General features: G+C 54.4%; 2 protein-coding genes across 2 annotated transcripts; both read right to left on the reverse strand.

Moving 5' to 3' along the window:
• Positions 1-55163: 55163 nt before the first annotated feature.
• ADGRB2 (adhesion G protein-coupled receptor B2) lies at positions 55164-155808 on the reverse strand. The gene is made up of 31 exons (XM_030539187.1): positions 155503-155808; positions 112549-112632; positions 108024-108188; positions 102034-102198; positions 98591-98755; positions 93922-94086; positions 92580-92681; positions 91689-91795; positions 90393-90587; positions 89728-89796; positions 88684-88792; positions 88244-88390; positions 87008-87083; positions 85401-85503; positions 84744-84787; positions 79679-79805; positions 77160-77263; positions 74890-74992; positions 72012-72162; positions 71267-71336; positions 71001-71067; positions 70564-70649; positions 69475-69573; positions 64948-65119; positions 62868-62963; positions 62372-62411; positions 61362-62014; positions 59559-59594; positions 58689-58793; positions 57927-57980; positions 55164-56033 (listed from the first exon to the last, which is right to left on the reverse strand). Exons 2-31 carry the CDS (start codon positions 112559-112561, stop codon positions 55857-55859), a joined length of 3765 nt encoding a protein of 1254 aa, XP_030395047.1. The 5' UTR covers positions 112562-112632; positions 155503-155808; the 3' UTR covers positions 55164-55856.
• On the reverse strand, positions 127319-154342 carry LOC115637775 (adhesion G protein-coupled receptor B2-like). The gene is made up of 3 exons (XM_030539370.1): positions 154175-154342; positions 128697-129502; positions 127319-127410 (listed from the first exon to the last, which is right to left on the reverse strand). Exons 2-3 carry the CDS (start codon positions 129232-129234, stop codon positions 127319-127321), a joined length of 630 nt encoding a protein of 209 aa, XP_030395230.1. The 5' UTR covers positions 129235-129502; positions 154175-154342.
• Positions 155809-286816: the final 131008 nt, after the last annotated feature.

The raw sequence follows: 286816 nt of genomic DNA on the forward strand, positions 1-286816 counted from the left end.
ATAATAAAGAACAGAACATTAAAAGGACAGGAAAATTACCCCTCCTGCCCCACACCTAACAATTTAACATGGAAATTAAAAGGCAAGCTCATCTTCCAAGAAACCAAAGCTCCAGCAGCCAAGAACCACAAATCAAAGCTGAGCCTTTCAGTTGCTGGGCTTGTGACATTCAGGTTCTGAGACAAAATGTGGTGGAAAGGCAGTTTGCGGTGGGATATTTATCTCCCTGCTTCCCCCGCAAAAAGCTCTGTGCAGAGAATTAGATTCATTTCCCTGGAACAGAGGCAGAGGCCTGGCTTGGGGGTTAATGTTCCATCTGGTGCCTGGTGGAAGGGCTCCCAGCAGACCGCGTTTGTTTACACGTAATTAGATGCTGATGGAGAGAAGACACAAGGAGAGGCAGAGAACGAGGGTGTTGTGGAGAGTAGCAAAAGCAAGGCCCAGAAAGACAGGCACAACCCAGCTTACAGACTGAGAGTGCCCTGGTGCAGCTGTCCAGCTGCTTTTACACACACACACACACACACACACACACACACACACACCCTTACTCCCCTCCCCCACACCCTTGCCTACACACACACTTACCCCTCCACACACACACAGCCCCTTGCCTACACACACACACCCTTACCCCCCCACCCTCTTACCCCCCATACACTCAAACACAGATCCCAACCCACACACCCTTACTCCCCTCCCCCACACCCTTGCCTACACACACACACACACCCTTACCCCCTACATATACTCACACACAGATCCCCTTAGACGCGCACACACACACACACACCCTTACTTCCCTCCCCCACACCCTTGCCTACACACACACACACACACACACTCTGATCCCTCACATACACAGGGACACAAACACTCATGCATACACACACATGCCATGATCACTGTCCCCTGCATGCGCGCGCACACACACACACACCCCTCCCCACTGGCACACAACCTCAGATGAATTGAGGCCCACATACTGCAGCTGTGGGGAGGACAGAAATTCCATCTCCTAAAGGATTTTGAGATTTTGATGTTGGTCTTCGTTCCAATTTGGAACAAGACCGAAGCTTTTCCAAGTTCTCTGCATAAGACAATTCCAGAAAAAGACACTCGTTTTGGGCCCATCGCAACGCATAGTTTTGACAAAACTGAACCATCAGTTTCACCTTTCGGAAATCTAGGATGATACGACACAATCGCAAATTTAAAAATGAAAAGTCCTTTTAAAATCCAAACGGTCACACTTCAATGTTGCTGGAACCCATCCTCCCTCCTCCCCCTTCCCATTTCTTCTCCAAAACAAAATTTCAGCAAAGCCAATGTGGTTTCAGGAAGCATTTAGACTTTGACAGATTCGAATTTTCCCATGGAAAATGGGCCCATCAGAGCTTTTCTGACTTGCTCTCACACACTCTAACCCAGCGGCTGCTTGTCACTTAGGGGTTGGAGGGCTGGGGCGACAGGATGAGCCACCCCTGGGTGACAGCAGGGTGACCACCCTAGAAAGAGCAGCAGGAGGCTGCAATGAAGGGGGGACACTCAGGGAAGGGTGGAGCAACTGCAGAGCATGTTGGAAGGCATGACAGAGAGGAGCTGCAGTGAGCCAGAGTCTCCTGCTAGAGACCCCGACTGGGAGAAGGGCTTGGGGGCCTGGTAGCCAGAGAGCTGAGCTCCAGCCAGGTCCAGGCGTCGCTCACGGGGGTTAAACATCCACTCCTGAGCCGCACAGCGAAGCCAACCTAAACCCCGGTGTAGACAGCGCGAGGTCAGCGGCAGAATTCTTCCATTGATCTAGCTGCCCCCTCTCCGGGAGCTAGCTTACCTATGCCACAGGGCAAATCCCTCCCGCTGGCGTAGTGTCCACACTGACCCACACAAGCGGTCGTTTTAAGGGGAAACAAGTAAATGAGACCCTGGCACGGGAATGTTTTAATTACCTGTGAGTGTGAGTAATGAAGGGCCTGGAAGAGGTGAGAAATTGGTAGCGGGGAACCAGAGTGACCTCTGGCTACCAGGAGGCGCTCAGTCAGCAGCCACCCTGCCGCACACACTATGATCCCTCATACACACACGCCCCTCACGCACAAACACTGACACACGCGTGTGCTAACTCACCATGACCCTCCCTTCTCATCAGCAAACAGCCCCTTCCACACTGATACCCTCCGTGTAGGAAGCCACGGCCCCTCCCATGCTCACAAATTCGCCCGAGCACACAAAGTTCTTCGGGATCCTCCAAGACAAGGTGCCACCGCAGTGCCAGAGACCCGCTCACGCCCAGGCTCGCTCTGCCGGCTGCCTGTGGAGCTCAGCTCCTGGCAAAGTCGCCTTTCTTTCTGTCAGGCTCCAGAGCAGAGGCATCTTGTGCTGACTAGCCGGCCACCAGGGTCCCATCCGACACGGGGTTTGCTTCAACCTTTGCTGTAGCGCTGGGGAGGATCGCTACAGGACTCTGGAGCAGCAGGACATGGGCAGGTGCCTGGCTGTCCTGGAGAACCCGCTGGGCCCGCATGACAACGCTTTGTGCCAGGCACGTGGCTCGCACCTCCCCGGCTCCGGTGCAGCTGGCCCGCCGGGCCCTCCTGGCAGCAGCAAGGGATTTGAGATACTGGCCCCACTGTGTTGTGGGACATGGAAGAGCTCAGCGGAGCTGGTTGCTTCACATCCCTGCTGGGGAGAACTCTCCTGGGTTACTCCATTTCAACTGGGCCTGATCTAAAGGCCCTGTCCCTGGCATCACAACCAACCACCAGACCCAGTGCTGGTCAGATGCCTGGCCTGGTCGCGGGGTATGGACATGGGGTGCTGTATGGGCCAGTCTGTTCCAAGCAACACAGGGTAGCTAGGGCCTGGAGGGGCTTGTAGGAGAACATGTGTAGATGGACAAACTCTCCCGATCACCCCCGGGGGCACTGTTATTGTCCCCAGTACCACAAACACACACACTCCTATCACCCGGTCCAAGAACAGCCTCCGTCTCTCTTCCCTAACCAGGCTAGGAGCCGCTGAGCCCAAGCCCTCCTGGCTGCCCCCAGCCAGGCGCTGACCCACTGCGGCTCGCCGAACTGCCCGCTGCTTTTCCATCCGCTCTCCGACCATGGGGAAATGGCTATAAATCCCCGGATCCCTCCTCCCCGCGGGCGCCACGGCCTCGCCACATATGGAGTCGCTGGGAGGGAATAAAGGCTGTTAATTACCAACAGATGCCCTGGGAAATCTGTGAGCCGCAGCTTCCTTTCCACTGAGCCTGCAGCGAGGGGACCGGGTGTGCGTGGAGGCCCAGGGACAGTGAACCCCAGCAAGACGGTGTCCACCCCGGGACGCAGAGTCCCAGGGGACCCCCAGCGCTCAATGGCTGGAAGCAAGGGGAGGCTCGGGGCACTGTCATGGAGATGGTGATGGGGGCGATGCAATGTCCCAGGAGTGCCTGGCAGGAAAGGGCAGCAAGGGGGCTTCCCTGTTCTCAGCTACAGCTGGGAGCACCCGGACCCAAATGCAGCATGACTAAGGGGTGGCCTCAGAGGGTATAAGCAGCTAGTGGCCCCACTGCTCTCTGCTAACCTCAGCAGAATCCACCTGCCTGTGTGAGCAGGGGAAGGGCAGTGGGCAGACGACAGGGAACTCCCTCCCCAGCACCCTGTGCTGCCGGCAGTACTGGGCGAGGGTTGCCAACCCTCCAGGAATTAAAAATCCAACTTCAATTAAAGAAGACGTCATGCGGTGAAACCTCCAGGAATGCGTCCAACCAAACGGGGCCATCCTAATGGGGTTGCAGGCCTGGAGCAGGGGCTGGGCCAAGAGAGGCCAGACAGACAGACAGACAGACAAAGGCAAAGCCTCCCACGCAGGACATCAAAGAGAGGAGACGTGAACTGGAGCGAGATAATGCAGTGACTGTTCTTAGAAGAATCAGCCACAGGCCCAGAACAGCCAGTGGTTCCAGCCAAGGCTGCTTCTTTCTGGGCTGGGGAGAGACCGGCTCCACGCTGGGCCGCGGTCTGACCTGTCAGACAAGCACCGCTCTCATCGGCAGCCGGGCTCCAGCGGGCTCCCCGAGATGGGCAGCACGTGGCCAGGGACACAGGCGGCCCCCGCTTGCTGTGGCAGCGGGATGGGGCGCTGCCGCGACGGCCCCACACACCCAGGACTTAATTTGTAATGAAAGAGGTGCCAGGCTCAAGCATGGTTTTTACTTTGACAACTGACATGGCAAACCCAAGGGCGCTGGGGCCCTGAACTGCCAGGTCCAGGGGTGGCACAAATTAAGCATTGCATGCACCTCACTTTGCAATATACAAACCAGCATGCACCACCCTACCTCCAACACCCTCAGAGGGCCCCACACCTCCCTCTTGCCCCCACAGTGCTTCCCCACCCCAGCACGCCGCCTCCCTCTGGACCCACATGCACATGACCCGCTCGTGCCAGACCCCCCTGAACATATACCATCATCTCTGCTACCCACCCACCTACACTGACGCCTCTCAGCTGCCTCCCTCCCCCATCTCAGACACCTTTCCCCACCCCCCAAAGCCACCTCTGTGCCTGCTTCTGTCAGCATGTGGGATCCCCCGCTGGGCTCTCGGCACCCCCAGCCCAGCCCAGAAGGCAGCACTCAAGGGGAACACTGCTGAGTCCCCCGATGTCCCAGTGCTACCTTCACCCACAAATGTGCCATGGGGTGAGATTCTTTTAACGGCTGCTGCCTGTTTTTCCCCCGCCCGTGCCATGTACGCCAGCGGATTCAGTCCCTTAGGGACGGAGCTTGGGCCTCAGCATTTGTATCCCCAGAGTGCTGCTCCCCACAGAGTTCATGTCACAGGTTCACCAGCTTACCCCTCTATTCGCCTGCTAAACCTAGGGCTGTGAGTTCAATCCTTGAGGAGGCCATTTGGGGAACTAGAGTAAAAAAAAAAATCTGGGGATTGGTCCTGCTTTGAGCGGGGGTTGGACTAGATGACCTCCTGAGGTCCCTTCCAACCCTGATATTCTATGATTCTATGATTAAGCCCTCAGGAGCCTAACCCGCTGTGGGCCCCAGGGCTGACTGAGGTGCCCCCAGTGCCCACGCTCCCTGCAATGGCAGGGAACTGACTGAGGGCAACATGCCCATGGGGTCCCAGCAGGCAATCTCCACCCCATGCTGCAGAGGAAGGGCGTCCCTGCCAATCCCTGCTGGGGGCCAGTCCTTCCCAGCCCCAAATCTGGCCATCACTTTGACCCTGAGCGTGTGAGCAAGACCTGGGGCCCCAGGCCAGCAGTTATTGATAGCCGAGCCAGTGCCGGATGCTCCGCTAGCCCAAACTGGCTCCACTCCAACGGCTCTGGCTGCAGCCCCCGGCATCGCCGAGATCCCAACCCAGAAGGGGTCTTGGCTCAGTTGCCATGGAGTCCCCGGGCAATGCTCTGGAACTGCTCCCCACAAAGCCAGGCAGGACTTTGGGGAGCCTCCTCTCCCTTGGATCAGACTGTCTCCAGGGCAAGAAGCTCACACGGCTTCCACCTTCCTGGGTCTCTCTTTGGAGCACTCAGCATATGCCCCTCCGTGTGCTTCCCACAGCGAGTCCACCCAGGCAGGGTCCTGGGGAAGCCAGAGGGTCCTGCACCCCCACATCGCAGTCAGATGTGACTCTCAGCCAGCCAGTAAAACAGAGGTTTATTTAGATGACAGGAACACAGTCCAAAACAGGCCTTGTCGGTACCCTTTAGTTAGGTCCATTCGGGGTCCCCAGGGAGGCCACAGTCCCTCAGGAAGCTCAAGCCCCGTCAGGGCGCCCCTCTCCATTTCCCAGCCAGCTCCAAACTGCAAAACTCCCCCCAGCTTCTCACTCAGCCTCCCCCTGGCTCCTCCCCCAGCCTTTGCGTCCTTTGTTCAGTGTCCCAGGCAGAGGTGTCACCTGGCCTCCAACCCCCCTCCTGGGTTCTCAAGTTACATACTCAGGTGTGCTCCCTTCCCCAGTGCAGGCCATCCCAGCACAACTACCCTGCAACCTTCCCAGATCAATACTCCCCACTCAGCATTCACAGAACACAGCAAGAACATTCCCACTTTGTCATACCCCCGGCATCACCGAGATCCCAACCCAGAGGGGGTCTTGGTTCCCCGCAGGCCCTGGAGACTTGCGTCAGGAATGGGTCGATTTTCTCGCTGCTCCGAGGCTTGACATTTAACAAGCCGGTTATTTACACTCGCCTTGATTTGTGGCAGGCCCTAACTCAGCCGCTGGCGCTGAGCTGGTCCCTACCACTGTCGAGCCTCCCCCACAACTGTGAGAGTCATCCTTCCCCCCCAGCGGTGTCTCTGCCAATTTCCTGCAGTCTGGGCTAAGCGCTAAGCCAAAGGGACAGGCTCCACTCTAGGGTGACCAGACAGCAAATGTGAAAAGTCGGGACAGAGACTGGGGGGCAATAGGAGCCTATATAAGAAAAAGACCCAAAAATCGGGACATCTGGTCACCCTATCCACCTCGCTCATCTCTCCCCTCCAGCTTTTGGTCGCTCCCCTCACTGCCCTGGTGCTCCGACACTTCTGTCCTGCCCAACAAGCAGTTAAACGTGGCAGCCACAGCCCCAAGCCAGGGGGGAGGAGGGGAGAATGTGGAACAGACAGCAGGACCCTCTGCAAGGGCCCCGAGTTGCACCCACCACAGGGGGTGCTCTCCCTGGGTGAAGTTATAGGGTTAGTATTCTTTGGAGCAGCTGGCCTGGCTGAACGTTCAGGAGCCGTTCTGGGGGTTTTGTCAGAAAAGTGACAGAAGAAATCCCCTCGCCACCCTGCTCCCGGCACCCAAAGGCAGGCAGAGCACACGTCTGAAAGTGGTGGAACAGGGTACGGTGCAGGTGCCGTGCCCTTGAGCCACTGGGGGAGCGCAGGAAAAGGGGCAGTAAGATGCTGGTCCATTCTGCGGCAGGGGCTGGGACCAAGAGGCCAGCAATAGAGTCCTGCTGCCCACGTGCTGGCTGGAGTGGAGACAAGGCCCAGTCTTGACCCTGCTCAGTCCAACCTGGAAGGCACCAGAGCCGTGCTGGCTGAGGAGCCGTTGTGCTGCTCTGTGAATGAGTTTCTCCTCCTGGCAGGGGCTTCCCCCTTCCCTCTCCTTGTGCGGGGATCGGGGAGCCCACGCGGGCAAGTGGGTTTCACTTGGAGCTGGAGTCGAGTGTGGAGGGACTTACTCCTCTTCACAGGCCAAAAGGACTTTGAAGTTAAGTGTCCCTCCCCACCACCAGCTCCGTAGGGCCGTGCCCAACCCAGCCGCCTTCCTCGCAGGATGATCCCACCACGAGGACTGAAGCCTCCGTTCCAGCCATTTATCTTTGCCAAGTGATTGCATGAGTCGCTCTAAACCCAAACCAGATGATGTTGGGAACGGCTGGGTTACGTAATTAGCACTTGGGTCTTAAAGGGGCAGCATAGGGGGCAAGAGATAACTCAGGAGGACTTCAGCCTGGATGCATTGCCAGACATGAGGCCCCATCCTCCTCCTCCGTGCTGACCCTGTCCATCTCCCTAGGTGGGAATCTGCTGGACTACAAGGTCAGGCCCCCTTAATACTGCTCCTATTCTCAATGCAGGGCGAGCACATCTGCTGATCCGGCTCAGCTCCCTGGCTCAGATATGCCCAGTCCCACTAGACCGGAACTGCATGGAAAGGGCAAGCCAGCCACTCAGCTTGGCCTCTTTTCCATCAGGAGATGGGGGAGCTGAATCTTCCTTGAATCGTTCAGCTCCTCAGTCAGCCGCGGTTGGCGGTGCCAGTGGCGGCCGGGTGATTTGGCGCTAGAGATAAATGGGAAGGAAGGAATCAGAGAGGATTGTGGGAGCAGAGGGGAGAATCCTCAGCATCAGCCCCATCTGGCCCTCACCCTGGTCATGCCAGGATGCAACGCGGGTGCAGGGACTCGGGCCCCAATAGCAGATCTGGGGAGCCAGGGAACTCAATGCCGAGTGGGGGGGGGTACGCAAGGCACTTGGAGCCCTGGCTCTGAACAGCCCAACTGATCTCACCATGCAGCAAAACAGCAAGAAGGGCCCAGGGCTGAGCCAAGGGTGGGTGCTCAAACCGCAATTGCTGGGAGGGTCAGAGAGGAGGCAGTGTCAGCTAGGGGCACACGAGAGAAATGCACGTCAAAGGGAGATGGGACAGCCAGGCCTCTGGCTGCATCCCACCACACCAGTGAGCTAGGGAGAGAGATCAGAGACCCATTCCGTCTCCCCACCCGAGGAGCACCCCAAACCTCCAGACGAGCTGCATGGGTTGGTGCTGCAGCACTTCCTTGGGAGCTGAAACATCCTCCCAGCCAGCCTCAGCCACGCCACGCTCCAGCGTGCTGGGTCCCAAAGCTCTCAGGGGCTTCAGGAGGGGGCCAGCCAGCCATGAACCCAACCGACCAAGGAGGATGGGGGCAACTTCTAGAAACAAAAGCCAGACCCAGCCAATCTCCCAACAAGACAGCTTGCATCAGCACCAGGTGCAGCTCACCTTGTTCCCAGCTCCCTGTCACCCGGCTGGGTCCCCCCGGCCCTCCGAGGCAGCGCCATGCTGCTGCGTCCAGACAGGAACATGGCCCTAGCCGAGTCCCCACGGCGTCTTCACACTGCACAGCTCATTCTCTCTCATGCACAAAAATTCCACTCACTGTGGCAGTGTCTTTCTGGGATCGAAATCAGCCCGGACCGAGAGGGGCAGAAAACAACAAGGACCCACTGCAGAAATTAGCTCCCAGTTTATCAGCTCATCAAATTAATGCTGCTCCCTGTTCAAGGGGGTGTGGGGACGGGGAGGGGAAACAAGGGCTTTCAGCGGCCATTTAGCCAACAGAGAACGGAGACTCAGAGAGCAGGTGATTCACCCAGGGTTACGGTTAGGCAGAGTAGGGGTCTGAACCTTGGCCTCCTGCATCCCAGCCCCATGCCTGGACCAGAAGGGGAATCATGGGCTGCTAAAGCAAATTCCCCTTCTCCCACTTTCTGGTGCCCTGGCTGGCAGCGCTGCCCTGCCCTGGCTCGTCCCCAGAGGGGACACTCCATTTCCTTCCCCCCAGCTTGACTGACAGGGCCGAGTCTCCCACAAAATGAGGCCAAAAAAGCAGCACGCACCAGAACTTATTTGCAGTCCTGCTGACCCCATCAGACTCTGTTTGCTGCTGCTGGGGACAGGGGGGGGACCCTGCCCAGGAGAAAGGAAACGGAGACTGCCCTGTGCTGCTAGCCCAATGGCGGTGGAGAAGGGGGAGGCAGCTGCCTAGGGGCAGGAAGGAGGGGGACTTGATAGCCGGACATCCTGGCTTCACCTAGCCACCCAGTACCTAGAAGGAGCTCCCCAGCTCCTCCTTAGCGTGACGGGCTTTGCAGCAGAACTGGATTCTCTGCCAGTCACCACTGGGCTCTGGAACACCAGCCGGGACTGTCTGTTGTGACGGGGGCATGTTCTCAACCCAGCACCACTGGGGGCTGGGATTTGGGAGGAGAGCAGCTTCCAGTAGCTCTGGAAACAGTCACACACTGTGTCCTGCCCCCACAGTGGACATGGCAGCCTGTACACCCAGGGACCCCACAGCAGCTCCTACACCCGCAGACATCAAGCTGAGGGAGCGACTCCCTTTGACTGAGTAGCAGGTTGTCATCATCACCAGGACTGGCCACTAGAGGGAGACAAAATCTTATGCACGAAACCCTCGAATCGCACCTGGCTGGCTTGTGGGGCTGCCCGTGCCCCAGAACTCCCCCTGCAGGGAGATCCCAGCAGGCAGCAATCTCCTTCCAGCCCTAGGATTGCCTAGGGAAACCTGGCAGGGGGGACAACGGGGGTCACGGCCCTCTCGCAAACAGTGGGGCCTTCCGAAAGGCGAGAACAAGGCGACAGTCCCGCATAATGAGCTGCAGACAAGTGAAGCAAGTGACAACATGGAACATGAAGAACTGGGAGGAAGGGCGGAGCAGCGCGGCTAGCAATGAGGCCAAATACCTCATCAGTGAGACGGTCTAAAATCAAAGCCAGCCGAGGCCCATCATACCATGAGTGCGTCCTCTCATATCAACGAAAATAGCCCGCCTTGCGCATACAACAGTTGCCTGCTGGGAGAGGAGTGGAGAAACAACAGAGCCTGGACTCCTGGGTTCCACTCCTGGCTCTGCCACTGGCTCACTAGGCAACTGCTGCATGCCTCAGTTTCCCCAGCTGTATGGCAGAGAAAGTAAATCCTTGCTGGCCTTAGGCAGGACGGCACTTAATTCATTAGGGTCTGAACTCCAGAGATCCTCCAAGGACAGCATAGTCTTTGTTCCCTGTTGGTCCAGGACAGTGTGTGTCCCAGGAAGAGGGCCATCTCACGAGGCAGCCATTTGGAGGATGCATCTTGCAAACAGCTCATGGCGGAAGTGGGAACAGAAGGCAGCCAGGAAGCCACGTTTCTGCCCCAGAAAGAGAGACAGCACAGGCCAGAGGCTGGAAGGCATGTTTGCACCTGTGTGCGTGCACTGGTACGCTCCTTAGAAACCCGAACCCTAGGGTGGGAAGCCCTACCCAGAGGAACCCTAACCCTAGCTCCAAGGGCCCTACCCAGAGGAACCCTAACCCTAGGGTGGGAATCCCTACCCAGAGGAACCCTAACCCTAGCTCCACGTGCCCTACCCAGAGGAACCCTAACCCTAGCTCCAAGGGCCCTACCCTTACGTATTACAGGGCTGCTAACAAAGACAGGAAGCTGCAAGCACCGGCAAAGTAGGAATAGGTCCAAGCTCCCCGAGAGGCTGACTCCTCCAGTCCTTGCACCAACCTCTCTGGGCCGTTAGCCTGAGCCGCCCGCCCCGCCCTCCAGAAGGTACAGGACAGACCCGCCAGCGAGCTGCGCAGCTCATCTAATGCAGCCAGTTCTTGTGGCACCATCTAGTGGAGATCTGCAACCCACATTGCAGGCCCCACAGGCAGAAGGCAGAACAGAACGGGGTCCAGGCACAGCCCCCGCTGCCAGGGGTGCAGCTCTGTTCAGGTCAGGGGGGTGACAGCTGCTTGCCCCAGGGCTGAGTCTGGCCTGCACCTCCCTACCCAGTAACCCCAGTGAGTTCAGCCAGAGGACGGGCTGTGCCCACCTGGCTGACTGCACAGCGTGGGGATCGGCACAGTCTGCGCTGCCAGCTGAGGGCAAATACAGGGGTCTGCTTTGCACCAAGAAGGGGCCACGTAGCTGCCTGGGTTGCAGGGGGAATGCACGGGTTTCTGTTCCCCCCCAGATCCTCTATCACATAAGCTGCACACCCCCCATCGCAGCTGGGGCCTGGACGATGGGGAATGTGATACGGCTGTTAAAAAAGCAAATGCGATTTTAGGATGCATCAGGCGAGGTATTTCCAGCAAGGATAAGGAGGTGTTAGTACCGTTATATAAGGCGCTGGTGAGACCCCATCTGGAATACTGTGTGCAGTTCTGGTGTCCCATGTTCAAGAAGGATGAATTCAAACTGGAACAGGTCCAGAGACGGGCTACTAGGATGAACCGAGGAATGGAAAACCTGCCTTATGAAAGGAGACTCAAAGAGCTTGGCTTGTTTAGCCTGGCCAAAAGAAGGCTGCGGGAGGATATGCTTGCTCTATATAAATATATCAGGGGGGTTAACGTTAGGGAGGGAGAGGAATTATTTAAGTTTAGTACTAATGTAGGCACGAGGACGAATGGGTACAAACTGGATATTAGGAGGTTTAGACTTGAAATTAGATGAAGGTTTCTAACCATTAGGGTAGTGAAATTCTGGAACAGCCTTCCGAGGGAAGTAGTGGGGGCAAAAGACTTATCTAGCTTTAAGACTAAGCTTGATAAGTATATGGAGGGGATGTTATGATAGGATAGTTTAATTTGGGCAATTGATCTTGGATTATCACCAGATAAGTCAGCTCAATGGTCTGCGGGGAGATGTTGGATGGGATGGGAACTGAGTTACTGCAGAGAATTCCTTCTTGGGTGCTGGCTGGTGAGTCTTGCCCACATGCTCAGGGTTTAGCTGATCGCCATATTTGGGGTCGGGAAGGAATTTTCCTCAAGGGCGGATTGGCAGGGGCCCTGGAGATTTTTCGCCTTCCCCTGCAGCGTGGGGCATGGGTCGCTTGCTGGTGGATTCTCTGCAGCTTGAGGTCTTCAAACCAATTTTGAGGATTTCAATAACTCAGTCATGGGTTAGGGGTTGTTATAAAAGTGGACGGGTAGGGTTCTGTGGCCTGCCTTGTGCAGGAGGTCAGACTAGATGATCATATTGGTCCCTTCTGACCTATGAGTCTATGAGTAATCTTGGGAGCTGCCCCTGCAAATCCAGCCCCTTCCGCTCCCTTCTTTGCTTGCAGGGCGGGGAAGCTGCAGGGAAAAAACCACGGGCAGCAGAAGGATGAAGCAAAGCCAGGCTGTGCAAACCTGTTTCCAAGCCACGAATCAGATGCAAAGGGGCTATTCATATCCCTGAGCCACCTGGGCACAGGCTGCGGAGACCCTGCCTCCCCAGCGCTGACAGAGCACGGCGGAGAGGCAGCGACCACCGGTTCGGAGGAAAGGCCTGGCTGTCCCTTCTCATCTTCCAGGGGGGGCACCACGGCCCAAAGGGGCAGCTCCCCTCCGGGTGTAAACGGAGGCAGCTCCATTTGCTTCAGTGTCCGCTCAATGGAACGATGCTCATTTACACCACTCGGCTTGACAGTCGCTGCACCAGAAGGGGAAGTACTGAAGGGTAAATGCAGGACCAGGCTGGGATCCCTACAACCCCTGTGGGACAGAGACAGAAGCACACAGACCCCCCTGCCCCGGCCAGTCAGCCTCCCTCTCCTCCTTGCTGTTCCCGGGTACCCAGTCCTGGATCACGTCTAACACAGGCCATGCCACGGGTGCCTAGCTGGGACCAGGATGCAGGGATGCCCCATGTGGTGACTGTAGCTCTGCAGGCTGCAGCTGCTGTCAGGCGGGGTTGGATGGCGCCCGTGCCCCCAGCCGGGACCCGTACACACGTCCGTCACAGCACGTTCACCAAAGTCGGAGCTAGGATCTGCACTGAGCCATTGCATGTGTATCCCTGAGTTGGCACCAGGGAGGGCTAGTGCCCACTATGCCAGGCTGCAGCTGTGCCCTGCTCCCTACACCTGGGGCCAGGCAGGGGCTGGGCAAACTTAGCCCTCTTTCTTTAGTGACCCCACCCTTGAACAGATGGGAGTTTCGCCCACATGGGTGCTTGGCACGGAGCTGCTGCAAACCCCCGTCAGCCAGGGATTAGCGTGCCAGCGAGTCACCAAGCCCATCCATCAGGGTGTGATCCGGGAGGATGCACAAGGCAGCACAGGGGCCTAGGGCCCAGGAAGAACTCCAGGGTGGGTGGGTGCGTGTGTCCAGCAACCTCCCCAGAGAGCCCCCTGGACATTCATCACAGCCAGGCCCTGTCTCCTGGGGCTGCGCCATCCCTGCTTGGGCGACCGATGGCCTTGACGATGGGCCTCTGCCCAAACGGAGCCTCATGTGGCCATGCAGCGAACACGCCACTGCCAGCTCCAAGCCTGGCCTTCGCTCACTGCCCCCATTCGCGTGAACCCCACTGGGCAGCCGCGAGTGCCCATGAAAGAAAAAAATCACCCTCCCTTGGAAACATGGCTGGGGGGGTTGTGATGTTCTGACTCGTCCCACCCGATTAGCCACTAGGCGGCTCTAGCTGCCTGCTGTTGCTATCCGGGGGCGGGGAGGGGGAAGGGAAGGGAAGGGAAGGGATGGGGTGGGGGGGGGACACTGACAAGCCAGGACCCACTGCTGGAGAGTGGCAAGGCTGCTCAGTTCCCGCAGTCTAGTCCACATGGACCTCCCCTCTGCTACCGCTCATTCCTCTGCGTCCTGCCTGCTCTGCAGCCCGGGACTGATTCCTTGCAGCATCCTGAAGGCTGATCGCATCTCCCGAGGTTTCCCTTCGCCAATGGAAGCCGGGGCAGTGTGGGGTTGTGGGTTAGGCACAGCATGGGGGACTTGGCACTTGTGAAATCTACCCCCGGCTCTGCTGTGGGGCAGCTGTGTGATGCTGCGCAAGTCACTGCCCCATGCCATGCCTCAGTTTCCCCCGTAAAACAGGAAGAACAAGCCTTATCTTTGGTTTTGTAAAGTCCCTCGAGAGTCTCAGATCGAAAGTGCTACAGGTGCAGAGCGTTAGTAGAAATTAGCATGATCTGTTATATCCTGGCTTCTGCCTGGCAGAGGAGATGGCGGCTCGGGGGTACCCTGGGCCTCCAGCCTTTAAACAGCATCAGGCAGGTGCTGCCTGGGTCTGCCCCAGAGCTCTGGATTCATGCTACCCGCAGCCAGGGTCATCCCCAACCACAGGACTCCCCACTCCCCTGGAAGCTGGGATAAGCCTCCTGGAGCTCTCATCAGTGTCCACACATGGCAAGTGCTACGCTTCGCTCTCATCTCATTACACCGGTAAGCGAATTTCATGCTCAGGCAGCGACTGGCACTGGGGAGAGTTGCAGTATGGGGAGGCACCTCGCTTCCCAGCTCACCTCCGCTCTGCCAACAGCACTGGGCCCACGGCACAGCTCTGCCCACGCACCTCAGCCCTCCGTTACTCCTGCCCGTTTCCCCCCCTACAACTCTACCAATGCACCTCCACCCACTCCTCCTCCGACACCCATTTGTCATTTCCAGCCTGATCCTCTCTTAAGCACGAGCAGCAGCCATTAGCCACGTGCCGTGGTTCCAAACTGGGCACAAATGAAGGGTTCAAAGTAAGGCCACCAAGTCTATATTGCTCTTCTGACCCGAGAGGGATCTGTAATAACCGGGCCCCCAGAGAGGCAACAGCCTCACTCACCCAGCTGCTGGATTCATCATCTCCCTGTGCTGGTCAGGGGGAGGGTCGGCTGCCATTGCTCGTAAGAACGTGCCATCCCTTATTAAGCACACGTGCCCCATAAATTGTTAAAACAGTGTCAATATCTGATTATATGCTTTGTAACAGCCTGCCAAGGCCTCATCAGGGAATAATTTACAGCCAATGCATTTTGTAAGATGCACTATAATAAGTTATTAGAGAAAGTGGCTGCGTTTCATAATCTTTCCTTAAATATTAATAAAGCATTCGTCAGTGGAGCTGCCATTTCTAGCGTCACCACCGAATCCATGCCCTCTCTCTCTCCTCTGCCCCACAAGGAGTGCTCTCAAAAGGGCCCAGGCTGGGCTGCAGAGGCGGGTCCCTAAATATCAGACCTCAGAAGCAGTGTCCAGCCTTTGTCCTAATTGCAGCCAACTAGTTTTGGCTCCACTCATCTTCAGCTCAAGAGCATGGCCAGTGGAGACTGCGTTTCCCAGAATGCACACTGGAGGTACTGCCACAATGCATGCTGGGAGGCAGCAGGTAGTCTGCACTGGCCACACCCCCATATAAAAGAGAAGGGGCATGACTGGAGATTTCTGCTTAGTACCCCCTGGGCTGCAACTGGTACAGGGCATTCAGGTGATCAGTGAGACAGGTGCCCCCTAGGGCGATGTCTTGCCTGCGTCCCGTTGCCCTTTATGTCCCATACCCGGATCCTGGTTTTGGTTTGGTTCTTGGTTCATTAATGCAGTTTGTTCATGGACTGAGTGTTCATGAAAGTCATGGACTAATTACACTGGGCCAGAGCCAAGAGCAATGCAGGCAAGTGCTGGGTGTCTTTCCCTGCACACAGCTCTGCCAGTTCACCTTGCTCCTGCCCCACAGCTGCCCTCCAACTCCAAACCTAGACTCTCCACGCACAGCTCTGCTGGTGCCCCTTACTCCTGACCTGCACCCCCCCCCAACTTATTCTAGGTCCCAGCCTCACTCGCATCCCTTCTGATGCCTTTCGCTCCAAACTGCCCCTCCACTCCCACTGCTACTCCAGGCCACGCTCTTTTGGGAGCCCCACGTCTCTTACTAGGCCAGCAATGCTCGATTTCTCTGGCCAGGACAGGAGTTGTGAGAAAAGGCAAATCACCTCCAATGTCCCTCCCCCCTTGGGAGCTCAGGATCCCCACAAAGAGCCAGGCTGGCCACCAGGAGCCCTGCAGCAGCCCAAGACTGCTGGACCAGATCCCCAGCTGGTGTCCCACAGTGTCGCTCCACCAGAGCCACAGCAGGTGTAAATGGGGGTAGCTCATTGGAGTCAATGGCACAGACCCCAGCTGGCATAAACCCGCGCAGCTCCAGTGATGTTAACAGAAGCACGCCCGTTTTGAGCAGCTGGGGATCTGGCCCCTTGACCCTAACATGACTCTCGTGAGAACAGGGGTGGAGAGGCAGGCACGTTTTCACTGCAAGGGCCTGATCCTGTGAAAGGCTGGTCCCCAAGTCACCCTGCTGCTGACCCTGGGTTGGGCCAAACCCTGAAGGGCCTCTGGGTCTCTCAGCTGGACCGAAGATGCCACCCCTCCCTCCCCTCGCTGTGCTGTGTCAGCCTGTTCTCTAGCAGGAAAGAGTTTATGCCAGTGACTCCCCTGCTGGAAGCACTGGGCTCGGGAGGCTAAGGAGCCAAGGGCAGCGCAGGTCTGTGCAGAGCTGAGGGAGCCTGCAAACAGCCACCTACAGGCTGCAGCTCGTGCATGTGAAGGATGGGGGATGAGATGCAAGGAGCTGGGAGGCTGAAAGGCATCCCATCGACTCCCCACCCCACCCACACGCGCTCCCCTGGCCCTGCAGGAGAGGCCTGACAGCAAAAGCAGAGAGATCCGCGGAGCTCAGGAGAGGCTTAAGCCAAGGCCACTGGCCTTTCTCGCTGGGCTCGGGTGCTGGCTGAGATCCCACAAGGAAGGAGTCAGCACTGGAGCTGTCTGGGGAGGCAGGGCTGGTATAGCTGGGGCTGTGGCGGAGCTGCTGGTTTGATGGGGTGCATTGGAGTAGCAGAGGGTGCTGCAGATGAGGCCAGAGGCATACAGAGGAGGGAGCCCAGGACTGGAGCAGCAGATGGATCGTGGGGAAGGAGTGAGAGGTCTCATCAGAGCTGTGTGCACGTCAGGCTAGGACAGGGATAGCAGGGGGGCTGCAGGCTGGAACTGAGGTGCATCGGCCGAGCTGGGCACACGCAAAAATCTCTGCTGGACTTGCCCACGGTATGGGCAGCTCTCTCTGCCGTGAAACGCGAGCCACCAAATTCACCCCCATGCGCCTGCTGCAGAAAAACAGCTACTGGCATGCATGGCTGGAGAGAAATGGGCCAAAGCAACATCCATCAGCAAAACTTCCTTTGTCTCCTACTGCGCAAGGAGAACCGGGCGCTCCCACCATTAACCAAAGACGTGCCCGGCTCGGAGCTGTTCGGCGGGGGTTTGTTGTTCGGGGTGCTACTACGCTTCCTCAAGTCATGGCCACCACCCACCGAGGGTCAAGGAGTAATTAAAAAAAACCCAAGGGAAAGGTCCAGCTGTCACACGAAAGGCAGCGCGCCCGAGAACGCGGCACTAATTGCAGCCAAATGCAAAAGGAGGGGCCAGAGAACGGCAAGTGCAAATGCCACTTGTTGGCATTAAAGATCCCCCGCGCTCGTCTGTGAGCGGAGGAGATGAGACAAGGGATGTTTGCACCAGAGCCTGCGCAGCAGCTAATGAGCAAAGAGCCAGCGAACATGTCACCTCAAGGGACACACGTCCCCGTGCATTAGTCGCGTTAATTCACTTCCGTCATTTGTCAAGCCCTTGATGAAGCCGAGAACGGCACAACCCTCCCTCCGGCTCCCCGATAATTCCAAAGCGGGTTGTTTTAAATTCTGAGCCACAGGGGAAAGTCACGCTGGCCCATTAAAATCCCCACACTATTCAATGAACTTCGCCCAGCTAGAATTTTAACAGGCTGGGATCTCAGACCCTCATGCCAACCTGCTGTGTCCCTCCCACCTTGACCTGGAGCCAGGGGCAGCAGGTATCAAAGGCAAGGGGAGGTTAAGCCAGGTGTGGCCCTGTCCACACTCCATCTCACAGCCCCTCAGGGGCTGAGGCTAGGGTGGGCCAGGACTTGAAGCAGCTGGGGCCAGTGCTTCAGGGCTGGGGGGTGGCAGCCTGGGCTGCTCAGGACTCAGGGCGACTGGGGTAGGGTCCTCGGGGCTCTGGCAGGGGAGAGGGAAGAAGGAGTGGGGCCTCAGGCAGAAGGGGTAGGGCTAGCCTCCCTGAATGGGGGTTCACCCGCTGCCCATGCCTGGAGCCATGGTGTCACAATCCAGCATGCATTTCGCAGCTCTCTGGGGAGCTGCTTTGTTGGGAGAGACTTATGAAAACATGGCATCTTGTGGGGCATCAGAGCAGCATGGGGGCCGTGAAGGAGCCTAGTACTATTGTCTTTCCCCAGTCAGAGGTTGGCGTTAATGACCATGCTGCTGCTAACAGGGCCATGACTTTGGAAGAAGTTCCACTGCAGGAACCTACCATATGATCAAAAGCGCCTTGCAATGTATGAGCCCATCCCCAGATCAGAGGCTGCAGGGAAGAACGTATCCAGCTGGAGGTCTACATCCCCTAGTAGGAAGCTGACCAGCCAGAAGACAAGCTCTGCCTGGTGCACCAAAGAACACATCCTGGTCTGACCTGCCCAAGTGCTGCTTGAAGTGCCACAAGCACAGTGATCTAGTCCCCGTGGCAGATCCTACTGACACCCAACTGGAAGGAGCAACCTGTTGTGTCGATGTCCCAAAGTGCACCAACTTCCAGAACTGCATCAGCTGGACCCTCCCGAGCTCCAGGTGTTTGCAAACTACCAGCCCCAATGGGGGTTGAAGGCCGGATTCTATGGTCTCCACAGGATGCTGCTGGTAAAAGAGGCACCTCCAGAGCCCTGGGGTGCCAACATGGCGGTGGCATGATGGAGTCGTCCTTTCCACTCCGACGACCACGCCAAGGAAGAGCTGTCGGCTGCCAAAGGAGGATTGATCGGATTTGACACATCACCTTTCTTAAGCACATCAAACCGGGATGGGAGAACGCAACAGCCTTTCACGAAAGCTGACAGGAGTCTAATTAATGAGGGGAACAGCTGACAGCTGAGAAAGCTAGGATGGAAATAACCTCAGTTGGGTTCTGTTTGTCCAGCTCCAATCAGCACAACAGAAGGAAAGGCAGTTTCTCGTGGCCACAGAGTGCTCATTTATTTGGCCAGTGAGGCAGGATTCTGGGGAGCCGGGGGGTCCACAAGGCAAGGAAGCTTTAAGCCAGGGAAGCTTTAAGTATTAAATGAAGCAATAATAAAACTATCGGCAGCTGTGAAACGAGGCCTAGAGAGGGGGAAATGACTTGTCTAATCTCAGAGTATTAGTTGCCCAGTCGGAGGAGAAAACAGAAATTTGCAGTGGGGAGGGGGCTGGGGGGTGGTCCCTTCTGCCTTGGTTCCAAACACTGGTTAAACACCACAGCGGGTAGCAGACAAATGGGCAACCTAAGGGTATGTTTGCATGGCAGCTGGGCGTGAGCCTCCCAGCCAGTGAAGACAGACTCGCTCAAGCAGAGTTCAAGCTAGTGCACCAAAAACAGTGTGGACACTGCAGCTTAGGCTGTCAAGCCTAGGGGGCGGGTGGGCTCGAGCCCCCCAGCCCCAATGCAGACTCACTCCCAGCAGCGACATCCCCAGTGAGGCTACGCTGCAAACTCTGCAGCTTGGCCCCCTCAGCCCCTTCTGCAGGGATCCTCGCTCCCGGCGCACTCTTCTGACATTGGAGACTGTCGATATCCGTCTCAGGACACGCCAATCCCAGCCACGGCCACGCTTTTCTGAGCACAGGGATCCAATCCAAAGCCCAGGGGAGGCCAATGGAAAGTCTCCCCTTGACAGGAGCGGACTGGGGATCAGACTGTGAGCATCTGGAGATAGGCCTGAGCCACAATATAGCCATTGAGATTTGTGCCATTCTCCCATCCCTCCAGTGTCTGGGTCAAGGTCAGAACCATAAGGGGGCTGGGACCTGTGTCTGGGTTGGAACTTTCCCCCCAGCTGCTGCATACAGAGGTTCCTAAGATCAGCCAGCTAGTCCCAGAAAGCCCTGACTTGCAACTAAGCATGCCTTGATGTCTCTAGCGTGTGCATGATATTAGCATGAGGCACAACCTGGGTGGCTGCTAGGAAGAGAAGTGGCTGCAGCTACCACTGGGGAATTTTAGCAGTCCGTTCCCATTTGCTCCCCAATAAATCTTCATTCATTTGTATTTGTATAACACCCTCCAGGCTAGCTGGAGAAAACCCACTCCGGAACGGCAGAGGAATCCCAGCTGCTTTCCTCTCCCACGTCCAGGGAGCTGTGTAAAATATTGGTATCCCCAGCAAAGCCAGCGCGGAGAGGCAGGGCAGGGAGGAAGAAATCAGTTTGATAGTTTCTAGAAAAATGGAACGTATCCCAGAGTTTCCCCTTGTGTTTTGGCTCCTTCCACAAAAAGGGGATTTTTTTTCCCGCAGGTGGAAAAAGAAACAAGCCCAGGCCGAGGTGATGAAAACGGTGTAGAGGAGGCAGGATGCTGTGCTGGTGTGTTCCCGGGTGGCCTGCCATTGGTGTGCCTGCAAACTGCTGCTTACGAACAGAAAAGGGGAACTGTTCCCCATGGTGATGGCTGCGGTTTTGCACTGGGGGCCCTCTCAGGAGTAGAGGCTTGTTAAGTGCACACAGAGTCTGGCCCATTCTGGGGGCGTCTAGCACTGCAGTAAGACACCCGTGGCTGGCTCGGGCCGGCTGACTCAGACTGACGGGGCTTGAACTGTGGGGCTCTCCCATTGCAGGGTAAAGGCTCAGACTGGAGCCTGGGCTCGGAGACCCTGCAAGACTCCAGCTCAAGCCTGACATCTGGAGATGTACAGCTGGGAGATTTCAGTGCCAATCTCCCCAATCCTACTGTTGGGGCAGGCTGGGTAGCCCCCCCGGCACTGAGACGGGCAGACACTCTCCTCTTTAGACAGGCCCCAGCCTGTCTGGTTGTGTCCAACAGCAACTGCCTGTAAATCCAACTTGCCTTAACAAGGACGTCTCCATCATTAGCAGCGCAGAGGCGCTCCAGGGTGAGATCACTGGCATGCTCTGACAGCGGCTGCTTGAGGATCACACTGACCCGGCTACATCTCTCCAGCTCATTAGCTGCATGAACCCCCTCTTCTTTTAGCAGCCCGCTGCGCGGACAGGTTAACCCTTTCATGCCTCGAGTTTTCCTCGGCAGGAGGGAAGCAGGGCAAGCTGAGAACTAGAAAGCACAGCCTAGTGTCACAAAGATGAGTCCCCCTCCACCGCCACCCCATACTAGGCACATAACTCCACCGCTGTGTCCTCTGCTTGCCACTCCCCCCCACCCTCCATCCTTCCACCAGCAAACGCCACATCCCCACCCGCTGTCAGATCACACGCCAGCAAGAGCCGGGCAGGATCGATGCTATTTAATACGCTGGCAGAAATTAAATATTGACTTGCTTTTTGTTGGGCCGAGGCAGAACTTTGCATTGATCTGCCGTGGAGCTCTGCTTCCCTCGCTGGCAGCATTAGCAGGGAGCGGCGCGCCGGCTACCCACGGAGGAGCCCCATGCTAAGTTGGGGTCGGAGGGGAGACATGCTGAACCGCTCGGTCCCCCTCTAGGAAAGGAAAATGCAGACAGGTCCTGGCCCATCCCTGCTCCCCTGCCCATGCACCCTTGGTCCATCCTTGCTCTCCCATCCTGCCCATGTCTCCTTTCCAATCCTAGATGTCTCAGGCCATTTGCACAGTGCACCCCACTCTTCAGACTGCATCCCCGCCGATCAGACCTGCCGACCTGCATCTTAGTGTCTCAATACACCATGGACCTCTCACTAGGTCCCTCTTGCCCCCAGTATCCCCCTTCCAGGCTCAGCCCCACGGTGCTGAGCACACAAGAGGGGCAGTGACAATTGCCCTGAGAAGCGTCCACACTCAGCATAATGAGTGACCATGAACCAGCGTGTTGCCCCTGGCAAGCCGACACCCGGACTCCGCACAAGAGCTGGAGGGAGGAGATGGTTTTCCCATCCTGCAAACATTTCTCAGGGTTTTTTCCACTGTGGGACAAAACTGAGACTGGTCCGAATTTTTCATGAAAAACTAGATGATGGAGGAGCACCCCAGAACAGCCTGGGGTTAGGGCATTCACCTGGGATGTGGGAGACACAGGCGCAAGGCCCTGCTCTACCTGTTCAGTCGGGTGAGTCCCTAACCAGGGGGCTATTGGTTATTTTGGGTGAGTCTCTGTCTGGTTTTGACCAGAAGTTCCACCCTGCACCTGAGAAAATAGCCTAACATTGAGCCAAAAAAATCCCCCCTCCCCTCAGCTCTGTTCACAAACTGCTGGGTTTCTATGGGGATCTCTTCACCCGGGTGGCTCTGGGGAGGAGGCTGGTAGCTCCTTTTACCAGCTTGCCGCAACACAGCGGCCGCAGAGGATCAGGGCCTCCAGCGGAAGCAGTGGACTTTAGGATGGTTGAATGTCACTACTCTGATGGAAGTGGGTCAGGATGTGTCATCACCCCTCCTCCCCCCCCACCACCACACCTGACTTGCAGAAAGCGCCGGGGGTTGCTCAGCGACTGCAACGTGGTCTGGTTTAACCGCCGGCGAGTCCAGCTGCACAGAGCGCCCCGACGCGTGCGCTGGGACAGCCAGCAAGGTGGGAGTGTGTCCGGAGCAGGCTCATTTCACAGAGGTCACTCACAGGCCGGCAGCCATTTGTTCTAGCTGCAGTTACCTGGGGTTGGATTTTAACTGGTGCTGAAAGCACCCACGACCCCTTTACCAAGCCCCTCAGCCATCCCCAGCTGCAAACAAGCCTGGAAATGAAAGGGGATTTCACCAGAACAACAGGGCATTGCCTCTTACAAAAAGAGCCCAGGATGTAGAACAGACCAGCAGGGCCCCAGACTCTGGTCACCTCCCCTGATTTGTGGCACCAGCTGCACCACTGCCATATCACAGGACCAGCTCCTCCAGCAAGTACGGGCCTTACCAGTCTCCCATGCAAGTACTGAACAGGTCTGAGCCTGCTTAGCTTGGAAGAGCTGACAAGGAATCAGCAGAGCAAACACCTTCCTTGGGCTCAGACCCAGCCTACCGAGAAGCTGGGCTATGGGGCGCTTGACCTCTGGATCCCCATTCCCTAGCTGGGCCCATCGCAGCTCCAGGCATTTCAAAGGGTGACTCAGGCCCACACAATCAGGAGAGTCACTTTTTTTTTTTTTAAAGTGAGATTTGGGGGCTCTCTCTTTCCAGCTGGCTTTTGACCCAGTGGGGAGGGGGAATCTCAGGTCACATTTACCAGCTTGTTTCAGCACCTGTGAGATAAAGAAACTTACCTAAAAAACAAATAGGAAGCTGAGATTCTCCCATAATCCCATGACTCCAGGAGCTGTGACTTACACTAACTGTTGAATATCGTAAGAATGGAGGCAGGTGGGAGAAGAAAGCGTGATCCCAGAGCAGAGAGGCGGAGTCGGCAGAGTGAACACCAAGCCATCGGGGTTCAGGGCACAGCCATTTGCTGCATCCACAAACCCATCCCTCCAGCCTCAAGTAAGCGGAAACGTCAGCAGGGCTCGGGCGAGGAACCCCGCCTCGCATCCCAACACGGGCAGCTGGAGCTGCAGCACGCTGACTTGATTGGAAGTGGCAGGGCTGCTAAAAGGCAGCTGTTACCAGTTGGAAAGGACAAGTGTTAAGGGCCTGGCCTGCCATCCCCTTGCCTGCACTGGCACGAGGCTGATGAGTTTATTACACACCGGCCAGCGGATCTCAATGGAGAAAGTGACCATCGGGGTGCATGGGCATGGGGGGGGGTCTTCTCTATAACCCCAATGAGTGGGGACCTAGTGCTGCATTCTACCCCTTCTGCAGGGGGGAATTTGCTATGGGGTACTGGAGGCAGTTGCCTCCCCCTCCCCCCAGACCTTTCATAGGTCTGTACACTCCACTTCCTCCACTCTGCCTTTGCACAGTATAATCTAATCGCATTTCATGGCACAACTTCACCCCTGCCCACCCGAATGTTTCCTGCCTTGCTGTATAACTCTCATGGCCCAGCTCATCAGACCAAGCCAGCTGCGATTCCTACCTGCCTGGGAGCATGGCCCACACCCCTCTCAGCCAGAGCGAGCTCCACACGGGCCGAGGGGCTGCCAGGGGGCGGAGGGAAGAAGAGGGCATTAAGGGCATGGTGCTGGCAGAATGAGACCCAGCGGGGGTTACAGAGCAGGATCGGCATCTCAGCTCCCTCTAGCTTCTCCCTGCAAAACCACACGAGCAACAGGGGACACGTCAGCTGGGGGGCGCAGCTCATCTTCAAAGGCCCGTCTGCGCCATGCCAGAGAGGTGGCTGCTGCTCTGCGTGCAAAAGATGCCGCCTACGCTGCCTCCTCCTGCCCGAGTCACCCCTTGATCTCAGCCCCACACGGTCTGTGCGCGGTGCCATGACTCGGCTCTGTGATCTCCCGTGGCCTTTCACAGAGAAATGTTTGCATGTGCAATTAGCTCCTGAGCCTACGCTGTGTCTCGCAGGCAGGGGCCGTGTGCAAAGGGCAGGGCTCTCCCACATCCCGTCAAGACATCACACCCCTTGGCCCAGCGCTCTTGACCTCTGCCTGAGTTAATCTGTTCTGCGCCCACTTAGCCAGTGCACAAGTGGCCCACTGGGATTTCTTGTTCCCATTCCAACAGCTGCTTAACTAAGGCAGGAAACGCCAATTAGCCAGGCACCAGTCTCGCCCTAATTACCAGGGGATGTTCATGTCTGGGTTAGTTGGGGAAGGGTTTCACAGTTCGCAGATCGATCCCCATAGCAACCACTCAGGCCTGCAAGAGCTGGGAGGGACAGAGGTTGCTGGGTGCACCCTTGAAGGAATCACACGTGAAAAGAGGCGCAGAGGTCCAGGCAGCGGCCTGCGTTCCAGCCTCCCCCATCTCCAGGCACTGGCAGCAAAGATGGAGGCCCTCGCAGGCAACACTGCTGGAGCCAGCTGCTGCTCTGGGCTAAGGTCCTGGGGCTGGTCATTCAGGAGATCAGAGGTCAATACTCAGTCTTGCCTCTTTGTGTGAGCTGGGCCAAGTCACCACGTGTCTTGGGGGGGTGGGATCACATCTCCCTCTGCGCGTGGCTGCTGACTGGGCTTTGGACATGACCATGATACAAACGATCACCAGCCCGCAGGCCAGGCAGGGGGCTATAGGCACCGGTAGAGACATGCAGCAGAGGGCTGCCATGGGGCAGGTGTGGAATGAAGCCAGTCAGGGCTCTGCTTAGGGGCAGCTGCTAAGCAGCCTGTAGCAGGATCCACCCAGGGCTAAAGGAAACAGACAGCAACTAGGACTGCCTTCCTCAGCAGCACGAGACAGCAGCCTTCTCCACCTGAGGCTGTGCCGGGGTCTCTCACAAACGATCCTCCTCCTTTTCTCCATCCAGGTGCTCCGGCATCTCCCCCCAGTCTCTTCCTTCCACTCCCACCCCCTGCCTGCAGCGATCACAGAGCGCCTGGCTTCTCTGCTCTCGCAGTGCAGGAAGGACCCAGGCTGGGTGGCTTCCCCCTGCCTTCAGCTACAGGTTCTTCCAGCGAAGGGAGATTTAGGGTGACCAGATGTCCTGATTTTGGGGACTTTTTCTTATATATGTGCCTATTACCCCCACCCCCTCCTGATTTTTCACATTTGCTGGCTGGTCACTCTAGGGAGATTGCAATGCAGAGGCGCATAGGATGACTTGTAACGTGCATGGCAGTACATGTTGCAACGCCCTGAGGGAGGCCGTGCTGTGGGCACCTCGGCCCTGTCCTGCCACCAGGCAGCATTCAGAGCCTTCCCCAGAGGGATGGGCAAGGGGGTTTCCCTGCCATGCTGAGCTGCTGCTGCATTGGCTGTGAAGGGCCCTTAGAGGCTCTGCCTAGCCCTGGGCCCCCGAGAGGGAGCCTGTTGTCCCTCTGTATTGCAGGGTGGGGATTTTACCCTGCTCCTAGGAGCTGATTCACAGTCTACTTCTGCTGCCAGCGAATGGACTTCGCCACGTAGCACTGGCTTTTAGCTCTGCACGGGCCTGCTCTTAAGGCCCACCGCCAGCCCCGGCAGGGGCTTTTCCATGTGTGTCTCCTCTGCATTACAGTCACCCTCCCCTCACAGAGCCCTGCAGGGCGCCTGGTGTAATGGAGTCACCGGGCGATGCTCTGGAACTGCTCCCCACCAAGCCAGTCAGGACTTTGGGGAGCCTCCTCTCCCTTGGAGCAGACTTGTTCAGGGCAAGAAGCTCACACAGCTTCACCTCCTGGGTCTCTCCTTGGAGCATTCAGCATCCTCTGCCCCTCCGTGGCTTCCCACAGCGAGTCCACCCCAGCGGGGTCCTGGGGAAGCCACCGGGTTCTGCACCCCCACTTTGCAGTCAGACGTGACTCTCAGCCAGCCAGTAAAACAGAGGTTTATTCGATGACAGGAACAGGGTCTAAAACAGAGCTTGTAGATACAGCGAACCGGACCCCTCGGCTGGGTCCATTCTGGGGGGCAGTGAGCCAGACCCCCAGGTCTGCCCTCCACCCTTGACCCCAGCCAGCTCCAGACTAACAACCCCTCCCAGCCCCTCCTCTCTGCTCAGCCCCTTTCCCGGGCCAGGAGGTCACCTGATCCCTTTGTCTCCAACACCTTCAGCTGGCACCTTTGCAGGGGAGGGGCCCAGGCCATCAGTTTCTAGGAGACAGAGTGTCAGGCATTTAGGTGCACTGGCCCTTTGCTCTGCCAGATACTTAAGAACTGCCATGGGGACACTGAGGCACCAATACAGTATTCAGAGAAAACATTAAGAACTTTCCCAGTTCATCCCACCTGGCACCGCTCCAACCCACCTCACCCTGCAAGTCAGAGACCCCCCAACCCATCCCGAGAGCATGTCCCTGGGAGCCAAGCAACAACCCTGTTCATCCCGGCTCCTCCATTGTCTCTGTGGTCCCAGGCACATCCCCCAGCCCCGCCTGACAGAGCTTTTGTCTCCAGCGGCGTTAGTGGCTGCCTCTCCCTCACTCTTAGGGAAGTTTGAAGTTAATAATGCTCCGTTATCATTTCTCATTCCGTGCCTATTCTTGTAATCCTTGTACGTGTCCCCAGCTCCCCACTGAGTAGGACTAATTAACGCCAAGGCGGGAGGAACTGCAGCTGGCTGGGTCACCGGGTTGCTGGCATGCTCATTAGAGAGGCAAGCAAATGCACAGGGACACCACCATTCTTAACACCCACCGTCGCAGAGCAGCAAGGCGGGCCAGGTGGAACTATACCTCCGGCATGAAAAATCCTTCCTTTGCAGTGAGGACGGGCCCTGAGAACTGCTAGGAGCAGAGGGGTCAAGCAGAAGAGACAGGGAACAAATCCAGTACTCTAGATTCTGTTCCCAGCTCTGGAAGGGGAGTTTTGTCCAGTCATTGAGGCAGGGAGAGAGGGTGTCAGGATGTGACAAAGTGGGAATGTTCTTAATGTTTTGTCTGAATGCTGTGTAGGTGCCTCAGTTTCCCCTATGCATTTCTTAGGTATCTAGGTGAAGGGGATCAGGGTGTATGATTGTTGTAGAGCCCAAGAATGCCCCTGTGATACTGTCTGCAGAGACAATGGCCAACCCTCTGTCTCCTGGCAACTAATGGCCTGGGCCCTTCCTCTACAAAGGTGCCAACTGAAGGTCTTGGAGAACAAAGAGAATAGGTGGCCTGCTGGCCCAGGAAAGAGACAAAGGCCAGAGAGGAGGGGCTGGAGAGGATCAATTTAAAGCTGTCTGGAGGAAATGGAGGGGAGCCCATACGGGGCTCTGGCCTCTCTGGGCCCGCCCCCCGCAAGATGGACCTGAGGGGGTCCTGTTGTCTGTACCTGCAAGACCTGTCTTCAACTGTGTTCCTGTCATCTAAATAAACCTTCTGTTTTACTGGCTAGCTGAGAGTCCTGGTGAACTGCAGGAAGCCAGGGGTGCAGGGCCTTGTCTCCCCCACACTCCGTGACACAGGACACCTGGGTTCTATTCTCGACTCTAGGAGGAGAGTGATGCCCACTGGTTTGAGCAGGGCGCTGGGAGTCCAGACTCCTGGGTTCTCCTGGAGGATCTGTTCAGCTAAGATGAGTTATCTACCCTCTGTCCCCCAGTGAACGCAAACTCAGAAAGAAATGGGACACCTGTGGAGTCTAGACAAGCCCATAGGTGCCCCTTTTCTGTCAGACTTTGAGCTGGTTTCACTGAGGGTAAATAACTCACATATGGTTGAGCAGACCCTGAAACAGAACCCAGGAAGCCAGACTACCCACACCTTGCTCGAACCACAAGACCACATTCCTTCCCGGAGTCAAGACTAGAGCCCAGGGGCCCTAGCACCAGTTCGCTGAACAATCTATGACCAATGGAGGATTGGTGTGGATGACAACCCAAGAATTCAGCGCCCACTGCAGCCTTGCTAGGCTGACCTCTGTGACAGGGGGAGCGGGGCTGGTCAGCGTAGAGAAGGAAAGACTTCTCCTTGCGCCCCCTCCCTTCTTTCACCGTGTGTCTTTCAGCTGCTGCACACTGAGTGTTCACTTTCAGAAACAGCCCCTGGCTGGGATGCTTCTTGTGGGTCGGTACTGAAGGTATCAAGGAGGAGGAGCTCTGTGGGCTCATTTCATTTGTCCCCTCTTCATCCTGGATGTCAGGCCAGCCGGCAAAGTCTTATTTGTTCTGTGTCTGTACAGCGCCTAGCGCGAAGGAGGCCTGGTCCAGGACTGTGGCTCCTAGGTGCCACAGCGATACAAATTACTCTCCTCTCAACGGATTACACGGTTCCTCACTCCCTGTCCCAAAGGAGCTGGCAGGGTTGCTCAGCACCGCTGCACAGAGGTGGCTGCATTTCAGAGGTGAACGCAATGGCTGGGTAGACTGGAGTGGAGCTTGGAGATGAACAGGTGTCATTGTGTGTACACGGCCTACACCATCCCTGCTCGTGGAGGAGTGGAACCGAGACAAGGTTGGGAGCCAGAAAGGCTGGAGCGGCTGTGGTGGTCCTGGGCCAGAGAACAGGCTGGAATTCCTGGGACCCTCCTTCCTAGCCTGGAGCCGGCTGCTTCCCCCACAAGGCTCAGTAGCTCCCCTCCCTCTCTCTCCACTCCCCCATTCACAGGGAGCTTCCACCTGCCTGGTTCTCCCCCTATCTGATGTGGGGAGGGGGTTTTATCTGCTCCCTGTTCAGCACACCCCTGGCAATTGATGCAAGCCCCACCCACTTCTGAAATCCACTAATTAAATCCAATGGTCACTGAAACAACACCTCCCACTGCAGAAATGTGTCAGACTCGTCAATTTCACTCTTCTGCCCCAGCAGACAGTACCAAGGGGCAGGTTTTCAAAGACATTTGGGGTCTCAAGAGGCAGATAGGCACCTCATGGGATGCTGAAAGCACCTAGAAAGCTATGGGAGTTCGGTGTATCTGACAATCCCATTGCCTATTGACATCAGCGGGCATAGGGGCTGGAGCACCCACAGAAATTGGTGCAAGAAAAAGAGCAGCCAAGGAGCTTAACCCTAACCCCTGATTGGCCAGGCAAGATGTGACTTCTAGCTTCAACTGCTAGAAGACACAGGATAGCTGCCTAAGAACTGCGGGTTTTGCACGTTTTCACTCTTGACTCCTGCAGATAAAGTTATCAGAGAGAGGAAATCAGGAGCTCTCTTCTTCTGCAGAGACACAGTATAAATATTTATACTGACATAAGGAGGGGATGAGGTGTGGAGAACAAGACTAGACTTTAATTAAAGATATTAAAAGTCTGGCCTTTACTGCTTCAAGAAGGGTGGGTTTTAAATGTTACTTTTAATAATGCTTTGCATGCCTAATAAGCCTCTTTTTGAGGCTCTCACAATGACTCTCACACTCCGAGCTTTTCGGTCAGAGTTCACAAAACACTTTCCCATGGCGGGTCAATATAATTATCCCCATTTTACAGATGGTGAATCAGGAGCACCGTCATACCCCAATTCTATTTACTGTTTAGTGACATAATATCCAGCTGGGGGTGGGGGGGTGGAGGTGGTGAGAGCTGTTGTCCCATTGGTTAGGTTTACTTGTTTGAATGTTAAGAACAATAGTTTACGGTTTTTCTACTGTTGGTATGAGGCTAAGTTCCAAGGTTAGATCCAGCCCAACTCAGGGCCCCATCTTTACAAGCTGCTCTCATTGCTATTCATATTAAAAGAATCTACGTACCACGCCCGGGCCTCCGGCTTTCACCAGAGCTGCCCCAGCATTTCTCAAGCTCCCATGAAATCCAAACAATCCTCAACCCAAACTTTGCCCAGGCAGTCAGACAGCAGCACCAGGAAATATTGCCTGAAGGTTAAAATGGTTTGACATTGTGCACCATTGCCAGGAGGAGTCAATGAAACAATCGAAGGAACTGTTTGACTGACTGCTGTGTCTCAGTGCTATTATTGTAGGCCCTGGTCAATATTTGTACAAGAGAAACTCATGCACCTGCAGAAAACTGAAATCCTGAACTCCATTAACGTCACCGGGGCTGGACTTTCATTTACACCACACTTACACACTTCCCAGCTGAATAACTATTCCCACCAGGCACTTCCAGACAGCTAGGCTTATTTCCAAGTATTCAGCAGATACTAGCCCTGCAGCATCAGCAGAATGCTGCTTTCAGAGAAAGAAGGGTGGGTCTGTTCACACAGGCACCGCTTGGCTAGATCTGAACTGCCTCGAGCTGAACCGTGCTCGAGCCAGTACCACGTGTGCCCTACCGAACAGCAGAGATGCACAGATGCACGGGAGGGGAAGGAAGATGAAGGTTAGTTTACTGGAGGGATCCGGAAAGCTGCCATCGAGCCAACTTGCCGGGCCAATGAATCATGACTGCAATTTTTTTTTTTAGTGTTCTGCTGGTTCAGAGTTGCCAGGAGTAAATTAAATCTGCCACTCTGTTATTGTTGTTGCTCTTGATGTTAATTATAGGGAAGTCGAATTCTGTGCAGGCCACGTGGCCAGACGGGTACAGATACATCTCTATTCTGCCAGGCATATATTAAAGGATATTGACTGGCACAGAAACAAGCTCATGCGGCAAAGCACATATTAAAGGCTATTGATCGACACAGTTACTTAGCTAATCCCCTCCCCCATGAAACTGGCATTGGCCACCATCCCATTGTTCACTCTGTGGGTGTTATATTCCCTCCCCCGCCTTGTGCATTTAGATTGTGAACTGTCAGGGCAGGGACCATCTACACCACCTAGCCCCAGAGGGGCCTGTTCTCAGAAGTCCCCTGAGCAGCACCATAACAAAGATGATTATGAATAATAATAAATAAATAATAATAATAATACAAACTTGTGTTGAAAGGCCCCTTTTGAAGGATACTGACCAGCACAGACACACTGCCATGTTCCATGGTTGCTCATGCCACCTCAAGGGTTCGAATCCTGTGCGGTGGGGAAGCCTGGAGAGCATTCTAAGTTCTTGGCTAGATTTTTAACAAGAGCAGGAAAAGCTTGTGCCAGGGCCTCTCCCTCACAACAGGCACCCAGCTCCTGATGGAAGCCAGGGGCTTCTCTTCGGCCTCAGATGTTAAGGCAGCAGGGCATGCAATATCTCTGGGGAAGCCCAGAGTCTAGCCTCACTGGTATTGCTCCTCTCAGTGTGTGAGAAGCATTGATGGTCTCCAGAAGACTCCGGGAGAGCAGGACAGGAGGTTTTCACTGGGGTGGAAGGGAGGGAATGGTGGGGGGGGTCTCCAATTCCTGGCGTTACCCCAGGGATAACAGGGGACAATGTGGGAAGAGGACACAAAGTTTCCTGGCAGGGAGGGCACCTGTTTGAATGTAGCCTGGATCAACAGGACAGTGGCCGCTGTGATGCTTATAAGGAATGAGCCGAGGGGCGCAGGAGAATCCTATGAAGAGGCACCGAGGGCCCGATGGACTCAGGCTGACTCATCCCTGCTGAGCCGCATGTGGGGGCCAGGGCAGCTGCTGTCAGTGCCGTGTCTGTTCTCACCTGGATCCTGCAAGCTGCTGAGTGCAGTCAATAGGAAATCGAGGGGCTTCACCCCTTGCAGGACCAGAGCTCTCTGGGCACGGGTGGAGGACGTTGGTCACCCTGGAAGGCTGTATCTGACTCTAGCGCCACTGCAGGCAGGGCAGTCCAGGGATTTCAGGGCCATTAACCAGCTCCCATTGCATGGGGCATGCCAAGATTTAACCCCGTGGTGGGGGAGTTAGCCGGGGTGCTCTCTCCGCTCCCCTGATTGGCACTCCTAACGCTCACACCGCGAGGTCAGGACAGAGAGAAAGAGCATAGCGCCCTGTGTCAGCGTCGCTCCAGGGATTGCCATCTGTCCCAGGGCGGGCTGGCCCAAGGGCATTGGGCTCCATCTTGCATCTGCGCGTTAGCTACTTCCCAGGGGGTGAGTTCTGGGGCTGGCAAAAGTTCCCCAAATCCTCTAGTCAGGATTTAAAGTTCCAGAGAATCCCCAGAGCCGTCCCAGCAGCAGAGTCGTGCAGGGCCAAAGGTGCCTCAACCAGACAGTTTGTAGCATCACCCTCAAGTCCAGGCCGGGCTGGACAGAAATGTAGTTGCTATGGTGACAAGACAGCGCACCACAGGCGCCTCCCCGTGATAACGAAAAGGCATCACAAGCCAGGGGCAGCTCCAGGCAAAGGGCAGCAAAGCCCATGGACTCTGCTCCCCATAGGTCTAGGGCTTGTTTTGTGCAAAGGGGGCTGGATGTGGGGGCGGGGGGGGGAGAATTGCACAGCACCATCTTGTGGACTTTGTGGGTCTCTCTCAGGACGTAGGCGAGAGAGCGACATGGAGGCAGACGAAACGGCAGCACATTCTGCATGTGCGTCTTTTGTGCAGAAACAACACAGGCTCAGTTAGGTCCCAAATGACCATATTTCCAAACTCTGCCAAAAGATGCCGGGGCTGGCTATAGACATGGCTCCTCTGGCTGCTTCCAAAACACAGAGCCCAGGGAGTGCCGCTAGAGAGCTCGCTGACTATTTAGAGAGAGACCACCCGGCTCCTCCCATCACACGCACCCTGTGCATCCATTTATGCTGCAGACACAATTGCTAAACTGAAGCACGAAACCCCCTGCTTCCTGGAGGAGGCGATGGGGGGTGGGGGGCCATATTCAGCTTGGGTGGAAGGAGAACGGAATAAGAGAAAAAAAACATGAACAGGGCTTGGCTTGCAGCTGTTCCATATTTTAATACTGATCGGATCCGAATGCCTCCACACACTACCAGAGCGGCAGCGTTTATTTAACACACTGTAACTGACCTGGTAAACCCAAAGAGAGCAGCAGTTTTGCTGACTGTTAAATGTGTGTTTAACAAGGCTCCCAGGAGAGCCAAACGGCAGGTGCTCTAGAGGGTTGTGCTTCTGGGAGGGGAAGGCTGAGCATCTCCCCACCTGCCCCAGAACATTCAAGGTAATGCCGACAGGGCCCCGAGGAAAGGTTACTGTGGGGCAGGACTGGTGAAGTACTTTTGGAAATGCTGACAGACCGGGAAAGTACTCAGAGATCAGCACTAGGGTGAGGACGAGCGGGAATAGATTCAATTAGCTAATGCAGGCTGAGCCGCAGCAGCCATTAAGGGAAAGGATGCACGTGGTTTTACTGGTGTGCTCAGTTCATTCAGCTAGGCCCTTAGCATGGAGCTCACTTTAAGCTCACGAGGAATCCTACCAAAGTTAAGGCCTCTCTCTGTGCTTTGTTAAGGGGCTGGGCTTGGCACAGATGAGCCATCGGGCTTGGCTGCTGAGCTCCCACAAGGGAAACGCGAGTGAGGATGGATGCTAAGACCAGGCCCATGACTTTCCGCTAGAACAGAGTCGCTCAGCTGGTTGGGTTGGGTGTGTAAAGGGATCCTGAGGCTTTGAGAACGTTATTACAATCTAAAGCAAAGAAAATCTTGGTCCTTCGCCTCCCCACACATCCACTCCTTCACTGCAGGCTCCAACAATCCCCGTCAACCTCTCACACGCAAATACATGCTAGCTGCTTAGCAGTGCACTCGTCTCTCCACTGCTGACTCTGGCCGCTACAGTACATATAACAGGATCGGGAATATTTGTGGCCTTGAAGAAGGGGCTGTGGAGCTGAGGAGGTCACAAGAACTGCCTATGGCGCAGGTGTGATCTCATCCCCGGGGTGAAATCCTTGGTGTTTAAGTCCTGAAAATATTGAGGCTGTGCAGAGGGGGGGCGGGGAGTCTGCTCCATTTCTCTCCTCCCTTCCTAAGTCTGGCAGTTTCTGTTATTTTGGTAAGTAATATTCCAGCAGCCGCAAAGAAATGAAATTCTCTGACTTCACTGCACCTGAATCCTTAGGGAAGCATTATCAAGCACACAGCACCTTGTCAGACATCATCTTTCGTGCCTCTAGCAGCAATCTCTATGTTAAATGCCAGGCAATGGGAACACATTATACCATCAAATCCAGGTTAAAGAAAAGGGCTCCACTAGAAGAAAGCCACATGGGAAGGGAAGGCTGTGTGTGCAAAAACCTGGCACTCCACCCCAGAAAGATGCTAGGATCAAGCAGGAAAATAGATTACTGTAAACCTCCTACGCTACAGACTGGGCACAGATTTCAGTTCTATGTGTGCACGTACACCCTTCCCTTTGTGAACAGCAGTCAGCAAACAGACAGACGGGGAGTGAGCCATCAGGCAACACTGGTGCGATGTCCCTGCCATAGTGTGTCATGTTGTACGTGCGCTGGGCGGAATGGGAAGGAGCCTGGGCCTGTTACTTCACTAGCCCTCTGAGGCAGGCAGGGCAGGAGTGCAAGGCCGACCCCCACGGCCTCTGAAAGCCTCATGTGCTCTTGTAGATGGCTAAGCCGCATGCTCCTATGAGAATGGGACACCCCCCCATGCGGCCCCTGAGATGAGGCAGCGGCTGTGGTGCACCATTCCCACCAGCTCTCCCAGCGCTGGCTGACCAGCCACCAGGCCATTTTCAAAAGGGGAAACGAAGGCCCAGAGAGGTTAAGGTTCCTAGTGACTAGTGTTAGATGCCTTGATTTCAAGGTGCTCTCCTGAGCTGTGCGAACGAGGCCCAATCTTCGGGAAGTGCCAAGTGCCCACACTGGGGGGATTAATCCCATTTCAAGTTGCTTAGGCCTGGGGCACCCAAAATCCCTTCTGGAAAGCTTGGCCTGCAGGACGTGCCCAAAGCCACAAAGGAAGCCTCGGACAGAGGCTTGGAACCCAGGCATCCTGATGTCCAGGCCTCGGCTTCTGCCGCTACCCCACCTTGCCTCAGAGCAAGTGGGTGAGGGAGAGTCATTTCCTGCTGAGATGTCTCTTCCTGAGTAGGGTGCTGTTGCTTGGCAGCCCCTTCTGAGCAGCTTCGGCTGCATGTCAAAGGTTGTGAAAGGAAGAACCCATCTTACTGAACAGGAAGCTGCAGCTTTTCCCTCTCCAGGGCTTCTCTCCTCTTTAGTACTTAACAGATCCCTTCAGAAGTGCTGGATCCATTACCATGGCAGGGGCCAGGCCACTTCCCACCCAAGACGGGTGGTGATTTAGCTAGGTGATAACGGGAACTTTGTGCTGCTTTGCAGGAATCAAGTCACTGAGCAGATAGAGCCAAGCGGCCGGGGGTTATCCTGATAGCAGCAGCAGGGTACTGCTAATCAATGCGTTGCAGGCATGCCCCTGTCCCCGTGAGCTGCAAGCTGCCGAGTGCTAGAGCGTATGCCGCATAAGCTTAACATTTAACCAACGGGCAGGAGGGAGGTTGCCACAGTCCAGGTCCCAGGGATCCCTGCAGACTGGTGAGGGAATTTGGCTAGAATGGCACTATTCAGAGGGCACTGGGTCAGGGAGCCCTAACCCCAAATGCCAAGTGTTTTGGGAAGAGGGAGGGGATGTTGTAATATTTGGTAGGTGAAGGCTCAGCACCACAGACCCTGGACAGTGACAGCAGGGCCTGGCCGTTGTCATGGGCACAAGCTGGGATTCAGCCCCATGGCCAATGCCACAGATGCCCAGGCTGGAGGTATTTATGCCATGTTATGGGCAGGGATAAATCCGCCGACCCAAATCACTTCCCCATCTTCACTGCTGTGGCCACTGGTCAGAAGGCGCAGAGCAGGACTGACAATGCAGGTGGGGGTGTCCCCATGATGCTCTGAGCTGGATCAGAACAGGATGGGCCAATGTCAGGTCAGCCCGTTTCTGAAGAGATGTACATCCCAGCTTCCCAGGCTGAGGCCTGGGTAAGCACCTAGCCCCACCCTCCCGAGCAAGCTTCCATCACTCACAGGTAGGGTGGCTCCGGGCCCCAGCACGCCAAGCTCGTGCTTGGGGCAGCATGTCGCGGGGGGTGCTCTGCCGGTCACTGAGAGGGCGGCAGGCGGCTCCGGTGGACCTCCCGCAGGTGTGCCTACGGAGGGTCTGCTGGTCCTGCGGCTTTGGTGGAGCATCCGCAGGCACGCTTGCAGGAGGTCCACTGGAGCCGCGGGACCGGCGACTGGCAGAGTGCCACCCACGGCGTGCCACCGTGCTTGGGATAGCGAAATGGCTAGAGCCGCCCCTGCTCCCAGAGACTCAAAGGTGGGTGCATTTCCCCAGTGCTACCCCCATGTACTAGTCAGAGGCACCCTGCTCTCTAGCAGCAATGGCCCAGCATCTCCAACCCAGCTAGCAAATCACAAAGCCTCGGCAGCCAGCCAGCCACATGGGGGCTCAAGGCCCCGGCTCTGGGAAAGGCTGGATCAGGCCTTTCCAGGCAGTGAAGATAACAAGCTGCTCAGACACACAGCTTAATTAAACCATGTACAGCAGAGAAATGCCTTTCCGAGGTGAGTGCAGAGGTGCTCCCCTTCCCTGGCTTGGACAGGAAAGGCTCAGCTCAGATCCCATCCCCACATGTACCGCAGAGAGGATTCTGCATCATGTCGGCACCCAGGCTGCATCTGTCTTCATTAACATGTATTTATTTAAACAACCCATCGAAACCTGGGTAATGAAGACAGGGGCTGTGTGCCACCTGGCTCCCTGGTTATAAGTGGCCCACAACATTAAATCACACACGCTCCTTTCCTGTAATGGGCTCATTAGCACAACACAAATGAGCACACCCGGGAACACCATGGCTCATTCAAGGAGACACGCCTTGCAGCACAGCCACTACTCCCAGGGCAGGGCTGAATCCTGCTGCCGAGGATGCAGATCCCCATCTTCCCTTGGAAATGCCCAGTTCCATTCACTTGCTATCCACAGCCAGTCCCCCCCACAGAAAGCCTAGAGACCACTGAATCCCAGAAAATTCTCCAGCCTGTTGGCTACATTTGGGAGCTACATTTGCTCCTGACCCCTTATTTGCTGGAAGTGGCTCATACCCTGAAGCAGGAGGGTTTCGATCTCTTCCCAAACACTTGGTTATTCCCCCGCCCCCACTTCAACATTTACTGTCTAGATTCTTTTTATCCATAGAAATGTCTATTTGTTTTGAACCCTGCAAAGCTCTGATTGCTAGAATGTATCACGGAGGCTGACTCCCACAGGCTCATTCGGCATTGTGCAGAAAAAGTATTTCCTTTGGACACACCGAGCTGTCCACTCAGACTCGCGTACCTCAAAAGGGTCAATCAGAATTTCGGGGGAAGGCTGGGGTCAGCTCCCAGCCCTAACAGAGTCCTGGCTCGCTGGGCCATGCGAGGGCAGAGGTGCTGCTAACACAACCCAACACAGCAGAGCCCTGGGATTACAAACAGCCCCTCAGCGTGCCATCCCTCAGAGCTAGGAAGCTTTCTGTTCCATTAGTAAATGGCTTCTTCTGCTCTGCACAAACTGCTCCCCAATCCCCCGGGCTCTACCTCCAAGTCTTATTTATAAATCAAACTCCAGCCAAAAAACCCCACTATGTCAGGACCAATCAGTCCCTGGGAGCTGTGAATGGTACTTTACTGACCCAGAATTAATCATAACAGAAAGAGCTTAATGGAAAATTTCCTAAGTGCTCGTTTATTAAACATATTTATGCACCTTGACTAGTTTAGGGGCCAGAGAGGGAAAAAAAGCGTTGTTGCTTTTTCCTTTTCTTTATAAGTTTCTTCTTTCCATAGGGAGAGCCCTGGGAAATTCTAAACACACATTGGTGAGAGACAGGTTGCTCCATGGCACTGATCCAGGAAATCACCACCATGACTTGCCAGGCCTTCCTGAATTCTGATGGCCAACTGCCCAGCTGGACTCTTGAGTCCTTTCTGATTCTAGGGGTCTGATTTAAGACACCTTAAAGGGACCTGGCTACTGGTGATGGTTGCACACCCAGCCTCAGAGATGCAGGCTGCTTTTAAGGCATCTCCAGTTGGGTGCCCAAAAATGCAGATACCCATAATCTGTAAGGAAAAGTGTAGCTGTCTTGCCACTCATCAGCCCCAGCATTCCTGACAGGTGGCTCTATATGATTTTATGAAAATATGCTAATGGGTGTGAATATAATGTAACTGGAATATGCTTCATGCAAAAGGTCTCTTGTAAGGCATCATTACAAAACTTATCTGCTGAGTGTGTTGATCCTATTTGTATAAATGTATCATTCTTGTATCTAAAGCTAGACATATGAAATACAACTCTGAGGGCCTATTGTAATTATGCAAAGCGTGGGCCATTAATGGTGGTTTGGAATCTTAATGGCTCCCATTAACCAGGACAACGGACTGTCGATGGCTCTGTTTTACTTGCAAGTCTTCCTGTAGACGTGTGTGCTGCCAAGTGGGTAATGAAGTCTTCCAGTGACACGTGATCATGTCTCCTGAACTGGAATCCATCTTTAACCTGGTGCTTTTCCATTTAGAAGGGGAGGGGGACCCAGAGACACAAAAGATTCCTGCCTTGTGCCAAAGCTATATAATGGAGTGGAACAGAATGAAGGAGGCTGCAATCATTAAGAAAAATCTTACCATCACCTGAGCTGGAACATGGGCTGAACCAGGGGAAAGGCTTGTGCCCAGACGAGGAAGGCATCCAGTCTGTGAGAGAAGCTTATTGAAACACCTCTGAGGGTGAGATTTCATCTGTATTCCGTTTTCTTACTGGATTAGGCTCAGTTTTGCATGTTTTATTTTATTTTGCTTGATAATTCACTTTGTTCTGTTTGTTACTACTTAGAACCACTTAAATCTTCAGCCACCCCCGACAAGGAGGCCGTGCTGCTTGCACCGTGTCAATGAAACAAGGCCCCAGTCCTGGCTCTGCACAGACTTAGCTTTAAAGCATTGCCCTGTGCGGCGGCTTTCCATCCCCTCTGGATACAGGCCCCACCTGGCCTTTGGCTGGGCTCACCAGGAATTCCCAGGGTCCTCTCCCAGCAGGGACCCTGCTCAGCCGAGGGGTGAGCTGGTATCTCCTGGCAGACTCACCCCCCTGCCTTCCAGCAGATCCATTTCCTCCTGTGCCCCACAGACACAAGAGTCATAGGGGCCACTAGCCATCAAAAGCAAAACCAAACCCAGGCGAACGACCGCTGATCGGGGCAGGGTTCTCTTCCTTCAGAGAGTCACTGGTGGGCCGTAGCCCAGCGTGGTGCCCACAGACACACCTCTGGTAGTAGCCCCAAAGCAACAGCCTGGTGCTGGGCCCCCTCTTCTCCCAGAGGGGTCTCGGCAGGCAGCGATCGCCCAGGCAACTGTGGCCTTCATCTGCCGAGGACTGAGGTTTGCTCTTCTCCCAGGCTGCCACCATCTGAGCTGGGGCTCTCCCTTTTACATCTTCCCTCCCGGCCTGACTCTCCTGCTTGAGCCCAGAGCAGCGCATTAACCCTCGGGGGGGCTAGCGTGGGTTATACACCCCGTCACCAGGCTGCCGGGGGCTGCCTTGCTCCTCGCCCCCGGGATGGGCCCTCGGTGAGCGTCTCCAGAGCCAGGGGCTGAGAACGTAGACCCTCTCCCTGCTGGGGAGGACACGGGCACCAGCAGCCTATGTGCAATGAAAGGAAACTCTGCCTCCCCCTGCTCCTGCCTGTTACAACAGCCTAACTGAAGAGAGCCCCAAGCCAACCCCTTCAAGCCAGACAGCCCTGCGCCTGGGCTGGGGCATTTGAGAACCTCTTCTCCGATCCAGGGCCAAGTCTCCAAATGGACCAAAAAAAAAAAAAAAAAAGAAAGAAATCAAGATTTCCACCGAAGGTCTCCCATCCAAGGGCCAAAAAGAGCCAGCACTGCTTAGCTCAGGAAGGGCTGGCTAGAGACGAACCCAGCTGGTACCCTCTGAGATATAGGGCTGCATGCACAGCAGAGGGCCGAGGGTGTTCAAAGCTCAGGCAGTACGGACATGGGAGAAGGAGGCTGGGTCCATGCCCATTGATACTGAGAGCATTGGACACCAGCTGATGGGGTAGGGGGGGCAGGCCAGGGGAGTAGGGGCTCTGTGCCAACTTGCACTCGAAGCAATTGTGTTCGAGGAGCAGGCAGGCTGCCAGCCCAATGAGGGATGTGAAGAAGCGTAATAGGAAGGTAATGAGCCTGCGGAAGACGGAGGGGCCCTGGCGCATGTGTCTGTAACACTCTCCTTGTGCCACACACCCAGCGTATACATAGTCCCCCATGTCTGCCGCGTCCCTGCCCGCCCTACACATAGAGCCTCGCCAGCTGGGGACAGAGGGGGGAGCGGGTGTCGGGCCACCTGGTGCAGCCTAGCGTGCCTCTCATACAGGGTCAGCACAAGCCCTCCTGGCCCCGCTGTGAGAGAGAGGTACTAATCCCTGTCACCAAAGAGGGGAAACTGAGGCACAGACACTGAGAGGCTTCCACCACAGGTCATACAGTGCCCAAGGAATAGGTCCCCCGAGTCCTGACTCCTAGGCCCCTGCTCTGAACCAACAAACCCCACTTCCTGCCTAGAGCCAGACATAGAACCCAGGAGTCCTGACCCCCAGTTTCCTGCTCTGACCAGTTGACCTCACTCCACTCCCTTTATCCCAGCCCAGGAAATTCTCACACACTCCGCAGGGGAGGCTCCTGGAGGGAAGGGGCAGGCCATGTTCCCCAGCCCCCTAAAAACTCCCCTGCAGCTCTGTCTTCACCAGATGACAATGTCCTTGCATGAGACACCTGCCTGCTTCTCATTCCACCCCCACGGCCCCTCCCTGAGCAGCCAGTCACTCTCCCCAGCTCCGGGATGGGACATTGATGGCGGGTGGAGCATGGAGCCACAGGGATGTGAATCCCACAGCTATGGCTAGGATGCTGGCAGCACAGTGGGAGGATGCCAGAGCCATCTGGGGATCAGGGAAGGGAGGCTGCAGCCAGCCCTTGGATCAAGGCAGAATTGGAGGGGGCAGAGCTCCCTCAGGGCCAGGTGGTGGCAAGGCCTGGCTTCCCCTGGTCCATTTCTGCCCCCCCACCAGGTTTCTCCATCCCCAGCCCCACAGAGGATTAAAGGACACCCTGAAAGTGGGAGGTTCTGTTTCTGCAGCAGCCACTGGGCCCAGACCTCACGCGCCCACCAGGCTGGCTGAGACACCAAATGACTTCACACCTCCGGCTGGCACTGGCATGGCCTACTTTCCTCAGGCGTTTCCTCGCTAGCGCAAACTCTGGGTGCAGAGGGCTTGGTCTCAGCCGGCGACACCCCTTCAAAGCGTTCCATGATTTTAACAACCCTCCCCGGACTCGCTCCGGCCAACCACACAGACCAGCTCGTGTCTCTGATCCCTGGTGGCGAGAGCACCTTCTCCCCTGCAGCTCCTGCCATCTGAAACAGCCCCATTCCAAAGCCCCGTCTCTTCCTTACCTCGCTTGTATCTCAATTTCTGATCCCTATGGCTGAACATTTCCACGGGCGGGTCTCAGGTCTCCAAGAGCAGGTGGCACTGGCAGCCCACCTCCCAAACGACCTGTGATTCCCTGGGAGGAGAGGACAGAATCGCTGGCCTGTGTCCCAGCCAGCAGCTAGAGATACCCCAGGGGCTGCCAAGCCAGGCACCATACTCCTGCATGTGTCTGCAGATTATAAAGAAACTGCATCTGATGTCACTAATTTGCTCATAGATTAATTACCATGTGATCTGCAGTGTTTAGCTCCTGTGAAAAGGCGGAAATAACCAGTGAGTGTCTCCTTGCCATTTGCACAGCCTTGGCCCTTGGATCCTTTGCCGCAGCCTGGGAAGCGAAGGGGAGCCGGGCAGAGAGGGCTGAGTCCACTGCCGGCATTCACTTAAATGCAGCTGTGACAGGCACAGGGCCAGATGCCCTGCTGGGGTCACTCTGCGCTGCTCTGTTGAAGGCCGTGGAGCTGTGCCCTTTCCACCCGCAGGAAGCAGCGCGCTCCCGGATCATTACCCCAGGCTGCAGAAGGATAATGCAGCACTGATATGGATCCTGCTACCTATCTGAACTCCAGGCATCCCTAGAGCCAAACCCCAACCCAGCGCAGGGATTTCCCATCCTGCAAATCCAATGGGAGTCTCCAAAGACTTCCAAGGCCAAGAGCCAGAACCCATTGGGAATCCACCCATCACCTTCTGGAGCGACAGGCCAGGTTCTCTAATGGGTTGTGTTCCCCGTCCCCCCATGTCATCAAGAGATCCATCACCTGCACCCTTCCCCTCACTAACTCAGGACCCCAAGCTCCCCCTCATCACCAGGAACCCCGTCCCCACCCAAGCCTCTGCTCCCTCCAACATTATCTGGGGGAGGGCCCAGTTCCAGCCACACAGCTCCTTGAGCCTGTCTCCTGAGTCTCCCTGTTCCACCCGCCTTCCCCTCTCATCAGCTCTGGCCTCAGCATCCTCTCTCCCCATTATTCTCCTTCAGTGCCAGCTTATTCATCGCAGCCCCATTACGGAGCTGAAAGCCAACGCGGCTGCACCACCTGACTGCAAATTGGCTCCTTTTTTCAGTCCAGATGCTAATCTAATTGCTCTTCGGCAAAGAAACTTTAATGCAAAGGGGATGAGTTTTGAATGCAGGAGGAGGGAGCTGTGGGTGGATCGTGTTTTCTGAGAGCTCAAGCTCTGCTCTGTACAGGGGGGAAGAGCCAGCCAGCCACTCCTGCAAGCCAGAGACAAGTCTGTGCATTTGGGGGGGTCCCAAAATGCCTGGTGCTCTGAGCTGCCCCCAGTTGCAGAGAGCCCTGCAGAGGCCAGATGAGCAGTGTGCAATGTCGGGGGAGGGGGGACACAGGAGGGGAAGGGAAATAACTGGCTGCTGCAGCAGAGCTGCCAGGGGCTCATGTCAGAGATGAACATCCATTGTCCAAATCTGACAGTAAGGAGCGGCTATTCCCAAGGGGCACCATCCTGCATTCACTCATGTCTACAGGGGCCACATGTCCAGCAGAGGGTGGGGGGAAAGAGGGGCTTGTGATCAAGGCACTGGAAGGATCTCAGGTGAACCTGGGCTCTGGGGCCAGCTTGGCCACAGATTTCCTGAGGCTCTGGGCCTCAGCTCCCCCTCGAGGATCTCAGGCCAGTCCTTCCTTCAGCTTTAGACTGTAACCACTTTGCAGCGGGGCCCCTCTGGCTGGCTGGGGCCTCCAGTCACAACTGCAGTACACACACCTAGTGCCCCAAGATACAAGGGAATTTGTAACTAGGGCTGCAGAGGGGGGACCTCTGCCCTAATTAAACTAAACTAGGAATTAGGCTCTTCCCCTAAACTTCAGCGTCAAGGGAAATTCCAAGACGGGGGCTCTCTAAGGCCATGTCTACACAGCTGTGCCGGAGCAGACACGCTTCCTACGGCACAGGAAAAGAGGGGGAGATCCCCCTCCCTGCAGAAACTTCACCTCTCCAAGGATGGTAGCCACAGGGGCAGGCATTCTTCCCCCAGCCCAGCTGCCTCTACCCTGGGTGGGGAGCGGCGTAGCGAGGGTGCAAGAGTTTTGGAATTTGCACACCTCTGACGGCCACAGCTAAGCCAACCTCACCTATAAGCAGAAAGCACCAGGGCTACTTGTAGGACAGCCATTAAAGGGGAGAACCAGACAGACCTGTGGGGCCATCACAGGGACCTTCCATCAGCGGATGGGACAAAGCCCTAGAACCAAGAGCGGATGGAAGGGCCTGGAGCTGGCCAGAGAGAGCTCGGGCCTCGCTGGTTTTGGAGCTCTGATACCCGTGGGGAATAACTTGGTGCACAGCCTTGTGCTGTCCGCTAACCCCAGGGGTCCCTTTGGAACTGCTCAGGATTTCCTACAGCACTTCGAGTCTAAGCCGAGACAGAGAACGCAACAGGGCAGCAGCTTTATACCGATACAGGGAGGTGCAGCTCTGTCCACACAAGGCTCCCGTGCTAATCTCAGCTCTTCCGTTTCGGCCTGCCATGTACATTTAGGTGACAGCTATAAGCTGCAGCAGAAGTGTGTTGTTGGGGTGAACGTGCAGGCTATGGATTCTGTATGCCAGCTCCATGTAGTGCATGACGTGCTCCAAGGGAAGGACACCAGTTTACGACATGAGAGACAGGGGTTCGATTCCTTGCTCTGCCACTTCCTGTGTGACCTTGGGCAAGTCACTTAGCCTCTGTTCCCATGGTGATGTGCTCAGACATTACCGTGATGGGGACCAGCTATTGACATCTCTGCAGTAAATGGCAGCTGCTGTAGAGTGAGTTTGTGCAGGCAGCCTCGGACGGGTATTCAGCATGGCATCATCCTGTGCCTGGCCCAAGCCCCACTGCACCCACCAGGAGCAGGCAGTTCCAGGAGCTTTGGACCAGGTGGCAGAGGCTTGCCAAGATGAGCCATTATCCAGGCTGGAGCTGGCCTTGCAGCAGGCAGACACCTTCTCCCCCCAGCTCTGAAGTAAAATCCCTTCCCTTTCTTTAAAAGAAACAGCCCAACAAAAGCAACACGGTTCCAGGCCTCTTGTCCCTTTCTATTCCAGAACCCTCTGAAATATTCAACAATGCAATTATATCTCAAGGCGCAAAATGCACTTATGTTTCTTTAGATAACGAGCCGGGACAAGCCCCTCAGCCGACCTGTCCATTACTGCTGAGTTCGAGCTGCTGGCTCCTCTGCCATTTGAGAGGGGTCAGCGCTTTCCCTGGGCAATGACCTGCAACTGCATTTCCCAGCAACGCGCTCAGCCTGGCTCTGTAGTTGGACAGGGACCCGCCAGCCCTGCAAGGGCCCCCCGGGGTGAGGGGAGACGGGGGCCAGGGATGGAAAGTTAAAGTGCTAGGGAGGAAAAAAGAAATGGAGGGGGGGCATGGGGAAACTTGCTGAGGGGCTGATCCTGTGGAGATGTTAGCCTGACTGTGCAACAGGGACTGCAACCTCAGAGCGCACTGGCTTGAGCTCTTCCCCGTCTCTGGGCTAAACCCTGTGCAGGTCACTCTCCCAATCCGCATAGGGGCTACTGCAGTTGAGCTGGGGACCCTCCTGAGAGCTTTGCACCTGGATAAGAACCGGGTCCCCTTGGGGTGGGCTTGTCTATATGGCAGAGGGGAGCTTGGAGCTGAGCCCTGCAGAGGCGGGAGCCAGGCATGCTCTGGGGCAGACAGCAGGTGAGGGGGAAATGCAGAGGGGGTCAGCACTTCAGCTGCACACCTAGAAACAGGCTCCTGAGGAGCTGCCAAGCTGCTCTGGAGACCGCCTGAGGGCAGGCACCATTCAGGAGCTTGCCACAGCATCCAGCTTGAGGCCAGGCCGCAGACGCTGCCAGGGTGGGCTGGTCGGTGCTTTGGCCCCTGCACAGAGCTAGGGAAGTGCAAGGGAGAGGGAGGAAATGGAAAATGCTGACGTGCCCCAGCCCTCAACGTGGTAAGCAGAGTTCAGGTCAAAGGCCCGGGTCAGTTCTTGAGACATCCAGGCCCATCTCCTCCAGGCAAGGTCCCATGCGACTCCTGTCGGCATCAGAGCTGGAGATCAGAGCTAGACCCCCGGGTCCAAACACCCCCAAAGTTTGGCTCTGCCTCTGGATATGGCTACCTGCTCTAGCCACAGCCAGCAGAGGCATGGCTGGAGCTGGCAGCACCTACCAAGCACAGCCAGCTCATGAGACCAACATAGACTCCCCTCAGTGGGTCTCAGCCCCTTCCCCAGTGGGGCAGATGTCCCCCTAAAATGCCACAGCCACAACTGGCCCCATTTGGCAGCCTGAGAAGGGGAGCTAGGGACTATACCGGCCATGGGGACAGGCTGACTGACACCTCAGGGAGGGGCTGGGCAGCCTATGGGGAGGCTCACGTTGGTGCTGAGCTCTGCTCTGTGGCTAGACAAGGAGCCTGCTGCCTCCAGAGGTGCCAGCCTGGCCTGGAGAGCTCCAGCTGGTGGCGTTGGTGACTAGAGGGTGCACGTCCTTCTGTATCTGTATCAGCCCGTGCTTAGGAACAAGGAGACTGGAGAATCAGGGGCCCCTTGACTCTGCCCTGGCACCTAACAGGGCCCCCTGCACATTCCCCTCCTGAGCAGGTGGTCTCCCCAGCTGGCATATGGTCTGTCCCGTGGCCTTACATCCAGGACCAGGGCTGTGTCCAGATCACAGCGCTCACTGGGGTTGTTATTGGCCTCCCAGGGCTTGGGGAGCAGAACGACACCAGGAAATTAGATCCACTTAGCTGTGTCTCCATGGAGACAGCGCTAGGGCAAGGGAAGAATTCTTCCGGCAGCCTAGCTCCCACCTCCGGGGGAGGCGGATTAACTCCAGCCTGGGAGAGCCTCTCCCAGCTCTGTAGTGAGCGTCTATAGAAGCACTAGAGTGGCACAGCTACAGTACCACAGTTGGGCCACTGTACCTAGCCTACATTAGAGCAGCCCTGAGGCGGTTCTAAGTGACACTGGGGGCTGTGCAGGGCCCTGCAATGTAGAGAGCACAGAAGTGGTTTAAACAATTTATTCCCCTGCCCCCAATCCCTGCCCTAAGTGCTGGGACAGAGTTGCTGGCAAAGGACAGAGGGGCCACCCAGCAAACCCTGCTCACGTTGGGGGCTGCTTCCCACCCCCTTTCTCAAATGTCCCGATTGGGCAGCAGTATCACTGCCAACTTCCTTAAAGGAAATATTCCCCTTCCGTCTCCATGGTGCTGTGGGCAATTTCCCCTGGCTCGCTGCCAGGATCAGAGCCGGGAGTGAATTGGCCAAGGCCTTTTCATGCACCTGGCCGCTCGCTTCTGGCTCCATGTCCATCTCCATCTAGCCATCGGCAGTGGAGCCAACCCCCTCCCCGGCCCAGCCCTATTTAACATTCATAAATGATCTGGGGAAAAGGGGTAAATAGTGAGGCGGCAAAATTTGCAGATGATACAAAACTATTCAAGATAGTTAAGTCCCAGGCAAACTGCAAAGATCTACAAAAGGATCTCACAAACCTGGGTGACTAGGCAACAAAATGGCAGATGAAATACAATGTTGATAAATGCAAAGTAATGCACATTGGAAAACATGATTCCCAACTATGCCTACAAAATGAAGTGGTTTTAAATTAGCTGTTACCACTCAAGGAGGAGATCCTGGAGTCACTGTGGATAGTTCTCTGAAAACACCCACTCAGTGTGCAATGGCAGTCAAAAAAGCAAACAGAATGCTGGGAATCCTTAGGAAAGGGAGAGATAAGACAGAAAATATCATATTGCTTCTACACTAGATCAATTGAACTTGGAAAAGGTTCAGAAAAGAGCAACAAAAATGATTGGGGGATGGAACAGCTGCCATATGAAGAGAGATTAAGATTGCTTTTCCAAGCTGAAAAGTCCCAATCTAATGGGGGACATGATAGAGGTCTATAAAATCATGACTGGTGTGGAAAAAAAGATAACTAAGGATGTGTCATTCACTCCTTCTCATAACCCAAGAACTAGGGGTCACCAAATGAAATAGGCAGGTTTAAAACAAACAAAAGGAAGTATTTTTTCTATATAACACAGTCAACCTGTAGAATTCCTTGCTAGAGGATGTTGTGAAGGCCAAGACTATAACAGGAATCAAAAAAGAACTAGATAAGTTCCTGAAGGATAGGTCCATCAATGGCTACTAGCTAGGCTGGGCAGGGATGGTGTCCCTAGCCTGGGAATTGGCAACAGGAGATGGATTCCCTGTTCTGATCATTCCCTCTGGAGCACCTCGTATTGGCAGATCAGAAGACAGGATACTGGGCTGGAGGGACCTTTGGTCTGACCCAGTCTGGCTGTTCTGTTCTCACAGCTCACCAATCCATGGGTGCAATAAGGCAGCTGGAGACCTGCAGCTTCCCTGAACACTTGCAAGCTAAGGAAGGCTAACAGGGCACTGAGGGTACAATGACAACCCAACAGAGGCTGAGAAATTGTAACAGCTGGATTGGAGCCTGAACTGGGACATTTTCAGTCAGGGAGTTTCCACACCTTAATGTGTCCCCTGCCTTAATTTCACTCACCACTGACACAGCAGCATGGCAGTCAGGGGTGAGTGTGCCATCGGATTAGGAGCGTGGCCTCTGCGGTTTGGAGGAGGAGCTGCTGGGCTTTGATGGGATGCAGCTTGATCTCTGTCCCTGCAGCTAGTAAGACAGACACTAAGCGGTGGGGTAGATCAGCATGAGCAGCTGGCCCAATGTGTTACCATGTACGTACAGCTCAGTGCCCTGGATGCAAACAGAGAAGGAATTTAGACTGTGAACTCCGTGGCTGGGAGCTCTCTAGGTTGAGCGGAGCCCAAACCCCAGCTGGGAATGCACCAGAACTTGGGGCCCACTTGTAACTGCTGTGGGATGCAGTGCTCCATACCAGGGCGTGCTCCCTCAGACCCTGGCTCGCTCCCGATGAAACTGAAGGGTTTGGACAAACATAAGCCGCTGCAAAGATTTGCTGTGTGTGAAATCAAACATCCGGCAATGGCTGGTCACAGAGCAGGGCAGATCCCAGTGCAAGTTGGCAGCTGGGGATGGGCACCGTCATGCAAAGTTGAGATGCCAATGCAGTCCAAGGCTGCGCTCCCTCTCCTCCCTGGTTTGTAGATGATCTTATACAGCAGGTGCCCAGATTTCTGCCCAAGGGAGGACGCCAGCTCTGCATTGCAGTGCTCAGATTGGCACCCATGTGCTCACTGAAAGCGCCTACCTGACAATCTGAAGAAGGGAGGGATGAGGCAGGGCTCCGTATCCCCTCCCCTACGGAGCCTCCCTTGGGTACAGCGTTAAGAGACAGTAACTGAGCACGCACAGAGGAGCAGGGGACAGCACCGTAGGAACAAAGGGAATCGCCCTTGGCTCTGCTTATCGCCCATTTCAGCCCTGCATGGTGGAGGGAGCGATCGCTGTCTGCTTTGAAGCTCGCTGCTCCCATGGGGATACGTGCGGGGCGCTCTCAAAAAGCATCACAGAGCAGAGGAAACCAGGCAACCCAGCCTAGGGCCTCGTGGGCATCTGGCTTGGTCTGTCTTTCACCTCTCTGCTCGGACTGCCATCCACGGGCAAGCGACAGGGGAAAATCATCTACCAGAAACGGACTGAGCAAGGACCAGCTCGTTATGGGGGCAGCTAGCAGCCCTGGCACTAATTCGGAGCCATCCTAATGAGCTGGGACCTCTCCATCTCAGCCCGCTGGCTTCAGCACGCAGCCCCAAGTGTTGTGTCACCCCCTGAACTTCACCCCGCTGCCCGCTGAGCTCCTGGCTCCTCTGCTGTGTAGCTGGAGTAAGATCTGGTTGGAGGCCCGCCGGGGCTGGTAGCAAACATGATGTCCTCTGACAGGCCCTAGTGTTTCCTTGGTAATTAGCACTTCCTCATTACTTCCTCTGCCTGGGTTACATCTCCCGGTGCTTCAGGCAGCCAGGCACTGAGAAAGGCCTTTGTCAACACTTTAAGGCCCCGTTTAGCAAACCGAAGCTTATTAACTTGTCAGCACAGGGGTTGGAGTCATGCCCACCCCAACCCTGCTCTTCACTTCATGCTATTTTTGTCTGTGTGGGGGGTAAGGATATTCGTTAGGCTCCTGTTGAACTGGGGGCCAAACGAGCCGAGAAGAGCAGCAGCAGGGCCGGCGGGAAGCTCCTGCATTCAGAGGAGGCGAGATTTGGCTGGCGGCGCCTGGAGTTGGCGAGGGGATTGTGCTGCACACACTGAGCTCCGAGCTCGAGCAGAATCAAGTGCTCAAGCAGACGCTGGGCAAGCGCCAGATTTATACCCGGGGCCACCAGAGCGGAGCCCTGAGAGCTCACGAAAGAGTCCCCCACCCTCCCCCTGCACAGACACCCTTGGAAAAATCATCCACTCCTGCACCATCACCAAGACCCTAGCCCTGCCCCACCAGCCACCTTTCGAGAGTCCCTGGCTGGTGGCAGATCGCCTCCCCAGCACAGCCAGGCAGCCCCAGGGAGCCTTTGTACCTATGGGACCCATCGATGCTGGGAAGAGAAGGGAAGCCAGGGTGAAGTTAATGAGCAGCCAGAGTCCCCAAGAGGTGGGCTCGGGAGCCAGCGTTCACTTGGGCTGGCTGTAGGCAGGGCTGCAATTAGCCCGTCTCCATCCACATCCAGGCCTGGGCTGATCCACCCGTACCCTCTACTCCTGCAGAGGTTGCTGGGGAGAGAGAGACCCGCGGCTCAGGCTCAGCTCTGTGGGGCTGGCCAGCTGGAACGTGACAGTTCAGGCCCCTGAGATGTGGGTCTGCGACATGCAACGCCCTCTCTGTACCCTTCCCTGCTGCACCAAGCCTGCATGGGTAGCACATGGAAAGAGCTAGGGACCCTGCACAGAGACCAGAAGGGACCCCATGGCTTTAGCAGGCCACCAGTTCACATCATGCCTGGCAACCAGGGCCCCCTCCCCCTTGCACCCAGAAAGTAACTTCATGCACCAGCCAGTACTTTCAGGGGGTCACCTCACAACATGGGCATGACAGAACCCTATAGGGGAGGATAAAGCCTTATTATGGCTAGCGGCTGAGGGGGAATCTCCTCTAGCTCAGCTGAAGAGTCCTGCATGGTGAGTTCTCACCAGTTTTGCAGTTGACTTGCCATGCAGTTTTGTTGGGCCACCAAACCCGCCCTCTGTGCCTCAGTTTCCCCATGTGCAAAGAGAGCTTACAGCAGTTGGTGGCATGTTGCTGTGAGGAGCACCTGCAATTCATCATGCTGGAGGGCGAGGAGAGCATTTGTAAGGAGGCCCTGGACCCAAACATCATCTCATCGGGAGGCAACCCCTGCAGACAGATGGAAGACCTGTAGTTTGCCAGCCAGGCCCACGAGTGATGGCTTAGCAGGGCTGCAGGCATCAGCTGCCTCCTGATCCGGCCAGCCAGAGGGAAACAGGCTGAGGGGCTTTGGCCTAGCCGCGTTCCAAAGGGCGAGCGCCAAGGAGGCGTTCGTACTGTTATTTGCAGCTAGGTTAACCCTTGAGCTCCTGGGACGACCTGCTTCATGGGACAGCAGAGTGGATACACCAAGCTGGCCCCCTTGGGAGCCTTCATTTCGCTGGTGAAGGCTGTTGTGCCGGGGAGCTAGGGATCAAGGACAGTTTGGGATGGGTGGATTCAGAGAGGGGAAATAATGATGCTAATTAAGGTGTGGCAGATGCATTGAGATCCTTGGCTATAAATCACTAGACACAATGGAAGGTTTATTTAAGCACCAACCTTACAACTAATGATGGGAAAACCGAGGCACAGACTGGTGAAGTGACTTGGCCAGGGTCACCCAGGAGGTCATAGAGAACTTGGATAGAACCCAGGAGTCCTGGCTCCCAGCTCCCTCCTCTCACCCATCCTCAGATAGCACCGAGGGGTTTCTCTGGGGTGGAGGTACTGCAATCCCAGTCGCTTCAGCTGCCCTCAGGGAATTGTGTAAAGAACACGGGCCGTAGGAAGTGCGGGGAATGGGGGAGGTTGACGGAAGGGATGGTCCAACCTCTCAGCCAGAGCCACGTTTCTGTCACACCCTTCCAGCAGGTCACACGTACACTGCAGCTTGCTCCCACCTACGTCAAGCCAAGATGGGAACAACAAATGGCTTGTTATGAACGCTCCATTTCCCATCAGATTGCCAGCAGCACAGCGCTATTCTAGAACCTTCCATCTGTGCCAAGCTTGGCTGATCGGTTCTCCACAGACACACTCAGCCCCCTCCACACACCGGGGAGGCATTGCTCACTTTTTGCTGATGGGGAAACCGAGGCAGGGGAAGTGACTTGCCCGAGGGCGCAGAAGACATTGACACCAGACCAGGGAGTAGCCCTCAGAGGGGGTCCTGGCACCCAGACCTTGTACTTGATGGCGTTTCTCGGTGTCTAGCACGTGATCCCTTTGGAGCCCTGCATGTGACCAATTCCTAAATTCCAGGGGCCGCTCTGGGAACTGATGAGCTGAAGGGTGTTGATTCGGGGGAGAGGGCAATCAGAAAACCATGGGGGGGCCTACAGGGTCCCCTGCCATCAGATTAGCACAGCCAGTGCTTCATGTGCCTCTGAAACAATTTATAGAGTCACGAATGCCGCCCAGCATAACAATAGCTCTGCTCAGGCTCTCAAGAGTGGAAACCCTGAATGACTAATTTCCTAGGCAAAAATAACTGTGGGGGGGGCAGAGTGGCAAAAGGGGACCCTACTATGGCAGAGGAAGGGGGTGCACAGAGCCCCTGGTATCACAGAGGAAGGGGAGCTATGGAGGGGAGGCACATAGAACCTCTCATGTCGGGGGGGGGGATTTGGGGACACAGGTGTGAGGTTAGCAAGGCATAGGGGTGCAGCAAAGCCCCAGCCATGGGGACACAGCACACAGAACCCGTGAAGAGGTAGAAATGGGGGGGAAAGGACAATGGGGGGGACTGGGGGAGCTGTAGGGAGCCAGGAGGATGGTACCCAGAGAGCTCATTTGAGGAACAGAGGGGTGCAAGGAGCCCAGGCACGTTCAACCAGCTCAGGCAACAGAAGCTACAAAGCCTGCAGCCCTCAAGCCTCACTCCACTGCAGGAGTTACTCTCCTTGTAACTCATCACATGGGACATTTCACCCGCCGTTCCAGCCCAGCCTCTCGCTTACCTGCAGCTTCCACCCAGAGCTGTCTGCTCTGCTGGATCGTCTGCATTTCACCCAGTTTGGGGGTCAAGGCACTTTAAAGAGACCATTTGCTCATCAGCACAGACAGGAAGGACTAGTAGGGAGAGAGAGAGAGAACCTTAACTGCTATCCTTTTATCCAGGCAGCATTGCAAAAGCTCCGCCTATTAGGGTGGAGCTTGGAGCAGGCCATCCAATAGAAAACTAAAACAGGCAGATTCTTTGATCCTATTGGCTAGAAGAGGCAGGGACAGCTACCCACCATGTTTAAAAGACACAGGTGGGGAGAGACTGGGGTATTGACCAGCTACAATGTCATAGGAAGGCAATGGGAGGCTGGCATGGCTGGAAAAATTAGGCCCTGGCTTCCCAGCTGCATAGAGTGCTTGCCCACCGAGGCCTGCGTTGCCTCTCGTGTGACCCAGCTGGCTTCGAGGCAGTTAGTTTTGATTTACACCAGTGTCAATAAGATCAGAATCAGGACCCCAGTCTTTAAAGAGACAGCAGGGCATCAATACTGCTGGGACCGGGGTGTCTCCCTTGTGGATGTATCGCTGGGGGGTTAGTTATTGAAGAGTCTCTGGTCTATTTGGGGGTTTCTATATAAAAAGAGCTCTCATCTCCATTTGGGGAGTGGGTTTCCCATTCCCCCCCCCCCAATTGTGCTGCCCTGTGCCACTGCTGAGCGTCTGTCTGTCTAGCCTATGTAGTCATAGCATGCCCATCATTCTGGTATTAGGCCTGTAAAGTTTGTCAGGCCAATAGAACATCATTGACTGGAGCTGATTACTTAGGCATCTGTCTGTTTGAGGTGCTTATATAGCCTTCATGCTCTGAGCCTCTCACATTTACCCTCACCGTGCCCCTGGGAGCCCGGGCAGTGCTGTTATCCCCACTGTACAGATGGGGAAACTGAGGCATGTAGTAGAGATGTGATTTGCCCAAGGTCACACAGGACATGTGGGGCAGCGTAGGGACTTGAAGCAGAGCCCTAACCACTGGGCCGGTCTTCCTCCACTCAAACACACGACGGCACTGCCAGAGGGATGGAGGGAGTGGGGAAGGGGAGGTTCTGCACCAGCACTGAGAATCCTGAGATGTCAGCCTAGACGGTCAGGACTGACCCCAATGGCCCAGTGCCGTGCTGGAGTGCTGTTGGGGGGGCTCTCCCCTCAGCCAGTGCTGACCCCAATGCCCTCTTGTAGTGCTAGCTGGCACAGTAGCGCAGGTGTGACGGATGATTCAGCAGGAGGCGCCTTCCCCCAGGTCGGTACCAGACCCACTGCTCCAGCATGGCACCGGACGTGCCACCTTGCCCGAAGAGCCGTCTTTCCCGGGAGGCCCTGCCCACTCATGGCAATCCTAGGGACATGGACTATATCTCCAAAGGAAGCAAAGGGCCCACTGAGAGCATTGGTGGAATGCCCGGCTGCTCACTGGTGCCGTCCCCACAATCGGGCTCAGGTGGGGCACTATCAGGGGGGCAGCACCCCTGCGTGGGGGCTGACAACATCCCTCTGTCCCCCGCATGCCTCAGCCACAACCTCCCCAGTCTCAGCTCCAGGCCCCAAGCTGGGAGTTCCCTCGCTCTCCCCTTTGGCAAGATGCCGTTGGGCTCCGCAGGCAGGCAGGGGGTGTCCAGCGTGGTCCCTGCGCCCACCCTCAGCAGCCGTAGGTGGAGCTGGATGCGCCTGGGCCTGCCTGCTGCTGGACAGCCTGGGACTGACCCCAGCAGAGGCAGCTGGAAATGAGTGTGGGCTGCAAGGTGACACGTGCCATGAGCTGTTTCCTGCCAGGCTAAGGCTGCAGAAAGCAGCGCTGCCCTCTCACGTGAGCACCAGGAGGCATCTCCCCTTCCCACGCCAGCCCTTGGGCCTTTACGGGGGGTGGATGCAGAGCAGCCTGTGGAAGCAAAAGGTGGCAGGCCAGCAGCAGGCCACGTGCCCCATGAAGCCCCTGCAGTTGGATTGCAGGCGGGAGCACGTGCAGGTCACCCTCCACCCATGCAGCAGGCCACCCTCCACCCAGCCGGGCAGGGGCTCCCTGAGCAGGGAACCGGGGCTGTGCTCCCCCCCACCCCTGCCTGGCACTGCATGAGGCGGGCGTGTTGCAGGAGGGAAAACAGCCTCAGCAGCAGCACCTGCTCCACCCCGTGCAGTGCCCAACGAACTGGTGCAGGCACCTGCCCCTTCCCCCCAGCACGGCAGATGATGCCCCACAGTGAGCAAAGGAGGCCAGTGCCCCCCAGCAGCAGAGATCCACAGAGAGTGAACTTTTATTTTCAACAAAGACAGTGCCTGCCCCATGAGATAGAAAGGGGAGGAAGGGGACGGGGAGGGAAGGGGCCACCCCCAAGGTGGGCTCCGGAGTCTAGGGGATGGAAAGGGCCCCCTCCCGCCTTGGGGGAGCAGGGTGGGCAGAGGTGTGAAGAGGAAGAACAGTGCCGGGGGCAGCGAGCGGCAGGGTGGGTGCCCCCCGCGGCAGGCAGGAGGTGGGGCTGCGGCGAAGGGCGTGGGCGTCGTTCCCAGGTGCACACGGTGCACTGCGTGAAGAGATGCCCAGCTACAAAAGAGTTCCAAGCCGGCCACCATGACAAGACGCGCTGCACACACGCCGAGAGTGGGGCTGGCGGGAGGCTGGCTGGCGTGCGCATGTCCAGGGGTGCGTGACCCTACATCCGCAGGCATGTGGGGGTGGCTCCAGGGGTGCGTGCGTCCCGGTGGTGACGACATCAGAAGGGAAGAGAAGAAAAGAAAGCCCACAACAAAAGGCGAAAGGAGGGGGTGCGCCAGGGAGGGCACCGGCCCCCCTGGCAGGGGGAGCAGAGTCCGATGGCCGAACGAGGAAAACAAACTCCCCCACAAAAGGGAAACAAAATCTGATTGTCCTTTCGTTTGCTTTTCCCTTCTGCAGCGTGGGGCTGCCTGGGCCAGGCCCAGCTCCCCCCGGCTCACACCTCCGTCTGGAAATCCCCCTCTGACACGTCCAGGTTCATGCATGGGGGCTCCCAGTTGGCGCAGCGCAGCTCCAGCTTCTCCCGCCTCTTGAGGGGCAGGGAGCTGAGCGTCATGGCCTTGAAGGTGCTCCAGTTCTTCTGCTGCTGCTGCTCCTCAGGACTGGTCACTTCCTGCATGGGGTGGAGGAAAGAGACGCATCGGGGATGTATCGGAGCCAAAGCACTGGTCCCGCTGGGGCTCCGCTCCCCCTCTGGGCCTGGGGAGAAAGGGAGCTCCGTTCTCCCACCCTTGGCCTGCTCTCCGCAGGCTGTGATGGCTGCGGGGCTGGGCCAGGCTGTCTCCCTGGGACTTACTGTGCTACAGTCACCTTTACTAATAGTGTGGCTACTCAGCCTGCAGTACCTGCAACAGAGAACTCGGGGGCAGGTCCCCTGTGCCAGCCTGGCAGTGTAAAGGGGCCTTAGGCTGGGTGGGAGCCCAGAGAGCCACCCAGGGCAGGGCAGGGCAGGGCACGGCACAGCACGGCTGGCATAAGGGCTCTGCACTAGCACAGGCCCCCGTGCAGGGTTGCCGTAAGAGTGCACCGCACCACAGCCACAGGGAGCTCTGAGAGGCAGCGTGGCCCTGCGCAGAGAGGGAGTGAAATGCTGCCAGCAGAATGTTTTGCACCCATTTTGCGCAGCTTCGAGGGGACACATAAGGGGCAGGAAGGCGGGGACCCAGGGCTGGGCAAGAGGAGGCTGGAAAGTCCCCCGCTCCCCCAGTGTTCCTGTTCCCTGCGCAAAGACCAGCTAGCAGGCTCAGGGCCAGAGAGCAGATGCTTTGGAAGCCACCTGGAGAGAAGGGCAGGCAGCCGGGGTGCACGGCCAGAGGGCGGGTGGGTGGAAGGCCTGGGCGTAGCCAGAGGGCAGGTGGACAGGCAGCCGGGGTGCGTGGCCAGAAGGTGGGTGGGTGGAAGGCCTGGGCATGGCCAGGGGGCGGTTGGGTGGTCGAGACACACAGAACAGCCAGAGGATGGACAGGAGGCTGGGGTGTGCAGCCAGAGGGTGGGCAGGACAGAGAGTGTAACCAAGGGTAGCTGGGCAGGACGAGGTGCATGCCTGAGGGTGGCTGGGCAAGAAGGGGCACGCAAAGGCAAGCCGACAGGCATGATGAATGGGGTGCATGCCTGAGGCTGGGCGGGCAGGACAAGGCACATGGCCATGAGTGGGTGGGCAGGATGTGCCCGAGGGTGAGCAGGCAGGATGGACGGGGCACATGCCCGAGGGAGAGCGGGCAGGATGGGGCGCATGCCTGAGGGCGAGCGGGCAGGACTGGGCGTGTGCCTGAAGGCGGCCAGGCAGGATGGGGTGTGTGCCTGAGGGTGGGCGGGCAGGACAGGGCGTGTGCCTGATGGTGGGTGGGCAGGATGGACGGGGCACATGCCTGAGGGCAGACATGTAGGACAGGGCGTGTGCCTGAAGGTGGGCGGGCAGGATGGACGGGGCGCGTATCTGAGGCCGAGTGGGCAGGATGGATGGAGCATATGCCTGAGGGCAGGAGGGCAGGATGGATGGGGCACATGCCTGAGGGTGGGCGGGCAGGACGGGGCATGCGCCTGAGGATGGGCGGGCAGTACTGGGCATGTGCCTGAGGGTGGGCGGGGGGCTGGGAGCAAACTGTGGGACAACAGCATGTATCTCTGAGCCTGAGGCACATTAGAACGAGATGAAGATGGAGCCTGGGGAGGGCCCCTGGACAAGAGCCAGGAGGCTGCAGGGGCAGCATGCGAGGGGAGGGGAGGACAGGACACTTACGAGGGGGTGAAGACAGGGTGGGGGGCAAGGAGGATGGACAGAGAAGCTGGGAGGCTTTGCATGAACTACAGGGTCACGCGGGCGGGAGGCCTTCATCCTCCAAGGGACAGCGCGAGGATGAGGTCGAGATGCCGACATGCCAGGATCCCTGCGAGCAGATGTGACGACTCCACGGGGGGCACAGGGCTCCTGAGGGGCAGCAGCTCCACACTAGCCCGCTCACCCCAGGAAACCCTCCTCCCGCGGCTGGGGTGTCCAGGCACTTACGCTGGATGTGCTCTTCTCCCCGCCGCCGGAAGAGACGCTCCACCGCTTCTCTCTCTGGGGGGACGGACAGGAAAGGCAGCGTCAGACACTAAGGTACAGGCCCCCTCATCCCCCAGCTCAGCCCTATGGCACCGGCTATCGGTCGTCACCCATCCAGGTGCCTTATGGGTGGTATGGGCCCCCAGGCAGCCCCTCGGCTTGGGGTGGGGTGGGAGGGCTGTGAAGCACAACAATACTGACCTGTCGATTTGACCATCTGCCTAAGCCCATTGCAAAGGGGTCCCTCGCAGCAGGGGGAGATGAAGGGAACAGGGTGAGGTGCCCCAGGAAGACCCCCCAGCCTCTGCAGTCCCAGCCTTCCCAGAAGGGAATGGCCTGGCAGCACTGGCTGCGGTGAAACGACTCCGGCCAGCAGGAGGCGCTGCGTATGTGCAGTGGATGCAGAGCGGGCTCACAGGTGCCCTAGCCTCCACAATAAATGCAGTGGGGGTGTTTTAAATGCACTAGTTCCGTGAGAGCGCCAAGGTTTCCCCCAGCAGGAGGCGCTGTGCAGCATGGCTAACTGTGCGCCATCAAGGTATGGCTGACCACGGTGCCGTCCGTGCGAGACAGCAAACGCCAGCCGCGGAGCGACAGCCAAGGGCTTCCGCAAAGGACGAGTGGCAGCTGCCTCGGTTGGTAACGCAGCTCTGTGCCCATCCCACTCGCTGCTGTGCAGGGACGTAGGAACAGCTCAGCCCTGCCCAACACTGACAGCCTTACCTTGGCAGCATTGGTAGCAGGTGCCCGGTACCGATCCATCGTGTGGAATTTCTGGTTCAGCTCATGGTAGAGTTCGGAGTGGCGCTTCCTCGTGTGCATGACTTTCTGCAAAGGGATTGGAGCGGAGGGGGGAACATACGTACTTCTAGTCAGTGCCGCTTCACGGACACACAGCATCATCCCCTGCCCCCCGCGGCCTGCTCCTGGGCTATGGGAATAATGGTTGTTACTTGCTACAGCAGGGGGAGCTCACACACTGAATTTCTGTAGGACCCACAAGAAACAGTAGTTATCATTGGTTGGTGTCTGACATTTCTTGGTAACAGAGTGGTGGGAGGGACTCCAGCCCCCCTTCAAAATTTCCTCCGTCACCAGCCCAGTAGATTGAAACAATCACACACGTGCAGCAGGGCAAAATTTAGGGGCTTAAATGACTCGGCGGTTCTCCCTTCCCACCAGCTGAAATGACACTGCCTGTTTGGGAGCATCAGCTCCCGCCATGAACCTGGTGAAAATATTCCCAGCAGCCCTTCGGCATTTTAATCAACTGTGATCGCTCTTTATTCCCTAGTATAAAACTCCTCGGAGCTCAGCTCTGCTTAAATCAGGCCAGGGATGCGGTTGCAGGAGAGAAATAAATAGAGGAAATTTTATTCCCCAAACCCGGACAAGCTCCTTGCAGGGCTCCTCCCCAGCCCCCATCTCTCTGCAGAGACCAAGCACCAGCCACCCTCAATCCCTCTCTGCTTCGGGCCGGGTGGCGCTTACGATACTGCGAGTCCCCTGGAGTCCCCGTCACTGTGCTGGTGCCAAGGCACCAGGAACCACCGCACCAACCGCAGAAGTGGGGAGGGTCTCGGCGGTGCTTACCTCGAAATCCAGATCTGAGTATCGTAACCGCTTCCTCTGGGGGTGAAATATACGCGCCGGCCAAAGAAAACCAAAAAGGGGGAGGGGGAAAAAAGAAAGATCTTTATTGGTTTATCCGGCGAAGAGGGGGAAAAGCACATGCCGCAGTGCTGGGGCGAGGGGCTGGGAGAAGGACACCAAATGAGACCTGACCGAAGTGGGCGCTATTCTCACGGACTTCAGCAGGAGACACCCCAGCCTGCAAAAACTCGATCCCAGGAGCGGAGGGCAGCCAAGCTCCCCCTTTTGGCTGGATTTCCCATAGCTGCTCCCTCTGCGCGATGGCCCCTCTGCACTGTGCTGTCGAGGCTCCTCCCCTGCCCTTATCTGCATATGTTAATTAGCCACAGCCCTGGTAGGCTAGCTGATGCCTGGGCTGCCCAAAGTGTTAGGGGGTGGGTACCACTGCTATGGCAACCGTTACTATAGCACCTAACCATCTTTGAATGCAGTTAGCCTCCCAAGCCCACTCTGATGTGGGTATGTGGGTAACGGCTACTACCTCATTTTAGGGCTGGGGATTGAGTGACTGGCCCCAGGTCACGCCCCTAGTCTGCAGCAGAGCCGGGACGACCCAGCCTGGTGCCCAAAGCACGTGCCCTGTGCTGGGGTGAGGATTACTCGGGGCTTTGTGATTCCTCGTTACTAGCTGGGAGAGACGCTAGGGACCTGGGCAGGCCCCACATTGGACCTGCTTTAAGAGAGAATCCAGCGGGGAAATGTCCTCCAGCCGCACGGCTTCTGTCTCTCTTTGGCATCAGTCACTCTGTCACCAAGAAGTTGAAAGCGATACTAACCCGGTACTCACACCGTGCTGGTGCCTGTCCTTGGTGGAGGTGAAAGCACCAGCCAGGTATTAACCGAACCTCCCCAGCCAGGCCAGGAACATTATCCCCACTTTGCAGCCGGGTAAACCGTGCAGTGAAGTGGCCAGCACAGAAAAATTAGTGGCGGAGCCAGGACTAGAAGCCAGAAGCCCTGACTCCTGCAGACCCCACTCCCAGCAGCAAACAGCCGCCATCATTTTGACGTGTCACACAGAAAAGGGATGTGCAAGCGCCCCCTGGTGCTTTGCGGCCAGCAGTTAATTAACACACACTATTCCCAGAGTGGGCCTTTGTTCGAGGGGGGACACCAGCCATGGGACGGGGGCTTAGCCAGGGAAACGCACTGGCTCCTTCTCCTGCTCAGACATACGTTGGGGAAAAGAAGTGAGCTAAAGGGAAAGTAAATGCAGCAAGAGACAAGCGCTGCATCTGGGCTCCTCCCCAGGGGTGAGACACAGCCCAGAGCTGGCAAGGAAGTGCTTGAAGCCAGGTCACCGCAGGGATGTGTGCTGGGCGGGACAGTCCTGGGTGCAAACGAATCCCAGTGAGAGAAAGAACGAGGCCCCCTGCGCGTCACAGCACTATCAGCCCCCGAGACGCAGCTTCGCACACCCTGCTGTGCACTCGCTCACTCTCACACACACCTTTGCAGGTGGCCTCTCACACGCTCGTGCATGCGGTCAGTCACACGTGCTCACCAACACTCACTATCTCTCTCACATACTCTTTGCTGTCTTGCACATGCAGTTACCACTTGTGCACTTGCACACCTACACCTTCTTTTGCACATACACACGTACTCGCACGCACTTTCTCAAACACACACGCTTGTGCAGCCCCTTGCATGCACACACCCCACTACATGTGCGCACTTTCGCACAGTCCCTGGCCCACCCGCTCCCCCTCAGCCATCCAGGGCAGCGGGCTCTGGGCTCACCTCAAGCGACCCCACTTTCATGGCGGAGCCCGGCACCGTGCGTGGCATGGTGCGGCTTCGCTCCGTGAGCTCCGAGGCCAGGATCTGCCGGACTGTGGGGTGCTGCTTGAACTGAAGGCCGTACGGGTGCTTCACCGTCCCGTAGGGCTGGTTTAAGTTCACATTGATGTGGTCCACTGAGACAAAGCCGGGGTAGGCCTCCGCCTCGGCCCCACAGCGACCCCTGCCCACGTGTGGCACCTCATCCACCTTGATGTTGAGCCTGCCCTCCTCCCTGCCGAAGGGCTTGAGGCTCACAGTCCGGCGGGGCAGCACCATGTAGTCGCTCTCTAGTGCCGGCTCCGGCGCCCGCATCCAGCCGTAGTCGGCCTGCTGCAGGTTGCTGTCCGTGCACAGGTAGACGGGTCCCCGGCTGTCCAGGTTAACGTCCTTCTTGGCGGGCGGGTCGCTGAGTTCGTTCAGGCCCTTGTGCATCAGCGTGGGCACCTGCACCAGGATGCCAGTGGGCGGGATGTTCCCCGGGAGGCTGGAGAAGCCCAGGCTTCCCTCGGAGCCGGGGTGGAGCTTGGGATCCTCGTCGCCATCCAGGGAGATGCGTGACAAGGTGCCCGTGATGGTGGCGGGGTTGCACGCGTTCACCTCCTTGAAGAGGACTGGTCGGGGTGGGGAGAAGAGGAGACGTGGGTCAGAGGTGGACAGTCAATGTGCAGGTATCTCCCAACCTCCAGGGACTCTGGGATGGGGTCAGGCTGGGAAGGGGACTACCTCTGCCCTAAGTGGCGTGAAAACCAGGCTGTTAGCCCCATACGGGGGGATACCCACACCCACAGCGCCCCACTGGTGCTTCCTCACTTAGCTCCTCCCACTTGATGCTAAGCCCCACCCCTTCTGTTAAAAGGATGGCTTGGATCTGTGGTGATTCCTGGCTTGGAGGGGTGGGAGAGGGGACATAGCACTGCCCTCCTGGCCTCCCTCCCAAACCCCCCCAGGGAAGCGGGACCAGGCCTCACCTGTCTGACATGCCAGATCAACGTCCTTTTCAAAGTCTGTCTATAAGAACAGAGAAAGAGGGGGAGAGAGACAAAGGGTGGGGGGAGAGAGGGAGACCCGGAGGGATGAATGTATCACAGGTGGCAAGCAGGGTTAAAGGGGCCACGCAGCAGGGGCCCAGGGGGTCTGGCTACACTGCAGCTGGGAGGGGCGATTCCCAGTGTGGGCTGACAGACACACGCTCGCAGTGTGGATGTCACAGGCCTGGCGGTGGCACGGGCTAGCCATTGAGTCCGAGCCCTCCCGACTCGCTGAGAACAAGCTTGGGTGGCCAGTCTGAGCTACCGCCTAAGCCCGGGTCTCAGGCCGCCCGCTTGCCCCGTACTGCCCCAGCCCGAGCCCCGTGATGCCCGTTCGCTCCGTGCCACCTGCTCGCCCCATGCCGCCCCATCCCGGGCCATCTGCTGGCCTGGTGCTGCCTGCTCGCCCAGTGCCACCTGGCTGACGTTCACTCACCATGATCTGCACCTGTCCGTTCTTGCAGGAGTCGGGAGAGTTCTCGTTTTCGTTGCTCTTGCACACCCCGATCTGGCACTTCACAACATCCTGCACCTGGGCGAGGCAGAGGCTGCGGTTACTGCCCTGGGGGTTGGCAGCGAGGGGGGGGCCCCTGCTGCCCTGCCTCTCACAAATGATTACTGGGGTCCGTAAGCCATCTGGATCTGCCCAGCCAAGCCTCACACCCTGCTGGGATCCAGCCTACCCCCTTCCAATCCTCACACCCTGCCCAGATCCACCGTGCCCCCATCCAATCCCTGCGTCCTGCCGGGATCCACTCCACCAATCCTCACACCCCGCCCAGATCCACCCTGCCCCCATCCAATCCCTGCGTCCTGCCGGGATCCACTCCACCAATCCTCACGCCCCGCCCAGATCCACCCTGCCCCTATCCAATCCCTGCGTCCTGCCGGGATCCACTCCACCAATCCTCACACCCCACCTAGATCCACCCTGCCTCCATCCAATCCCTGCGTCCTGCCAGGATCCATTCCACCAATCCTCACACCCCACCTAGATCCACCCTGCCTCCATCCAATCCCTGCGTCCTGCCGGGATCCACTCCACCAATCCTCACGCCCCGCCCAGATCCACCCTGCCCCCATCCAATCCCTGCGTCCTGCCAGGATCCATTCCACCAATCCTCACGCCCTGCCCCGATCTGCCCATCTGATCCCCTAGCCGGGTGCTGGGCAGTAACTGGGGGCGAGGGCAGGTCAGTCTCCATCTGCTCTTTGAGGCCTTGGACCCTGGCTGGAGCTGACAGCACAGCGTCAGCTCAGGATCCAGGGGCGTGGACACTTGAGCCCCACCCCCTGCAGAGGAGCCAGCGTGAGGGCAGGGCCCCCTTAGCCCCTCTATGCAGAGGGAACTTCACCCCAGGCCACCGCCAAGCCCTCACAGGTCCCTCTCACTCTCCTGCATCTTGTGGGACCTCTGCCCTGGCACTGCCATGAGCATCTTTCCTATGACCTCCTGGCACCTGGGCAGTGCCAGCCGCTGGGCCCCCGCTCTGATGGGAACCTTCAGCCAGCAGCCGGCCACAATCTCTCCCTTCCTAGCTCTGTGCCCATCTGTAACGCTCTAACCAGCGCCTGCCGCCATGTGAGCTGTTACCTCCGAGATATTTATAGACTGGCCCCGTCTCTCCAGAGGCTCCTCTTTACTAGACTCTATAAATCCTACGTCCCTCGGCTTGTCCTCCCGACCCTCCGCTCCGGCCACCCTGCTTGGCATTCCAATGCGAGGCTGCTGTTGCTAACTTTCCCAGGCGGTTGCAAGGACGGAGCCATCGGGCGCTCCCTGGTTTGCGACAGGATGGGCCAGAAGCTCGTAACGATGGACCTTGCATACGCGCTCTGTGTTTATAGAGCTGCCATTCGCAGTGCATCACGCTAAGATAAACGAGCGCCCAAGGGAGCTCCGGAATGCAGAGGGATGGGCTCGGAGGGACGCGGTTCTCTCCAGATGGGTGATGGACAGAACTCCATCCCCTCCCACTCTCCAGGGCTGGGCGACTCCATTAAGATTTAGTGTTCCATCTGGAGTTTAAAGCTGCAATTTGGGCTGGTCTGTGCTAGCCGCCTCCAGCCAGGACCGTGGGCTTTGATTACGAGGTGCATTCGCTTTGCCTACCATCTCCACAACAGCGCGTCGTGCTCTACACGCAAAGGGCCTCCTTTCCACAGTGGGACCCCGTCCCGCCCCTGCATTCCCACCCGCTGTTTTGCACAGGCAGCGAAGTGGGTGTGAAAACCCTCACTCCCTGGCAACAGGGTGTGCAAAGAGCGCAGGGCTACTTGTTCCACCAAGTGTGTAGGGGCAGACCCACTGAGACCCCTTTCTCTGCAGAAAGAGTGGAAACTAGTGCGCAGCCCCTGGCATGTAGAAATCCGGGGGCAGGCTGAGCCACAGACAGCTGGAGGAAGAGAAGGGCAGATGGAACCTCAGCCCTTGGATCAGACCAGCAGCACGGATCAGGGCTGTGCGCGTGAGCTCTGGGGGCAGGGCAGGGCAGGGCAGGAGCGTGGGGCCCCACCTCTCGGCGTAGGAAGCAGTGCACGGTGATGATGACGAAGCCCTGCACCGAGTTGAAGACGGCGAAGAGGACCTGGAAGAGGATGGAGCGCCGGTCGGTCATGGCGAGCACGGCCGACATCCAGGTGAGCGCCAGCAGGGGCAGGACAACGCAGGAGCTCCACAGCGATGCCCTGGGAGGGGAGAGGGAGGGACAAGGGTGAGACAGACGGGCCCCAGAGCCAATCAGGGGGGAGGCTGCTGTTTAAAAGGAACGCTCGCTTGTCCAAGGGAGCTGTGGGAGCCCAGTTGCCAGCGCTCTGGGGTGCTGAGCCAGTGTCCACAGGGCTAGGAAAACAAGCCAGTGCTTTCCGCCTGCCCTCACTGTGGTACTGCTTGTGAGAGCTGAGAGATCCGGCCTGTCGCCTGACAGATCTCCTGCTCGCATACACAGCCCCCCAGAACCGCCCCTTCAGGCACAGCCCGGCCAGTTCCTGGCCTCTCTGCCAAGGCTACCAGACTGCATGATGGGGGCACAGAAGAGAGACCCAGCAAACTCGTTTCAGGTAGGACATCACCACCGTTCTCAGACTGACCTGGATTTGATCCAGGCTCTGAATCCCACTCCCCTGAGCTGTTCAGCACTGCATTCCCAAACTGCATTAAGGCCAGTGCTTTAAAGGTATTTAGGTCTAAATCCTATTGACCGTCAAAGGGATTTTGGCTCCTCAGTGCCTAAATCCCTTCTGAAAAGGAGCCTGAGACTCCTAAATCAATCAGTTAGGTGTTGCAATGCTGAGTGCAGCAATGCTTAAACATCTTTAAAAATCTGGGCCTAAGAGCCCGTCACCTCTGAGGTGAGAAAGACCTGCATCAACTGATGAAGCTTGTAGCTTTGCCTAGCCCACGCCCCAGCTTGTGTGGATGAAGCATGCAAATTCCTGCAGAAGTGAGCCAGGCTGTGCATGCAGAGGAAATGGAGGCAGGGAGAAAGGCTCAGGCACTCGGCTCATTAGATTTAAGGATCTTCTCATTCGAACCTCTCCTCTTGCTGCTCCGTTCAGCAGCTGAAAGCTCATTAAGTGACAGGCAGAAGGCAAAGCCTCCCGAAGATTTAAGGAAGAGAAGTTGCAGAGCTGTGGACGGAGCGCCTGGCCTGCCTTGCCATGATCCGGGTCTCGGCTAGCTCCAGGGCTGCATACGGCCCAAGGTACTCAAATCCTGGGCTTGGATTACAGCTAAAAGGTCCTTCTCCTCCAGTTTTAGGGGGAAGCGGAGCTAGCGGGAGGAGAATGAAACCTGAGGGCCGGGTCTGATCTCAAACGTGCTGGGCTCCAATTCCCAACTGCTCTGCACCTTGGGCCCGATGTGCAAGGAAGCGCTCAGCGCTCGGCGCACGTCAATGAGCTGAGTCATCATTTATACCAGTGCAAAATGGGCACAAAAATGCTGTTTGCGCCAATGCAAAACCATGGGTAAGGTGCAGGGCAGGGCTGTATGAGACCCACTGCATTTACACTGGTGTGGCTACTGGTTTGAGTGGAGTCACTCCTGATTTGCACCAGCATGCGAGAGAATCAGGCCCGCTGGGGAAACCCGCAGGAGCCTCCCTCCCCATTTCGGGTGTAGGGATTCCCCCAAGTGACAGTGACCCCCCCAGATTCACCAAGTACAAAAATCTTTTACGTTCTTATGTTAAAACTTGTAAGCTCCTGTCTGCAGAAAACACTGATTGTATCTGTCCTGTGAAAGATACTCTATTACTATGTAAAACTTACAAACAAGTTAATTGACTTTTTTCTTGAAGTAAACACTATGCTACCACCCCTGCTGTGAGCCTTAAGCTGTAATTGATACAATGTAAACAAACAGACACCCACCCTCTGTGATTACAGGACCGGGAATCTCATAGGAATTAACACACACCCCAAAAGTGGTGGAGACAGTAAATTAAAATATGGTTAAGATAGGGAATGTATGTTGATGAATGTTTGATGTACGTGAATGGTTAGGGCAGTGCCAGCCTGGAAAGGATCCATCCGCCGAATAATGTATCAAGTGGACCACCAGACAACCCCCGGAGGGTAAACTGGAATCCACCCCAATCACCTGGAAGGAATGTGCCACTTCAGACAGTGTGGTGCCACCAGGAATGTGCCATCTGCTAATTGAGCCAACAACAGCAGGATGAAACGGTTCCCATAGACTAACATAGGAATTAATTCCTATAAAAATGGACTCTAAAAACTGAGGACTTTGAGTCCTTGGTTCTGCTGCCAGCCTCCAGGAGCATCAGGTGCATCTGACACAGACTCGGCACCATCCTCATGACCAAGATACCTGGCCAGTAACTTGGCATGAGCAACTTCTAAGCTGGTAACTATAACACCTATACAGAACCTGAATGAATGATTGTGTGAATGAATATATACGTGTGTGTGTGTGTGTGTGTGTGTGTGTGTGTGTGTGTGTGTGTGTGTGTGTGTGTGTGTGTGTAAGGAATAAGTAGTGATAGGAATAAGTAGTAAAACAACGTTGTTTGCATTTATCTTTTGCCTTATAATTCTATTTACAATCAATGTGGCATCTTTGCCTTATCCCTCTTAATAAGATCCTGCTGGTTTTTATTATATTGGTATAACACGGGTGGCTATTGGCCTTTCTTCCACTGAGCTCTGTATTCCTGAGACAACGTTCCAGCCGGAACGCTGATGCCAGATGCTGTTAGCAGAGTGATGCAAGATAAGCCAGGGGCCGGCACAGAGTGGGTGCACGTGCCTCTCTCTCTCGCCGTGAATAGCAGCAGAATAATGAGAAAGGATTCTGGGGGAGGATGCGGGGGAACGAGATGACAGAACGCAGACAGATTAACCACGCGAGCAGCCTCCGACATGGAGATAGCCAGCTAGAAGTTCCCCTGCACCCCAGCCACGCACACGGACTGACGGTCGCAGAGCACCCTCCAGCCCCGCGCGGGGAGTCTCCAGGGGTTCACGTCAGGCCTCTCCTGAAAGGCTGCCAGGGCTGCACTGGGGCTGGGCTGGGATCCCACAAGCACTATGAGGATTTTGGATCAGTGGGTACAGAGAGGAGCCCAATGTGAGAGGGTGACGCATGAGTTAGAACGTGTGTGAGGGGGAGTGTGTGGGGGGCTGCAGGGTGCATGATGCATGGGGAAGTGCAGGGGGCTATGGGAGGTGTATGGGGGCGCACGTGGATGCAATGTAGGTTTGAGAGCCTGAACTCCGCCTGTCCCCGCCAATTCCTGCATTCTCTGCCCAAGCACAAGGATTTTGGTCTTTAAAAAATGGATTTTTAAAATTGTGCTTTTGGGGGATTTTCCCAACGGTGTGGCTGTGCCGCTCCCCAGGGTCTCTGGCTGCTGTCAGCACCATCGTCACCAGCGTTAGGGGTAGTGGCACCAGCAGCCCTGCCCCGGGGCCTGGCTGGGAACATTCTCATCAGCTGCTGGGTTCCACCTCCAGTCACGGAAAGCGAGGGCCCCCTCCCGCTGGGGTGGCTGGAACCAGCCCGCATCCCAGCAGAGCCAGCCTGGACTCAGCTTCCCTGGGTTCCCCACCTGCTGCCCTCCCTCAGAGGGCAGCCAGGCCCCCCATGGGACTTGCCCGCAGCCACCTCTCTGCTGTGATTGCCAAGGACACATCACCCTGGGGATTCTGGTGGCAGGAACCACTCGGCTTCTGGACTGTGACCCACCAATCCCCAGAAACTGACCATCTGCTGCCATGGGCAGGACTCAAAGCAGCAGTGGAGAGGGGAATGGCTCTGTAAGGCACTGCCAGCCCTGCTGAGCCATGGAAAAGGAACTTGCCTAGCCCCCCTTGAACCCCATGTCCTGCTACCACCTGGGGTACAGGTTCCCTGTAGCAAGGACAGAGATGTGCAGAATATCAGTCCCCCCACCCAGCTTTTTAGCTCTTTGCTAACTTCCCAGACTGGCTGCTCTCTTCCACTCGCCCCCAGCTGGTCCTGGCTCCCTGCCCCTGCTCATCTCCTCATCCCCTCTTCCCCCTCACTGATCCCTCTTGCCCCACAATCTGTGCCTTCCTCGGGGCCTGGGATCCCACCCTGCAAAGTCCCAACATACGGAACACAGAGCAACGCAGTCTGGGGAGCTGGCTGCTAATGGCTGCAGAACCAGCGTTCCCCCATTCCCACCCCCACGAGGGACCTGCCCCAGGCAATGTGTTATTTGACGAGCGGCAGTGAACGGGCAGGAGTGACGGGTCTCACACACACACACACACACACACACACGGCCCCACGCCAGCCTGTGCGAGACACAACCCCAGACACAGAGCTGAGCCTGGGAGCGCTGCAGACGCCGGACCCAGAACAGCTCTGAGCACACGGCATTCTCCAGCCCCGGGTAGGGAGTTGAAAGGCTGAGTGCCCATTAGGCAATGCCCCCTTCCTCCTGCTCCCGGTGCCCCGGCCGGCGGGAGAATGCTGCACTCTCAAGTCCTGGGCACCACAGCCACACACGACAGCGCGAGTGAGCACCAAGGGCGCAGGCTGAGAGACTAACATGGCGCTGCTGGTGGTGGCAGAGGTCAGGGCGGTGCTGGACACCACGCCGCATTTGGTGCATTTCAGCAGCAGGCGGCCGCAGGTGGGCTGCTTCCAGCTGAGCACCCCAACCCCCATGGGAGAGCCACACGCCAGCCAGGGTGTGGGGAGGGGCGGGAAGCGAGGGCACGAGGCATAAGACAGGCGGGAGGGTACGGACAGACACAGAAACCAAGCAAATGAGAAAAACAGAGAAAGAGAGAGAGAGAGATTGTTAGTTGCAAGCCGGTACGCTGGGTAGTTAGTGACTAGCATGGGGTCCGACAGCTCTCGCTGGGGGCTGGAGGCTTGGCCCCTTGTCTGGGGGGCTCTGCAGTAGGGCTCTGCAGTAGGATCCCCTCCTTCCCTGTATGACGGGCATGCCCCTCTCTGGTCTGAGTGCAGCTCTGTGACAATGACAATCCCAGCACTGGGCGTGGGGGAGAGGTTCAGGAGCCTGGTTACCCCGCTGGTAATGGGTGCAAGGCCTGGGCAGGGGCCATGGGCACTTCTGGGTAACAATGGGGCACAAGCTTCCCCCTTGCTGCAGAAATCAGCTCAGCACCAACCGCCCATTCTGTTTCCCCAGGCCTCCAGCTAAGCCTGCTGGACGTGGCTGGGGTACAGGGTGCCAACAGGTGGCTGGGGTGTGTCTCATCTGGTGGGGGATGTCTCTCTAGATGGAGGGACGGCTCATCTGCAGGGTGGGGATGGTGTGTTGCTGGAGCTGGGGGCACCCCCGGGAAATCCATACTCCACCACCACTCCCCTCTTAGCTATATGACCTGGGAGCCTGCTGAGGACTGGGCAGACTTCACTTCACTTGTGAATGGCTGGAGCTGAGCCCAGGTGCAGCCGGGGGGTGCATTGACACAGCCAAGGTGAGATTGGGGGGCTCTTAACACCCTGAGCCTGCAGCCTCCTCGAGCCAATGAGACATGGACTGCCTGGCACTGCCACAGCTCCTCCGGACTGCACCTGGGTCGCCAAGGAGCAGAGGGTATTATCTGCCTGCGTATGCCCTCCCGCTCGCCCGCCCCACATGGGGGCAGCCCCAGGGGGCACTTACCCGGCCCGCTGCTTTTTGGACTTATCTGAAATGCCGTCCCGAGACATGAGCTTGTTGAAGACAATGATCCCAATGAGCATGTTCACCTTAGTTGGGAGGGAGAGAGAGAGACAGAGCCCGGGTGAGGGACGGGGTGGTGACCCCACACAGGGGACCCAGCGCTGGGCAGCGCCCTCCCCTCCTGCTCCACCCCCACCCTGGGGGCAGGGAGGGACCGGGCTTTGTGGGGAGTTCAGAGAGATTGTGGGGAGATTGCAGCAGCAGGCTCTGGGCTAGGAACAGGCTGGGGTCAGGGGAGGAGAAACAGGGTTGTGGGGTGCGAGGGGGAGGGGCTCCCCAGGGCCGGGGGGCACCAGGGCCCGAGGGAGAGACGGCAACAGACAGGGGTTGGCCCTTGTCTTCAGCCAAAGACGTGCTCCTGAAGGGCAAACACCTACCAGCACAATGACGGCAGCGGGGCCGACGAAGGCATAGAGCAACCCGCCTTCCAGGGAGAGCCAGCAGCTGCAGAGAGAACACGGCGCCATGAGGGGAGATGGGCAGACGGAATCCCCTCCCTGTCTCCCCACACTGACCATGGCCCATCTCCTACCAGGGAGCCTGGCTCCTCGCCCCGTAGCCCCCAGCCAAGTCTGGTGTGCAGGGGAATCCCTGGGGCCCCAGCCCCCCGTGCACCCCAGCCGGGCTTCATTCCAACACTCACTAGCTGGCTGTTCCGTAGCCTTTGGTCCGAGTGAAGCCGACAGAGACTGCAACCACCAGGGCCGGCAAACCTGGCGGGGGAGACGAGACAATGGCCAGGATCTGCAGAGGGGCTCAGCACCCACCTGCCCCACAGACACCGGGGGGAACCTCCCTCCATTTCCTCCCCACTGACACCAGTGCAGCATCCTTCCCCCGTGGCAAACAACGGAGAGTGCCCGGCTGCCCCCCTGAACAGTAAGAGCTGCTGGGATCGGAGCCCGGGGGAAGAGCTGCCCCTGCCTCCCCACAGGTCAGCAGGGGCCATGTCTATAGACCCAGGGCAGCAGCTGGAGAGCAGAGACACAGCATGCAGTGATTGATGCATCAGCAGGGGGGCCCAAGCCACCGAGCATCACATCTAGACAAGAAACAGTGCAGCGACCCACACGCTTCTGGGTTCCCTCTGCCCTGATGAGAGCGGGGCTCATCACACGGCTCAGGGGCTGGGATGAGGGTCAAAGCAGGGACTCCTGGCTTCTATTCCCAGCTCTGGCACTGAGGCAAGTCACTGTCCTGCTCTGTGCCTCAGTTTTCCCACCTGTGAAATGGGGGTGATAATCCTTAGCTCGCCTGGAGGCGGGGTCTGAGTGTGACCACCATTAACTCACGCATGCAAGGTGCTTCCCTCTGTTCTGACCACTAGACCCTGCCCATTCCTTGAGCTGGACCCACTGCTCACGGGGGAGGCGAGCGAGGCCTCTTACCCCATCCCAGGCACAGGAAGCGCTTCCTGACCAGGCGTGTGCGGATCCTGCCGATCACGGCCAGGTAAGACTGCCAGGCCTCGGTCAGCACCCAGCAGAAGGACGAGAGGAAGAAGAAATGCAGAAATGCGGCTGTCATGGTGCACACGCCCTGCAAGGAGAGAGAGATGGCAATCAACACAGGCGTGCCGCACGGAGGCCTGGGGTGCTTGGCACCTCTCGGGATCGGGCCCTAGCAGAGCCCTCGGGCATCCCACACTCCCTGGCATTGTTAATAAAGGGCCGGATTCCCCCTGAATTAGATGGTGTAAATCAGGAACAACTCCACTGAACCTAATGGGTAGGAGCGGCGTAAGCCAGAGGGGAGCCCAGCCCAGTGCTCTTATGCCTTGGATGCATCGTGCACGTCAATCTCTGGGAAGAGGCATGCCACTGGCAGACGAGGTGCCAGCTCCTGGCAAGGCTCCCATGTCGAACGCTGACAGCTACAGAGCCGGACACCGTCTGGTTCACCTGCGTGTTAGCAGGGCCCAAACAGATATTAGATTGTAAGAAAGCCTGTAAGTCGTTGCCTGAATTAACCTCACTTATAACATCCGTATCCCACGCTATATAAGGTAATTATCTGTATTCTGAGCCTATGAGACTGTGTAAATCACGAGACAGGAGAGAGACATTAACTAGTGTGACATTAATTAGGCCGATCTTCCCGAAAGGGGAGGTCCAGCGATACCAGATGGATCACTGGGGGATGGTGCACCTGGCGTCTCCCTGCCTACCCTCTGCAAGAGAACAGAAGAGTTTTGTTGCTCTGCTCTCCTTCTCCTCCCCAGGAAGATGAGTCATGTTTACAGCTCAGGGCACGTGGCAGGAGGGCGATAAAACCCCCAGACAAAAGGAACTTGGTCTCTCTGTGCTGCTTGGAATCTGGGGACCAAACGTTTCTAGGCACATGCAAGGGATCCCCAGCGACTCGGCCTGGGTTAGCCATAAGGGATGAGCAGAACATGCTCATGATAGAAGCTTTTATTGCCTTTTGAAACTTAAGATTGTAACTCATTTGTGTGTCTGTTTAACCTCGTCAATGCCGCTCTGGTTTCCTTTTCTGAGCTCATAAACCTTTAGCTAGTTTCTTACAGGACTGGCTACAAGCGTCGTCTTTGGCATGAGATCTGGGGTGCAACAGGGATCCTGCGGCAGCTACATCCCAGGCCTGCAAGGGCGTTGTGTTTATGGTGGAGTAGATGGTGCATTCCTAATCCCTGTGGGCCACCTCTTTGGTGATGCCATAAACACACACTGGAGCATTCAGCCACAAGGAAGCGCAGTCCACCCTTTGAGTAGAGACCAGGGGCTGCTCTCTGGCCCCCATCGCGGCAGTGTCTGAGACCCTCATGGATTTATCCTCATACTCCTTGTGCAGGGAAGGATTATCCCCGTTTGGGGAAACTGAGGCATGAAGCAGGGCAGTGATTCAGCCAAGGCCCCACAGCAACCCAGTGGCAGATCTGGGGACAAAAAACAGTTCCTCTGAGTCCCAAACCAGCGATGGGGACCGGGGATGGGTCCTTTCACTTCTCTGCTGCACGTTGTCCCTCTATCCCTCTCTCTGTCCCTGTAAGCAGCAGCCAGATTCGCGCTAACTGTGCTCCCACAGGCGGGGGGCCAGCAAATATCACAATCCCACGAGCAGACACACCACAGTGCGACTCATCCCCACTCCACTGCCGCTTGCTTTCATTGTTCCCAGGAGCACAGCAGGGCACTGCCCCACAGAACGCCGCTACACCTGGCGACCCATGCAGCAGGCACTGCCCAGCTAGTGCAGCCAGCAGAGCTGGGGGATGGGGGACGGGTGGGGGATTGGATCATTCATGCTGCAGGAATTTGGGGCTGGGGCCTCATCTGCCCTTTCCTCAATATTTATATCCATGAATTCACTGATGCAGAGTCACCTGGGGTGGCCAAGCAAGCTACTGTATCCTCTGGGCCACAGGACAACAGAGAGCTCTGTATCTAGAGCCCAGAGGATCCCAGAGCACTTCACCAGCTCTACTGGTCCAGGAGAGACTTCAGTCAGCACTGAAATGCAGCCATCTCTGGGACAGAGCACAGCAGCTGTTCTAACAGCACGCAGCAACACTGCAAAGCAATTCAGAACAGGGAACTGTTCAGCCGAAACAGCAGGATGCATCGATTTAAAGGCCATATCCTGCCATTCCAGGCTGTTCTGCCCACAGCTCTCTGGCTGTAACGTCCCAAGGAAATGTCCATCCGGTGCCTGTCTCTCTCCCGTTCTCCCTGACCTCTTCAAGGAACACAGTGTCACAGAGTCTGGGGGAGTCAGGGCCCTGCACCCCCCACTTCCTGCAATTCACCCTGACTCTCAGCCAGGCAGTAAAACAGAAGGTATATTAGACGACAGGAACACAGTCCCAAGCAGGGCTTGTAGGTACAACCAGGACCCCTCAGTCAGGTCCCTCTAGGGGGCAAGGATCTTAGACTGCAGACGTGGGGTTCCCTGCCTCTTCCCAGCCAGCTCAAAACTGAAACCAAAACCCCCTCCAGCAGGCTCTGCCCCCTCCTCTTCTCCCCCTCTCCCTTTGTCCAGTTTCCTGGGCAAAGGCATGGACTCACCCCCCCACCTGCCTGGCTCAGGTTACAGGCTCAGGTACCGTCCCTCACCTACTAAAGTCATCCCCTGCTCTCCCAACCCCCATGCAGACAGCCCCAGTAAAATTGGACGACATTCCCAGGTCAATCCGCCGTTCCCTACTGTGTCACACCTGGCTTGTCCCCACTGGGTGCCCAGCCGGGCAACGCCCCTTGGCAGCTGTAATGGGGCAGAAGCCCAGGAAGCCCTAGGCCAGATTCTCACCTTACTGAGCATATGGGACTGGCCCACCAGGATCAGCACATTGGAAGCCAGGATGGAGACGCAGAAATTCAGCAGGATGATGGAGCGCTCTGACTTGATGAACCTGCAGGGAGGGCAGAGGGAGGCAGGTTGAAGGGATCCTGGGGCTGGGCCCCGTGCAAACATTCTGGCCTGGTTTCTCTCTAGACCTAAGGTGGAGAATGCAGGAGATGCTATGACACAATAAACTAATGGCCTAATCAGTCTGGTAGCCCGTCTCCAACAGTGGCCAATGGGGCTATGTTAGAGGGCAACACAGACCTTCATATAGTGCATGGAGTGTGTTAGCAGGCAGAGGATGCCTTCCTGACCCCCGGCTGGGGATCAGTTTATGCCCTGAAGCATGAGGATGGAGTTTATTTTATTCCAGAGAGTGTGACTCCAGGGGCTACCCCATTCATATAACAAATACCAACACTGGGATGAAACACCTGCACTTCCACAGCACTTGGGGAACACAACATGCTACACAAATGTGAACTAGTTAGGCCTTCCGACATCCCCGTGAGGTATGTGAGGTAGGTCTCTGCTACAAAGCGAAGGTATGACTGCAGCACAGCTAGGCATACCTGGGCCAGGCTTTAATATAGACAGTGCCTAGGGTCTCTGGTGGGCTTGTACTCCAATTACTAGCCTGTGCCACCCCATCTACACTGCTACAGGCATCCATGCTAGCGAGATTAAAGCTAACATGGGTATGCCTGCCCCTGCTACCACCACAACTTCCCTTTGCAGTGATGACGTACCCTGAGGGATACAGGGACTGCTTCACCTCTGGCAGAACGTGGCAGCCAGGTGAGGGTGCCCACCAACACGGCTCAGAGGCGATTTAGGGAAGCAGCCTATAAAATTTCCCTGAACTGAGATGTAAAACCGTTAAATATTAATTTCAGCTCTTTGACTTGATAGCATCCAGCAGCAAAGAGTCCCACAGGTGAACAATCCATCTTGAGGGGAAGAAACAAATTCCTTTCCCCCCCATTTCAGATGTGTTGAGCCCTTTTACTTTCAATTCCAGGACAGAGCAGCGAACCCCACAGATCTTCTCTGCGCCGGGCGTTGTTTGTTGATAAACCTCCACCCTAACCGTCTCTTCCTCTCTTCCTTCGCAGACCGAGGTGCTCCTCCTGCAGACACTTCCATGCATGCTTCCTGGTGCACCCAGGATCCATCGCATTCCCTAGCAGGGGTGTATGTGTGCGGAGAGGACTGCAGGATTGGGAGCTAACCTGCCCTAGGTGGAGCTTGCAAAGCTGACGAAGGGTTTTGGACTCCTGGTTCCCACTGCAGGGAATGGCATCAGCACTGAAAGCCTCATGCCCGTACAGCTCCTAGCACAACGGGGCCTCGAGCCCTGCCCAAGGTTGTTTGGTGCCACTGTACATTAACAGCCCTCTGATTCTCTCCTTGGGTGAACCCTCCCTCCACATCTCTGATGCATCTCGCCAGGGGATCTCAGACCTTTTCATGCCTCTGCAGCAAGGGAGGGCCTGATTCTGCTGTCCCTCTTGCTGGTGTAAATCGGGAGTGACTCCACTGAGTGGCACTGATGCCAGAGAGGCAGGATCAGGCCTTGCAGAGCCTTCCTGTCTGTGCCTCGTGCTTGTGGCAGCAAGAGGATAGCAGCCCCAGCAGGGCACTACCATGCCCACCATTGTCTTTAATGCTCTAAGAGCTTTGTTCTTTTCCTGGAACAATACAGTCAATCACGCAGCGGCTAAGCTATCGCCTGTTTCCTCCCCACTCCTGACTTCTCTTCCTCCCTCTGCTCTCGGCACACGCTTCCTGGCTGCCCAACCCTGGCCTCTTCCCCTCCTGCTGCACGTGCCTTCCTGCCAGCGCGGCCTCTCTCCCACTGCGCACGCGGGGAGCAAAGAGGAGCCGGCAGCCTGGGACTCACCAGCTGCCCAGGGCCCCGCTCGAGGAGCATGGCCCTGGTCCTTGCTGGCACCCATCTCTGGGCCTTGCTCCGCCCCCAGGATGCCCGTGGTGACGTTTGGATCCACGTCCCGGCAGGTTATGGCTGACTTGGCCACTATAGAAAACCTTGACATGAGCTCAGAGACTGACACTGCTCCGGTGCCCCCAGCTCAGCTGGCATCTACCGAACAAAAAGCTGCCAACCGTTCCCCCCAGCCACCCGGCTGGTGAGGAGGAATGACGCCCTGGCCTCTGGGCTGGTGCCAAAGGGACCGAGGAAGAAGGTGGGTCCGGGGATGGGGCAGACCTACCTCCAGAAAGTGGCGTAGATCACCAGCAGGGTCAGCAGGGCCATACAGGAGACGGCACAGCCGATCATGAGCGGGACGGAGGGAGTGCCGGAGGGGTCCATGGCCTGCCCGAGAGGAGAGAGGTGCTGAAAACGGGTGGAGGGGGGGCTCAGCAGCTGGAAGGAGGGAGCTCCCCCGAGCCACAGGGGGTGTAGCTGGCCAATGGGGGGCAGTGGAGGGAGGGGAGAAGGATGGATTCGTTGCTGCCATTGTCTCAGTGCTGCCCCAGGGCTGTATCACTCACGTGCACAGCCAGTGTCCCTGGGACCCCGGAGGCTGCTCCCTCCCCACCCCAATCCCCGGAAATCCCCCGTGCCCCATCACACACCTCAAAAGCTCCACCCCCAGTGAGCGGGGCAGAGCCCAAGGCCCCCTGGCACCAGGCCTCTCTTCCCTCCCCCCCACCCAGGGGCCCACTGGCCTGCGTGCTGGAGTTTTCGGGAGTGGGGTGGGGGTGGGGGCTTGACTGCAGCCTCTGGGCTGCCAAGGCACGTTCCTGGGGGCACCTCTCCATCGTCCTGCCAACTGGGCACGCTCCCAGAATACCAACGGCCCGGCGCGGCCGCAGGGAGCTGGGTGGCACTCGGCTTCGGGGGGGAGGGAGAACGCCCCGTCTGTGAGCGCTGGCGGGGGGAGCAGGACTCCCAGACATGAGGCAAGATGGCTCCTTTCACATCCCCTCCCACCCCTTCCCTCCTCCTGCCTTGCCGCCTGGAAGATCTGCTAATGAGCCTTATAAATCCCACCAGGCAGCCTGCCCGTGACTGCTGCAGAGCCCTGAGCTCAGCACACACTGCAGTGCGGGGGGGGCTCCAAGGGGAGATGAGAAGAGCGGGGGGGGAAGAGTGGGGCACTTCCCCACTCACTGCACAGCCACCCCTGTGCCGGGGAGGGATCTATTCATGGGGGGAGGGGGCCAGGCTTTGCATGATGGGAAATCTCCAGGCAGCCGGGCATGGGACCCCTTCACCTAGCTGGCCCCCCTCTCGCTACGGCCCTCACCACCACGACAGGGCAATGCTCCTTGGCTTGAATTCCAGTGCCCCAGTGTCCTGCCCCACCCCTGGGCTCGCCCTCTGTGCCAAGGCTCACACTCAGCCGGCAAAGGAGAGATCAACGTTCAGGGCCTCGGCTTGAGAGACAGCACCTGGCCCTAGGGCGAGCAAAGCCATCGGCACAGAGCCAAGAAGGACTCCGTACCCATAACCCCGGGGAGGACAGGAATACAATGGTCTGCCCCCTACCCTGTACCCATAACCCAGGGGAGAACAGGGACACAATGCCCCCCTCCATCCTGTACCCATAACCCCGGGAAGGACAGGGACACAACGCCCCACCCCCTCCCATCCTGTACCCATAACCCAGCAGAGACAGGGACACAATGCCCTGCCCCCCCCCGTACCCATAACCCCGGGGAAGACAGGGACACAATGCCCCCCCATCTTGTACCCATAACCCCGGGGAGGACAGGGACACAATGCCCTGCCCCCTACCCTGTACCCACAATCCAGGGGAGGTCAGGGACACAATGCCCTGCCCCCCGCCATCCTGTACTCGTAACCCCGGAGAGAACAGGGACACAATGCCCCCCCCATCCTGTATCCATAACCCCGGGGAGGGCAGGGACACAATGCCCTGCCCCTGCTACCATTTGCGCATTACCCTAGGAGAAGACAGGGCCAGAATGCACCCACAACCCCTGTACCCATAGCCCTGGGGGGGGGCTGAGCAGCAGCAGGTGCACTTTGTGGGTGCCGCACCCCCACCAATGGGTTCCTGGGTGCCACACAGCTTGGGCCCATCGCTCTCAGCACAGGATCAAGCAGCGCGGGCTGGGGACAGGCGGGGGCCTGCGAGGAGCACCAAGCTCAGTCCCAGATTCTCCACCAGCTCCTGGCACAGGTAGAGAGCCAGAGCTGGGGAATGTGAGAGCCGCAGGGGGAGAGGAGAGGAGAATGGGAAAGCATCAGTGGAGGAGAGGCAGAGAGATGGAGGGGGGGATCTCGGGAGCCCGGCACAAGCAGCAGCTGTCTCCTTCCCAAGCTCTTCCCTCAGGCACGACTCCAACCTGTCATGAGGAACGGGGGAACCCCCATCTCACCCCATCTCCAGCCAGAGCATCAGCTGCCGCCAGAGCCTCCCCCAGGCCCTGGCAGACAGCCCCCTCCCGGCCCCCGCAGCATCAAAAAGCCCACTGGGGTGGGGATGGCTGGTGGAGTTTGTACACGTCCCACCCGCGCTCTCCAAGCAGGGAGGGGTTATTGTTACAGAACCCCAGAGATCAGCGCTGGGTCCCGACTCTCAGCGTGGCCGTGTCCCGTGACGCCTCGGGACCACCCCCATGATCAGGCCCCCTCCAGCTGGCATTCCCCGCCCTGCAATCCCACCTTGCTCCTGCTACTGGTTCCCATTCGGCTCGGGCCCAGCGACAGCCAAAGACAAGAAGGGAAACTGGAGGGCACTGGGCTGGTGCCACCTACCAGTTCCTTGGGCAGCTGAGCGAGCACGGCGTAGGTGGAGAGGTAGCTGCACAGGCATTTGGTGTGAGCCGGGAGGGTCTCCAGCGTTTGGCAGCTCTCGGTGTCCCAGTTTCCAGAGCCCACATCCCTGATTAATGGAATGGGAGAGGAGAGAGAGTGATTTAAAATGATCAAACACAGAGCGCCCCCAGCCCCTCGGCTTCTGTGCCGACTTAACCCTTCGCTGGCGCTGCCCACCCAAAGGCCACATAGGGTCCTCGGGGGGGAGGGTCTGAGCGGCACCGGGGCAGGGTCTGGGCGGCTGCTTTAGCGCGTGACCCAGATGCTGGGGCAGAACCCTGCCCTTCCCCACTCCTTGCCCCAGGCTGCACTGTCGAAAGCCAGCTCAGCTCCATCCCCCCCTACCCTGCTCTCCCTCCCCCAGACACTGATCCCTGGGGGGCTGAACACTGCACACAGTCCTGATTTAATCTGAAGGCTCAGGCTGCTGGCTGGGGTCGGGGGTTAAACTCCAGCGAGGAAGGGAGGGGAGCCTGGTCCCAGGAAGGGTGGATGGAGGCCAGCCAGGGGTCAGAGCCAGCTCTCATCCATGGGCTCTCTACCACTCCACCTGGCTTTGGCCTCTTTTTTGTTCAACCCACATGTACTGAACGCTAACGAGAACCGGGGGGAATTAAATGAGCCAGGCCAGGATCCAGGCAACTGAGCCCTGAGTGATACAGCCCAGGACGGGGAGCACCCGTGCAACAAGGCATTACAGCAACTGCACATGGAACAGCACACCTGCGAGGCTGGGCACGTGTGTGATCCGGGGCACTATTCCCCGCACACGCAGGCTCACGGACACGTGGCTGACTGCATGCCAGGTCAAACAAAGGTGTGTGAAGCTGCCACTCCCAGCCAACCGGGGACACCCCTATACCTCAGATCAGCCCAGAGTTCACCCCTGGAAAACCCAACTGTGGCCTGAGCAAGGCTCACTCATTCTGGTTACCTTAGCCCAGTGGTTCCAAAACTTTAACAACCCGTGAATCCCTTTCATTAAAATGACAAGTCTCGCAAACCCCCTCCTAAAAATGAATATTTCCAGGGATTTTCTCCTTTACCTGAGTATAAATTATAAAAGCAGAGATCTTGGAAATATAAAATTTATTTTTAAGACATGCTTCTTACACACAATTTATTATTAATTATTATTTATCATTACAGTATTTTTATTACATTATGAAAATGGCAACACTCTTCCAAGGTCTCACTTTCGTAGCTTGTGTCACTTTGAATAAGCCTGTTATAAGACAAGGCTCCTATATTTCATCAAGGAGTATCAGATGTGAAACAGCAGGAAGGTATTTAAGAAGCCAACTCAAAGAGTTCCTCCTACACAGGTATTCAGGTCTTGAGCAGTCCAGGCAAACAACGCACGTTACAACAAAGCTTAAACTTGCTCTTCATAATAATTTTAAAAACAAGACTAGCTGCCTATTTAATTTTAAAAACAGCAAAATATATCCACCTCCCTTTTCATTTCTTACAAGGAGTCTTGAAGTTTAATTCTCCTCAGTGTGATAGAGATGCTTGCTTTGATCTGCTTAGCTCTTGGAAGTCCAGGGGCTCCAAGCTGCTGGCCCCAGGCTGCCCAGGGTCCCTAGGACAGCTTTGTCTGCCATTAGGGAATTTTCTTCCGAGAACCCCCTGTAACATTTCACGAACCCCAGTTTGGGAACCACTGTCTTAGCCGATGGCACACCTGGCATTGCCCTCCCGTGGAACTGCAGAGGGTGGGGCACCCTGCGCTGAGTTAGCCAGCCACCAATGCAGCCAGCTGGCCCGGGAGATGCCCTTTCACCCCCCTCCCTTCCTTGCCCCCTGACCTTGCTCTGCTGTTTGGAAAGGAAATGGGAGGGAATGGAGCCAGCTGTACCAGGCCTTTCCCAGCTCTCTGGGCCGAGGAGTCTGCCCACCCTACTCACTTTCCTGCCTTGCATGTGCTGCCAGGGCCAGTCGCAGGCTCAAGAGTGCTGGCGCTATTGAGGGTGGGGCTGTTTCTGGCAGATACATTTTGAATGTACCCTCCTTCCTGCAAGCACTACTCTGCCTGGAGGGGCCATTGCACAGGGTCTCCTGGTGACCAGGCCACGCCTTGGTGCCCAGGCAGAAATGTGCTATAGCATCAGCTTTGAACCACAGGACACCAAGGGCCCGCGGGCCCATGTGTCAGGCGGGTGTGCAAAGCCGTGCATCTGGGCATGCAAAGTCAGCAGTGAGGGGCACTCTGAGCCACACCCTACCATGCCTAGGGCTGGAGCCCCCAGGCTCACCCACTCCCAGAACCCACTGCTGGCATTTGCACAGATGCCAGGTGACCGCAGTGCCCATTCATTTCTACTGACATGGCGGGTGCCTAGCCCCTCCAGGGACCAAGCTCTGTGACAGCAGGCACCACGGACGGGCACCGGGCCTGACTGCCCCTCACGCCGCAGCAAGGCACAGCCACATGGTAACGGGGGGTTCACTGTGGTTCGGGGCTGGGGCAGCTGAATTCAGCTGGGGTAAAATAAAGGCACAGAGCTACCCAGGGCTGCTGGGTTAAGTGGCACCCGGGCACCAAGCACTATCATGGCAATGGCTGGGGAAGATTTTACCCTCCTCCAGCCAGGTATCCCCGCCTGGAAGCCTGTGACAATGGGCCCTTTGTTACTGCTTCCGGACGGGAGTGCAGGCAGCCGGAGCTGTGGGATTTCCTGGCAGCTAGGGCAGGTTCTGGGCTTTCTGAGCTGGTACCAAGGCTCCCACCCCACTGGCAGCCCAGCCCCCCTGCCACGTCAAGGTATTGGCAACTACCCACTCTGGGCATTGGAGAGACCTTCCTGGGTGCTCATTAGCAAAGGTCCTGGCCCATCACTTCAGAGATGCCAGCAATACCCGCTGCTTGGGATGGCGGTGGTTCTGTCTGCGGCTCCCAACGTCAAAGGGCAGGAGCTGCTTACCCAGGGTGTCAATGGAACAGGCTTGCGTCCCCGAGAACTGGCTGTGCCCCACCCTCTTTGCTGCACAGCGCGTGCCAACTCCGAGCCGGGGAGACCGGAACCGAAAGCTCAGCCCCAGATTTTGGTCAAGTCCAGCCTTTGGCCCATCTCGAGTCCCTCCCCAGAAGGGCTGCACGGGAACCAGTAACCCAGAGGGGGAAAGGCTCTGTCACCCACCCCTGAGCTGCATGCCCTCAGGGCCCCGGCAGTGGCCTCAGGGGTGTGTGAGGGGTGTCGGAGCATCACAGCCGACATGGCCTGTCTACAGGGGGCAGCTGGAGTGGGACTGTATATCATGGAAGGTGGGGGAGCGCGAGCCGTGGCTGCTGCAACGTGCCATGGCTAACAGAGCTACAGTGAAGTTGCTCTGGCAACCCGAAGGGAGGCTGCAGGGCCAGGAGGCTGTGCTTGGCTAGATCCGGAGTTTGCAAGGCCAGAAGGGACCACCGGGATCGTCCCGCCCGACCCGCTGTCACGCAGGCCACCGAACTCCCCCCACAACCACTCCAACAGGGAGAGAAAGGAGCAGATAATAATGAGGTGCTAAGGCCAAGAGCACCCCTCACCCCTTGGCACGGCCCTACTGGCCCCCAGCCCAGGCAGCACTGCTGTCAGAGCACACGGCTAGGACCACTGGAGTCCACTGCCCCCCACCCGCGCCTCCCCCACACCACAGCAATCTGCCCCATTTTATCACTCTCCCGCCCGAGCGCTGCATGGCCCTGGCTCTCTGCTCCAGCCCATTGCTAACAACCTGCGTCTGGCAAGCTGCAGGCATCAATCTCCGGCTTCAAGCGGGTGCTAATCAATACCAGTATTAGCAAAATTAACCCACGGCCACAGGGGGCTTGGCCTCGTTCTGGTCTCCTCGCTCTTTAAATGCGGACGTGACCGCCTGGCCAGGGTGGGGAGAGGAGACCATTAGATCTCTCCTTGCTGTATAACAACCCGTGCGCCAAGGATAACGAGATGGGGAGCTTGGCTTGGGGCTCTGCCTGGGATAACGGGAGCTTTCAGCTCAGGGGAGCGGACAGCACCACACAGGGCCCCGCCATCTGGCTCGCTGGCTCCCTCCAGCCAACAGCCAGTCCCCTCCCTGAACACTAGTGAGGCTGCGGCGGGGAAAGCGCCAGAGCAGCAGAGGCATTTACACTCCGTTAACCCTCCCAGTGTGGGGGTGTGGGGGTCCCCTTCTCATCCTCCTCTCTCCCTGTCAAGAAACCACAGGCTTGCCTGGCTCACCCACGACCTCCCTCGCCCGGTCAACCTGTCTCTTTGCATGGGGCCCTGCAGCCAAGGTGGGTGGGTGGGCAGTGCCCGTGGGGCAGCTGGGGGCCTGGGCAGTGTGTGGCGCAGGGGGATCGGGGAAGGTTTGCAGCAGCGGCAGGGAGGCTGGGCACCTGCCCTCTCCATGTCACCAGCCGTTCCACAGCCCAGCTGACACTGCAGGGAGGGGAGGCGGGTGGCTCTCATCACCCCAGAGGTGCATCCATCTCCCATGCTCTGCAGCGGGAGGACAGCATGTAGTGAACGCCCTGCAGAGAGCCCGGCCTCTGCCACAGAGCCCTCAGCTACCCAGGAAAGGCAGGTGGGTGCCAGCTCCAGACCCTGCAGGGGACCAGGCCCAGGTCCTGGTGCATGTGCCTGCCAGAGGCTGGAGAGCAGAGGGGCTGCACCATGGAAAGCAAGGGGATAGTAAACCCCAGGGGTCACCCTGACAGAGCCCAGGGCAGACTGGCATACAGCCCAGCTGGCAGCGGCTGGAGGGGAAGGAACAGCCTGTGCCTCTGCTCTCCATCCCCTGCTGGCTGCAAGGGTGGGCAGGCTCCTGTTTCCAGGCAGAGGGTGCTGCTGCGGGGCAGGCCAGGGATGGGGAGGGCAGCACACCGGGCCCAATGCACCTGCTCCATAGGCCCCAGCTCTGGCGCCAGTGAGCGGCAGGCTCTCCTCCATGGCACTGAGCCGGCCCCCTTCTTTGAGGCCTCACCACTATCCAGGGAGCCCCCCAAGAGACACGCCGGGCCCAGAGCTGCACTCACGCTTTGGAGTAGTCCCAGGTGACGCACTGCGGGTGTGAGGTGCCCTGAAGACAGACAGAACTGGGTTAGTGGACACCCGGGGCAGGGACAGGGACCCTCCTTCTCTCCCTGGCCCCCGCTCTCACCCGCCTCTCTCTGGCTCTGGCCATGGCGGGCAGGAGATGGTCTCCGATCTGAGCATGGCCTGCTGCCCCCGTTAGCCTCATGACTACCTGCCCGCCACAGCACGGGCCCCTAGAAAGTGGCATAAGGGAGGGCACCAGCAGGAGCCGCGGCATCTGGTGTCTCTGCAGCACTGAAGCCAGGCAGACTGGGAACACGTGGCCATGGAAACGTCCCCCGCAGCCCCCAGCCAGGGGAAGCGGCAGCAGCTCTGGGCTGAGCCCCACTCGCCCAAGGTCAAGCCAGCCTCTGTGGGTGGGGACTGAGGGGCACTGAGGACTGGCATAGCAGGGGGTATGGGTTTGGATGGCAGGGCACTTGCACGGCTGTGAGGAAGGGTGGGCACACAGGACTGGGACAGCAGGAAGGCTAGGCATGGAGCAGGGGCCCGCAATAGCAGGGCATGCAGGGGTGGGCGATGGGTGAACATTTCTCTGCCCTCACGACGGGGCCCGGCGGATGTCTGAGACCCCCCTCGAAATGCACAGCACTTACATTGAGCATGTGGGACAGCTCCACTGAGATCAGGGGCTCCGTGGGCTTGGTCGGCGGGCGCACAGTCACGGTGAGCACTCGGGATGTGACAGCCAAGGGGCTCCTGTGGAGACGAGGGAACACGCTGGAGACAGGACGCAGCGCAGGACGTTACAGGTGTCAGGACAGGGCTCTCTGGGTGCTGGCACGTCCTGCTGTTGGTCACAGGCGTGTTGTGTGTGTGTGCGTGAGCGTGTGTGTGCACACAGCGCTGCAGGACTGTCTGCTCACGCATCAGGTTTTATGATCTGAGTGTGCATCCCCTTAACACAGTGTGTATAAATGATAAACAGTGAAGGGACCTGACCTCTGGCATAACTCCGGCCCTGGAACTTCCCCGAATGTAATTCCTGTTTGATCTAGAACGCACGTTTAAGAAAAACTTCCCAGTTTGATTTTAAAATTGCCGAGCACAGAGAATCCACCAGCAGCCTGGTAAGTCGTTAATTACCCTCACTGCTTTCCGGTCGGAATTTGTCTCGCTTCAGCTTCCAGCCATTGGACCTTGTTCGATCTTTGTCTGCTAGACAGAAGGGCCCATTATCAAATTTCTGCTCCCGGCAGAGGTACCTCCCGACGGCGACTGAGTCGCCCCTTCCCATTCTCTTGGTTAGGCCAAACAGGTCAAGGGCCGGGAGTCTACCCTGTAAAGCATGTTTTCCAATCCTCTTGCCATGTTGCTGCATATACACAACTGGAGATGGTTTTGCTTGTGCCTGGGCATTGGGTATGAATGTTTGACCCCTTGACCGCGCACATGTGCGTGGATACACCACCCCTCTCTGTATGTCGGGGGTGGAGAGTGTGCACAGGAGCAGGTTTGTTTGTGCATGGGTGAAGTGTGTCTGTGTATAGGGGTGTGTACACACACACACACACACACACACACACACACACACACGGCCCTCTCAGCTGTCCCACATTTCAGATCTGAACTTTCCCCTTTCCACACAAACCTGCTGCTTCTCCCCCTTTCTCCCTCCTGTTTTCAGCTACTGACAGCAGACACAGGTTGGAGGAACCGTGGTTTGAGTGGCACTGGCTCCCTGCCTTGCATCTCACCCCATTCTCCTGCCTATGCTTGTACAGCAGCAGGCTAAGACATGGGCTGCGGGGAGGCGTTGCCTGGGGATGCTAAGCTACAGAAACCCAGACAGGTGCCTGCTCTCATCTGCTGCCCCCTCGCACCTCCAGCGTCCACCCTCCTCCAGGAACCAAACCTCTGCCCACATAGGGCACCATCTGTGCTGTCTTGTACCCTCCCCCAGCCTGGTCTCCCAGCCCCAATAGGGTCCACTCTCTCCCTTACCCACACTTGATCCTGAATCCAGGAACCAGATCTGCCCAGTGCTCAGTTCCTCCCCTCTCCCCACACACGCTAAGGACATGTAGCAATAACTGCTGCAGGGTCACAGATCAGGGCACACGGCTGTGGATCGCCCCCATGCAGGGCCCAGGCTTGTCTCCTCCCTGCCCCGATGGCTGCATTTCAATGTAACGAGCGACATCATCCCCTGCCCCATTCGGAAGCCCTGGTTACTGCCCCCACGCCCCAGCCAGCCACCCACCTGGGGGGAGGTAAGATGAGCCCCAGTGTGCGGTACAGGATGGCCCCGATCACAAAATACGACGACTCGTCCATTTCTGCAGAGAGAGGGGAAGGGGGCAGAGCAACGGTGAACAGGGGCTGGCATCCGTCCCTGGGGCCCGGCTCCGCTCATACCCCACCCTGGGGATGGGGACACATGGCCCTCCTGGAAAGGGCTGCAAGTCGTTACGTGCCCCCCTCTTCCAATGCGCACCTGCCCCGTAGCCTGGGGATGCAAACAGGCCTCTTCCCCTGCCCTCCCGGAGTTGGGGGTGGCTCCATCCAGAGGAAGAGGTTACATTGGGGGAGTGGAATCTAGGAGTCCTGGGTTCTATTCCCTTCCTGCTGTGACTTGCTGGGGTACGTTGCTGAATGGCTCTGTGCCTCTGTTTCCTCACCTGTAAACGGGGGTTAATGGTGCCGACCCACAGCTGGGAAGGGGAAGGGGAAGGGCTTTGGGAGCCCTGCTAAAGCACCACCATGCAGAGGGAACAGCAGCCGGCCCCAGCGCATGCCAATCCCGCCATGTCTGTGTCCCAGAGTGCACCTGGCTACTCAGCCTGCCTTTCTTCCAGTGGCCCATCTCACAGCCCAGCCAGCAGGGTCTCAAACCCAAGTCCAGCCCGGGGCGTGTCCCCCCATGGAAAGAGAGAGAGGGCCACAGGCGTCCCAGGTCCACGTCCCAGGACGGCCGCAAAGCCCAGGTCGAGGGCAGCCTGCGGTCATCCCCCAGCTGCTGCCACTCAGATTTTTAATCAACATTAACAGCTAATTGAAAGATTAAAACCTTCGCAGGCTCCATGCGCTGGGCTGGGAACCACTGTTTGCACCTCTTTACAGAGCAGCCATGGAGATAACGGCAAATCAACTGCAGCCGCTGGTCTGCATCCACGTTCATCCGCATCCAAACAACCGTCCCAGTGACCAAAACAGCTTGCACGCACACGGACACACACAAATATACACGCGCACACACACAATCACGTGACCATGCACACATGTGCATTTGCTCCCATGAGAACTTTGCAAATGTGCCTTCATAAACATACCCGCACACACATGGAGATGCAGACACACGTGCATTTGCACACCTGCATGCAAACACACACCTCACCCATGTGCATACCCAAACCAACACACGTAATCACATGGAACAGACATGCAGACACAGCCGCCCCTGCTGCTCTCCTCCCCAGGGGTCCCGGCCCCACCTTACCAGAGGAGGAGAGGCTCAGCACCGACTTGGGGATGAAGAGCTTGTCCTCCGAATGGCGGGCCCAGTCCTTCATGCCCCGGCGCCCCTTCATAGGGAAGTTGATGTCACTGGAGACGGCCGAGACGGGCTCTCTCTGGATGCTGATCACTGCCAGGGCGGCAACAGGGACAAAGGGTCACTTTCAGCTCACCCCTGCCTGGGCCCATTGGCCAAGCTCAGGCTGCCCCGGCATTCCTGCCCATGGGCCTCCTGGGAGCCCACCTGGCGCAGCCCTGCAGGGGCCACGTGCCTCCTGCCACTTCCACTCCCCAGGGCTCCCAGCCTCTCTGATGCTGCACTGCTCAGCACTGCACTGGCCTGGGACCCCTCATACCCCCCTCAGAATAAAGCAGCCCCAGGCCATGCCGCCACCGCGGGGCCATCCCAGCCCGGCCACTCACCCAGGTTGTCGGTAACCACGAGGGAGCTCTGGAAGGCCTTCAGCGCGTCCCCCACCAGGTGGATGAAATCTTCCACCACCTTCATGAGGTGCACGGAGCCGGGGGACACCTGCGGGCACAGAGAAGGTGAGAGGCTACCACAGGGCCTCAGGCATGGCAGGGGAAGGGGGCTAAAACAGGGGCCCAGGTGTGGCATGGGGGAGAGTAGCTCCTTGCCACATGCCCCCACTGACAGGGCATGGGGCAGGAAGGACCTGGATGGTTCCAAAGGGTCCCCCCAAGTGATCTTCAGGGGACCCCCCCAAACTTCCCAGAGCATGGGGGAGGGCGGAGAACAAGAGCTAGCGCTGATCCAGGCCATGCTTAGCCTTAGGGGAAGGGGTAGATGCTGTGGGGAGGGGGTTCCATGCTCAGGCACCAGCCCCAACCCTTTCATCCAGAGCCACCTCCCCCTCAGCAGTGCCAGACCTGCCTCCTACTGCTCCCAGCGCACCCCGGTCGCTCTGACCTTCCAGGAGTCTCCAGCCACCCACAGGCAGGGAGCTGGGCTCCCCCAATTCCACGGGGCCACTGAGTCGATACTGGCAGAGACAGCCTACTCCCAATCGCCTCTCCCCCGCGTACAGCTATTCGGAGACCCAGCCCCACGGGCTTCCTCTCTAGCACCAAAGCCTGGACCCCTTTGGTCTGCACGGTCCCGGCTGCGGGGTGATCAATGACCCTGCTGAGCCACGGCTCCCCCTCAGCCTGCCCCACCTCCCCAAGGCCACTCAAGCCAGAGACCCCTCCCCACAGCCCATACCTCCACAGCAGCAGACAAGGTCCCAGAAAAGCTCCAAGACCTCATCTGCTGATGGGGGCTCCTCCTTGTCCCTCTAGCCTGGGCAGGGTACTGGAAAGGCAGCCCCACAAGCTGGGCTGGCAGCATTGGCACCATGCCGCCCCCTGCTCTGTCGAGAGCCTGTCATGGCCACAGTCGCGCTGCGCCAGCCGAGTGCCTGTCTCCTTGGCCGGCTGGCGCTCATCCTGGAGCGGCCGGCTCACCTGCTGGGCGTCCTCCCACTTGTCTCTGTTCTCCGAGTCCACCATGTAGCTGACCACCTGGAAGAAGCGCTGCAGGGAGAGGAGGAGAGGAGAGGAGAGGAGAGGGGGTTTGAAGGGGTGGCTCTGTGACGCACGGGGGGCATGGGACAGGGGGCTTCCCTCAGGCACGTCCGGGAGCCTCGAAATTCCACTGCCCTGAGAGTACCTGCATCTGCACCCAGGAAGCCCTGTCACACACCCACCTAGACAGGACCCCACCACCACCACCCCAGCTCCAGCTGGGATTCTTCCTGGCCCTGCTACGACCACCTTGGTTACTCCCAACCGAGGGTCACCCAACTCCCCTGGTGGAAGCTGAGCATCTACACAGCTCCCCCGGCCACCAGCTCGGATCCAGGCCAGCTTCGGCTGCTGTTTGTTAGCCAGGCAGCACCAGCCTGGGGACAGAGTGACACCCATGCACATGGGTCCAGAGATGGCAGGTGAAACCTCAGAGCCAGACACCAAAGGGGTCGTGCCAAGACACTAGGGCTGAGTCCCACCCCAGCAATGCCAGAGAGAGGGCAGGGAAAGGCAGCCAGCAAAGACCCTTTCCATGGTGCCTCGGCCTCCCTCACAGGACCGTGCGGGGTCCCCAGCTCGTCACAGGGGCTGGCTGGCGGTACCTGCACGTCCTCGGAGGAGGGGACGTAGGTGGCCCTCTTGAAGGTGTCGGTGACGTTGCGCAGGATCTCCACTGAGAAGAGCAGGTCTCCGCTGTAGTACGTCCTGCGGGCCATCAGCTCCAGCAGGCTGCGCACCACCTGTGACATGCCCTCGCCCGCCAGCATGCGCTGCCCCTTGGCCAGGTGCTCCCGCAGCTTTCCGCACAGAGATGGGGTGGGGGTAGGGGAAAGATTACCCAGCAGCAGAGGGTTCCCCAGGTCCCTCTCCCAACCCACCCTGAGGCAGCAACCAGACAGGATTCCTGTCTGGGAATAGCACAAGCATCCACAGGAGCCCCCCACCATGGCCCCCCCGGGGAAATTCCCCATGTCCCATACCATCTCAGGAGCCACCAATGCAGGGCCTAGGGCCTCACTCCTCTTCCCTCAGGCAGGAAGGTGGCATACCCACACCAACCCCTCTCCTGGCCCCACACCATAGCCCCTGAGCCCCCGTGGCCCCCCAAAGGTGGGCTTGGGGTCGGTGGATTACAGTAGGGGTCAAGGAAAGCAGGAACATTGGGTTCTAGTCCAGCTTCACCATTGAGTCGCTGTTCAGGGTGAGACACTCCCCTATCCTGTGCCTCAGTTTCCCCATATGTCATAAGGGGATAACGCTAGTTAAGGCAGCTCCTTGATCTACCTCAGCAGAGCGCTTGGCCTTGCCAGGGAATGGGACAGACAGTGAGAACAGGAAAGATGGCAACACAGAGGGATAATTAGCATCAGCCCCCTCTCCGAACCCAGGGCGGGCGGGGGAAGGAGCCGGGGGCAAGGATGTTAATTAGGTCTCATTGTGAGGAAATACTCATGCAAAGCAGCATTTTAGCTGGTGGCTGGGGGGAGTCATGGGCTGCTTGGCTGCTCTGTACTGAGGGAGCCTGTGCCTGCCAATCCTGAGGGCCACCCGGCTTCAAAGCCCCACCCTCCGCCAGCCACTTCAAACCAGGCCCCCAAACCCCCTGCAGGACAAGCTCCACTGCAAGGCCTGTTAGCCCCCAGCTGGCCAAGAAACCGGAGTCCTCCCAGGAAATGGCCCCTGCACCCGGGTAGAGAGGAGCTGGGGCTGGCACTGGGCACAGAGCTGGCAAGACGGGGGCAAGGGGCTGGCTGGGCTCTGCCCCTGCGCGAGGGACTCTCAAAGCATCACAGCCACCGGCACTGCCAAGGCCGTCGGGGTGAAAGGCAGCGAAGGCGGCGCCGGCGAGAGAGGAGGGGTGGGAGAGAGCGTGTGGGCCCGCTGGAGTGTGCACCTACTGAGAGATGTAAGTATCTGTACTCATGGGAGATGCACCGGGCAAAGCTGGGCACGCCCCAGTACGCCACCCCGTGGGCGTTCAGCAGGCACCGGCGGCTGGCGGATCCTAGACAGAGAGGGGAAAAGAAGCATGGAGCACCCAGCCTGTGCAGCCCGAGCGTCTGCAGCCCCTGCCCCCATGCCGCTCCCCAGCCCCAGCCCCAGCTCCAGCCCCCCAGCCCCAGTGCCCGCAGCCCCCAGGCCCAGCTCCAGCCCCCCAGCCCCAGAGCCCACAGCCCCCAGGCCCAGCTCCAGTGCCTGCAGCCCCAGAGACCGCAGCCCCCAGGCCCAGCTCCAGCCCCCGCAGCCTCCAGGTAGAGCTCCAGCCCAGAAACCACATGCAGTCCTTGGCCCCCAGTGCTCACAGCCCCCAGGCCCAGCTCCAGAACCCACAGCCCCCAGGTAGAGCTCCAGCCCCAGAATCCACATGCAGTCCCTGCCCCCAGTGCCCGCAGCACCCAGGCCCAGCTCCAGCCCCAGTGCCTGCAGCCCCCGCAAGCCAACACCCACAGGTTCCCCCAAGTCCCAGCACCTGCCCCCAGGCTCCGAGCCCCAGCAGCAGCCTGCAGCCACCCAAACCCCACCCAACAAGGTGCCATGGGGAAGCTGGGGTGCAAAGCCGGGCCGGGGAATCAATGCTTCTAAGAAGGCAGCAGAATTACTCGGGGGCCCAGTAGCCTTAACTTAGCTCATCCTGGGGAGTGCGAGGGGGTCCCGGGGAGCAGGCAGGGGCACGACAGAAAAGAGCCTGCTGGCAAGTGAATCCTATAGCCCACATGCCTCGCCGCCCTCCCCGCTTGGCTCTCAGCCCGGGTGGGAGCTGGGGCAGGGACGGTGCCTCGGCCACTCACCAGTGGCATTGGGTGGGCATTTGTTGTAGATGATCTCGCCAGCGGCCGTCTTCTTCCAGGTCATCAGCATGAGGTACTCATCCTTGCACATTTCGTGGTAGGCTGCCAAGGGAATGCGAGGGTGAGACGGGCCCCCAGGTGGCTGCTCTGCATGGATGGGCGGGGAGGGGGGTGCTGGGCGGGACTAGCAGGCGTGTAGCAGGTCAGCCTGGGTGGAGGGAGGACTGGCTTGTGTCAGGCAGACTGGCTTGAGAGAGGAGCTGGATGGATGGCAGGAGAGTGGAAGGACGGAGGGAAGGAATGCAGGAGGGTAGGCGGAATGATGGACAGACAGACAGCAGGCGGGTGGAAGGACAGACGGACAGATGGATGGAAGGACAGCGGGCAGGTGGAAGGACGGATGGACAGACGGAGAGACAGCAGGTGGGTGGAAGGATGGATAGAAGGTGGGTAGGTAGAAGGACAGATGGCTAGAGGGAATGCAGATGGGTGGAAGGACAGACAGACGGAGAGACAGCAGGTGAGTGGAAGGATGGACAGAAGGTGGGTAGGTAGAAGGACAGATGGGCTAAAGGGACAGCAGGTGGATGAAAGGACAGACAGAGAGACAGCAGGTGGGTGGAAGGACGGACAGAAGGTGGGTAGGTAGAAGGACAGATGGGCTAAAGGGACAGCAGGTGGATGAAAGGACAGACGGACAGACGGAGAGACAGCAGGTGGGTGGAAGGACGGACAGAAGGTGGGTAGGTAGAAGGACAGATGGCTAGAGGGAGTGCAGGTGGGTGGAGGGACAGATAGACAGACAGAGAGACAGCAGGTGGGTGGAAGGACAGATGGAGAGACACAGGTGGGTGGAAGGACAGACGGAGAGACAGCGGGTGGGTGGAAGGACAAACGGACAGATGGAGAGACAGCAGGTGGGTGGAAGGACAGATGGACAGACGGAGAGACAGCAGGTGGGTGGAAGGACAGACGGAGAGACAGCGGGTGGGTGGAAGGACAGACGGAGAGACAGCGGGTGGGTGGAAGGACAAACGGACAGATGGAGAGACAGCAGGTGGGTGGAAGGACAGACGGACAGATGGAGAGACAGCAGGTGGGTGGAAGGACAGATGGACAGATGGAGAGACAGCAGGTGGGTGGAAGGACAGATGGATGGCTTGCTGGGTGGGTGTCAGGGCAGGATAGGAGGAGGAGGAGCTGGCTGGACGGAAGGGTATCAAACCCGCTGGCCAGAGAGAGGCAGAGTCCCTGGGTCCCATCGCGGTGACAGGCCGAGGCGGGGGAGCCCGTGTGCTGGCCTGGAGGCTGAGCAGGAGTCGGCAGACTCTCTGCCAAGTACCTGGGCACTTCTTCTCATTGCACGTCTTGACCTCCTCTCCGGAGCCCTCGCACGGGTAGCCTTGCATGCCCGTGCCCTGGCACATCCGGAAACGTCTCTGCCAGCCCGTGTCGCACGTCTTGGAGCATAAGCTCCAGTGGTTCCACGGGCCCCACTTGCCGTCGGCTGCCGGGGGAGCAAGAGACGCATGTTAAGGCCCTGCTCTGGGTGGCGGGGGCAGCAGACAGATAGACGAGTGAGAGGGACTGCCAGAGACCAGGACACGGCTGCGCCAGCCCATAATGACTTTAATCAAATATTCTACAGATTATTAAACCCATTAATCAATCGTTTCAGCCCCATTTCAACCAAACAAGACAAATGTCCCCTCATGTCTCAGGGTGTCCTCGGCTAATTAGAGCCATCCCCGGTATTCCTGTTCTTTCAGCCCCAAAACACCCAGCCACCCCCCAGCCCAGGCCCAGACTCCTGCCCTCTGCCTGCCAATCCAGGGGGGCCCAGACAGAGCCTGCCTGCCCTCCCCAGGACCCCCTCTGTCCACTGCCAGGCCCCTGTGTGCAGGGCTCCAGTCACCTATGCAGATCCCCACCCCCCTGCCTCCCCTCCCAATGCTCCCTTGGTCAGTCCATTTGCTGCACCCTTGCAGGGCTAGGGGGACCCCCACCCCAATGGGTCAGAGTCCGATGCCACCGCAGAGTCCAGGGAGACACCGCTGAGGTTCGAGGCATTGGCCTCCCAGCACTGCACAACGGTGGGTCAGTATCGCTGGGGAAACCAAGCCACGGAGCAGGGAAGTGACGCGCCCCAGGACTCTCAGCAGAGGCGGAGAACAAGCCAGGCTTCCTGCCTGCTAGCTCAGTGCCCCATCCATTGGGTCATGTCACCCAGCCTCGCCACTCGCACCCAGATCCAGGCGGGGGAGCAGGTGCCCTTCGAACTGGCCCAGAGAGTGGCAGGTTTGCAGCACTGCACGCTGATCTCGGACCCTTGGGGGGCTCCGGTCTCTGCAAGGGAGGAGCCCCTCCCCAGATTTTCTCTCCTCTCTCCACTGAGGTGGCACAGCGGCCTGGATGAGCCGCGTGACCTGCCAGGAGCCAGCACCCCCGACCTTTCCAGGCAGCTCACGGCAGCCAAGTGACATTTAAAGGTCAGCAGGCGCGTGACAGCGTCTGCCACTGCTTCGCACTGGGCCGAACACCCGCCCTCTCTCGAGGGCTGTGTGCACAGGGCCTGGCTGGAACCACCCAAGGGGCCAGGACTGACTGGGGATGGGGGAAGGATCAGAAGACCTGTCTGCCCCCATCCCAAGGCTGCCTCGCGCAGACTCGCTTGCCCTGCACTGGCTGTCAGGTGCAGGCCGGCAGGAAAGGACCATCCTTAGCACTGAAGGGCCACCAAGGTTCGGGAAAGGTCCTTGGCTCCCTCCATGTGCATGAGAGTCTATGAGCCAGCTCCACCCTGCGCTAGTGCTCGCTTGTGAACACTCTCGTGCACTTCCCCAGGCTGCATTTGCACGTACTGACTGCACTGAAGCACACGCACACAGACCACGGGCGTGGCAGTGGGAGAGAACCCCGGGTCTTTGGCTCTGCCCGCTGAACTGACAGCAAACCTGCCCTGGCTAGCGGCACGGCTCGGGGTTAAACCTCTGCGTGGGAGCCAGGACGGCATCTCCTTGGATGTGTGCTTGGTCCTGGCAGCAACTGACCAGCCACGGGGCCTCAGCAGGGCATCTGTCCCTGCGTGCGCACACGAGCGGTTCTGAGGGGTTGTGAAGATTCACGCCTACGTGCTCAGTTCCCGATGCTGCCGGGAGTGCTCGTGCATGGACGCATTCCCAGAGCTGCGTCCCAAGTCTGTGCACGTGGGTCGCCTAGCTCCTGGTGCCATCACGAGCGCTTGCACAGATGCTTGTGAACCCCCCTGCCTGAGAGCCATGGCCCCACAACTCCGCCGTGCCCCGGGGCTAGCGCTTGAGCCCAGTGGGGAGCCACAAACGTCACCAAGCACGCAGGCGATGAAGGGCAGCGATTCCCGCACAGGGACCTGCAGCCTTCCCACCATCCTGGGGCACAGATCACGGATGCTCAGACCCTGGGGAAGCACATGTGAACGTGTAGCACCATGGCAGCATGTCTGAGCTCAGCCCACGTGAGCGGGAGCCCCTAGTGCCCAGGAGACAGTGCCCCCAGCTCTGGACGTACCCTGTCCTCCAGCTCCTCTGCTTTCGTTATCCTAAAAGCTGACAGATTAGCTCTATGGCAGGGAGAGGTGACCGGGGCCCATGTCACCGTCGCCTGCTGACGGGCAGGTCTGTCCCCGCTGCTTGGGGATTAGCGTTCCTATGGAGAGCAGCTGGCACCCCAGATGGGTTCACGGGGCCTGTCTGTGGCTCAGTTTAAATGTGTTTACGCTGAGTCTGGGCCCCGGCCCGGAGCCTGCCATGGAGCAGAGATGCCCCCTGCTGCAGTGCCATCAGGCTACGCGGGACAGCCAGAGCTCCTGGATGCAGAGATCCCGAGAGAGCAGCTGAGACTGGGCTCAGAGACCCAGGACCCAGCACAGCAACTGCCACCTGGCTCAGTGAGCAGGACAGAGCCCACTCCATAGCGAGCCCCACACAAAGCTGGAGACAGGGCACGCTGCACAGAAGGGTCAGGCAGCCATGGGCAGCGCCAGCTCCTCTCACTGCACATCAGCTGGGGGCAGCTGCACTGAACAAACCCCCATTCACTAGGCAAACCCGGTCAAGTGCGAGGGCACAGGGACCCCCCCAACCCAGGCATAGCATCACCGCTCACACCCACAGCGACGCACGGGGATCCCCCGACACGGCATCACCGCTCACACCCACAGCGAAGCACGGAGATCCCCCAACACGGCATCACCGCTCACACCCACAGCGAAGCACGGAGATCCCCCAACACGGCATCACCGCTCACATCCACAGCGATGCACGGAGATCCCCCGACACGGCACCACCGCTCACATCCACAGCGACGCACGGGGATCCCCTCGACTCCGGCATAGCATCACAGCTCACACCCACAGCGAAGCACGGGGATCCCCTCGACTCCGGCATAGCATCACAGCTCACACCCACAGCAAAGCACGGAGATCCCCCGACACGGCACCGCCGCTCACACCCACAGCGACGCACGGGGATCCCCTCGACTCCGGCATAGCATCACAGCTCACACCCACAGCGACGCACGGAGATCCCCTCGACTCCGGCATAGCATCACAGCTCACACCCACAGCAAAGCACGGAGATCCCCCGACACGGCACCGCCGCTCACACTCACAGCGACGCACGGAGATCCCCCGACACGGCATCACCGCTCACACCCACAGCGAAGCACGGAGATCCCCCAACACAGCACCGCCGCTCACACTCACAGCGACGCACGGAGATCCCCCGACACGGCATCACTGCTCACACTCACAGCGACGCACGGAGATCCCCCGACACGGCACCGCCGCTCACATCCACAGCGACGCACGGAGATCCCCCGACACGGCACCGCCGCTCACATCCACAGCGACACACGGAGATCCCCCGACACGGCATCACTGCTCACACTCACAGCGACGCACGGAGATCCCCCAACACGGCACCGCCGCTCACATCCACAGCGATGCACGGAGATCCCCCGACACGGCATCACTGCTCACACTCACAGCGACGCACGGAGATCCCCCAACACGGCACCGCCGCTCACATCCACAGCGATGCACGGGGATCCCCGACACGGCATCACCGCTCACACCCACAGCGACGCACGGAGATCCCCCAACACGGCATCACCGCTCACACCCACAGCGACGCACGGAGATCCCCCGACACGGCATCACCGCTCACACCCACAGCGACGCACGGAGATCCCCTGACATGGCATCACCGCTCACACCCACAGTGATGCACAGGGATCCCCCGACACGGCATAGCATTACCACTCACACCCATAGTGACACATGGGGATCCCCCTGACTCCAGCATAGCATCACCGCTCACACTCACAGTGATGTACGGGGATCCCCCGACACGGCACCGCCGCTCACACTCACAGCGATGCACGGGGATCCCCTTGACCCCGGCATAGCATCACCGCTCACACCCATAGTGACACATGGGGATTCCCTCGACCCCGGCATAGCATTACCGCTCACACCCACAGCGATGCATGGGGATCCCCCCGACTCCGGCATAGCATCACCGCTCACACCCATAGTGACACATGGGGATCCCCCCTGACCCCAGCATAGCATCATCGCTCACACCCATAGTGACACATGGGATTCCCCCGACTCCGGCATAGCATCCCTGCTCACACCCAAAGGGACGCACGGGGATCCCCCGATACGGCACCCTTTCTCACACCCACAGGGACGCATGGGGATCCCCCGACACGGCGCCCCTGCTCACACTCATTTACTGCAAGGGGGCATTTACCCTCCCAGAGGTGCTCCTGCTCTCCCGCTAGAGTCCCTGTGCAGGGGTTGGGCCCCAACATGCCAGCACCTGCCACATGTGGCCTAGTCTGTGCCAGAGCAATGCCCAGCACCGTGTCCCCAACCTCTCGGAGCTCTTCACCCTCCCTGTGGCCTCTCCCAGATCCGCCCGAGCCCTCTGCCCCCATACAGCGTAAGAAGCGAGTGTGAGCCTTACTTGGGCAGTCAGGGCTGGTGCACTCCCTGGCGTCGGCGTGGGCTCCTTTGCACTCCGCCCAGCTGTGACCCGAGACACTGCATTTGCGCGTGCGCTGCTGGGTCCCATTGGAACACGACACCGAGCACCGGCTCCACGAGCCCCACTCCAGCCACTGACCTTCCACTGCCAGGGAAAGCACAGGAGAGAAGGTGGTTAGTGCAAACAGGAGCTGGGCAGATGGGGGGGTGGGCAGAGGCCATTACTCTTGGCCCCAGTTTCCAAATCCAGACACGAACCTCGTCCTCCCTTATCCACAGTTATGGGCTTCGGCAACACATTGGCAAAGTGTGCATCATGTCGCCTCTAGTGGCTGGCCGGTTAGAGGGTAACAGCCTACTACTGCTACCAGCTACCAGCTGCACCTAGAGCTGAAACGCTAGCTGCCTGTGTTATGATGCTCAGGGTTCTGGGTTTGCATCCTGCCTCTCCACAGTGGTTACGGCAGTGCCGCCCAGGCAGGTGTCACCAGGACTTGGCCCACTCTGAACAGCAGGGGTGGTGGTTACTGTTCCCCGTGCACCAGTAGTGCTACAGATCTGCACAATGCTACTGGGTAACAGCCTGGCGCTTACGGTGAGAGGGCACCAGGCTCCTCCCAGGCTGCAGCCATGGGGGCACGTGTCGTAGGGGGACTATCTGCCTTAGCTCCATGAGTGGTCCTGCTGCAGAGGCTCAGTGGATAGCAGGTCATGGCACGGTTCAGCCTGCTGCCGGCAGCTTCCTGTACAGGAAACGTGGAGGAGAGGCTGGAATGTAGGGGAGGGGTGTCTGTGGGAATCGGCACAGCTGTGCCTGGGGACCCCGGGCTGAGACAGGTGAGCAGCACCTCAGCTCTGCCGTGCAGCAGGAGAGCGGAAGGATCCTGCCCTGACTATGCCCCCTACACCAGATGAGCAATGAATCCTCCTGCTAGCCCTTAGCAGGGACCTTGCTGGGGATGCACGGCAGCCACCTGCACTGGCATCCCAGTGGCTCCACGAGCTCTGAGCCAGCCTGGATCTTGCCCAGGCCCATCGGGGAGGGAGCGTTAAAGAGCCGCCCTGTGCCATGCAGCACCTGGGAGAGCTCCCAGAGCAGCAGGCTGGCTCTGTAGGAGCACAGGCAGGCTATCTCGCCCCCGTCCGCCTTTGGCTGATGTGAGCAGGAACTAATGTGGGGCTCAGGGATGGCCTCAGAGGACGGGCAGCCGGGGGTTGGATCTGGGAGACAGGCCTGGCTCCTACACGGGGCAGCGTGCAGGCTCAGAAACAAGCAAATATGTTTCCTCCCCTTGATGTACTCCTGGCCCCAGACCCCTGTCGGGATAACACCACTATTCCCCCACCCCACAGGCTGGTAGCAGCCTGTCTGGCCAGTCAGCCGCCCAATGGGGCAGGAAAGAGTCAGCTGGTAACCTGCTGCCGCAGAATCAGTAACTGAATGCGAGAGAGAGCGCGCTCTCGGCCAGATCTGCAGCTGGTGCGGCCATCACCGCTCGACTGCAAGGGGATCCAGCCCACTCACTCCCTTCGACACCAGCTGGGGCAGTTGCTCTCTGCCTCCCCTCATTCCCAATTCCCCTGCAGGCTCCTGGCGGGCACCATGGGGCTCTGGGAGGGTTCTCACCCTGGCACGCCATCCCCCGCCCCGGGTCACTGCCAGCTCTGCCCCAGAGGGAATTGCTTGTTAGCCCTCAACACAAAGCTACTTACAAACGACCTGCCTGCAGCCTGCCTGGTGCCGCTACTTGTCAGTTCCCTCCCAACAGAGCTGGGCGACACCCGCCCATCACGCTGGGTCAAAGACACAGCCCGGAGTGACCCGCTGGCAGCCCAGGTACTGTGGGGTGGCAACCCTCCGCCCCAGGCCTCTGAGCTAGGGAGACACCCAGGAGAAATGACAACGTGCAGGGGGAAGAGCCCCCACGTCCCTGACCTCTCGGGGGAGTTCCCAAGGGCCCATGTCAGGACTCAGCACAGAGGTGGGGTTCCACAGAAAGGGGGAGTCCCTCGTCCTCTGCTCCCCCCGGCCAGCAACGGGGCGGGCTGGAGTCACCGCTGACGGAGCTACTCACTGCCCCTGCTTTAAAGCAGCAGATACAGATGGGGCGGCTGTGGCAATTTCACACCTTGGCTACTCTGCCTGCAGCCCCCGCCCGCTGGGAAGCTCTGGCTGCCAAAAGGGAACTGACAGCAAAGCCCCCTGACGGGACAGGCCCGGCACCTCCCCATGCCTGGCACTGCCCCCAGAGGGGCTCTATTTACAATCTCAGCTGACCCACAGCATGTTCTTGCCCCTATGGGGCCCTTTCTCTGATACCCCACCCCCCACAGCTCCTGTCCCATGCATCCCCCTTACTCTGCCCTATAGTCCCCACTCGCCCCATCCCACAACTCCATTCTTGCCCATGGAGCTCTGCCTACCCACGTCTCGTGCCTCACTACAGACCCATCACATCACCCTCCTTTGCCCCCACAGGTCCCTCCTCCAGCGCCCCAGGGCCCTGTGTGCTCACAATGCGCCACCCAGACGTCACAGTCCTGCCTTCTCCTGTTCCTCCTCCCCAGCCCCCGGGGGCTGGAATCAAGGCTACCCCCTGGGGATGCTCACTGCACATCACGTGCATCCCGCGCGCCCACAGAAATGCCACTTGCTGAGCCCGCCAGGGCCTCGGCCAAGCGGCGACATCTAGTGAGACAGCAGCATTTGCTACCAGCCCCCGGATCACAGGCACCGGCCCAGTCGGGAGCTGGACACAGGCCGTTCAGCCCCAGAGCTGGGGAACCTGGGCTTTAATGTAGGGGGGTGTCTGTCTAAGCTGGACTCATGTACTCCCCCCCAGTCACCCCCGCTGCTCCCTTCTGGCTCACACCTGGGTCACACCCCGCCGGCCTCATTCTGACCAATCTCCCGGCTGAGTCCCCTTCCAACCCGCTCTGCTAGCTCCGGGGAGGGAACAAAGGGGCATGCCTCATCTGCTCCCCAAACCATCCCTCTCCAGCACAACACCTGCATCCCGTGCCACAGCCCCATCAGTCTGCCCCCCACAATCCACCCCCAACACACGCACTGCTCCCTGTGCTCTGAGCCGGCTAGCAGATAGCCAAGGGGGAGCTGGGGGACGGACAATGACCTCCGTATCAGTCTCTCTAGGCTGTTCCTAGGGCTCCCAGCCCTGTGGGAACCTAATGCACAGAACATCAAAATCTTTGCCTTTGGTTTCAGGCAAGCTGGGATCCTAAATACCGTTGAGGATCGGAGCCTAAGTGCCCTGAGACCGCCCAGGGAGGAGGGCTGCCTTTTCTGAGCATGGCGTGGGGCTGCTGCCGAGGGCGAGGCTTCGAGGGACGGCCAGGGAAGGCAGGCAAGCAAGAAAGCCGAGCGGAAAAGCGCGGAGGAGAGCCAAGGCGCGAGTTACTAACCAGGGCAGATTGCGATATTGCAGGGCTTAGTCTGCACCTCGGGGCCCTCGCAGGCCTTCCCGCCGTGCTGCGGGGCTACACACTGCCGCGTTCTCGTCCTGGCCCCTCGCCCGCAGGTCACGGAGCACAGACTCCACGGGGACCACTCCTCCCACAGGCCGTGCACTGCAACACAGCACACAGCAATCATGCCTCCGGCCCAGCCCGGGCCCAGGCCACGCGCAGCATACAGCATGGCGGGGGGGGGGGAAATCGGGGGCGCTCCATCCCAGCAGTGCAGCCCCACACCCAAAGCAGAGGGGAGGGCTGAGCTGCTGCGCAGAAGACCTGGAAGCAAGCATTTGTGATACAGGGCTCAAATCCCACCGCGGCCTGGGAGGCATCACAACCCTCATTCTACGGGTGGGGAAACCGAGGCACAGAGTGGCAAGGTGACTCCTCCAAGGCTACACAGTGGCAGTGCTGGGAACAGAACCCAGGAGTCCTGACTCCCACTTCCCTGCTCTGTCCACTGGACCTCTCCTCCCTCCCCGGGGTGGAGGCTTGCCTAAGTCCCACCCTCCACCCCGAGGCCTCAGCAAGCAAATCAGAAGCCGCCACCTACCATCCCAGCCCCTTGCTGCACCACTCAGCAGATCCAAGGCGGGGAGGGTGTTATTCAGCTCTGCCCCCTATAACAGAGCATCCTCACTTCGGATCTATGGGGCAGGGACAACAGGAGGCAGAAACGTTCTCGAAGATTGAAAGAAAAGTTAAGGTGGCAGGGGGGACACAGAGACAGCAGAGGAGAGAGGATCTGTCTCCCACACAGCCAGGTCCGACTCCCCTCCAGTCCCTAGTCTCACCCTCACCCCTAGCCCCATTACCGGACACCCCCTAGTATAACCTCCTAGCCAGAGCAGGTTAACCAAAGGCAGCCTTATCCTTAGGGCTGATTTCAAAGGGCGTTTTGGCTGCGGTGGCAGCGAGGTGGGGCCAAGCGTGATTAAAAGATACCGACGAACACGCGACATGGTGGGAGAGCAGCAGAACCCAAGGCCCAGGGGATCTTTGGGTGATGGCTGCCACACCAGCGGTTGAACCTCCTGAGCTAACCACACGAGCTACCAAAGCTGAAGTCAGGACTCCTGGGTTCCATTCCCAGCACTGCCACTGACTCGCCATACAACTTGGGAGGAGTCACTTCACCTCTCTGTGCCTCAGTTTCTCTAGCTGAGCCTATAACAGACCCACATTCTCTGGGGACAATGCACAGGGGTGGAGCTGTAAAACGCACCCCACTGGGTTACAATGGGCACCCAACGCCCTTCGGGCCTGTCTACACAAGAAACTAATTTAACCTAAGGTGTGAACCAAAACCAATTTAGTGCAAACCCCTCTGCAGACGCCTTTAGTCCAGTTTCGCGTAAGTCGATTAGGAACAGGTTTAGTTGCACCAGAATAACCTGAAATCAGAACATCCACATGTGGCTTGCTCCAGTTTAACTAAACTGGTTTCAGAACCTATTTAGATGAATAAAGTCTCAGGCTAGAGGGGACCTCTGTGATCCTCTAGTCGGCCCTCCTGTGTAGTACCAGCCAGAGAAGTTCCCTGAAATAAGTCGAGCTAGTGGCACCTTCCCCTGTAGACAAGGCCTTGAAAAACTGCACATGAATGTCCAGCTGCAATCCGATGCATGCGGATGGATCCACGTGGGACCCCAATGGCTACCCCTGCCTGGCTGTGGGAATCCAGCCACAGACTCCGATGGCAGGTCCAGACACTAATCGGGCTACAAGGTCATGGGCCGCTTGGGAATTATAAAAAAAACTGGTTAATTTTCAAAATTCCAATTTCTGATTTTTAAAAAGAATTCAGGTTTGTTAAAAATCAAATAGTCAGTAACGGAACTATTGCACTGGTGGGTGGGGGGTGCTCCTGCTCCTCCACTGATGTTTTTAGGGGTCTTGCCAACCACGGTGAAACTGATGAACCATGGAGGGGAAAACAGCAAAACTGACTAGCTGCAAAGGGCCAAGTTTCCTCTGGCTCAGCACCTGGAGTCAGAGCCAAATTCTCAAAAGCCCTCAGCCCTGTTCATCCCCTCACTCACCATGTCAGTGAGTGCCGGTCCCTTTGGAAAATCTGGCCTGAAGTGCACAGGTTAAACAAGCTGGTCTAAAGAGAGAGATGTCCCCACCCTGCAGCGATCTCCGGTGTTCCCTGGGACTAGCAGGCTCAGCATTTTCAGACAGAAATGGGATTTCTGGGGGGTTGATGCTGTCCCTTCACCACCTTGCCCTCGCCTGAGCCCAGTGCTAATAGAAACACTCCTGCCTCTTCCACCTCTTTGCTCTGAGGAACCAAAAAGTATTTCGGGAAGGTGGACTTCCCAAGGCCCTGAGCGGGGAGTTGGGGAAACCGAGTCACAGCGAGGCAACGTGACTCGCCCAAGGTGGCAGAGGGAGCCAGTGGCAGAGCTGCGAATAGAACCCAGGAGTCCTGGTTCCTGCTCCTGGCAGACGTGGGAAATAAGCACAGCTCTCTCAGCCCGCCGAGCTCTAACTGCGAGGCAACGCTCTCCTAATGCTGCGTGAGCCAAGAAACACGATACCGCGGCGGGGTGCGGGGAGGAGGGCAGCCCTCATGCTTTAAATGTCCTTGGCTCTGCCTGCAATGTCAACATCTCGCCCATCCTCAAGCCTTTGCGAAGCACCTTTAGCCCTGAGGGAAGCCCAGAGCTTTCTGAGGATCAAATGGCCGCTCGGAGGGATAACCCGAAAGCGCCGGGAAGATGAGGAAAAGACGAAGGCGACCGAGCCATCACTGAGATAAAAGCCTTCGGCCTGGAGAAAAATCTCGTCCTGGACTGGGGGAGGCGACACAGCCAGCATCAGCCCGTGGCTGGGGAGTGCAGAGGGGAGTTATGACATCACAAGCAGATTCCTTCTGCCCACGCTGTCATGTTGTGACAGCTGACAAGCTGCACAGAAGCAAAGGCCCCGATCCTGTAATGACCTTGGCTTCCTGAGCCCACCCGCAGCTCGTCCTGGGACCGAGGCCTTGGCATAGGAAGAGGCCAACTCTCATCGCAGCTCCTACCCCTGCCCCCCCGTTGCCTCCGCTTGCTTTTGGGGACTGAGCCTATGACAAGGCTGTTGGGGTTTTTATTTCACTAGCACAGAAAACCTTGCAATGAAATGAAGCCAGGCTTGGCAATCAGACTGGGAAGATCAGGAAGGGCCAGAAGGGGAGAAGAGGGGGAGGCCCCCGCTGGCTATGACCCTGTCTGGCCTAGGATTCAAGGCGCGGTCTTAGCACACATACTAATGCACATGACAATCTAGGGAGGACCATAAAAATAATCCCGAGCCCTTTTCGGCCCTAGCTCCCATCATTATCCCCTCTGTATCGAGGGGGAAACCGAGGCAGAGAGCTGGGAAGTGACTTGCCCAGGGTCACCCAGCAGCAGAGCTGGGAATAAAATGAAGGTCTCCTACATCTCAGCCCAGGGTTCTACCCACTGGGCCGCACGTGCCAGGCCGGCTGAATTAAAGGCCAGGCTCCTCACCCAGTTTAGCACGTGTTAAAGGCCCTCGCTTGTAAGGTCACACCTCAGATGCTGGCCTGGACAAGGCCCCTGGGCAGGCAAGCACCACATCAGCCACAGGGCTGCAGTGGGACCAGAGTGGTGCCTGGGTCTCGTGCTGCCCCCTCACCCCAGCGCGCTTCCCAGCCTTGGAGCCCCAGACCAGCGCCATGCTGGGCCCAATCCCACATGGTGCCCAGCATCCCCAGCTCTCAGCTGACGTCCATGGGAGTGGAAGATGCCCAGGGCCTGGTCTGCCATCCCTGGCAGTTCAAGGGGCTGCCTGCACCGCTGGCCGCTGAGCCCGAACCGAGGGTGAGCACTGAGCTGGCTGGGACAGGGGGCCTGGGTGCATGCCAGGCAAGGAGACTTACCCCCACTCGGGAGCAGTTGCCTATCTCCTGAGCTCTCAAAGACAACAGCACCCCGGGTGGCAGCTGTGCAAGCCCAGTACGTAGCCAGGGGGTCGGGTGGGTCTGTACTCGGACGGCCAGGACACAGCGCAGTTTTTCACACGCTCGCTCAAGTAGAGCATGCCCGGGTACCTCTGCCCAAGCAGGGAGTCACCTTCCAGGCTGCTGTGTAGACATACCCTGAGTGTAACAGCACAATGCACAGCTCCGAGATATCCCCAGCAGCCAGGAAACCTGCTCCCAACAGGCTGGCCATGCACAGCCAGCACTCCAAGCTTAACATGCTGGCTAGCTGAGCTCTAACCATGCAAGCTGGTGCCAGGGACATGGGAACTACAGGCACCGACCTTCCATACTACTGCACACACCATCTCTGGGATCCAGGCAGGTGCTGTCCTCTCCCGATTGAACCCTTCCTTCTACCCAGGCAAACACTCGTTCCTACCCTAAAATGCCTTCCTCCCTGCTGGGAGCCTGAGCGGAGCATTTCCAGCAACAAGAAGAAACAACCTGGCAGGGGACTGCTGAGCGCTTTGGCCGGGTCGCCAGCGCTGGGAGTTTCAGTCTGTGCCCAGGTTCAGCAGGGGAGGATCAGGGCACGCTTGTCCCCTGCCCCACTCCCCACTTGCAGGTTTGGTTCTGCCCTGTAGGTGAAGGGAGCTTGGCCCCATAGCACTGCCTGAGCCTGTGCGCAAGTGTTGCGATGGTTTTTGTGGGTGCCTGTCTCCACTCGGAGCTGGGCTGAGAACCCACCTAACTCATCACACCAATGTCATCATCAGGATCATTGGCTTAGAACAGGGGTCAGCAGCCTGTCAGAAGTGATGTGCCGAGTCTTCATATATTCACTCTAACGTAAGGTTTCGTGTGCCAGTGATGTTTTTAGAAGGTCTCTTTCTATACGTCTATAATATATACCTAAACTATTGTTGTATGGAAAGTAAATAAGGTTTTTAAAATGTTTAAGAGCTTCATTTAAAATTAAATTAAAATGCAGAGCCCCCCGGACCAGTGGCCAGGACCCAGAACGTGTGAGTGCCACTGAAAATCAGCTCGTGTGCCACCTTCGGCACGAGTGCCATAAATTGCCTACCCCTAGCTAAGAATATCAAGATCCCGGCGGGTCAGCATAACATTAGAGATAAATACATCCCACTCACACACATCAGCGCCTCATGCATGAGGCCAACGTTCAATCATACAGAGGTGTCCCCTGGGGGACAGTCTATGGGCTACATCGCACGCCCTGCACATCCCTCACTCAGGCCACAGGATTAACTAATCTGGTGTAAATGAGAAATAACTTCTCCTGATCGCGACAGAGTCACTCCAACATCAGCATGACACAGCTCAAAGCCCAGTTCCGCATCCCTTTTGACAGCTGGATCAGGATCTATCCCCACCCACTCTGCATTGCCCCAGGATAGAATCTCTGCCCCGTGCCAGCACCTCATGAGGGGCCCCAGAGCCGGGGTCCGGTCTCACATGCCCCAGCTCAAGTGGCTGTCCTGGAGCCAGTGGCGTTTCACCCCCTTTCCAGCTGAGACCAGGATCCAGTGGGTGGATCCCAGAGCAGGAAACCAGGCGTAGAAAGGACTGGAGTTTCTCACTTGGCCCTTAGGACGCCCTGCCCCTGCACCCCCAGGGGGGATAGGAACAGCTTACGGGGCGGGTGGGTCCCCACGGGGAGGGAGACAATCACTCCAGCTCAGGAAGAAGGGCAGAGAAGCCTAGGGCCACCCCATCCCTACCACCAATTCATCATCAGGGTCCTGATCCCCACATCTCGCCTGCCGCACAAGCTGGGTGCTCACTGGGAGCCCTGGGGTCACCCTGCAGCCTGGGACGGGCACCTTTGCTCCTCCTAGAAATGCAGCAACTCTGCACCGCCATGGGGCCAGTTTGTGCCCGTGGCACAGCCGGGTGAGGGGTGGGGGCAGGGAACCCTCGTTATGAAATGGAACAAAGCTCCACAACTCCCCCCTCCACACTCTCTGCCCCCCCGTACCTGGGCAGGTGGCAGTGTTATTGCAGATCCGCGTCTCCCGCAGCAGCCCGCTGCACAGCGTCCCGTAGGGAGACGAGACGCAGGAGCGTGTGCGCACCTGGGAGCCCTGCCCACACGTCAGGGAGCAGACGCTCCACTGGGACCACTCCTCCGCGGCGGGGTCTCCTGGGGGAGAGAGGGAGAGACGTGTTGGCCAACCGGCCTCCTTCAAAACGCAGCGCACCCCCCGCCAGACACACACACACGCAATGCACAACTGGCCTGCGGAACTCACTGCTACATGAGGTCACTGAGCTGAGCAGGGTTAAAAATAAAGGGACTGGACACTGATCTGGAGAGCGAGAGGAGCCAGGTTTACACTGGGGAGGCTCAATAAAACACAGAAGCTTTGGGAAGGGCTCAAAGCCCTCCTGCCCCAGGGCTTGACCTAACCTCCAACGGTTCTAAACTAATAGGAATCAGGAGGGAATTTCTCAGGGGGCAGGTTATCCTGTAGCTGCAGGGTTTATTGCACCTTCCTCTGAAGCAGCTGCTGTGGGCCAGTCAGGAGCAGGACACTGGGCCCGGATTGGATCCAGTCTGGTTTGGTTCCTGGGAAAGCTCCATGGGCAGTGGGGGTTGGGCTGGCAGGCCCAGCAGCTGTTTAGCTGTGCGGGCCCAGGGCTCCATCTCTCTTTCTCCCATGAGCAGGTGTGATATTGACATTTACAACAGTCTGGCTCTTATTAAGCTTGATGATCCGTTTGAAGACATTGGATGGGCCAGCTGTAGGGATATCAGTTTCAATTAAGAGGGACGTCTGCAGGAGGCATGGGAAGGGGATTATTATTTGCTGGAGACAGAGAGAGCAGAGATTAGCTGGAACGGGCCCCCCAGCGAGGTGCTCACGTACTTAGTCAAAAATTAAAGGGTGGGATTGAATTCTAGGCAGTTATTACTCATAACAGGCTGGGATCTGCTCTCAGCTCCACCAGTGGAAATCAGAAGTAACGTCACTGAAGCCAGTGGACTCAGCTAGTGAAAATCAGCATAAATACTGACCTCCATGGAGCTGCGCTGATTTACACCAAGTGGGGATCTGGCAACTTACGCCAGCTGGGGATCTGGCCCTCTAAATGCAGGGCAGCATGGGGTCCGGCACACCACCTGTTTTGCTCCATGGTACGTGCACGCTGGCGTATTATCTGGAGTGGTTTATTGTCGTAGGGTTGCTGGCGAACAGTGGGGCTGCGCCCTCAATTTACAACAACTGTTACAATCCATGGCCCCTAGGCAGAATTTTTAATCCATGTATCTCAGGGCCCATCGGGTTGACTTGTTATTGTAAGGTTGCGCATATGAACCACTTCATTGCTATGAAGCTTCTTGGCAGGAGCACTGGGGCCGACCGCAACACTGCAGGGCTGGATGGTTTGTTATCGTAGGGTTGCCAGGGCTGCAAACACTCCTGTAGTGCTGCGGAGGTTCCAGTCCCAAACCGGGAGCTTTCACTTACCCACAGTTCAGTGCATGTTCGCTCAGCATCTGGGTCTGTCCAGGTCTCACAGCCAGCGAGACACCCGGACAGGATAATAAGGGCCCGATCCTGCTCCCAGGAAAGTCACTGAGAGTTTGGCTGCTGTCTTCCCTGGGGACAGGATCCAAAGGGGCCAGGAGGTGTCCGCTATAGGACAGCAGGGCTCAGCTGCGGGCCCAGCCGGTTGGCAGGCATTGATCTCACTGGCAGGGGAGGAGGGCTCGTTAACGCCTGTGATGAACTGGGAACGTTCTTAATGTTTTCTCTGGCCTGGTCCACACTACACAGTTAAATCGATTTAAGCAGCGTTAAATCAATTTAATTCTGTACCCGTCCACACTACAAGGCACTTTAAATCGATTTTAAGGGCTCTTAAAATCGATTTCTGTACTCCTCCCCAATGAGAGGAGAAACCCTAAAATCGATATTACTATATCGATTTAGGGTTAGTGTGGACGGAAATTGAAGTTATTGGTCTCATTCCTTTAATGTAGCTACCCAGAGTGCACTGCTCCGGAAATCGATGGTAGCCTAGGACCATGGACGCACAGCACCGAATTAATGTGCCCTAGTGTGGACGCATAAAATCGATTTTATAATATCTGTTTTATAAAACCGGTTTTAGTAATTTCGATTTTATGCTGTAGTGTAGACGTAGCCTCTGAATATTGTCTTGGTGCCTCAGTGTCACCTAGGCAGTTCTTAAGTATCTGGCAGAGCAAAAGGCCAGTGCACCTAAATGCCTGACCCTCTGTCTCCTAGCAACTGATGGCCTGGGCCCCTCCCCTGCAAAGGTGCCAGCTGAAGGTGTTGGAGACAAAGGGATCAGGTGACCTCCTGGCCCGGGAATGGGGCTGAGCAGAGAGGAGGGGCTGGGAGGGGTTGTTAGTCTGGTGCTGGCTGGGGACGAGGAGTGAAGGGCAGACATGGGGGTCTGGCACACTGCACCCAAGAATGGACCCACCCGAGGGATCCGGTTCACTGTATCTGCAAGCTCTGTTTTAGACCGTTCCTTTCATCGAATAAACCTCTGTGTTACTGACTGGCTGAGAGTCACGTCTGACTGCAAAGTGGGAGTGCAGGACCCTGTGGCTTCCCCAGGACCCCGCTGGGGTGGACTCGCTGTGGGAAGCACACGGAGGGGCAGAGGATGCTGAATGCTCCAAGGAGAGACCCAGGAGGTGAAGCTGTGTGAGCTTCTTGCCCTGAACAAGTCTGCTCCAAGGGAGATGAGGCTCCCCAAAGTCCTGCCTGGCTTGGTGGGGAGCAGTTCCAGAGCATCGCCTGGTGACTCCGTGACAACGCCAACCTGGGTACCAGGAGGACGAGCAGGAGCCGGGACAGAGGAAGTCCTGCAAGGGAAAGCTGATCCTGCTCCCTACCAAAACCAGCTGCAAAACCCCCTTGGATTTCAACAGGAACAGGATCGGACCCCTACACGGGAGCGACCTCCAAGCCAGGGGCATGGCAGTATCCGAGATCCGCAAGCCAGACTCACTGCACTCTGATCACTCCTGCCAATTCAGGCTCCATCCACCTTGCCAGGCACGGAGCAGCTCACAACCCATAAATCAGGGAGTGGGGAGCAAGAGGCTCTCAAATGACTCAATTGAATTAGCTAAATAAATACGTTTGAACTAAACAATTAATAGATTTTTTTTAATCCTCTAAGGAAGGTGCAAAGAAAATACAGACATGGATCAAATTAAGTAGGTGCACGGGCTGGGAACAAAGGACTTCGCTCCATCTCCATCACGGGTGCTGCTGCTCCAGAGACAGCGCAGGGCACGTGTAAATGGAAGCCAGGCAGTTGTTTTTAAACCGTCAGGGTTTTCTTCTTAATTAAAATGCACAGAACTATTATCATCCCTGGGCTGATTTATGGGACAACCCAGTGGAGAACTGGCTTCCCGTCACACGTAGCCTGCTGCAGAGTGCTGCTGAGGCTGGTCTTTTGCTCCTGCTCCACCCCAGAGGTGGCTGCCTTACGACATTTAGCATTCTGAGAGCACCTTAATGTTCAAAGAGCTGTGCAGACATGAGCTAATTATACCTCACCTCAGCCCTGGGAGAGTGGAAGAAAAACAGTATCGCCCCCTGGCTATTTTTTGTTTTTACACATGGGGAACTGAGGCAGAGGGGCAACGGCCCAGATCCCCAAAGGTACTGAGGTGCCTAACTCAGAGTGAAGTGACAAGGCCACATAGTAAGTCAGTGGCAGAGCTGGGATTAGACCTCAGGGCCTCCTGCATTTTTAGAACCACTAGTGGATCCCAATCAACAACAAGGCCCCATTGTGCTGTACCTATTATTATTCATCATGTTTATTGTGGTAGGGCCCTGGGACCATCCAAACTCAGCGTGGTAGGTGCTGTACATACGTACGGTGAGATATGGATAGAACATACAAGAAGCTGACGGGAAACCGAGGTGCAAAGAGATGAGGTGACTTGGCCAGGTCACTCAGGGAGTCAGGGGCAGAAAAGGAACTGAAGCCAGGCCTGCTGGAGCGCAATCCAGTGCCCCAGCACACTGGGGCCCTGGTCTCTGACTGGGACTCCTAGTAATACAAATAAATCATCATCATCAACCCCAACTCCCCCCCGCTATCCCTCGGGGCAGGGTGGGTGGGGCCCTGGCCCTACCGTCTGGCTAGAGAAGTCCCACCGCGCTTGGCTCTGGGCCAAGCCTCTTCCACTCCCAGCAAGCACCACCGGCAGTTGCTGTGTTTGTTCGGGGGCTGGCAGGACTCAGGAAGGGCCGATGATGCTGGAACGTCTTCCCCAGCCTGCAGGTAGATTTGTTGCCTCCAGGGGAGGCTGCAAGTCTATTTACCCCGGATTTCCTGAGGGGAGCACACGCCTGTGTGTGCCCGGCATGATGCCTTACAGGGACTGGCTACCATTGCTTCTCCAGCCAGCATTGGGGAGGGTGTGGTACCTCCCCAAGGAGCTCGCGCCCAAGCTACCCATCCCCGGTTTTAAACACCACCTCACCCACCACCATTACCTGTCTGGGCCATATAAACCCCAGGTTCGTCCGCCGACCTCGGCCACTGAGTTTTTCACCTTCTGGTCTCTTCCACATCGTCGCCTGAAAGGAGGAGAGTGAGACTCTGGTGAGAAAGCGAGGGAGGGTGTCTGTGCCCTGGCCTACAGGAGTCTGGGGCTGCCAGAGGGGTCTGTGAGGGCCACTCATGGCAGCCCTACACTGGGGGAATCCTCCCGCCCCCCGTCACTTGTGGGTCCTTCACGCCATGGGACTGGGGGCCAGAATCATATTATTATCCTCATTTTACAGACGGGACACAGGCACAGAGAGATTTCCACAATTCGTCCATGGTCACAGTGAACTGGGGGCAGGGCTGGGAAGAGAACCCAGGAGTCCTGACTGCCAGGTCTGTGCTCTCACCACTAGACCAAAGCCCCATGTACTTCCCTTAATTGCCCCTACCAGCTCCTCCCTCCCCCAGCACACACACCTCGCACTCAGGGCCAGGCTGGAGAAGGGCAGACAGGCGGGGAGCAGGCTAAGCCACCTCCAGATCTCCAAGGAACGTTCCTGTCCCCAGCCGCAGACATCACAGCTTTTGCCCTGGCCAAGGAATTTCAGTGACGTGTGAGCCTCTAATACACAGCAGCACACTGCGTTCTGCCTCTGACCGAACTGCCTCACTGCAGGGCAGTGCCCACTGCTGCAGCATCACTGCACTCTGCCTCTGACAGAACTGCCTCACTGCAGGGCACTGCCCACTGCTGGAGCGTCACTGCGCTCTGCCTCTGACCAAACTATCCCACTGCAGGGCACTGCCCACTGCTGCTGCGTCACTGTGCTCTGCCTCTGACCAAACTGCTCCACTGCAGGGCACTGCCCCCTGCTGCAGCGTCACTGCGCTCTGCTTCTGACCGAACTGCCGGGCGCTGCCCCCTGTTGCAGCATCACTGCCCTCAGCCTCCGACCTCCCTGTCTCCCTGCAGGGCACTGCCCTCTGCTGCATCGTCACTGCACTCTGCCTCTGACCGAACTATCCCACTGCATGGCACTGCCCCTGCTGCAGCTTCACTGCCCTCAGCTTCCGACCTCACTGCCTCACTGCAGGGCACTTCCCCCTGCTGCAGCGTCACTGCGCTCTGCTTCTGACCGCACTGCCCCATCACAGCATCACTGCACTCTGCTTCTGCCCCACTATTCGAGGCATACAGCCTGCGTCTCAGTACCTCACCCACTGCCTTGTGTTGCCATTGAGCAGCATTCACAGCATCCCAATCCATCAACTCAGTGCAGGATTGCGCCGCGTGCTGCTCACTGGCACCCTCTCGCTCCATCCAGCTCTGAGCTGGCACCACGTCAGGACCAAGCAGCATGAGTTCAGGCCAGACAGGGCTGGGTTAGCGGAACACAAGGGGGATGGGCACAGATGCAGCGACAGAGCTAGAGGTGTGAGGGAGGACGAGGCCCGGAATAGCAGGGGGAGCTGTGGGGCCTGACTGTGATGTATTGGAAGAGTTGGGGGCCAGCACTGCAAGGTGCTGCTACAGGGCAGGTCTGAGATGCACTGACGCAGCCGCACGGGAGGATGCTTACCCAGCCCCTACACCCACCGAGCCTGACTCCGGGCAAGAGCGCTAGTCTCTTGACACTTAGGAGACCCCATGTTAAAATAAACTCTCCAGGAGAAGGCTGATCTTGCCTGTGCAGAGCTGGGCTCCCTTCCCCCATAGGGTGATTCGACCCTTTTGCACCATCTAGTTCGCTGCAAAATCGCTTTGCGGATCCCTGCGATTTCATCTGGTTTGCACGCTTCCCTCTGGAGGCCAGGCAGCCGGCAACGCTCATTGCCCCCACGACCCAGAGCCCCCCGTGCAATGGATCTGAGGTGCTCCCGTAACCACATCCACTCCAGAAAGTGGGTGCACCAAGGTCCGTTCTCCAGGTGCTAACCCCACGGCCAGCCTGCTGCATGCTCGCAGTACTTCACTATGGTAGCACACTGCGCAGCGCAGCGCGGCCCTGGGCCTTCGCCACCCATCCCGGCTGCTCTGCCCAGGCCCCCCATGTGCCACACTGACTTGGTAGCCGAGAAGGGGGCCGCGCCCGCCTGCCGGGGTTTGATTTGATGGCGGTGTTCTTCACTCGCCACCTAACAGATTGCTGCAGCGAGGTGCCACAAATTGATGGCTCGGCTCACCAAAAATAACAAGAGATCCATCAAGGGTGCTTAGCGTGAAATTAACAGGCACGTGGATGTGCTCATCAAAGACACATGCCAGCCATGGGTGGGGGAGGCGCCTTTTACTCCTAGCACCCCCTCCCAGCTCTCCCACCCTCCCCACAACTCATCTTCCTCCCCTCACACCTTCCTCCTCAGTCCACTCCCTCCCCTACCCATAGGACGACAGCAGACATCTTGGGGAAATAATCTCCCCTCTGTGCCACGGCTGGTGGATCCCTGTGCCAGCCTACAGTGGGGGAGCACGCAGACAGGACCACGTTCCCAGTGCAGGACTCCCTTGACCGCAGGCCTCAGTGCCAGGAGCTCTGCTGAGCTGATCCCCTGAGCTACGCGTGTGACGCCACAAGCTGGCAGCGGTAGTAGGCTGTTACATTCCTTTGTGGAGCAGCTGATGAAGAGCGACGTGGCACTCAGCCAGCGTGCAGCATGGTCCTTTCCCAGCAGAGGCCTGCCTGTGTAGCTACTGCCAGATGTAGCACACAGAGCCCCCCAGCTTCTCCCCTGGGTGTTCCCCGAGCAGGATGCTTCCCTCTGTGCAGCCGCAGGGGGGAGGGTGATATTAAAAAGGAGCCCTCCGTGAACACACACACACACGAAGCACATGCAGACACACACGCACAGACATGCCAGGACATGCACTGCTACATGCACTGCTGCATGCACGGACACACACACATGAACACACACACAGACGCTCATACAAATGTGCAGGTCGGCATACTGGCTCTAACAATCTCCTCCACTCCCACCCCGAACAGATGCAAAGCCGTTCCCTGCACTACCCAGCCGGCTAATAGGAATCAGGCAGTGCCTGGAGTTTTTACTCAGTGCATAAAGCGAAGCTAAGCCCTGTCTGTCAAGGGGGGCATGCGGGTTGCTCCGCTCCTGTTATCCCATCTGGCCCAGTGCCGGGTGGTTCGGGGAGGCTCTCCGGCAGTGGCTATTGCTTTCTGCTGTGTGTACCTTCCCATCTGCGGCGCTCCCGGCACACTGCTCTGTCGCTGGCCTGCCGGTGCTTCACACCACAGGAAACAAACAGCAGGGAGTGCCGGCGATGACACTGACTGGCACGGATATCCCGGATAATGGTCCTGGGCAGAGACGCTTGGAAAGTGGAGGAACCCCCCGCTCCAGAACTGTTGGGCTCCCAGCTGCTGCCAGTGACGGCCCCAGGGCCACCACCCTGGAAAAGCTGGTTTCCAGCAGCAAGAGCTTCCCCCTAGCACTGCCCTGGCAAGGCCAGCTGGGAGTGGAGTGGTGCGAGCTTCCTCGCAGCAGTGCCCCAGCAATGGCAGCTGAGATTAGGGTAACGTGAACTTCCTCCCAGCAGTGCCCTGTGAGAACGAGGCAGCAATGGAGGGCAGAACTGGGAGTGAATCCGTTTCAGAGGCCCCACCACTACCACCAAAACTGGACTTGCCAGATGCTCATTCCAGTGCCTGCCCTATACTCACATGAGAGGGACCCTTGGCCTCCCCCACCCTGCCTCCCCGTGGGGCAGATGCTGCCACTAGGTAGATTAGGCACCTGCCCTGACAGTATCTCTGCTGTGCATGAAACACATGCAGTCCACTGACCTGAGCGCTGACTGTGCTGACACTTATTGGTGCTATAAAGGGAACAAAATGTACTGACTTTGGCTTCCGACTCAATCTAATCCGCGCCCGAAGGGCTCCTTGGAGCCGCAGGACACAAGAGTGGGGAGCCCGCGAAGATCTGCCCAGCTCTGGGGAGACTGGAAGGTGGATAAAGCCACCAGCAGAGTGCGGGTCAGACTGGGGGAGTACCGCTGCGCAGAGCCGCCTGCCTCCCCACTCGAAACGCTCAGGAATTATGAACAGCACAGCGAGTGCCCAGAACAAATAATAAATTCACAAGATATACGAAGGCACTTTCCACACTTACGTTCGACTAAGAAACCAAATTAAATTTCCTTCGGAAAGTACTAAATCCCAGGCTGTCGCTCTGCAGAGCCTCCTGCACCAGGAAACCAGCCCAGCCTCTCCCCGCCCTCTCGGGTCCCTCCCCTGCCACATCCTGGCTCTGCTCCCCTTCACTCGGGCTTTTCCCGGCAGAGTCTGTACCTCGAGTCTCTGGCTAATGGCTCTCTGCGGAGCCGCCTCTCTCCTCTGCTGCTCTGCCCTCAGTGCCCCGGGGTTGGGAACTGGGAGTGAAGGAGGGAGCAGTACCGAGGACAGCACTGGAAAGAAAGAAAGAAAGACCGGGATGAGGGAGGAAGACCAAGCAAGATGGACCATGCCTAGAGTCATCTGCTGGGGCCCTAATTTCTTCACCGGGTGTGAGTAACAAGCAGGAAGCTGAAGAGGAGGCCCAGGGGAGCTGGCAGGAGGCCCTGGCACAGGAGCACGTGGCGACCCCACGGCAGAGCCTCGTCCCGTGGGCAGCACAAGGCGAGGAGCAGAAGGGACAAGGTCTCATGGGAGACGATTGGCTCCCAAGTTAGGAAACGGCATCAGATTCCCTCCCCAAATCACGAGCGAAGTGACCCAGCCGCCTCCGCCAGGGCTGGCACCACAGCCTGGGAGCAGGCACCTTGCATCGGGGCCGCCAAGACAGAACTGATTGGCCATAGGAGCCGCCGTGCTCACGAGCCAGAGGAACTACCAGAAACACGGCGGTGGTGGGTCTCCGTCATTTTGATCTAAATAGTTTAACATGCAGGTAAATCACCCCACCCCAATGACCTCGGCTAAGTTCATCCAGCCTCGCAAATCCCTTCTGTGGGCCCCACTGGATATTTGGACTCTTCACATCCTATCCTAAAGCAATGGGACTGTTAAATAGCTACTGCGCTCTGCTCCAGAGGTGGCTGCATTTCAGTGGCGGGAGAAGCCAATAGATTTGGATTTGTCTATAGATTAGAATGGACAGACAGAGGGGAGTTCTAGTATGCTACCCTGAATTGATGGGTGTTGTGGGGTGTATTGCAGGGCAGAAGTTGGCCATGGTGTATAAGGAGCGAGAAAACATCAAGCAGAGGCAAAGGAAGGTAAAACAGTGCAAAGGGGGAGCAATCCCCCAGGACTCTCCAGCCGCGGCGCCCCGAAACAGGGGGCGGAACAAACAAACTGTGACCGTGATTGTCCACATTTGCTTACCGAACCCCGGCCAGGCAAGAGCTGCGAAAACCCTCCCGCCATGAACAGCCAGGGCTGTGATTGGGAGAAACACAATAATGCACCCACAGAGCGCCCCCAACCTCCATGCAGCCTATTAGCCTCCCAAAAACTGTCCCCCAAAGTCCTCCCAGACAGGGGCCCCAGAGCTCCCCCAGACAAGGGCCCCCAATGCACCCTGCAAAACTCCCGACTCCAATTGCCCTGCACACACCCCACACTGAGTGCCAAGCAGCCCGCTCCAGCTGGGCCCACTTGGCTCCCCGCAGGCAGGCCAATTCAGACACCTTTCACACCAGGCCCCCGTGTGAAGTGCTGGAGCCCAGAGGTCTCTGCCTGTCCCCCGTTATCTCATCTGCCCCTCCTGGCTCGCTCAGCCTGGGGCTTTCTTTAGTTCTCAGCCTCCAGGGAAATCCGCTCACTTTTCACCTCTGGCACTAAGGGGTGTGATCACCTGAACGAGCTGCTCCACCGTGCGTGTAGCTGGGAGTACCTCCCCCAGCCCTGCAGACCAGCTCTGGGTGGCTCAAAAGCTGGTCTCTCCCACCCGCAGAAGTGGGTCCAAGAGAAGATCTTGCTTCCCCCACCCATCTCTGCTCAGGGGAAGGCAGAGAAGCACTTAATGCTGACACCAGAGTGATCCCACAGGGAAGAAGGCAAGTCAAACACACACCCTGTGCTCCCCCCACCCTCTCCACTGGCTAATGCTCCCCCAGGAAGAGGGGGACTGTCCTAGGGCAGTCAGAGATATTAAGACCCAGAGGCCCCACCGCTCTGAGCATCTAGCCTGGCTACCCAGGTGACACAGGCCAGAGCATTTCACCCGGTGGCGACTCCTACCACCCAGGCAATGACCCTCTGCAGTGATGTACACGATGGACAGAGACAAGCTCACCCGGCCAGCCTAGCAGGAGATCTGTTTGCTACCTGATCCAGCCTGCTGTGGGGTATCTGAGCCCCTCCTGCCTAGCACTGCAGGTATCCTCACATCCCCTCTGAGACAAGCAGTAGCATTACCTCCTATTTTACTGATGGGGAAACTGAGGCAGACATCGAGCAAAGAACTGTACCCGGTCAACATGTCCCAGCCCACAGCCTTGCCCACATAGCTATTCTTCCACAAGTAACATGGCTCTGGCCACTTCCTGGGGATTGCACCTAGCCCACCCCTCCAGGATACGTCTCCCTTTGGTCCGTTGCGTCTCGATCATCCACCCACTGTGCCCGGCTGCCAACCTGCCCAAATCTCACACGCTTCCCTTTCTTGTTCATCGCCCTGCCGAAGCAGCTCCCCAGCCAGCGCGGCGGTTGCCATGGCTACCCAACAGCTTTCAGCCACCTCTGTTGTATCCTGCTTGGCAGCGCTGCGATCTCCCGCGTGGGGGGTGGTGCTGGGCTTGGGGGCGGGAGGACAATCACAGCCAGCTTCTTCTGCCCAGCAGGATTCACACTCAGCGCTCCGCCCCCCCAGCATGCTGGCCCGCAGGCGCGTGGGGAAGTTTGGTCTCCCGCCGAGACGAAGAGCTTCACGTCTGTGACAAAGTGGGGGCTTTTTTGTGTTTTCCTTGGTTTCCAGTGGGTTGCATGCAGAGGGGTAGGATCAGCGTCTCTGGGTGTTATGGTTTAATGAGGTGAGGGGAGAGGGAGTTTGCTGTTACAGAGGACCGGCACGGGAACTCAGGACCCCAGCCGATGGCCTGGAGGATGGATACCCCAGCGACTGGTGACCTGACGACCCGGGAGACCCAGCTCAGGAGTTGCAGCCAGTTCTGGCCAGAGGGAGGACAATGGCTGTAAAGAGAGGACCTCAGTGACCTAACCAGCTGGTTCCAGCCAGAGGGGCCAGAGGACAGAAGAGAGCAGAGGAGGTCCAGGGACCCAGTTTAGGACCCTGCTTACCTGGAGAGAAGACAATGGACAGAGGCAGAGCTTGGGGCCATTGATATCAGATGCCCAGCTGGGAAGCAGCGGTGCTTGGGGCTGGAGAGGGAGAGCAGGCAGGGCCCACCTGGATGCAGGGAGACTGGGATGTGCTGTGCTGAGGGAGGCCAGGCCTGAGACCCTGAGAGTTTCCTGAGCTGTGTTCAGTGCTCAGTAAACCCTCCTGTTTTACGCTGGCTGGGAGTCACTACGATCTAGAGAACAGGGTTCCATCAAGCCCTTTAGGGGTGGAGACCCTGGGGGGTTCCAGAGCGAGTGGACTCCCTGAGGGGGCCCACAGCAAGAAACAGGTGTGCTAAGGCTCAGAGAGGTGCAGCTCCAGTAGGCGGAGGGCCTGACCCTGGGAGAGAGTGGACCCCCCAGAAGGGCTGTCTCACTGAAAGGGGCACCCCCCACGGACCACACAGGGCCAAGCAGGGCATGATCTGTGAGTCCGTGACAACGTCCCAGGCTGCTGGGAGCACACGGCCCATCTGTGAGCCTGGACCTACAGAGGAGGTAGCTGTGGGGTAGACAAGGCCCGTCGTGGCCATTCACCCTGCCGGGAGCTGCCATGTGGCTCCCACTCCAGCATCCTCTCCATCACACCTCGCCGCCCGCCCCTTCTATGCCTCCAGATCGGTGCCTCCCCATTTCAGCAGCAAGTGAACCCAAAATTCAGAGCAAACTCGAAGCAGAATGTGCCGTGCTCAGCTGGCTCTGACGTGGAGCCGCCAGAAACACACCGATCCATGTGCCTGGGTGGCTTAACTAGATCCTGGCCCAGGCTCGCTCCACGGAGCCCTGGTCCGTGAGCCCTCCAGGATTAGCAAACCCAGCTCCTGTTCTACCTGGGCTCAGCTTCCACCCAGGGAACTGCTGGGCTTCGGTTCCCATGAGGACTTTTCCAGCCCCTGTGCAGCTCTTTGCAGATCGGGGCTGCTGCAGAGGGCAGGGCTGGGGTCCCTTGGCAGCCCCTTCCCCCATGCCCCCCGCATGTGATGCTTCCTTTGCAAGCACCAATGTTTTCTCACCATGGCCCAAGATCCTGACTGTGTTCTGGAGGGAGCCGGCTGTGACAGGCTCCAGGCGTGATCACAGCTAAAATGCCCGCCCCCCCCCCCCACAGCTTCTCCTCCAATCTCCCACTCACACTCGCCCACAGCCTCTGGGATGGCACAGAATTTGCCAGGTTCCTACGGATGATTAAAGCTCCATGCAACGTGGGCAGCGCACGGGGCCGGAAGGAAGCGTGTGTGGTGCGCAGCGCAAGCAGGGTGAGACAGCAGAGTGAGAGAGAGAGAGAGAGGAGAGAGAGAGAGAGAGGTGCGGGCGGGTGGGTGGGGGCGTGCACGCCCCCGTGCAGGGAAGGCTGGCTGAGTGCATGTGCGCGTGTCTTTGTGCTTGCCCAGGAAATGAAGGCCTGCAGCAGATCCTCCACCGAGAGCCTTCTGCCCTGGCACAACAGCCCAGACCTGTCCAGGGACAGGGCACAACCAAGTAACGACGCGACAGGCAAGCTGCACGCTCACCACCAAGCACCACCCCAAAGAGCTCCCTGTACAGATGCTCCAACACCCCTGGGGGCTGGTAGCCAGGGTGATGGGCCTCACAGCTCTTGGAAGCCGGTTTCAACCCCCGGAGGAGCAGGCTTGGTCCCATTGGGAGCATGCAGGAGCGGGCAATGATCCCCCCACAGCCCCAGGAGGAATGTGTGGCTTCAGGTCCCTGGAGGAGGCCTGATGAGATCCCGGCTGGGCGTCTGCCAATGCAGAATCAAAGCCCAGCATTCAGCCTCCCGGCCCAGCCTGCCATGGAGAACTGAAAGACAAACAGGGGGCTTTTCTTAGCGGCGTCTCCATGCAGACAGGACTTGGGGGGATGCCAGGTGTGAGTCCCGGCTGGGGAAGGCTAGCGGTTACAGCCCCCAACCCACCACCCTTCAGCTATACCCCAGCATTCAGGAACATGAACATCCTCTGTCCTCTCGTCTGCCGGGATTGACCGATGCTTCATCAGCCAGGACCAGGCAGGCTTCCCGCTGCAGAGCACTGGAGTGAGGCCGGATCTCTGTCACCAGCCGTGGCCTCACACGCACTGCACACATACTCATTACCACACACACACACACACACACACCCGGCACACACACACCCTTTTCACACGCTTGCTGACACTCTAAAACAAGCTGGAGGTATATCAGCCCTAGCATGTCAGTAGCTCTTCTCTCCCCAGATTAACCCACGTCTCTGTCAGTTCCGGATGTGCTGCCCGCTGCTCTCTGCTTGTGCATAGAGAGACTCCATGCATTTGTGTTTGTGTCCAGCCTCCAGGTGTGCCTAAGTGCACAAAAACGTGCCCAGCCATGAGTTGTCTGAGTGTGCATGAGGACCGTGCACTAGCATACAGCCATGAAAGGAACGTGCAGAAGGCAGAGGAGAAGATGCACAAGCACATGGGAATACAAATACGTGCAGGAGCAAGCCAAAGAACACCCATGGGCAAACTGGAATGTGTGTGACAATGTGCACAAGTGTGCAGCTATGCAAGGTTGAAGAACGTGCACGAGAAGTGAGGGAGCCATAGCACGCACAAGTGTGTAAATGTGAAAATGATGCATTGCATGCAATGTGAGCAAGAGTGAAGGATGTATAAATGTCAGCGTGCCATGCCACGGGCATGTGTACAAATGTAAAAGACAGTGTGAAAGCATGTGAGAATGAAGAGTGCATGTGAGTGTGCAAGAATTGTAAGCACACACACACACACGTGAACGTGCAGGACCATGCGGCGCTCCTAGAAAGGTGGGGAAAGCTGATCTGTCCATGGGATCTGTATAGCAGAGGGGCCTCTGAGCTGCGTGACATGAGAAGACAAGGGTCACAAACAGGGGGCTCAGGACAGGCGTGCGAGGGAGGCAGTGGCACTACATGCCAATGCCCAGCGATATGCCAGTCCAGTCGTTGTCCCAATCCGGCAGCCGATCCCACGAGCAAAGTTGATCGGTCCGGGCACCATGTGCTGGCACCCCAGCTCAGCCCAGGCTGTTGCATGCTCTGTGGTGCGAGCCGTCAATGTGCTCCCAAGGCCCATGGCTGTCTCCAGCAATCCCTGCCAACCCTGCCCGTGATGATCCTGCCAATAAAATGAATTACCCCTGCGACTTCATCTCTACAATAACATTTTACATCCAGGTGCCTTGTGGGTTTAATTGAATGTCAAACATAATTTGGCGAAGGTAACCGAGTTTCAGGCAACTGCCCTTCCAGAACCAATCTCTGCTCGGGCACTCACAGAGACAGGGCGCTGCTCAGAACAGCAGCCTCAGAGATCCCCAGGGGGACGGGAACGGGCGATCGCGCATGCAGCTCTGCCAGGCACCCCTCCCCTCGAGACCCGCCCACCTGCATCTGGCCAAGACAGTGCTGGCTTGCTGGGGAGCTGGCCTGTAGTGGTTTGGAGGGGTCTCTGCTCACATGGCCACACTGCAAAGCCCTTCCCACAACAGGCACAGGCGGCAGCGAGAGACCAAGGACAGCTGCACTGTGGAGACGTCTCACCGAACTCCAGCCTGCCCTGGGACCGGAGAGCTCTGGCCCATTGAACAATGGCCATGCTGCGTAATACCCATTGTATTACAGCAGCAGCTGTAGCCTCAGGACAGAGCAGGACCCCACTGTACCGGGCTCTGCACAACACACCAGAGAGAGACAGCCCCTGCCCTGCTCTCTGATCTACACGGACAACCAAGGGATGGGAGAGAAGGGCATATCGCCCTCCCCAGATGCAGAACCTGAACCCCGAGAGATACAGCGACTTACCCCCTGTCACCCAAGAAGCCTGAACTTTTACTGCCTCTAAGTAATTACTGCCTGACCCACCCCCCCTCCAATGTCCCACAACTGTGAACACTTCTATCCATACACGTGTAAAAACCCCTTCTTACAAATAAACACGGACAGTCTCCATTGAAATTATCAACACATGCAAGCAGAATTCTGCCCAAGTCAGCTACCCAACAGGACAGCCGATAGCTCGCCAGCCTCTTCTCACAGGGAGCCCCAGGGCACCTTTCTGCTGCAAAAAAAACTCATAAACAAACACCGGGCAGCAAGTCTCCGAGCCTGGGGCAGCTGACTCAGGCTTGTGGTACAGGGCCAAAACTAGCAGTGTCGCCGTTCCTGCTTGGTCTGGAGCCTGGACACTGAGACACCCCCACCTTGCCAGCTCTCGGAGCCCAGCAGGAATGTCTACGTCTCTGTTTAGCTCCGTAGCACAAGCCCAAGCCTGGTGATCCAGACTCAGAGACCCACAGGGGTTGTTTTTGGCTGGGGTTTGGGAGGGCTTTTTGCACTGTGGATGTGTCACGGAGTCCCCGGGCAATGCTTTGGAACTGCTCCCCACCAAGCCAGTCAGGACTTTGGGGAGCCTCCTCTCCCTTGGAGCAGACTGTCTTCAGGGCAAGGAGCTCACACAGCTTCCACCTTCCTGGGTCTCTCCTTGGAGCATTCAGCATATGCCCCTCCATGCGCTTCCCCCAGCAAGTCCGCCCAGGTGGGGTCCAGAGGGTGCTGCACCCACCCCCACTTCGCAGTCAGACGTGAATCTGAGCCAGCCAGTAAAACAGGTTTATTAGATGACAGGATCATGGTCTAAAACAGAGCTTGTAGATCCAGAGAACGGGACCCCTCAGCCGGGTCCATTCTGGGGGCAGTGAGCCAGACCCCGACATCTGCCCTCACTTCCCAACCCCCTCCAGCCGCTTCTTCTCTGGCTTTGTCTCTTTCCCAGGCCAGGAGGTCTCTGATCTCTTTGTTCTCCCACAGCTTTAGCCTCCCCTTTCAGGGGGGAAGGGCCCTGGCCATTAGCTGCCACAGAAACAGAGTGTCGGCCAGAAACTGAGGCACCCACCCAGTATTCAGAGGAAACATTAAGAACAGCCCCACTTCGTCACATCTCGTAACCCTAGACAACAGGGCATCAGCGTCCACTCCTGGAACCCCGTACTGTCCCAGGGCAGCCCAAAGCCAACCGCGGCAGAACTGCGCAGACAGCCTACGGTCCCCAGTACTAACACACAGAGGTCAAGGCAGCCTGCTCCAAGGACACACCGGGGGTGCTGGCTCTCCCAAGCCCTGCAGGGACCTGTCCCCTACCTGTGGGCTCTGCAGGGCTCCAAGCGCGGATTCGCTCAGGGAAAGCATCTGCGCCAGGCCACCGGCTCCTAGCCTTCCATCTAAATTTGCATTTGAAAAAAGCACACTGAGATCTCCCTTGGAAGGAAGCAGTTTATAACCACGTGGCTGGAAGAGAGCAGGGATTATTCAGAGGGATTTGCCTAGGAAGACATTTAGCTCCGGATAGAAATGCTGAAGCCCAGGAAAGAGCCAGTAATGCCACAGGCCTGAGCCGATGAGAACAGCAGGAAGCAGAGCCTCAGATAAGGACAGGTCCCTGCCAAACTGCTCTGCTGCCCGCCCAGCTAGCCCCAGCTCCCGTCAGGCTGGGGGAACATCTGCACTGGCCCACGGGACGGCTACTCCTGGCCACAGCTCCCAATTCTGGCACCAATTCGGATCTCGCACGGTTCGATTTACACACTGCTGCTGATCCCCCCAAACACACAGAGCCTTTGTCAGCCCGATGGTTCCTACCCCTTAAAAAGCAAGCACGCAGCTGAGTGCATGAGCCAGTAGGGCCACTGGCCAGAGGGCTCCGGGGCCCAAAGGGTTGATGGACCAGCCACTGAAGAGCTTGGCAGGGGAAACAAGGAGTCAAGAGTCTGAAGAATGTGTGGGTCGGGATCAAGATGCACTAGCAGAGCAGCGGAGAGGCCCAGGGCTGGAAGACCAGGGGGCACTGTGGGTCCAGACCGAGATGCACTGGCAGAGCAGCGGGGGTGGGTGGCCCAGGGCTGGAAGTGCAGGGGGAGCTGTGGGTCCAGACCAAGATGCGCTAGAGGAGCTAGGGGGTGGCCCAGGGCTGGAAGAACAGGGGTGCTGTGGGTCCGGACCAAGATGCGCTAGAGGAGCTAGGGGGTGGCCCAGGGCTGGAAGAACAAGGGGAGCTGTGGGTCCGGACCAAGATGCACTAGAGGAGCTAGGGGGTGGCCCAGGGCTGGAAGAACAGGGGGTGCTGTGGGTCCGGACCAAGATGCGCTAGAGGAGCTAGGGGGTGGCCCAGGGCTGGAAGAACAGGGGGTGCTGTGGGTCCGGACCAAGATGCACTAGAGGAGCTAGGGGGTGGCCCAGGGCTGGAAGAACAAGGGGAGCTGTGGGTCCGGACTGAGATGCACTGGCAGAGCTGGGGGGTGGCCCAGGACTGGAAGTGCAGGGAGGCGCTGTGGGTCCGGACCAAGATGCACTAGAGGAGCTGTGGGGTGGCCCAGGACTGGAAGAGCAGGGGGTGCTGTGGGTCCAGCCTGAGATGCACTGGCGGAGCTGGTTGGGGGTGGCCCAGGGCTGGAAGAGCCGGGGGCGCTGTGGGTCCGGCCCGAGATGCACTGGTGGAGCTGCCCCGCCTGGCTCGAAGGGTGGGGGCCGTGGCAGATGCTGACTGGCCCTGGCAGAGCCGGGCACACGCATCCCCTCACACGTCTCTGCGGAGTGGCTCAAAGCAGCAGGCATCCCACAGCGCGGGCCACCCAGCCCTGCTTTGCCAGGGCCGTGAGAACCAGCCCAGCCATCCAGCAGGGACACTCTGGAGCTTTAATTTCACTTTAGGTTCATGAGATTCTATAACAAGCAAATGGCCTCATTCCTCCTGGTTAATAGCCCGCAGAGCTCTGCCGCACGCCTTTCCAGCCTGGCTGGAATAACAGGCACCTGCCGTGCTGCAGTCAGGGGTAATTTGTCACAGGAACGGGTCATTTTACCTGTCAATTGTTTGCTGCGTCTCCACCAGTGCGGGATGACAGGGCTCCTGCCCAGGTGCTTCACTCATCAGGCAGCCGCGGCAGCAGGAAGGAGCTGGGGAGAAGCCCCAGCCTCAGGAGGGAGGGCAGGGGCTGTGCTAACTGGCTGGGGACGTGGGGCAGGATCAACAGGGAAAGGCTCTAATTTACTTTCCCATTGCCGGGGGGAGGTGAGGAGAAGAAATCTCCATGGCTTGAATTCACCCATCCCAGGGGTAAGTTGGGGAGAGGGCGCAGAATTCTGGGGCCTGACCCAAGCCCTTGGATTCCCATCTTTCCATTGACTCCAGTGAATGATGCAGCTGCCGGCTGGGTGCAGGGTGGATCCCCTCACCCACAGCCTCTCCCCCCCCCCTGTGGCTTTTCCATGCCTTCTCTCGGTGTGCCAGATGATGTCCTGGATCCACCCGCGTGAGGGAGCTCAGAAGAGATGGGCAAAACTCCAGCCCCCTTTAGGGATGCAGCTGCCTCGTGGGGCCTTTCACTCTCTCCTCCTCGCAGCTGAGCACCAGCCTCAAGCCTCCCGCAAAGGCCGCTGGACGGGACTGTTGTGATGAGGGTTCCAAGGCCTGGGATTCAGGAGAGGCTGCTGGGTCTGGACTGGGAGCTCACATCAGCCAGGTGGTGGGATGCAGGTCTCAGCACAGCAGAGACGGATGGGAAATCAGCTGCTGATCACGCCCACCGACGCTCAGCCAGAGAGAAGATGGTGCCAATGAGATCCCCTGCCAATGCCCCCATGCCATGGATTGGGAGGGCGGGGGGTAAATACAGCATGTGAACTGCAAACTCCTCCCCAGCTCTAACCTTGGGCAAGCACCCCAGGGTAACCTGCTCTGGGAGCTCCCCAGCCCTGAAGTCCATTCTGCCCCCTGCTGGATTTCGCACCACACTGCACATGGCCTTCCCCCTTCCACGCCCCCTCCCCCGACCATCCCAGAATCCAGCTGCCAAAGGGGACAGGGGAGCCGCTCCCCCCCCCGCTCTAGAATGGACGGCACCCGGAGCAGCCTGTGCAGCCCGCGCTAGGCACAAGCAGCGCTGGGGAAGGTGCCTGGGGTCTGTTCTAAGCAGCCTTCGGGTCGGTATGTTCGATGCGCCCTGGGGGAAGCGCACGGAGCCATCTGCATCCAAGAGAAGGCCTCAGAGCCAGCCCCAGAGCCAGGAAACCGCAACGGGTGAAGAAAGCTGGCGGAGCACTGCAAACCGACGTGCTCAATGCAGCCCAACCATCAAACCTTTCCCCTTCGCCAGCTTGACGCCAGGCAGCTCCGCACAGCCAGAGCGCAGGGCTGCCGCCAGGGCCGTCTGGGCAGACTCACCATGCCCCAGTGCACCCCAAAGCTGCCGGGTCCCATCACGCTACAACCTCACAACCCAACCAGAGCATCGCAAAGCAACACATCGCACCCGGCTGGCGGTGCAGCGGCTCCCCTGCACACACCCCCTGCACACACACCTGCTCGGGGAGCCGGGGGAGAAGACTGGAATGGGACTTGAGCTGGATTCCTTCCAGGCCAAGCGGCAACATGAACTCGCAGCAAACCAAGGGCAGGATGCTAACAGGCCAAACGCCATTGTGGGCATCCCTCGGGGGGAATGGAGCTGAGCGCTCTGGTTATAAACCAACTCCACTAGCTCCCGTCTCCGCTCAGCACAGACTGGAGCCAGACGGGTCACTTTGCCCCATCCCATGCACTAGCCCAGGGCTGTAATCACTATACATAACGACTAGCGTGCACGAGAGCCGCTGCCCTCTACTGGATGGCGTTAGAATTGCCCGCGCTGGGCAATCTGCGCCCCAGAGTGCTAACAGGGAAAGCAGATTCCCGGAGGCGGAAGGGGCCAAATTCCTTCCCCCTCTCAGCACCCAGTGATCAAATGCAGCCCGTGCCGGCTGTGGCTCTGTTACTCTGAACCCCCTGCCCTTCTCCAGAGCCCGGCGCCCCCTTACCGTATTTAATCTCTGACGCGTATAAATCATTCGCATTCCCAGAATGCAGCTCGGTCACGCAGCACTGGCTGCTGCTCGTGGCGGCCGGGGCGTCGGCAGACGGCAGGGCATTGGAGAGCGTCTCGTTTTGCCGGGGCACCGGCGGGACCTCGGCCTGGCAGCTGCAGCCCGCCTGGGTGAGGCTGCAGCGCCGCGCCCCCCGCTCCCCCAGCCGCAGACACTCCTCGAACCAGCGGCACAGCACCCCACAGGTGAACTGGCTGGAGTTGTTGTTGTTGATGAGCAGCACCTCCACGAAGCGGAACTCCAGGGCGTCGGGGGCCAGCAGCCGGGGCGCGGCCTCGGGCTCGGCGGCCAGGCACAGCTGCACAAAGTTCTTGTCGAAGTGCAGGAAGGTGATGGGGCTGGCACCCTGGCACAGCTCCAGTCGGGCCTCCCCTTCCTCCTCTCTGTCCTCCTGGCCCCGGGGGGGCGGCCCCGCGTCTCCCTGCGGGCCGCAGGTGTAGTTGGCGAGGTAATGGTCAAGTGGCAGCACCATGGGGGAGAAGTGGGTGCACACCTGCTCCTCCCGGTTGAACTTGAGGTACAGGGAGTACTTGGTGGGGTCGGGGTTCTCCAGGGTCCACGAGCAGCCGGTGGCGATGGTGGGGAAGAGGTCCTGGAGCGAGAACGAGCCGTAGAGAACCCCGGAGGCCAGAGCTGAGCAGGCGCTGGGAGCTGGGTCGAAGCCCCACGTTAGCCACAAGAGAGACGATATCACAGACAGTAAGAGGGGGACCAGCAGGGGTCATCCTATGTCATTTGCCCTGCAGGAGGAGAGACAGACAGACAGACAGAGCCTTACTGAGCTGCAGCAGAACAAGGAGCCATTATCGCAGCAGAAGCACCAGCGCTCCGCAGTTAGGGCAGTCTCTTCCAAGTGCTCTAAGATCCATACCTTACCCATATTGCTTTGAAACTTGGGGTGCCTCGTGGGCGCATGCGGTAGGGCTAGTGAACTAAATTTGGGGACATTTGAGCAAGGGATTCCTGAGAAACAGCCCTCCCCAGATATATACATTACAGCAGTCTGAGCCTGGAGCTATGCTCGATGTTGCACAGGCCGGTAACACAGGGGATGGCCTTGCCCAGGGCGCGCAGAATCTGCTCTGCTGGCAGGTAGCGCAGACAGACAGCCTGGGGGAGGACAAAGGAGAATTGGGCAGGGGAGCGGTAGAGCATCCAATCCTGAGCAATGCCAGGCAGCCGCATCTGCGGGCGTCACTGCACCAGTGGGATTGAAGGAGTTAAAGGGGGTGGAGCTTTATGACTCTTGAGGGGGGTGATTCCCATCCAAGGCCCCCCCAAGTCTGTCCATCCCAGTCTCCGTCTCCACCTCCCGCCCAAGTCACACACCCTGCCATCCCCCACCCAAGAATCCAGCAGCTCATGTGGCAGCGGGGGGTGCGAGAGCTGGGGAACAAGGGGATTTCCCACAGCTCCCCCTTCGCCCCAGGCTGGCCAGGGAGCATGGAGCTACGGAGGGCGCCTGGCACTGACAAGAGGTGCCAACTGGGGGCTTCCTAGGGGCTATGGGGCAGGGACTTTGGGTTTGCTCTGTGCAGCACCGAGAATGACCAGGACCTGGGCCGTGGCTGGGGCTGAGGAGTGAGGGCAATACAAATAACAAATCCTGCTCCCACTGGGTTCTAGCCCTGACTCTGCAGGGATGTGGGCGGACACCTGGGTTTCCCGTCTGGGGCCGGTCTCACCGTTTCCCCACCTGCAATGGGGCAGATGCCGCAAGGCGCCTGGGAGGGCAGCTCATGTTTGCCAAGCCCTTGGTTAACCCTTCGCGGGAGGAGGGTGGAGGACAGCCATGCTTTCCTCTGAGAGCAGGAGAACACCGGCCATATTTCCCCAGCGCTAATCCCAAACCACAAACCAAACCGCTGTGGCTTGGCCAGATGCCCGCTGCTGAAGGGCTGGCATTTCCCTGCAGCACCCAGCCCGGCACAACTGACACAGACGGTGACAGACCCCCTTCTCCAGGGCCATAGCCTCTGCCCACCAGCCTTCACAGACCCTGCTTTACCAGCTCACAGATCATCCCATCTGAGCCCTTGCTAAGCACAGGTCAGAGACCCCCAGCCACTTTCAACTCCTCGGTGCCAGCCCCATGGAAGTGTGGGGCTCGCCCTGCTCCAGCAGCTCTTTCTGCTCCTCTGCGGGCAGGGAAACAGAGATAATTCACACTTTATGCCCACTATGGACACGCGTGCCCACATGTTGGCGTGGTTTGTAATGTGGTAGCACCAGGCCTTCGGGAGCCCTGTGGGATCATGGCACTGCTCCAAGGGGGCTAGGAAGCAGAGAGAGATTCTCCATGGCAGAGAGGCTCTGAGATAATCCCAGCAGAAACCCCCGCCAGCACAAGCAGGCAAGGAAGCGTCCTTCATCCAGATTCACACTGGCTTTCCCTGCCCTCCACACCAGATTCCTGGCGCTGCCAATGGCCTTCCTGGGGTGTGAATGCCAATCGCCTGCCCGCAGGCCAAAGGGCAGCTGATGGGAGAGACCAGAGTGTCAGGGACTGGGAAGGATCCCAGTCTGACAGCCCAGCAAACAAAGTGCTCCTGCCCAGAGTGAGTGCTGGTACCTCAGGCTCCCACTGGGTCCCCAGGGCTGTTGTGCCCCTGGCATGGAGGCAGGCAGTGCCAGAGGCCCAGTGTCTTGTTGGAGAGTCTCTGTGAATGACTGGAGCTTCCCCACTCATCTCCCAGAGGGAAAACTTACCCTGGGATCTCTGCTCTGCATCTGCATCTACTGGAGTGTCCCAAGAGAGGTTTTCTATCCACTGGGACATTCACAGTCCTTCCCCACAAATGCAGCTTCCCCAGCCCAGAGGCAGGACCGAATCAGAGGCTGCCCGATGCTCGCCTAACGCAGAACTGCCCAGCCCATGCCATGGCAGAGCCTGATGCAGCTTTCTCCTGCCCCATCACCGATTTAGCTAATGTCATACAGAGTACACTTATTAAGTCTGCAGATGATACCAGGCTGGGAGAGGTTGCAAGTGCTTTGGAGGATCGGATTAAAATTCAAAATGATCTGAACAAACTGGAGAAATGGTCTGAAGTAAATAGGATGAAATTCAATAAGGACAAATGCAAAGTCCTCCATTTAGGAAGGAACGATCAGTTGCACACATACAAAACAGGAACTGACTGCCTAGGCAGGAGAACTGTGGAAAGGGATCTAGGGGTCATGGTGCACCACAAGCTAAATATAAGTCAACAGTGTAACGCTGTTGCAGAAAAAGCGAACATCATTCTGGGCTGTATTAGCAGGAGAGTTGTACCACACAAGAAGTAATTCTTCCGCTCTACTCTGTGCTGATTAGACCTCAACTGCAGTATTGGGTCCAGTTCTGGGCGCCACATTTCAGAAAAGATGTGGACAAATTCAAGAAAGTCCAGAGAAGAGCAACAAAAATGATTAAAGGTCTAGAAAACATGACCTAGGTTGAAAAAATTGGGTTTGTTTAGTCTGGAAAAGAGAAGACCTAGGGGGGAAATGATAAGAGTTTTCAAGTACATAAACAGTTGTTACAAGGAGGATGGAGAAAAATTGTTCTCATTAACCTCTGAGTACAAGACAAGAAGCAATGGGCTTAAATTGCAGCAAGGGAGGTTTATGTTGGACATTAGGAAAAACTTCCTAACTCTCAGGGTGATTAAGCACTGGTATAAATTGCCTAGGGAGGTTGTGGAATCTCCATCACTGGGGATTTTTAAGAGCAGGTTAGACAAACACCTGTCAGGGATGGTCTAGATACGTAGTGCTGCCATGAGTGCAGGGGACTGGACTTGATCACCTCTCAATGTCCCTTTCAGTCCTGTGATTCTATGATCCAGGGGTGCTGTACCGGTGTCAGGGATCGCAGGGATGGTATAATGGCCGTGGGGAGAGGATCCTGATTGGCTGATTTAAGATCTAGTATAAGAGGCAGTGATGACAGCCCTGGAGAATTGGGGGCTTTATGCACATAGTGCCATGCAGGCCGTGACAGCGCTAGCCTATCCCACGTCCCAGTGGGCACTGCCCACACAACAGGCATCAGCTCAGTGCTGGAGGACCCAGCTGTCTCCTCTGCTGAGCTTGGCTAGCACCAGCCAGGCTGCTGGCATCTCTCACGAACCGTGGCCAGCTCTGAACTGGGAGGTTAACAGGCTCCCAAACCACCCAGCGTCATCACCAGAGCCACCTGGCACCAACTATAGCAGCACGGCCCTGGGGGAAAGAAGTGAGAGAGCCAGGCGATCACTGAGAACAGTCCCCCAAAAATCAGAGACCAAAGGCGCGTCCCCCTGCTAAATACAGAACAAAGGAGGCAGCATCTGCTTGGCAGAGGAACAAGCCAGGACCTGGGATGCAGTCCCTCCCCCCCAGATGCAACAGGTACCAGATCAGCAAGACAGTTCTGGGTCAGAATGTCCTTAGCTTCTGGGGCCATGGCAACACACATGGACACCCCCACCCCGTCTGAACACACCCCACCTGCACACACACACACACTGCCCCTGCCTGCAAACACGCTGCATGCACACACCCGCATTCACACACATGGCCATGGACGGACAGCAGAAAGCCCCCTCCCCACAGCCCTGGGACGGACAGCAGAAAGTCCCCTCCCCACAGCCCTGGGACGGACAGCAGAAAGTCCCCTCCCCACAGCCCTTGGTTTGCTCCAAACTGCTGCCCATGACATAATCACCACAGCCTGTTAAATGTTCACAGGGTGGCTTTAGCTGGGGTTTCACTAGCTCTGTCAGATGCTCCCCGGGACAATGCTCAGGAATCAATGCAACACACTGGCTGCATCTCTCCAGCCCCCCTCTGTCCCTTCCACTGACCTTCTGCAAAGATCACAAGTGACAGGTTAATTTGGGGAGAGAAGCAGGTGAGCAAGTGCCCCCACCCCATTCAGCAATGTAATAAACTGGGGCAAGAGCCCTTTTAATTAATAGCTGACATTGGCACAGGGATCAGGGACACCGTGACGAGCCTGTTATCCTGAGCTGCACTTCGCAAGCTGCCATGGCCGTGCAGGAGGAAACGAGTAAACTCGTCCCCCTCGCCATCCCAGCAACCTTGCTGCTGCTAGGTCGCTGGTTCAAATCCAGCCCATGGCAGCCGGGTTGCTGGTGAGCAGCCCACGTGCAATGAGGCTGCTGGGTCTCAGTCCCGTTCACATCACGGTTGGTGCAAATTCCCCGCCTTGATGGACTGGGTGAGCTAGAGAGACCTGAACTCCTGGCAGCGAGGCGCTCAGATACAGCGCTCACAGGGGAGCCAACGGGCTGTCCACAGAGTCTAAGACCCCTCCCCATGGGAGAGCAGGGAGGGGGTTTCAGCTCCTCTCGCTGGAGTGGAGAGGGGGAGAAAATGTAGCCAGTATCCCTACAGGTCTCAAGCAGATAGCCACATGGGGCTTGTGATAAGCTAGGGGGAGAACAGACCGAATGCTACCGACTTTCCCGGCTACTCCCCACGTCCTGTCCCGAGTGAGCACAGCAGGGACTGATGGATCGAAACCTTCTACCAAAGGCATTGGGGCCAAGACGGCGTGGGGGACTCTCTGGAGTCAGGACGACACTTCATCAGAGCGGGACTCTGCGAGGACATGGAGGCTCCTGTGGACACCTGTTGTACATTAACTAGGAACCAACAGATCATTAAAAACATATTTCTTGGGAATGATCCTAGAGCTGCAGCTGCTTCACCTCAAACGGGATTTTAATAACTTATTAATAAAATAACGGATGGCAGCTGCCTTATTAAATCAGGGCAGAAGAGTCACTTTTAAGAGAGGCTTTGCATCTGCCATGTGAGCTGGGCTGACCTCGGAGGCTGCAGCAGGAGCCCACGTGTGATCTGAGATACAGCCAGAGTAGCAGGTAGAACGCTAAAGGTGGGAGATCCGGGAGGGAGGGGATCCGGGAGAGGAGGTCAGGGCAAGGCGGGTGAAAGTCACGCCCGTGTGAGGATGAAGGTTTGCTCTATCTGTGCTAGCGTAGCGCTCTCAGAGCAGAGAACAGGGACCATTTCCAGGATCCGATCACACAAGAACCACCAGCGTGAGCCCCACGTTGCAAAAGAGATGCCAGCTCTCTGGTGGCATGACGCACCTGCCTGTAACATGCAGGACAGGAATGGGGAAGCCAGCATGATTGCTGCAGCATTGTGGTTTGCAGCGCCAAGGGCTCAAAGCTAGCTGGAGTCCAAGGAGCTCTGGTGGGACTGGAAACCGCTGCCAAGCACAGGGCCTGGAGCACAGGACCAAACCCAGCATGCTGGAGTCCTCAGCTTGTGGGTAGATGGGAAGGAGCTGGATCTGACTGGAGGTGGGAGGGAGTGGGAAAGTGCCCTGGAAGGCTGGCTGGTTTGGTGAAGCTTTGCAGAAGGATGTGAGACTTGTGACTTCATGGAAGAACTGGTGGGCAAGATGGGGAGCAAAAACAACAGACGGTTTTGCAGAATCTGGGTAGCTGGGGACTCTTCCTGCAAGGTGCTGGCCCCATCAGCGCCTGGTGATTTCAAAAGGAGAGGGGGCCACATAGCACCATGCAGGATAGGGCTGGGGGGCTGCAAAAACACTAGCAGGGGAGGTCTAGATGTGGGTCCCATGGGATCCAAGGCCCCCTAGAAGAGAGGAAACAGACTTACTGGTTACATGACCCTAGGGAATGCATCTATCAAGGGCTCACCAGCAGCAGCCACATGAATCCCAAAGGAACTCTGCTTTGGAGCCCTAGATTGCGCCTCTCCCCTACATCCTTTGTATTCATGCAGCTCAGCAGCTCCCCCTAAGACAGGGTCCCTGCATGGGGAAAGAGGATCCTGGTCTCCATAGTACACTGGTTGGCATCAGAGTGCTACCAGAGCTCTCGTAACTCACTCATGTCCACAGACCTTCCCGCTGGGCAACAGCATTACCCCAGCTGGACATGTGGAGAAACTGAGGCACAGAGGGGCAATGTGACTCCCCCAAGGTCACAGACAAGCTCAGTGGCAAGAGAACTCAAGAATCCCTTTGAGACATACGTCCGTGCACCCATCCAAACTCAACCCCAGCCGCCACCATTTGAGACTTAAACCCCAGCCAGCGGCTGGCTGCTCACAGGCCTCAGTGAAATGCGCTAACGAGTGCACGGCACAGCAATACTATTATGAATTATTTGTACTGCTGGAGCACGTAGTGGCGCTAGTCACTGGCCAGGAGCCTGCAGTGCTAGACTTTGTACAAACACAGAACACAGATGGTTCCTGCCCCAAAGAGAACAGAACCCAGGAGTCCTGCCCACAGCACCCACCTCTAACCACCCCATAGTAACTTCTAGGGAGAGTCACAGAAACCACAAGTCCTGACTCGCAGCCCGAGATGCCAGCCACTAGATTGAACTGTCTTCCAGAGAGCAACAGAACCCAGCCGTCCTGATGCCCAGCCTCCTACCCACACTCCTGAGGGGCCGGAGGTTCAGCTGTGCACAACGGAGCCCCCATCCGCCTGGCACACGTCCTCGTCAGCCTCCACGCAGCTCTGACTGCAACTTTGCTGCTGTGGTTTCCACAGGAACAAAACCTTTTGTTCTCCGGTGTTGTCCTCGCTGTCTCTGCACCAGCCAGGAATGTGGGGGAGACGGCACCACCTCTAGGGAGCAAATCAACTCCATTCCCTCGCCTGGTCTCCAGAACCACTGCTGGGTGGGCAGATGCCAGCCAGCTCTCGCCAGCTCCTTCTCCCCACCCACCCACCAGGCCTATTTCTTGGCCTCGCAGCCTGTTTGCCCAGGCCAGTCTTCCGCTGGCTCCTCCCTCCCAGCTGGACCCCGGGGAAAGGGACACAGTTGGAGGCAATACCCCTTGCTTGGCCATCGGGATGGGAAAGACACCTCCCTGAGGGAGAAAACACACTGGAATAAAAGCTCCCCGAGCTGCATTATAAGGGTCATTCGCCAGTGCCAGCCATCCCAATGGAGGAGCGAACCTGTCCACGGCTCAGCAGGGCAGTCCCCACCCTCGCCCAAGGGACCCCACCGAAGTGACCTCTGGTTCAGCCAATGACTGGACCCTGTGCGCTGTCAGGGCAGCGCAATACCAGCTGCTGCGGGAAGAGGCTCGGTCCACAGCAGCCTTCGCACTGGGATTGTAACCGATCACTAGTGGCTGCTGCTCCCACCCAGCGCACGGCTGAAACCAGGATGTTCCATCCTGTCACATAGCAGCACGCACACCCCAAGACGAGGGTTCTGGGCCACATGACCCCTGCGTCCATTTGTGTCATGACACGAGGATACTGCATCACGCTACCCCTGCATTGCAGCAGCCGGACGGTGCCCCGCATGACCCTGCATCATGCGACGACGGCATGACCGCTGCTAGTGACAGTGCTCCTGCTTGTGAACGTGACGAGGCATCGCACGACTCATCCCCCTGGCTTCGCAAGACCCTGCCGTGTCACGCAGCTGCATCACGACACAAGGCTGCTGCCTTACGCAGCGCTGCAAGAGGAGACATCGCCATGGTGTGATGCTGGCACACCGGGAGAGGAGAAGGCCACGCCACACAACGCCACGCCCCAATGCACCCATCACATGCCATGTGTTTGCCCCATCAGGCAATGGCCGGGCAGGCCCCTTGCCACCCCGATGGCTGGGGCTTCAGGCAAGAGCAGCTCAGGATAGGCAGAGCCTTGGAGTCTCCTGTCCCAGGTTGTGCAGTAGGCAGAGGGAACCTCCATGCGAGAGCTAACGAGGCAGTGATGTAGCCAGCTCCTCGTCCGACAGGCAGGCCGGCGCTCGGCCCCACGTGCAGGGAGAAAAGTGCTCCCTCAGGGGCATGATTCTCCAGCTTCCCAGCTCTTCGTTTTCATTAGCTCCAGCACAGTGAGCCCTGAACGTTTATTCTTCCTGACATCTCCGTATTGGCACTGCCAGGGCCGATCCTGTAGGCCCGGCGTGAGGCACAGGGTCCCGGTGCAGGAGGCGGTGGGCCCCACCCCCATCACCATGAGGGAGGATGGGCAGAAGGGGGAGCCAGCCATGCTAGAAGAGCTGGGAGGGCGTTCATCAGGATGGCCGCCTGAGAGCAGCAGCTGGAGATCTACCAAGCGCCCCTCCCCAGAGGACCATGTGCACAAGTCCTGGCCCTGTGCACACTCAGCTGCCTGGAGCGGGGACGGGGGTATCACGGAGTCCCTGGGCGATGCTCTGGAACTGCTCCCCACAAAGCCAGGTAGGACTTTGGGGAGCCTCCTTTTCCTTGGAGCAGACTGTCTTCAGGGCAAGAAGCTCACACAGCTTCACCTCCTGGGTCTCTCCTTGGAGCATTCAGCATCCTCTGCCCCTCCGTGTGCCTCCCACAGCGAGCCCGCCCCCTCGGGGTCCTGGGAAAGCCACCGGGTTCTGCACCCCCACTTCGCAGTCAGACGTGACTTTCAGCCAGCCAGTAAAACAGAGGTTTATTTGATTACAGGAACAGGGTCCAAAACAGAGCTTGTAGGTACTGCGAACCGGACCCCTCAGCCGGGTCCATTCTGGGGGCAGTGAGCCAGACCCCCACGTCTGCGTTTCACTCCTCGTCCCCAGCCAGCTCCAGACTAACCACCCCCTCCCTCTCTGCTCAGTTCCTTTCCCGGGCCAGGAGGTCACCTGATCTCTTTGTCTTTAGTTGACACCTTTGCAGGGGAGGGGCCCAGGCCATCAGTTGCTAGGAGACAGAGTGCCAGGCATTTAGGTGCACTGGCCCCTTCCTCTGCAGCAATCACACACCCTTATCCCACCACCTAGATATTAAGAACTGCCATGGGACACTGAGGCACCAACACAGTATTCAGAGAAAACATTAAGTACATTCCCAGTTCGTCACAGGGGGTCAGCAGGGGCGCTCCCCCCTCCGCCCGTGCTGGCCCAATGCAGCGCCGGGGGTGTTCTGCTGCAAGGAGTGGGAAGGGGAGCTCAGCAGGAGGCGCTGTCCCCTTCGAGTTAGTGCTGACCCAATACTCCAGAAGAGCAGTAGGGGGTGCTGTGCTGATGGAGGCGTCATCTACCTGGGAAGCACGCCCAAGCTCTGGGGTCTGCTGGGGCTGTTGGCTCTTCACGGAGCAGCACAACGGCTGCCTCCAGGCTGCATGCGGAGGGGGTGGGCGCTGCAGGCAGAACCCCCAGGAAGGGAGCCAGGCCGGGCGGGCTGGGAGGACACACAGGAGGAGGCAGGAGCAGATATTAAGTGAGCCACTAACGCAAACCTGCCCCCCCCCCCGGTAAGGGGGCTCTGCCAGGAGAGCGCAGCAGTTTTCTCACAGGCAAGCAGCACAAGGCAGCAGCCAGGCCCCTCCTCGATGCCACGGGGCCTGGCGTACCCCGGCCAAGGGTGCTGCACAGAACAAACCACCCGGGAACAAATTCCTCTCCCGCGTCTGGTGTCTCAGCTGGGAAAGCGGCACAAGATGCCCGCAGCGAGCCGGTGCCCCTCCTGCACCAGTTGTGAAGCCTCCCAGCCCTCGCTGCCGTCTGGCAGGACTAGAGACTGGCTGACCATGCTTTGGCCACTGGAGCTGAGATACGGTCCTGGGGGGAGATCACGCTGGCTGCGGCTCAGCCCAGACAAGACAGAGCTGGCCCAGGGGAGACAGGTCTGGGGGGCAGGAAATGAGGCATTCAGGCAGGAGGGCTCCTCCTTGGATTTTATTTCTCTGGAGACCCATGGTGGGCACCTTATAAATCTAAAAATAACCCAGCTATTGAGCAACGGCCTCTCGCTGGCTGGCATCTCTCCTTGTTAGCAGCAACAGGTTTGTGGTTGTCAGCACAAGCACACACATGACACTCTGCAAAGCAGAACAGCTTCCACAGCAGGGATTAGGAGACTGACCCCAGTACAAACAACAGCCTGGGGTCACGTCCCACCTCCAGGGCAGTGATTCGAACCCAAGTCTCCCAAATCCCAGGGAAGAGGCCCAGGCACTGGGCCAACGGTTTTCAGGCAGCGCCTCCTCCTTAGTTTTGCAAATCAAGCCTGGAAAGTTTTTGTTTGGCAATATCCAAATGGTTCATTTTCACAGTTCTGAAATGTTTTCTTTTTTCATTGCGGCCAAAACAGTTTGGTGACATCGACACGAGTTGGTGAAATGGTTCGGCCAAAAACCAATGTGCATTTTGCTGCACAAAAAAAATTAAAGATTTTAGCCAAAAAAAATGTGCCCTGCTCTAGTGAGGAGCCAGTATGAGAAACCATGCAGAACACAACACAACACAACACACACAAATCCAACCACCCTCACACAAACACACATCCTCCCACCCACTACAAACACTAACATAAGCACACTTCTCCACCCCTCCCCACACACCCATGAGCACACACTTCTGTGTGTACTCCAACACATACACCCAGTGCAACACAACCTGGGCAGCCCAATCTACAACTGCAACCAACACAAGTGTGCAGGAAGCGCTCTACCATTACTTCTGGAACATCAGTTCACAGCTGCGCTGGCCACAATGCTTTATTTAAAAGGAAGAATTTACTTTGGCACCTTTTAGGATTTGCCAATTCCCCGTGTTTTAGCAGAAGAAAGCTAATCCTTCCCAGCCCAGTCTGAATCAAAGCTAACAGCGTCCTCATTTGGAAGTACCAAGAAAGGAGAAGCCCATGGAGAGGTGCCAGCCTCATTCGCCAAAACCTCAGCATTTTCTCTCTACACAAGGCTTGCTGGAAGTTGAACCCACAACCACTAGCATGAGGGGCAGGAAGGGCCATGCCCCCAGGCCAACCATGACTAAGGGCTTGGTCACATGATTAATCTTACTAGCATAGCTCTAGTGCAATGAACTATTCTGCGAGAGCTATTCTGGAATATCTCCCCATGTGGACGCTCTACTCCAAAATAATTACAGTACAGCTTAAGTATTAGACAGCCGTTACTTGTAATCCACTAATGGTGATCTCCAAGGAGAGGGGAGGAAAAATCCTTTTGCATTTGATCTCGCTCTACTGTTGACAGCACCTGCGATATCTGGCGTGTTTCTTCAAGCCCCAGCTCCTGGAGCTCCGGGATCGCATCAGAACCTCAACTTAACTTCCATTTACAAGACAAAAACCAACAAAACAAAGTTTGAAATGTGTGTATTTCAAACCGAATAACTCTTTTGGTACCTGCAGCCGACAGCACAGGCTGATGGGGAAACAGGTGGGCAGGACGCTAGTTTTAGATTGTAGACTCTTTGGGGCATTGGCTGTACCATTTACCATATGTCCGTACAGTGGAGCTGAGGGACTGGCACCTCGCAGGTTCCTACAGCCCAGGCTCCAGCCCGAGCCCAGACGTCTACACGTAATGACTCAGCCCCACAGTCCAAGCCCCATGAGCCCAAGTCGGCTGGCGTGGGCCGGCTGTGGGTGTCTAGTTGTGTAGACCTGCCCCAAGCCAGCTGCAATACTCCAATGTTAATAACAACAGTGGGTAGGAAGGAGCCTCAGCAAGATTTGCACATTTTTGCCCACACATGCGCACCCTCCCCACCTGCACCCCCTTCCCCAACGTGCTAAGGAGAGTACAACTGCGAAGGGGGGACCTCACTTTTGTGGGGGAAAGCTGTCCCCGCAATTTAATTGGGTTGCCAAGTCCAGCGCTCGCATCTTCTGCCACCGAGCAGAGGGTGCCAATCAGGTGGCTGGAGATGCGATCCCTTGCATCTGCAATTCAACCCTCAAGATTCAACAGGCACCCCTCCTTCTCAAGTCCCCCACTTCTCTTTAAGCCTCTACCTCTCTGGACCAGACACTAGCAGCAGGCAAGGGAACGGGAGCCCAGCCCGGCATGGCTATGGAAGCGCCAGCTTTATAGCGATAATGGGAAGCGAACTCACAGGGTGGAATGTGGGGCACAGGAGATTCATTTTCTCTTTATATTTTTAAATAATCCATTAAGGACCTGGCAGGATGATTTCCCATCTTCACTCCATGGAGCGGCAGAGAGCCTGAGGACGAGCAAGTCAGACGGGGACACGCTATATACACCTCTAGCTCAATATAACGCGACCCGCTATAACACGAATTCGGATATAATGTGGTAAAGCAGCGCTCCGGGGGGGGGGGGGGGGCTGCACACTCCGGTGGGTCAAAGAAAGTTCAATATAACACGGTTTCACCTATAACGCGGTAGGATTTTTTGGCTCCCAAGGACAGCGTTATATCGAGTTAGAGGTGTACTTCGCAGAGGGCTTCCCTGGCCTCCATACTGCATAGAAGCATTCCTGCATCCTGGCAGGGCAGACCCCCCTTGGCCCCAATGCCCCTTCCCAGAATAATACTGGTGTACAGTCTGAAGCAGCACAGAGCCACTCTCCGAAAGTACCTGACCCTGCCTCGATACAGCCCCTGTCAGTCACTCAGTGCCTTGCAAACTGCACCGGCTGCTCACATGTGCATATGTCACACACTTGCTTCTCCCATCACGGAAATGCAGCGACCTCTGGGGTGGGACGTGGCAGCTCTAACAGCAATGCTACCCACCCATTTAAGGCAGGAAGGGAGAGGAAAACGGTCTCTCTTTGAAATCACGCTAGCAATTTTGACAACCAGGGTGTAGTTATTCAAACCGGCCATCATGGCTCACACAACCTGCTCCTGCCAAGTGCATCAAGGGCTCTTTAAATCATCTTAGCATTACCTTGGGTTTAGGTCCCTCCCAAACTGACAGCACAGTATCTCTGAGCAATGGGCTGGGGCACAGGGTCATAGATTCATAGATTCATAGACTCTAGGACTGGAAGGGACCTCGAGAGGTCATTGAGTCCAGTCCCCTGCCCTCACGGCAGGACCAAATACTGTCTAGACCATCCCTGATAGACATTGATCTAATCTACTCTTAAATATCTCCAGAGATGGAGATTCCACAACCTCCCTATGCAATTTATTCCAGTGTTTAACCACCCTGACAGTTAGGAACTTTTTCCTAATGTCCAACCTAAATCTCCCTTGCTGCAGTTTAAACCCACTGCTTCTTGTTCTATCATTAGAGGCTAAGATGAACAAGTTTTCTCCCTCCTCCTGATGACACCCTTTTAGATACCTGAAAACTGCTATCATGTCCCCTCTCAGTCTTCTCTTTTCCAAACTAAATAAGCCCAATTCTTTCAGCCTTCCTTCATAGGTCATGTTCTCAAGACCTTTAATCATTCTTGTTGCTCCTCTCTGGACCCTCTCCAATTTCTCCATCTCTTTCTTGAAATGCGGAGCCCAGAACTGGACACAATACTCCAGTTGAGGCCTAACCAGCGCAGAGTAAAGCGGAAGAATGACTTCTCATGTCTTGTTTACAACACGCCTGTTAATGCATCCCAGAATCACGTTTGCTTTTTTTGCAACAGTATCACACTGTTGACTCATATTTAGCCTGTGGTCCACTATGACCCCTAGATCTCTTTCTGCCATACTCCTTCCTAGACAGTCTCTTCCCATTCTGTATGTGTGAAACTGATTGTTCCTTCCTAAGTGGAGCACTTTGCATTTGTTAGCAATGACGCAGAGGAGAGCGTCCCCTGCTGACTCGCTCACCCCACTCCCCTGCAGCACAGCGCCCCCGAGCACCACACTAGGGCCTGGTGCTTACGACTGACTCCAAGGAGAGGGTGACCCTCGCCAAGCCACCCACATCATCTTTGCAGAAGCTGGTCTCCCTGATCTAAAGCATAGACTCATAGACTCATAGAAATTCAGGGTTGGAAGGGACCTCAGGAGGTATCTGGTCCAACCCCTTGCTCAAAGCAGGACCAATCCCCAACTAAATCCCTGTTCAGCTTGTAACATTGGAGGAAACTGCAGCTGGAGGTGGAACAGCAGCAGCTAAAGCACAGACAAAGGCCAAAGATCAGAGAGCCCAAGCAGGGCAGCTGGAGATCACCCCACCCAGGGATACGCTGCCCGATCCACACCCAGGACCCTGGTCGGGAGCCTACAAGGCAGCAGGGGAAGCAGAGGATCTCTGGAGCACCAAGCTGCCCCTTATTTCTGGGGTTTCCTTGGCAGCCCCACAGCATATGCACAGTGGCACTGGAGGGGTCGCCAGGGCCATGGAAGGCCCAGCTGGAAGGGGGAGGGGAGCAAACCAAAGGGTGTTTTACCACGCGATGCCGTGAACTGTAACGAGAGACTATCCCATTAGTGGGGACGACAGGCTGCTGGGGAAATCAGCTGCACAGTGGCCCGGAGATCTGGGCAAGGGCCTTGGCAGGAGGGACCCATGCACTGGAGGGAGGGAGGCCTGTCCCTTTAAGGCGTCCAAAGTGAGGGGCCAGCTAAAAAGCCACCCAAAGCCCTTTCCCGGAGGAAACCGACCAGCAATCAACTCAGATGCTGCATGAAAGTTCCCAGTCGCTTCCAAACGCTCTAACTGGGCCAGAATCAGGCCAGGCGTAAGTGGACACAAGTCTGCTGACCTCCAGGAGCCAGACCCTCCCGTTGGTGTAAATCAGAGGCAGCGCCAATCATTTCACTGGAGTTACACTCATTTACCCCAGCTGAGGATCCTGCACCTGCACGTTTGTGAGTCTCTCTCCATGCTGCCATCTATTAAACCGGCCCAGCCTGCAGACCGACCAGAGCAGCAACAATCTGAAACTGCTGCCAACCTTCCTGACCTCCGACATCCCAGTAGCATGAAAATCGACGCTCTCTCTGTCCTCTCGATGCTGTAATGCTGAGTGGCTCAGACGGCCACCAAAGCCGGCTCCTTCCTGGAATCGGGAGGAGTTCCCAAACATCGGTGGCTCCTCACTGAAGTGCCGGCGAACTTGCTGGCTGCCTCGTGGTCGCAATTCATCTCAGATCTTTCATTCTGCTTCTGCCTCTCTCATTCCCCATTGTGCTACAGAGCCAGTTTAGGGTTTGGGGAGGTAATTAAAAAAACCATTTAAAGAGTCAAGAAAGAAATTGTGTAAAACTGGCTTCCTGGGGTTTCTACTTTTATCCTCGCGCTCTGGCAATTTCAGAGCAAATCAGTAGCACACAGTTTGCAGATCAAAAAGGTGATTTTTTTTTTGTTGCTGTCGCAAACTCAGCCGGACACCTGGATTCTTTCCACCTCCTATGACGTCGCCACTGACACAGGCTCTGCCGTCAGAAGCTGGCTGCCCCTCCCTCAATGATGCACAAAGCAAACGCCCAAAAACTGTGCTGGGAGCCTTGCAGCACACACAGCAAGACCAGGTTACCTGCCCAGAGTTTATGAATTATTTCTATTCGCAAAAGATCCAGACATTCCAGCCGGGATCAAGGCCCCACGGTGCTGGCTGCTGCATACAGAATATCCAACCCAGATAAGCGGTGTGAGCGCCTCGCAGCTACCCCAGCCACCGCTTTCAATCCTGGATGCCCACAGTCCATACTGAGCCACTGGGCCTGCCCCTCTACTTCAGGGCCTAAAGACGTGTCTGTAGCTCATGGATCGGTGCAGCCGGTAGCTAGCGCAGGACTTGACGGCACAGGGGAACATGATGCTGGAGGAGAAGATTCTTGTTTGACCTCGATAGGGCTGCTTGGGTGTAACAGACGGGCTGAATGTGGCCCCTTCAACACCCCTTCGCTGTGGGGCTCTGTCCCTCCCGCTCCTAGCCTGCGGGCTCCATTCTAGGGACGCTACATGGCTGAGGTTTGACCCAACACAGCCTCTCAGCAGCCTCATCATCCCTTCACCGATCTGTCCCGTAAAGATGGCAGGTCCCAGGAGGCTGAGTGCTGCTAGCCCGGCTGGCCAGAATCATTACCAACCATTAAAAGCCTTGCTTCTAACCCCCACTCTCCAGCTCTGCTACACGACCCCCGGTCTGCGCATCGAAAAGGATGGTGGTAAATCGCCTGTTAAAACATTGTGCCCTTGTGCAGCCCCCAGGATCTCAGCGGCTGCCCCTCTTTAAACCCATTTCAAAGAAACCAAGGCACACGGGGCAGTGATTTGCCCAAGGTCACGCTGCAGCTCAGTGGCAGAGCCGAGCGCAGCCCTCAGGAGCCCTGACATGCCGTGCCCTCCGCTAGGCCATGAGAAGTTACTCGCCCAGACAAAGGACACCCCACACAAAACACAAGAGCCTCATCTGCACACACAAAGTCTTCCTTGGCCAGGGCACCGCACACGGCGCCTCGGCAGGCTGCACACAAGGTGGGTGCAGAGAAGGGGCTGCCAAGGGGCTGCCTGCCACGTTGTGACATGAAAGGCAGCTGTAGCAGGACCTACCCGTCAGCTGGTGCAGAATTTGTACCTCGCGGCCGTATCCTAGTGCAGCGCCCTCCTCTGGAGTCTGCATGCAGCACAGAGAACCCCCCTGCATTTGTCTCAATGAGGCGTTCGCACCAGCCCGCCCCAGTTTCACCGCTGCAGGCAGTGATACAGCAGGTCATGGACTCCTCAAATCACAGCACTGCAGGAGCTAAATACTCTCCCCCACTCCAAACCCCATGTGAGCTCCAAGCACGAGGAAGGGCAGGGGGTTGTCGGGCCATGGCTGGGCAGATGTTTCTCCCCTCAGCTCTGGGCACGGGGGCTGAAATTCATCCCCACGCAGGGGGCAGCACCAGGGTTAGGCCCAACGTACATCACCCTAGCCAGGCTTACGTGGGCAGTAAGAGGTGCACAGGCCTCATACTGGCCCCGTGCCTGGGGTGAATCCTTTCCTCAGAGTCTGCAGCAAAGCTGCGAAGGCCCCCTGCATGCTAAAGTCTCAGTGATTCTCCACTTGGATGAGAAGCTGCCTGGGCCCTCTCCAGAAGCACAGCAAGAATCACAGCACATTATGGCCTGCAGCAGTCACCATCATCCGCCTCGTCAGCACTCAGCTCCGAGGAGAACTGGGTGGATCGCCTCACGGCCAGCAATTCAGGAGGGGACTCTCTGCCCCGGAGAGTCCATGCTGCTGACCCCAGTACATTGCCAGGTGGCACTCGATGGCACGGAGCGGAACTTATGTCTTATGTCAGTACTACCACTACCCAGAGCAGTGCTATGAGGCGTGGTGCAGCTAGAGGCATCTTCTGGATGAGACACAAAACAGACGTCCTGACTAATCCGAGCCGTTAAAGCTATCACTGCATTTTTTCCCCCAAGCATCACGGTGCCCTGGCCAAACGCCTACTTCTAGCTGTCTATGTTGTCCTTGCCGAAGCTCTGCATCAGGAATGCATCCTTCCCTAAAATCCTGGAGGGAAATGCAACCTTCTACAGGAGTGAATTAGGAGGCAAGATGCCAAACTGAAATCTCAGCAGCAAGGTAAAAGGATCAGGGGATGATTCTGTTTACACACAAGTCTCTTGAATATCAGGCCCATACTGCACTTACATTGGTGTAAATCCAGAGTAACTCTACTGATATCGGGAGAGGTTCAGCAGCGTAAGTATGATCAGAATCTGGCTCCCGATCTTTTAATTACATAGTATAATTATCTTCAGTGACATAGTATCTTACATCCCAATGGATCCCAAAGCTCTTTTCAGACTAAGGAATTTCATTACCTGCTCCTGAAATGCAGCCACCTCTGGGGTGGAATGCAACAGCTGTTTTATAGGATGTTAACTGGGGTTTTAACATAGAAAGTGCAAAAGAGTCTATCCACCTGAAACTGCCTGGTGGCTTTACGGAGGCACAATGTAATTACCTAGGAGAGTGAAAACCCCAACGCCAGCAAAAAGTGTCATGGGATCTTTAACGACCGCAAGTGGTCAGGTCGGCCATATAAATCTCATCTTTAAACAAAAATGAACCACAATTCTAGCAGCGTCACGCAGGGCTGACTCAGACAGAAGAATGCATCATCAAACTATTTGTCATGCAGGTGCATTATCTCTCCAGAGATCTCCTTCCAGGAGGAGAGAAACCCAGCCCTTCTGAAACCAGTTAAAAGTCTCTGGGGTTCATCTCTCTTGAGGGAAGATGTTAAATACCTGCCTCACACATGATTATTCCCAGCTGCAGCATGGGGAGCAGAGAAGATGGTTTCTTCCGGCTCAGACTGCACAGAGGTTTCCTAATGCTTCCCAATAAGAGATGACGCCTTCCTCCCATGTAGGGGCAGTTATGACTACAGAGGCCTCAGTCAGGGTTTGTTACTCACGAGGTTGTTGGGAGAAAAAAATGTAAAACATCCACAGGAAACCCAAAGTTAACTCAGCAGCAATGAACCTTCAGCTTGTTGGGATTCCCCCGAACCCAGGGACTTGGATCTGGCTGTGCATGGAGCCTCTGGGTTCATTTTGATTTTTCTGGACTAAGGCCGCAGTCAGCACTCTGGGTGCCTCTGACAGTCTTTGAAAAACACAGGTACAAACAAACAGACCCATCAAAATCAAATCACATCGATATAGAAAAATTAATTGCCCCCCCCCCCCCCAAGCTGCCCCACTGTCACTCCCCAGATCTACCCATCCCGTCAGGGGTCAGAAAGAAAAGGTGAATCGTGCAGTGCACCTCACCAGCTAACACACTCAGAATAAGAATCCATCTCTCTCGCCATTTTCCGGGGTTCAGCGCAACTGATAGGAGGGGCTGGGGCATTCCAAATACGTGCCTAGGGCTTTGGACAGGATAGTGTTCCAGGCAGCCAGTCCCCCCCACCACTGCCACTCAAGCTTCCATGGCTGCACTGCTATTTTTAGCTCAAAAGCTCAATCAGAGCCAGCACTGCTGCGTCCCTTGGAGCTGGGAATCAGACACCCAGCTCCAAGTGGATCAGGAGAGAAGGGGCAGGTAGGAGGGGATGTTTGTACTGTGAGCGTCACCCTCCTTATAGCAAAAGAATTTGTCAAGGAGGAAGGTTCTGCAGCATTTCCTGAAGACAGACAAATTTCCGATTCCCTCATTCCACAGCCAGATGCCCCGGAAGAAGGATGCTTCGTGCCCAGCTTTCATGCCCTTCATCCCGTGCTATAAATGTTTGACCAAAGCGAAGACCAACAGAAATGCATCCAGGATGTTTTGCTTTAAAAAGTCCAGTGGGAACAATTTAAGGAGATGTCAGCAATGTGAGAGTCTGGGGTTTCCTCTTGTTACCAGTGGCTCCAGAGAGAGGGGAGGAATTGGGTAGAGCAAATCTCACTCCATGTTGTTTATTTGTGCACGGGTCAAGTCAGATTCACTGCACAGGCCCCACATCTGCAAACAAATGAGTAACTTTACATGAGTGAGTTGCCCCAGTGATCTCAAGGACACAAGTCATGTGTTACAGGCCTGCATACTGACAATGAACAGCACCTCGCTCCACTATTTGGCTGACCAAAGTCAATGGGACCAAGTGAGTAAGACGCTACTTATGACATCAGAAACATTTGAAGGATCGGGGTCAGAGTCAGCTAGAAAGGGAGACCTGGATAACTAAAAGAGGCCCATGCAAACATCTCCACGAGGAGCAGAAAAACTCTTATAATAAAAATGAAGGATTTAAAAAAAAAAATCAGGACAGACTGTGTCCAAGAGGTTGAGTCAGACACTGGGATTTTTTTTAGATGAGTCAATTTGGGAGGGAAAAAACCCCCAACGCTTATTTCAACAGTGCCCTTTGAAAGCAAACCCTGTCCTGCAGTGACTACAATCCAAACACTGCCTTATTATTAATTATTTTATATTGCAGTCTAAGTCATGGCCCTTTGTGCTAGGCGCTGCGCAAACACAGAACGCAAAGATGGTCTCTGCCCCAAAGAGCGATAGCCCCGGCGACTCAGCAGGGGCCTTCCCAAAGATTTCAGTGGGAGATGAATTGGCTCCTGTATGGAGCAGAGGAGACCCTGAAAGTGAAACTGACTAGCAACAAAAGGGAAACTGACCAGTGGGTTCTCATTCAGCAAAGCAAAAAGCTTTTAACCTGACACTGTTCTTTTTAAAGTGCATATAAAATATATGGCCCATGACACTTCCTAACATGGAGACCACTAGGGACCAAGGCATAAGTTGCAGGAGATAATTAATAGTCCTTTCACATTTACACCGAGCCTTTCATCCTGATGGATCCCAAACTGCCTTGGCAGAAATTTCTTCCTCCTCCCCAATGAATGCAGCCTCCTGGGGTGGAGCACTTCGGCTGTTAAACACTTCACAACACTACCACAAGACAGGAAGTGAACGTGCTTTTAGGGGGCAAGAAGTGCAACTCCCTAGGTGCTAGGAAAGCACCTGGCACCGTCGTCCTGGCTGTCCAAAGGTAACGGCCCATACATACCAGCCTTCCCTACAGGGCTGAGTTTCCAACCCCCTGATTTTCCCTCCCTCCAGCACAACTGAAAAAATCCCCCTTCCCAATTGTACGAGTACCACAGATGGACCTAACAACTCTCTGCCCAGACCTGATGCTGTGTGCAGTCTCCACTTCCACACCTTGGCCTGGATACTGTCAATCAGGGCCCCATTCTGTACACACACACTCACACTCCTTGGTCCTTAAAGGTCAAGATGACCCCCACTCAGGAGAAATGGCTCATGCATCAGATACTTTCGTAGAATCGGGACGCTCGGCTGTAAGCTGTTGGTGCAAGGGGCAGACTCTCACCCCCACAGCCTGTCTAACGTGGTAAAGAGCTGCTCTATGACATAATTACTGGTGAATCAAATCCACCTCTGGTGTGACTCCATTGAAACCAGTGGCGAACCTGGCCTGGTGTCTCCAATTCTCAGTGCCTGAAACCACCCCTAGAACTGCAACATCCTTCCCTGGGGAGAGCATGTGTGCGTGCTTGTGGCAGGGAACAACACCTGCGGTGGCGGTTCCAGCAGGAACTGCAGTATCTCCATGGTGCCTGGAGACAAGCGCCTGCTTCCCCTCTCTCTCCCTCTTTCATCCCTTCCGTTCTCACTCCCCCACTCCCTCTGGTTTCCCAGGCACGCTGCCACCACCTTTCCTGAGCAACGCATCCCAGCAGCGAAGCCAAGCGGTAATTAATGGCGCTGTTTTGCCAATCACTGGATCAGACTTGCTACCACTGGCAAGCACAGGCCTTCTTATTTATTTTACTCAATGGCTGTTGGTAAAACTCCACTGCAAGTGCGAGGCTGGGAACTGGAGCGACGAAATCCCCTCCAGGCTTCAGGATTACTCTGGGCCACAGAACACACCATTCATCCCTGCCTCCTGCCTGGTGTAATTTACAGGAGGAGGTAGGGGGTCCATCTAACCAAGAGTCCGTAGCAGGGATATAGGCTAGCAGGAACTGTATGAAATGTGGCTATTCTCTTTGCTACACAGGAGCTAGATAATCTCTCTCTCTCTCTGTGTCTCCAAAACACCCCTCCTTTGGAAATCTTCCAAGCCTTCTTCACCACTCCAGGAGCTCGGGACACGGTACTGAGGACTTGATCCAAAGGCCACAGAAGTTGTTGGAAAGAATCCCATTGACTGTAGACCCCGGACTAGTGGAACCTGCTTGCTGCATCAGAGTCATTCCGAAGCTACTAGCTGATCTCTGGGCTAACCATTCCTGGAGCGGACCAACCCCCAAGCTGAGCTGCAGAAGAGAAGAGCACCCACAGCACCCCTTGGATTCAGCCAGGGTATATTTTGTAGACGGCTCCGCATTCCACAACCCAGTTTGGTCACAGCACTGACCAAAAGTCCCTCTGATGAGCTATTCAGTGGCCTGCACGAAACAGGCTATACCCAGCTGTTTGGTCAAGTTCTGACAGGACGTCAAGAAAGCAGAAGAGAGCAAAGGGACAAAGTGGTGAGGCTCTTGCTCTGCCCTTGGCTTGCTGCGTAACCTTGGGCAAGTGGCTTTGCATTTCCTGTGCCTCAGTTTCCCCACCTGTAAAATGGGAATCATGAATGAGACTGACATCCTTTGTAAAGTGAGACTGATCCAAAGCACTCTGTAAGAGGCAGGTATTATTACTATTAATAAGTTGACAGCTCAGATGCAGTCCTATTCCCATCCGATGTCTGTCTGGTGGCTGATACGAAATGGGTTTGCAAGGCTTCAATCCACATTGCCCATGGCGAGATGTCTCCATCAGAAGAAACACCACCAAAGAAGACCAAGGGCCAAATGAGCCCTGGAGGCTGCACCACCCTCTCACCCTGAATGGGGTCCCCCTCAGGAAGGAGTTGGGGGGGAGGGCTAGGGTTGCAGAAGCTCCTCACTACTTTTAGGAATTAACCCCTAAAACTATCAGTCCGGCAGAGGCGGAGAGAAACCCTCACTGTCCCATCCAGGACTAACACCCCCCAGCACCTCTGTAGTCATTCTCCTCACCCCAAAATCGCACCATTAAAGTCATGCCTCACCAGAGTCTCGGAACCCTCATTTTCTTTGCAGGTTTCTACTAGGGCCAGATGCCAAGGCAATGGGCACGTGCCCACTGCATTCTCCCACTCACCTTGTCAGCCGAACAATCCCCCAGCTCATGCCCAGCTCGGGAAACAAGCACACACACATCTTAGGACAACACCCCACTGGGCTGTGAGGGGAGACAAATCGCAGAGCCAGAGGTCTGCTGCCACCAGCCTCCAGTCAAACCCACCCCAGCCAATCACAACTGCCACTCTGGGACAAGGGTAGGAAAACCAGCCAGCCAAGTCCCTGGTGGTTTGGGTATCCCCACGCAGCAGGGTCACGAACCACATTCGTAATCCAGGCCACACGCTCAGTCACATCGCAAGGCTTCTGCGAGCGTCACAGCTCTGGGCGAGGAAGCCACACTCGATGTGACCACATCGGGAGATGCTGCCTGCCAGGCTGGATTCCGGCTGCGCTTCGTGTCCACCCCACTCCTCTGGATCTCCGCATCCCCCATCCCAATCGATTCCAGAGCCATGCTGCACAGATGGCGCATTTTTGCCAAGATGTTGCTACTGCCAAGGGGGGAAGGGTTGGTTTAAAACATTCACACACCCACCCCGAACCTTTCAGCGATGGGGTTTCAGCCTCCCATGCTCTGGCACTGCACTTTAGCTGGGCTGCATGCTTCACAGAGTAGAGCATCGTTAATTCCATGTCCCCTTATCTGTGCAGGGTGCAACGATCTACTAAGAAGCACCGAACAGGAGCCTGAAGATGCGACTAACGAACTGCCTTTACCTATGACAGCGTCCCTCCTTTGGGAAGAATTCCCCCTCCCCACCCCGCGTGGAGGGGACGTCCTCTCCAAGGGCGATACCGAGGTGCACGAGCGTCCTTTCCCTGACTGCACAATTACACGGCACGTCCCAAGACACGTCAGGGACTCCAGTGAGCTCGCAGCAGGCTGGGAAGCGCTGGCACAGAGAGCATTCAAATCTGGCCTAGAAAACCAAAGGGTCGCTCAGGCAAGACGTTAGTGAGCATCCCTGCCGCAAAGCAAGCGGGAGCAGCGAGTGGTCACGGTCGTCACCCTCTCACCACAGGCATGGCTCAGGCTGGAGGGAATACAATCATCTGACACTGCAACAAGTTACTGTCTTGAAAGCAAACAGTGATGGATCTGCACACATGTCCAACCGCTCCTGGAACAAGAACTCACTCTCCCCTGGCCATCCCTGCCCCCTCTTTATACTGCTCACACAAATCCACCACACACGTACGCACACTCGGACATACACACCATGCATGCACATGGCAATATGCCCGCATCCACACCTGACACCATGCCCACTCCTGGTAACACATATGCCCATGGTGCCCAGCGAAACAGATCCAGCTTTACACACCCAGTACTCACAAACCCAGGAATGCATGCCCCTGACACACGTACCGGCCAGACTGAGCCAGGCACTCACACCCTGACGCTAGTGCAAAGGGACCCAAACATACCTGCCACATCCAACAGAAAGGCTCTAAGCTCATTCTACAATACACTTACTCAGATACACCTACACCCTGGTGCTAGTACAGACCCTGCAAAGCACACTTACACACTACAGCAGTGCAAACAGCCCCAGCAGCACACCTGCCTGCCAGTGCCTCTGCACCCAGCAACCTACGCGCATGAGAGCAGAACCCACAAATCCAACACACAGGCTGCAAAGGACATAGACCCAGCATCGCAAAGACATTACCTGCCGACAGAAAATTAGTTGCACATGCTAATTCAGCCCTGGCTGGAACCTAGTTCCAAGCCCTTACACAGGGCTGACCTTGTCTCATCTTGTGCCAGGACATTAAGAGCAATTCCAGCACACTTTCAGCCTCGCTACAACTCATGTCTACACACATGCAGTGGGACATGGGTGCCACACACCAAAGCACGCCGCATCAACGCACACCTCCCTGCCGTACAAGCACAAGCATCCAGAGAACTCCCAATTCAAGCTGTGTCAAAACTCTGCCCTCTCTTATTCCGGGTGACGTGCCATGGATTGTTCCTCTGGATCGGCCACGCACACTCCCATATGTCTGGCTTTCAAAACAGAAAATGTATCCGATTAATACTTCTAATGAGAGCCCTTCCAGATGGGCGGTTATGGACAGCAAGGAAAAAATAGAATACCCTTGCAGAGCTGAGTGTGTCCTCTCTCTGGTCGCCTCTAGCAGGAGCCAGAGAACACTCTTCTAAACAAAATTCCTCCACCGCATTTTGATGTTTATGCTGCACAGAAGGTTTAGTGTCTCTTGCACTTCTGATGCACTGTCCATTAAATCCCTTCTCTCCACCTCTTTACTTCCCATCTGCTTGAAAGCTGCCCCCTCCGTGTTCTGCCCCCGATCGGAAACAAACAAAAACCAAATGAAAAAAACCGGGAAAGCATCTCACCCGCTTCTTCATCGGAAAAGGCCAATATGTATATTTCAGCCTCCAAAGTGAACCAATTACACTACTGGGGCTGCTTAATCCAATTAAAACTTAGCCAGCTAATGAGGCAGCCATCGGCCCTCAGTGAAAGGGGGGGAGGGACTGTCGCTGAGCAACGCAATAAGCAAGAATCCTTCCTTGTCTCCCAGCTACACCGGAATTTCCAAAATTCGCCGAAGAAAATCAGCTCGGCAGAACATGCAAACTATGAAGGTGCGTCCCCAAAATGCAACCCCGGGGGAGTTCTCTGCGTGGTTAAACACACCGATTCCCCTCGCATTCTGTTTGCATTAAGAGATCGACCCCCCACAGTCTCCCCTTCCCCCCCCCCGAGTCATTACAAATAAAAATCAGGACTGTTTTTTCGCGTTGCATGAAAACGCGGGGGGGGGAGGCGGTTTGCTGATGCGAAGAGGACGGGGACGCAAAGAACTGAGGTGGTGCCTCACTCCGGCACAAGGCAAATGCAGCAGAACCAGCCAGGAAGACCCGAGCCAGCTGCAACCTTCGCCTTCTGGGACAAGCAGGGGGGACCACCCCAGGGGAGTGTTTATTACCCTCAGCCCCCTCCTCTAAACCGATCGGCCAGTCCTGCAATGAACCAGAGCGGAAAACTTCCATCGCTCCAGGGAGCCCACTGAACACGCAGCAATTGATTGGGGGGGGGCGGTTAACACGGAAAGGAAAAATCAGCCCCCTCTATCCAAGGCGAAGGGGATTTTGGAAGTAAACTTGGGGGCTCCCGCTCTCTGCACGCCGCGAGCTCTGCGCATCCCGTGCCCAGCGAGTCCCGCGGAAGGGGGGCGGTGGAGAGCAGCGGGGGGGGGGCAGCTTTATTCCGCAATAAATCACGGCAGCCTCTCATTGCGATCGTTACGAAGTTGAGTAGTGGGCGTGATGGCGGCCGCCTGCTGTCTGGGGGTTGGGGGGGGAGGCGGACAGTTTGGTGGCATGCCACTGAGGGTTAACTCTTTGCAGCCCGCGCCCCCCGCGGGCCCCCCCACGCGCGCTCCCCCCTCTCTCACCTGATCTCTGCTAGCAGTACTTTAAGCCCTTGCAAGACGAGGCGCCCGAGCAGCTGAAGTTTGCCATCCCTGGGAGCCGGCCTGTGGCTGGGGAAGGGGGGAGAACGCGCCCCCGGCCGTGCGGGGAGGGCTCCGTGCGACGCAGCGGCTCGCTCCGATCTTCTCCCCCCCAGTGTGAAATGAGGGGGGCACGATTAAAAACCCCTCCTCCGCACAGCGTCCCCACGCTACTGGCCGCGCGCCCCCCCGCTCCGGGGGGCTCCACGCTGGAGGCGGCTGCAGCCGGTGTCGTCGCCCGGAGCCCGGGGTTGCATCCTCCGGCGGGCGGGCTCCGGGTCCCGGCCCTGCTGCGCCCCTGGCCCCGGCTCCCTGCAGCAGGGCTGGGGCGGCTGGCGGCATGCGGCTCGCGCCGGGCTGTGTGACAGCGGCAGCGCCGGGCATGGGGCTGGGGAGCTTGCGCGGAAAGGGGGGGAGGGTTGGGGAGGCGAGTCCCAGGCTTTAAGGAGGCCCCGGGCAGCTCAGCGCAGAGCCGGGGGGTGCCCGGGGCGCAGGGGAGGCTGGGCGCGGGGGAGATGCCGGGGCCTGGCTGGTGCATCTCTGCTCCTCCTCTTCCCCTGCTCCCGGGCTGCAGAGTTCGCTCCCTGCCCTGCTAAGGGGGCAGCAGGATTTAAGGTGACCCTGGCATGTTCGCTGCAGGGACTATAGCCGCTGGGGGGGGAGGGGGTCCTTTCCCCATCCCTCCCCAGCCTGATTGCTGACAGGTTCTGCTCCTAGGTGGGGCGGAGGGCGTGTACACGGGCACCGCTGTGTTGTAGGAGCCGAGGGGGTGTGCCCAGGTGTGTTGCATGGATGTCTGTGCATATAAAGAGGAGGCATCTCTAGGTGTGCAGAAGTTTGCAGTGCACAGGCGTGTGTGCACGCACACGCACATAAGTGTGCATGGAGCTGTGCCCAGGTATGGAGAGCTTTGTGGGGCACAGGTGTGTTGGGGGGGGTGCACGGTTGTAGTATGTGCACACATCCATGTGTCTAGGCTTGTGCCTTTGCTTGGCCACGTGTTGGGGGGGGGGGGGGTGAAGGTAACTGTATGAATGGCCCAGATCAATGTAGGCAGATTATGTATGGACACATGAGGTCTGGAGCATGTGTGGTTATGCAAGTAGAATGCCTGTGCCCATAGTTTTTTTGGGGGGCGCTGTGGGGCACAGATGTGTTGACATGTGCTGCGCACAGGTGAGTAAATGTGAACTGCGCAGAGCTGGTGTGCTGAGTGCTTAGATGGGCACACAGGTGTTGTATCACGTGTGTAGGTGTGCAAGGGTGAAATGTGTGCACACATAGAGTGTGTGCATGCCCGGAGTTGTGTGCACATGTACTGAACATCTCCGTGTGCATCAGTGTGATGTCTAGGTGCACATTTGTGTTGTGTGATCATTCTAAATCCGATCCCCTGACAAAGACACGGCCCTGCAGCGGGGATGCTGACAAGGGTCACAGAGTTCTGGCTGCCAGGAATTAGCCTGGAGTCGGGAAGCTTGTTTCTAGGTGGGTGCCAGGAATTGTGCCTGGGCCACTCAGCACAGACCACATGGAGCGACAGAAGTCACATTGCAGCAGGGCCCAAAACCTCTCAAGCATCAACAGCATCATTGGAGAGCAGCCTGGCTTTAAACTAGACTGATTCCCATTCCTTATCCCCAGCCAGATCCCCATCATCTCCAAGGACTTCCTCAGCTGGCAGCTTCCCAGCCCTCCATCTCCTCTGCCGGGCTTGCTACCCAGCCGATGCTATTCAAACCCTGTTGATTATTCACGGCACACAGCTGGATGGTTTTGCGGTGAGAGCGATTCTCCCCCAGCGGATTGAAACCGCTTTCATTTGTGACCTCGGCCCAACAGCAACAGGTCACTCAGACGACTGGGCAAGGGGAAATGCTCAGTAATTTCACAGGCAGCGGGAGGATGAACAGTAAAACTGCACTCCCTCTGTGGCATGTCACACCCCGTGCACCGCTATTAAGGTATGGCGTACAGAAACAGCTGGGATTTCTGGGCACTGCTGCCCTCTACTGGAGAATATCCAAACTGATCAATAGTATCATGGTCCCTGTACTGGCAAGAGACAGGCTGGGACAGTGGTTAGAGTGCTAGGCAGGGACTCAAGATTCTTTTCTCCCTCCACCAGCTTCCTGTGTGATCTGGAGCTAGTCAAGTTCTGTGCCCCAGCTCCCCATGGGGATAACTGTACTTCTCCACTTCACAGGGTGCAATCAACCATTTAAATCCTTCAAACAGCATTTAGAGCAGGAGCCAGGCCTCCTTCCTCCCGGTCGAGCCTGCTGGCTGATGAGAGGCCACACTGGTGGGTTTCTCTAACTTAACATTTTGACAGGGAGAGGTTCTTGGCCTATTGTGCACCTGGTCGTCTCTCCCCTTTGGACCTGTCCAGCTTTGGGAGCCCTACCCAGGGTTTGGTCTTTCTCAACGTCTGCACAATGTGCCCAGTCATTTGATGGTGTTGGCGTCAGCCAGGTGGAGAGCCTGTAGCCCGCCGTCGAAGTAAGTCAGAGGGCGCACATCAGGGATCTGTGACAGTCTGACGCTGACCGCAGCTGCATCGCGGGTCATTCGAAAAACCCCATTTAGAGAGATTGGCCACACAGCTGCCCTGCCCTGTTCAGAGATGACACCAGGTGCCTTGGCAGATCAAAAGCTGGTTGGGTCAGTGACAAGGGAGTGATTAACCACTGTCGTCACTGGCCACTCTTTGCGCCAAGCAGATTCCCCCATCATGGTGGCATAAAGGGTGTCTAGAAGACAGGAGAGCCGGCGGGTGGGTGAAGAGGTCTGTGTACAAAGGACAGGTCACTACTAGAATAATAGAATATCAGGGTTGCAAGGGATCTCAGGAGGTAACTAGTCCACCCCCCTGCTTAAAGCAGGACCAATCCCCAACTAAATCAGTTTTTTCACAGATCTTGGCTAGCAGCATGGCGGAGACCCATCTAGCTCAGGATCACTAGAGGACAAAGCTGCCAAAGGTGCACGCCGCAGGGAAGGAAAGGTTGTGAGGTCCTTCAAGTCCTAGGAGGCAGCTAACTACGATGAACTGACTGGGGGCAGGGAAGGTTATGCTTTCTTTTGCATTGATGAGAAAGTCATTAAGATGGGAAATACTCCATAACAAATATACCCAAATACAGATCATTGCAATTAATATAATTGTACGTGGGAATATCCCGGAAGAAATACGCTTTCACACAGATAATTGCAGCTTGCCTTCACCATTAATGATCCCTCAGTCAAGGTACAAGGGTCTTTGCTCATTTGATGCACATTCTGTACTGAAAAAAGCATCCATCCGTAAGTAGGCGTTATGACACCACAGCAGGCAATGCCTGTGATTGTACAGCGTGGTCTGTGTGTGCTCCACTCCAGGGCTGCAGCTGGGAGCTGACGGCACGGCCCAGTGGATTGGGATTCTTGTCCCTGATCCATGCTCACATTCACCCCCTTAGCACCCTGGTCCTACGAAGGCAGAGCACCCTCCCCTCTTACTGACTGTGGTGCAAGGCCAGGGAGCTCAGCACCATTCAGGATCAGGCCCTTACTCCATGCATTCCTGGAGGGAAGTGCTGAGCCTTTGGGCATGAGGATAGCACAAAGCCTTCGCTTTTGCCTCTAGCACAATGCCCCGCATGTACATAGAAATACAGCACAAGAAGAGACCAGGGACCAAATTCCCTGTTGGTGCAAACTGGCACAAGGATGTCAATGGACCTGGTCCAGCTTGCACCAGCAGAGAATTGGGCCTCAGATCTCAGGCTCCTCCCTTTGGTTCTTAGACGTGGAGGCTAATTTCTGCCTCCTGACACTCCCCCGCCCTCCCCTAGCCAGGCAGAGGAGGGACCCGTGGCTTTTGGCGCGGGAAGGGCCCTGCGCTATCCTCACTGTTACCAGGATAATGGGGTGCTTGCTCCAGAGTCCCAGCTTGGTTCCAGAACCATTGCAAACCCCTCTCCTAGGACCAGCCATGGAGGGAATTTCTCGCTCCTGGCAGGCCAACTGCAGAGACCAACATCCTCTCTTCCTACAGAGCAAGGGAAGCAGAGGCAGCAGGGAAATCACCCTCACCACCTCCTCCTGGTGTGACTAGCTTGATGGGGACACTGCCAAGTGCGGCCTGAAATCCCACAAATTCATTTCCTAGGAGCTGCTGGTCACACAGCTTGTTAGACAATGACTAGAACCTGCCAGGCTGCATCAGACGCGTGGGCCCACCTAGCATAGTGTCTTGCCTTCGACTTTGAGCAGCTCCAGGAAATTCCCAGGGAAGGAATATCTCCTGCCTGGAGGGAGAGCATCTCTCACCCTCCAGGCTCCATCCTGACAGAGCAGCAGCTTGAATTCCCACTAGTGACCTAGACAGGAAAGGCTCAGTAACCTTCCCAGCCCCTGTCAACTCATCCATTCCTCTCCCCTCCTAAAATTAAAGTTCTCAGCAGCACACGATGAACAAATTAATGCAAATTGTAAGGTACCGTACAGCCAGTGTAACCAGAGAGGCACAAAGGGCATAATTAGAGCAGCAGCCGAGATTATGAAGGTTGTAACATCAGGGCTTTGTGGGACTAATGGAAATTGGACCTGTCCATTAAGGCAGTAATCACTAGCCAGGTTTACACAGGTCCCCTCGGTGCCTGGGCATTTCTTACTGATTTTATTGTTAGTCATTGCACTTGTTTCAAAAGCACTCATCACCGGATGACGCGGGCGCTCCTAGACGGACGCAGACGTGAGATGTAGCAGTGTCCCCCCGATGCCGCTGGTCTGAGGGATTTTTGCCCCCACCCTGCTTTGTTCCCGTATCACCACCCAAATTCCACGCAATGCTCTGCTATTAACGTGTGCCACTTACTTGCCACCCAGGCTCTCTCAGACAGAAGGACGAGCCAGGATTTTCAGCACCAGAGCTGGTCAGGATTGTTTGGACATAAGAAAATGCTGACTGGTTGAAACCCAGTCTGGTCATGGGAACGTCCTAGATTCAATCCCACTTCGGTGAGGAAGGCTTCACGGGGCCAGGATGGAATTTCTGGTCAAACCAGAGAGAGACCAATCAACAGCCCTGCTGACATGTTGGACAGCCAGGTTCGGGTCGCTGTTCCGAATCACACGAAGCAGGGACTTGCACCTGGGTTTCCTACCTTGCAGGCGAGTGTCTGGCCCACTGGGCTATTGGTTATTCTGGGGCTCAGATCTCTCTGGTTTTTCTTGACAGCTTTCAGAATATCTTGGTTTCCTCCCTGTGCAAACCAGAATTTTTCAAAATCTGAGAAATTGCCATGGAACTGGAAACCCATTTCTTCTCCCTCCAACTCTGGTCAGCACCCAGGAAGGGGCCAGGTTTTCCTAAGAGCTCAGCACACTGGATACTAAGTTCTTTTAAAAATCCAACCCTCATTTAGCTGCCCACCTCCACGGGAGCTGAGCTGATGGAAATCCTGGCTCGTTGGGGCCAGGTTTCAAGAACTCAGGCCTAGATCCGCAAAGATAGGTAGGCTCCTAACTTCCACTGATTACCTACCTTTGCAGATCTGGGACTCAGCCCCCTTTTAGACACTGCAATAAGCAGCCAGATTTTCAGAAGAGGTCAGCATCTAACAAACTGGGGTCTCGCTCTCCGATGGGACCTCTCTGCTCTCTACTGCAGTTGACGTAACAATAATGGGGCAGACCCCAAGAACCTCTCCACCCGCTAACAATTGCAACCTCCTCTTCGTATCTCTTTTCATAAACTTTGCTCCACATAGCACGGATGAAGAAACAAACACAGCAATAAAAGGGAGATTTGTTTTGCAAGATTATCTGTTTTAATGGAAAAAGGTAATAAGGACCCAATGAAGGTGTCCTGCAAGGCACCTTAAAGAAATTTACAATGCCCAGTCACTACCACTCCCCTGCCTGTTGGTGCATACAAATTGGTGCATCTCCTCCATGCAGTGCTCTACACTTTGGGCCACAAGTCAGCTGAAAGGCGATTTAAAGCTTTGTTTTTTCCAGTGGGGGAGGGGGAATATGAAGGGAAACAAAGGCATTTAAGTGCAAGTGTGCACATTAAACAGAGGAGCAGTAATATGAAAATATCCTAGAATAAACTTCAATTTATGGGTTTGTCAAGGATCAGGGAACACTGCTGCAGTTCTCGATCCAACCGCAGTATCCCCAGTGGTTCCAGAGTAACATAAATACCGTCATTTAAGCCAGGAAAGTACATGTCAGCGGGGGGGAGGGTTTATTTCCTTTCCAAGTGCAGCATGACCAGAAGAACTGGCTGCTGTTGAAGCTGCCGCCCTCTGTGCTGAAGGGGAAAGAAACAAACAGCGCAAGAACGGGCCTGAAGGGAATTATTCACGCCTCCGGGCCAGATCCTCTGCTGGTGGAAATCAGCAATGCCCTGCTGAAGCCAGCGCTTTTCCCTGGCATTAAAGTCAGAGCTCTGCCGATTTACATCAGCGGGGAGACTGGACCCCTCCGTTTATGTCGTACGCCTGCTTAGCTAGGATAAAATATCAACCATGACATACATTTCTACAGCACCTTTCACCCCAGCACTTCCCAAGTGGTTTGCCTCACTCGAGGGTCAGCTTGCCGAGCGCGTGGCTGGCTAGGATAAGAATAACAATTCACGTAGCGATAACAGCTTGTGTGTTGCAGGCGCTGCAGCACAGAGGATCTAAAGTGTTTGGAAAACTTTTTGAACAGACACACACACAAATGTACAGAGGAGTCCCATAACCCGCTATTGGTGTGCATCCCCCTCTGGCATGAAGGCGGGCGGCTGATGAAGGTGCCAATTCACTAAAGCACATGCTTAAGGTCTGTTGATGTCACTGGGACTTAAACACATGTTTAGTTCTTCCCTGAAGTGTGGCCTAAGAGCACATGGCAAGGCTACAAGAGAACCCTGTATGCAAATAAATCTGCATATGGAGACAAGGTGCAATTACTCCAATTGCAATAAGTCCCGGACCCCAGGTTTGCACTCCTGCTCTTGCAAAAAGTGCCTTCAGCCTCCTGAATTATTTCCCGCAGACAGAACTTGCTTTACGTCTCATCTGAAAGGCTGCCCCTCCCACATTACAGCCTCCCACCTTGTGTCTTCCTTCCCCCCCCCCCCGCTCATTGGTTTCCCCCAACCACTTTCACATTGTCTCAGCGGGGCAGTGCTGGGAAACCGCAATTCAGATTTTAAATGAAGAGCTGGGACCGTGAAACGGGCTAATGCAGATGGACATGGAGGCAGTTACGCTACAGACTGGGCTGGACCGGGCTCAAATGACAGAGCTATCGGTAGCACATTCCCTCTATTTACAGCCGAGGCTTCCTTGGTGCCAGAGAGATTGCAGCTAACCACAGCCACAAGCCACAGAGATGACTAACAGGCTGGCAGTACTTAGCAAGCAGGTGAAATGAAAAGAATGAGATATGTACAGCATGGGGGATGGGTGCACACAGGATGGAGGGGATTTTTTTTCCAGGCATTGCCAGCAAGGATGAGCCATGGAGGAAGAGAAATTAATCAGGATCAGGCCCTTAGTAAGACCCAGAGGCATCCCCTTCTTGCTCTGTTTGTTACCTTATGAGCCCAATGCTGGTGCCACTGAAGGCCACGGAAAAGGCCCCTGGTGTCTGCTGGAGCAGGCACAGGGTGGCCACCGTGGGCATGTCTGCTACTCATCCTCACTCTAGCAGTGGGTCCAGCCTTTTCCATACCAGGACCCCTCTCCCAGCAGCCAGGACACCCCCTAAAATCCCATTTAGCAATACGGGCAGGGCAGGGGGGGTCCCAACTCCCCCCATCCTTGTCTGCAACCCCAGGGTTCATGACTCCTGGATTGAGAATCCCTGCAGACTTCAGTGGAACCTGGATTTCATCCCTAGTGCCTGGGTGTCTGGCAATGGATCATTTTGCTGCCCCAACAGTTCCTCCCCCGAGCAAGGCCATTATACAGGATCCTGTCTTTCCAAACCCAAGTGGCTTGTCTATCAAAGCAAGAATGTTTCTTCAAGCTTGATGGAAAAGGAGCTATTTTGCCTGGTCATAGGGAGTGGGACACAGCGGCGCAGAGACACTAAGTGTGAACGCGGAGGGATTCTAGCAGCCTCATTCAGGCATGGGCAGAGCTCCTGCTATTAAAGGAAATCGGGGGGGCAGTCAGGCTAACAAATCCCTACTGTGCTATCCAGGAAGGTGCAGATAATACCTAGAGGGGGAGGAGGGTCTACTGGTTAGGGCACTGGCCAGAGGCCCTGTCTGGCCTTGAGTAGATCACCTCATCCATCCATACCTCAAATCCCCATTTGGAAAGGGGAGATAATGGCACTGCTCTCTCTCCCGAGAGCCTGCGGTGCCAAGGCCCCTGGGCCGCGTAAATAGCTACGATCGCTGGCAGCAAGAAGGGGGGGATTTATGAAGCCTTCGGTGCTGGCGCCGCGCTTTCGGCTGGGTGTGGGGAGATTGTTATCCCAAGTGGTGCCCAACTTCACCCGTCACCTTTGCTCCCGCTTGTCACGATTCATTTGCCTTAATTCCCTGGAGCCATTCCAGGGTTTAAGAACATCTCGCTGTCTTGGTTTGCCATGTTGTGGTAGCCGCCTTTTAATCTTGTGTTTAGCTGTGACACTCTGGTTGGAAGCTTGGGAGCTTGGTCCTTTTCCTCCCACTGAAGTTGCTTCAATACAAGACGTTACCTCACTCGCCTTCTCTCTCTCATATCACCGTCTCTCACCTAAGGATCAAGGACTATTTTACCAACCTCAGCTATGCCACAGCACCCCCAGGGAGCAGGATGGTGTTATCATCCCATTTTACAGACAAGAAAACCAAGGCACAGAGAGAGAAGTGATTCCCCCCAAACCCCCACAACAAGTCAGTGGCAGAAGGAACCCAGGAGTCTTGATACCCATTTCTCTGCTCTAACACTCTAGTAACCCCCTCCCTTTTTATTTTCCCCCAGCTCCTTTTCTCATTCCCCTGCTTCTCTCTCTTCAGCTTGTCCCGGAGCCCACAACACACCTATTTCCAGCGGTCCAAAATGCAACAGACCAGGAGCGCCTAGCCTCTAAGGGAAGAAATCCAACCTCGCACCTGGACATCTGAGCCTTCCTCTCGCCCGTGCTAGGAACGAATCGTTCAAATAAAGAACATGCTTGCAACACAAGCCACTGCTCGAGAACAGGAAATGTTGCATAAATATTCATCTCAATTAATATACATGAAGGCTGCAGCAAGCACCGCTTAAGCCTTCGGTGGGAAGTGTTATCTTTTCAGCTCTGTGTTGCTGGAGCTGTACATTTAAGGCAGAAATCCAACAGATTTTCAAAGCAATAAACCAAAGCTTTAGCTGCTCCAGTGTTTGGGAGGAGCAGCCTTTCCCTTCCCCCTGCAGCCCAGAGCTCACCGCTGGGGGAAAATGCACCTTCAAGCCTCCAACTGAAGGGATTTCTTTCAGAGAAACCTTCCTGTGACCGTTTCCCAGGTACACCAAAGCCTGGATTCTCTCCAGCTCTGTTCCAGCCCGCATCAAAGTGGGACAGGCCTGATCTGGGTGCCGGCTGGGACAGAGTAATACAGTCCTAGGCACCGGTTTGCTCAATCGCAAGGTGGCCCACTGATTTCCTTAGGAACCCCCCCTTATTGTCAGCATGGGGCTGTATCTGCATCTAGGGACTGGATCACAGGATGCGTCTATGGGCCTGATTCTCTGTGGCCCAGAGCCTCATAGTCATTCCCGCCTGTGCAAAGTGGTTATAAAACGCTACCCGGGCATAAAACGCTACCTGCCTACCAAGAAGGGGTGTAAATCTAGACTGCATAAGGGTGCTGTGCACTACCTGGCCACTTGGTCCCTGCTACCACGCATTCAAACCTTGACCTACGCATACCTTGACCTACGCCCATCAAATCAGGCAAGAGTCAACTCAGCCTTCTTTCTTTCCAAGGCAGACAAGTCAGTGAGGTGAGCCCTTTGACCCTGTGTATCTAGGCTTCCTCGCTGCCCTCACTGATTAGTATCCAAGCATCTCATTGCTCATCAGCACCATTGTAGATGCAGCCTACAATGAAAGAGGCTTTTCCGTCGGTGTGGGAGCCCCACCTCCCCAAGCAACAATCGCTACATTGACAGAGCATTCTTCCGTGGACATAGCTGTGTCTACACTGGGGTTTGAGTTGGAATAGCTCCGGTGGGTTTTTCATACCCCTGACTGATGCAACTGTGTCAACCTACTTTTAAGTATAGACCAGGCACAAGGGAAATTAATCCAAATTAAATACAGGTATGAATTCAAAGTGGATTAGTGAAACTGCATTAAACTCGTGTGGAGTAGCTCATGCAGGATTGAAGTGCCCTTAATTTAGTTGCCTATTCCAAATTCTGAATAAGTGTCCACACAGCGGTTTCGCTAATCCATTTAAGTTCATTTGGATTGATTTTCCTGAGTGCCCACATGTAAACAAGCCCAAAGGGACTTACCCAATATCACACAGGGAGTCTGTGGCAGAGCTCAGAACTGAAATGAGGTCTCTGATGTTAACACCCTTGCCCTGTGCTCCTTTTGCAGTGTGTTGGTAGCCCAGAGGTGGCACATCTGGCTCTGGGATCCCCTCTCTGGAGTGGGCACCGAGCTGTGTCTCTGCTTAATGGAAATGCCAAATCCGTTACGGTTTAGAATTCAGGAGTCAGTGGAATCATGGAGGAAATGAGTCAAAGCGCAATGTCACCCGTGGGCTTTAACATGGTAGCTAGATGGGGGAAGGGGAAGGAGAAAAGCTCAGGCCCTGCTGTATCTCATGCAGAAATGCATCCCCGCAGGACGGCAGCAGTGTCATTCAGCCGGCAACCAAAAACCCAAACAAACTCTTGACATTTCAATATCCCTCCCAGGCCCCCTTGATAAATGGAGAACCTAACTAGCAACTTAACCAGGGGACCATCGCTGAGCATCTAACGGCTCGGAGGTGCCCTTAGCTCTGCGCGGGGCTGACCGTGCGCCACAATGCACGTGCCAGGCAGAGGAGGCTCCCGCCTGCTCTCAGCGCCGGTAAAAGGACGGATTCCCTGTTCTTAGAACCCTCCCTGATCTCACTCCAGCCTGCAGCCCAGCCCCGGGCCTGAGTACTCCCTGCCTCAGCCTGGCTGCATCATTCACGCCTGTGCAAAGTGGCTGCAAATGGTGTGAGTGCAGAGCTGTGACGGGGGAGCATTTCACACCCACGCTGCACAGGCCTGACCGCCACACACGCACATCCCCAGTGCCAGGCGGGGAGAGCCCCAGAAAACCTGCCTGCTGCAGAGCCAGGCACAGGGCTCCTCGCTGCCCCTTCCCTGAATAGCCTGCCAGCCAGAACGGCTTCCTCTGCTCCGGGCAAGCCCCCTCTCCCTCCTCTTATTTAACCCTAATTGCACTACAGGATCAAAGAACCTGGAGGGCCAGAGACAGAGGAGTATAGAGAGCTGGTCCCCCAGGAGGAGCAGAGAGGGGACAGCAGATATAAAAGCCGCACTCCACTCGATTGTCTCAAAGGCTGTTTCAGCTCCAGAGAGCACTTCTTGGAAAGACACTACATGAACCAAAGTCCTTTTACGAGGAGAGGGATTTGGGTTTCATCTAGCACCTTGGGAACTCTCTCCACATCTCAGGCCTAATGTGTTTGCAAAAGCACTTAGGTCCCCCTGAAATGCCCTTGACTAACGCAGGCACAGTAACCGTAAGACCTGAGCAAGGAGAGGCTGGTTCAGTCGGTGTTATTTCCATTGCCTGCCCTTGGCTTGTCTGAATTTCCTGTAGGCGACTTGGGAAGGTGGCCTCGGGCCGACATTTAAGGCTTGTAATTAAACAGCGTCGTTTTTGCAATAGAAACACTCCCACGAGTCTCCTTCAATCCGACAACTGGGCTCAGTAGAGAGGTAACTGAGGAAAGTTCCCTGGCCTGTGTTATATGGGGGTCAGACTAGATGGTCAGAATGGTTTTTTTCCAGCCTTAGACTCTAGGAACAAAGACCACTGTGTTTCCATTAAACGCCCCTCACTCCCGAAAAGTTTCTATCCTAAATGTTGCAAAAGTTACTCCAAGCAGAAGTGGGGAAGGCTGGTCTTGTGGCTAAGGCACCGGGCTAAGAGTCGGGGGTCTGGGCTCAGTTTGTGCTTCTTCCACATGCTTGGGGTGTGCCACGTCATAGCTCTGTGCCTCAGTTTCCCCACCTGTAAAACAGGGGTAATGCTTTCCCAGCTGGCCAAGAGAAATGCACCTATTTGCTTATATTCTGGTAGCATGTAGGCCCAGATCCTCAAAGGTACTTAGGCACTTAATTCCCATTAATTTCAATGGGAGTTAGGCAGCTAAACTTTGTGAATCTGGGCCCTAGAAATCCCCTAGCTGACTTCAGGCCCCATTGTGCCAGGCGCTGTACAGACATCTAGTAAGAGATGGTCCCTGCCCCAGCTTGCAATCTAAATAGACCAGACAGCTAAAGGATGGGAGAAATGGCTGGAATACACACACAGAAGATTGGGGACAATGATTTGCCCAAGGTCACACAGGGAAGCACTGGCAGAGCCGGGAACTGAATGCTGATCTCCTGGATCCCAGTGCTCTAGCTACAGGGAGCTTTAGACCATGGAGACCACCACTCTGCTGCAGAGGATGTGTACAACGCTCTCCTTCACTGCCCAGCACATTTGGCTGGCTGGCCTTGCTGGGCATTGGGAGATACTGAGGCAAGAGGCTAAGCCATGCAGACTGCGCCTGTCTTGCTGGCTGATGCTGTCAAGGCTGAATCCCCACTCTGTCCTTCTGAGCGCAGAAGTAGGGGCCCGCAAGGATTTTAAAAATTAATACTGGCCACTCCAGACTCATATTAAACTCCCAAGGTTGCAGCTTTTCTCTGACCTTGGCTTGGTAAAAGCTGCCACCACCCAAATACAACCCCCCCCCAAAAAAAAAACCCTTTGAACCCAGGAAGGAGCACTTGGGAATTCCTCCCTGTGGGGTACCCTCAAGCCCTTTCACCCCCCCCCCGGGGAAGAGCTGAGAAAGGAAACAAAGGATATTAGCCGTGGCTACCAGCTAATTAAACAACAGGCACAAACCTCTTAGGACACCAAAAATCCAATCCTGTTCTTAAAAAAGGTAAATTTTATTAAAAACAAAAAGGAAAAAATTACATCTGGAACTTAGGCTTTTTGCTAGATCTTAAAAGAAACTATTCCAAAAATTAAGCGCCAAAACTAGCTTGGCGGGGAGGGTTTCAACTTAAAGGTTACAAGCAAACAAAAGCACCTGGGGTTAGCATAGAGGAGATCCACAACCCAAAGTAAAAAAATAAACTGATTGTGTCTAACTAACCATTCCCTATCCAAATCATTTCTGCTAGGTATGGAAGGTGAATTTTCATACCTGGTTCAAACCTTATACAGCATGGCCGCTCCATCCCTGCAGCCCAGAGAACAACAGACAAAGGGAAAGTTTCTTTCTCAATTTTAAAAAGTCCTACCTTCCCATTGGCTCTTTTGGTCAGGTGTCCACTCCTTTTCTTTTACCTGTGGGCTTGTTAACCCTTTACAGGTTAAGCAAGCAGAGAAATGTCCCCCTGCCAGGGCGGGGTGGGGGCCTCATAAGAACGGCCATACTGGGTCAGAGCAATGGTCCATCCAGCCCAGTGCCTGTCTCCTAACAGCGGCCAATGCCAAGTGTCCCAGAGGAAATGAACAGAACTGGTAATCAAGTGATCTATTCCCTGTTGCCCATTGCCCGCTTCTGGCGGTTGGAGGTTAGAGACACCCAGAGCCTGGCGTTGCATCCTTGACCATCTTGGTTAATAGCCATTGATGGACCAATCCTCCATCCACTCATCTAATTCTTTTTTGACCTCAGCTCTATATTTGGCCTTCACAACATCCCCTGGCAAGGAGTTCCACAGGTTGACTGTGCATGGTGCGAGAACTTACTTCTGCTTGTTTTCAACCTGCCACCTATTAACAGTGCCCAGCTGGCAGTGTGCCCCATTTCCATCCTGTCGGATTCTGGTGGGAAGGTGTGAGGAGACAGCACCCTCCAGTGCGGGACAGAGAGAACAAAGCACTGACCGTGGAAAATTCCACCCTGGAAAGGGTCCCCCGCCCTCTCGGCGCCAGGCATGGAGGAGGAGGGATGCCCTAGCTCAAAAAGAAGGAATAACTGGCGATATTTCACACTCCATCAGGAGCTCAGATATGAAATAGCTCCACCCCCTCAAAGGGCAGAGCCTTCCTACAGTAATGAGACCATTGCAAACCACGCATTGGAGCAAATGTGCATGCAGCTTATTAGGTTCCCTGCAAATACAGGCAAACCTAATTCAAACACATTTTAGTGATAAAATGATATTGACTCCGAGTAATTAAAGATCATTTCCATATTCAAATAGGCTGATTGAGGAGAAATGGCTTCGTCTTAATTGCTTGAAGGGGAAATTATTGACTCTCCACGTTAGCAGCCTAGCAAACAGCTCTTTGCTCCCTGGCACGTGTGGTGCTGAATTCGAGGAGGAGGAGGGGAAGGTCGGGGCTGGGGAAGGAGGGAGGATGGAGGGGGAATCAGGGAAGATGGAGCCGTGGGGAGCTGCAGGGGCGGAGGTGTAAATGGAAAGCAGCGATGGGTCTGAAAATGAAACTTACCTTCCCACTCAGACGGACTGAATTAGAGCAGGAATCCCTCCTGAGTGAGAAGGGAGCAGAGCTACCAGAGCCTATAGATAAACTGAACGAACAGCATGAGCCCGACTAAACTTGAGCATAGCCAGTGCCACGTGCAGACCTGGTCCACAGCCCTGCCTAGCCACGGCCAACACCAGCGTGGTCCTAATCCCAGGCTCAGCACGTTTTCCCACTGACTGTCTATGGTATTTATCTGTCCCCCATTATCGCAGGAGCTGAGCATCTTTAACTTGCTTACCCCGCCAACACCCTGTGAGGCAGGGCAGTGCTACTATCCCGGTTTTACAGGTGGGGAACTGAGGCACAGGGAGGCTAAATGACTTGCCTATGGTCGCCAGGAAGTCTGTGGCAGAGCAGAGACTCTAACCCATGTCTGCCTAGTGCCCTAACCACTGGACCACCCTTTTTTAGATCTCATCTGACTTTGGAGCAGGAAACTGTGCCTTTCTAGTGGTTCCCACTTTAACCAGCAATATTAAATCAATACTCAGCTGTCACCCAGGGTTTTTCCTCAGTGGAACCAAGAGCATTTTGCAGGGAGGACTGAGTGGTATCCTCAGATGGAGGCACACAAAGGGGCAAGTTGCCACATTACAACCCCACTGACGTGTCAGTCACTCAGCTGAAAGTCAGCCCTGAGCAGAACCCTGGGCTGCACACAACAGACAGAGATCAAAAGATTTGCACCGAAAATGTTAGTTTTACATAAACAGGGGGGAAAAATCAGCCATCACAGAACTGAAGACCAACAGCGTCACTTGTGGAATTTTAACGCCAAAACAAACTGCATAGATTTGGGGACACACACACACACACACACACACACACACACACACACACACACACACACCCCAAAGTGCATTGCTGCCAGAGTTGTTTTTTCTCTAAACCCAAGTACTTCATTTTCAAATGACCATCGAGCAGTCTCCAGACAACGGTTTCCCAACCAAACCCCGGTTCAAAAAAGCAGACGGTTTCTGCAAAAATATCATGATATCCAAAACTTCCATTTCCCATCGAAAAGAAGTTCTGCCTGAAGATGTTTGACCCGCCGGGGTTATCACCCGAACCTGGGCTGATCTGAACAGAAGGGGACGGTTACACAACAGCTCCAGCTGCAGCAACAAACCGCACAAGTTCGGCACAGCTCTGCTGTCTTTGTCCTTTGCACATAACCCATCACTGATGGGGCACTGCGCAGCCATGTCCAGCGAGCAGTAATATCTTCATGCCCACAGGGCTACTTTGCAGCGTGATTAATTCCATGCCAGGGTAGAAATACGGCTTTTTGTCTTTTTTTTAAACGTGGCAGATAAAAGGGTTCTGGAGCCTCTGGCTGACACGGTTCTACTCTCTCTCCTCTCTTTAATTATACCGATGCCTCTTAACAAACCACTTGGGAGCACTTGCACAGGCCCCAAAAATCAGCCAGTTTCCCGCAAGGAGCAACAGGTGCAAGTGGATTCCAAAGGGATGGGGCAAAGGCAAGAGACAGAAGGGAAACAGGGAACGCAATGGATTTACTCACTAGCAGAGTCCCGGATCCAGGGTTGGGAGCAGGAAGCTCTCTTCAATCACATGGTAACATCTGGCCATTTCCCAGAGGACAGAACCCTTCCCCCAGGAGCAGGGGGTGCGCCAGAGTGAGGTGCATTGGCAGAGCAGTGGGGAAGTCCAGGTCTGGGATACCAGCGAGGGCTGTAGTTAGGATTGGGGAGTTATTGGCAGAGTGGTGCAGAGAGTCCCAGGACTGGAATAGCAGAAGAGGGTCGCAGTGCCTGCCAGCCGCCGTACGAGATCAGACTCAGACTAAGACCAGAAGGGACCATCATGATCGAGTTTAACCTCCTGCACATCCCAGGCCTTAGAATCTCACACACCCGCCCGTTTCTGCAATCGGCCCAGAACCTCCGGCTGAGTTACCGACGTCCTCAAATCTCGATGTAAAGACTTCAAAGTTACCGAGAAGCTACCAGTGACTCAAGTTCAAACCCATGGCCCATGCTGCAGAGGCAGGCGAAACCCCCCAAGGTCTCTGCCAATCTGACCTGGGGGGAAATTCCTTCCCGACCCCCAAATACAGCGACCCTGAGCACATGGACGAGACCCAGCAGCCAGACGCCTGGGAAAGAATTTGTGCAGTAACTCAGAGCCCTCCCCAGTAGCATCCCCTCTCTGGCCAGTGGAGATATTTGCTCAAAGCAGTCACAGATGGGCCATATGCAATTGCAGGCAGTCCCATCGTCCCATCCCCTCTATAAACTATTGCCACCAACAACAGAAGCACGTGGATTAGCCTAGGAGCCCATGCACAGACTCAGGCTAGCCAAGATGTGCAAAGGAGGAAACAGGCAGCTTTTATTATCCAGCACTGCCAGCCCCAAACATTCAAAATCATGGCCTGACTGGCTTAAAAATCATGAGTGCTGGGTTGTGGCTATCGTCTGTCAGAGTTTGGAGCTTTTAAGGATCACATTTTCAAGCTTTTCTCTGCACCCACGAGGGCTAGAAACTTATTCTTTTTTTTTAACAAAAGCTGAGATTCTCCCCCCTAAATCCCGTGACTCCAGCAGCTGGAGTTTTCAGAAAAACACTAAATGTCACGAGACTGGTTTGACTCAGCAACGCTGATTCTAGAGCATCCTTTCTACTCTTAACTCCAGCCCCTGTGTTTCCCTTCAGGTCCCTATCCTGGTCCTGGGGAAGTTCCTGCCCAGACTCCTGGTTACTGAAATGAAAGCAGACCCTGGCCGGAAAACAGCAGCTCCCTGCTCTGTTCTGCCCTCACCCAGTGACTAGAGTCTCTTTGCCCAGCTTCTGTGTTATTGCCTGGCTCCTTATTAGCAGTGCACTTGCAGGGAGAGTCCTGAGCTATCCCCTAAAGCTTGATTTCCCCACTGGAATACCCTAAGGATCTGATCAGGTGAGGGGCTCCCACTGATGAACTCAGGGTGCTCAGCACCTTTCAGAATCAAGGCCTGCCATGACCTAGCTGAGATTTTGGTGCAAAGATTCAGACAATCGCAGAGCCCTGATCCTTATTCCCAAACCTTCCCCCAACCCGATGTCCCTCTCTTTCCTCCCCTGGGACGGCAGGCAGCCCACGCACCCTGCCACTCATGCCCTGAAGATGGCAGTCGTCACAACTCCCCTTCCTAGTGGCACACGGCACGCATTTCCAGCAGCGGGATCCGAGGGAGCTCATTTCCATGCTCCGCTGCCCTTTAAACAGATCAGGAAAATCGTGTTGCTTTGGTTTCATTAATTTATTTTTTGCACATAACAATATCGAGTTTTATTTCTGAGTTTCCCATGCGGGGGGGGGAGCATACCATGGGGCTCCTCCCCCTCACACATGCACCATGCACTAGGAGGACAGGGAGTGCAATGTGGGGCACACACACACACACAGCGGGGAGGATAAAACCAGCAAAGACCCACTTAGCTCCCATCCTAGGTATGTCCCACTGGCCATGGGTTCATCCACAATCTGTCAGGCCCTCCCCCATTCCCAACACACACACACAAACATACACATACAGACACACACACACACAACAACAGGTTGCTATACCCTGCCCACGAAGAGCTGAGACAAACCACAGGAACAAGAAGAGCGACCTGCCTGCAAACAGAAAGCAACGGACAACAAAAGCAGCCACCTGCATGGGTGCCAGGTGAGGCCCGGGGGCCAGTGTCGCTCTCCGGTGCCTGTCTGGTTTGATGTCCAGTCATCTAAGAGGGGAGTGGGGGAATAAATAACAAGACAAAACAAAGTCCGTTGTCTCCAGCTGGCTCCGGAAGCCACCATCCCAACCCATTGCAAATCAATTATCTCAGCTCTAACAAGGTTTCCTGATTTCCATTTGGTTCCATTCCAGCCCCTCCCAGCCCTGCTTGTAGAGGGTGACTGCAGCTGCACAGGGAAAGCAAAACTTCAGGAACAGAGATGAAACCCAGCTGCGTCTTCCTCCAAGCATCATCACCAGGCCTAGGCCTCAAAGACTTCTGCTCCCAGAGACAGCCTGGATCAAATGCACAGATCCAAACAGTCCTGCCCCACAGGCACTGGGCAGCTGAGGTTCAGAGCTGGCTCCTGCCATTACAATGGGTCACACCTCCCTTCCCACCAAGCTAAACTTCTCTTCTTCAAAAACCTTCACAAACTTCAGACTCAGCTCTGTTGCAAAAACTACGGGTACAATACTTAACACGATGGGGCCCCTACTAATTAATACCCCACCGTTGTCTAGCGTAGGTAGTCTATGGTGATAAAATGGTCCGCTGGTAGCCTGGCAGTGTGGGCTTGATTGCTGGTTCTGCCCTAGACTGCCTGTGTGAGCCTCTCTGTCCCTCCGTTCGCCATCAGCTCCTTTCTCTCACCCTGTGTCTGTCTGATCTATTTAGACTGAACAGAGATCGTCTCTTGCGTGCATGTACAGTGCCCAGCCCAGTACAGCTCACATCTCCGCTGGAGCCTGCTGGTGCCTCTAGGAGAAATAACCTACAGCAGCTACCACTGAAAAATAAAAGCACATATCAGGGGTGTTTGCAAAAGGACTAAGTGGCCGAGGAGCAGAAGTCAATGGGATTTGTGCTCATAACACTGACCTCCTTTCTAAGCGCCTTGATATCCATGGAGCGAGGCAGGGTTTATTAACTCACTTAGGGACCAGTGGGCGAAATTTTCAAAAGGCACCAAAGTGACTTTAGAGTAAAACCTCTCTCTTCGTTAGCACTTGGCATCAGTAGATCTCAAAGCACTTTACAAAGAGGCCAGTATTAAGCACACAAAGGCCACCGGACTCATGCTCCTAAATCACTTTGGGGCTTTTTGACAATTCCACCCATTTACCTAACTGAAATACCAGCTGCCAGCTTTGAGACCCAGCTCGCTCCTTGCTTAGAGCTAGAATTTCCTATTCTGTGTGTGTGATAGAGCAGAGGACACAGTGCCATTCCCAGCTATTGCCATTACACAGCTCCTGAGCCAATGAATTACTTCTAGATCAGATCGTTTGAATGAACCCTTGTAGCTGGTCTCGTTAGGTTCCCATTTACATGTAACTTAGATTTGTGCAACACACTGCTGTGCAGGGAATGCAAAAATCAAAAATCTGACCTACCTTACAACTGTTATCACCCAACCCTGCAACATCTAACTCGGCTGCTCTGGGATGGGGATCAAAAGTGGGAAGGTATGAGGCACCGTGCAAGATTGCCAAGCCCACGGCTACAAAAATCATGTCCCAGGCACCTCAAAAAACATGCAATTTTTTTTCAATGGTGTTGGGGTGGTTTTTCTGTCTCTTCTGATTTTTGAGCCTTTAGGATTCATGTTTTCAAGCTTTTCTCTACAACAATGGGCCCTAATAATTTTTGTTTTAAATGCAACTGAGATGCTGACATAATAGTATCAGTCCAGGAGCTGGGGCTTTAAGACACCAAATATCGCAGGACACCCAATAAAATAATGAGAGTTGGTAGCACAGGGTGTGGCCCTTTAAGGGGAAAGAGGCCAGTGCATCCTGCCCCCAAATTAGGCTGAGAAGAGGGCTCCTGGGCCCTAGAGAGGGTGGGTCCCTGAAGGAGTGTCTGACAGACTGGGTGAGTTAGGGGATGGCCAGCGAACAGGAGACTGGAGAAGATCTCTGGGGAAACCTGCTCAGAGCAAAAAGCTTTTCAGGCCCTCCCTGGAAAGAGAGAGGTACCTGGTAACACTGAGCCAGAGAGCTGAAGCCAGAGGATCAGAGATGGCTGAAGGATGGGACACAGTGAGATGCTGGGTGGGGCCTGTTATGATTTATATGCAGGGGACTTTTGTAATAAGCTAACCCTACAAGGATATCCATCCATCCATCCATCTACACACACAGAGAGAGGTTTTAAGCACCATTTTTGGGGACCTTGAAGGGGAAACTGAGACAGGTGTGCCTGTCATGCTGCAGCCTGCCATTGAAGGGCGCCCCAGGCAGGGCTTCTCTATGATCATCAGCAATTCTGATAGCTCCGTAGAGCCCTTCTGAGATTTCTGACCTCCATATCTCTGGGCCGGCTTTCTCCCAGCCTTCATAGTTCTTGTCCATTTAGAGCGTTACATTTTCTAGAGCAAGAGCTGTCGTGCGTACAGCTCCAACCACAATGGGGCTCGGATCCTGACTTGGGCCTGTGAGCATGGCTGTAAGGAATGTCATTCTGTCACCTTCCAGCAGCACAAAATTCAAACAGCAGGGAAAAGAGAACAAAATATTTTTCAAGACCAAGTCTAATTCTGAGGAATTATAGAACCATAATTGGAGAAAACGTCGCCGCGTGTTAACGACAGAATACGATCATTGTATTTGCCTCCCACGTTCCAGATGGATGCCTGAGCACTGACGCCGAAGTAGGAGTGTGTCTGTACAGTGTGAAAGAGAAACGGAGACTGGGGATGTGTGTGCGGAGAAATTGAATTTTTTATCTGTTTCTATGTAGATTGTGTTTATTCATCTGTCTCCTCTCCATCTCCTCTCCTGCATCTCCTGGTATCTTTTACAAAATGACTTTCCTCCTTTGCCCTAATTTTGTTTGTACAGAGAGCAGCTGCTTTCTTCCATTTCAGCATTAAAAAAGAATATCATCTTAAATGATGTGTTATAGAGCCCTGGTCAAAGTTTTAGCAGCTACCTAGCCAACATTAGCCTTTTGCTCTCTCCTGCTTGGCTGCATTTCCACCAGACAGAGCTAATGTTTCCTGTCTCCCCTTGCTGAAGAAGTGGCTGACACGTTAGCCAGAGTTTGCCGAGGATTGTGGGTGGGTAGAAAGAACAGCCCCTAAGGTCGTTAGGCAAGGGATGCCTCACACACACAGACTGGGGCCTGCAGGTGTCTCTGTTTCTAGTGGCCCAACTTGAGATGACTTAAAGGTCCCTGATTTTCCAGTGGATGGAGGCTCAGCCCTTTCTAGGCCCCTTTAAGAGTCTCCAGTTGGGCATCATTCCCCACTTTTAAGGATTTGGGCCATCGGGGCTGGGCCAAGAAGTTGTGTCTCTCTAGGGCACAGGTTCTGAAATGGGGTCAGGACCCCTGAGGAGCAGGATCATGAGATTTCCACCACTCTGGATGGGAAGGAAGGTCCTGAAGCTTTTGGCTGAACTGGGTATGGGAGAGCTCAGGGAGAACATCTCTGCTTGGGATTCAAGCAACCCAGGCAGCTGCACGAACGCAAACTCTGAGCGGAACTACCCTGGTATGCTTGCTTGAAACTGGGACAGATTCAGCTGGTGTGAATGCAGCTTTCCTTGCCTACACTTGGAGTGGGCACTGATGGCTGTTACGGTGACCGCCGCTGGCTGAACTGGGGCTGGTTCAGGGGCCAAACCAGACCCATGTGTACTACATAAAGAGAGTGGCTGCAGGTACCTTTGGGCAGTCAGCCAGGAAACATCTACACCACGCTGCCGGGGCTGTAACGTCCATGTAAGCCTTGTGCATTGGGATGACAGGCAGCCAGGGGCGAAGCTAGCACTATCCCAGGTGCCTTTCCCTGCAGCTGGGCAGTGATCATGTGAGAACTCCTAAGCTAAGGAGGGCAAAGCCAGGATTGTTAGTGGATGAGAGACCAAGTCTTAGGGTAGAAGCTTCTCCTTAACTCAAAGCACGAGGGCCCAGATCCTCAAAGGTATCGGGGTGTCCATGGGAGTTAGGCACTGCGATGCCTCTGAGGATCTGGACCAGAGACTCCTGGTGAGGTGAATAAGAAAGAGCTTTATTTGCAACATGCCTGCACTGCCTGGGGAACCACTCCACATTCCCAGCACCTGGCCTCAGCCTGCGCTGGGCTCAGTGTGAAACCAGCGACAGAGGCTCTCCTGGAGTCTGGTGAGGAGCTGGAGAGAGGATGTGCTCCCAAGGCATTTCAGAGACCTCCAAAGGAAATGCCAGGAGGAGGGCGCTGACTCAGAAGGGTGTGATCTTACCAACGGTACACCAGGGTAGTGCTGTCCCAGCACAGGACACAGAAATCCGAGGTCCTCAATATTTTTGGCCATTTATAGGGGGCATTTTCATGCCAGTTAGTGACATTATAAACCCAGTGGGTCCTGGCCTAGTTCCAGCTCAGGCGATTCCAGCCTGGCGTGAGCACTTCCCCCTGGATCCAATGTTCTTCATGTTCTGTTGTGTAGAGTTCACACATGCTGCTGCAGAGCGCCACCATTCTACCCCAGAGGTGTCCGCTTTCCAGCGCAGCAATAGAAGACACGATCCATATATATCCCTTCCCTCGCGCCAAGGGTTTCACAAGGCTTAGCTAATATTTATTAAGTGTTCTGATCCCCTTCCATGAATGGAGCTGGCAGTGGACAGAATACCAATCAGTCCCCTTTCAAAGCTATTTCTAGAAATTCCCATCACTGTGTCCCTCTCTCCAGAGCTGTGAGTGGAGCCGGGCTGACATTTGAGCAGCATTTCAGGGCAGAATCTGATTGAGCCGCAAAAGATTCCAGCCCCTTGGGGAACTGAAATCTCCTGGCGTTTCAGTTCACAACGGCCGGACTGAAACTGGATCCAGCCCCATTCCTAGATGGTTACAATCAAAAGGGATCATGTGATCATCTTGTCTGAGCTCCTCCTTAACGCAGGCCCGAGGGGGCAGGGGATCCTCAGAGATTCCTGTACCGAGCCCAACGCCTCGTGGGTGAAGCTGATATTTTAGACCGACAGCCATTCTGAATGGAAAGGTTGCCATCTCATTCTTTGGGACCCTGCTCCAGTAGCGACCCTCACTCTTAAATAATGCAAGTCTTTCTGGCTGATTTATAGGGCTGGCCAGAAACCAAGAATTCCGTGCAATGAGAAATTTTGAGCTTTCGAAATGTACTTTCGTTCTGATGTGGAATGAAAATGAGACCTTTTGTGCCAAAAAACACAAAAACAAGAGCAAGAGACACCCACCCTAGAATAGCTGCTTGCCCCTTATGCAGAGCACTCTCTGATGAGGTGAAAGACCCAGGTTCAAATCCCTGCTCTGCCCAATCTGGGCTTGAAGCTGCATCTCCCACATCCTAGGTAAATGCCTGGACTGCTGTGAAATAGAGTTGCTCTCTCTTTCTTTGCCCCCAGGAATATTTAATTATTTATACAAAGTGGACAAGCTCCGGCGAATGGGCATTTCCTGAAAAAAAAACATTTCATTAAAAACCTCTCAGTCGTCTTGAGTGCTTTCTTCCAGCCCTGCGTCCCAGGCTGGCATCCTTCAGCCTCAAATGGATGGCGCAAATACCCCCTACGCTCCACTGCCCATAACCAGTTCTCCCATCAGGTGCTGTCTCTCACCAGCCCTTGGCCCCTCCCTTTATCCCCTGCCCCCCTCCCCGACCGCCACCCCCCTTGCAGCGCTGTTAGCCCCCTGCCTTGGGGAGCAGCTGTTCGGAACGGCGTGTTCTTAAATGAAATCGCATCATGTTCGGGAAACTCAAAGGCACGGCCTGATTGATTTCGCTCTAAGGGCTGCTATTAAAAATGGATGGAATTACTCATGCACAATCCCACTTACACATGGGGCCTGGGCGAGGAGATTAAAATCCTAGCGTTTGTCACTCACTTCCCCTCTATTTGTAATTTGCTCATTTATTACTGGGAGCAAACCGGCACTGGGTCTGTGTGGCTCCTTATGTGTCACGCTGGGTTTCTCATCTTAGTCAGGGGGAGTGGATGCTTGAGATGGCATGGCTCACAGCTACTCTCAGCTCTGCCACTAACCTGCTATGGGACCTTGGGCAAGTCATTTAATCGCTCTGTGCCTCAGTTTCCCCACATTACGCCAGGATAATGATCCACACCTTCTGGAAGGGAGGTGTTGTGAGGTTTAATTGATTAAATGGCTTGACATTCTTGCTTGGAAGGGAAAGACTCAGACTCACTTCACCTTGCTTCAATTTCTCTCTGCCACAGCCTTCCAGCGTGACCCTGGCCATGTCATTTAGCCACTTTGTGCCACACCCATCTATAATGCTTCCCTTCTCCCAACCTTTGTCTGGCTTGTAGACTGTCAGGATTTTCTCTCACTATGTGTTTGTACAGCCGTAGCCCAAAGGTCCCCAATCCCAGCAGGGGTGTCTAAAGGCTACAGAAATACAAGAATGGGCTCTAGAAATGCAATATTGCAGCATTACATATTTTTATGTGGAGGAAGGAGGATTAGATCATGCCAAGTTTCTCCAGCTCCTGGCTTTCAAACCCTGTCAGCTTTTAATGTAATTTCCCTCTGCACTAGCACCCATAAAGCAAATTTCCCAAGTCTGATCAGATCAATGGCTTCCCATTTGAGTTATTGGCCACGTTCCCAAAACAGCTACAGTCTTGGAAGCAGACTTCGCCCTCTCATACCCATCCGCCTCACTGCTGCCCAGTGGACGTTGACACTTTTACCAGCCGCCCCTCCCGTTACCACAGCGCAAATCCAGAGCAACACCATTGACAACACAGGGGCTTATCCAGAGCCCAATGGAATCTAGAGGAGTCTTTATATTCCAGAAGTGCCCAGAGGCCCAGCTGAGTTCTGGGCACCATTGTGCCAGCTGCTGTCCAAAGACCGTGAGAGCCTCTGCCCCGAAGAAAGTCCCAATCGAAACAGAGTGGACATGGAGCCAGCGTTGCCAACTCTCGTGGTGTTTGGTTTTGATCTTCAAGTCTCAGGCTTCTGCAGTCCTGAGGTTATGTCCTATTTTTACATGCAAGACAAGATTTTAAGTGTCTGTTTTTAACCCTCATGGTGGCTGAAAAAAACCTGGAAAACGTGAACCTGAAGATTTGAAAAACAGAAGGCATATTTAAAAAAAAATAGCATTTTTAAAGTCTCAAGAGTTTTAAGCCAATCGCCATATCAGGGGATCCTGGCGTGTGATTTTGGCGTATTTGGGGTTGACTTGGCTTCATCTCTCCATGCCTCGGTCCCCTGCCCAAGGTCACTCGGGGAGTCAGTGGTGAAGCCCTGGTCTCCGAATCCAGCACTTTGACAAGACCAATTCTTCCTCTCAAGCCAGCCAGGAACTCAGCACTGGTGAAGCAGCCGGTGGGCAGACTTGTGCATACAGGCGCCTGGTCGGCCACACTGCCTTTGTCTCACGCCTGGAGGCTTGCTGCGCTTTGGCCAGGATTTCAACAACAGTGTGTTAGTGTCGCAAGAAGTGCTCTCAAACGTCTGGCCAATGGTTGTTCCACCACATTGGTCAGTCATTGCAGCTCCCACACAACTTGCTCTGCAGCTTAGGAGCCAATACATTATTTCTTTACCTTGTAATGACACGGCACGTTCCCCTGACGCTGTTGCATGTTACTTAACGTGTAATTAAACAGCCGTCCCTTCCAGTGCAGGAAAACGTTGCCGTGCCAGCCACCCACCTGCAGCTCCAGGCCTGCCGAGAAAGACTGCAGGACAGCGAGCAACTGACCAGCCAGAAGATGCTGAAGGAATCTGGGAGACAGATGATTTAGGCTTGAGCATTGGCCTGCTAAACCCAGGGTTGCGAGTTCAATCCTTGAGGGGGCCATTTGGGGATTTAGTTGGGGATTGGTCCTGCTTTGAGCAGGGGGTTGGACTAGATACCTCCTGAGGTCCCTTCCAACCCTGATATTCTGTGATTAGGCCTCTGGGAGAGCACAGATTGTTTCCCTTCATGGCCAGCTCACTTTCTGGGCTGAAATGGTCATTCTGCCCAGTAACTATTGCTCAGGAATTATTTTGATTTTAATGAGCACCGTTCTAGGTTGCACCCTATGAGACACTTAGAACGTTAGGGCCTTAATGGCCAGATCAGGGCAGTGGGGTGGAGGAGTAGCCAGCAGCACATGGGTGGGGTTAAGGGGGGGGGCGATCTGGTCTCTCTCAGCTGCCCCAGCCCTGTTTCATAGACAGGGCCAACCTCCAAGCACGTTTATGGTAATCAGCCTGGAGAGCTGTGCTCCTCTGGGACACAGTTGGGCCTAGGATCTCAGGGAGGGAAAGGTTAATTTGAAATGCGTCTCTCACTCACTCAGTGGCAGCTGGGCCTGTTTAGAGGGAGGGTGGAGATCCAGGGCTTGGATTTCTCCCAGCTCAGCAGAAAAAGCCTGAGAACCATGTAAATTTCACGCTTTAATAACCCAGGTGAGAGCTACATCACCTCAAGAAAAGCAGCAAGCGCATCAACTCAGCCTCTTGAGGGGAGAGCAGAGCTGGTGGATTTGCAATTAACTCAGCCGTGGTTAGGAACATACATAAGAGCCTAAGAACTGGGTCAGACCAAAGGCCCATCTAGCCCAGTATCCTGTCTGCCGACAGTGGCCAATGCCACGTACCCCAGAGGGAATGAACAGAACAGGGGATCCTCAAGTGATCCATCCCCCTTTCTTGTACGGATGAGCTGGGATCAGCCCTCCTCCTATGCTAGACCTGAGATGCCAGCAGACACCTCACTGTGGTCTTTGGCCTGGCAGTTCTGTTCTCAGCTGTGGAACTACTTAACCTGTCCATGCCTCAGTTTCTCCTCCCACTCTTTGTCCATGTAGAACAATCTCTTCAGGGCAAGGGACCATCTCTCAGTGTCTTTTACAGCACCTACCACAATGGGGTAAACAGACCCAGACAGCTGAAGAGTCTTGCCCAGGATCGAATCAGATGCAGAGCCAGGAATAGAACCCAGAAGTCCTGGACCTCACTTTCTTCTCCAGTCACCAGACAATGTTGCCTTTTAAAGCAGCAGTACAACACTCGTGGCTAAGAATGGGAAAACGAGCACCAGCTTCGCTATCAGGTGAGTCAATGGTTATAAACCACCTTCAAGTCTTTGGGGAAGTACAAACAATGGAGCTCGCCATACCCACTCGACACCAAATATAATTAAAGCTGGGCAGGAAATCGTTTTCCAGCTCTGGGAGAAACTGAGATTTAAAAAACTTCCTGTCCAAAATGAGGACAAAGAGCCAAAGTCCCGAAAGTGTTTGTAATTGGGACATCCAAAAAAGGTTTGGATTGGGGTCAATCGAATCATTTCATTTTGATTTCAAGCTTCAATATTTTTTTTAAACTCTAAATGAACTCAAATTTTCAAACAAAAATTGTTTTGACCTGAAATTTATTTATTTATTCATTTTAAAAATGTCAAAACAGGACACTGACCAGTTCAAAAAAATTTCCTACAACTTTTTGGAAGTGGGAAATGCATCCAAAGCAACCCTCTCCCCCAGGAGCACTCCCCTCTCCCCCAGGAGCACCTCATGGTTTGGCAAATGGGAATCTTCCACCAAAACGCTTCATCAAAAACTTCCCAACCCAGTCTCATAGTACTTCGCTATCCTGTAGCATCTGCCCTCCAAGCACCTCAAAGCACTGTACCGACACTAACTCACCTTCCCAGCCCCCTTGCAAGACAGGCCCAGGTGAGCTTCCCCTTCCAGCGTTGGCCAAGGTCCCCAGCTAGTCAGCAACAAGACTGGAAGAGAAGCCAGGTTAAGGTCCTGACCTCAGGGCCGGCGCTACCACTTAGGCAGCCTAGGCTATCGCCTAGGGCGCCAGAATAATTGGTGGGTGCCGTTTTGCCGGAGGGGGCGGCAGGCGGCTTCGGTTGACCTGCCGCAGTGGTGCCTGCAGAGGGTCTGCTGGTCCGTGACTCCGGTGGAGCTGCCGCAGTTGTGCCTGCGGGCGGTCTGCTCCTCGCGGGGCTCCGGTGGACCTCCCGCAGGCACGACTGCGGCAGCTCCACTGGAGCCGTGGAGTACCGGACCCTCCGCAGGCACCACTGCAGCAGCTCCATCGGAGCCATGGGACCAGCACATGGGGTGCCGAAATTGCCGGCCACCTAGGGCGCTCAAACCCCTAGAGCCGGTCCTGCCTGACCTCATCATCTTCCTGAAAAGATCCATTGCAACTCAGCACTGATTAAAAGATCCAGGTGATTAAAACATTCACTGTCCTTTAGCCCTCAGCCGTTGCCAGACAGAGCTCTCTAGGGTGACCAGATGTCCAGATTTTATAGGGACAGTCTCGATTTTTGGAGCTTTTACTTACATAGGCACCTATTACCCCCCACCCCCTGTCCTGATTTTTCACACTTGCTGTCTGGTCAGCCTAGAGCTCTCCTGGTTGGAGATGCTAAGATCTATCAGTTTGTCTGCATGTACATTGCTGCCTTTGCCTGGAAAAATGACAGGCCCACTCAGGTGTAACGTTTCACTCAGGCAGCTGCAGCTACCGGAGCTGATTTTTCTGCTTACACCAGGTATTATTGGCTACACTGGGTCTGACCCATAAACCCCAGGATAAAATTCTGGCCTTTATCTTGGTCACTTACAAAAAACATTTGTTCAGGAGCAAAGATTGCCGCTGCATAGCAGCACCTTCTGCTCTCCCTATACTCCCGAAACATAGAGACTCAAGTGTTACAAAGCTAGAAACCTCGGTTAAGGTCTCACCCCTGGAAAGAATGCGGGAGACAAGGGGCACAACAACCCAAATCCCCCACAAGTGATGCAGCCTCCATGCACTTTCTGCACAGCCACCTTAACGCTGCAGCCTGCCACAGCTGGTTTTTCAGGAGCATGGAACATTTGCTGGAAGGGCAGTCCGCTTGTTGCAGGAAATCCCCTAAGAGCGCTGGTGCAGCTGGGAGCACGGAGGAGGCAGAGCAAGTTCAACATGAGCTTTGAACCCTTCTGGCTTTATTCATGAAACCCTAATGTGAAGTGGTGGAGGAAACGCGACATGCCTGCTGGAATGGCTGAGTGCGAAGGGAAACGTCTTGCAGAGAACAAGTCACTTGGAGCGTCGCCATGCAATGAGCAGAGCCATTCAGAACCTGGAACATTCATCCCAGGGGAAATTAGGACATGATTCCATTCCCAGTCGGAAACTCATCTTTTTTCTCACAAAATGAAAAAAAAAATCTAGAAAGTTTTGAATTGGAAACTTCAAAGCAAAAAGCGTCAAAGTTTTGTTTTTTTGTTTTTTGCAAACGCAATGAAACAATTCAAGCTGCCAAACTGGAAAACATCCTCTCCGTGAAGTCATCCTAAAACAATACCGTTCACTTTGATTCCTCTGATCGGGAACAGTGAAATGTTTCGTGGCAATAGAAATTTCCCTGAAGGCAGAAAACAAATTCCGCCGTCTCTAGAGATTGGTGTGTGGGGACAGGCACAGGAGACCAAGATGGCATGGGGATCTTTGAGCCAACTGGCAGAAGAAAACACCCCCTTTCCACCAAAACTTCCAATGTTAACCCACAGATCGCATCAGGGAAAGAAGCCACGTGGCCTGGGAGGCAGGCTAATGGTGCTTGGGGGAGATATATTGATCAACATCCCTTTTCTTTTCATTCCTCCACCTCCTGCCTCGCTGGAGAAGAGACAACGGGAAGGCAGGAGGAGCTGGTGGGATCCTGCACAGTATAAAGTAAATTGTTCAAGGCAAAAGATGAAATGAAAGCGCCCGATCCAGTGCACGGGAGCTCTCATTCCCGTGCATCACAATGTGGCGGGAAGGCGTGGCGGGGAGCTGCTCCCTCTATCAATCAGGAGGCTGGGATCCGAAGAGACATTTGCACACTGCCGCTCAGTCGCCCCCGTTCTTACAGGCCACACCACGGGGAGGCAGGCAGTGCAGCAGCGCAGAATCTAACAGGGGCGATCGCTCCAAAACGGACCCCCTGCCCTCCCCTCTTTTGGAGTGCTGGGGCCTGCGGAAAGGCTGAGAACAAACAGGCCGTGTGAGCGCTGCCTCGGCTCCTGGTGATTCATCTGTGTCCTGGGCAGGGAGCCGCCCCACCACACAGTCCCGGAACGCTTTAGAAACTGGACATTTTCCACTTACAGAACGAAGGAGGAACTGGGAAAGGGTTGGAACATGGGAAGGAACTTTGATATTATTTGGTGAATAGGCAAGTGCCAGATTCAGCTGCAATGGTGTAACGCCATCTAAGGCAGCGGAGTTACTCCGGATTTACACCATGGTGATGGTGAGTAAAGTTTATGCCTGTGTGTAGGTCCCTGCGTTGGACACAATACACCTGTCTCTGTTCTGGGGAGTGAGGAAGGATATGTGGTTTGATTCTGGCTCTCACGCTAGTGTAAATCAGGAGTAATGCCACTAACACCAACCATCCTGATTTTGACCCCACTTCATTAGTTTTGCATCAGTGTCCTAGGTTGCTCCTGATTTGCACCAGGAGTAAGTGATGCACATCAGCCTCTTTAACTACAATGGAAACGCTTCCGGTTTCCATCTGGGGTGAGAGGCGAATCAGACCCAGCGTGGATGCGTGGGTAGGCGGGCTCCTTTCTTCCGACTTGCAGGTGGCAGAAATCAGAAGAAACTCCCCGGAACTCACTGACGTAAAACAAGCAGAACGTGAGAGAAGAATTGGGCCCTTTGAATACTGAGAGAGTGTCGTGTCTCCTGCTGGCAACTAAGGGAGTTACTCCTTTACCTCAAATGCACCCTGAGGTTGGCTGTGGGACAGAGAAGGCAGAGCCTGGGGTGCCCAGAGCACAGCTCGGGATAGATGCCCCCCGCGGCGTATCTCAGTAACTCCTTCCCCTCCTGTTCCCACCCCGTATAGCCAAGCTGCTCCTCGATGCTGCACACTCAGCTGGCCCTTCTCTTTAGCTCGCAGAATAAAGGCCCAATTTTGGCTTCAAGGCAGCTAATCAATCCCTGCGCTTCCCGCGTCTTCCGATGGCCGTCACAGGACGCCGGCCAACCTGCTGCGGCCCTGCCACTCAGGGAGAGCCACTCCAGGCCCAGGTCCCTTTTAAGGCCATTTTTAAAGCCCCGCTGCCCCTCCTGCCATGATGGACGGAGCCACGAATCTCCCGGCTCTGGGCTGCGGGGTCTGATCCAAAGTCCAGCTCCGACAAGCCTGGGGTGGGGTGGACGTCTCTCCAAACTGGGAGGGGTCCACCCAGGAAGGAGGAAGGGGCAGCATTTGAGGAGACCCAGGGATAAGCTCAGGAGCTGGGGGGCTGCTTAGGAAGCTGGGGAGGTGGGTTTTGGTCGATCCAGGTTACCGCTTCTCTGGGGTCACAGCACTGAGCAAGCAGGGCTTTGCTCTGTTTAGGAAACCCAGAAGTTCCCAGCCGAGGCCGTTCCTAGAACCCTGCAGAGCCAGAGCCCAACAGAGCCCCCGGCCTTCCTAGTGCCAGACATGGGCTTCCCTCTTATCCCCAAATCAACCCACCTGCTTCACACCCACTCCACTCACCCACCCCTGCCTGTGTGTAAACACACACACACACACTGCTAACTGCCCCCTGTCCGTGTGTGCGTGCACACACACACACAGCTAACTGAACCTGCCCATGTACACACACATACACACACACTGCTAACTGCCTCTGCCTGTGTACACACACACACACACAGAGCTAACTGCCTCTGCCCGTGTGTACACACACACACAGCTAACTGCCGCTGCCTGTGCGCACACACACTGCTAACTGCTTCTGCCAGTGTGCACACACCACACACACACAGAGCTAACTACCCCTGCCAGTGTGTACACACACACACACACACTAACTGCCTCTGCCAGTGTGTACACACACACACACACACACACACTGCTAACTGCCTCTGCCAGTGTGTACACACACACACACACAACTAACTGCCTTTGCCAGTGTGTACACACACACACACACACACACACTAACTGCCTCTGCCAGTGTACACACACACACACACTGCTAAATGCCTCTACCAGTGTGTACACACACACACACAACTAACTGCCTTTGCCAGTGTGTACACACACACACTGCTAACTGCCCCTCCAGTACACTTAGAGCCCTGCTATGTTCAAGACCTTCTCCTCTCTCCCTGGATACATTTCAAATGCTCCTCTCTCCCCACCAAATCCCATCTCCTGCCTTTTACATGTTGTGAATAAACAGGCAGCTGGCATCTGATGGTTATGAACCTGGGAGAATTTCATTTCACATTCCCTCTATTTCCTCCTGCCTTATCTCTCTCCGGGCAGCCGAGTTGCGTGGAACAATGGTGAACGCAGAACCTCTGCTGCTCAATAAAACATTAAAAAATAAGAGAGGGGGAAAAAGCATCTTTTTTTCCTCCCTTGACCAAAATTTATCGGCCGGGAGACAGACCAGCCAGGGCCCTTCTCTTCCAAGCTATCAGCTGGTTTTGCATCTGCTCTCCAATGGGACGGCTGATGATTCAGACATTTTATGCATCAAAGAAACAGTTTGATTTATAGGAGTATGAAAGCGCTGGTGGGAGATGACTGACACTTGCCAAAGTGGGACGTTAACTAGCCATAGAATGGGACAACGTCTCTCCTGTTGTATTCAACAACTGGGTCTATTTAGCACGGACGGGGCTTTCAGTTTTACAAGCTGAAGCACTGACCGTTTTTCTCATCTTTGTCCCTCAGAAAGCCTCAGCTGGCGTAAATCAGCGCCATGCCAATGACTTCAATGGAGCTACGCCAATTTACGCTGCATGAGACTCTGGCTCCCATTTCCAAGGAGCCTCTCTGCCTCCTACACATCCCTATCTGTAGCTTTCAGCCTTCAGCAGCTATTCACCCACTGCATCTGCACGCAGCCTACGAACTACAGAGCTGGGTGGGTTTGCGTTAAATCCCTGGCATTGACATTTAAATCCTGACAAGGCTTTGTTCCCAATCCGCCCCCTCGCTTACATTTACTTTGTATTGGTTTTACCATCAAATAATATAACCTCGTTCCAGAGAGACGCGAGATACAGGCAGGCGGCTTAAAACCCTGGACTGCCTCTTACTTACTGTTGTGTAATGGAGTGTCGCTCTGTGGCCTCCCCATCTGATCACAGAGCTGGGAGCCAGCAATGCCTGGCTCCTAGTCCCAGGGCTGACACTAGTTTCCCTCTGTGGCAAAACACTTCACCGCTGTGCCTCAGTTTCCTGAACTTATGAAGCAGGGCTAAGACTTCCGTGCCTAACTCATCAGAGAGTTTAATTAGTTAATCTGCAATTTGTTGATTAATTAGTTTGGAAAGTGCTTTGAAGACAGATGAAGTGTCTGGGGTAGCTGCTGCATACCCCATAGCTGCATTGACCTGTGGACCGATATCACAGCTGTGCAGCCATGGACACTGTGGGCTACCAATGCAGGCATGAGTTGGAATCGCATCAGACCATTATACCTGGGTTGTGTGGTAAGACGCACTGGAACATGCAAGTGCCAGCTGCTGGAGTGGGTATCTCTGAGCACTCAAAAGCTGTGGCATTTGGTATAAGCTCCACTCTGTGATGGTTTATCCAGAGAACCATGTGCCAGCTGCTGAGATCAAAACGCAGCCAGCACCGGCCACTGTACCCGGTACGGCCTCTGGGCAGGGCTCTGTATTCCACCGCGACACTGCCACGCGGCAGCCCTCCACGGCACAGCCCCTGCCAGGCACCCCCCAGACCCCGTGGAACCTCAGACCCTGAGGAAGCCTCTTGGATCTGCTCCTGTTCAATGGCTCCCTCCGTTGGCAAGTTTGAGAATTGCAGCTGAAGCAGTACAACCGCCGCCAGGACACCTGGATCCTATATTCTAGACTCAGGCTCTGCAGGCAAGTCACTTAATCTCTCCGTGCACCTGTTTTCCCTCCTGGAAAGTGGGAGGGCAGCAATGCTCGCGGAGGTGAGCCGCAAGGCTCCCGCAACACTTCTCTCTGTCCTGCCACGAGGCTCAATGAGGGTTTATAAAGTGCTTTGAGAACCTCCGCCCAAAGGCACTAGGCAGGATTATTAATTACTCTGCTCATTAGTTAAGGCCTGCAGCGGCTCCCAGCTCAAATCCCACCACCTCCTTTGGATGCCCCAATAGGCAGGAACCAGTCGCTCCACGATCAGGCCTGAGAGCTCCATTCCTGAGGCTTAAATCCTCAAACTCGCTTCTGACGTGCATCTGGGAAGGTGGAGTCCCTACCAGATTTCAGGGTAAAAAAAAAACATATTTTATATTGGCTTACTCTGTGATGGGCTGCCTTGCAGATGCTGATTTCCTGTGGGCCCGGCGCATTCAGCTCTTTCCTGCTACGCTGTGCCTCCAGCCGGCCTAACGCTGTGCTGTGCTCTCTGCACGGCCCCAGAGGTGTGCGGGGGAGCAATCCCTGCACACCTGTACAGCACAAAGGGGGTCCCGACCCTGCTAAGGACTCCACAGTGTTACGGGTAACAGGAATAAATAAAATAATAAACTCACCAATGACCACCTAGTGAATAACACACTGAACTGGAACTCCCCAGCTCTGGCACTAGCCTTCTGAGTAACTTTAGGCCAGTTGCTGCCACTCTGTGCCTCAGTTTCCCCCTCTGTAAGATGGAGCTGACAATACTGCTGTCCTTGGTAAAGCATTGGAGACATGAGGAAGACGGTTATGTAAGATCTTGGGATTATAATTCTGATCATAACACACATTTGGATGCTAATAGCGCATCTCCTTTGGCTCGAGTGGCAGGGAAGGGCCTACACCGCTGGAGCGGGAGGAGCTGAGCTCCATCCTTCACTGCCCCTGCGAAGGGTGATGTCCCAAGTAGCCACAGGACAGTTACAACATTCACACAGGAGCCAGGAGCCGAGGTGGAGGCTTGGGCTGGAGGCAACATTGGGAAGATCAAGGCAATGTGTGAGCTGGTGGTGATCGATGGGAGATGCCTGCCGGAATCCAGTGGAGACCCAGTAAAAGGGCAGGTGCATCAGACTCTCCTGCCACAGTCGGCAGTTTGTTGCTGTTTGAGCAGTTGGCTTCCAAGCCCCTTTCCTGACATTTCTCCCAGGAGAGAGTGGGGGAGGAGGAAATACAACGTCATGTTTCCCTGCCTCTGATAAGCCAAATGCACAGCCAATCTCTCTTGCAGGTGGGCCAGACTCCCCAGGGGTGTAAACTCTGTGGGCTGGCTGCAGGTGGGACACTCAGCATTTGACAGGGAATTTGTTACATTAATTCCATGCCACTCATTCCCAGTCAGCCCCAGGCCCGGCTGTTTGCTCTCTCCGGTCTCTGACAGCACCCCGACTCTGGCTATGTTGCAGCGTCCGTCCTTGGGGGACAAAGGACATATGGTGATTGACACGTCCCATTTACACAGGCAGGATCCAGGCAGACATGTGGGTAGATTCCCCAAGGACAGCACAATCCAAAGCGAGTGGGTGAGAGGGCTCCTAGCAAGGGTATATCCCAGGCACTGCCATCCATAACAAAGCAGTACCACCTGGCCTGGGATTATCACACACACACCTGCCCTGTTGGCCAAGAGGGACTTTTTACCCTAACTCGGTGGCAGCCAATGGAATTTACCCTCTTGAGGCCGGAGGAAGTAGGAGGCTCAGGACTCCGTTCTCAGCTGTCGCACATGACGCCGGGATGCAGCGAACCCGGATGGTGGTTTCTCCGGCCAATCTGCAACCCGGGAGAGGAGGAGGCTGTTTGGACAATAGGAAACAGCCCTGCCTAGAAAGGAAGCTCCCTGCATCCAAGAGGCAGCAAGTAGTCTCAGCGGCTCATGTGAATGACCAAAGAGGGGGCCTGGCTTCCAATTGCTCCACGAGCCCCCTTCCTCTCTGCCCAAGTGTGGCCGATGGGGAGAGGCTCAGAGAGGCTAAGGGCTATTTTTGAAGCCTCATCCCTAAAGCTCAGAGGCAGGGACAGGCCCAAACTGAAGCCCTTGCTCAGAAGCTTCCTAGATTCCTGGGGGGGGAGAGGAGGAGTTTGGCCCCCAGGCTCTGGCTCTGCTCACTATGAATGCGTGCCAGATCTGAGCACTTACTACAGGCCAGCAGCAGGGTTTGAACTCCGGGCAACACAGCCCAGACCCCTACCACCTGAGCTAAAGGAATAACCTGCTTTAGCTGCCAGCAGTAGTAGGCTGTTCACCTCTAGGTGGACCAGCATCTAGGAAGAGGATTCGTCACACATTGCACATCTGACATCTGAATTCCTAGCCTTGGACATCCCGACTTGGAAATTCCCTGTCCACACTGCAACTACAACACCAGCTGCAACACCCTATGAAGTGTTTAGGGCCCCTGGCAGGCCACCTCCCATCGTGAGCCATCATCTCCAAGAGGGGCACATGCAAACATCAAGCAGAGAAGGCCAAGCCCGGCTGCCCATGCTTGAGATTCATTCTCGAAGAAATCTGGTGAGGGAGGGCCCGCAATGAGTTAATTAATTATCGAGACGACACGGAGATTCCATAGCTCGGAGCTGTCACATCAACAAGGTTTTGTCAACGGAGATGACGACTGGTAGAATGATTATTGCAGCGTGGGGACTGAAAAGACTTGGAGGGAGAGGAAAGGCTACAAATGGCAAAGGAGGAGATAGCGGAGAACAAGATAAGTGTTTTTGTTGCTAAATGGGAGCTGGCACAGGGACAGAATCTAAACTATTAGAAGACAATGCACAGTACAGTACTAGCAGTTTTGAATAATCCATTTAATTAGCAATCCTTTCCGTGCTCTAAAAACAGAACAACTTTGAGTTCTGCAGGGAACGTGCATCTGCTCAACAGAGAGCACTCACCAAGCTGCGTACAACGGGTGTGTGGAACTCAGCTATGGGCCCCGGTGAAACTCAGTAGGGAGGTTAGAGGGCCATGGACCACTCTGCCGAAAAGGAGACAGAAAACGAACAGGCACTGTGGGGAGATTCCTGGTGCTTCCAGCTGACTCAGCACCAGACCAGAGCTTTAAGACCAACTCTCAGCTTTCCTCATCCTGCACTTGGAGCAGGATTGGAGTTTAAGGTGACTACAACACCTATGCACTCTGGACATGTTTAGGGCCCTATCTTTCTCCAGTGTCAGAGCAGCCTCAGGGCTACTCTAACTTATGCTCTACTGCCTACAGCCCCTGGGAAGCAGCAAACAGCTGTAGAGCAGTGTGCTCCAGCTACACCCCCTCTCCTACCCCCTGCCTCCTCTGCTGGGACATTGGGGTAAGGCCAGTGCCCTATCAGCCAGGGAGATAGAGCGTCATGGGGCTTAGTGGAAGACAAAAATCAGACCCCACCACCAGAACCCCCCAAAAATAAGCCTCGGCCCAAAGATCTTACAGTTTCTCAGGGTACGACCCTGCCTGGAGTTCAGGCTGCTGTGGTTTCACTGCTCGGGGACCCAAGTTAGCTAGATTAAAGCTACTTTAGATATCCCTACCTGAGCGGTGCTTGCAGCACAGACATGCCCAGAAACGAGGTGTAGGAGAAAGGAAGCATCATTAGCCCAAAGTGACAGATGGAGAATCTGGGCAGAAGGCAGATGGAGTGACTCACTTTGAGCCAGGCTGTGAGTTTGTGGCAGATATGGGGCTTTAATGTACTTTTTTGAGTCCAGGTCCAGGGCTTTATCCACAATTCCATCTCCTCTCTCAAGCACCAGTCACACTGGATGCTTTGCTGTCAAGAGGCAGCACACACTGCATTTCCCCTCCAGCCAAAGCCCCACACCTCCAGCCACGTTCATGGAGCACTTTATTTCTGTGGGTACCAATTTGCGGGTCCCAATGCCCATTTTTCTCCGAGCGCTAGCATGTTTCTATGCTGCTGGGAGGTGACTGCATGAGAAAACAGTTTTCTTGCACAGATTAAGGGCTAATCTGCAAGAAAGCAACTCTTCTTTCTCTTTGGCACAGATACTTGGGGTTAATACTTCAGAAATTAAAAGGACGTTAGGTAGTTTAGCCTCACATTTTGCAAGATCTGGCATTAGCGGGAGCTTTTCATTATTTTCTCATTTTTATTAACTGTAGTCGGTATTGTTTTTTTAAACATTCTCCAGTGGCCTCAGAAACTCAAATCCCACAAAAATCCCTCAGAGTATTTGAGGATAGGGCCAGTCTCTCTGTGTGTTTGTTCTGTAGCTAGCAGAATGGGGCTATTATAAATAGTAATACCTAGTTCTTATGGCGCAGGTTTTCTCAGCAGATCTCAAACTGTTGCACAAAGGCGGCCTGTCTGATTGTTTTAAGATAGGGAAACTGAGGCACAGAGGGGACGCGACATACCCAAAGCCACCCAGCAGCCCAGTAACAGAACTGAGAATAGAACCTAGGTCTCTTCTGAGTCCCAGTCCAGCTACCTGTTAAACTACACTGCCTCCCTCATCCTAACTGGGCTGGTGAATGAGAGTCATGCCTCTCTACAATTGCTACCATGCCAGTTCCCTCAAGGGAACACGAGTAGAGGGGAAATGAGGGCCTATATTGATAGCGAGCACTCTGATAAAGCACTGGGACACCAAAATGAGGCGTGCAGTATTAAATGTCCCTGGGGAACAAGGAAGCGAAATTGATTATAAACATGAAAATGAAACTGACCAGCCCAATTTCACTACCCAGGAGGCACGAAGCGCCACAAGGGAACAGGCACCGCTAGCAAAGAGGAAACCAAGTGTTTGCAGTTATCTCCAGTCTCATGACCCCGGGTGTCACCGTGAGCAGGGGAGGGACTTTTAAACTGGCTGGTGAGGGAGCTCAGCACAGCTGAGAAGGAGGCGGCAGAACAGGGCACAAGACCTGCTCTGGTTTACCGTGGCATGTAATGCCCCCCTTTAAGGACATTATTCTTGTGACGGGTTGGACCACAGAAACCCTCTTGGTGCTGCCAACTGATGTGCTGAGACTACTTCTAACCCGCTTTCCCTGCCAGCGTGGGACTCCAGAAACTTGCCTTGTTTGAGTCAGACACACTAGCCTACTGCAAACACAGGTCCAAGTCTGAACCACGTCCCCCAAAAGCTGAAGGCTTAACTGGAAACAGCTTAAGAAGTGTTCCTGTCTCCAACACCCAGCGGCCCAGTTCCCAATGGGGTCCAACCCCAAATAAATCCATTTTACCCTGTATAAAGCTTATACAGGGTAAACTCCCAAATTGTTCACCCTCTAGAACACTGACAGAGAGAGATGCACAGCTGTTTGCCGCCCCCCCAGGTATTACTACATACTCTGGGTTAATTAATAAGTAAAAAGTGATTGTATTAAATACAAAAAGTAGGATTTAAGTGGTTCCAAGTAATGACAGACAGAACAAAGTGAATTACGAAGCAAAATAAAATGAAACACGCAAATCTAAACCTAATCCAGTAAGAAAACTGAATACAGATGAAATCTCACCCTCAGAGGTGTTTCAATAAGCTTCTATCACAGACTAGACGCCTTCCTAGTCCAGGCCCCATCCTCTCCCCTAGTATAGCCCTTGTTCCAGCTCAGGTGGTAGCTAGGGGATTTCTCATGATTGCAGCCTCCCTTGTTCTGTTCCACCCACTCATATATCTTTTGCATAAGGCGGGAATCTTTTGTCCCTCTCTGGGTTCCCACCCCTCCTTCTAAATGGAAAAGCACCAGGTTAAAGATGGATTTCAGTTCAGGTGACATGATCACGGGTCACCGTAAGACTTCATTACCCACTTGGCAGCACACACGCCTACAGGAAGACTTGCAAGTAAAACAGAGCCATCGACAGTCAGTTGTCCTGGTTAATGGGAGCCATCAAGATTCCAAATCACCATTAATGACCCACACTTTGCATAATTACAATAAGCCCTCAGAGTTATAATTCATATTTCTAGTTTCAGATACAAGAGTGATACATACATACAAATAGGATGAACACACTCAGTAGATTATAAGCTTTGTATATTTTACAAGAGACCTTTTGCATGAAGCATATTCCGGTTACATTATATTCACACTCATTAGCATATTTTCATAAAATCATAGAGTGCAACGTCACAATTCTATCAATGATTAGCCAGAGGACACAGTGCTCTAGCACCACCCCCGTGTGCTGAGGTGGGTCAGCTTTACATGGCCCCAGGATTCCTCTACACCAGCAGAACAGTTCATCCCAGCCTCTTCCGCTCACCAGCACCACTGATCAACAGGGGATTGTGTGACGGAGGGGAAATCCCCCTGGAATCACTCTGACCCAGGGCTGGGCTGGCTAAGGAACAGCTCAGCTCTCCCTGACACACGACTGCTCCGCCTGCTGGGCTCCCACGCCCTCAAAATCAAAGCTCCCTGTAATGCTCAGAAGCCTTTGTGGTCTCCAGCCGGGGAAGCCCAATTTTCCTAGTAGCTGCTGATTGCCAATAAAGCCAAAAACCCAGAGAGAGAGAGTGTGTGTGTGTAAACAGAGCGTTAGGAAACTCGGCCAGCGCATGAGTCATGTCGGCATTTCTCTCTCAGGTTCTGCCTGGCTCTCTCTTTACTTTGAACCACCCCAGTGCATGCACCAGAGGTAAAAACAACGAGGAGCCCTTGTGGCACCGTAGAGACTAACGGATTTATTTGGGCATAAGCTTTCGTGGGCTAAAACCCACTTCATCAGATGCATGGAGCAGAAAATACAGGAGCAGGTATAAATACATGAAAGGATGGGGGTTGCTTTACCAAGTGTGAGGTCAGTCTAACGAGACAATTCAATTGACAGCAGGATATCAAGGGAGGAAAAATAACTTTTGAAGTGGTAATGAGAGTGACCCATTACAGACAGTTGACAAGAAGGTGTGAGTAACAGTAGGGGAAATTAGTACTGGGGAAATTAGCTTTAGGTTTTGATTTAAGGGATATTGGATGATCACTAAATGGTAGGACCTGCTAAAATGCTTATAGTAAACAGTGGATTGACAGGAGGTTTGAGTGCCTTTGGGGGGCACACATTTTCCCCCTGCCCCCCCCCCACACACACATTCCCATTTTCACATTATTTCTAATGGTTGTCACTGCTGGATTTTCTCTTCCAGACCTTCCTCCCTGAACGCAAACCCACCAGGAGAACGGCTGGACCTAATCATGTGAGAGCCGGTTCCAAACCCAGCCGAAAGCCCGCTGAGGCAGCCGGACTTGTGACTATATTTTTAGGCCATTGGTATCCAGGAGCAGGGCAGAGAGGTTGCAGCTGAATGCTGTTGACAGAAAGGCTTATGTAAATTATTAATAATAATCCTTTGCACTTCAAATAGCGCCTTTTAGCGGAGGATCTCAGAGCTTTACAAACAATAATTAATTAAGTAGAAAACAGCTAGAAAGCTGATCAAAGGCAAGTCCCTGACAGGGATGTTCAAAACACTGTACAGTCCACCGTCTGCATCCTGCATTCGCCGTCTCTGAGCCTCCTCAGTCTGTGAAGTTACCCACACACCTGGTTAGATCAGCAAACTCCCCACCCCCCACCCCACCCCCGGAAGTCACTGGTGCTTATTCCAATTGACAGCAGCTGAGGATCTGGCCCATAGAATTCCGATATAGAGGCAGATAGGAGAGTTTCTCAGGAAGGAAAGTTACATGGTCGCCAGCTAAAAAGTGGATGGTTCGGGGGAGGGAATATTTCAGGGCATTATGGGATATATTTGCTGGGAGTTTTGGCGTCGCTGTAGTTTCGACAGTTAAAAGAGAATCCAGAGATCTGTCTTTCTCCTTTATGCTACTGGAGAATAACTTCATAAAGTGACTAGCCAACAGGGGACACTATTGTGCCACCAAAACACACCTGTCCTGTGCATTATCTGCCTGCTGCGTGCGATAGGGCATGCGGGACGCAACCCGTAATACTCAATAAGAGGAAAGTGCTGAAACGGAGGACGTGCTGAGAAGCCTTCATGGTTCAGGGTGCTGCAAGGGACATCAGGGCTTGCCACGGGCTCGAGCAGCCGGGTTACCCGGCTGAATTAAAGGCCATGTGCACCAAGACATCCCATCTCTCTCAGCAGGGAGGGCAGCCCTCCTCTATAGGCCCAACGCTCATTGAAGTTGAGGGGCTGAGCCTGCACCACGGCCGTTCTGCACTCTGTGGTGGCCATTGCGACGGGGGAACATGTTGCCCCCACTCTGCCACGCAGGGGAGGTACAAAACTGCCTCTTCACTATCTCTGCCCCGGTGCCAGCCCAGCGGTGAGTCTGGCTCCTGGCTTGCAAGGAACCATGTATCGTGTACACCTAGCTAGGGGGCAGCTTGGGGGGGATAGAGCTCCCCTTTCCACAGCCCCAGCCTGGTTGGCACAACCAGGTGCCCTAGGCAGTTTCAGACCACCAGGCCTTTAACAATGCTTCTCGTCCCCTCCTCGCTCCGTAAGCCCAGGGGTGTCCGTTTTCCACCCGGCCGGCCTGTGCTGGGGATTGGGAACCTCGAGACCAGAAAGGTGGGGCCCATCGAAGGGCACGAAGAGCAGAACAGAACAAATCGAAGGGTCTGAGCTCAATTTAGCAGCAGGCAGTGGGGGTGGGGAAGAGGAGACCTGCTACCTACCTTCACATCCTCCAAGGGTGTAGACCCTAGAGCGCAGGGAGATTGCCCGGGGGTTAGAACCTGACCGGGAGAACACTGAGCAATCTCAGCCTAGCTAGCCCATGATGTCCTATGGTTCAGTGAAAACCTCCCAAGGCAAAGGAGGGGAGCCCCATGGAGAGATCTGCCTGTTACTAGATTGGACAGTTCATTAGAGAAAACCTGCCACCTCAGGAGATGGCTACAGTTTGAGACAGCTTGAGAAGATATCCGTGCTCGCTAGCACGCTGAGAACACAGCCACGGTGGCATAAGGGGCTAGCTGCCCCACGTACGCACCTAGCATCTCGGAGGGGTACATACCGCGAGCAGCCAGCCCGGACCACTGCAACTACACGCTCTCTTGAGCGCATCAACTCGACCAGAGCTAGCGCGGGTATGTCTCCTCGAGTGGGGAATCACATCCTCACCTTGAAGCACAGAGCACTCTAGGCTGTCCACAGGAAACACCTCACCGAGATGAATGGATTTATTGTTACACCTCCCACAAAGTGGGGGGTCACTAGCCCCACATTACAAATGGAGGGCCAGGGCACCAAGAGATTTGCCCCAGGTCACACCATCCGGGACAGAGCTGAGAATCAAAGCCAGATCTCCTGAGTCCAAGAGGGATCCAGGGTGCTTAGATTTTCAGAAAGCCTTTGACAAAGTCCCTCACCAAAGGCTCTTAAGCAAAGGCAGCTGTCAGTGACCCAGTGCTGGAGCCCAGTCTCACAGGCATTGAGGCCCCGTGGCCGACCCTTTAGTAAGAGTGGGACCTCTTGGGGGGTCTGGCCCATTGAAGGGGTTTCTGCAAGGGACTGTTTAACACTGGGGCAGAGCACAGATCATGTGGATCCGTGACAAGAGTCCACACCGGAGTTTAATGCAGCAATCCACTTTAATAGTGAATTCAGATGAATTTTCCTGATGACCCTGTGGGGACAAGCTCTGAAATAACTATTTAGGCTCATTTCATTTCTGATCATACGGCAAAGGGTTACAGCACAAAGCAGAGCATGCGAATAAAGCAGGAGGCTTGATGCTGGCAGGCCAGATGCCCGCTCTTGCCTAGGCTGCAGGTGTTAGCTGAGAACTGGCAACCTCCTAGTTGGAGCCTGGATCAGGTCACCTGCATGTTAGTTTTGCTCAAACTAGGTATTAGTGCGATAAGAACGTATTTAGTGCTTATGAAACGCTTGTCTAACTTGCTGCATGCCCTGATCTCACTTGTAATGTCGGCATTCCAGGCCATAAAAAAATACCCAAGTTCTGCTTCATAACTTTAAACATGTTTGCAAACTCAGGCACGGGAATCATCTCCTCCTTCCCCCAGCCCATCCAGAAGAACTATGAACCTCAGATGGGCCATCAAGAATCACCCCATCCAAAGGGCTGGTTGATGGTCCTATTGCATCTGAGAAATGCTACTTGGCCTGTGAGCTTGGAAGCTGAAAGAAGGAAATAAAATAAGTCACAGGAAAATTTTACATCCCTTTGGGTGTTTGAGCTCTGAAGGGACAGAGACTGTGAACTGAAGTCAGAGATCCCTGGGGGCTGCCTCCTGGGGCTGCCCTGAAAGACACTTCGAATTGACAGATCACTACAACTCTGTCACTCTTAGGGTTTAGATCAGGGACAGGCAAACTTTTTGGCCTGAGGGCTGCATCTGGTTTCCAAAATTGTATGGAGGGCCTGTTAGTGGAGGCTGTGCCTCCCCAAACAGCCAGGCGTGGCCCGGCCCTGCCCCCTATCCAACCCCTCCTGACGGCCCGCCCAAAACTCCTGCCCCATCCTATCCCCCCATTCCCTGTCCCCTAACAGCCCCCGGAACCCCTGTCCCCGACTGCCCCCTGCCACCCCCTCTCCTTCCTGACTGTCCTCCCCAGAACTCCTGCCCCCATTCAACCACCCCTTCTCCCTGTCCCCTGACCGCCCCCAGAACCCCTGCTCCTGACTGTCCCCTGCCATCCCCCTCTCCTTCCTGACTGCCCCCCCAGGACCCCTGCCTCATCCAGCCACCCCTTCTCCCTGTCCCCTGACTCCCTCCAGAACCCCTGCCCCTGGTTGCTCCCCGCAGCCCCCTTCTCCTTCCTGACCGCACCCCCAGGAACCCTGCCTCATCCAGCCACCCCTTCTCCCTGAGTGCCTCCAGAACCCCCACCCCTGACTGCCCCCCCCACCCCATCCAACCCCGCTCTCCTTCCTGACTGCCCCCTCAGACCCCTGCCCCCATTCAACCCCCCTGTTCTCTGCCCTCTGAGCACCCTGACCCCTATCCTCACACCCCCCCTGACCACCACCCCGAACTCCGCCGCTCCCTGCCCCCTTACCGCGCTGCCTGGAGCATTGGTGGCTGGCAGCACTACAGCTGCACAGCCCAGAGTACCAGGACAGGCAGCCGTGCCGCCCGGCTGGAGCCAGCCACGGCACCACACAGCACAGAGCACCGAGTCAGGCCGGCTCTGTAGCTGCGCTGCCCAGGAGCTCGCAGCCCCACCGCCCAGAGCATTGCGCCAGCGGTGGAGCAGGCGAGCTGAGGCTGTGTAGGAGGGGGGACAGCAGGGGAGGGGCCAGGGGTGAGCCTCCCGGGCAGAAGCTCAGGGTCCAGGCAGGAGGGTCCCACAGGCTGGATGTGGCCTGCAGGCCGTAGTTTGCCCACCTCTGATTTAGATGGTAACTCATTGGTGTGTGTATGTTCGCTTGCTTTAACCTGTAAATAATTCCATTTCTTTTTCCTAATTAATAAACCTTGAGATGGTTTCTTACAGGAGTGGCTACAGGCGTTGTGTTTGGTGTAAGACCTAAGGTACCAATTGACTGATCTCTTGGGACTAGAAGCAACCTGAGTGTGGTGTGGTTTGGGGAACTGGCATAAGCTAACCTGGTATAAACACAGTTATACCCGTGTAAGCGTGTAACTGTGTCCACCCTAGGGCTTATACTGGTATAGCTATAGCCATAAAAACCATCGTCCCCCGAACAGATAGCTATACCGGCCAAACCTTCTAGGCCTCAGAGGACACCACTGCAGTGGTGTTCACAGCACTCATATACAGTTTCTCCAGACACAAAGAGCAAGCATGTACTTGTCTTCTTCTAGGTAAGAACAAAATAAGGATGAACAGAAGGGAAGGCTCCAGGAGAGAGCACACTGTGTGTCTCTTCCCTCTAACAGTCTGCTCTGGAGAGGAGCCACAGTGGCCATGCCCACCAGTCGCTGCAGAAAGCAGAGTGCGTAGAGCTTTAAGGGCCCAGCACATGGAAAGTCTTTGTAGCTCTGTACAGAGGCACCCAACCAACCGAGTCCTGTTGGGAGGAGCCCCCCAGTGCTGGACCCCATAGGACAGGCTCCAACAATGAGCTTTGACAGCTGGGTGTCAAAACATCCCATGAGCTCCCACTAGGGACATGCGATGGGGAGAAAAAACTAACAGATACGAGACAGTTTACCAGGCTGCCGCAGAGCCAGGACTGGGGGGGCTCCCGGCTGCTCATCAGCATGCACTCCTTGCCGTTCCCTAAAGCTCTGAGGCTGCTGATAAAGTCTCTCTCTTTCTCTCCCAGAAATCTCCGAGAATCCCTCAGGAAACTGCTAATCCTGGCTGAGCTGGGAGCTGATTACGTGCCTTGCCTTTGTGAGACGCGATAACGACCCTGATGCAAACCAAATCCGTTTTTCCTGTCCCTCTCCCGCTCACTCATCCTCACATGCTCTCCCCCCGCCATTCGCAGCAGGCCCCAGTGAGGGCTCCCGGCGTCACATCTCCCACCCACCTGTTCAGCACTGCAGGGCTGCTCTGGCGTTTGAGTCCCCTGGTGTTCGGGACGCACGTCCCCAGTCCATTACCACAGCACTTTGCCACGACAGGACCTTCCTTCCTGATGCCGAGAGATGGGCTTTTTACTCCCCAGCCTGCTGTGCTCTCAAAGCACCCCCGAGCAATCGCAACATCGAATCTAACTTTAATCCCAGCCCCAACAACTCACTCCGCTCCGCTCTGCCCTCCCATGCCTCGGGGATGCTTCTATCAGCCTCCTTCAATTAGGAAGATAAAGAACAAAGAATATAAGAATGGCCAGACTGGGTCAGACCAAAGGTCCATCTAGCCTAGTGTCCTGTCTGCCGACAGTGGCCAATGCCAGGTGCTCCAGAGGAAATTAACAGAACAGGTAATCGTCAAGTAATTTGTCCCCTGATGCCCATTCCCAGCTTCTGGCAAAGAGAGGCTAGGGACACCATCCCTGCCCAGGCAAGCTGGAGAGTGGGTCCGTCATCTTCTTTCCCAAACAAGCCACTGCCCACTAAGTATCCCACTGCCCACTCCATGGATACAGAAGCTGTGCTGACTAGTAATACCCCAAGTCCCTTGTATATGGTACAGGGCCTTTAGCACAGATGAGCTGCTCCAATTCCATCCAACAGATGCCAGCTGTGCAGAATGAGGGAATTATGGGTAGTATTTTTATAGGACCCTCAGATTATTTGTGTGATACTAACAATAATACCAAGTTCTTACGCAGGGCATTTCATCCGTAGAGCTCAGCGTGCTTTACAAAGAAGGGCGATATCATTATTCCCATTTCACAGATGAGGAAACTGAGGCACCACACAGGGCAGTGACTTGCCCACAGTCATTCAGAAGGCCGGTGGCTGAGCTGGGAAAAAGAACAGATGTCATGAGTTGTAGTCCAGCGCTCTCCCCACTAGCCCACACTGCCTCCCTTTTAGCCAGCCTGACTGCCAGGAGTTACATCAAAAGAAGCTTTGAAGAGGGAAGCAAAGAGGAACCAAAACAATGCAAAATAAGGCTCCTTAAGGGAAGTGGGGGGGAGCTATTAAGGGGGGAATGGCCCCACCAGGCTGGCATGGTTGACACTCCCCTAGGATCAAAGGGAATTTAACCTGTAAAGATGCTGGCCTGGGGCAGGTGGCGGTGTGCCCAGGAAGGGTCAGTGAGAGCTGATAGGCAGGCAAGGAGACGCACAGACCATGTAAGCAGGACAGTCTGCTTCTCCAGCCAGAGACGGAGGTAACTGGGCTAGATGGAACGCACCAACGCTTCAAGGAAAGAGTAGAGGTGAAATATGCATCCAGACCCGTATTACTTTTACCCTTTGCTCTGCGCGCTTTGTACCTCTGGGTGAGTAAATGAATAATGCTTTGTTCTGAAGAGGCTGTTTGGGTGTCACTGCAAACTTGTATTGTAACAGGCTCACCGGTGCCAAACCCATTTGGGAAACCCAGAGGGCTGCTGCCCAGAAATCCAGCGCTGGGGGGTTAACTGCATGGTTCTGCCCAGAGAGGGGTGAGAGTGGCAAGGTCGATATTCTAAAATGCAGCTCACCTGGTCACCACGATAGCGGCAATGCGCATACCTGTATACACTAGCCACTTCGCTAGAGGCTTAAGCTACTCCACGCTCTGCTGCCCTGTCTATTTGATTATCCTACAGCAGCTTCTCAATCAGCAGAGCCAGCCCCAGGTTTGCCAGGTCGCGGTACCTAGCAATCGCAGCAGAGATCAAGGCCTCGTTGTGCTGGGTCCTGCATGTACGCTCAGGCCTGGGCTACACTAGAGAGCTTTACCCACAAAACTCTTCTTGTGTGTTGCTACAGCCTGATGCAGGTTCCCCTCTTGACTGTGTGTCCGGCCAAGCCAACCCTCCACTGCTGCCAGCACATTGACAATACAAACAAAACACTGAACCAAGGACCCCACTGTGCCGGACAGCGTACAATTCCCCTTTTCAGAGGGACCAACCCCCCCTCAGCACAGATCCATCAGCACAGGGCCAGTGACAGCTGTGCACCTACCAGTACCAGTGACCGCAGTCCTCCAGCAACAATGCCACGACGCAATGTTCCCTTCAGCAAGGACCTGTCTGGTAAAAGTTTTGAACTCCACTGCCCAGAGGTGCAGCGTCCTGCCATTGAAAATGCCCTGCCCCAAAGAGTTTGCAGCCTCAGCAGGCGGGATGGGGAAGCTGGCGCAGCACACAGCAGGTCAGCGCCGGGCCTGGAATAGAACACGAAGTTCTCCTTACTCCCAGCTGTCACGGAGTCACCGGGCGATGCTCTGGAACTGCTCCCCACCAAGCCAGTCAGGACTTTGGGGAGCCTCCTCTCCCTTGGAGCAGACTTGTTCAGGGCAAGAAGCTCACACAGCTTCACCTCCTGGGTCTCTCCTTGGAGCATTCAGCATCCTCTGCCCCTCCGTGTGCTTCCCACAGCGAGTCCACCCCAGCGGGGTCCTGGGGAAGCCACCGGGTTCTGCACCCCCACTTTGCAGTCAGATGTGACTCTCAGCCAGCCAGTAAAACAGAGGTTTATTCGATGACAGGAACAGGGTCTAAAACAGAGCTTGTAGATACAGCGAACTGGACCCCTCGGCTGGGTCCATTCTGGGGGGCAGTGAGCCAGACCCCCAAGTCTGCCCTCCACCCTTGACCCCAGCCAGCTCCAGACTAACAACCCCTCCCAGCCCCTCCTCTCTGCTCAGCCCCTTTCCCGGGCCAGGAGGCCACCTGATCCCTTTGTCTCCAACACCTTCAGCTGGCACCTTTGCAGAGGAGGGGCCCAGGCCATCAGTTGCTAGGAGACAGAGTGTCAGGCATTTAGGTGCACTGGCCCTTTGCTCTGCCAGAGACTTAAGAACTGCCATGGGGACACTGAGGCACCAATACAGTATTCAGAGAAAACATTAAGAACTTTCCCAGTTCGTCACACCAGCACAGTGCCCTCTCCATTAGACCTTGGCGGTCTCACGCCGCATCGGAATCGGGGCACCTCCCCAACCAGACCCAGGGCAGTGACGGCCCACGGGCAAGCGACATCCCCTGCCGGTTACAAGTGGAGGCACCTGCACCGGGTACAAGCACCAGAGAAAGATGTCCCCGTCGTAATATGATGATAATGAAGAGAAAGATTGGCCGGGGGGGGGGGGGGGGGGGGAGAAGAAGTGTCTCAGTGGACAGTTGGCTTCTAGGCCCAGCAGAAAACCATCCCTGGAGGGGGGAGACGAGAGAGAGGAGGTGGAATTATTTCCCTGAGAGCCGTTTAGACACAAAGCAAATAGCTTGGGCTTCATTTCCCAGCCCCTGCCGCCTCTCCCTCTCATTTCCGAGGCCCGATTTAAGCTCTATTTCCAATCCTACGTAAAATAACTCACTGCCTTCCCACTTAGAAACTGATTCTTTCACTCCCCTGCCCAGCACTGGCTTTAAATAGCCTTATTTAAATGCAGATTTCACTGTCTCCAAGCTGTAGCCCTGCTGCCATGAGGGGCAGGCTCACCGGGAGCTGGGGGAGACCAGAGGCTGCAGATTGCTGATGGGGGTGGGGGGCTCAGTTTGTACTGGTACCTCTGGCCTCTTTGCTCCCCCCACCCCTTACAAGAAGCCAGGATGAGGCCTCAGCTCTGCCTTCTGGGATCACAGCTGTTAGTGTAGGGATCCAGGGACTGGCCTGCTGCAAAGGAGAGTGTGTCCTGCAAGCCAACTGCCCACACCCAGCCACCAGTGGCTGGAGCCAACCCGCTCACCCAGCCACCTTGAGCCCCATGCTGCCCATGCTGAGACCCAGGCTGGTGCCCCAGAGCCTGGCATGCGATACTCGGAGTGCCACGCTAGCTCGTCGAGGCCCTGCCTGAGGGTACCCGTCCATGGCACAGTAACGCTAGTGGCACAAGGCTCTGAACACAGATCCCCACAGTGAGGGTGAGAGCCAGTTCCCTGCACCCTAGTTTATCTTTCTGCCCTGCCTGGCATTGCCCACCCTCCAGTGGGCTGGGAGCAGCTTCCCAGCTGTGCTGGTCAGATCCCCATCCACACTGTGCGCTCTGGTCAGGCGACGTCTCCCAGTGCCCAGCCAGTGACGCCGGGGAGTCGGTTAGAGAGGCGACAGCTTTCCTAACTGCGGGATCAACAAGGGGCACGCACCCTGGAGAGAATCTCCAGAGGCTGCCCTCCAGCAAAGGGAAAACTGCCCCCTGGCAAGCCATCACCCTGGCCTGCCGAGTCTATTCACCTCCCCTGCTGCCAGAACGTGACCCCTGCATTACAACAGAGCCCTGGGAGCTGGCAGGCAAAGCAGACCCACAAGGATAATCAGCAGTAAAGCCCACAACATTCAGCTGACTCCACATCGGGCAGGCAGAGCCCACGTCACGCACCGAGAGGGTGAGTCACTTCCCTGGGGTCTTGGGGTCTCCCCATCCCATTTATGAAAGGGAGATGATAACCCTTCCTTTGTGAGTCTTGTCTGTGTCAGTGGCCATGGGTTGGGGGGGAAGAGACAGGGCCTGGTACAGTTAACTCTGCTGACCTCCACCATTGTAACACCAACAATGAGACAGAAGTTCTCATCTGACCAGTGCAGGCTGGACATTGGTGAAATTCCCCAGGGGGCAGGTACGTGCCAGCGCCAAGTACTCTGATCTTGGGACAGATCTCTAAAGATGTTTAGGCCTTTGCAGATGCAGACCGGTGACGAGGGGGATTTACTAAGGCAACTGGCAGTTGGGCATCAAAGGGATTTTGTCAATCTCACGAGGCACCTGCTGCATCCTTAGGCCCTGACATACCATTGCAAAGCTGTCCTCTAGGTCCTGCTGCTGCTGGACTTACTGCCTGAGATTTCCCAAGCCTCTGGCAGCACTAAACTCCCCGCTCAGCCGGAGTTGAAATGCAGTCGAACGCTGTCTGCACAGAAGGCCACATCGGCTGACCCAAGACGTTTTCCATACCCTAAAGCAGAAGACGTTTCAGAAGCAGCTGAGGCCTCTTGTGCTGATCCCTTCTTATAGGGCAGGCGCTCCCAAAAGGAGGCCGCGTGGGGGGAAACAAGGTGGTCTCTGTATAAGGTTAGGGTTGTGCAGTTTTACTGCACATGGTGCCCCACGGCTAGGGGACTGTTGAGTATTAGCAGACAGAGGGGCAAGGGAGGAATAGGGGCTCCACCTGGCATCAAGATCAAAGGGTTTGGATGAGGACACATCCTGGAGGTCATGTAACCTCCTCTGTGCTGCTGGCTGGGATTGAACCTGGGACCTCTAGCTTTAAAAGCATGAGCCTTGACTGTCCGAGCTAACAGACCCGCCTCTGTTAGGCAAGGCTAACATCGGCCACGGTGCGCAGCCCTGGTGCCAGTGGAGGCAGACAGAGCATCATCCGGGGGACGGGGGTTACATTTGCTTATCATAAGAGTTTCCGGACATTTTACCAGTTACACGGGGTCTGACACACTCCCCTCTGCACTCAGCGGAGGATGTTCTATTGATTCATGCGGCGCTGGATGAGGGCCATGGGCTGCAGTATCCAGAAGGCGGAGCTAGGGAGTGGGACCCCCCTCAGCGTGGCCGGGGAGATCTCCGCAGGTTGAGTGACAGCTTCAAAGCGCTGACATCCCTGAGCCTCGGAGGGACTTGTCTGTGTGTCTATTAACCTTCCTTATCCGACTCTCACGGCCTGTCAGTGGGCAGCAAAGGACACCTGCTCTGCGCTCTCCCCTCCCAGCTGGTGAGATAAACCAGGCTGTGTGGGGAAGGAGCTGCTGGGAAGAGGGGGCTTAGTTGTTCACCTGAGCGTCTCTGTGAATCCGAGCAGTGTACGTACGTGTGTGTGTGTTCATGGGTTTGGGCATAGGGCCATGCATGTGTTTGGAGGGGTGTGTCTGCACGTGCATGTGTGTGTGAACATAACTACACATCACCTCCCAACACAACATGGCCCAACATTTACTTTTAAATTCCAAGGCATTTTTCTGCCATAGGAGCGGCAGATCAAGGGAAGTCAGTTACCATGGTGCTAAGACGATGGGGGCAGAGCCGGCAAAGCCCTGTGGCTGAAGAGCCAGCAGTTGGCAAGGAAAATGGGGGGCATCGGGGAGGGTGTGCAGGCCTGGAGGAGGAGGACTGAGAAAAGCCAAAATGACTGCCCCTGCCAGAAATATAAACTCCCAAGGGCCAGTGAGTGGGAACCTTTGCAAGAGCAATGAGGGAGCAGATCCCCCAGAACTGACAGGTGCTGTCACTGGCAGACAGGCAGTCACTGCAATTTTTAATTTTTTATGGGGGGTGGGGAGATAGATTTGAAAGAGTCCCCAGAAGGGTTCCCAGATGAACCTTTGCCAGCTTTTCAGAGCACTTAATTCCTTCTCTGTCTCTCTGCCTCCTTGACATCAGCCAGAGATTTGTGACAGCGTTTCTGAAACACCCCCTCCTTTCCGGAACAAAGTGAAATCAACCACAGGTTTGGGGGGTTTTAAGATCCAAAAAGGGACCTTCCTTGTTTGAATCTATATTCTGAAGAGCCACTTGTTTTCTGTCCTTATACAGAAATCCATCAAGAAGTTGCAAGCTTTTAAACTCCACTTTTTTTTTGGTAGGACCCACAGAAAGCCCCTCTTTTAGGCTCTCCCTGCTGGCCCTGAAGCATCAGTTCTAGGGCCAGTAAATATGACATGCTGACTTCTGATCACTCCGCCCTCTAGTGGTAGGCCAAGGCATCTACAACAGCCTGCTGCTTACAACTAACAGAATCCTATAGCACACAAGAAACCTATGTGATTAGTGCTAAAATTCCTGGGTTCTTACCAAGCAGTGACCAACACTTTTCTATGACTTTGCTTATTGTTCGCTGCATACAGACATAGCTGTTTGGGCACAAGAAAGCACTCTGCAGTTGCTGTGAAAGGAAAACACTCCGCAGGCTAATTTCACGTCTCTATGAAATATGCTCTCTCACACTGGCTTCAGTGGAGGAGTTTGAGCATTGACCGCAGGATCAGGTCTAAAGCCTGTGTTTATAGGAACTTCTGGGAATAAATTCCTCAATGCTGTTCTGATCTGTGAGATGAGCCTGGTGACTAACACAACTCGCTAATCCAAGAAACATCGTTCCTCATTCCCCTCTGCACTGCCCGGGTGCTGTGCCCTTGCATTTCTTAGTCGTCAATATCCTTCGTAGGAAGGCAATTGGGAAGAAAGCCTCTTTCTGCTGAAATTAAGCAGGCAGCAGGGCAAGCCCAAACTGTGTTTTACCTATTCAGCACCTTAATTCTATTTTAGCATCTCTTTAGCTATTTTTAACCCCAGCAGAAATTCAACAGAAAGACAAAGGCAGTGAAAGGGCAAGAAACATCCATGCAATGTGGGGCAAAGGGGGAACATCTGGTCTTGGGACACAGCATCTGAGAGAATTTGGAGAGCTACCACTCGCAGTACATGTCGGAGGCCATGGAGACTAGCAAGGCGGAGGGCTGTGGAAAATCCCCTCCACTAGGAATTTAACTTTCCACTGTCTGTGCTGTATTCATGCATTTTAGAACAGGAATGTATTGATTTGGCCATTCTGTTTTCTCTCATTTCTTCTCTTTTATGCTAAGGAATGGAGCAACAATATACAAAAAGGACAGTATAACAAACAAACGGGCAGAGATTCTGCAGAAGTAACTAGTGATTTGGAGTATCCAGCTTCAGACATTTTAAAAGGGACCTGATTTTCAGAAAGAGCTTAAAATCCCCCTCTGAAAATCAAGCTTGTTTTAATTGTCAGGTTGGACACAGAGATGCTGAGATAAGGGTGACTAGATAGCAAGTGTGAAAAATCAGGACGGGGGCAGGGGTAATAGGCGCCTATATAAGACAAAGCCCCAAATATCGGGACTATCCCTATAAAATTGAAACATCTGGTCACCCTGAGATCCCCCCAAAGCACTTGTCACTTTTGAAAACTGCGGCCTAATGTTGGAGCCTGATTTGCATTAAAAAAAGTGCATGATGGGCACTCAGCACTTTTGAAAATCCGGGCACAAGGGTCACAGCTGGGTGCTGAACTCTGGAAAATCTGGTCCAGCCGTGACAGTAAAAAACCAACATCTCACGTTTATGGGGCCCTTCATCCCACAGAATCTCAAAGCACTCTGCAGCCTGGAGAGCCATGGGACTCAGTTCCCTCAGCACTGAAATGCAGCTACTTCTGAATGCGAGACGGCTGCTGTTTTAGTGGCGCACTGCAACAGCTTAAGGCAGGAGGTGAAAAAAACAGGGCAGCCGACCAGAACTGCGAGAGACACCTTGGGAGGCAGAGGGTAGCAGAGATGCATATTCATTGCAACACACAGCGAACACCAAAAACACGGTAGTAATGAATCTGGCTAATTATTAGGATAAAGTAAGTTCAATTTGATGTCTGAGCTTTTCTTATTCCTGTTACACCAGGGACGTGAGAAGGAAAGGGGGTGGGTAGAAGGAGGAGCAGAGGGGAGAACATATGTCAGAAAAATTCTTGTACTGCAGAACATCACAGGACTATGAATACCCAACTTCACAGGCGGAATGTGCATTTTGTATGGAAGACGAACTGCCAAGGCCCTACCAAAAACACAGGCGGCGAAGGGAGGGATCGGGTGATGGAGATTTGCCCTTGTTCTGTGTGTATTCAATAGCATCCATCCATCTTAATGAGTTTCCCGGAGAACAGCACAACCTTCCACCAGCCTGTTGATTTCTCATGACTGTAGCCTCCCCCGACCCCCGCCATTAATTTTTGCTGTGTAACAGGGGGAATCTTTAAAAGAAAATAAAACACAAATGCACCAGATCTAAGCGGCCTGCTTATAGACAGCAAATAAGCCTCAGTGGCAGCGTGAACTGCGAAACGCATCATTGGTAGCCTGCAGAACCACTGTCTGACCTGATGTTCGGCCCCTAGGTGCATGGAGCACAGAGCCCATGCCTGCAGAAGCTGGCTGCCTCTCCCCGGGGTGGGTTGCTATTCTGAAGAGCAGCACCGTTGCTTCAGCTGAGCTCCTCCCCTGCCAGTCGGGACAGAAGAACCTCAAGCTGCTTCTTCTCAATGGCAGCGAAGGATCGGAAACTGAGTTGGGAAAATAACTGAGTTTAAATAAGAGCTGAACTAGAGGAATATTCTGAGTGTCCACCCAACCCAAGCGATGAGGTCCAAGCTATCAGCCCAAATCTGGTCACCCCCGAGCTTTGGGAAAGTTGGAGCCAGATTCCAGAACCCAGCATGGACTGGTCCCAGAGCCCACTCTAAACTTTAGCAAAGTTCAGCACTGCTGAGGCCCTCAGCCAATTAGACACCAAGTCAGCAGCATTACATCACCAGAACAACCTCTCGTTGAGTGATCAGGGCCACCCACCATTGCAAAAAGTCACCCTTTTGTGGGTGTCATGAACGCCACAGTCACGACGGAACTGCTCATTCCTGTGTATTTATCACCGGATAGAGATTCAGTAAAAAGGAGCAGCTGCCTCGACTTCACGGCCAGGTGTACATTAGCTTCAGTGAAGGCACACCCAGTTCAGAGCAGCTGAAGCTCTCTTCCTTAGCACACTGTATCATTAGTAACAGAGCTAGTCGGGAATTTTTCAAAGAAATGGTTTTTTTTATTGTCAAATGCTGATTTGTCAAAACCCAAACAGTTTGTGAAACAAGATCGGTTTCCACACAGCTTCCAATTTGAAAAAAAAAGGTTGAATTTTTTTTTTTGGAAATTGCCACAACATTTTGTTTTGACATTTTTGAAATGAAACAATGTCCAGGTCGAAACAACTTTTCATTTAGAAATTTCTGCTAATTAAACTAAAAATAGGTTTAAAAAGGGGGACGGGGAGTTGAAATCAAAATGAAACATTTCAAAATGATCAAAATAAACCCGCTTGATGGACCCAAACTGAAAACGCTTTCTGGGCTTTTTGGTGGGACAAGAAAACCACTTCCTGCCCAGCTTTAATTCTTAACCTTCGGAGAGGTGGCCACATGCTTGGCACTCACAATCTTAATAGGAGACCAGCCCTCTACTGCATGAAGTTTCCTATCTCGGCCTGACTCAGACCTTGAGGAAGCTCTGATCCAGATCACATTGCAGTAGCCTTGCCCAATGTGGATAAAAATGGAACCTTTCAGACACGTATAACGCAGTGGGGGCAGCCCTGAATTTGGGCCGTGTGGTTACACCTTACTGAGGGAATTGCTAAAAGCCTTGTCAGAAGGAGGGATTGGAAAGGATAGGTGGGGGCCGTTCCAAGCATCAGGGAGTCATGGAGGGGGAACAGGGGCAAAGGAAGGTGGCAAGGACGGAGAAGAACTGCCCCAGTTCTGAGTATCTGTGTGCAGAAGTTGATTGCACCGCCAGCATTCGGGGGATTTGACCCATTCCATGGTCAGGCTTTGCCCCTTTCCAACAGCACTGGCTTTTTGATACAAAAAGGGAGAGACTTGTCCGCCCTTGGGCATGACCGAGCTGGAGAAGCACCATTCTGGCAGTCAACCCGGCACCGGGAGTGAGCTGCTGCTCCATCCAAGCGACTGACCTCTGCCCCTGCAGCCGAGGGTCTCCGGAGCAGCGGTGATGAGTGCAGAGTGAATGCCAGAGAGAATCGGTGATTTATTTGCTGGTGCTGCTGGCAGCCTGAATGTCCGTTTTAAACATGAAGTGCAATCCGTGCTGGTGGAAAGACGTCCGCTGTCAGCCTTGGATCTTGAGGTCCTCTCTCTGGCTCAGGTCAGCCAAACCTCTCGGCACGGGCCCCTCTTCCAGCACAAGCTGCCTTGAAGTTAATGGGGACCTCAGTGCCCAGAACAGTACAGCACAGACGGGTCAAGACACATACTGCCCCACCAGTGGCTATCGCCCCTCGACCTGGAGGTCCAATGGGGTAAATTCAACTTCAGGACCTACTCAGTCAAGGAGAGATTTTCAAAAGCACCCAAAGACTTTCCCTGGGATGTACGTTCCTAAATCCTTTAGGCTCTTTTGGAAATAACCGTCCCGGCCTTTCTCCTGAGCCCTCTCGCTAAGGATACCACTGCTGCCAGATATGCCGGTGTCTTTCTACCACGTAGACACACATCCACTAGGAACTGCTCTGAGACCCACCAAACTCAACTCAGGTAGGCCAGCGAGCAGCCGCAAGGTGGTGACAATTTGCTCCGTACCTAGGATCAGGCATCACATTGAATCTCCCAGTGGCCCAGCAGGCAAAGGGAGTTGCAATGGGACGTTTTGCTGTGCAAAGGGACAGGCTCCTGCTGTCTGCAGACGTGTTCTGCCTGGCCTGGGGGAAGCTTCTTCAGTGGATGGTCCTTTGACTTGGGGCTAATTAGAGAACAGGGGCTGGGAAAGGCATGTCAGCGCCACACACAGTGGATTTATCCAAGGGGGTTTTTAATTGTGTGTGGAGGGGGGAAGGGGTAGTTCCCCAAATGAGTGCAATTTGAACATCTGTTCACCCCTGGCTTTGAACTGGCTCTTTCAATGCTGGTGCTGAAGCCTGCCCTAAATCGCAGGTGCTCGGATGCAGGAGAAATGCGGCCGGAGGGCTGGAGGAGGAATGCATTTTAATAAAGGGGAGAAAGGATGAATTCTTTAGATCAGGACACTTGTTATCCAGTTTTGGCTACACCAGTTTGGACCTGGGCTTGGAAAAGGATCCATAGCAGCTAATAATAACTAAGGACAATATTACTAATTCATCATTATTCTTACCACTCGGGGCTCCAGGCAGGGAGCTGGGCTACACACACTGATTACAAAGGACAGGTCCTTGCCCCCAAAGCATTTACCACCTGGGGGCAAATCCTGCAGGCCTTACTCACGAAATAAGTCCCATCGGCTCCAGGGCCACGACTTGCTCACGATGATGCCAGGATCACTGCTGTCAGTTGCACTCCATGCTAGACAGCTTTGGCAAAATGGGCACTAAGGTACAGGGGCCAAGGTGCATTCAAGTACAGATGCTGCCCGAGAGGAAGCAATCGCCGAGCAGCAGCCAGGAGCAAGAGGGGGTGTTGCGGCAGGGCAGGGCACGAGACAGGTGAAACAGCATTTGGGATTCCACAGATCTGTAGAATGTCTCAGTTTTCCTGCAAAGAAATAACAGCCCAGCCAAGCTGCATCCTCCGTGTCTCTTTAATACCCCAGGCCCTGCCTTCCCTAATTACTATTGTTATTCATTATGTGGCTCTCTTAAGCCCCAGAAGTGCCTATGGAAAACGGCTTAATGATGACAGCCAGGCAGGTGGCTTGCTAGTGATTATTTCATGTCTCTTCTGGACTCATCACATGTGTATCCAGCAACGTACGGAGCCCCCAAAGAGCACTCTTAGCTCATTTATGGACTTCTCGCTCCACATTTTAAAAACCCAGCTATGCACCATTTAGCATCCTCCCTGCCCCAGCCCTTTAGTGTTTGTACATCCACCTGTCACGCCTTGGCTAGACGGGAGGTTCCAGCTGCGGTGTGTTCTTAACTGGGGTTAAAATAGCTGTGAAGACCTGGCAAGTAGGTTTGAACTCGGCTTAGCCACTTGAGTTGAAGCCTGTGGGTCTACCCTGCATCGTAAACCTGGGCTCAGACGCAGGTGTAAGCCCAAGCCCTGCACCCATTCACGCACAAATCTGTCTGAACTGGGCCTGCGGACCCACGCCTGTATCCCACTGTGATGCAGGTCCAACCCCTGGCATTTCACAGTCTGGACACAGCTCAAACCCAGGTCTCCAGATACGCCTCAGAAGAGTCCACCAATGCTATCCCACAATCCCCTGTGCCTTTCTTTCCCAGCCCTACTGGAAACAACCTCCTGGCTCAAAACACAGCTGCTCAACACGGAACCCTTCCTTTCCCCACAAACTCCTCATGTGCAGAAGCTATGGCCAGCACGAACAAGAACTCCGCCAGCAAGCGTGCTGCTAGCCGGCCAGAGGAACACAGCCAGCTTCCGGTTCATCTCTGGTGCGAGGCAACCAAGTCACGCAGCTTTGGCCAGCACAAGCAATGATCCAGGTTACAAAGCTATCCTGCAGCAGCTGGTGGAGCTGAGGATCAACCAGACCGGCGATCAATGCAAGAGCAAGTCACGCGACTCGGGACTAAGTCCCAGAAGGCTGCTCCTCAGAGCACCTCTGGGAACGCCCCCTCTCCCTGCCCCTTTTACGAGGAATCCCACAGAGCCAGGTTTACTAGGCAGTGTATACCCACCCTCTACTGGAGCCCGGGGTTGCCACCCCCAAGTTAAAAGGTGAGTTGCTGTGTCTCCGCTGCTCTTTTAAGGCAGGTGAAGAACACGCTGTTTATTGCATTGAAGCTACACCTTGAACTGAGATCTCATAGTGCTCTTATAATACAAATAACAATTAACACACGTCACTGTACACATGGCACCAAAGCACCTGGGTGCTGGAGAACAGAATAAACCCAAATGCAATGTAAAAATCACACACTCTTCAAACACATCTGAGCAAACAAGGAAGGGAACAGTGATAAATACACAGCAAAGGAGGCTCTTTAAAGGCCCCGGGGGGGCTGAAGAGAACAAGCTTTCAGGGGCTTTTTAAAACTGCAGAGGGAGGGAATGAGATGAATTTGGGGCAGGGGACTTCCATGCCACTGGACCCGCAGCAGCCAACAGCCACCCGCCCCTGACTTCAGACAGGAGTGTCGGGTTCAGAGATCAGCCAAGTTGTGGCTAGTGACCTCGATGGCAGGGCAGGAACCTAGGTGAAAAAAGATTGAGAGGGGACGAGTGGAGCTTCAGGGTGCACGCTTCCCGCATGGCTTGAGAACACAGTCAAGGTTTCAAACCTGCCTAGGCAACATGCCTTGCTGAGGGTTGTAGTCAGAGCAGAGACCATGCCAGGGTTTCTGTCCCATGCCCCGGCCTCCTCCCACCAGTGCTGACCTGCACCGTGCCAATTTATCTTCACTGCTTCTCTCCTCCACGACTCAGCAGCGCCACCCCGCCCAGGTGACAGACACAGGGGACGTCTGCACCGAGGGCTCTTTGCCCACCACTTGGAACCAAGCCCACCAAACAACCCAGAAATTTGCCAGGGGTTTGTTCACTAGGGGAGACCAACATCTCCTGCTTGGGCGAACCATTTATCGTTACTCTTTGTACTACCACCACACCTAGCCACCCTGATTGAAATCATGGCCCCACTGGCAAACCCGGTTTCAGCGACCAGGCCTCAGAGGGCTCACGAGCAAAGTAGACAAGACAGAAAGAAATCCATTGTATAGATGGGGAAACTGAGGCACGGAACGACTCACCAGCTTGCCCAAGGTCACATAAGGAGACGGTGACAGAGCAGGGAATTGAAGGCCAATTCCTGTGTCCCAGGATACCCTTCAGCAGGGAAAGGACAAAGGGAAGCAAAGCCAACGAGCCAGCTCCCAACTCCAGCAATGCACCAGGCTACAGAGCCCCAACCCAACACACGGCAGTGGCTTGTCGTCCAGTGGCTGATGCTGCTGCTGTCAGCATGTCATTCGCTCTTCTAATCAGACTGGGTGAGGGGGAAGAGAGGGCATCCAGGCGTGGACAAGGTGGGCTGCCTAGGCTTCCGAGAGTTGATTTTCCCCCAAGCAGACGGGTTTATTAATGACAAGAATTTCCAGCTTGGCAATAAAGGTACAGCTTCATTTCCTTGCCAGGGTGCCATGGCAACCTCGCACGACTTTCTTTAATTACAAAGACAGATCGCAGCCCTTGGAGCTGTTGGCTCCCCAGGGCCTGCCCGATGGGGAGAGAGAGAAAAAAAAGGAGCAACTCCCAGCTTGCTAAGAATAACGGCTCCAGAGGGAAGGAGGGAAAGGCTGCAAAGCCCCTTCCTGTGCCGTGGAAGAACTTGCTGTCGGAAGTTTGCTGGAGAACTAGAGGCTACAGAAGACGGTCCCGCAGCCAGCCCTATGCTGAAGGGCAGCACTAGCTTAGCATTCTGAGTGGGGCAGGGATTGCTGGTCTAGCCAACCCAGTGTCCTGCCTCCAGTAATGGCTAAAAGCTGATGCTTCAGGGGAAGGTGCTATCCCACCCCCTTTCCCATAACGCATCTGGCCCTCCATGCAATACGGTACATGGCTCCTCCTGACCAACATGGTGATCAGCTGGCGCCCTGGAGCATGAGGGTGGTTCACCGTACCAGGAAGGGTGGGGTCTTCTGTTGACCCCGCCTTGTCAGCAGCTGTTGGAGCCTGGCATGGAAGTGCTGATGGGTTTCTGCCTGACTCACTGCAGCAGGTGCAGCTCATTAATCCCCACCCGAGGTACAAGGAAGGTGCCAGCCATAGCCTGGGCTGGGGGAACTAGGATCTGGACAGAAATTCTGCAGGGAAATCCTAGGCACAAGTTCAGTTGGGGGAGGAAGTGTAGACTGAGCTTTATGCTGCCCTGTTGTTATTTCAGCGGCTGCTAACAAAGAGGGCCGGGAAGAGGGGGAGCTTGGGTGCTCGCCCAGAGTGTAGGTGGTCTGATCTGGAAGCAGAGTAAGGAGGTCTCAGCCTGTTTGCATTTACCCTCCTCTTGGCTTGTAGCAACATTACCGAGTTGCCTGCAACTTACCATATTGGCAGGTCTTGCTCATGAGACTTTCCAGCCTAGCTCCCATCTGTGTATTGATTGCACTTTGCATAACTGCAGGGGGATTGCCTCAGTGACCACACTCCACACTTCCCATCTTCCCAGCCTCTAGCTGTGGTGCAGCGTGCCCCCTCCCATCCCAGAGGAGGCTGCATTTCAATGCTGCTTTGAGGTGAAAGGTGGCTTGGAAGCATGTGGCATCATTGCTATAATACCCATGTTGTTACCAGTCATGAAATGATCCAGCCTTGTTACAAAACCAGCTATCTGAATTTCCGCCGGAGGATCCCTCCAGCAATGAATCGCTGCACAGGCTACAGAGGTGATGTTGATCTCAGTCACTCCTGTGCAAATCTGGAGCCATTCCACTGAAGTCAATGGGGTGACTCTGGATTTACACCAGTGCAGCTAAGAACAGAGACTAAGGAATTCCCTTTCATGCATTGTAAAGTTACCAGCCCTTAATTCTGTCAACTGGTTTTTCACTCGGAGCACCGGAGACAGATGCTAGTGCTGAATCACACCCATTCACCTCAGCCAACTTTGTGCCTACCTCCAAACTCAGCGGTGAATCCATAACTAGCAATGAGGGGCTGACTCCATGTAGGCACTGAAAACTTGGTAACACACACGCACACACACAGCCCTTCCTCCATCTAGATCTTCCCCACAGCCTGCTGGATAAGACCAGAGGCTAGATTCTGCTCTCAGCCACGCTGGTGTAAATCCAGCATAACTCCATCAAAGCCAGTGAGGTTAGTCCCAAATTTACAGCAGTGTAAACGAGAGCAGCGTAGCACCATGGCAGCGCCCATGTGGGCGAGGGTGGGTGTGACTGGCGTTGGTAGGAAAAATGCTGCACATTTTTAACAAGCTTTCACACACGCCATGAAGAAGTCGAACGGGGCAGCATTTCGCAGCATGTGTCGCCAATTTCCAACTCGATAATCGTTTCTCAAACCTCCAGGCCACTGTGTTTTCAACTTTGCCATTTGCGGGAGAATTAGCAGGGGAGGAGAAATGCTTCTTTTCTTCTGCGGGTTGTGGGTGGGCAGCAACCGTGACAGCAGGGAGCCATTTCGCTGTGGGATTCAGGCGACTGAAGAATCTCTTTTAAATTGTTAGCCCTCAACAAACAGTAAATACAAATAGCAGGCGAACGCTGGGCCAGTCACTGTGATGGAGGACGTGGGAGGGTGGCCACCAGAAGGATCAGTTTAAAATAAACGATGAAGACAGCGGGATTTAAACTCTCTGGGGATCCAATCACACTGACTTTTGTCCCCAGCGGAGGAGAAAAAACAAACATAAGCTGGACTCTGACAGCCCGGATGGTTTCCTGCTACTCTGATGGCCAGAGATGGGCAGGAAAGTTTATTTGGCAGCAAATTAATCATTAATGATTATAAACACTTATCCTCCCATAGACACTGACCCCATCCTTGTGTCTAGATAGAACCTACCCTGAGATGGCCCGATGGAGATAGGCCATGTATTGGTGGTGGAGAATTTAATATCCTTATTGATCCACCCGGCAATCCAAAGCAACACAGACTCTCCTCCTGAAGCTTAACGGCTAATTAAGTGTTCGCTGTCTGAGCTCTGTCTCTCAGACCTGTCTGACCGGTGGAAAGAATTCACTTTTCATTCTGCACCACGTGAGGTCCATTCTGGAATTGATTATTTTCTTGCATCTTAGAAGCCATTCCAAGGAGTTCAATCACTGGTCCTGTAAACTCCCCAAACACAGTCGGTCTGCCCGTTTCTGTGACACTTCTCCTCTCCTGAGAAGTGCAAGGAAGGGGGAGAGTTAGCCCTTTCTTGCCCCAGAAAGGCCCTAGACCTTGTGCCCAGGAGGCAATAATTTATTGATGTGCCTGCTACAGAGAGCATCCCCCCCGCCCGACCCTCTGTGGAGGCACCACTCCCAGCCACCTTCATGCTCCGTGGGCATGAATGGTTCAGGTCTCATTCAGAACAATGGAGAATCTCCAACCCTCACCGTGAGAGCAGTAGCTGCTGGGACCTGGGCCATTTTGAACATCTAGCCCCACATCTCAGGGGCTTGAGTGGGAGTTGTGGATCCTTCCCCCCCTGCCAGCAAATCTGTCTGAATCCAGCCCAAGGTGGATGCGTTAATAGTGTGAAATGAGCAGGGGAAGGTGGGGAGAGGGCCACGGCCTAGCTCCCAAACCACAAGTGTTCCCATCGCAGACCCCTCCCTCTTTGCTGCATACTGGCACCACCAGCAAAGAGGCCAAGGGGTGGGCTGACGTGGGGGCTGGCTCCAGCCGGGTGGACCCAGCAGCTCCTGCCACGTTGGTTGGGTGGGGTAAGGGTAGCTGGTGCCACACCGGCTCTGTGGTTAAAGGGGCCTGGGGTCTCCAGGCTGTTAGCAGGCACTGAATTCCCATTCAAAGGACAGAGAGAGGGGAAGAGGGATGGCTGGTACTGTTGGAACCTGACCAGCTCCCTCTCTTGGCTAGGCTGTGGTGCAAAGGGGAATACAGACATGATTATTCTGCTCCCTTAGCTCAGAGCAGAGTCTGATGGCTTTGTATGCAAAGGTCACGGAGTTCTGTTTCCAGTGACACCCCATGTGTCTCTCCATGGCTCATATCCCATGTGTGCTGCCCATGTCTCATGTGTGCATCATTGGGTCACATGCTCCATGTCTCACATGTGCATCGTCATGTCACGTCTCACGTGTGCATCCTTGTGTCACATGCTCCATATCTCACGTGTGCATCCTCGTGCCACGTGTGCTTCCCCGTGTCACGGGCTCCATGCATACTTGCCCCATGTCTCATGGGTGCAGCACCACTGGTGCCCATGGCCCCTCGGTGTGACTGCTGCCATGAATCACTCCAGGGAGTGCCAGGAGCTGGCTTTAAGCCCGGGTGAGCAGTGCGGGGCAGAGTGCCCCAGTACCCGTCTGTTCTCTCACCTGTCTGTTGACTGGCATAGCCAGGTAAAATGCCAGTGAAACTCACCAGCCATTCTTGAGGGACAGCAGCCAGCCCAGGGGCTGGAGGAAGTAGATGACTGGGGCACCAACAGGACTGCCCCAGGCAAGAGGGATCGGGCCAATCCGGGTCCACAGCCTGCTCACTTGGTCTCAGTTCCGTCTGCACCTGTGTTATCAGCATTCCTGGCAGTGCTGCAGCAGCTACTCTGCCACCTTGGGCCCTCACCTCTGCCCCTTGGCCTGTCGAGCACCATCCTGGGCACAGCTCAGAGCAGTGGCCAGCTGAGCGGAGAGGGAAGATGGTGGGACAGGTTGACACCCAGTCGGGAACGCTGGCTGGGAATCAAATCCTCCCACCCCACCTTAGGGTGATCAGATGTCCCGATTTTATAGGGACAGTCCCGATTTTTGGGTCTTTTTCTTATATAGACTGCTATTACCACCCACCCCGTCCCGATTTTTCACATTTGCTTTCTGGTCACCCTACCCCACCTCGAGCCCTGCCAAGTGCTCTGGATGCAGAAGGGGGCTGGCAAGGGGGAGAAATGGAGGAATCAGAGCTAAATGCCTTTGGAGAAAGGCAATTTAGTCACATTTTAGAAAGAGAACGCAATAAACAAGATCTTCAGAAAGGGGGGAAGAAAAAACTCAGCCCAGTGCACACAGATCAGGTTTTCAAAGGTCATCTGTTCTTATGAATTTTAATTTCCACACATTGGTTAATAGTTGTTGGAAGAAAAGGGAGATATTCCTGGAGCAGGCCGAGGGAAGGGGCTAAAGACACATTTGAATTTCAAGGACAAGCTGTTTGCAGAATAAACCAGAGAGACAATAACCTCCAGCAGCGAGAGGGGCTGTGCAGAGTTGTGGAACACCCTTCCTCCCACCCTCACGTGGCCTCTTTCCTCCTGCAGGGGCCACCTGTGGGATGGGCAAAGCGGACACAGAACGCACTGTAGCAATGGCCTTTTCCCTTCTCCAGGGCTGGCCCAGGATGCCCAGTGGTGTCATGGAAAGAAAGACACTCATCCACCAGCAGGGGTGCAGCCTGGCCCGTCCCAGGAATGCTCTGGACGAGATGTCATCTCTGACAATGGCGTTTCTTCTGTCATGGCTTCCACCCATCACCAGGGTGCTGCTTGGACTCTGGTGGGCACTGCCCACTGCACTCTAGGCAGCATGCCCGTGGTCCTAAATCCACTTTGGGGAGTACCCCAGGGGATGCCCCTGCAGCCATCATCTGTTTAAACAGTTAGAATCCTAGACCCCATAAACCCAGGCCCTGTGTGCTGCCTACAGAACAGGGATAGATAGAGGCCATCTATCTATCTATCAAAGTCAAACACATTCTTTCTCTCTCCGCTCTGCATTTCAAAGGAGGTAGAAATGCTGCCAGCAGAACTATGCCCTGGTGACAGTGGTAAGGCCCCCCGGATGTGGGGAGAGCCTGGCTCAGACGGGCTGGGCTGGAGATCTGAAGCTGCTACGCCCTTCTCTTGTTTTTGATGACTGACTGCCAGATTCTGCTCCGATCTAATCTCAGGAGTGATCTGGATTTAATGGTGTGAAATTGGGGGCGGCTGGCTTCACACAAGCACACATCCAGGATGGGCCCAGGTCATTATCCCAGAGGGGGGAATTTCCCCACCCTGCCACCCTTGGGGATGTTTGAAATCTGGATCTAGGCCTAAGCGTTGTTGCTTGACACCAGCCAATCTCTCTCTGACACACGTATATACCCAGATACTCGTATACCATGAGACATATACGCAGGCACATATAGACCTGCATATACAAGCTGATACAGACATACAGAGATATAACCCCCCCACACCTCTCCATACACCTACACAGCACTATACACACAGGCACAAATAAAGAAATGCACACATGCAAATAGAGACACACAGATACAAATCCATACACACACACACGCCCCCACTGTACTCACATGTACACAGAATTTCATAGCTACAAACATTCAAACACAATCAGAGAAACACGCTGGCAGGATCAGGTCTGAACCACCCTGGCTATTAAGTCCAAACGTCCTGAAGCGTCACCCCAGTGATACACACACACACACACACACACACACACACACACACACACACACACACACACACACACCTGTGAGCATGCAGCTCAGCCTGCCCCAGGCGGGCTCCCAGCTCCCATTTGCTGAATGCACGGAGCAATAGCTGACCTCGTCCTGGGGAAGCGAAGGGAAATTTTGCACCCCCCTTCGCCCTAACCCAGGGACTGAGGCTAAAACACTGCTCAGGCCAAAGGGCGTCAGTCTCCGGTAGCCAGGCCCTGGACGGGGATAAGCCACGTGTGCTCTGTGTGCAGCGGGCAGCTAGTGAGGCATGAACGCTCACCCATGCTGCAGCACTGCGAGGAGAAGGAAGGGAAGGGAACAGGGGGAGTTTCTTGGGGGCAGGGGACGGAGGAGAGGGTCCCTGGCTGGGAAGAACAGCAGGAGCCGCAGAGGGTGAAGGTGGGGACTTTAGCAGTTCTCATGCCACCTCCAAATTCACGAGTCTCATGCAAAACATGCTTGGTCTAGATAGGGCCCAGGGCACCAAATCCAGGAGCCCAGGACAGCCCCATCCCCCACCCTTTGGAGAGGGGGAGGCAGCCAGCAAGGAGCTTTCTAGAGCCCCTTTTCTCAGCCACCTGAGTTGTGAGCAAAGCCCCTGACCAGAGGGTCTCCCATGTGCAATCCTCCCCACTCTGCCTCCAGAGACAGGAGCCGGGACGTTTGGGGGCTGCTCGCAGTTGTAGCCTGGGGCAAAATAACCATTTTGTTCTGTGAGGTGGGTCACAGCGACAGGTCAGGCTCATCTGAGCGGCTTCACGTTCACCAGGGCTGGGGCTGGAGAGCAGTGGAGGCACTCCAAAGCTGAAGTGCCAATAAACATTTCTTACCAAAGTGTTTACAGGAATAAGGGAATGGAGTTTTGAAATGTATCTTTCCCTTGTGACTGTAATTCCAGTGGTACACCTGTCTGGTTTTATCAGCAGCTTCTGGTATGGTGGCCTTGAGGGGTGTCCCTGCACACCGCAGAACACCTGACCCTGATGAGACAGAGAACTCCATGGTCCCTAAACCCCACAATGTACCATGTGGCAGCATAGGGGGGATCTATACCCCGACTACTCCACACCAGGGGACAGCAAGGAAAACCACAGCTTCATCTACGCTGATCTGTGAGAACCACTGATGGTTTGCATAGCTACAACGCACTATGTGTTTGTGCAGTGAAATGGACAGAAATGTTTCCTTCCTTCCTAATTTGAAATTTTCACTTTGTTAAGTTATGTTAACAATGCATGTAACATTGCCTGGGGGGATTGGCTGTTTGGTTTTGGTTTTTTTACACATTGATTTTCTGCACTGTTTTTTCCCACTCAATAAGTGTTCTGTTTTTGGAGAATCCAATTATCTTTCTTAGTTCACTACAAACACTGCAGAATGCAGAGCAGTTATCAAAGCAAACAGTAGCTGTAATTGCACACCAAGCACCGCAGAACACACAACTTGAGAAAAATACCCAGTAGTGTCTATAAACGTGCTGCATGCACTACCCAAGTCCCAGCAGCACCCAAAGATCCAGGCCCAGAGAACACTCCAGCACACAACACTTCTGTGGCTGACTGTTAAAGTGCTTTTTCAAAGCCTCCCTCAACCAAATAGTTCCAAGTTGAAATCTTCTATCTGGCTGTTCAAAGGCAGCAGACAGCTGCTCCACCATGGCAGCAACTTGCACCCCTTTGCCTCACACATATGATGCAGGACACAAAAGGCAGCTATAACCGTAGGGATATTTTTCTCACTGAGATCCAAGCTAGGGAGTAAACACCGCCAGCGTCCCTTCAATCTACTGAAAGCCATTCAACTGTCATTCTGCACCCACTGAGCTGGTAGCTGAATTAGCTTTGTGCTGTTTGGACGGCTTCATGAGCCGGGGGACAAGTAGCTGGCTGGGTCCTCCAGGATCACTACTGGCGTTTCAATATTGCCAGTGGTAATCCACCAACTGGGAAAGAATATCCCTGCTTACAGCTCTCTGAACAGTCCTGTGTTCTCAAATATGCAAGCACCATGCACCTTCCCTGACCAGCCCACACTGATACCGGTGAAGCATCCCCAGTGATCCACCAACATTCGGGTAGCCAGGGAGAGGTAGCCCTTTCTGTTGAGGTACTCTGTGGCAAGGTAGGCTGGTGCCAAACAGGGACATGGGTGCTGTCTATCACCCCACTGCAGTTTAGGAACCCCAGAGCTGCAAATCCATCCACTATTTCCTGCACATTTCTGCGCGTCACACTCTTGCGTAACAGGAGACATTTAATGGCTATGCAAACCTGCCCCTCTGTGGGTTTTCCAACTCCAAAAGAATTTCCCACTGACCGGCAGCAAATCAGTGTGAGATCGCCCCTCAGGTAGATGGCAGACCTACCCCCTTATTTATAACACTGTAATCTCTAGCACCATTTGAGGTCCAAATGGCTTATTGTGGTTCTGTCCCAGAGACCTCTCAGAAAACAGAATCTCTGTTAGGAACTGACAATGTACCTCTGACCCTAGTGGTTGCTCTGTTCGCATACTCAGTCACTAAGATAAGGAAAAGGCAAGTAGCACAATCATCTATGGTTTCACGGCGTATAACCTTTTAAATCTTTATTTATAAGAATTTTAGCATTTTATAATTTTAGATTTCGCTCTAAGTTTCATGGTAATACGTTTTGTTTTCTTCCCAAGGCTGTAGTCACCACACATGTCTCCACTGTCAGGGCAGCTCTCATTCTGGTGGCCCTGTGCTGGCAGGCTGGGGCAAGCTCCACACAGGTCCAGGAACGTGGCCTGTTGCATCCAAAAGTCTTGCAGCCACTGTTCGTTGTCCCACACCTGCATTACAATGTAATCCCTCCACTCAGTGCCCAGAAGCAATGCTCTACCCTCTGCAGCTGCTCCATGAATGCCAACCAACACCTCAAACTGTTTTACTCTATGTCTCTCAGAAAACTGTCCTCCAAGAAACTCTCATGTTCCCCGGTTGCTGGGGTATTTCCAGCAGGTCTGCAAATACAGGAGAATCGCGCATCCTGTATTTGCAACATTCATGGGGGCTCCAGGCTTCTGTCAGAGATGGCGGACACAGAAAAGTGTTGTGTGGGTTTGTGGGATTTTTCTTTAAAGATGCGACAATTATAGGATATGGATGGCATTGTGGGATGGAGAAAGTTGCATGCTGGGAACTTGACCCATCTCCCCCTTGACCCCTGGGCAAGTCATTACCCTCACACAACAAAACATTGCAGAAAGATTCCAAAGGGCCTTGTGCTGGATGGCAGCCTGGGGCATGCTGGGATAGCTGCCTCAGTGCACTGCACTTCACATGGACACAAGCCCTCCTGGGGAGTACACCCAGGGCCGACACAAGCAGCCAAGCAGGCACCTGCCCGAGTGATACACACACGTCAGCGGCTGTACACGGACATAACTTGCATCAGTCATAAATATGGCCTGGAAAAGCAGTAGGAGAAGAAGGGTCCCAAGCTCCCACACTGCTGGTCTTGCTAAGCCAGCTGCCTTCCTCAGGGGCCCCGGGCAGCAATTCTTCACCTGGCCGGTTATTAATATCCCAGCAGGAGGGACGCACACAGCTGCCTGCAACTGTCAGTACCTGTTCTGTCTGCAGCTTTGCCTGCAGCTGTCACTTGGCCATGGCCGGCCCGAAAAGGAAAGGAAAAAAATAGCCCGTACTTCCCTCCCCACTCCTTTCTGTGTGTCTATTCAAAGCTCCTAGCCCTCCAGTGGGCCCGATTCCCCATAGCCCATACAGTCATTTACACCAGTGCAGAGCAGGTGGGAAAGGCCACGGGCCAGATTCTCAGCTGGTGAAAAAGCTCCACTGAAGGGAACGGAGACAGGCTGAGAATCATCTCAGAATCTGGCCCTGCCATTCTGAGGGGGTGGCATTTTCCAGACATTTTGTGCCAATGTGAATGACAGTACAAGGCGAATGGCAGCTACTGGGGGAAGCCAGGCCTCCCAGGACTCAATGGCAAAGCTCCCAGTCTGCCCACTAGAGACTGGCTCAGTGCTAGGTGCAGGGAAGCTGATACCGAGGGACCTCTAGGGAGGAAAAGCCCTCTAGGAAGGCAGGGGGATATTACTATGTATTGCTTGTAGGTGTCTCCCAGCACAGCAGTCCACCACTGACTGTCCATTCTTTCTTCCTTCCCAACGAATCTCCAAGGTTCTCTACCCCCACCCCATCTCGCCTTCACTCCCCCCCTGCATACCTACTTCATCTCCCTGTCCTAGCGTCGTGGGGTGAGATCCTGGCCAGTGGGAGTTTTGCCGTTGACATCAGTGGGGCCAGGATTTCCCCCGTGGTCTCTGTTTTCTGGTCTCACATTAGGGAAGTACAAGCCCCATTTTGCCAACGGGGAAAGTGAGGCTCAAAAAAAGGGAAGTGACTTGCCCAAGGTCCCACAGCCAATCAGTGCCATGGCTGGGAGCAGGACCCTGGCGCCCTGGCTCATAGCTCTCTGCTCGGTCCCCCAGATCATCCTACCTCGCTCCCTCCCTTTCCGTCTCTCTCTCCCGTTCTGCAGATTCACCCATCCACGTTGCCCTGCCAATAGACACTTGTCCAGCAATCTGCAGCTCACCCACCTTTGCCTCGATTTCCCTCTCCACCCTGCCTGCTCCCTACCAATCCTCCTCCATATTCATCCCAGCGTCCATCTCCTGGCCTCTCCTCCATGCACTTCTCCGGGTGATACAGCAGCATGCGCCTGCCTCTTATTGCTCATTCGGAGCAGCAGCTGGTTCTCCTTGACAGACAGACCAGTCTGGCTGTGCTGAGAGAGAGGTTGCTTTATCTTGTATGTCTTCCAGCCTGGTTTCCCCTCTCTGCATTCCTGCCCGTTAAGCTCCGGGCATACCCACTCAATAAGGCAGCACGGCAAGGCAGAGTTTTCCCAGGTTTGTGCTAATTAAGTGTTCAGAACATGCTCTGCAGCCCTGGCTGAGGAATTGAATCCCATTAAAAAGCCAAGTCGAGCAGGCAGTGTCTAGCTTGTCATTACAAGCACTGGAGCAATGTAGATTTCCATTGGAAAATCAATAGATCCCAGCCAGGAAGGGTCAATGAATGGAGATGGATGCAGGAGCTCAGGGAGCGTGGCCTCTGGCTGGGACCCGTCCCCGAGGCCAGGAGTAAAGAGCTGCTGCCGAGAGCAAGCGATCTCGGGCAGAGGGAGCTGGGGCGAGGATCTTCCAGTGGGTGAACACAAAGCCAGGACCCTCTAGCAAATCTCTGCACAGCTGCAGCATGTGCCCAGCCCAGGAAGCAGCTGCTCTGTTTCGGGCACAGGATGGAGGGCTACTGTACAGGATGGAGGGGGTGGATTTGGTCTCCTGCTTTGCTTCCCCTGTTCCCTCCCATCATGCCCATTCCCCCCCTCGCACCCTGCACCGCCTAGAGCCTCACGGTTCCTGGGAGAGCTCCTTCGTTCTTAGCCAGCTGCACTCCCTGGTCAGCCTAGCGCTTGGGCCTAGCTGGACAGGGAGGGTACTGGGTTTCTTGCTGCTCTGTAATCTATTGCTCTTCCTCTTTGCATCCCTATTTCACTGCCTCTTCCTCCCCACTTTGCCCCCTGACCCCTTCCCTTAGGGAGGGAATGAGCCTGGGGTGGCCCAATGGATCTTGTCCCTGCAAAATACCTATGACTCTTTCCTCCAACCCACGCCCCAATCTCTGTTGCCTCCTTGCTCTTCATGCACTTTGTCCCCCCTCTCTGCTGGCCCCTGTGGCCCCACTGCTCAGAAGCCCCGTGCTCTCTGTGCATGGGGCTGCAGGGTGAAACTTACTTACAACCTGGGGCTGCAGGGTGAAACTTTGTCTCTGTGGCCAAGGGCGGAAGTTCACAGAGCAGAGGGCAGAGCCGGGCTCCGCTCCCCATGCCAGTTGCTGTGGATCTTACCAGCCCAGGGGCAGGAGGAAAGAAGCCAGGAAGCAGGGGGAGCTGGCTGGATCCACGCAGGAGGGAGAATGGAAGGCACTGACCACTGGGAAAGAAATTCACGAGAGGTGTGAGCTCCCCACCCAAGGCAGGAGCCTGAATGCAGAGGGCAGACCCCAAAGGTGACTCTAAATGCACATCTACACCATAGCATGGGCCTCATTTCCAGCCACAGGTGACACACAGATGCTAATTGAACCGATCCCAGGCCAGTGAAGGCTCCTGGGTGGATAATTTCCCCGACGAGGTTTGGTTTAGGATGAGAGAGATCTCGCCGGCTCTCCTCTCCAACCAGGCTCAGGGGACAGGGTTGCTTAGTGCAGATGGCAGGCTGCGGGTTCCCATCCAACCCCTCTCCAGCTCACTGCCCCCTTCCTGGTTTGGGCAATGGTGTAGCACCAGCTGGAGGTGAGAACCGAGCATCAGTGCCATGCAGGCCCTGGCTGAAATCCAGATTAAGGGGACAGAACAATCCAAGACAGGAATTCACTTCACCTCAAGGAGCTATATGGAAGTCTCTGAGCTTCTGATTATCAGGCATGGCCAGGGCTCCCTGGTCTGCTCACTTTGCTAATGAATGAATTCGTCTAAGAACCATCTTCGCCTGGGGGCATCACAGGACGGGGATCCCAGCGGCTCAGGAACGGGCAGCAGCCCTGCTTGGTACCACGGATGCATCGGGAGGGGCCCAATTCCCCATTGCCCTGCAGTGGGTAAGTAGCACGTGGAAACAAATGTGAGACTGGCTCTCTCCACCCACCATGCGAAGCGGGGAGATGCTATCCCTGTTTTCACAGCTGGGAAACTGAGGCACGGTCAGACCTTCCAACGTGATTCACACACCCCGAGAATGCTGGGAGCTGCTGCTGAGCTTCCAGTGCCAGCACAGGAGCCACTGAGTGCTGGGCTCTTTTGAAAATCTGGCCTCCCTCCCGTGACACACCCAGCAACACCCTGGAAGCCTTTGGCACAGCCAGGAATTGAACCCAGAAGTCCTGAATGCCAACCCTCTGCCAGAGCCCCAAGGGGAGCCTGTCTGGCTGAAGAGACGCTAACACCCAGCCATGGAATGCGCCAGAAAAGGAGGTAGAGAGAGAACTTTAGGGTAATCCACAGCGACAGATACAGATGGGAGGAGAAATGGAGGCAGAGATGAAGTGAACCTCCTGCTACCTCTGGGTTTATTAAGGCAGACTTTGGCTTTTTATGGACTCCGAGGCCCTGTGAGAATCCAAGTGCATTACAGATAAAACAAAACCAGATGCATTAAAAATCCAGAGAGAGAAGCACACGCATTCTTACCAGCAAATAACCCATCACCAGGCTCTCTGCTGCCAGGATGCGCCGTCCTGCTCCTCCAGATTGAGCCAGCAGCCTGGTGCCATCGAGGGAAGGGGCCGGGAAGAACTGACAAGAGATGGATCTGGGGTCGGAGTTCTGCTCTGGGAATGGGTTGGCAGCCAGAGGAGAGCGCCAGGAAGATGGAGCTGGTGCGTTGGAGAATCCAATAAAGAACAATTGGCTCGATCGATAAGAGTCTCTCTCTCTACCTGCCCCTGTAGGTAGTTGACAGATACTAAATCGGATCAGTGGGTGGCTTTTATTCCTCTTTCTGTAGTTCTCGCTTTCCACGCGAGTCGGGCAAGGCACTTCCACAAGGCAAGCACAGCTGGCGGCCACTGGAGAAAGGTCGCCCCGCTGGCACTAACTGGGTGCAGCTCCGTGGAGACGTACGCTGCTGCAGCCTGCTCTTTGGAGGAGCCCAGCCCTGGACACTCAGGTGGCCCCAGCAGGGCACTGCTGTGAGAAAGCTCACACGGCTGGAGTACTCGCTGGCACTACTGGGGCATTTCTCTGGGGAAGCGCCAGGCTTGTGCCTTAGCTGGCTTTGGTGAGCCCTTCCCAGCACCAGCCCCGCTGGCGCAGAGGGCACAGGGCGTTTGGCGGGCTCTGGGCGAGCATGCAGGTGGGGGGAAGGAGGCACTTTCCTGCCTGTTGGATGGTGGCCTGCCAGCTATATGGAACGAGGGAGAGAAGTCTAGGGCCAGCTCCTCAGCCAGTGTCGATGAATGTCACCCCACGGAGCTCCACCAGTTGAGGATCTGGCCCTTTCTCGCCTTACATATAACGAAGGCACAGACCCAGCGCCAAGTCCTGCTCTTCTAGTACAAGCAAAATGCCCCTCTAGACTGGAGGATTGGGCCCATGGGGAGTCTGTGTCCCTGGTGACATCGATGTACCCTTTGGGAGACTCCAGCCGGGCTCAGGATCAGGCCTTAATAGCAAACGCTTTCCTGGCCTGGTCAGGGGAATGCCCCAGGGGATGGGGTCCCTGGCTGTTCAGCAGGACCATCCTGCCTGCCTCTCCCATCCAAGGATGCTCTACACAAGCTCCATCCCTGCTTGGGGCTGTCTTCCACACAAGCCAGCGATGAGGGGTCTGTGCGAGCCCAACGTGGACTAATTAAAGCCTCCTCTTCCCCTGATACATTGACGTCCTCATTTCAAGGCTCTGGTGCCGCTCTTCGCTTTATTGCCGGCACGTGTCTGACCCCCCACCCCATCCCCCCCGCCTCCCTTGGTGCGTGCCAATGCAGTGAGGAATTATCCCCTGTCATCCATTATGAATAGGGCACCCTATCCTGTCTGGTTCAATCAGCACCAAGTGTAATTTCCATAGGCTTGATCTGCATCGGAAGGCTTCAGATGCAGGCAAGCCAGTGCAAGCCGGGAGACAGCGCCCGCAGGTGGAATTGCACTAGCTTAATAATCTTCCAGGGAGACAGCGCAGACAGGGCCAGGGGGTTATGATTATTAGTTGATGCTCCTCTCTATTTATTTAATTTAAATTGCACTTGAAAAGCTGCGCTGAACCGCTGTTCTGCTCCCGATCGCTGCAATCAATCACCCGTCCCTGCTTCGCTTCCCATTCCCCTCCATTGCATCCTTCTCCCCAAACAGGCGCTGCCCTCTACAGCTTCCTCTCTCTCCCCACCCCTGAGATTTATCCGCTCCTGGGTGGGAAGGAGGCAGATGCATCAGAGTGGCAGCACCACCCAATCATGGCCTGCAACAAGGGCTCTCAAAGCCAGATTCATCCCAGGTCCAGGATCAGGGCTAAGGCAGGCCCGGGGGTTGAGGGGCTGCCAGGAGCTAGTTCAAAGGGGTAAATTCTGCCCCCCACAGCACCCAGGAGATCCAGCCTCGCACCTGCTCTGCACAGACGTAAATGACAAGACATGCTGTAGTAACACAAGGGCCCAGACCATCTATGTAGGGCAGCGTTTGTACCACACTAGTCACTAGAGGACACTGGGAGCCTCGCAGAGTCACGCCCGTGATCCGAACGCCTGCACCGAGACGAGCTACCTCAGAGATAGCTGGGATTTGCAAACCGTCTGGGGATCCACCTGCCCAAACTCCACTTGGATACTGACTGAGACTTTCAAACTCTAGTGCTTGATGATATTTATATGGCTCCTGAGTATCTGAGCACCTAGTCATCTTTCCAGAGTTTAGCCCCACAGCGCTGTGGTCCCCAGTTCACAGAGGGGAAACTGAGGCACAGAGATTAATGGACTTGCCCACAGTCACGCAGGAAGTCGGTGGCAGGGCAGGGAACTGAAGCCTAGTCTCAGGAATCCTAGGCTACTACCCCAATACTGCCCCATACTTCCACACCACAAGGCCATTATTGTTACAAGTCAGAGCATGCAGCTAGCGGGGGGACTCCCACACAATAATTATTCAGAAAAACCCATTCCCAACAGGCCCCTTAATGCCTGGGAGTGGGGGGGGGCTCTCCCCCAGCCCCCAACAAGGGCTGTGAAAAGCTTTAATCTAGTCACTCTCCCATTCTCCCTCTCTCTCTAATCATGCTGCATCATTATTCTCCCTAAAGAGGCGTCGCTCCCAGATCCTAGCGCCGGCTAATGTCTTTTTTGCTTTCATTAATAACCCCGAATGGCTTTACAGGTGAAGGGAGGGGCGAGGGTAATTGAAACCATCTATTTCGCTTCCCGGTTCCTTCTGCGAGGCCCCACAGCTACAAGGGCTGTCTGGCTTGCTGTGTCTCTTCCTCCGCTGCTGACGAGGCGAGGGTGCAGGGAAGAAGGATGAAACTTCTGCAAGGGAGGCTGAGCCCAGGGTCAAATGGGAAGAATATGGAACATTTACAACCATCCTGGGGAGGTTTAGCCAATAGCCCGATTCCTCACCTCCCAGGCCAGCCCTGCGCTGAGCCCTTTGCAAGGGCTGGTGGTAACCCCACTGCCTTGGCACGTCATATTCTGCCCCTAGCAGCATCAGTCGGCTCAGTCCGACACTCCCCATCTCGTACTGCAGCTTGATGTTGCTGTGTGCTCTGTCTGCTGCCTTGTTCCACCTCAGCAGTGGCTGCATTCCCGTGGTGATTTTTCTGCGTGTACGTTTAGCCATGCGTGCTACATAAGTACTGTAGGTAGCTGGCTACTGTGGACTGGATGGAGAGGCAGGTGGAGAGATGGAGGGGTGTGCATGGGGACAGGCAGATATCGACGCACCTACTGTGCATTAGATAAAGATTTTTTTGAAAGGGCTTGGAGATCCTTGAAGATGAAGGTGCCTATAATAACAAGTGTTGCTGCAAACTGTCCACAGCAAAGAATAATTGCAGTAAAATATTACACTGCAATGAAAAGGGCAACACAATCACAACCCAGCAGCTGAACTGCAAGCCGGAGGGAAACAGCGGGCTCAGCGCACACAAGAGGGAAGGGAAGTGTTTGCACAAGATTGCTGACAGCACTCATGATGTACCACACCTTTGGAAAAGACAGGCCTTCAGGGGTTTCTATGAGAGGGGAGGGAGAGGCAGCGATGAACGCCAAGGGCAGGGCCACCCGGAGGGAGCGGGGGAAGGGGGCATTTGGCCCCTGGTCCCCTGTTTGAGAGGGCCCCCCCAACCAAGTGGGGTTGCAGCCTGCCACACAGAGTCACAGTACCAGTCAAACTGGGCCCGGACAGACCGGCGGCCAAGCCAAACATGGACGGCGCTGCGACTCCGTGCTCCAGTTTGCAATGCTCTGGCCAGGGCCTGGCCCAGCTCTGGGGAACAAGAACAGCTGCTGTAGGGTGGGCTCACTCTCCAACACACACACTGGATGTCCGTCCGTCCCCCCCACCACACACACACACACACACACACAGGTCATTTTTTTGGCAGGGTGAGGGTCCTCGGTTTCAGATTTTGCCCCAGGCTCCCAAAAACCTCTGTGCAGCCCTGCTCAAAAGGAGCTGTGGGGCCACACAATAGACCCAGTGGCCTGCTGACCTACATCAAGGTAATTGGACCTGTGTGTGGCCTATATAGCCACATGGGCTGGGATTTTCAAAGGGCACAGGGGATTTAGGCACCTTAGGCTTCTTTGGAAATCCCAGCCATCACTATCCTGGCTTTCTTTCTGTGCCCTGCAACTTTCAGTCTCACAGGATTCTGTTGTCCGCAGAGCCTGTCAGTGCAGACTGTCCCAGGTGAGACACACACCCTGTGCTCTCCCCGGAAGAGTCATTTTGTTTTGCTTAGCTGCTCTTTTAATCTGAGGGCAAAGTCACTGCACCTGAGCGCGTGCATGGAGGAAGGTAGCGCATCACAAACACAGGTGCATGAGAGCACAGATCTGCAAAGAGCTTTTGAGTATAGCCAGAACCTAGGGCCAGATCCTCAGCTGATGTAAACCAGCATAGCTCCACTGAACTAGATGGACACCAGTTGAAAAGCTGGCCCCAGGGCTTTATAGAGCAGCAGGGTCAACTTCAAATCAATGCAGCGCTCGATAGGCAGCCAGCGCACAGAGCCCCGGGCAGGTGTGACACATGGCAGTAGCTCAAGCGGATGATCAGCGGGGTCAGTGCAGCCCGCGGCACACACAGGACATCTCCCTGTGAGATATTACTATTAATGCTGGACTCATTTCCCCTACACAACCCTCTTCCTGGCTTGCCCACCATAAATGAGAGGAGAGCAGCTTGGCCGGAACACAGAGCAGCAGCTTGGAAACAAAGCAGAGGCCAGAGGAGAGGAGGTGATGTTCTCAGAGAGAGGCAGCAGCTGCATCACTAGGAGGTGGTTGGGAGTTTTTCAGTGCCACTTTTTTTGGTGTGTATCTGAAAAGGCCACTTTGGCAAAACGGGCACTTTTCATGGGCTGGGGGCTGTGTTGACAAATTTCTCGACTCTAAACAACATCTGGAGGGGGGTGGGGGGGAAGAAAGGTTTTGAAATTGCCCGAACATCCCATTCTGGCATTTTCAAAAGAGAAAAATTCTGGTTTTCCAGTTTGTGACAACTGCTTGTTTTGAAATTTAAGCAAATTATGTTTAAAACAAACCAAAACCGAAAGAAAAATTATTGATATCAAAAGGAAATCTTTCCCAATTGATATTTTGGGAGATTTTTGGTGGTTTTTTTGTTTGTTTGTTTTTTAATTTTCATTGCCAAGGAGAAGGGAAAAATTTTCAAATCTCAAAAATTTTCACAGGGTGGGAAACGGTTCCCCCCTGCCCCAACTCCAGTCACTGCGCAGAAGGAAACGGGCAGCTCATTAGCACAGGGCAGAGAGGTACAGGGGAGAAACGCTAGCGGGACACACTGAGATGGGAAGCGGGGTACATGGAGAACATGCTTGGCTTTGGGGGGTACCAGGCGAAAGAGGGTGTTTGTGAGAGAGGGATCAGAGAGGAAGGCAACATACAGGTGCTGGATGGGGTTGGTGGCCTGCTACATACAGGAGGCTAGACTATAATATATGGGTGTTCTCTTCTGGCCTTAAATTCTATGACTCAAGAGGGGCCTGGTCCTGCACAGGGGCCTCAGGGCCGGTTTCCAGAGTGCCAGTCCTATTGAGGCACTGAAGTAAGGAAGGCGCCGGGCCAGCTTTTCAGAAGAGAGCAGTGTAAGGTACACACTAGGAATTGAGCTGATTGCAAAGGCCTGGCTGCAGGGGGTCGCCCCAGGGGCCACCGAGGACTTGCAAAAACCTGGCCTGATTGGGGGTCCTTGGAAAACTGGCCTGAAATGCAGCCACCTCTGGGGTGGAACACCGCAACTGCAGCCCTGCAAAATCAGGGCCAAGAGCATAAAGGCTGGCCCTGCTCTAAAGGGCCAGACAAGAACTAGGCCTGGACACGAGGCAACATTCTCTGCCTCCGAGCCCGAGACGCAGAGTGATGCAAAACACAAACTGAAGGCCCAGAGCGGCTCTTTTTCCGTGTCTGATTTTTACAGCTGAGCTATAAAACCCTAGCAATGAGCCCCCTGGAAGTGCTGACATGCACTATCTCGGCAATTGTGGCTGAGTGGCACTGGGGTAATATATAGCGTATAAATATTTATACCTCCACGGGGTTACTCGCCTGCTCAAAATAAATAGGGCTATTTTTCTGCTGCTGAAATAAATGTTTCCACTCTTCAAAGAAATTTATTTTATTCTCCTAACACTAGGGAGACAATGCTCCTCAGGCCTGGGAAGAGACGACTGTGCTATTGGCCGGGACGGCTGCCCGTCAAGTCACGTCCAAGCAATAGGAAAGTGAATGGCTAAAGGCGGATGACTGGACAGAGCAGCTATTGGACTCAGAGCAAGCCAGTTAAACCTGGACTCGCTGCATTAGAGCTCAATGAGTCAAGCGAAGGCAGCCAGGGGCTCTGTCTGTTAATCTAGTTCTGTGGCTCTCTCTCGCCTAAGTGCCGACAAAAATGAATTGGTTCTTTGGGGACGAACCTCTTGGCCAAATGACCTCAAATTAGTGCCATCAACTCTCCCCATGGGTCCGCGGGCTTGACAGCGCCTGTGCCAATAATCTGATTATACAGGTGGATTTTAAAGCACTTAAAAAAGAAAAAATCAGCTTTAAACAGAAATGGCAACCCAGCCTAAACTATGGTGCAATTATGGCACTGCTCCATACTCTGTCTCTATGTCCCCTCACACACCTTAATCGAAGGCATCCCTCTTGTCCTACCACCATAGTATCAAAGCACCGGACACTAGGATTTATAGTGAATCTTTATGGTCTTACTCCTGACTTTGCCACTGGTGCAAGAGATGTCGGGCAAATCAATCTTGACTATAAGTGCGTATAAAGAAAGCCTGTGCCTCAGTTTTCCCATCTGTAAAATGGGAATAGAGGCACTTCTCCACTATGGCAAAGTGCTTTGTGACCTGTGGTTGAAAAGACCCCTCTGAATGCTAAGTTTTCTTGCTGTGCAGGCAGAATGGCCCATCCTCGCTGGGAATTTTGCCTGTACTGGGAAGGCTGGTTGGAATAGAGGAGAGAATAATTTTAGCCAGGGGTCTGCTCATCCTTATGTTTCTAATGTGGATTTTAGTGGACCCCAGACTGACAGTCCCTGTAAACTGATGCCCTTTGTCAAACCAAAGCCCAGGTACAACAGAGACAAGCTGCTTCTCATGCCCCCACCACGAATCCTCAGGAGTGTTGCTCTGGAGGAATCACCCACTGGAGTGAGAGGAGATTTCACTCTCCAAGGACCTTTCCTGCACCAAGCCCACCCTTAGAAGTGACACTTTTGGGGATGGAGGCATTTGCCAACTGGGAGCGGGATGGAGATCCCCAGGCTCACAGCACCTCTCTTCCACTTAAGTTATAACAGGCCACCAGACATACAAACATTCACTCAGGACCAACCTGGCGGCGGATCCAATTCCTAATCAAGTCAATGGGAGCCTTCCATTGACTGGAGAGGCAGCAGAACCTGTCCCTTGCAGTCGATCCAACAGCCTAAGGGGAAAAGAGCACCATAGCTAGTTACCAATCCCCTGAGCAGCTCCCAGGTAAAAGTGCCATTTATCTGAGTCTTGTCGCTGAGGAGGGGTTATATATGTCCCTGGGCAGTTCAGAAAAATGGAGTGTGCATAACTACAACCCTATGTGCACATTATGTATTCAGGGGCTCTGCCATGATAACAGAGAAGACAGGAGATTTATTTCCCTGAGATAAAAGTGCCTTCATCACTCAGACGTTGCCACCAATGGGGACAGGTCTCCTTCTCACCGCTGGGAGATGGAGCCTGTGATCTAATGCAAGTCCTGGATAGGCCCAAACCACCAGGCTTGGACCCAGATTCAGATCCGGGCCCAAAATTCAGGGACGTTCAGATCCAGTTTAGTCCAGTGAGAAAGATTCCATCCATCCTCTCCCACTCAGCCTTATTCCCATTAGAGTTATGCCATAGACTTCCTAATAGATAGGGCATTGGGCTGGAACTCAGGAGACCAGGGTTCTATTCCTGGCTATGCCGCTGAGTTATCTTGGGCAAGTCACTTCTGTGCTCCATACCTTGGTTTTCCTATCTGTAATAGCAGGATACTGATACCAACCTCCTTTCTAAAGTGTTTTGAAATCTGCAGATGAAAAGTGCTAGATAAGGGCCAGGTATTTATTATTCAATAGGACCAAATCTGGACCCAAGGATTCATCATCATTTTTCTTATTAATTCATTCCATCCTGCTTTTGAAGCTACCAATGTTTTCTCTTTAGCCACTCTGCACAGCCCAGGGTTCCTGCCTTTCCAAAGCGAAATGGGACTCAGACTTCATCGGCACAGAGTTCCCCTCTGATCTCGTAAGGTTAGCTGTATGAATGCACAGTGTATAATTAGACTGTGGAACTCCTAGACACAGGACGGCACTAAGGCCAAGAGTTTAGCAAGGTCCCAAGCAAAGAGACATTAATATGAATAATAAAAGAGCGTCGCCCACATTTCTGTTGGTTTGAATAAAAATATATAAGAGATGTAAACCCTCCTGCTTCAGGCCATAAGGCAACACTAACTGCCTGGGATTAGGAAGTAGATTTCTCCAGGACAAGTTATGACATTATTGTCTATTATGGAGGTTGGAAGTGTCTGGTATTGGCCTGTGTAGGAAACAGGATCCCAGGCATCTGGACCATTGCTCTGATCTGGTGCAGCAATTCCAGGGTCCCTCTGACTCCTTTCAGAGCAGCATTGGGCCAGAGTGCTCCTGAAATGTGGCCATGTCTGGGGTAAAACACAACAACTGTTAAACAGCACACACTGCAAAAAGTGCAGGATCTGGGTTTGGAAGAAAAGTTTTCAAGCGTTGCTTTGGGGTTTTTTTTTGCACATAGAAGCTGATTTGGCATTACACAAAGGCCCCCTGTGCAGGAGGTCTGCCTCTCCATCCAGTGTAAGACTGATGGCATTCATCAGTTAAAGGCACATGTCAAGGGCACACCCGGGTGTGACCAGAACATGCTGCTCTATGGCTAGTCTCTGCTTCCCAGGGCCATTAAAAACCAAAGCAGCCTTGAGACTGCTCTAATTTCCACTGGGAGCTGGGATACTACTGCTCACCACCACTTTGAGACCTATGCCTGCCTGAGTCTGTTGAGAGCCTGAAATAACTGAGAGCTGCCTCCCTCCTTTCTCAGTGAGGCAGTGTGACAATTTAAAATCCAGCGGGTCTCATTCTGATTGTACATACAATAGTGTAAGATCAAGGGTTACACCCCTATGCCTTCTATTCGTGGGAGCAGAATCAGACCCAGTGCTTAACTACTTTACTGCTGATCCTTTTTGCAGAAACATCTAATTATTCTGGGATTGTCGGCAGAAACTGCTAGGCCAGAGTGACCTGCCCACACGGTATGTTTAGCCAATGAGAGTTGCTCTGGTGCTACAATGCCTCCAGCTCACAGCCAATTGGCTGAGCATCCTATTGAAGGCGGAGTCTGTTGTGGTGATTAGACAGGAGTCTGCTCTGATTGAATAGTTGAACCAAACAGTTTATAAAGCCATTGCTGGTTTTCCAGTCCCCCCTGGGCTCTTACTAATGAGACAGCAGTACAATGACCAAGGTATTAATAAAGCTAAATTGTTCTAAGCCCAGCCTTTTGGATAGATCAGTTTTCACTTTTTGCAAGACGCAAGCACAAAAGTGAAGTTCAAATCGATACACACCAGCAAGCCAGACAGCATTTAAATAGCCACAGCATGGTCTGGTGACTAGGAGCCAGACAACATGGGTTTTATTCCCAGATGGGCAAGTCACTTCACCTCTCTGTACCTCAGTTTCCCCTCCTCCTTTAAATAGGAAATAATGATACTGACCCCGCCTGCATAAATCACAGAGCTCGGTTGGTGAAAAGTGCTATGGAAGTGTTTCATTATTACTGTCCCATTCATTTCAACCAGCTTATGGGAAGACCCATTTTCAAATTTGTGGACTAGATTGGGGCACCCAATTCCACATGAAGCAAGTGTGGCTTGAGCCGGCCTGACTGAGCTGCCCCAGGTTGAAAATTGGACCCAGCACTTTAAATATTTAATTAGACACACCTTTAAAATTATTTCACGTTGCAATTTACACTGTCCACTGAAGTCAATGGAAAGACAGCCATGGATTCCACTAGACATCGGGTTGGGCCCCTAATGAATATAGTGCTTAGAGAGAAATCTAGTTTGTTGGAGGAGAGGAGGAGACAATGGGGCAGATTCTGGCTTCTGTAATAGGGATGTAAATCTGGAGTGAGTACGCTGGAGTCACTCCAGATTGACAGTAGCATTGCAGCAATCAGAATCTGGCTTAGTGTGAGGAAGTGAGAGAAATAGGGTCAGATCGTATTCTGTTCTGTATAGGTTCTTATACCTCCATCATCTCTGTAGTATCAACATGTCTGCCAATCATGCACTAGGCAACATGACTAACGTCTGTCACGTGTGCCAGCAGAAAAGCTCAGCTGGTGTGAACGGGCATAGCTCATAGACTCCAACGGAGCTACATCGATTTACACTAAGGATCTGGTCCGTGGTCTTTAGCGAGAGAGGTCCTTTGACATGAGCCCATGACAGAATTCCAAGCTCTGGTGAATCATGCTTTCCCCTTCCATTTATCCAGAATTACAGGGAGTCCTTAATGATTTACTGAGATGCTCTGTGTTTCATGGGTCTACTAGAAAATACAGAGTGGAGTTTGAAAAGATTAGACACATTTAAATGCAAATTGTGTTATTTCAGTCTTGAAAAAATGTCATTAATACATTTACTGCAATTTGGGAAAATCAGTGGCAATTATTTTTCCAAAGTGAACCATTAGCCAACTTTAATTTGAAAGGGTTGGGGTGGGGGTAAGGGGGGGAAATCACATGACTGACGCGTATTCCTTCACAGGCCTCAGAACGGCAGAGTTACTTTCTTATATGCAGAATAATTACCATGTAAAGGAACCGGAAAGCCGTTCTGTGAGATGAATGTATACAAACCGTGAGATTGTTTCCTTTTAGCCGTTTGGAGATGTCATTCATACATCCACAGTATCCCCCTGCTCTGTCAGTGTACACGTTGCCATCAATAAACAAGATAAAGGCAACGCTAGAAAACTTCATGCCAACTACTCGATGTTGCAGTTGTGTGTCCCTGCTCATTACGTATCTCAGTTCACTAATAGCTTGTCCGCTGCCCATTCCCTTATCTGGCTCAGTTCTGATCCTATGATCAGCATTTGCATTGAAATCAACGAGAGTCCAGCAGGCGGGAAGTGATGAAATGAAGGAAAGGAAAATGTAGGCTGTGTATCAGGAAGGATGTCCCAACCTGTGAGATGGTCTAAGCTGGCGGGGGGTCTACCAGAGACACAGTAAAAGCTCCACCCCTAAGGACATTTAAAGTCAGACAGGACAAAGGGCTGGATAACATGCCAGAGGGAAACGATCCTGCCCTGGCTGACAAGGTCAGTGTCCTCATGGGTGGATTTCAATCCAGCTGACAGCTTTGCCCTCCCAGTCCATTTGCGGCATACAAAATACAGGTGCAACTGACAGCACTCAGATGTCAAACTGTTAGGGGTTACGACTGAGTGCCCAGCCCCCTAACATCTTAGCACCCTGCCATGGGAACCAGCCCCTAGCACAGCATGGCTGCAATCCACAGACCTCTGGTTACCTGGGCCAGCCACTCTGCTGCCTGCGCAGTCAGGTAGCTAGACGGCCATGGGCTGCTGTTTAGGCCTGCAGTTAATTGCTCTTGCAGTTTTCTTGCCGCTGGAGGCACAAAATAATGAAAAAAATTAATTGCAGGCCCAAGTAAGTCCTTTGCCGCAGAGACTGACTATTACTATACAGGACCGTTTGCACAATGGCGCCCTGACCTGGTGAGGCATCTAAGCACTACCACCATAGAAACGTTCATAATAAAAACCTGGCTGTCCGAGCACTCAAGAACATGCTCAAATCCTTCCCTACTAAGCCTGGCACTGAAACCTGTGGGTAGCTTGACGCACATGCTCAGCTTTCAGACCATGCTGAAGAACCTTTGACTTCAGTGTAGAACGAGGCAAATTTTTTCTTTTTTTGGCCACAGCAAAATGTTTCATAAATTCATGTCAAACCAAATCTGACAAAAGTCAAAACATTTGGATTTTTCAATTCACTTTAAAAATATTTTAAAATGCTTTACACTGAAATGAAAACGTCCATCTTGGGTTGAACTAATGTTTCATTTGACCCAAAACAACCCGGTTTGGCATCTTTTTGATTTGCCACAAGTTCCAAAAAAGTTTTGACCTGAAACAATGTCGTTTGTTTTTTGTAATCACTAGTGAACCGACAAGTCTGTTATTCTCATAGCTCTGCTTCAATGGGATTTCAACACATGCGTAGAACTGAGCACACACTTAAGTGCTATCGTGACTCACGATGCTTCCCTGGATCAGGGCCCAAACCTGCAGGCTGATTTTATTAAGTCAGGCTCATAGATCTTTCCCATCTCTAACGCATCTGATCCACAGACCGAACCAACGGTAACACTCCCACTATATTGGTATTGACGCACTATGTATATATGGTTTTTAATTCCAACCTTTTGCTATGATCTGTCTGCTGCTAAGTGAAAAGAAAAAAGGGGGTGTGTGGAAGAAATTGAGATTGTCTTCACTGAGATTAAACAAAGAAGAACCTTAATCTTATTTGAGTCATCTAGGTGAGAGAAGAGCAAATTTACATAACACTGTAAGTGCTCATTAACTGATGTTAAATGACAGCCAAACACCTATAGGATAACTCGGGACTCGCAGCGAATACTAAAGGGGTCCCTTCATCCAGATCAGGGATATTCTACAAAGAGTCCACGCTACTGAGGAGATATTCAAAGCCACGGCAGCTCCCTGGAGGGATGCACGCTGGAGCAGCAGTCTCTCTGCCAACAGCACTGCAGAACTGATGAGAATGAGGACAAGACAAATTACTTGCTTCTCATCTCATTGGACTAACCTTTTGAAGGCCAAGGAGAGCGCTGTTGGCAGGACCCTTTTGGATTGGACCAGTCAGACCTGGTAAGCTAAGCAAACGGACCCCTCCCTCTCATCTTGGCAGAGAACTTCTGCGTCTTAATTCCCCAAACTCTCTGTGTGACCTCTAGGGTATCAGCTGCATGGGCCCTGTGTGCCTCCTCCCCAAGGTGCTAAGCCTGAGTGTTACAGGGACATCATGCATGCTATAAATATCAAATTGATGGGCCAAGAAGTGACCAAGGACTCAGTCATAACTGGAGCCTCATTGCGCTGGGTACTGTACAAATACATGGAGCCAAAGGGTTTACAAATGTTAAAAAATAATATACTACAGTACATAGATTGAGAAAAGAGTGTCTGTACATCTGGGTATAGTGCAGGGGTTCTCAAACCGGGGGTCGGGGTTACTACATGGGGAGTCGCGAGCTGTCAGTCTCCAACCCAAATCCTGCTTTGCCTCCAGCATTCATAAAGGTGTTAAATATATAAAATAGTGTTTTTAATGTATAAGGGGGGTTGCACTCAGAGGCTTGGTATGTGAAAGGGGTCACCAGTACAAAACTCTGAGAACCCCTAGTATAGTGCTTAGATTATCCACAAATACAAAGTTTGCTTTAAAAGTCGTAAGATATATATAGCGCATAATCAGCAATAACCCAAATTTAGGTGACTACATTTTAACAGTATTGGTCATTACAGAGTCGGCAAAGGTACCCAGAGGGTGTGTGCTGGCAGCTTGTCTGGCTTTGCTGGAGGCCAAACGCCTTCATTGTCCCCAGATCTGTGCTGTGCCAAGGAGGCTAGAGCAGGGCTGAGGTTGGGCTGGGCTGATCTGGGAGATTCCGTGAGCTGATCTCACGAGATTCTGGCTGCTGGCCCTGGAAATCTCCTGCCCTCACCTCAGCCTGGCAGACTTCCACTCTCCCAGGCTGAAATCTCCGTCCTTTGCACGGGACAGAGAGCAGAATTCAGCTGACAGTGGCTAATTCACCCTGGGATGGGTCTGGGAACCTCTCCAGAGAGCCAGATTTGTCCTTTCACCAGCCCCCAGTTCCTCCCAGACACACCTAGAGTCACCTACATCCTCACAATGCAGCTAGTTCTTGAAGAGAGCATCAGCACAATGAGGGGGTTGGGGTTGGGAGAGCTGCCTACAGGAAGGTCTTGCACAGTGTCCATTGATCTGGATTTCATTCCTGGGCTTTGTGTGAGTGACCTTGAGCAAGTCACTTAGCCCAGATCCTCAGAGGTAGGTCGGCAGCTAACTCCCACTGGGCCTTCGTCCTTCTCTGCCTCAGTTCCCCATTGGTCAAACCGAAATGATGTTAATACTTCCCCCCTCCTTCTCACAGGGCTGTCAGGTATCTAGACAATGGAAGCTATAGAAGTGGAAAGAGAGGATGTTGGGAAAAGGGCCTGATCCTTCTCTGAGCTCCCCATGGGCCCGGAGATGCAGGGAGGGACCCAGATTAGAGCCACTGACCTTTCCAAAAACCAAGCCAAAATTAGACCATTTCCACATGGGCCTTGGGAGCCCATTGATATCATCTAGAGGGGATCCCTCATTTCCTCCCCCCACCCCATGCATTACACTGCACAGCCCTTGAGAAGCAGTCGGTGCTGCTATAGCAAAGAACAGCCTTCTCCGGCTAGATCCTGTGGCTAGCTTAATCCTGTCTGTGGGTGCCCGCTCATTTTAATTAATCCTCAGTTAACTCACTGCTCTTTCCCACTCATCACCGGGCAAAGAGGAGTCTGTTGTTGCCTTTCAGGTGCTCCGTCTGCTGCTTAATAGCCACTGGCAATTAGCCACCCCAGGGATGGGATTCAAAGGCCTTTCCTCCTCTCCTCTGCAGCAATGGAGGCTCTGAACTGACGCCACTGCTCTCTTGGGGAGTGGCTCTGTGGAATGAGAGGGGGCTGCTTGGAGAGTCCCAAAGGGTTTTTTCAAGAGAACAAGATTCAAAGCCAGATTTCAAGCCTGACATTTCAGAGGCCATTCAGATCCAGGGGGTTTCTTTCAATCCCTTATGACAGGGCCCAGGTGTTAAATTTGGATCATGGCTCTGCTTCCAAACCTACCCAGTACTCAGCCATAATCTAGGACAGACTGGCTCTTGTCCCGGGTCAGATCTCTACAAACTATTGCACAGGAATCATGCCACCACCGGCTGACATGCAGACAGCTCTGGGGTGCAACACGGCACCAGCTAAACTGCAGTTGCTAGAGTTTAACCCATAAAGTGCTATCCCCCTTCCCTCCTCCTTTAGTTAATTGGCATCCCCAGCAGGATGGGTCTAGTTTAGATTGTAAATCTCCAAGATGGGTACCTGGCATTTGATTGGCCTATGAAGTGCCCCACCCACCGATGACACTGTATATATAATAGCAATAACAGCAGTAAAGATGAGATCTGGCATCCAACTGAAACTGCAGGGGGTAATGAGGAGTCTGCCTCGAGTGAGTTATGTTCCAGGCGCTCCTCTTTAGCTTTCAATTTAAAACGATAAAGACAGAACTATTCCTCTAATTTTATTGAAGCGAATAAACTGTGTAAAATCAAGGTTATTTGGCAGTGGAAGAATACGGGAAGATTAGCCCTTCATCACTTTCATTATGATTATCTAAGAGCCCGATCTACAGCAATCTTTTGCTGCTTCCCAGCAGCATTGCTTGGGAACGCCTAGATTCATGGATTTAAGACCAGAAGGGACAATTATGATCATCTAATCTGACCCCTTGCCTAGCATAGGCCAGACAATCTCCCAGTATAATTTCTGTAGCAAGCCCATCGCTTCTGGCTGGAGCTAAAGCATCGCCCTTAGAAATATATTCAGTCTTGATTTAAAGACGCACATGACAAAGAAACCACCACTTCCTTTGGTGAGTTGCTCCAAATTAATTACCCCGACAGTTCAGAATGTGCATCATATTTCTGGTCCAAATGTATGGAGCATCCGCTTCAAGGCATAACTGAGACATTGGCTGCTCAGAAGATGCAACTGCCATTTTTGCCATTTGATCCTAAATAATTTTAGTAAATAATCAATAATAGCTTTAATTCTTTAGCCCAAGCTTTAAGATCTAGAGCTTCCAGGCTCAACTCCTTCTGCTGACGATCTACCCAAGGGCGCAACGTTACATGTTTAACCAAGACAATTGAGGGGGGGGGAGCCCACGCCCACCCTGGAGTTCAAACCAGTCCATGAGCCTGAGTATGGAGCCTGACCTGATCAGCATTCAGAAAAGAAAGAAAGCCACAAGAGGAGTTTTTATTTATTTCCATTACCCCAGCCCCCAGGAGCGCCAGGTGAACAATGAACAAATATTACGACATTTCCATGATCCCACTGTCCGTAACCCATTGCTCATGGAGGTTCTTTCAGAACACGGCCCAGGTTTAGCCAGCGGGTGGGATGAACCCCAGGCCTCATCATTCCAACTGGAATGCCACACACTCAGCAGCTCTGTGCGGGGCTTGGTTTTGGGGTGTCCACCCAGAGCTCGCTGGGCTCAAACCTGGTGACGCACCTTTCCGAGGCTGGAGTTCAGTGACAGAAACGGGATGATTTTCCACGTGGTTGTCTGTCTCCGGTCGCAGCCGTCCCCACAGCCCTGCTATGCAGCATCCACAGCTGCTACAGCATTTTTAGGAGAAGACACAGAGCGATCGTGATTAAAAGGGCAGAAGAAATGGGAACAGATCTCGCTCGTCATGAAATGCCACAGTCCCCATTCTTCACCCAGGAGCGACCTTTCAGTGAAAATAGCTAACCTGGTGCTCGTAGCGGGAGCAAAAGGTGGAGTCAGATGTAATCAGTGCATTTCCAGATCTGCTCTGCAAGCCCTTTTTAATTCCTTTGCAAATGGAGAAGCATCCCCATCATTAGGGAATTAAGCCGCACACTGGAGTGGGTCACCAAAGCAGTGGGCTCCTGCTCTCTATGGGCAAAACTCCCATTGACCTCAAAGGTGTCGAATCATGCCTTATTACCCTGTCCGGCAGCCCAGAGTCTGACCTGGCAGCATTCACGGTTCTCTCCCCAGCTGGTTTATCTGATACTAGCACATCCACCTGCCCACCAGCAAACATGCCAGTGTCACCGATTTTTTTTGAAGCATAAATTCACGGCTCTGCTTGACAATCATGTGGTTTTCTGAACTATGACTCTGCTCTGAACACCAGAGTGCAGCAATAAATCCAGGGCTTCTTCGGGACTCGTATAACAGCCAATCACAAGGCTAGAGTTCACCTCTTCCTCCTCCAGAAAATCATGCCCCTACCGCCAGAGCTATAGGAAATTGTCAGTTCTCTAGTAGCTGTCTAGGGCCTACGCAGATGAGCAGTTCTGAATCTTTCCACCAGCGGGCACTGAGGACACCCACCCGTCTACACTGCCAAGAAACACCTGCACCACCAAGTCTCAGAGCCTGCTGGGTCAATGGACTCGGGTTCACGAGGCTCGAGCTGGGAGGCTGAAAATAGACTCTAAGACCGTCCCCCTTTGGCAGGCATCAGAACTCAGCCAGAGGTCATGGGCCCAGTGCTGGAGCTCAGGTTCTGGGGCCTGCAATGGGCTGGAGACCAGCTGATCATCGTCGTCCGTTCCGGCCTTAAAGTCTCGGAGCCTAGGTTCCTGCCCGAGTGGGAAGGTCTGCGCTGCTATTTTTAGCCCTGGGCGTCTGATCCACTTGACCCAGGCTCTGAGACTCGGCGCCATGGGGTTCTCTCTACAGTGCAGACGTCCCCAGTATGCATTTTCCAGAGCCAGGCCCTCCAAGGGATGGAAGTGAAATATCTGATGACAAAACTGCAACAAGAACTAGGGGCCAGATCCTCAGCTGGCATAAACTGGCGTAGCGGCACTGAGCTGAATGGAGCTGTGCCAGCTCCCACCAGCTCAGGAGCTGACCCTACAGCCCCCCATTCCAGGTGGGGGGAGTTGATCATCTATTGTGGATTGCAGAAACAGCTTTATTCTACATTAAGTTGAGTTCATTCCCTCTCCTCCCCGATCTTATTTAAAACCCATCCCAGGCAATGATTGATGTTTGGAAAATAGACCCACGCTTCAAGAGTGGCTGGAGAGGCTCTTTGGATTCCATAGAGATGACATTTGTGGGCCTGGAGGATTCGACGTGGCTTCTTTTTAACCAGCCAGCAGCATCCGCTGTCCAGTAGGGGAGGTGATCCCTCCTCCCTGCTGCAATGCTATCAATATACAGCTGCTGAGTTATCTCCCATGCTCCTGCAATCCGTGCCCTGCCATCTCCCAGCCTTGCCAGCAAGACCAACCCATAAATCTATGTCCCTTTAAACGGAGCACTCCTGTGAATTCCTGTGGTCTAATGACGGATCATTGCGGGAGAGGATCGCTCTGTCCAGCCAATGATTGCGCGAGCAAGAGGGAAGAAAGGCAGTGGGAGAAGAGGCACCTCCAGCCCCAGAGCGACCCTGACATGCGTACATGAACCCTGTCGCATTGGGGCTGATTTATGGGGTCTGAAGCTCTGGTTTGCAGCTCGCTCGTTTTGAATAAGTGTTGGCCATGAAAAGCCCGACTCGCCGCCTGACTCCTTGCTCTGGAGACGAATGGGGCCTGTCACTTTTGCCGTCTCTTTGCTATTGATTTTTTTATCCATCTAATGAACACTCCAGCGCGATGGGATGCAGTCGCCTCCCCTCCCCACCTCCATGCATCACCGGGGGCACGGAGGTGCCCGTACAATTACCTGTGTAGACAGAGGCAGGAGAGGGATTGCAAATGACCTTATCACACCCCACAACGTATGAGGATTGTAAACCAGGCCCCGACTGCCAAGATAAATGGTTCTTTCCCACCTGGTGATCTCACCCTTTTGAGCAGCATGCGACCAGGGCTGCTGGATACCTGCTCACAGCCCAAGGGCCCGTTTGGATGGCAGGGCAGAAAGGTGCGGGGAGGGGGCGAGGTGAGTCCTGGGTTTGCAGTAAGCAGAGGACGAGTCGTCTTCCAGCCTCTGGATCAGGTCCTCAGCAGGCATCGCCGGCGACCTCAGCGAGTGACAGCAGTGGAGCTGGGAACGCTCAGCTGCCGGGGAGGATAAGGGAGGTTGGACACCCACCTGCTTTGTTCATTCAGTGCTTAGCTTTTACACAAGCCAACAAGCTGCGATTCTGGTGCCCGCACCGGCCAGGCAGGAGGCTGGCAGCGTGCTGGGAGGTCATGTGAAAGCAGCACCCTGAAAACAGGGACCCCAACCTGCTCCTCCCTCCCAGCCTCTGCTGGAGCGGGGGGTAGGGCTGGCCAGCGTTGGCTTTCTTAGCTGTAGTAGGCATGGCTGCTTTTCTCTGGCACCCTCCTGCTCCAGCACTGCCGCCACCAGGCAGCTGGACGGTAGGACCACAGAGACCTGGCCCAGCTATCAGACCCTTCATCCAAGGAGCTCGCAGGATTAGCTAGTTAGGCCTCCCGCATGGCACGTATCACCCCCATTTTAAAGTTGTGGGGAAACTGAGTCACAGAGCAGCAGTACGGTTCCCATAAGGTCGCCCAGCTGTGGAGCTGGGAACAGAGGCTGGATTTTTCAAAGGAACCTAGGAAAAGGAGGTGGCCTGTTCAATGGGACCTGGGTGCTATTATTTATATGACAGTAGCCACTAGAGGCGCCCGTAAGAGATGGTCCTGGCTCCAAAGACCTGACAGTCTATATAGAGGCACGCTAGGTCACATGGCAGCCGAGCTAAGGGTAGAACCCAGTTCCCCTCAACGCCACGCTGCTGGCTGGCCCACTGGCAGGAGCGGCGGAAGCACCTTAAAAGTAGGAGGGCCACAGGCCCCTAAACCGTGGCCCCCCCACACCACGCCATTCCCCCAAAGCTCTGCCCTCGCACCGCCCCTTCTCCCCAAGACCCCACTCTCACGCTGTCCATTCCCCCTGAGGCCCAGCCCTCACACAGCCTCTTCCCCCAAGGCCCCACTCCTCTCTGCCCCCTCTACCTGTCGTGCCTCCTTACAGCCGGTAAAAGGTGGGGGGTCATGTCCTCCTGTCCCCCCCATCCACCGGACCACTCTACAAACATCTTAGGGGCCTACAAGTCCCAGACAGAAAGCCTCCAGCCAGACACCCCCCCCCCCCGGTATCCGCTCCATGCTGCCATTGGACTGTCACTGCACAGCCAGGAGTTGCTGGGGGGGTCACAAGGACACCCGGTTAAGACCTGTTCCACGGTGCTGTCTTTAATTATTCCTCTCGCTCTTCAGCTTCCCTTTGGATCCCCTCTCTCTGGCCACTTAATTAGCTGCTGCTGAATGACTTCTCAGTCTCCCAGCCCTGCACTGGCGCTCTCTGCCAGACACACGGAGAGTTATGTTAACGATCAATGGAATTATGCATGTAACTCCCTGCACATTACAAGGAAATGGATCCATTAGTGCCTCCCCACTCCGCCTGCCTTCAGCCAGGCCTGGCATGGCAGGCGAACCAGAGAGGACAGCTATAGAGACGGCACTCTCTCCACTTCTGCTGGAGGTAGTCCCAGCCCCACCACGCTCTGCTGACCCCGTCCCCATCAGCGGGGTGTGATCTGGGAGGGGCTGGAGTGAAATATGCATCGCTGATGGCCACAGGGTGGGGTTAGGTGCAGTTGTGATGGGAGACCATGATAAATGGATACTGTGGGTTTGACTAAGGGCGTCTAATTCTATTCCAAAATAGCTCAGGGTCCGAACTCCCTCGACCCAACTGGGGAAGCCCTGATGGGGTGACTGGTGCAAAACTGTCCCAGAGAGAGGTCAGGACGCCTAGTTCCCATCTCAGCTCCAAAGAGGGCCCGTGTGCTGGTGGGTCAGGTGAACCGGTGTGGTGCAAAGGCTGCCTCTTGCCCATGCGGTATTTCTCTGAGGTTTCACTCCGCAGCAGGAACGGGCCCAGATTTCAATGGAGGGTTTGTGCAAAAATATTGGTTCAAACAGCAAAACACCAGCTTGGGCCACAATCTCCGAGGATGGGGAGGGGGCGCCAGGGATGGTGTGGGGAGCTCCAGGGGTCCTAACACCTAGAGGAAAGATGTGGGGGGGCTGTCATTTTTCCCAGATCTGGACCTTAGCATCCAAAATCTGGGTGTTAGCATGAAAACCTCCAAGCTTAGTTACCAGCTTGGGCCTGATAACGGTGCCACCAGCCAGGGATTTATACAGTGCCTAGCTCACTGTGGTCTCCCCAAAACCTTCCCTGGGAGACCCCAAGACTCAGATTCCATGAGTCTCACAACAAAGGGGAATAAACCATTTCCCTTGAGCAGCTCACCAGGGAACTGGTGGGAGGAAGAAGTCAGGGGAAAAATCTCTCTCAGAGCCGAGAGGGTCAGACCCAAGACAAAGAACAAACAACTCACACCCAAAACTTCCCTCCACCCAGATTTGAAAAAAATCTTGTTTTCTGATTGGTCCTCTGGTCAGGTGTTTTAGGTCACTGCTTGTTAACCCTTTTTTAGGTGAAAGAGAAATTAACCCTTAGCTATCTGTTTATGACAGGGGCTCTACAGACACCTTCCCTGGCAGCCTTTCTGACAGTTGTCCTCGGTGTGATGGGAGATGCCGATTGGGTTGTCCGGCCCCTGCCCTATACATCGGTCTCAATTCCTACCAGGATATTAACCCCTTCCCTGCTGGGATCAGGCAGGGCCTCTGCACGTTGCACGTTCTCACAGATGTGTTTTGATGAAAAATTCCTTCGTACTCAGAAGTTGACTCCCCCTCCCCCTTCCCCAAGAAAAGGAACTAAATTCCCCAGGGAAAACTGTCCCATTGTGACCCAGATCCACAAGGATTCCACATGATGGAAAATCCATCGCCTCCCTTGGTTAGTTGCTCCAGTGCTTCATATCTGTTAAAAACGTTTCCCTTTATTTCCAAGCTCTGTGTGTCTGGCTTCAGTGTCCAGCCATTAGATCTCGTTCCCCCTTTCCATTGTGGTGCTTATTGACGGTGATTCACTCACTTCTTCATCTTCTCTTCGCATAAGAAGTGAAGTCGCAGGGGCACCCAATGGGACAGCATCCGTTGTCACACCAAAACCTTTCACCCCACTTTGGGGCGGGGATAAGAACGATGCCCCTGAGCAGAAGTAGGCTGGGGCTCCCTTGCTGCAACCCTCTTTAAGTTTTCATTTGTTTCTTGGCTACAATGAAACCGACTTGCTTTGAGGGAGATGTTTGTTGGAGCCAAATGCAATCCACGGTGCATCTGTTTAAGTGCCATAAATTATGCTTGGGTTGCCCGCTGAATGCCTAATCGGAAAAGCGTATTTCATCTGAGGGGATGACGGATTTCCTCTCCATGGTTAACAGCTTTTTTTCCATCCTCTTTTACGCCAATATGGATCCAATATCTCCTGCTGCCTCCGCAGCCATAAAAATAAAAAATGGGGTAATTGTAGTAAAAAAGTTTGTTGGGGGGAGGAAAAACAAATACACACACGTATACAAAACCCAGTAGACACTTGTGCGCAGATCGTCGGTGCTGATAGACCCTACGGAATGAATCGATTCATTCCCAGGGCAGGGATCTTGCATTTATAAATGTTTTCTTTGACATTTCCAATCGGGTGAACATGGCAGCAATCTCTGAAGATGGCAGCAAGTTTTGAATATTACAAGACTTGGGGGGTGGGGGAGAGGGGAATCACTATTTATGCCTAGAGTGGGGAAATAAATACAAATATTGTTTTCTTGAGAAGAACCGGGCAGTGCACAGGTCCCTGGGGAATGTGGGAATGAAGAACATTGGAGTTGGGATGAAATAAGTGAGGTTCAGTGATTTACAGTCAGCTGTATTTATAGGCATAAACATACCACCTTCCAAGTAGTCCTGACTCACATGCACAATACACACTCGCCTAAAATGACAGCTGACGCGTCACGCATGTGTAGGTTATAAAAGAGGGGGAAATGGGGGCTTTCTGATGTTGCTTTTTTTCCTCCCCACCAAGCCTGCCACCTTTGTGACTGATCAATGCCTGAAATTTCAATGGAGTAAGAGGACAAGGCGAGTTCAAACAATCCAGCAGTAAATTGAAGGCTGGAATCTGCTCCTCTTGGTGATTTCATCCACAGAACCCCTAGCCCAGGTTACCATCTTCTCAGGCATGCCTGCCCGGGAGGGCTGCACGCTAAGCTCTGCCTCAGGAAAAGTATCTTCGAGTTACCCCTGGGATGGCAGCTGCGTCTCTTTTTGGGCCACTCATCTTCCACCTTTTTTTCCTACTTTTTAGGCAATTTAATTTGCAACGCTTATGAAGCAGCCCCCTGTGCCTGTGCCCCCCTGCCCCCGAGGTCTGCGTCAGCCCCGAGAACCAAACCCTGACACCTTTCTCAAAGGCTGGGAGGAGGTCTTTGGAAAACAAAGCCCCTAGGCCCTGGGCGTTCCCAGTTCTGGTCAGGCCTGGAATGGGAGCTGCTGAGCTGACACAAGAAAGCCTAGTAATCTCCCACAGGCCTGCAGCCTGAAGAGATCTGGGCAGTTTTGACAGGCAGCCAAACCTCTCTCTCTCTCCAGGTCTGATCCAAGTCCACTGGTGGTCATGGGAGGGTTCCTTTCATGATGGTTATTAATTATAATAATTATTATTGATTTGCCTTGTGGTGGCACCAAGGAGTTCCACATGGACCAGGCCTGCCCCAAGGATCATTGGATCAGGCCTTTTTTTTAAATCAATGATAGATAGATAGATAGATAGATAGATAGATAGATAGATAGATAGATAGATAGATAGATAGATAGATAGATAGATAGATAGATAGATAGATAGATAGATAGATAGATAGATAGATAGATAGATAGATAGATAGATAGATAGAGTGTGTGAGGAGACAGAGAGAGAGAGGCCTGACTGAATGCTTCTTACACTGTAATCTTGCTAGCTAGCTAAATCTCTCTCTCAATATTTACCATATGCCCATCACCATCACACATAGCCACAGCTGTAGTATCCCAATACGCTTTTTCCAGCTGAGCCCAATCTCTCACCCTTGAGGGGTCCCCCCAGCATTCATTGTTTTCTTTTAAAGAAATATTTTTAGTCCTCCTGTTAGGCAGCTTTCCCCACTCCCGCACCCCATGCAGTGCCCAAGGACATGGGCTTTGGGCCGGGGGCGTCGGAATCCCCCGCAGAGAATCGAGGCACGCAGTACCCATGCAGTCACTCTGGGCGGTGGTATATCCAGTCCTCTAGGCGCCCCTTGGCAGGAGTTTTGAACAGTGGATTCACCTCGATGATAGATCTACACCCCCCCACATCTTCCTAGGTCTATATTCTCACAAGACCCACGGCGCTGGCACTTGGAAGACAGCTACTGCAGGGCAATAGGGTTCACAGCTTTCCCTTGTGACATCTCTTTGGCCTCCCCCCACCTAGGCCATCCTGAGTGTCTGCCTGAGAAGGGGGTGTGAGTGGGAGGGAGGAGACTGGATTTGCTCCTTAATTTCTAAAGCAACATGAAATGACACAAAAGAACGCCCAGCCCAGCCCCGCCCCACCCACTGCTCCCCACACCACTCAGCATCGCCAAGGCAACCCTTGGGAATAAAGCACTGGGGCTGTGCATGAAATTCAAATCTTAAAAGAGAATCAAGAGCCTGGAGCTGGCTTTCAATGTTGATTTAGCTGCTGCCTTAACTGTGCTGAGGCTTCCTTCCACAGCTCTGAGAGAAGCAGGGCAGTAAAGAGAACAAAAGATACAGGCACAGCAAAGGGAGAGGCATGGAGAGATAATTGAAGGAGGTGAGGTAGCAAACAGGTGGGTAATAAGGCCATGGCTGCACAGGGCTTTGAAGAGAAGGAGCGGTAAACCAGGCCATATCCAGGGCATAGGGCTGCTGGAGCCTACAGGAAGGTCAGTATCAGTATCCCCATTTTACAGATGGGGAAACTGAGGCACAGAATGCTGACGTGACTTACCCAAGGTCACCTACCAGGCCAAAGCCAGGAATAGAATCCAGTCACCTGAGCTCCTGTGTAGTTCTCTAGCCACTAAGCCCCACACTTGTCTGGAATAAGCATGTGTTCCTGACTGGAAGCCATACAGAGGAAGGCTGGACTCCTGGTTCAGTCCCTAGATAGGGACTCAGGACAGGGGGTTCAGTTCATAGCTCTGCCACAGACCTCCTGTGTGACCTTGAGCAAGTCCCTCCACCTCTCTGTGCCTTTACAACGGGAATAATGCTTCGTCTATTTCAATTGTAAGCTCTTCAGGTCAGGGATTGTCTCCACCTGGGCCCTGATCTCAGCTGGGGCATCTAAGTGCTCCTGTCATGCAGATCGTAATGCACGTGATGCTTAACAATTCTCCATCCTCACCGCTCCACAAAGATGGGTAAGATTCATTCTCCTTTTTTTTAAAAAAAAAAACACTAGGGAAACCAAAATGCAGCAAGAGGCAGTGACCCAGATTTCCTGATTTTTTTTTAAATGGTTGTTACAAAGACTAAAAATGTCTTGCACCATAACAGCTCTCAGGGGTTAATAACACAGTAGACAAATCCCTGTAGAAAAAGCCTTAAAATAATTCACAGCAAAACACAGCAGGGAAAAATAGTCCAACCCCCAAGTTAGCACATCAAAGGATAAACAAGGCCGACAACGCATTTCTCTTCTTGATCCTAGTTCTGCAAACCACACGGCACTAGCTGATCCCTCCACCCATACACAGCCCCAGTGACTTCACCATGACACCCTGCAGGACACAAAGTCTGCCAACATAAAGTAGTTCGTAGGACTGAGGGTTTGGATTGTAAGCCCCTAGGGGCAGAGAATGTCACTTCTGTGTCTGTCCAGCACCCAGGCCAATGAGAGCTTTATCTACAACACAGACCTCTACCACTTAAGCTAATAGAGGAGCCAGTAGCAATGGTAAGCTGTTTTCCTCCATGTGGACCAGCCATTAGAGGGCAGCGACAGTGGGTGCCACAGCTATTTACCAGACATCAGAGGAATATTGAGATTCAGGAATCCAGGGTTCAGATCTGGGTTCTGGAGGGGATTGTCCTCTCGTAGTTCCAGACATTTCTGTCCCTATCCTCCCTCTGCTTCTATCCCCCCCAACCAGCCTGTTCCTGTCCTATTCATCCCCTTCTCCCTCACCCGTCTGCCTGGGCATCAGCAAGGGGAGTGCTGAGAGCACAGGAAAGATTCTCAGCTCAGAGCCCTGCAGCTAAGAGAAGCCATTCCAGGTAAAGTCCTGCTCAGCCTCCCCAGTCCCGTGCAGCAGCAGCAGTGCTGACAGCATGGGCCGAGATTTTTGATGCCAGCTTCTAACAAAGCTCTGCTGAGCATGAAGAAACAGTGACATTCAGAGGCCAACAAGTAGTGCTTCTGATGTTACATTTTAATGGGTAAACACCGATAACACAGCCCTGCCACAAATCAATCCATCAACCCAGCGAATGAACTCCGGAAACGCTTCCTTCCATCCCCAGGCTTGTGATGCACACAACAGGGGTGCGATTTCTAAAGCGCGCTCACATGCGGTAGCTAATTGGTCTGCGTACACCCTGCTGGTGCGCACTCTAGGTTCCCTAGCGTGCTTTAACGGAGCGCTGTTTGAAAGAGAACTACCTTAAAGCGTACCAGTGGAAACTACCAAGATATTACTCATTGCAGGCTACACTACAGTAATTAACAATGTAGATAATACAGGACAGAACAAAGAGAAAGCCTCGGGGGAAAAAAACCCAAATTTTGGACACCTACATACAACTCAAAAGTTGCTAAAAATGCCTCCCCCTTGAAATTAATAAACCTCAAAATGCAGAAATCCAATCTATAACTTGACCAGATTTTGGTTAATTTTCATGGGCACAGCAAAAGACACTTCTCTGGTCTCACGGTAACTTCTATCCCCTGCTCCGCCACCAAATGCTGTACACATATAGAGGAAATGAAGCAATGGATTCATGCTACAGTGGCCCTTAGGGGTAATGTTGATCACTGATTTGGCTCCCGAACCACTGAGGTGTGAGCAACACCGATCGAATCAGATCTCCTGTATATCCCAGACCACAGAACACCATCCACCCACCTCCACACTCATCCCCACAGCCAGAATTACACCAAAGTATTACAGCCTTCAGGAGACTAAATTATTGCGTGCCACAAGCCGAGAACATGATGGACCAAGGTGCCCGAGACCCCTGCAACCACAGGGAATTCATCGATTCATTGATTCCCAGGCCAGAAGGGACCAGACTGACCTCGTGTGTAACACAGGCCATAGGACTTCCCCGAAATAATCCCTAGAGCAGTTCTTTCAGAAAAACATCCCGTCTTGATTTAACCATGGTCAGTGATGGAGAATCCACCGTGACCCTTGGTCAGTTCTTCTTGTGGTTAATTACTCTCGCTGTTAAAAATTGATGCCTCATCTCTGGTCTGAATTTGTCTAGCTTCAACTTCTAGCCATTGGACTGTAATGAGCCAATGATCATGAGAAAGTATCAGGCACCCTTAACTATAGGCTTGCTCCCAGCACTATGTGTAACAGCCGCTGTAATATCTGACTGCATTTTGCCAATAATCCCCTGCCCATCCTGATTACTGTCTCATCTGTGAAGTCATGGGGCGGCGGGGGGAGGCAGGTTGCTACTGATTCCTACAGGAGCAGCATCAGGCCCTGAAATGTTAGTTCCATTAGGAGGTACCTTGCCATTCTCGCCCGATTCCATTTAAATCAGTTTTGCATCTGCAACATTGACAGGTGACTATGCTCCAAAAACGGACTTGAAAAGGCATGTTGTAACAGTGTACAATTGCTCGCCCTGTGCTCCGTACCCACTCGCTTCCCTGATTAAAAAAACCCCAGTTATTATCGCTCAGCCGTGCTCTGGAGCTGATATAACTGCTGACCAGCAAGATGTATGCTCGTTCTGCTTCATGCATCAACAAAGAAGTTGCCAGCTAAGTTCCGATTCCCGGCTCTTTATTGTAAGCAATGATATAGGAGTCAGAAATAACCCAGCTCAGCTTCACAGGCAGCAGGATGGAGGCTAGAGGGATTTCTGATCTGTAAACATGGCAAATTTGCTGTGTTCGAGCTACTGATGGGAAATGGAGAGAGAACCCCGAGATGGGGTTTTCGGAGTGTCGCATTCCCAACTATCACTGCGCTTTTAAGTATATTGACAATAACAAAGAAAGAAAGAGCCACCATTACCCATCACTAATCAAAGCAGTCTTACTCATCTGGCCATTGTTCTCCCCTTCCCTTACCCTGGATCAGCTGCCAGCATCTACAATCAGGTATCTCTGCTCAGACTGTGCTTGGAGCCAGATGTCGGACTGACCTGAGTGGAGCTATGCTGCTTTTCACCAGCTGAAGGGGTTGGCCTTCGGGGGCTGAGAGTTAGCAGGGGTGAATGAATTCAAAGACTTGAGGGCTTCCCCCTTTCAAGAAGTAGGATGGTCCAATAGTTTGGATGCCGTCCTAGGACTTGGGAGACCTGCATTTAATTCCCTGCTGTGCCACAGATGTCCTGTACAACCTTGGGCATGTCATTTAGTCTCTCTGTACCTTAGTTTCCCAGCTGTACCTTGGAGATGGAAGCACTTACCTACCTCTCCGGGATGTTGAGAGGATAAATACATTAAGGATCGGGAGGTGCTCAGATGCTATGGTAATGAGGGCCATAAAAGTGCGTAAGGTAGATAAAAACTTAGCATATTTATTTCCTCTGTGATCCATGCCAAGGGATGGACAACAGAAATTCATCGCTCTTGCCATTTTGACACATACCAAACCTACATTGACTGTACTGGAAGCTACAGAGCCGTAAGAACGGCAGGATCAGACCAACAGAACTTAATAGAAAGCACTGTCCTAAGTACTCGTAGCCCATTTGTGCTTATGCGATGTACCGGCACATCCAATAGACGGTAACGCGATAGAAACTGCCATTCATTTAGTGCCAAGTCCTGGAGCTGGCTCACAGCCAGGGTGTGGGGCTGAGCACTAGGGATCACCCGTGGGGTGGGGGTGGGGGGCTGGGAATTGGCCACTGTAGTCAGCCCTGTAGCCTGTGTGCCATCTCCCTGAGTGGGGGGCGGGGGACAGCTCTGTGCTGCAGTCCTGGTGGAGCACCAGGCATGCACAGGCACCCCCAAATCCTGGCTGTGATTGGGCAAAGCCCTCTGCAAAGTGAAGGGGCTGGAGCAGCCGTTTTTCAAGTGACCGGTTTTGGCTCAGGATGGGGTAGAGTTTTTCCTAGGGCAAGATTCTCCTCCCATTTACACCCATGTGGCCCCGTTGGTTGGCCCAGAGCAAGTAAATGGAGAATGTGGACTCCAAACCCTGGTTTCAGATCATCCACACCCCCCCCCACACACACACACACCAGCTATGGCTGGCACCTTCCCGGCCCAGATCTTCTCCCTCCGGTGTGGAGTGGGAGACAGCCCTGATCCACTGCCCGTTGCTCCTCTGAGCCGTCTGCAGTTGACGGGGTCCCTGCAGGGGACCGGATGGGCTGGGGGAAGGAGTGGGCCAACTGATGGGGCAGGAGACTCTTTCCCACAGAGCCCTGGGGACATTGGGAACAGCCATAACCGCCACGAGACCCCGGCAACCTGCCTCCAGTGGCAGGTAGTGGGATGGGGGCTGCCAGACACAAGGCCCCCCAACACGATCTCTGGGGACCCAGAGATGGGGTATGGTTGCCAGCCTGTTACATGGAGGCAACCCCCCACACACACACACACACATATATATCCCCCACCCCGATGGGACACAGCTGGCTGAACCCTTTCCCCCAAGGTCTTCCCACAGGAGGGGGTGACCTGGCCTCTAAGCAGCTGATTGCATTCTCCCTGGTTAACTCTCAGGAAACAATTGCCTATCAAACCTACCTGATTCCCCCGCCTTCCTGGAGATGGCTGGCCTGCTGCGAACCTTTGCCTCATATCACCTTGCAGGGAGCTGTGATACAGGGAACGGTGCGTGTGAGGAGGGCACTTGGCTCACATTAATTTGCTGTTTACACACACAAGACCAGAGTTCAGCTTGTCAGATTCCTCTGAGATGAAAATCAAGCCATTCTGATGGGTTCCTCCAGGAGCCCTGCTGCATACTGATCAGCTGCGCTCTCCAGCTGAGGGACTTGTGCACAGTCTAGAAAGGGGACAGGGGACATGATCCTCAGCATTCAGAACAAGGCTGCTCATCCCTAAAGGACACTGCAAGCACTGGACCACCAGATCCACAGCTGGTGTAAGGGGAGCTCCAGGATCTGGCCTATGATGTCAGTCTCAGAGGGGCAAGTCCAGAAGACCGTTCTCTGTTTTTATTCCATCCTTGACCGTGGGCTGGATTCTGATCTCACTTACAGTGGTGTAAATTCACAGCAACTCCTTTGGGTTCAGTTGGTCTACTCCAGATTTGCACTGACGTAATTTAGATCAGGACCCAGACAAAGGGCTAGATGATGATCTCAGTTACACTGGTGTCAAACAAATCTTTCATTCCACAGCCTGGGCATTTCATTGCATGACTAAAGTTTTGGTTTCCATGTTAAACTGGAACAGTCAGAGTTTTCAGATCACACCTGTGGCCCATCAAACCCTGTCTGCTGTCTCTGACAGGGCTCAGCACCAGCTGCTGCAGAAGACAATAAATGAAACCCCATAATAGACAATTCTGGAATAATCTGCCCTTAGTCTGTTCATGGTGAAGCAGGAGGGTTTATATTCCTTAATACACCACAAAAATGATGTTAAAAGAATAAGAATACAAAGTTAAGAGCACAAAAGTTAGGAAATGACACAGTTAAGGTTGCCTGGATAACCTTAATTCATCCCTCTTGTGTGTACGCATCATGACACCATCTTTAATTACAGGATCACATTGTAAAAAATAAAATAAAATACTAATGACCCCTTCTTTTCCCCTCTGCTCCTGCCTCTCCTTCCCCAGGCCAAGCTCCTATCTCCTCCTGCCCTGAATCTCTTCCCCTTCCACATCCCACCCCTAGTTCCTTATCCTTCTGCATTCAAGTCAGGCTGTCTTTCTCCTCCACACTCCCTGGATTCCAGCCAGGGCAGCATTGAAAGCACAGGAGAGACAAGTTCCCAACACTCAGTTCTGGTGCCTCTGGGTGAAGGGAGGAACCATTTCAGAGAATCTCCTACACAACCCCTTTAGCCCCTGGATGGAGCATGCTCAGTGCAGAAAGAATCTTGGAAAACTAAAGCTACAAAACTCTAACAAGGCTTTACTGAACATGTGCTGACATTTTTCAGAGGCTCATAACTTGGCTAAATTTGGGCAGTTTGTCTTCATGGACATACACATCCCTGACAACACTCCCTCCCCCACAACCCACACACCAAATTTCAAGTCCTTCTCCAAAGCATTGAGGTGCAGGGGATTGCCAATGAAATGGTTTGAAGAACTTTTTAACATGGGCAAAACTCTGTATTTTTCCCTAATTTCATTCTCAGAAATGACTGAGCGATTTGTTTCATTTAAAGAGTAAATCAATCTGAGACAGATATTTGGTATGGAAAATATCAGCCCAAATGATAAATTTTCAGTTACAAGCAACTGAAAGCAGGGTCTTATAATGGAAAATGTCAGGCAATCTTATCTGTAGTGGAGGCTCGCTGTGTCACCTATATAAAACAATGTTTTCACCCACCTAATGTATCTGAATGTTCCCATTATACATATAAATATCCCATACTTTGTTAAGCTAGAATTTGTAAAGAGGGCAAAGGGAGTTAGATTTCCCTTCTTTTAGGTTCTCTTGAAAAGCCCAACCTTAAATTCTACTAAGTGTCAATGATCTCTCATGGCAATGATTTTCACAGGTTAATTAGCCACTTCTGTTAGCGTGCTGCCTTTTAATGCAATTGATTGGCCTTTGTTCTTAATTATAAGAAAATGCAAACACCACCTGCTTTACATTCTCCCTACTGTTCAGCTGTTTGTAGATAGATAGATAGATAGATATACACACACACACATTTTTTCATCATTCTGTAACATTTTCTCTTGACACTATATTTGAAAATATATAATATAGGCATTTAAGCACATGACAAGTCTCTAATTTATTTATTATTATTATGCCAAGAAGCCCCACGCAAGATCAGGGTCCCATTATGCTAGGCATTATACACGCATAGGAGAAAAAGATGATCTCTTTCCCAAAGAGCTTTGGGTCTAAGACACAGTGTCCCCTAACATCTTGCAGAGGCATTGATTCAGGTCACCACCACCAGTTTCTATACCTGTCCCACCTGATGTTTTTTCCTGGTACGATCAATTCAGGTTTTTCACATATTGTATCAGTGTTTTCTCAGCCCAAGGAAACGTTGCTCTTCTATTGTATGGTGCAATATTTTGATCGTAGAAATAATCCTATTTAGATGATCAACTATTACATTATTTGACACAAGGATCTGACAATGAAGGAGGTCCGAAAAGGCACCTTGCACGCACACAGAGCTGAGCCCTATGTTTTCAAGCGCTGCTCCAGAGATAAGGTGTGCTGCCAATTAAACTACAATTGAATACAGCCACATTGCAATTAAAAGACAATTACATGTGCAAATTGGCACTTAATTTAGCAGCAATGAATAAATACACTTTGTCACAGAGAAAGCAAAAAATGGTTCTCTCTAGCAATCCCTACCAGTTGACAAACACCCTCTGTCTCTTCGCGTCTTATTTAACAGGAGATCGGCGGCATATTTTTCTGCCAATCAAAGTCAGTTGAGGGAGGGATAGCTCAGTGGATGAGCATTGGCCTGCTAAACCCAGGGTTGTGAGCTCAGCCCTTGAGGGGCCCATCTGGGACAAAATCATTACTTGGTCCTGCTAGTGAAGGTGAAACATTTTTAGGGTAGAGGGATAGTTCAGTGCTTTGAGTAATCACCTACTAAATCCAGGGTGGTGAGTTCAATCCCTGAGGGGGCCAACTAGGGATTAGTCCCCCTTTGAGCAGGGGGTCGGACTAGATGAGATCCCTAATAATCAATGAGTCCAGGCATAATTTTGGGTTCTTCCATTTTTAGATGCCCAACTCTTCAGGAACTGCAAGACTGTCTCAGACCCCCGGTCCACCTACTCCAGTATCTGACAGTGACCAGTGCCAGATGTCTCAAAGGAAGGGATAAGAACCCCACACTAGCCAGATGTGGGATAATCTGTCCATCACATAGGTCTCACTCTGATCTCTAATTCTTAGGGATTGGCTTAAACTCTGATGTATAAGTTTTAATAGCTCATCCAAAGTTTTTATTGAGACCTTAAAAGGGACTGATTTTCAGAGGGCGGGTGCTCACTATAGCAGATTCAATAATGGGGAAGGTTTTAATGGAAAATTTGCAAAACAAAAATTTGGTTGTTTTCATTTTGCCTGGTTTGAAATGGACCCATTTCTCGCCATATTTTCTGTGACTTTGTGATTCTGTGACTTTTCACAAAACTTTTGACTAAAAATTGACATAGAGCTTTTGACTGAAATGATTTTCAAACCTTTTTGGTGACAGAAAACAACCTGGTTTCAGGACAAAGACGTGGTAAATGGAAAAATGCCAATAATGGAGTCACACATTTTTAGCAAAAATGTCGTAGAAAATTTCTAAAAAAAACCCCAGAAATTTTCCAACAATCTCTTTTTGAAAAAAGGCCATTTCTCTATCCTAAAGAAATACAATTTAAAAAACTTATTAGCACAAACTATATAGGTGTGCACCCAGTGTTCAACGCTTTCTGAAAATCAGCCCCTTTCAGGTGTCTCAATGTTGTCACGGCAAAATGGAGTAAAGTGCAATGACTAGTCACATATGAAAATCATGGACAATAATCATATTTTGTTATGTTTTTCACACCTTCCATGTAAGGATTTTTGAACCACTTCTGAAAGACTGGTGAGTTCAGCCTCACAATATGCATGGGGAGGGAAGTATTGTTATTAACCCTACTTTAAAGATGGGTAAACTGAGGCACAAAAGTGTGTGTGTGGCCTGTCTAGAGGGAAGCAGTGTGCTTGTGACAGTGTCAGGCATAGAAGCCAGGTGTTCTGATTCCTAGACCTACCTTATCTCTGCAGTAATAATATTACTCAGCTCTTCTATACTATCTTTTCATCCACAGATCTCAAATCACTTTACCGGGGAAGTTACCTGTGAGACCCATTTTACAGATGAAGAATCTGAAACAAACCCAAGGGAAGTGACATGGCCCAAGGTCATGCAGCAAAGCCAGCTGGGAAAAGAAACCCTATAGGCACAGCCCCTTTGAAAATCTGGCCCTGGGTCTTCCTTTACCACAAGACTCTCCTCCCTGCTAACGCAGTGCTGCACAGCAAGCTAGCAGGGGCATGTGTTTGGGGCCTTTTCCTCTGGCTTTCACTTGCTTGCAGCTGCTTTGTTTATCCATTTGACGCAACTCAAGAATTCCTGGGCAGGAAAATCAATTGTCTTTTTTCTTTTCTTTACAATGTGGTCAGCCACTTCCTGCTGTCCTTGATGCTGAACAATCTAGTGCCTCTCTGCGCGCACAAGACGGCAGCATCCAAGGCCATCAAAGCCCTAATGCACCATTCCTCTCCTGCAAAGACACTGGCGATCGTAAAAGCAAGGACAACGCTGGCTCAACACAGCTGGCAGCTTCTGCCGGTGTCCAAGGGTCCCCCAGAGTGCAACTTAATCAGCCTCGCAGCTCCACTAATGAGGCAATCAAGCTCTTCTGTCACAAGCAGTGTCTCAACTCCAGCCCACCCCACCCCCGGGAACTGGGATCTGCACTCATTATTAGGGTGGTATCGTCGCAGTACAAAGGCTAAGGGGATCCCCAGGGTGTGTTTCATGGGCAGTGTAGATCTGATTCAACGCCCATTCCCGTCAGCGGATAGACTCCCCTTGACTTGAAGGAGCAGTTGGACGTGGCACTGTATGAAGCTAATACAGACCAAATCGCACTGCCTGGTTTTGGGAGCCAAGGCACGTGTGTAACGAGGCACGCGTGAAACCAGCAGGTGTTCAGAACAGGCAGCCAGTGGCTAGAAAAAAGGCCGGGAATCAGATCTCCAGCATTTGTCCCTGGTTCTGCCATTCACTTCCTATGTGACTGTAGGCAAATCCGGTCTTCTGTGCCTCAGTTTCCCCTCCCCACCCTTTGGTTGTATTGGCTGATTAGAGTGGGAGTTCTTTCTGGCTGGCACAGTCTCTACCTATGCTCTTGTACAGAGCCCAGCACATCAGTAGATGTCCAAGTGCTTTGCAAAGGGTCATCATCTCCATTTTAAACATGAGGAAACCGAGGCACAGAGAAATGACTTGCCCACAGTCACCCAGTAGTCCAAGCCAGGAATAGATCCCAGATCTTGAGTCCCAGGCCAGTGGTCTATCCACTGAGCCACACTGCACTCTCCATGCAGGAAATGCAGCCCTCTGTGTGACAGGGCAGCCATTTCAGAGCGTTGCAGGACAAGTGACGAATGCTGTCTGTGGTCGTAATGCCGGGGGAGGCAGAACCTAACGACCCAAGTAGCCAGGTGGCTGGGATTAACCCCCTGAATCTTGAGGGGAGGGGCAAAATGCTAGGGGATCTTGAATAACCACATCATATCCAGCGGTACAGCACCTCCAATGCCATTCTGGGATTTGGGGATTGGTCCTGAAATGAAGAGTGCCCTCTATTGAATCACTGGTCCACTTCTTGCAAAGTAAGACTCATTCTCTCGCTCTCTCTGGGATATACATTTTTCTTGCACACAATTTAATTAAGCCTACTCTCCTTTTACTTGTTTTTCCCCTTTCCTTTCTGCCCAACACTCCTGTTAAGTACGGAGCTAGTTTATTTTTCCTTTGGAATTTCTAAACTCCTAACAACAGTGTTATTGCACTGATAATATCCAGTTACACTGTGCATGTCCATCTACTGGATCCCATCGCAGATGAAGGGATGAGGCAAAATCTTGGGCAGGAGGAAAGCAATAATGGGGTGGAGGGGAGCTGGGGTGGTGAACCCCCACAAGAGACAAACCCAGGTCTTTGTCAACAATCCCCATGGGAAGTCTCAGCTCTGTAACTACAGGGTCCAGTAAACTCAGCTGATGAACGCACAGATCTCCCCATGCAGAAAGCATACCCAGAGAAGCAATTTAAGGCTGGATCCTCAGGGACCAAATCCTGATCTCATTTACACCGGTGTGTAACACCCCCAAATGTGGTTAGCACAGGCACAGCAGAGATCAAAGTGTCTTTCCAGAGCCAGATCTTCCACTTGGCTGCACCATGTTCATAGAATCACAGAATATCAGGATTGGAAGGGACCTCAGGAGGTATCTAGTCCAACCCCTTGCTCAAAGCAGGACCAACTCCAACTAAATCATCCCAGCCAGGGCTTTGTCCAGCCTGACCTTAAAAACCTCTAAGGAAGGAGATCCACCATCTCCCTAGGGAACCCATTCCAGTGTTTCACCACCCTCCTAGTGAAAAAGTTTTTCCTAATATCCAACCTAAACCTCCCCCACTGCAACTTGAGACCATTACTCCTTGTTCTGTCAGCCTGTGGTTCCAGGACAGTTATAAGCCAAGCCGGCCTTTTGATGTGCTCCCAACAGCATGCCACCCTCCCTACCCCCTCGTCTTTTTCTCTGGAACCCCTTCTGGCCCAGCGCCCGTTTGCTGGCAGCATATCACACACAGGGAGGTGAAGGATGACTGGTGATACTCAGCCATAGTCAGATGAGACACTGAATTCTGGCTGTGAGGCCAGGCAATCCCCTGCTGAGTCTTCGCCCATCTGTCGGGGCTTTTACACTGGGAAGGGAGGTTTGTAGTGACAAGACGTGATGTGATGGGCAGCCTGGGGCAGCACAGAACAGATGTCAGGGGCCGCAACATGCCCTTCCCATATTGCTAACCGGGAGAGGGCTCCTGGCTAGCCCCCAGGTAGACGGGCAGTGGCGGGCACTGTGGTATGGGAAAGGCTGGTCCCCGCAGACTGGAGGAGTGACTGACGAGGTTCAGTATAAAGCTGCTCCTCTCCCAGCTCTCTTACCAGTGTCTGCGGTGAATGCCACAGTCTCAGCTGCGCGGGCCCAGATCTGGGGGATCCTCACACAGTCCTTACTCAATGGGAGCTTTGCCAGAGTAAGCTCAGAATAGATTCTGCCACCGTTACTCATGACAAGGAAATCGCTTGAGACAATAGTTGAGGGGGTGAGGTCCAGCTGCCATCCTCATCAGGGACCCAGACCATCTGCTGGGCTCTGTCCTGGACCAGCCTGCGGCTTGTAGCTCCCTGGGTTGGTCAGTCTGTCTGTCTCCTCCCATGCTGCCTGTCTCTCAGCTGGGCACCTCCTTTTTACAGACTCTTCCTCCAACAGGTGGGGTGGGGTGGGGCTGTCTAAGCCCCCAGCTGCTCTTTAACCCCTCCTGGCTGGTGCAGGGTATCTTTCCCCACGCCCTCCCCCCCAAGGAGTTCAAACCTTTCAGCAGGCTGAGCCAGGGGCCAGAACCAATGCCCCTCAATGCGGCCATTTCCATGCACTCCAGTGGACCACGAACCAGGCCCTCCATTCTGCAGACAGGTCCCTCTTCTAGGATGATCCCTCCAGCCAGAGGGAATAGGGAAGCCCTTTCAACAGCCAGTTGGCTCCAGGGAGGGATTTGAGTCCCTGGCTCCCTGGTTAACTGAATGAAACCAATCCCCATGGAGTGCAGCTTGCATTCATCCAGCACAGGTCTGCATTGTAGAGGTACCACACACCCAGAATGTCCACCACCATCACTGGGACCTGCAGGTGCCTCCGTGAGCCCCACTCTGGAGACGCCCTCTGGAGCAGGGCGGGCAGGAATGGCTCCCACAAACCTCTGAGCTCTTCAGTCAGCCTGGGTACAGCATGCTGGGGCTGACTACTACAGAGGCAGATCCAGCCTCCTTTGCCTTAGGGCAGGCTCTGCTCAGACGTGGACGTGCTTTATCCTTAGCCGACGTGACGGGAGCCCATCTCATGCTGATAAATCCACTGGCTCTTCCTCTGTGTCACACATCACTTTTGATATGTGTTGTTATTGAGTGAGACATTCTGCTGTGGGGTTGGGGGGGCTCTTTTTAGCCCCCCCCTCTACATATCAAGATGCCAATCCCATGTACACCAATGTGCCTTTATACTGATGTGCTCTGAAGTGGCATGACTGTCCTTTGAGTCCTCCCACCCCCACCCCACTCTGTAAAGGAGGAAGAATCCTGGAAACAGATGATCTCTTAGGCCAGGGTCTCAGCTGGCACCAGCTGATGTTGATGTCAGTAGAGCCGTGCCGACGGTCATAACCAGAGGAGCCGCCTTGCTGTTTTCATCCCCGGCATCCTGCTGTGTGCACGTCAGGCTGAGATCTGTCCGAAGCACGCACCCAGCTCAGCCTGGCCGGCTGCGGTTTGCCTGCCACCGCCCTGACCATAGACCCAGCATTCCCACTCAAGCCAGGGCAAGCTTCCTCTGTCCGAGGAGTGCAGGATCTGGCCCAGTGGGTCAGTTTGTCCCAGCTGATGTAAATCGACATAGCCCCCTCCACTGTAACAGAGCAGTGCCGACGTTCTCCAGGATTGGACCCTGGATCTTTAATCCCTCCCAGACCATCTGTGATGGAAGCATGGTGGCGAGTCCTGTGGATGCCGGATTTCTGGTCTATTTAAAGTGTGTGCATAAGAAAAGCTTTCCTGCTCCAAGCCCTACGGGGTATATATGGGACAAGGGCCAGGTAGAGTCCAGGTGTCCAGCTTGGCTGCCGCTCTGCTTTCTCTGGTTCTTTGATTTGATTTGATTTATCTGTTTCTTTGTAACACACCCTGTGAGCTGTTGAAACGCAGGGAAATGGAACCATAGCAAAGAAAGCGCGGACATGGGAGGATGGTTGAAACCTCAGTTCTCATCCCATCACGTCCAGGATGGGGGGGCGGGACCGTCTTCCTTCCCAAACTGTCTGTTTGGCTCAGTACGGAGCACGGCAGGGAGCTGCTCCGATCCAGAGAAATAAAAGCAGCTGCGATGGAAAATGCACACCTCTCCATACTACCTCTTCTGCTCCTCAAGGGCCCTTCCTAGCAACCTGTTCTATGGTTGGATCCCATGTGGGATCAATCCTCAGCCAGTGTCAATGGATGTGCTGCCATCAACTTCAATGGCTCGACACTGCTTTACGCCAGCTGCAGGTCTGGCCCTGTTTAGAACAAAGCACATTCACCTGGCGTTCTGTCCCCATCCCTGCTGAACATACAGCTTCAGACAGGGGCCAGATTCTCAGCTGGCGCCAACTGACTTCAATGGAGCTTTGCCGATTTACTCCAGCGGAGGGCTTGCCCAGAACATTCAAAGGGACAGCCTGGTGGGACCTGTGTCTGCGGATGCTGTGGCTTTCATGGCGCGGCCTCAGGCAGGCAATGAATTTGGTGGCCTCAGCGGAGAGACCAGTGCTGGTAAAAGTTGGAGCGACTCAGAGAAAATGAGGCAGAGCACACGAATTTCATACAAAGCCCCACCAATATTCCTGTGACTGGAACAAAAACAGGGGGTGGAATCCACTGTCCACATGTCATATATAACTCCCAGGTGGGAAGCCAGCCAGTCACGTGTGTGATTTGTAACTCCTATGTAACATGTATGTTGGTTACAGGTGGTATATCGAATTCCCATGCGAGGGGCATGTTGGTGATATGCACTTCATGAGGACTAGAGAGGATGCTGCAAGCCAGACCCACAGATCAAAGCCTTTCGCTCAGGCTTTTGGATTCAGAGGTCCCACGTTCAGGTCTACAGATGGCCCCAGCTGGGGGCATCGTTCTACGCATATGTATATGTGCATGTATTAGCCTCATTAAGGTTGACGAAGCTGCTCCTCCTCCACACCCAGTCTCTTATTTAAAAAAAAAAATCTCATCTCAAACCATCTCTTTCCCCTCCCTCGCTTGTGCCTCCAAGGTCCCCTCTCCCTCCGGTCATTGGCCCGATGCCAGAGCGCTTTGATTTATTCACCACGTGATGGCTTTACACCACAGCTGCCTGCCATTTACTCTTCCTGCTATTATTTATTTATTTCGACCCCTGTCAGCAGAGCATCTGGACGTGTTACGTGTTTTAAAGCACTCCTGCAAGAGAGAGAGCAAACAGCCCCAGCCCTGACACACTGATAACCGGCTCCTTTCCCCACAGGAGCACCCGCGGCCAAGCCAGTGTTTGCCACTTGTCGTGCCTTTGCCCTGGCAGCCAGGAGCCCAGGGGTTCTGGGGGGATCTCAGGAATGACTTCCACAGCTGAGCAATCAAGACCGACCTTGCCACCAGGGTCTCAAGGATTCAAATCTAGGGGCAGTCACTGAAGGTCAAATGCTGCAGCTGCTGAGGATCCAGTGAGTTTTATGATGCATCAGGTGGGGGTAAGATTCTCAGGGAAACGTGGATCCCCCCAAGGGCCTTCTACAACAGGCAGAGGCAGTAGCTGTGCTGTCACTGAATGGCTCTACAGCCTAGCGATGAGGATTTCTTCTTATGTCCTACAATGGAGCAGAGCTGTGCCCAGCCCAGGATTTGGGCCTGAGATCATCCCCCTAGTGAGCTCAGCATTTGCAATGGTATGAACATAACTTGCTACAATAATCCGGGTTATAATTCCTCTGGATGAAGCTGCCCTAAATAAAATGGCACTGCACAGCCTTGCGAAGCAGCGCATGAATCTGCATTCCCTTATCTTGCATTACGTTCAGTTGTACTGCATCGCATAGTATTCTGCTGCATGGTGTTGCATTATATTGCATTGCATTCCACCTCATTGCATTTAGTTACGTGTCAGGCCTGGACTGGGAATGCCCAGAACAGAGAGCAAGCAACACATTTCTGGTTTTGTGAGTGCAGAGAAGCCAGAAAAGACAAAATTATGGCAAATCCGCATTGTATCGGGATGCCAGCATTAACTCAGCTGTCACCAGTGACTGCCTCAGAGCAGCAAGCCGCTGGGAGCGTGTCACAGTCATTAGCTTTACAAGTTTGGCAGAATTCTCTCCAGGCTTCTCGCTGAAATGATTCAGGCTTGTTAAGTTCACAATTTTTATTCCGCGCACTCCTCCGGGATCCAATATTATCAACAATTTATCAAAACAATAGCCCGGGTCCCTTTCCCGGCCCATTAGGAGCCTCACATTCCATTACCCCACATATTCCCCGTGCGCCGCCCCCGGCTCTCCGACAGCACGTGGGTGGAGGCCGTTCAGTCGGATCAGGCAGGAATCAGATGGCCTTGCCCACTCTTTATGCTAATTCGGTTTGATCCCCTACTTTCGGCAGCCCCGGCAGACTGGCAAGGAGAGAATGAGTGCGTCAGACAGCCTCGCAAGGGGCCCCCGGTGATCAGAGGAGGAAAGGAGATTACAGGGGAGAGATGGTATCCAAGAGCGACTGAAACTGACAAGAGCCTCCCCGGAGAGGCGGGCTGTCTTTGCCAACAGAGATGTGGGTAGGAAGGAGGCAGGGAGAGTTAAAGTCTCATAATTAAAGCCCTCCTGTCAGGGTATTAACACCTAAACACAACCAGAGAGTACATTAGCCAGGATCCCATGGGGGTTGTGGCACTGCTTTATCTGATAACTCTAATTAATTTATTTCTCTGCAGGCAGCCAGTTCCCAACACATGCGCCTCACCCTCTTCCTCCTGCCCTGCCGCCGCTGCACGCTGCCCTGCGGCTGCCTCTTTCCTGACTTCTCCCCTTATCCCGTTGCCTCCCGCTACCCGCAGCTGATTTCCTGGTGACCGACACCCACAGGTGGAAGCCAGCTTCCTCCCGCACTGCACCACCATCCAGTTCTGGGGGGATCCCAACAAGACCGTCCGGTCTCCATGACCCACGCAGGCTTGACCTGTCCGCTGAGGCTGCTGGCGAAGTGGGTCGGTAGTGGGGTTAGACCCTGTTTTAAGGCAATTTTCCAAGTCATTGAAGGCCCAGCCGGGCTACAGCTGCAGGATGGAGAGCCTCGAGCATCTCCCAAGGTGCAAGGATGGGCTCAGGGACAGATACAGCAAGTGGTCACTTCAGGTCCAGCATCTCCAGGGGGTTCTCCATGGTCATCACGAGCTCTAACGCTTCCATGCTGACCCTCCGCTGGACCAGGGGAGAGATTTCCACTATTGGGATGGGGGGACAATTCTCTCCCCCTTCCTGCCTCCCCCGCAGGTGTGGAGAAAGCCCTCAGCTGCCTGCTTTTCCCCACAGCCTGGCAACAGCACCGGCACTGCCATGAGCGTGTTTGCAGTAGGGCCCCTGTCACAGTTCGAGACAACTGCACTGTATTCCCCCTCCGTGGTCCAGCAAGGGTCCTGCACCCTCAGCTCCCGGCCATCACCCCTCACGGGTGGAGACCCGTGTCTCTCTCCTTCTGGACTGGATATTTCCCAGACTGCACAGCTCCTTGCCTATCCCGTCACCGTTCCAGCAAAGTCAGGTTGCCTCCCCCTGCCTGCTTTACTTTCCTCCTCACAGCGTAACTGCCAGCAGATATAAGTCACTCCCCAGCTCTTTGCTCGGTCATTCTTCAGGTAGAAGCATTACAGAGAAAACATATGAAACCCCATAAAAACCTCCACTCCCGCTAAGAAGAGATCACTCCCTAAATCCAATAAGGCCTCTGGCCGGTGATTACTCCTTCAAACCCACACGGGGTTTTCCTATGGCTTCCAAGTGACAACAGCTTTCACTCAGAATTAGCTCCCCTCTCGTCCCGAATTATCCAGCATGGGCCTTTGAAGAAACTGTGACTAGGTAATCAGCCAGGTAGCGGATCTTTCAGGGGCAGCTTCCAGGGATGGTTCCGGAGATGAGGCGCTTGCATTCCCCTCTTCCCAAGTATTTCCTAGGAGCCCCACTCAACTGCAAGCTCCATCTCATGTGCTCCGTTATCGGGAGAGTCCTTTGAAGCATGTAACACGTCCCAGTGTTTCCATAAGTCACTTCCTCCTTAAAAGAAGTCATGGACCACCCCACCAATCTGCATTTTTAATAGTGACCTCCTAAAATCCTTAATTCAACACAGTTTGCCCAGGAGACTGTCACATCTGTCACAACCCCACTGAAGCTGGAGGCTCCAGGCATGGAAAGGGCCATGGGGGAGCCGTGTAGTGCCTTCCCTGGGAAGCAGAAGCCCTGCCCTGGGAGAAGATGGCCTGTTTCAGGCAGGAGGGCAAATGAGATTATCAAAATGCTCCCCTCTGGCCTTAAAATCTAGACACTGAAATGGAATTGCCACAAAGGAGCCCGAAAGTGCCTGTCAGCTGCAGTGTGAGTGAAAATAACATTTTTACAACCAGATGACTTAAAAAAAAAAACAGTTAGTCCAATGGATAGGTAACTCTGCTAGGGCTGTAGATGCCTGGGTTCTATTCCAGCTGTGGCAGACTCCCTGTGTGACCCTGAGTGAGTCACTTTGTCACTCCATGCCTCAGTTTCTCCATCTGTAAAATGAGAGTAATACTACATGCTCACCTTTGCAAAATACTTTGAGATCTCTGAGTGAAAAGTGCAAGCTAGGACCAGTTTCCAGCAAGCCTCCATTTCAAAAATCTGCCTGCCAAATCGCTGACCATCCAGAGCTCACATTTGTGGGCACACTGCTTACCAGTGCCAATTCCTACCCTAGTGGGTGCACTCACAAATCCTTTAGGGTCATCTGCAGAGGCCACCCGGAATGCTGAACTCCGAAAACCTAGTTTGCAAAGAGTTGGATTCAGGGCTCAATCCTGAAAACACTCACACCCGTGATCAACTTTACTCAAACGAGTAGACCCATCAGAGTCAACTGAACAACTCCCAGGAGTAAAGCTACCCACGTGTGCAAGAGTTAGCAGGATTGGGGTCTGTGCTAAATATTAGCAGGGAGCCGGATTTCAGAAGCCCTGAGCATCCGCAGCTCCCACAGATTTCAGCCAGAATTGCAGGAACTCAGCACCTTTGAAAAATCAGGTTTTAAGGTCTGCCCCCCCCCCATTCCCACATTTCCTCGGAGTTCATATAAATTTCACCTCCGATCACAGCAAGAGGTGGCTTTGTTTAGAAACATGCAAGGTGGAATGAAATAAAAATGAATTCTCTGCAGGCTGCAGAGGTTTAATATCCAGCAGTTGGGACCAGGCAATCTCCTTTTATCTTGAGGGAAATAAAGCGACCTGCTGCGAGGTTCATATGAGAGGATTGATAGTGTCTAGGCTTATTGTCTGGGATAGAGCTAAAGCAATGGAGCTCTCTGGTAACAATTTACAGCCGGAGTAAATTTGGGCAACAGACATATGGAAGGGAGGGGAGGGCAGGAGGCAAGTTTAGAAGGTCACTTATTCCAGGGGGCTCAGGGTAGAGAGCGGACAGCAGACTGGAGGTTAAAAGGGACTTATGGAGGAGAGAGAAGCATCTCTATGCCCAGTGGAGACGAGCAGCAAAAGGCCTACGCACCTGAGGGACATAAGTGGTGCCTGGACCTTGAGTTGGCCCCTCTCCAGAGTGGGCAGTGCGATGCTGGCTGGCATGAGGGGGGCAGTCCAGGGCATTGTTCCCTGCTCTGGCTTTCCCCAGGCAGTGCGGGCGGGGGAAGCGGGGGATTGGCTGTGCTGAGGCTATGAAGGGAAGAGGTGAAATGGAGACACACGCGCGAACGCGGCATGTGTAGACACAGGAGTGAAGCTGCAGCAGCACGGCCTGCTGTCTGAATATGCGCCCCGGTGCCCTGCTGGCAGACTGTCCCTCAGGTGACTGTCCCATGCTGCCACGGGGCCTGCCGCAGCTTCACTGCTATGGGTACTTGCACTGGCTAGCTTGGGTACGTCTCCACAGGCCATCGACAGACCTCCGATGGCAGTGCCGATGTCCCTATGAGGAGTGGGGGGAGAGGTGTAAGGGCCAGTAGGCTGGGTGTCAAAGGCCAGACCAGGTGTTTTGGAGCCCGAGTCAGAAAATGCCCCTTCCCCCTGCCCCCAAAGCAACCGAACAGCAACAAAAAGAACAACCCAAATCAGCTGAGCAATCTGACACCCCACTGGAGACTGACTTGGCACCCCAGGAGCTGGTGCCCAGGCCGTCCACCCTGATCTCCCACCCCAAGGCTGACCCTGGTCAACGGGGCTAAGCTTGGGAAGAAGGGTGCTCGAGTGCCATGTTTCTTAGACTTCTCAGGTTGGCCATCCCTTCCTCGAAGCCAGAGACTTTAGCAATCCCCTTCTGTGCACTACAGAAGTACGAGAAACAAACCTATCACTGAAAGCAATGAGCCGACATAACCCAACTGCTGCCTCAGCTACTGCCAGTGACCTCACAGACTTGGAAGGTTTTGGCCACCCCGGGGCTGTTCTGGACATTTTCTTTTCTTTGCTATCAAACAGTAATAAAATTTTCAATGCCCCCTTGATAGTCCCCACACACACACACACCCTCAACCAGCCCGGGGTCATAACCCACCAGCTGATAAACAGTGGGCTAGCGGACAGGACTCCAGGGATGTGGGTTCAATCCCCATCTCTTACACAGACTCCCTGTGTGACCTGGGGCAAGTCACTGAATCTAGCCTGTGGTTTCATTTTCCCCTGCTGCACAACAGAATAATAGCACTGCCCTGCACCACAGGGGCGTGGGTGAGGATGAATCTATTGAAGATTATGAGGTGCTCACACTCTCTCGCAAGGTGGGGCCTTTAGAAGAGCGACTCACTGGCCAGCACGGTGTAGCAGGCTCTCCGTCTCTGGCACCCCTCTTGAGAACCATTCCAGCCCTGCAATCGTTTGCTTCTTCTCAGGACTTGGCCCTCTGGCCAGGCCATGTTCAGTCCAACCCCTGTAGGGTAACTGAGCCCCACAAACAGCTGCCTAGTGACCTTATGCCAGGTCTTTGGCCCGATATTGAGCTCACTGGTCCTCACACCCATTATCTCAGGGACCTTTTATGCCACCTTCCTTTAGGGGCCAGTACAGGAGCCCACGTCCTCCCTCGCTCTGGGTTCCAGCCCAGGGACCCTGTAGCAACAGGCTATGGTCTGCTCCATTAGATCTCCAATCCACCGACCTGAGCCTGTCTCTAGGCCCTTTCCCCTGACTCCTTACTGGGTGCACTCCTCCTCTGGCTCTTCACCCATCCCCGGCTCTGCAGAACTCGTTCTAGCAGCCGAGCTCCTGTCTGCCTCTCCCAAGGCTCTATGGGTACGTCAATACTACACCGTATGGGTCTGTGGGACTTGCTGCGTCCGAGCATCTATGTTGTATTGTGAAACCTGGGGTTACACTTGCTGAACCCAGGTCTCACAACCATGCTAATCATAGAAATATAGGACAGGAAGGGACTCCGAGAGGTCATCTAGTCCAGTCCCCTGCACTCAGGGCAGGACTAAGTATTATCTAAACCATCCCTGACAGGTGTCTGTCCAACCTGCTCTTAAAAACCTTCAATGACGGAGATTCCACAACCTCCCTAGGGAATTTGTTCCAGTGCTTAACCACCCTGATAGTGAGGAAGTTTTTCCTAATGTCCAATTTAAGCCACTCTTGCTGCAATTTAAGCCCCTAACTCTTTGTCCTGCCCTAGGCAAGCGTGGAGAGCAACTATCACACTCCTCTTTCTAACAACCCTTTACGCACTCGAAGAGTTTTTTCATGTCCCCCCCTCGGTCCCGCTAATGTTTCCACACTGCACCCCGCAGACCTTCTGCTCTGAGTCGGCAGCCTTTCCTCTAGAACTGTCTTTCCCTTGGCTCTCCACGGGAACTCGCTTCACCCCTGTGACTTCCCAGCATCTCCCCGGCCCTTTGCCAGCACACCCATCTCAGGAGCCTCCGACCACTCCGCCAGAGTCCTGGGGTGCTTCCTTTTATGAAGCCGACCCGGCTGTGTTTGATCACACGTTGAGCCTGGCCCACTCTCCGGGTGCAGCTGGCTCCAGTTAACCTTTCCACTGCCAGTGTGGGGGCTACACCCCATCATGGGATCCCAGAAGCATAATGTGTGGGAGTGACAGATCCAGCTGGGCCTGGTGCAGAGAGAAGAGGGAACTCACACTAGGAGACTGTGAGGGCCATTGGCCTCGTCGAGGGGCCACATAAAAGGTTCACAAGTTGGCTCCAGATGGCAGATTAGATTTAGGGCTAGGAGATTTGGCCACCTGATTTCCATTATTTTAACAGGAGCTGGGTGCTCACATCAGGGCCGGCTCTTGCCATTTCACTGCCCTAAGTACGGCGGCACGCCACAGGGGGCGCTCTGCCGCTCGCTGGTCCCGCGGCTCTGGTGGACCTCCCACAGACGTCCCTGCGGAGGGTCCGCTGGTCCCATGGCTCCGGTGGACCTCCTGCAGGCATGCCTGCAGACGCTCCACCAGAGCAGCGGGACCAGTGGACCCTGTGCAGGGACATCTGCAGGAGGTCCACCAGAGCTGCCAGCCACCCTCCTGGAAACCGGCAGAGCGCCCCCCACGGCATGCCGCCCCAAGCACGTGCTTGGTGCACTGGGGCCTGGAGCCGGCTCTGCCTCACATCCCCTGGGAAGTTTTAAACAGCTCAACCCTGCAGTAGCTGGGGCATTTAGACATGAAAGTCCCAGGTTCAAACCCCCTTGTCAGCCCAAGCAGAGTCAAATATGCTAGCTTCCCCCATGCCTCTGTCAAAGCACCCCAGGGCTGGAGCCAGGGTTTACGGAGCTGAAAAGCCAGACATTAGCTCACTGCACTGCTATCTGCATACACATCTGTCCATCCAGCCAACTTTAAAGCATCCATCACACTTTCACCAGCGTGTCCACCCAGCTCTGATTTGCAGTTACTTGCGTTGGGAACCAAATCTTACTGAATCAGGCAACTATCAATCTGGAGGGTGATTGGGGGTGCAGGTTGCTTCAATTCACTGCTGTTTTGAAGGATCCTGCTTTGGCTTCTCAGTTATCCCCACCCATCTGAGAGGCCAGGGAAATGCCAGAGTGAATTAGCAGCAGGACTCTCCTTTCTGCAGGTTCCCATGTTGGGTTAGAGACTATAAATATGCATTAAGCAAGGAAAGAGAGGCCCCCTTCTCAAGGGAGAGTCAGCAGGGTTTGGATCCAGAGACACGTGTTTAAGACACTAGCACTTGGAAAAGCAAACTGGTTCTCTTTGATCTGCATGTCCTTGACAAAAGCAAAGCAGAGCCAGACTCACTCAATGTGTGGCTGTTGCATCAAATATGAAGGAAAATCTTGGCAGAGGGTGAATTCCTAGTGACCCTGTGGGCCCACAGTGATAAGCGAATAGATAGACAGATAGACAGATAGTGTGAATGGGGATAGATCGATAGATAGATAGATGGGGTGTATGAAGATAGATAGATAGATCAATAGATAGATGTTCAGAACTGGATTTGGCAACACTCTCCTAGTGCCAGGAAAGTAACTCAGAAGACCTGACTCCCCGCACAAGTCTAGAACCGCTAGAAAACACCTCCCAACTCAGCCAAAGGTCTAGGACCCAGGAGTCGCGGCTCACAGCCCTGTGCTCTAGCTACTAGACTGTCCAACCTCCAAGAGCAGTGAATAGATCTCCCTAGTCCTGATTCTCAGCCCCCCTAGACAGCCAATAGACACTGCCCCATCCCTTCCGGGCGCACTGTGACAATCCACTCGGCATACTACTGCGCTGGACTGGTACTTAAACCTGGCTCTTCCCCAGCTCTGCATCAGCTTCTCTCAGGCTGCTGCCTTCTAGTTCCCTCTTCTCTGCGCCACTTTGCATGGGGTGGGCAGAGTCGCCCCACATTCCTTCTCCCCTTTTCCTCCAACCCCTCCTGCTCCCCACCCCTGCCGTCACTGCTAGGGATCTGTCAGTCACGTTCTGACCCAGGACGCTCAGGAGATTCCACACCAATGGCTGGAGGCTGCCGTCAGGAAAACGAATTCCCTGAGCTAGGAATACCTGAGCATCGAGAGCCAAGGAGCAGCGCTTTCCCTGGCTTTCCACCCATAAATAAACCACTGGCCAGTGACCGCTCGGGCTCCTCACTCCCAGCGCCTGCCCCAGCCGTTCCTTACATGTGTGACCTGGGGGTTCAGATACCATGGCAGCGGGCAGGATATAAAAGCCAGAATAGTATCGACATCTCTCCAGATGCTCAGGATGTTATTACATATTCCCATCAAGGCAGCTTCGCTCTTCTGGAAGTGCTGTCATTTTTCCCCATCCTCCTCCCTTCCCTCCCGAAATGGATGTCATCATAAAGATCAGGCTGCATTACTGATTGCGCCAGATACCTCCAAACTGGAAGGCTCGAGTCTATAAACCATACAGGGATCTGGCATCCATAATCAAAGCGAGAAAGTGGGGGGAGTGGCAAGGGGGGGCGAACTTCAGAGAGAGGCGTGTAGATTTATATTTATGCTACACCAGCAAGGAAATAAAAGCCATCAATAAATTACATTATTTCTCCAGCCGTCCCAGTAACATGAGCAAGACGGCTGCCGCTGACAGCAGGAGCCTCTGAAATGCCAAACTGAATGACAAACTTCAGTTCCAAGTGCATTGTGCAGTTTTGTTGGTGATGGAAAGTGCCTCTAGCTGACTGGGTGGGGAGGCGAGGCGGTTAACACTGCGTTGAGCCGGTTTCCCTTCCAGCCCCAGCCCGCCCCACCCCAATCCTTCATCCTCCTGGAGTTTCTCTTCCTGAGTATCAGACACACCATCTCTCCAGCCAGCCAGCAGTCTTCCCATGTGCTCCTCACAGACCTCCAGGTCTCTGCATATCTCTGCTCCCATACCCAGCCCCAGATCCCTCCTTTCTCCTTACATCATTTATTAATTATTATTATTATTATATGGCAGTAGCGCCAAATCCTGGACCAGGACCCCATTGTGCTAGGTGCTGTAGGGACCTACAACAAATCAATGGCTCCCACCCAAAAGGGTCAACAATCTAAGTATCAGACAAGAGACAACAGATGGAGTCAGACAGGCAGGGGAGCGCAAGGACGCAATAAGATGATACGGGTCAGCATGGGAGGGGCGGTCTGTGGTCCCAGCACACTAGCACCCTAACGGTTGTCAGTTTTTTTTCAGATATCCTGGGAAAGGAGAATTTTAAAAAGGGATTTGATGGGGGACACTGTTCTCCTTAACCTCTCTCCTAGCTCCTCCCCTGAGCCTTGAATCTCTAACCGGTCTCAGCCAGATGTCCAGTTTGGCAGCCATCATTTGGACCCTGCAGGTAACGATGTTGCATTTTGACACCTTGGTGACTCATGGGCACAAGTATTAGTGTCTGTGATCTGGGTGTCACCCTTCCTGTGCCCTCCACCTGAGGCACGTTGGGCCTGGTTTCCCAAGCATCCTCTGCTCCTCTTGCCATGTAGCAGAAAAGTGGGTACTCGGCCCTTCTGAAAACCAGGACCTGAGTGCCCAAAATGTAGCCCCCCGGAATTAGTGGGGACCATTAAATACATTGATCCTAATTACTCCACACCATAGCGGTCTCAAAATCACAGGCACTGTCACACGCAGGGGACAAATGGTTCATGCAAAAACTGGGGCCTGATGGGATGTAGAGTAGAGTTGTCACAAAGTAATCAGCCTGGAGCCCCCGCACCCCTCCCCGCACGGATCCTTCAGACTCTCCCCCACCCAGGGCATTTTTTTTCAGGAAAAAAAGCCCAGCAAACATAAAGCCAACCATCAGGTTGAGAATTCTACAGCCTGACTCCAAACCCACAGCTGTTCTGCACGTAGGGTGACCAGATGTCCCGATTTTATAGGGACAGTCCTGATTTTTGGAGCTTTTTCCTACATAGACACCTATTAGCCCCCCACCTCGTCCCGATTTTTCACACTTGCTGTCTGGTCACCCTATCTGCACGTTAATTACCTATTACCACCGTCCGGGCCCCCTTCTTCTTCCTGCATGAGTGCCCCTGGCATGGGGATTTGAGGGGAAGGAACGAGACAAGAGGCTATGTTCTGCCGCGGACGTTGGCATCATATGGCACAGCTCAGCTAGAAATGCTGCAATTTCATCAGCAGAAAAAGGGAACTCCTTTGCTAGGGGGATTTTGCTGGAGAAGGGTAATTGGAAGCATGAACCCTGGCCTGATAAGCATTTACACTCTGGTTTTTAAATCCAGATTAAAAGCAAGTAAGAGGTAAGGGGCTTGGGTGTGATCTGTGCATTGCTACAACTTAGCTCCATGGTAACCCACCCTGGAGTTGTTACTCAGCTAGGAGGAGGCGTTGTCTGCCTAAGGATTGCACCGTTTGATTGTTCTGATGAATGCGTCCCTTGATTTCAAGGCAGCTCTGCGTCTCTTTTACTGGGCGAGTTTTCAGAACACTGCACACCCAAAAACATGTGCACACCCAAAACCAGGCACCCTCACAATGACTGCACTGGTGCGAGCTGTCGTGGGAGATGCACAAGCGGATTGCCCCTGACTGGAGATGTGCACATGCCGGTACCCCTGTCGCATGCATGATTCTGCAGACGCAGGACTGTGAGAAGCTGCTCTGTGAACTCTTGTCCGCTTTGGAGGCATTGCATTCCTACGGCACCTTTCATCCAGATGCAGCTCAGAGAGCTTTGCGAGCTACCTTCCCTACCTATAAGAATTGCTTTGCTGTGGAAATGCCACCACCTCTGGTGTGGAGGGCAGCAGCCAACTGGACAAATCAAGCACAGCACGCCACGCCGCAGTGCAAAAATTTGACCAAGAGCTATTCTTATGGCAATGGCAGTTGGATCTTTAATGTATCCCCACGTGGCGTGACCAGACAGCAAGTGTGAAAAATCAGGACAGCGGGTGGGGAGTAATAGACATCTATATAAGAAAAAGCCCCAAATACCAGGACTGTCCCTAGAAAATCGGGACATCTGGTCACCCTATTCCCCAGAGAAAGCAGAACATTGGCTAAAAGACAGGAACACCACAAACTGCATGGAGTTCTGTTTATCTGTCTAGGAAGGGGCTGCGACCTCCCTGCTGAGATTCATACCGCTGCACTTCAGCTCTGCCACACCAATGCACCATCCCTGTGCCTCTTCAGATACCAGATTGGGGCATGGGGGGTCTGACTGGCACAGCCAGAAATCTTAACAAGCGTCAAGCCTTTACCGAGCGTTGGCTGGGCCTGGCTCTCCCCGGGAGCCAAAGACAGGGAAACAGAGCCAAGGCTGGATTGCTGGGTCAAGTGATTGATGGAAGGAATAAAGACAAAGGTCCCCGTGTCATCTCTTCCCAGTGGAGATGAGTATCGTGGAGTTTATTTATGGCGCCATTCTTTGTACACCAGAAGCTGTTACCTAAGGGCACAATCAGTACAGACAGGTTTAACAGCCTGATAAATCAGCAGCTTCCAAAAGTGACACATTATAGACAGCTGGACCTATCATCTTCCCATCCCCACTGACTGCTAACGCACACAGCACATGCTGAGTAATGCATCACACACACACACACACAAACACACACACACACACACACACACACACACACACACACACACCCCTTCTAAGGATCTGCTGTGGCTTTACTGCCTGTTCCCCCGTCCCAGCCCCTGCACTCAGTGACACAGTGAGGTGAGGAAGACCAAAAGACCCCGGCATGCCCCAGAGCTCCTTCTCTGCTTCCCTTCCTCCCTGTCTTTGAAACACAGGAGCAAGCAGCTGTTTTCTCCATGACAATCTGCATCTTCTGCTGGATTCGATGATAATATCAATTACCCCCCGTCGCCCCACCAGGCCTTTCTTCCAAGGAGCTCAAGGCACTTGGTAATGGAGTGAGCCTGTGCATAGCCATGGTAGGGCAGTGCCACAGGCCTCATTCAATGGCAGGGAAACTGATGCACAAAGAAGGGAAATTACAACCAACTAGTGGCAGAAATGGGAGCTAGAACCCAGGAGCCCTGGCTCCCAGCTCCCTGCTTCAACCAGTAGAACCCTCTCCGCAGCAGTGTTAGGAAAAGGTCCAAGGAGTCCTGGGCCCCAGTCAAAAAAGCAAACGGCCTAGAAATCACCCACAAAGATATAGGACCCAGGAGTGCTGACTCCCAGTCCCCTGTTAGCTTCCACTCCTTCCCTGTGCCAGGTGCTCTGACTCCAAGTCCCTGCTCTAGCCAGTACACCATGCTCCTTTCCAGGAAAAAGAACCCAGGAGACCTAGGTTCTAGGACTTTCTAGAAAACACCCACTCCCGAGTGGGGCCCGTTCTATAAATAAACAGCCAGAGCACTTCACTATGGCCCCTTTTGCCAGCCAACAGCTGTGGGGGAGGCGTGGGTGCCACTGGCCCCATCTCCTGAATAATTACGCAGCGGTCTATCTGCAGCACACCGTCAATAGCCTAGTGATTGTTCAAGCATTTGGTTCCAAAGGGTTTTTCCTTTTCCTTCTTCCTTCTCCTTTTGGCAGGATTTTGCTTCCACACTTATTCAAGCCATTCAAGTAGCGCCTCCTGTCAGAGTTTATTGAACTCCACTGGTGCACAAAGCCCGGAGCAGAATGAAGGGAAATTGCTACCACCCCATGGAACGGGGCTGCTGATAACCCTTCTGCCACACCTTTCACCCCAGGGTCTCCAACAGCAGCCCAAACAGTAATTAATACAAACACCAGATTGCCTGCAGCCTGCGTGCCTGGCTTCTGACTGCCAAGGGACAGCTCTGTCTCCATCCGCTGATCAGGCTTTGGTCTCTCTGCAGAGGCGATCAAGAAAGGGGCCAATTAGAAACAGTTGGGTTGATGTTTTGATCCCTTATTATGAGGCAGACCAATTATATAAGAATTAATCAGCTAGCTACACAGTGCCTGGTGCCACATGAATGCCACGGATCATCAAAAGATATGATAGGTAGCTAGAGGGGTATATATGCAGATTAGATGACTGATGGAGAGATCCCGTAATTAATATATTGATGTTTATTATTTCTCAAACTCTGGCCAGCACTGATCTGTGGACACGCCGCAGGTTTAATATGAACAAGAGGAAATTCTTTTTCATGCAACGCACAACCAACCTGTGACACTCATTGCCAGGGGATGTTGTATGGTCAAAAGTACAAATGGGTTCAAAAGAGTTCCTGGAGGATGGGTGCATCCATAGTTATTAGCCAAAATGGTCATGGACACAGCCCCATGCTCTGAACCCTCCGACTGCCAGAAGCCAGGAGTGGAGGAGAGGTGAGTTACTCCATACCTGTCCTGTTCTGTACATGCCCCCTGAGGCTCTGGAATGGACCACTGTCAGAAACAGGACACTGGGCAAGATAGACCATGATCTGACCCAGCATGCCAGCTTTTATGTTCTGATTCCTGACCTGCTACAAAACTCACCAAACTCATTTCATATAGGCCACCAAACGTCCGTCAATGAGAACGACTGTCACTGTCCTGGGCCCAGTTAAAGCTCATATCCTAGAAGCGTGAGGGCCTCCGCCATCTCATCATGCTGTGATCATTTGCTGATGCCTGATTTACCCCTCCAGGCCTAGGAAACAGGTATGGGGCATTAAAAGGTCATTTGTATTTAACAATTTTAATAGTGAGTCAGTCCATTTGGTACCGTATGACTATTAGCTGCAGCCGTCCAGTGCCATGCTCCCTAAGATATGGGAAATCAGCAGGAAACAATAGTCGTTGACTGTCTCATGGAGAAGATTTGTCATAGAAACGACGTTTCTGAGAAAACCTTGGTGACAGAAGAGAGGAAGACAAAGAACCCACTAACAGCCCACCTGCTCCCACGCTCACTCAGATGAATTGCAGTGGGTGGGGGGTGTAGGTGTGTGAGGAGGCCCAGGTCTGGAGTGGCAAAGGGCACTGTGGGACAAGACTGAGGGACAGATCCAGGACTGGAAGAGCAGGGGGTGCTGCAGAGCCGTACTGAGGCGCAGTGGCCAAGCTGTGTAGCAGAAGCTGGCAGTGCACTCGCTTGCCCGCTGCCTATGTGCGATTAGTCTGTCCCTTTCCTGAGCACGCTGCCTGTCCCAATTGCCCCCGCACATCCACGCAGGTAGGCAGCCCTCATCTGTCTGCTCTGTCGTTCACAGGAGCCCTTCCCCAGGTCAGGCTATGTCAACTGCATCTCCGTGACAGCCTGTTCTGCTCTCCCGCATCCCAGCGGGTCCCCTCTGCCATCCCTTCTCCCCACCCTGACCTGCAGCACCAGGCATGCACCCAATGACTCAATCCCCACCCTTTTCCCTCCCTCACCCCCGGGAGCAGGCCGACTGGGTCCGCCAAGCACCAGACTGGAGTCGGCTGAGGTTTTATTTTTTATTATTTTGGCAGCTTTGGTGCCAAGTAGCTCAATTAAGCAATAACTGCCTCTATACAGCCGCCCACACAGACCGTGGTAAATAATTAAACGCTGGAATAATACAGCAGATGGAAAGCAGCACGGATAGGTATCCACAGGACCAAAAGGAATCCAAATTAATCCTTCTTAGCTGCTGCATCCGGCTCCACCTCTCTGCCTGAAGCAACTCACGCGGCCGAAGCAAATATCCTTCTACAGGTATTTACCCAGGCTAAGATACCTTCCCATTTGGCAGAAGCCCAAACGCATGAGACTGGGGTGGTCTGGTGTCTGTTGGAAACTGAAGGATGATTGTCTGTAGGTGCTCAGATACCACAGTCGCCTTATCGAAACAGACAGGTCTGTAGAAACTAGAGAGAGAGAGAGAGAGAGAGAGGAGGTGTATGAGGATAGATAGATAGATAGATAGATAGATAGATAGATAGATAGATAGATAGATAGATAGATAGATAGATAGATAGATAGATAGATAGATAGATAGATAGATGAACATTTCTTTCTATCTAAAATGTAGCAATTTCAAATGATCTCTAACATTAAAAGAGATTTGATGGGGGGAAGAGAATGAGCGGGAACACAAAGCCAGTAATATGGAAGGTTCTGGTGCAATCCAGTTCAGGTGGGTAGTAATCACTAGTCATCATTGCCTAGTCATCTATGAGTCCAGCTGGGTCTCAGTCCAGTTCCCAGTAGCAACCATCTGCCTCACTCAAACACATGGTCCTAGCCGGCACTAATTAGCTCCCTTGTTGGCTGGTCCCAGTGCAGGGAGCAAGGGAAGAGAGGTCCTTCCCCATCAACCTTCCTTGGGGCAGGGTTCCAATCAAACACATACTTACAGTGTGAAATATCATCTGATTTCCGCAAATATAAACCAATGGGCCTGACTCTCATTTATAGTAAGGCCCTGTTACACCCCTCTGGCAACATGAAGGACCCTACCAGAGCTGAACAAAAATTTTTAGATGAATCTCTTTTGGCCAAAAAATGTAGATTTGGGTGGACCAAAATGTTTCATGAATTCGTGTCAAATTCTCCAGATTGTTCGGTCCAGGAGGGTGGGGGTGGGGGGGGGTGGGGGGTGAAGCAAAACAGTTGGTTTTAGGAACCATTTCCATTTCTCAATTCCAAATGACATTTCTTTTCAAAATTTACTTCAATTTTGTTTTTGTTTTTGTTTTTAAAATAAGGTTTAAAAAAGACCCAAACCAAAATGAAATGTTTTGTTCAACCAAAAACAACATTTTTTTGGACTTTTTTTGGTTTGCT

Source organism: Gopherus evgoodei, chromosome 20 (assembly GCF_007399415.2).
Source record: "Gopherus evgoodei ecotype Sinaloan lineage chromosome 20, rGopEvg1_v1.p, whole genome shotgun sequence".
NCBI lineage: Eukaryota > Metazoa > Chordata > Testudines > Testudinidae > Gopherus > Gopherus evgoodei.

Bases quoted from the DNA above. Each gene is read 5' to 3' on its own strand.
- ADGRB2 (XM_030539187.1), bottom strand. The intron at 84,788-85,400 runs GTAAGTGCTGTG...GTCTGTCTTCAG, and splicing joins AGCTGTCCCACATGCTCAAT to GGCACCTCACACCCGCAGTG. The intron at 65,120-69,474 runs GTTAGTCTCTCA...CTCCCCTCCCAG, and splicing joins GCCACCACCAGCAGCGCCAT to GGCATCGCTGTGGAGCTCCT.
- LOC115637775 (XM_030539370.1), bottom strand. From the start codon at position 129,234: ATGGTGCTGCCACTTGACCATTACCTCGCCAACTACACCTGCGGCCCG. The intron at 127,411-128,696 runs GTAAGGGGGCGC...CGTGATCAGCAG, and splicing joins CGCGTCAGAGATTAAATACG to CTGATTTCCCATCCGTCTCT.